The following is a 272,835-nucleotide window of genomic DNA, read 5'->3' as shown; positions in this document are numbered from 1 at the left end:
AGCCTGAGCAAACTGATTTTTTCAAAGGCTCGTGACTTGGCTCCATGTGGGAGAAGCTTCTCAGGACCAGCAAGAGGTACAGCCCAAACATCAAAACAGCCACTCTGGGATGTTTCAGCTCCCAGCTCCCCACCAGGAGGGTTCTAGAACTTCTCAATGAAGCAGCTATTTTCTCTCTAATGGGGCAAAACCTATTCTCTTCCCCCCCCCACCCCAATTAATCCTTGCAAACAGCTGCTCTGTTTTAGGTGAAACTTTCCTTTAAAAAAAAATTCAGCCTGAGGCAGACACCTGAGCTGGAAAACTTCAGCCCAAATGGCTCAGAGCAACTGAAAACAGAGCCCTAGAATGGAAAACATCAGGCCAGCATTCACTAAAGGCTGAGCTGGTCACAACTGACTTGGCTGTTTTAAACTGTCTCAGCTATGCACACATGCCGCTATTCCAGCGGACCTAGGTTGCATTAAGGCAAAACAGATCTTCCTAAAGTTTTCAGTAAAGAAAAAGCACTACAGATTGCACCAGCCCAGAGGTTGGGGCACTCAGGAGGGATGGGGGAGATCCAGGGTCAAGGCTCTGACTCCAGCAGAGCAGGGACTTGAACATAGTTCTCCCTCATCCCAAAATACCCTAACACCAGCTATGGGTTATACTGGGACTGGTCTCTGTGTGAACAGACGTTCTACCCTGGACTCCAGAAAGTGGGTAGTGGAGATCACGGCAGGGCTGCTGGAGCTCTGCTGACTAATTCTGCACATCTCTCCTGCTTTTCTGGGGAAGCTGTAGCTCAGCCAGGATCTCCCCCAAGACTGGTACAGAAGATGTTATTGACCTTTGTACAAACACAAGATTCCCTTGCTCTTTGGGCTCTCTGTCCCCCTTGCCAATTCTATAGCCTTCCCCTCACTCTGGAGTATGTCACTTCCCCAGGGCAGCTATTAATTCTCTCACCAGCCACTGCCTTCCTGCTGGTCAGCCAGGATCCAGTAGCAAACATGAGAGAGGAGCGCTGGGATTAGTTAACAGTTTCCTCAACCAGCAGTTGGTTTTATACAGTTCCTGCCTGTATTTTGCTTTAGTAATCTCCACTGGTTGAGTTGGCCAAGCACAGGAGAAGCATGGAGGGAGCCCTGAGCTTTGCAGGGTGGTGGCATTTGGATCATACAGAGATACTAGTTGACCAAGCTAACTAGCCCCATTCAAGCCTGCCTAGCAAGAAGACTAGTTATCACACTGAGATGAGGTACAGCACTGGTGCTCCATATGCTGTAAGACTCAAAATAAGCTAAGTTCCTTGGTGCTGCTGCCAGATGAGCAAAGCATCTGGTTTCTGGCTGGGAGGTCACAATTGTCCATTCCTGCACAGCTGGTCGGACAAGGAGTAGGCAGGGTTGGGCCCACCTCCATTAAGGCAACAGGCAGGAATGTCAAGCCCTTTCCCTGGTGCTATCACTGAGGCAGGAGCAGACACATGGTGCTTCACTAGGCCTCCCTCCACAGGCTGAGCAGGCTTGAGTTCAAACCCATAACTGCTCTGTGACATTGCACCCCATAATGCTTTATAGAAATATGCTTCTGAGTGTAAATATGACATCACTGGAATATGTTTTATGCTAGATATGCCATGTAGCATATCTCTGCAAAGGTTATGATCTACTGGATATATTCATCCTATTTGTATGCATGTATCATGTTTGTATTCGAACTTATGAATATTGGCTGTGTACTTGTTTGATTTTAAGTAGCCTCAGTGAAGCATTTGGTCAGCTTCTTGAGAAAGGACAATCAAGTTGACAATGGACTTTGAGATCCACATCTGAGCTTTCCTGGGAACAGTCAAACTAACATGTAAGCAATGGCATTGGCCTGTAAACAACTGAGTCATGCATGGACATGTGACTCCAAAACTCCATCTTGTAGCTGTGATTCTGCATAGGAAAACACAAGGGGTTTCCACCCATAAGAGAGACTATATAAGTCCCTGGGAAACCCCTCCATTTTGTCTTCAGGTGGCTCAAGAGATAGCCTTTCCACCCCAAAGAGATGCCTGAAAGAAATTGGAACAAAGGACAGTAACAACAAGGGTGTGAGTGATTGCTGGACCCAGACTAGGAGGAAGCCTAGTCTGTAAAAGAAGCTCATTGGAACATCTCTGAGGGTGAGATTTACCTGCATTTAGTTTCTTACCGTTAGGCTTAGATGTGTGAGTTTTATTTTGCTTGGTAATTCACTTTGTTCTCTCTATTACTTAGAACCACTTAAATCCTACCTTTTATATTTAATAAAATCACTTTTTTACTTATTAACCCAGAGCAAGTAATTAATTCCTGGGGGAGCAAACCGCTGCGCATATCTCAGTCAGTGTTACAGAAAGCGAACAATTTATGAGGTTACCCTGTATAAGCTTTATACAGAGTAAAACAGATGTATTTGGGGTTTAGATCCCAATGGGAACTGGGTAGCAGGGGCAGGAGCACTTCTTAAGCTGTTTTCAGTTAAGCCTGCAACTTTTGGGGGACCTGGTTCAGACCTGGGTCTGTGTTTGTAGCAGGCTAGCATGTCTGGCACAACCAGGCAAGGTACTGAAGTCCCAAGCTGCCAGGAAAAACTGGCTTGGAGGTAGTCCCAGCACATCAGGTGGCAGTCCTAAAGGGGTTTCTGTGACCCAACCTGTCACATGCTCACCATGACAAACAGCTTCCACTTAGCCATAGCCAGTAATCGAGGTGAAGAGACAGGGTAGACTATGCCAAGGGAACCAGGAGTTGTGGCAGAGGCCAGGGGAGTAGAGGGAAAGCTTCCATAAACATGTCTAGCAGGGATTTTGCCCGTTGCTCCACCCACACTCATCTCAGGTCCGTTCTCCCCTTCTCACGGGGAGACTGCAGAGCTGAGCCAGAGAAACAGTATGTCTGGAATGGTTTTAATTCAAGATTCTGGTTTCACAAGCTGCATTTCTCCTCCATCTCCACCATGCAGTTACCAGGAGTGACATGGACAGGCCCACCCCCACCCCCCGACTGCTGTGCTGGCCCAAGCTGCAGTCCAGGGTGCTCCGAGACAAGCATGCAGGATGGAGACAAAGCAGTTATTAGCCATACACCCAGTCTGCACGGCCCAGGGAGGGGTAGAAGGAACAGGAATCCTCTCTCTCCCACTGCCAGCCCTTTCCTGCTCATGGCAGACTCCCACCCTGCCCAGGGGCTGGAGAATGTGGCAGCTGTAGATGAGGCAGCAGATGCTATTTCAGATGTGACCACAACACCCAGAACACAGCCTGAAATGCAAAGTCACCCAGTACACAAGTTGTTGCCCTGGCTTAGTGCCCTTGTTCAATTGCCCAGCAGCATGTACGGTTCCCTTGAAGGGAATTTCTACCACTGGGCAGCTCACGCAAGGCTCAGGGACAAGGTCAGCTTCAGACTACAGTTACACCAGGGCTCAGATAATCACCCTATCCATCCACAGCAGCTTCTCCTCATCCAGTCCTGGAGGAATATATCAGCCCCCTGGCTGGTGATGGGGGAGAGCCCATCCTGAGGGTGCTGCTTGGAGCTCCTCCTACCCCCCATAAGGCCAGCAAAAGATTAATTGCAAGGCACAGACAAGAAACCTGTACTCCCACACCACCAGGACTCTGCTTCAGGAGACCCACATTGCCTAGCACTCCCCACCTTCCATAGCCAGGACACTCCACATTGTTCAGGGATTGAGGAGTACATGTCCTTTTCCCTTGGGATGAGGCTGAATTTGGACTTCTCAAAGAGGCTCTGGGAGATGGAGCTGCTCACTGCAAGAACGATGTTACCCCCAGTATTAGAGGAAGTCTGTGCCCAGAAGCCAGTTTCATGGCAGGAGGGAGAAGAGGAGGACCCCACTCCCAGGTTTCTCAGACCCAGTTCCAGAGAGACAACTGATTCCTGCCAGGCCCTCTTATCCCATCCCATCCCACAGAGAGAAGGGGAGGCAGAGGGGCCAGGACACTCACAGGCTCCAGACTGGAGGGCCAGCACATGGAAGTGGTGCAGTGCAGGTACACCTAGAGGAGAGGGCATGGGTTAGGGCCTGAGGCTCTTGAAGTTCAGAAGCAACCACCTTGGGACAAGTGTAGCAGGGTTGGAGGTTGCCTTTGTATCCATGCACCAGGAGCCCCAAAAGGTGTAGGCACTTGTGTGCATTCAGGAGTTGGAGGAAGCCCTATTACGGCTATGCTGAGTGCCTTGCGGGGTCAGAGCAGCAAGGTCAATGCATTGCAGGGTCCCCATCCCCTCCCCTCCTTGTAGGCAAGGAAGCAGCACAGAGTTGGGGTCTCACCCAAGCAGGACTTGGCCTCATGGCAGAACTGGAGGAATCTCACCCTGCAGATAAATGAGACCTAAACCCATTCAAAGGGATGGAGACACTGGACACGAGCAATACCAGGGGCTGGGCTGAAACAGCAGGTTAGGCTGGAAGTATCAGAGCTGGCCCGGAGCAGCACTGGGGACAAGAAGGGCAATTCCTGCAAAATTGGAGATTTGTGCTGGAAAAGTGAATCAGGAGATTGCTTCGATTCAAACAGAAGCTGTGTTTTCCTGTGGTGCTGCATTGCCTCATGGGAGTCGTAACTCAAACACCTTCCTCCTGTGGGCTGAGCTCTCCTGACTCTCCCATGATGCACTGGGGTCTCCCCTCTGTCCAAGTGGGATGGTGCATCATGGGACTCCCACGGCATGCCGTGTGCCTGAGGTCTTAGAACAGAGACAGGCACAATGCTCGATGTGCAGGGCTATCTCCAAAGTAGGGCCCATCCTATGGATTTCTGGGAGTTACCCAGGTATCCACTGCGGCAAGCAAGAGAATGGTTCTTCCTCTAGTTGCTGGCAGTCAAGCTTGGCTTTTTAGAGCCAGTTTCCCTCCCTAGCTCAGGGGTTGGAGGGGATAGGTGGAAGGACCCTGTATTGCTCAGAAGCCATACTGGCCCTGTGAGCACCCGCTGGAAGGCAGACTCCATGAAGGTGAAGTTGCTGACAACGAAGCGCTGGTGGTGAGAGGAGAACTGCAGCCCTGAGGTGGTTCCCACAGGCACCACCTGGGTGCGGTAGTTGTTTCCTGTGTACAGGCGCCTGGGAATGGGGAGGAGCAGCTGTAAGAAGGTGCCCTGCACGCCCCAGGCCCAAATTGAGACCCTCACCTGGACCCCCAGTCACTTACCTATCCACCAGGATCGGCCACTGCAGCTGCTGCTGGGGGTTGGCACTGGGAGTGGCCCATCAGTGGTGCAGAACCAGATCTGGGTCAGTTCTCTGCAGGATCCAGACCTCCACCAGGTTACCTGAAGGTGCTGTCCGAAGTGACAGAGCCCTGACTCCAGGTTCTCGCATCCCTGTCTATGAGAATGAGCTGGTGGCACACACCCTGGTCTCCAGCCATCTGCAAGAAGTCAGATACCAGCAGATTGACCAAACCAATAAGGGTCAGTTTTGTCTCAGGTCTGAAAGCCTGTTAAGCATTCATCCCACAAAGCAGCTGGGCACTGACAAGCAGGTGCCTTGGCTCCCATCCTGGAACCCAGACTGCTAAGTAGCACGTGCCACTTCCCTGGAAAGTGGTGCCACAGGCGGAGAGTGGGAACCGGAACAGGACAAAGACGTTGTTCTGCCCCACAGGGACACAGCCAGCACCGTGTCCACTGGCCAGATGCACCAAGTCCAGGATCGGGGGGGCAGAGTCACAGCTCAAGAGACTGCAATGACAAACCGGCCATCTGGAGTGCACTGTGCTGTCATTGCAAGGGAGTAAAGGGGAAGGTGATCCTGACCTGTCATCTGAGCTAGCCAGTCTCAGGACACTGGAGAAGAGACTCAAGTTCTAGTCCCCATTTGAATGGGATAGTACTCCCTCTCCACTGCCCAAGGATGAGAACTCCTCACTGGAGAGGGACACCTTCCAGTCTCTGCACCTCATCTGGAGTCCCCTCATTTCCAGCCAGGTCACTGGGAGAGCCAGGCTGAGCCCCTAGCTGGATCAGGCTCCCCAGATAAGAACCCCATTGCATTAGGAACCCAGACGCAGAGGCTAAGGAGCCAGGATCTCTCATTCTTCCAACCCTGAGGATTCAGGAGAGGGACAGAGTCCCAGGTAGGCCAACACGGTAGTTGTCCATGTAGCTGGGAAAGGGTCATGGCCTCTGCATTGAGTGGCAGTCAGCCCTTGCCATTTCAGGCAGAGTGGAGTGTGAAGTTGGTTTTGCAGTCACCCAGCCCTTACGAGTGAAGTGGTAAGCCCCATGCACCCCTCTGAGCACCCAAGTGCCAGCAAGCTCTTCAAAGCCACCGTCTGTATAAGGGCTTGCACACCAGCTCACCTGTGTTGCCATAGTAATAGGGATTCATCCTGTCACTGGGGTTGTAGCAGTGGCCTAGCCCTTAGCAGTCTCTTTGGTTGATGGGTGGAGAAGCACAGGCTAGCCTGTCTGGGCTCTGGACAGCGCTGCGGAGATTGGGGCTTGGAGCATCCAGAGCTGGATGGAGACAAGCTGGCGTTAGTGAAGAGTCACAGAGAGTGAGGCCGAGAGCCGCGTCTGATTCTGCTGACCCCTCTGAGAAAGCGTAAAGTGCCTGCAGCACCAACTTCTGCTCCAGACCTCCCTGCTCCGTGCCAACCCTGACCTGTGTATTTAAAGAAATAGGCTGCAGCCTTTAACCCAGGGGCATTAAGTGCTATAGAAACACACACGTGGCTTCCCTCTCTAGCTATAGGTTTGCACATCTCCTCCCAGTTGGCCTGGTGGTTTTCTGGGCACTCCTCAGGCCCAGCCTGAGTTGAAGAGGAAGGTGTTTCTCCAGTCAGGGTCTCAGCTGGTGTGTGCAGAAGCCACGAATCAATCAACTTGGCCAAGTCTATTTGATGTGTCCAGTCACCCTATGGAAAGGCAGAGACCCAGACCAGAGAGTAGATGGAGAAAGGAGGAGAACATCAGATCCCGGTTCAGTGCACTAAGGGTCTGTCTGGAGCCACTGCTAGCATCTGACTCTTACCATCATGGCACCTGAGCACCTTCCCTTCCCACAGAGTCTTCTGCCCTGCGGCATCCATCCCCTCACTCCCGACCTCCATCATGTAATTGCTGTTCTGAGGAAGAGTCAGCACATTCAGGCCTGTTAGAACAGCATCAGGAGAGGTTACAGGCTCTCAGCATTACCCACGGCTACCAAGGACATCCCAGCAGCTGTCCCCATTATGCTATTTGTAGAGTTGCAGGAGAAGTGACTGAAAAAGAACCAATTTCTTCACTGCAGTTGAAACAGAGTCCAGCTCTGCTCTTGTACACCTGAGACAGCTTTTTGGGCTCTTAGTAGCTGAACTCTGGGGAGGCTGCATGGAGTCCCTAGTACTACCAGACTTAGTTACTGACATCCCAGAGGTGGGCATGTTTGACGGACCAGGACTTGTGAACTCTCACCTTCTTCGAAATTGGGAAGAGAACTCCACTCCCCGTTCTGGGCTGGGGGAACCCTGGAAGAGAGAGCAAGTCACTCAAGCCATGCTCTGCATTGCAGCTCTGCAGGTGGTACCACTAGGACCAGCACCGTCGCCACCCTCTCACTGAAGCCTGTGAGAGGATCTCACTGCTCAGAGCAGGGACACCATTGGCCACCTGCACTGTCTACACTAGAGCGCCCCCTGTTGGAGCTGCACCAGTTGGCAGTGGGGTTTCATTAGCAGGGAATAAGCCTCGCATAGCTCAGCCCTTGAAAACAAACAGCCTTAGTGAAGATCTCTGTACATTGTAGAGCATCCTGTCTATTACAGGAGTGGCAGTGGGAACTGGTGTATTTCAATGAGAGCACATTGTGAAGACAGTTTTCTACCTTCTCCCCTCCCCCATAAGAAAAAGTGAGTTTCCCTTGCTATTGGAAAGCCACTCACCTGATGGGGAAGCGCCAAAAGAGGTACCAACATCACATGAGGGGCAGTGTGAGCCACTCAGAGATCAGGAGGATCAATGCAGAGCACTGCATCACACAGGACCCACTGTTGGGTGAGTGGCAATTAGGACACAGGTCTAGCTGGTTTTGATACCAAGCATTAGTGCCCCAATCTAGTGATGACCCTTTGGTTCAGGCACTGCTACCCCAGGCCTTTCGAACAAGGGAGGGAAGCAGCAGCCAGTGCCATCCTGGTGACCAGCTGGGATTCACTGACAGTTCCAGGAGACCAACAGGACAAAAGCCATGCCAGTCCCAGCACACTCACCTACTCTACAACATACCAGCCAGCAGAGGAGACATTAACCCTCACAGAGCCACCAGGGGCACAGGAGACCCAGGTCTTACAGGCAGAGTCATTCTGTAGAGGATGCAGCTTCCCCTGGGTATCTGGTGAGAAAGCAAAGGAAAGACTGGAGGAGGCAAATGTCCAGTGCTAGAGAAGTTAGGGTCTGGAGCCTTTCCTGGGACTCCTCCAGCCACCCACTGCCAGACCTCCCACAGGAAACAGAGGCAGCACCAGCATTTAGCTCAGGAAGTCTCAGACTGGGAGTTGAGACCCCTCAGGGCATTAAAAGGTTATTAAATGTGGGGGGATCATGAGCTGTCAGCCTCCACCCCAAACCCCACTTTGCATCCAGCATTTCTAATGGTGTTAAATATATAAAAAAGTGTTTGTAATTTATAAGGGGAGGTCACACTCAGAGGCTTGCTGTGTGAAAGGGGTCACCAGTACAAAAGTTTGAGAACCACTGGTTTAGGTGGACCCCTTCCTGCTCAGTGCAGGCCTTTAACCCTCCTGTGAACATCCCAGCCCTTAAAGTCACACCACTGATCAGACTGGCTCTCCTGCTATCGCTGGGACACAGACAGACAAGGGCTCAAGAGCAGCATAACTGAGTCAGTCCATCTCATTCAGCCCTTCCTGCTATGGACAGCCAGGCCAGACAGTCAGTGCAAGGAGACTCCTCCCCTCAGCTCAGCAGCAGGGCAACCTGCAGGCTTCTCTAGCCACACACCAGCCAATAGCCCCCTTCTCTCCCAGCCCCCTGAACCCCTACAATCAGCCAGCCACACAACTCCAAGGTCAACACCAACAACAGCCCCCATCCTGCTTCTCTACTGGGGAGCCCTAAAGCCCCTGCCCAGCAGAGACCCATTTATACTCAGCAGAGAGAAGGGACTGGCCCAAACCCAGCTGGAAGCTCTGGTGAGAGGCAGGTGCCAATCACTCAGTCCCTCCCCTGATCTCCAAGGGCCCCACCATCAGCTGATGCTCTTCAGGCTCATTACCAGTCCCTCTGCTGCCCTGTGTTTTTGAAGCACTGGGACATTCGAGAGGGCTCTTCCTCCGCACCTCAAGTCATGGGTCACAGGAGGTTTCCCTGTATTGGTTTCCCTGAGCCCAAATGGATTTTTCTGCATATTCCCAGGGGGCTCTCTCTGTCCCCTCCCCACCCCCTGGGCTGTCGGGCTGGGGCTCCTGAACCCCCACTTTGTAAACAGACACCTGGAGAAGCTTCTGCTGCCTGTGCTGTCCTTGTGCTAGGGACTGAGAAAGAGCAGCAGCTGCTGGGGCTGTGTCAATCCAGGACCTCTCCCCAGATAAAAACTTCCCACGGCTGGAGCCAGCAGGTCACCTCCTAGCACACACACCAGGGTGGGATCCAGCAGACAGGACTGACAGATGGAGTCCAGTTCCACTGAGGATGTGGGGTATATTCCAGTTCTGCTCTGTGCTGCCAGTCCCCACAGCCCCATGAGCTCGGAGAAAGTACAGAGCAAGGGGAGAGCTGGGTATTGGAATCGGCACCCCTCCTTGAGCCCTTGTTTGCATTTCCTTCCAGTGCAATTGCTGCTGTGGGAAAGTGCTAAGTTGGCACAGCCTGGGGCTGAAATTCTCTGTCCATGCAGCAAGGATGCTATGGTCTGGCAGCAGCATCCCCATCACCAATGGCCTCCCTCTGGAGCTGGAGGGCCTCTGAGTGAGTGGGTACCGGCAGTTCCAGTTCATGCCCAGTCTGCCCTTCCCCCTTCTGCCACGTCCACCAATAAGGCACACCTGGGGTGGGGGCAGGTTTTGTGCTATGGTCATGGACCATCATATGACCTGGCTGAGACCCCGCAGCTCATGTCAGATCACACTTGTTGGCATCTGTCCTTCGGGAGGCTATTGAGCAGTGATATCGGAACGAAACCGAATCTGGCTCTCCCTAGCGCCCAAAACCAGCAGGTGACCAACAGGAGTGATACTGGCTGAAGCACCAGGGACTGGCCACTGCCTTGGTGAACGTGACCAACATTCTGCCCCCATTCGTCTATCCTTAGAGCATATGCTGGCCTGGGGCTGAGCACTGCCACCATTCCACTCATGCCAGCCGGGAGGAGGAACAAAGCCAAGGAAGAGCTCAGGGGCAGAGAACGGAGACAATCTCCTTCAGCAAAAGAGATTCCCTGAAACGGAGTTGGCAGCAATGGCATTAGTGACCTGCCTTAACTGCAGAGCTCTTCAGAGGAACCATTGCTACACACTGGCACCTTTATCTAAAGGGCCCCACTGCCCAGTGGAAACAATGACAGGGTCACGTCCTCTCCTCACTGAGGTGAGGGCATTGCACTCACACAGGGTCTGTCTGATCCTCCCAGCTGCTCTGTGATTCCCAGCGTGGGGAGACTTTCCCGTGCTTGCTCTGCTCCAGCTAGTGGCCTCAGCAGCATGGGCGGCTCAGGGTAGCAGCCTGATGACATCCCCGGAAGGTGGGTGGGACTGCACTCTTTAATCAAAACTAATCCAGCTCTGTGTTTAAACTGAACTGTTTGGTAACCCAATTAACATTTGCACATTAGCCCCGCACAGGGGCAACAGACAGCTACTATCTGAACTCCCCAGGAGAGGGCTGGACAGCACAAAACACATGTTTTGGGGAAAATCCAGGACTGGGAATGTGTGGGGGAAAGCGGGGGTGGGGGGGGTCACCCTGCAGGTAGTAGCCAAGGCTGGTGGAAGCCAGAGTGTGACTGGAGTGTTGCTGACAGGTTGCTGGGGGTCAGAGCTAGCTATACACAGACATGCAGGGTGTGACCTGCCTCCTGGCAGGCTGATTGTGAGTGACCCAAGTTGGGAGCTACAACAGCAAAGCATGGTGAGGCACCCCCAGTTGCAGGACAGGGGTGACACAGTCCTTCGCTAGTCTGGATTGCACCCTGAAAGGTGATAGGAGCAAAATGCAGAATGTGTTCATCAAAGAGTTCAGCTCTCATTTCAGGTGTGCACCTAATGATCATGGTTATACTGAGCAGGTGTGGACAGAGGAGCCATGAGGGTTTGTATCCAGCACTGTTTCACTACAGCTGGACTGGCCAGGGAGATAAGCAGTAGCTTTTGAGGAGAGGCAGACTGGGTGGACTTGGGGCATGGCTGGGAAAACCTGGCTGAAGCAGGGGGAGGGAGTCCAGCTGGGGTAGGTAGTGGGGGTGAGGGCTCAGCTCAGTGTGCAGCTTGCGTACCATTATGTGGGCCTTCAGTAAGCCACTGCCTGTGATATGTGCAGACAGGAGCAGAGGGCGTGAGCCAGCAAGGAGCAACTTCCTTGTGTGTTAATGGCTTCTGTAGTGCTAACTAAGCTTAATGGGAGGGGAACTGGAAATGTTGGCAAGTGGGTGTTGGTGCAGGGAATGGTGGGAAAGGGCTGGAGAAGGAGGGAGGCACACCAGTCTATTCTTACACACTTCAAGTTACTGTAACCACCGGGTAATAAAATTGCTGAGATTTTGGGATATAGACCATGGATGAGGTTTCTCTCACTAGCCCAGTTAGGCACCACAATTGCAGACATTGCAAAACATGACCATTATCCCACAGCAAAATGTACAGGAGTGGGGATGCACACTGAGGTATCACATAGCAACCGTGTGACCTAATGGAAAGACCACTGGCCTGGGACTATTCCTAGCTCTGCCACTGGCCGGCTGGGTGACCTTGGGAGAGTCACATCACCTCTCTGTGCATCAGTTTCTCATCTGTAAAATGAGGATAATGTTGCAAAGGATCTACTGATGCAAACACTACATAAACACTAGGTCTTATCTGGTATTACTTAATCATAGTGTATCTGCTGCAACCCTAAGAGAGAACTACAACTGCCTAAACAACTACTAACTCCTTCAACAAACTATTCTCTTTCTTTTTTAAAAATAAGGAAACTCACTGACTAAAAATCTTTATTAACATAGACTTAAGGTTGCCTGGAGGTATCTCATGCCCTTCCAGAACAATGAGTTCAGTAAAACTCAAAAATCTGAAAACCAGGAAAAACATAGTTAAGGTACATACCAGTGCAACCAGATCCACCTAGAGGTCTGAGGATAACAGCCAACTGCTTCTTCCAGTTACTCTGTTAGCTTAAGAATGTAGTGCACCAAGCTGTGGCTCTAAAGGTTCCCACCCTGCTGATGATTCAAGTTCAATGCAATATGGTCTCATGTGATTATTTTTTTAAACATTTGGACTATGTGAATTCAAGGCACATCCCATATCCCAAGCACCCCTCCCTCAGCCCAAGCTGTCATAGCAGATCCAGGCCCTGCATTTGTTAAGGAAATAGAGATGAGCTTGGGATCCCCAAGACGCAATAGACTCAGGTAGTCCTGGGTCCCTGCTGGGCTGGGAAGCAACGGTCCAAACAGGAACCAAACCTAGCTTCCCACTAGAACTGGATTCTCTGGGCCTGACTCTCCACTGGCCTGCACCTCATTTACAGCAGAGGGGGTAAAACACTTTCCTTCTGCTTTGGTAACTATGGCAATGGAGACTCAGGCCCTCCCCTTCTCACCGCTCCCTCTGTAGGGGCATGATGTAGGAACCTGGCCGTCCTCCAGCCCAAGCCAGCCCAGCGTGTGAACTGAGCGGAGGCTGGCTGGGGCTGTGCCCGAGGAACCTCCCTGTTCCAGCGGGAGTCTGGTGCTATGGCAGCCCCAAAGAGTGAGTCCAGAGCTGGCCTGGTGGCAGATGCCCTGGCAGCTGCAGATGCCCCCATTATGCAGCAGAGAGCCCTTGGCAAGGGCCCAAGCTGATCCCTCAGCAGAGCGAGGCCCAGCACCAGCATTTGGAGAGGAAGGAAGGTCTGAACCCTCCCGGGGTTCCAACGGGAAGGAATAAACTGACCTCCCCTCAGTAACATGCCATGAACACAGACCCATCTTCTGCTTCCTCCTGAGAAGGGCTAGGAAGCTCCGTCCCACCCACAAGGTTTCTCCTTCCTAGGGCAGGGTATGGCCAGACCTCAGGGGAGGGGCTGGGCTCTTCTCCCTTGGCCCTGCAGGAATGGCCACCTGGGCTCTGGCCAATCCCAGCTGCCTGCAGGGTACAAAGGAGGCAGACTGGGGGCAGATGCCTTATGGGTCACTGGCAGGAGAGCAGCATGGCTGGGGTGTGGTGTGAGCTCTATGGGGGAGTGGTGTGCTTCTGGTTGCTGTACTGCTCCTTTGCTCTGGGAGCCTTGGGGGATCCTAGGGAGCTGGTCTGTGGCCAGAGAAGCCTGCAGTTCATGCTGTATCCTGGCCAGGCTGGGGTGGACTCCCTGGCACTGACTGCTTGGGGTAAGTGAGGCCAGCCCTGTGTGCCCCTCCCTGGGTGTCTGTAGGGAGCCCAGTGTGTGGCTCCAGAGAGAGGGGAAGGGACTGACTCTGTCCCAGGGATCCCTCTATTTGTTCCTGCCCAGCAGCTGGCTGAGTCCTGGAGAGCCTGAGCAATGGCTAACCTGAGCTGGAGTTTGTGCTGCTGGGGCTTAAGAGCCTGGCCAGGGCTCTTAGGCAGTCCCCACCAGCCGAGAGCCTGTCCCCTCTGCAAGGAGGCAGTAACTCCTTGGAATACTCTTGTGCCCTCTTCCCCTGCACTGGCTGCTGATCTCCTTGTTCCTCTATAGATGCGGCTGGGAAGCTGCATGCTCTGCAGAATGACTCCAGCTGTGGGGTCTGGGTCTCCCAGGCTGCAGATGGCTCCAGGACAGTTGGTGCCTCCTATGCTGGCTGTTATGTCTCTGAATGGGTGAGTGACCTTCTGGCACCTGCCTTGGGTTCTGGACTGGCTGCTCTGCCAGCCCTGATGTCTGTGGGTCTCTCTCCCCAGGATGGCGGTTATCTGATGGTGGTTGGTGTTGAGGGGATGGCTGCTGGTGAGCGCAGGACCCTGCATGAGGAGAAGGTGCTCAGGTGCCCCAAGAGCCTGCCAGGTGAGGGCCTAGTGTCTTAGGCTGAATGCCCCAGCCTGTGGCTGTGAACCATCTTGTGGAGATGGCTGCTCTCCTCCAGTTACACACAGGGAGGCCTTGGTCTCCCTCTTCTCCTCCCTGGGGTCAGGTGGCGACTGTGGGGCCAGTGACAGCCCTTCTTTGCAGGCTGAGCAAGACAATGCCCCTGGCAGAGAGCACTCCGTGCTGCTTGGCTGCTCTTCTCACATAGGAGAGCCTGGCGTTCATGGTCTTTGTATTGCATTAGCCCCTAAGGGCTCCAGGCAGAGCCTGGGGATGGTGACAGGTGCTGGAGGCTTCCCTAGAGGCCATGTCTCCACTACCCCATTACCCAAACTGGTTATGGATTAAATGGTGAGTCTCTGGGATGAAACTGCACAGACCAGGGTCCCCCTGGTACTGGATGGCTTCAGATTGAAGCCCCCCAGCAGAGTGTGAGCTGGAGGCAAGATGTCTGCCCTGCAGAACTCCTGGGGTCCTGAGGGAGCCTCATAGGCCCTAGCCAGGCCAGGAGGGAGCATGCTCTGTAGCCAAGTCTCTTGCCCCACCTAGTCTCTGTTCCTTACTGCTTCCCACCTGTCTCACCCCAGCCCTGGATGCTCCAAGCCCCGATGTCTGTGCTGCCATCCAGAGCCAGGATAGGCTGCCCTGTGGCTCCTCACCCATCGCCCGGGGAGTCTGTGAAGAACAAGGCTGTTGTTACAACCCCAGTGATAGGGTGAAGCCTTGTTACTATGGCAACACAGGTGAGTTTCTGTGCACATGAATTGTCCAGAGCTGACTGTAATGGTCCCACATGTGGGTGGGAGGGGCAGTGGCTGAGATACCTGGCATCAAAGCTGAGTGGGGTTTCCACGTACCCAGTTCTGGAGACAGCTGGGTGCTGGGCTAGTTAGTGTGATATCAAGGCCACGTGCAATGCTTTCCATCCAGCCTCAGGCTGAGTGCTTCAGCTGTGACCAATAACAGTCCCAGCCCTTCCTCTGGAATCCACAGCACATGCCTCGTGGCCATTACAGCTCCACCATGAGCTATATGTGCCAGGGTCCCTTGCAGTGCCAGCCTGTGCCCTGGAGGGGTGCAGTAGAACATGGTGGGTTCTTATCCAGCTCTGGGACAAGCTGCTGGCTTCTGCTCTAGTGTCCTGAGACTGGCTAACCCAGGTAGGAAGGTGGCCCTGACTTGTCCCCGGCTCCCTTCCAGTGACAGCGCAGTGCACTCCAGATGGCCATTTCTTCCTCGTGGTCTCTCGGGCTGTGACTCTGCCCCCCCTGATCCTGGACTCGGTGCATCTGGCCAAAGGGCACGGTGCTGGCTGTGTCCCTGTGGGGCAGAACAACGCCTTTGTCCTGTTCCGGTTCCCACTCTCTGCCTGTGGCACCACTTTCCAGGTAAGAGTTGAAGTGGGGGAGGCCAGGATGGGGTCACTCAGCTGGAATAGAAGGGGGGTTAGGTCAGAACAAGGTGCACTGGCAAGTCCCTTTCTGAGGTTGATGCAGCGACAAACAGTGGCTCCTCTGGGGCAAATCTCTGGCTTTCCCCTCATCTGAAGCCTGGCCCTGCAAGAGTCAAAGCTGGGGGTCAGTGACTGATCTCTCCTTGCAGATGGCTGGAGACCAGGGTGTGTATGAGAATGAGCTGGTGGCATCCAGGGATGTGAGAACCTGGAGTCTGGGCTCCATCACCCGGGACAGCACTTTCAGGTAACTCCTGGGGCTGGTACCTCTGCCAACTTCTGCTGTACATCTCCAGAGCTGCCTCTGTCATGTGAGCTCTACTCAGCTCATGGCAATAGCATGGGAGTGGTTCAGGGCCAGCTGTTCCTCCAACCAGCTGTTACATGGCAGGTGCCAGGCGCTGCACAGTGTCTCTCCCCAGAACCCTGGGTTCTGTCTCATCATGAAGTCTAACAGATGATTAAAACACAGCAAGTCAATAGAAGGGCAATACTGGGGTGTCCCTCTTTACTTTTGGTCTCGGGCTTCTGGGCAGCTGGAATTCACAGGCTCTGACTGATTCCCACTTCTACCCCTCAACTGAATCTCTGCAGTGCATGTCTGGCCAAGCCCCACTCAGGCTTGTTGACTCTCTGCTAGGTTACACGTCCGCTGCAGCTACTCCATCAGTGGAAACTTCCTCCCCCTGAGTGTCCAGGTCTTCACCCTGCCCCCGCCCCCTGCTGTGTCCCAGCCTGGCCCCCTGGTGCTGGAGCTGCGCATTGCCACAGGTAGGAGAGCTCTGAGGGCTCATGCCGATCTCTTGGAAGGATTTGGGCCTCAGTTGGAGGGGAGCTAAACACTGTGTGGGATGGGAGGGTTTGGGACATGAGATTCTAGCCTGGCAGTGGAGACATGGGACAAGGCTCTGGCCTGTTCAGGCTGATCAGTGATGTGTTTAGATTTACACTAACCTCTCTCTCAGCCAGAAGTGAGCTGTATCTGTCCTCAGTGTTCAGAAAGGCAGCCCTGCTCCCACATTGTGGGCTAGATCTAGCACAGTGGGAACACTGCCCCCTGAACTGGGAGTCCAGGACCCCCTGAACAGCTTGTGGGTATTGGCCCCATATGATGCGCTAAGCTTCTCTACCTGCATCTCATGCTAACCTGCAGGGACCCCTCTGTGCTTATCTGTTCCAGAGCAGAGTTATGGCTCCTTCTATGCAGACCGAGATTACCCTGTGGTGAAGGTTCTGCAGGATCCCATCTACGTGGAGGTCCGGATCTTGCAGAGAACTGACCCAGATCTGGTTCTGGTCCTGCACCAGTGCTGGGCCACCCCCAGCACCAACCCCCAGCAGCAGCCGCAGTGGCCTATCCTGGTGGATGGGTGAGTGACTGGGGGTCCAGGGTAAGGGGTCTCTATTTTTGCCTGGGGAGTGCAGGGCACCTTCTGACAACTGCTCCCCTCATTCCCAGGTGCCCATACACAGGAGACAACTACCACACCCAGCTGGTGCCTGTGGGAGCCACCTCAGGGCTGCAGTTCCCATCTCACCACCAGCGCTTCATCATCAGAACCTTCACCTTCATGGAGTCTGCCTCCCAGCGGGTGCTCACAGGGCCGGTATGACCTCCCTTCTATTCCAGTAGGGCCAATCAGTCTTTGATGTGATCAGTACTCTCTAGCATTTGGCATGTTTGCACCATGTCTGTCATGTGGTCCTGCTCCACAAGTCTTTCCCCTTTCCATGTTGCTCATCTCATTCCCTAATGAGACAAGAACATGAGACAAAGTGTAGGGCAAACCTTAGGCTGGTTAAGATTCTTCATCTCCATGATGGTCCTAACTGCCCAGCCTCTCCAGTGCTCCTACGCTAACAGGCCACCCACCCCACAGGTTCAGGACCCTATAAGATGGAGTGTAGCTTCACTCCCCTGTAAGAAAAGGCAGGGACATGTCAAGAAGGGTCTGTCCAACCTGAGCCATCTCTCTCCCCACTGCTAGGTGTACCTGCATTGCAGCGCCTCAGTGTGTCAGCTCTCCAGGCTGGAGCCCTGCACCCTCTCCTGCCCTGCTGGAGCCCGTGAGTTTCTTCCCATCCTTGCTTGGGCTGTGGTGAAGATGGAGCAGGTGGGGTGGCTGCCAGGAGTCATGGATGTATCTGATCAGCCATGAGCACAAACCCATCAGGCCTGGTGACAGCTGGGCTTCCTGCTCATCAAAAGGGAGTAGTTTCCAACTCGCCCTACTGCTGCTTGCACAGCAAGGTCACCTCTCTGAACAAACCAATGAGGAGTTCTCCACTCCATTTGGAAAGGGAGCTCACTTCCCCTCCTGCTCCAGTGGGTGTGGCTGACAATGCAGCATCTTTCTCTAGTGCCATGTCAGGGCAACGCCAGATGCTGCAGGGAGCTGGGCTGATGCTTTGCTACAGCAGATGCCCCACTGACTGGCTTTCCTCAGACATGGGGTGATGGAAGCATAGATGCTTGTTGGTTAACAGGACTTCCAGACTTGTCTGCTCTGCAGCTAAACAGCTGTTGTCTGTCATAGGGGGCAGGAGGAGCTCTGAGCAGCACCTTCAAGATGGGCTCTCCCACATCACCAGCCAGGGGCCTGTGTTCCTCCTCCAGGCCAAGCTGAAGAGGGAAGTGTCTCCTGAACTTGGTGAGTCTGGCCTGGTATCCTTCTTTGTAGAAGCCTTAGAGCCTAACCTGTTTCCTGAAACTAACTTCTCCACTGTGGGGGAGCTCACTATGGCAGGGACCTCTTGTTCAAAGACCATTCAGTCAAGGCCACCCTGGGGTGACCCTACAGTGGTAGGGTACCAAGCCAGTGAGGCTAATTCAGTCATTGACCTGCCCATGGCCAGTTGTAAGGATGACCAGGGAATTCACTCCTGTCTCCTTGACTACATCTCCAACCTGACTGGCTTACCTGGGTTTACAGCCCAATGGCATGGGGTAGTCCTATTTAACTGCTGATCCTCATCCCACTGTGTCCAAACGGACTTGGAGGGAGGGCAGCCTCAACTCATCGCTGGGCATGCATCCCTCTGACTGCCCTAACCTGAATAACTCTTCTAGAGGCATCCTGCTTAAAGCCTGCAGGGAACTCCCAACCCTGTGTTCTGAGCACACTGGTATCACATTGTCACCAGAGAAGGCTGGGGCCCATGACAGCATGGCCTAGAGAGACAGGACTGCAGAGGCATACAGAGCTGCTACTGACTCTCCTACTGAAGGAACCACTGGCTGCACTAACCCATCCAATCTGCAGCAAACATGGCCTATTGGCAAGGGGCTAGGACAATAGCCCATTCTGCCCTCAAGATGGGAAGGACTCTGGATTTATGAGAGAACTGGTCTAGGTACAGCATAGTGCTGGTAACTACTGTATAATAGGCTGAGCCTATGACTAGGAAAGCTGGAGGAGGAAATAGTGGTTGGACCAAATAGTGGAGCAGGATGGGGGTCTGATCAGGACTCTAAAGGCATGCTTGCTCCAGACTGAACTTCCTTTCTTTGAATAGGATCTCCAAGGAACACTGGAGCAGCCTGGATCTTGGCCTTAGCTGGGGTGATGCTGATGGGGGCACTGTGTGTGATGCTCATGGCCATCATGCAGGGCAGATGGAGAAACACAGCCTGTGAGATCCATGTGATACAATAAACACTATTGCAAGCATGCTTTCTCTGTGCTTCTTGGGCTGGGGCAGTGTGGCCTGGCCCTGGGGGAGGCAGGGGAAACCACTTGCAGGTTTGGTACAAGTGGAGTGATGGTGGTAGAATGCAGAGTCCATCTACGTCCCCTAGGCAGAGCTACCATCCTGTCCTTCTACCACCTGTGTCTGTAGTGGGTGCTAACTGGGAGCAGGACACTGATTAGCAAGACAGCTGTTGGGGGTGGAAGCTAGCTAGTGTTATGTGCTTCTCTTCAGCTGCCCCCCTCTGAGCACACAGCAGGTGTGACCTGGAAGTCTCAAAGCCAAACAGCAGCTGAGCACCAATAGACTCAAGATAGCTGTGGGGGAAAAGCCCTCTAACTTTGCTCAGCTAACTGATTTTAATGATGGGTAGCAGTACTTGTCCAATGTCTTTTTGCTTCATGGGGGTAGTGCATAAGAACAGCTGTACTAGGTCAGACCAAAGTTCATCTAGCCCAATATCCTGTCTTCCAACCAGGGCCAATGCCAGGTGCCCCAGAGGGAATGAACAGAGCAGGTAATCATCAAGCGATCCATCCCCTGTTGCCCATTCCTAGCTTCTGGCAAACAGGTTAGGGACACAATCTTGGCTATTGTCCATTTGATGGACATAGCAGTGTGTGGTCTTCCTTTTTGTTTTTAAATCTGCTGCCTAGTCATTTAGTGACCACTAGCTCTTGTGTTATGAGAAGGAGTAAATAACATTTCCTTATGTACTTTCTCCACACTGGTCATGATTTTATAGACCTCTATCATATTCTTCCCAGCTTGGAAAAAGACAAGAGGGGGGGAAAGGGAAGTCCCAGTCTTATTTTTCTCCTCACCTGAAAGCTGTTCCATACCCCTAATCATTTTTGTTGCTCTTCTCTGAATCTTTTCCAATTCTAAGCTTTTTTTTTTGTGGGGGGCGGAGAGGGTAGGGCAACCACATCTGTGCACTCTAATCCTAGAAGATTAGGGTTGGAAGGGATCTCAGGAGGTCATCCAGTCCAACCCTCTACTCAAAGCAGGACCAACCCCAACTAAATCATCCCAGCCAGAGCTTTGTGAAGCAGGGCCTGCCATAAATATAAGGGATGGATAAACACCTTTAAAATCCCTCCTGGCCAAAGGAAAGCCCTTTTACCTGTTAAGGAGCTAGGATAACCTTGCTGGCACCTGACCAAAATGACCAATGAGGAGACAAGATACTTTCAAAGCTGGAGGGGGCGAGAAACAAAGGGTCTGGGTCTGTCTGATGCTTTTGCTGGGCACAGAACAGGAATGGAGTCTTAGAACTTAGTAACATAGAATATGAGGGTTGGAAGGGACCACAGAAGGTCATCTAATCCAATGCCCTGCTCAAAGCAGGGCAAATCCCTAAATGGCCCCCTCAAGGATTGAACTCACAACCCTGGGTTTAGCAGGCCAATGCTCAAACCACTGAGCTATTATGATTTCTTTAAATAGCTGAGAAAATAAGCTGTGCTGAATGGAATGGATATTCCTGGTTTCAGAGTAACAGCCGTGTTAGTCTGTATTTGCAAAAAGAAAAGGAGTACTTGTGGCACCTTAGAGACTAACCAATTTAAGCTGTAGCTCACAAAAGCTTATGCTCAAATAAATTGGTTGGTCTCTAAGGTGCCACAAGTACTCCTTTTCTTTTTATGGATATTCCTGTTTGTCTTTTTGTAACTTAAGGTTTTGCCTAGAGGGATTCTCTGTTTTGAATCTATTTACCATCCTGATTTTACAGAGGTGATTCTTTTTACTTTTTCTTCTATTAAAATTCTTCTTTTTAAGAAACTGAATGCTTTTTCATTAAGATCCAAGGGTTTGGGTCTGTGGTCACCTATGCAAATTGAGGATTTTTATCAAACCTTCCCCAGGAAGGGGGGTGCAAGGTTTTGGTGAGGATTTTGGGGGGAAAGACCTTTCCAAACAACTTTCCCAATAACCAGTTAAACATTTGGGGATGGTAGCAAAAGTCCAAGGGCAAAGGGTAAAATAGTTTATACCTTGGGGAAGTTTTAACCTAAGCTGCTAAAAGTAAGCTTAGGAGGTTTTCATACAGGTCCCCACATCTGTACCCTAGAGTTCAGAGTGGGGAAGGAACCTTGACAGGGCTGTAAAAACCTCTACAGATAAAGATTCCACCACATCCCTAGGTAACCCATTCTAGTGCTTCACCATTCTCCTGGTGAAATAGTTTTTCCTGATATCCAACCTAGACCTCCCCCGCTGCAACTTGAGACCACTGCTCCTTGTTCTGTCATCTGCTACCACTAACCTGAGTTTCCAGATGTGGGGATTTTTTGTTTTTTAAATAAAATCTATCTTTAAGAACAGGATGGGATTTTTGTGTCCTAAGAGGCTTGTGCACGTATTTAATTAGCTAGTGGCAACAGCTGATCTCCTTTTGTGTGTTGTTTTATTTTTCCTTAGCTCTTCCCTGGAGAGGGGGTGAAAGGGCGTGAGGGTACCACACAGAAGGAATTCCCAAGTGTGCCTTCCTGGATCCTCAAGAGATTTTGTATTTGAGTGGTGGCAACATCTACCCATCCAAGGTCAGAGAAAAGCTGTAACCTTGGGAGTTAATACAAGCCTGGAGTGGCCAGTGTGCGCTTTTTTTTTTTTTTTTTTTGAATCCTTAAGGGCCCCTACATTCTGCACTCAAAGTGCCAGAGTAGGGAATCTACCTTAACAGCATGGGATTCTTCCGTCCTAAGCGCAGGACTCTGCACTTGTCCTTTATTGAACCTCCTCTGATTTCTTTTGGCCTAATCCGCCAATTTTGTCTCTTACTCTGGACCCTATCCCTACCCTCCAGCATATCTCTCTCTCTCCCCTAGCTTAGTGTCATCTGTGAACTTGCTCAGGGTGCAATCCATCTCCTCATCCAGATCATTAATCAGTGACTGTACCAAGATGTGTGTACCATAGATTTATATAGAGGCAAAGATATTTTCCTTATCGACCCTTTCTTGAGGATTCCTAACATTGTGTGCTTTTTTATTTGACTACTGCTGCACATTGAGTGGAAGTTTTCAGAGACCTGTCCACAATGACTCCGTTTTGAAAATAGACCAGTTAGTCCTACATCAGAAGCAGGAAGCCTGCTACACAATCAGTGGGGCCACTAAACAATCAAGATCCTAAAGGAGCACTCAAGGACAATAAGGCCCTTGCAGAGAAACTAAATGAATTCTTTGCATCAATCTTCATGGCTGAGGATGTGAGGGAGATTCCCAAACCTGAGCCAGTGTTTTTAGGTGACAAATCCAAGGTCCCAGGTTGAGGTTATTAACTCTAGTTCATTGGTCAATTTGTTCCTCAAACCTCCTCTAATCAGCCATAGTGGAAGGAGTAACGAAACATGGGCTTCTCCCTGCTTATCTCAGAATGTGAGCTACTTACTTAGCCTGCAAACAGGGCCTGGATAGCAGTGCCAACAGAGAACAGGCACAGGGATCCAGTTACAGGGAGAACAGGCAATCTTGCGGGAGGGAGCCACAGAGCTGCTTGCCAGTAGCTGATATTTTCTAAGAAGAATGCTTTTGTTAGGTTTTTAAAAAAACAAAACAAATGTTCTGTCCAAGTACTCTAAAAGAGAGTGAGGGCTTAACAGGGGAAGCTTCCTGCACCTCATGCCTCCTGACCTGGGGAATTGCATGGAAAAGCAGGACTGGGGGCACTAGGCTGGGTATCAGCTGGTATTAGTTGGCACAGTGCCACTGCAGTCAATGTAGCTAGGTGGGCTAATACCAGCTTGGTTGTGAGCCACTGTGTCTAATGGGCCCCATCTCATCTGCCTGCTGCATCATGAACTTGCATTTTCAAAATGATTTAAGCACTTGTGCTCCTATGTCATGACACTCTTGAGAAGCCTACTCCAGCTTACAATGCCAGGCAGCCATCCCTCAACTGCAGGAGCAGAGATCTCATCAACACTTTGCAGAGTGGGCAAGGATGGACGCTGGGCCACTCACCAGTGGGTAAGATGAGCTAGTTCATCCCTTAAAGTATTGGCAAACTAGCCAAATGGTTTGTCTAATTAGCAATGTGAGCGACTGGATGAATGAGATGCCCCACCCTCCCCACCTACTGTGTTGCAAAACCGCAGCCAAGGGAACAGGCTTGGCAGAATCAGTGGGGAAAGGAAACTCAGTTGAGCTTGGCTCTAGTGTGGCACAGTGAAGAGCAATGAGGGGTGGAGGGAAAGAACCTCTCCTGATTTTTCTTTTCCATTTTCCCAACAAGGGGATGTTGTTTGGGGGGGGAGGAGGGGAAAGGGTCGGATGGGGGCAGTACACCTGTCAAACCATAACGCAGGTGCCCTGAGGGAAACTCAGGGAGGACAGAAACCTCCCGTGGAGCAGAAGGGCAAAATTCAGACCATGAGGGTGGGCCCTTCTGACTTTTAGAGGGTTTAAGCCGGAGGTGTCAGAAAAGTTACCACAGGGATATCTGGCTTGCAACAGCTAAGCATTCAGCGTGACATCGCTTTCTGATCCTTTGTCAGCTCTTCCTATCGGTGTGAAGTGGAATTTACCAAACGGTGGATTGTTCACCCCCACATGAACATGAGCTGGGTTTAGACGGACACAGGTTAGTATGACCCTACTGATGTGGTGTCGCAACAGTAATCCTGCTCTGTGTGAAGGACATTGCGAACTCAGACACTTGGTGTACGTGCTTGGCAGGAGAGTCAAGGGGGCGATGCTACCATCTGGGGGATTATGACTAAGGGCCTCTTAAATGTAACAATACAGCAGCAGGGTCTCGATTGGCCCTGGTTAGCCAGCTGCCTCCTCTGGGGAGTAGAGCCCAGTGCAAAGAGTGGTGTCAGGATTGGGGCATAGACAGAAGGAAGCTGCCTCTCTCCTGTAGCACACCATGTGTTCATGGGGAACCTGGTGCTAAATCACTCACAGGCATTGTGGTTCTGGGCCAGGGCTTCCTATGTAGCAGCAGCTACCTCACTGACCTCTCTTGAAATTCAGCCCTTGACCCAAGCTTTGCTCTTCTTTCCCAGCACCTTGAGCAGAGGAGGGGGGGCTGCAGGGAGGTGGGGAAAGGTCCACTCACAGCAGTTCTCACCATGGGCTCCTAGAGCAGGTGGACAGGGCAACCCCACAGGTAGGGTGACCAGACAGAAGGTGGGGTGTAATAGGAGCCTATATAAGAGAGCCCCAAATATCGGAACTGTCCCTATAAAATCAGGACATTTGGTCACCCTACTCACAGGGCACATGTATTCTTTCTCTTTCTCCCCCCACATCTACAGAACACCTGTTGAAAATGAAGTCTCTAAGGCAGGAGGAAATCAAGGCATGCAATACAAGCCCTTCCCTGTTGCCTTGTGGGGGAGGGAGGAAGGGGGGGTGGTGCTGGTGGAGATTACATCCAGTGATTATTTTGAGGGATTTGCTTTGTTTCTTCCTCCTCCTTATCCCTTTCATGGTGTATTTATCTTCCAGGAAGCTTGGGTGTTCCATTGATCAGCTCAATCTCTCTGGTACTAGTCCTGACTGGTTGAAGGATTTAGGGAAATCTTTAATCTCTTTTTAGGCAATCCTGTGGCTTCATTCACCGCCCACTTTGGGAATTGCAGCTTCTTATCCACTGGGAGCAAAATAACTCCCCTCCCTAATTCTGTCATTGTTTTGATAGCCTAGTGACAGTGTTTTTAAAATCCCCTTTGTATGGATCCCGCTACCAGTGCTGTCTGCATATACACAGTTAAAGAGCCAGCAGGTGGCTCTCAAGACGAGGTAGCATAGCTTCTCCTTTAGCAGGACCCATGAAACTTGTTGCATGCTTCAAGGCAGAGCTGTGCAAATTAGGTTTGGGGTATTTTGGTTCAGTGGCTGAACGGAAGAATCAGGGCAGGGCGTCATTGTGGGCTGACCCAAAATGAGAATTTTTTCAGCAAAACAAAAACGTAAAATTCTGTTCCAGGTTCAACAGTGTTTTGTTTGACTGGAAATGGAACCCCTTTATTTAGCTGTTGAGGCTTCTTATCTTTTGGGGAGGAGGGGCAGTCAATTGAAAGTGAAAGGTGTAATTTAAAAATATGTAACCCAAACCTTGTACTTCTAGGAAATGCTTTTTTTCTGGCCAACCCCACTCGAGGAATTCAACTTGAATTTGTGAGATATTTCAGCCAACCTACATATGCCATTTTGGAGGGGGGGGGGGGGAATTTGTCCAGCTCTACAGCCGAGAGCTGCTAGAGGAAGCTATTCACAGTGGCTCTGTGGGTGCGGGTGAAAGTAGGATCAGCCCTGCAGTGAAGGGCAGAGGCCCATACCTAAAGCATAGGGCCAAGGCAGAAGTACAGGGACAGCTCTGTGCTGCAACAGTCCTTCAGCAGCCAAGGACCAACTGTCCTTAAGGGATGCCCACGTGAGTTCTAGCAGGCGCATTCCTCTATCTGCATGCTCTACTTTATCTTGTGTGCCCCCAGCTATGGGGATTGCTAAACATAGACTGGGTTACACAGAAAGAGGGGAATAACGGAATATCTAGCTGTGTTCCTGCTCCCCTGTAAGCATCCCTGCTAGTGCCCTCCCCATCCATCCCTCTGCTACCCTACCCTTGCTCATTTCAGAAAGGGCTGAGCTCCTACAACTCCTGCTGGCACCAATATGATCACTGCTGAAAACCAGCCTGGGCGGGCATCCAGAATCAGCAGCACTGCTGCAAAGTTGCGGGTGTAGCTTCCCTGTGCCCATCTGTGCTGTGGAGTATGGTGTGTGAAGTGCTGGGGGGCACATTGGCTGAAAGGTGCTACCCCTGTGCAAGTTTACTCTAATCTGTCCTTCCATTGCCAATCCCTGGGACACTGGCTCTTTCGCAATCACTTCAAGTATCCCTTTAAAGGCCTGTGCCTGAGGTATGGTGCAAGTACCTAAGCACAGGCCAGGAACCCCTACGGTGTAATAGTGGCTCTGATAGCGATTTTCCCTACAGTCCTGGGCAAGTCACTTTGCTGCTTTCCACCTCATTCACGCCCTGTACAAAATGGAGAGGATAATCCTGAGCTCATTCCCAGGTACTGGGGATGATTCATGAGGGAATGGGTGGAGAGCTATAAAACACCATGCAGAACACTGCTGAGAGCATGGGATTGTGTTGGGTTACAGGGAAATCCCATAGCCAACAGCTCTCTAGCTAAGTAATGATCTGCACAGAGACCCTCAGGGGCTGAAAAATCTTAGTAGTGTCTGCAGAACAGCTTCCCTGAAGAACTACAACGAACCCAGCATATCTCCAAGATCTAACTGCCTACACACTCAGCCCAGCAGAATTTGTAAACTCCTCTGGAACAGCTCTAAGCAGCGTCTCTGGATAAATTATACTTTGTAAGCGGTCATTCCCTCTGAGCTCACGTCTTCCCTTCCCACTTGCCACCCATGCCGTGCTGGGACTTGTTCTCCCAGGAGCTCTTCTCAAGGGCGCTGGAGGGAGGTGTGGATGCCTGACGCTGAACACGTCTAGTCAGACTGGAGTTAGAAACACCTCAATTCCCCCACGGTGGCTCTGCAGCCCTGGGACGGCATGGCAGGTTGTGTGGTTTGGTGTCAGCCAGGGTTGCTGCTTCAGCAAGCCCTAGATGCAGCATCTCTAGGGCCAGGGAAGGCCCCTCTCTCTTCTTCTCTACCAGCCTCTTTCTCTCTTCCCCCACCGGGGCAGATCCCTCACTTTCGCCTCTCCCCATGACTCCAGCTGGGATGAGTGTACGGCATTGCTTTACCAGAACGGAAGAGGAATCCAAGTACAACTGCAGAAGAGCATAACCTGTGAAATAGACCTGTCAGATTAATTTCATGCTCCCCTCTCCTGCACCCAACTGGTGCAGGAGGCAGCTTCATGGGCACCGCCCTGGCAGTTTGCAGGCGATCCGGTCAGCCTGGGGACTGTGACTCACTGGGGGGAGGATGTGCTGATGCCGCAAGTGCAAATGCAATGGTGGCCAAAAGCGCCTTTGCAAGTTGACCCCCTGTGAGACCCAACCCGTCCCAAGGGGCTTCAGCCAATGCTCCCCCACAGCCCTGCGCACCGTCACTGGGCTGTCAGGGGAAAGGCCGCTCCGATCTCAGAGTGGAGAGAGAACCAGGGGCTGGTGGAAATGTGCTTAGGCGCCATCGCTGGGAGCAGATTGCCCCTTCCTTTAGAGCAGCTGGCACCGGCCTTTAAAGGGATACTTGAAGTGATTGCGTGGTGGCAGGACACTGGACGGACTGGACCCAGGCTCTGATCCATCTGGGCAGTTCATGTGCTCCTAGTCGCATGGAGCCCCCTTCTGCCTACCCCCTCCTGGAGTTCTGTTTAGACCCCTTGAAATCTATGGGCTCACATGGAGGGAGGTGCTGCTCAGCCAGACTGCAGGGGCAGCCTCTGCCCTAAGAGATAGTCTGGGCGTGTGTTTGGCTGGTCCCTTCCCTGCCTGCCCAGCCCCTGGCTTGGGGGGGCGGCTCTCCGCCCTGTGAGCATCTTCCCGGAGCTGCAGGCCCCTGCCCGGGAGCAGTCCATGCAATGCTGGTTTCCAGTGAAAGCTGGAGGCAGCTGCTGGTGGTTACCCAGGCAGAGCTGGGCCCTTGGCAGCATCCTGATGTGTGTGCTGGGGGTAGAAAGACACCGGACAGATGGACAGAGCCAGGCTCTACAATGAGCGCACTGTTCCCCCTCGGATTCATGTGCCCAAGTCAAAAGACAGCCTCACTGCTCTGCGGGGCCGGGCGAAGCGGCCAAGGGTGGGCTGTGAGGTCATCCTTAACGAGAGCAGAACTGCAGTGTCAACAATGCCACCCATTGTACAGCTCTGTTTGTCCACCATGGCTGGGTTATTTCTGCTCCCAGAACGGGGCTGGGAGCGGGGCCAGTGGGGGCAGGGGGGCTTGGAAGTGAGTCAGGCAGCAGGGACTGGAGTGAGCCAGGGGAAAGCAGAGTTAGCTCTGCACTTTATAGACGCTGAAAAGATAACAGGGTAGATTGTGGGGACTCTAGCCACATCGAGCACATTGGCTAGGTACAGCCTGGCACCTGGGTCAGAGCTACTCCCCCAGGGCCCTGCAATGTGGGACTGATGATTTCGTCCGCTCAGAGTCATCCCTTATCTAGCTGCAAACCTGGCAGCTCTCCGCCAGAGAACTGTAGAGCCTTGGCTGCATCCCAAGCCAGTCTGCGGCCTTGGGATCCTGCAGAGGAGTGGGGAGGCTGGGGGAGACGGGAACTAGCTCCTGCCCCCCGCACCGGCCCTGCAAAGCCCCTCACAGGCAGCCTCTGCTCGGGGAGCTTCCATTAAGGGGGGTCTCTGGGGACGGTGTCCGCTGGGGAAGCCCTGGTAACACAACTCCAGTGCTGCCACGCTGCCAGAGAGAAGCTGGCTCGTGGGAGCCCAGTGGATCGATGGGACTCAGGGCATTAATAGGGCAGCTGTTTGTTCTGTCTAGTGGGGAAGTACAGGAGAGAGTGGGAAAAGCCGTGTTGCCAACTCCTGCGATTTGATAGGAAATCTCATGATATTTGGTGTTTCTCTTAAAGGCCCAGCCCCTGGAGTCAGGAGATCCCGGAGAATCTCGGCTCTCATTAAAAAGTCAGTTTCTAGCTCTCACGGTGGCAGAGAAAATCTGGAAAATGGGACCCGAGTCCACCCCAAAGACTCAAAACCCAGAAAGCCCATGAAAAGCCCCCAGCATTGTATTGTGTTTAATAAGCTCATGATATTGTGCGATCTTGCTCATGATGTGTGAATGGGTGGGTTGGCCATACTAGTAGATGTGCATCTATGTCCCTGGAGATACATTCATGGTGTGTGCATAGGTATCTATTGCTCGTGGAATGGACATTTTATTGAGTGACAGTATTGAGCAGTGCATGAAACATCCGACAGGGAGCCAGGAACTTCTGGGTTCTGAGGCCAGTTCTGTCACTGACTGACTGTGCAGCCTTGGGCAAATCACTTCACCGCTCAGATTCCCCACCTATGTAACAAGGCACTAGGAATAGGCTGTATACAGTGAATAACTGTGCAAAGAAATCAACCCCTAAAAACCAGATAGCCAATAAATTCTAAACTGCCTGTAAGTGGCAATGGTGAGAGACCCAAAGCGCATTCAAATGCTGTGGAAATGGCTGGGCATAGCATGGATAGATAGGATACAACAGAAGGTGTTTCCTTCTTATTTTTACCTTAAAAATACCAGAAAGGTCAAGTCAGATCTCCTTGCTTTTCCAGGAGGGCTTCTGAGAGTTTTTAGATGTTGTGAGCATTGACACCTCACGAGGGGTGAGGCTGTTGAATCTTTAACCAGGACTTTTCTTCCCAGTGTTCATTAGCCATCAAAGTTATTAACAAAGAGCTTTAAACACCCTGATTAAAAGTCTCTTCCCATACCTCTCCCCTCCCCACCCCCCAGCTCAGCTTTCACTCTATTGCCTCCTGGGATGTCACAACTTCACTAGTTCTCCCTGCACCACAGAGTGTTCCAGGCTAGATGAGATCAGAAATTCTCATTAAAAAAACAATACACTCTTCTCTCTGGTCTTGTCCCCCATCACAATGAAAGGAAAAAGGACACAGGCCCAATTCTTTCCCCCTTTGCTGGTCACTTTTCAATGTAAAACCAGAGGAACAAATAAGTGTCTGCTTTCTGAGGACAAGTATGAGATTTCTTTGAAAAAAAATGAAAAGTTTTCAGCCAAAAAATTTCAAAAGTTTGGGGTTTTTTTTGGGGGGGGGGGGGCAGGGGTTGACAAAAAGTTGACATTTTTCAGTAGAAGCCCCCTCCTCCCAAGTTTTCCGACTCTTTCTATTCTGCACCCAACATCTCCCCCCTCCCCTCCCCTCCCCAGGTAGGGAGAGCCCCCTGAGAAGTGAGGTAGCTGCTGGATGCTGAGCACATTTGAAAATCTGGTACTGTGAGCCCCAGCACCTTGGAAGAGTTAGCAGGAATGCCATCACATTACAGTGACCACTGTTTCCTCCTCATAACGCTAGGAGATCACACGGGGCAGGGAGAGCCCCCCGTTTTCCCCCCAGCCAGTGTTGGCAACATGGCTGAGATGGAAGCTGCAGCCGCAGGCAGATCTGCACTACTGAATCTAGAACAAGCCAAGAATCAATGGCACAGAGGGGATTAAGTGGCACCACATGTCCTCCAGTCAGAAGGATGCCTCTGCGCTTTTTATAATTTCATGTGACTAAGAGAAAGAATTTCAACTTTTGTCCATGTTAAGCAAATAATCCAGGTTTAATATCTTATTGCTCAACCATTTATCATGAACTCATATGGAACTCCTGACCCCAAATTCACCTCAGCTATGACGGAATTAATAGGGCTGTGGTACTGATTTACACTTTGCTCAATCACCTGCAGCCTTACAATAATTATCTTGGTCCTGCTCTTACATACTGTTCTGAAAACCCCTCCTATATACAGTAGACCAGTGGTTCTCAAACTTCTTTTTTCCACAGACCACTTGAAAATTGCTGAGAGTCTCGGCAGACCACTTAACGATCTTTCCAAATGTTGTTTGTACCATTAGCTAACTATTGGAAAGTGCTTTGGATAAAAGTGCTATATAAAAAAAACGTAATAATAATGAATTTTTTTTGTTCTACAAATAAAAGCACACAACTCATATTTTCATATCAGTAGTTTTACCTTTCTAATGCGATGGATGTGCCCTCTCTCCCACACCACAGCAGTCCCCAAGCTAGGGCTGGGAAGGAAGGGGGGTCTCTCCCCTGCCACAGCAGCCAGAGAGCTGAGTCTGGGAAGAAGGGCCGTCCCTGGAGCTGGGAAAAGTCACCTTTCTCTGGCCACCGCAGCCCTGTACATCCTAAATTCCCCCCACCCCGTCTTCTCACCCACCTATCCCCTAGTCCCCCCCAAGGCCACCACCTCACTTTACATGTGCATCTTCTCCAGGGTCCCAGCACCTAATTAGTGGACCCACGTCTGCGCAGCTCCGCTAATTAGGTGGGTGGCCCTTCATTGTTTTGTGGACGGCTGCCCAGGTGCACACCTTAGAGCAGGGGTGGGCAAACTTTTTGGCCTGAGGGCCACATCTGGGTAGGGAAATTCCATACAGGGCCATGCATGTGGGGCTGGGGGTTGGGGTGTGGGAGGGAGTGCGGGGTGTGGGAGAGGTTGCAGTGGGCAGGAAGGGGCTCAGGGCAAGGGGTTGGGGTGGAGGAGGGGTGTGGGGTATATGAGGGGGCTCAGGGCAGGGGGTTGGGGGGTGGCAGGCTTCTCAGGGCAGGGGGTTGGGGGCTCAGAGCAGGGGGTTGGGGTGTGGGGTGCAGGAAGGGTTCGGGGCACAGGCTCCGGCCCAGCACCACTTACCTGGAGTGGCTCCAGGGTGGCAGCGGTATGCACCGGGGTCAGGGCAGGCTCCCTGCCTGCCCTGGCCCCACGCTGCTCCCGGAAGCAGCCAGCACCACGTCCCTGTGGCCCCTGGGAGATGAGGGCAGAGGGCTCTGTGCACTGCCCTCGCCTGTGGGTACCTCCTTCAAAGCTCCCATTGGCTGCGGTTTCCCCTTCCCGGCCAATGGGAGCTACGCAGGGCTGCAGGGACTGGTGCTGGCCGCTTCCCAGAGCAGTGCAGGGCCCATGGCGCCATAGGGGTGGCAATCCCGCAGGCCGGATCCAAAGCCGTAGTTTGCCCACTCCTGCCTTAGAGGGAACTAATCGCGGACCACCTGAATGGAGCTTGTGGACTACTGGTGGTCCACAGACCACAGTTTGAGAACCTCTGCAGTAGACTAATCTGGTTTGTTTAAAATAAAGATAGTTATGGGGCCAGATTCTGAACTGGTGTAATCAACATAGTTCAGCTGAAGTCAATGGAGCCACATCAGTTTATATCAGCTGAGGAGTTGGCCTATGATCTGCAGTGTTGTTTCTCGGCTCGGGAAACCAAACCAGACTCAAAATTTCATTGACTTCATTGTAAATCTCTTCAATGCCCACAGAAGTCAATTAAAATATTTGTACTGACAGCTTTCTTTTGGAGAGGTCATATACTTTTACTAATGTAACCTTGATACCTCATCATAAGCTATCAGTGCTGAAACAACATTTCTAAAACATATCGCCTTCTGAATGATTCAGAGACCAGAAAACCTAGACAATCCAATGACAGAGTTCTTTCTTTTCAGATAATAATGTACAGAAAGAGGAGGAGTGCTGCATTATGGACCTGATCCAATGACCATTCAAGTCAACGGAAAGAAACCCATTAACTTCAGTGAGCATCAAGTTGGGTCCCAAATGGGTAGACAACATAGCATTAGCCATAGTACTGACACAGGGGTGACCCTTTGCAATTCCCTACACCAGGGGTTCTCAAACTGGGGGTTGGGACCCCTTGTGGGGTTGCGAGGTTATTACAGGGAGGGGTCGCGAGCTGTCAGCCTCCACTCCAAACCCCACTTTGCCTCCAGAATTTCTAATGGTGTTAAAAATATAAAAAAGTCTTTTTAATTTATAAGGTGGGGTTGCACTCAGAGGCTTGCTGTGTGAAAGGGGTCACCAGTCCAAAAGTTCGAAAGAACCACTGGTCTACACAATTACCCGGTGAGCACCCTTTACTTAGACATTAATTACATCATCTTTTTAGACAAGACCATGGTAATTGTCAGGAGTGAGCTCTTCCACCTACTGAGATCCGGGAGGTGGGCGGGCAGCTGAAGACCCCTCCCCCAGCCTAAGGCGAGGAGCGACTCTGCAGGTGCGAAGGCATCACGAGCAATTCTCCAGCCGCCTCCTTAGGAGCCAGCTGCAGGGCTGGACACTGATCTGTTAACGTCATAGGAAAACAACAGCCCTAAGACACGCTGCGGGCGTGGCTGCAAGCCCAGGGCACAGAGAGCTGAAATATCTCAGGCTGGGGAGCTGCAGCCTGCCGAGCCAAGGCGGGGAGACACCGCCCGGATCCCGTGTCAGCCGCGGGGGCGGCGCAGCTCCTGCAGGGGCGGTCCCAGCGCGCTGCGGGCAAACCCAGACAGGGCTGCGGATGGCTGCGCGTTGGGCTCGAGAGGAGGGAAGCTCGGCTCTGGCGTCTCCCCGCAGCCCCGGGCAGGTCCCCTCAGTAAGCGAGGTGTGCGCAACCGCGGGTGTGCGGGGGGCCTGATGGGCTGGGGGCGCCGCCTGGCACGGCGGGTGCTGCTCAGACCCTGTTTTCAATGGCTTTGAACGTTGCCGGGCGGTGGCCGCTTGGGCTGGAATCTCCCGTGCCAGGGGCTGGCTCGGGCTGAACTCTTTGGGGAAAACGTCCCAGCTGTTTGTGAGAACGAGCCTCGGGCAAGGCGGGCTGTTTCGCCCGGGGAACAGCTCACAGGCTGAGCCCCTCTCTTTGAGCCAGGTGCCCGAGCACCCCCGGGCCGGGAGCAGCGATTGGCATGGGGGCGCCGCTGTGTCGGGGACAGGCCTTTTCTCCGGCGCCCTCAAATCCCCCCCTCCCCCCCCATCTGACCCCGTGAGGAGGAGGAGGCGCTGGAAAAACATGCAGTTACCGTATACCGGGGAGCGACTACGCAGCTCTGTTTCCGGGAGATGCCTGCACTGGGGATCCTCCGGCCGGGGCAGAGTCAGGCTTCTGCTATTGCCCTTTCCGGCTCGGGGCCAGGAGCCGGGGGTCTGGCTCTCCCGTGCTCTCGGGGACCCTTCTGCTGGGCCCAGCCCCGGGCAGCGCGGCGGAGGCAGCTGCCTGATTCCGAAGCAGAGAGCCCACGAGCTGGGGCTGGGACTGGCTGGGCAAGGAGCCGGGAGCTGGAAGCAGAGGAGATTGGGACTGTTTCAGCAAAAGGACTGAGACTGGGGGGCCGGCTGGCCGGGAAGGGGGAGGTGGGAGACTGAGATCCGATGAGGAACCGGGGGAGACTGGGGCTGGCTGGGCAAGGAGGCTGGAACTGGGAGCCACTGGGGTGAGGAGAATGAGGGAGAGGCCTGATAAGGAGCCAGGGTGCGCAAGGAGAACTGGGCCTGACCAAGGAGCTGATGTGGGGAGGGGAAGGGGTGCACTGAGATTAGACATGGAGCCCAGGGAAGGAGACTGTAAGACCGAGGGGACAGGGGTGTGGGCATGAGGTGACTGGAGCCCTAGGTGGGGGCGGGAGAGACAGATCAGACAAGGATCTGGGAAGGGGGAATTGGAACTGGCTGGCTAAAGAGATGGGGACAAGGAGTCTAGGACTGCATGGACAAGTATACTGGGATGAGAAGCCTGTGGAGTGGAGATTAGGACTGGTGAGTGTTGAGGGGCGGGGCACAAAACTGGGACAGGGATAAATTGGAGGGTATGCAGAGGTGAAAGTAAGCTGGTATGTCCCAGTATGGCGTACCGGTAAGAGCCAGTGCACCGTACCAGGACCGGCTTTCCAAGAGGGCAATTTAAAGCCCTGGGGTAGTGGCGGCGGGGCTGCGGCGGGGATTTAAAGGGCCCCGGAGTTCCAGCTGCTGCTACACCCCCCCGCCCCCCCGGGGCCCTTTAAATCCCCGCCTGAGCCCTGCTGCCACTACCCCGGGGCTCGGGCAGCAGGGCTCTGGCGGGGATTTAAAGGGCCCTGGAGTTCCAGCTGCCGCTACTGCTCCGGGGTCCTTTAAATCCCCGCCAGAGCCGCTACCCCGGGGCTCAGGCAGCAGGGCTCAGGTTGGCATTTAAAGGGCCCTGGAGCTCCAGCTGCCGCTACCCTCCCTGGGCCCTTTAAATCCCCACCTGAGCCCTGCTGCCTGAGCCCTGGGGTAGGGGTGGGGGGGCTCTGGCGGAGATTTAAAGAGCCCTGGCGCTCCAGCCACCGCTACTGCCCTGGCCCTTTAAATCCCCACCGGAGCCCTGCTGCCAAAGCCCTGGGGTAGGGGGGCTCTGGCGGGCATTTTAAAGGGCTGGGACGGTAGCAGCGGCTGGAGCCCTGGGGCCCTTTAAATCCCCGATGGAGCCCGGCCACCGATACCCAGGGCTTGGGCAGCAGGGCTCAGGCGGGGATTTAAAGGGCTCGGGGCTCTGGCAGCTGCTACCACAGCGGAGCCCCAGGCCCTTTAAAGCTCCGCCAGAGTCCAGAGCCCCGGGGTAGTGGTGGCAGCCAGGAGCCCCCAGGGCTCCACAGTGATTTAAAGGGCCCAGGGCTCTGCTGCAGTAGCGGCAGCTGGAGCCCTGGGCCCTTTAAATCGCCCCCCGAGCCTCCCAGCTGTCTCTGCAGCTGGTAGCTTGGGGGTAATTTAAAGGGCCCCGGGCTCCCAGCCACCACTACCGCAGCTGGAGCTCTGGCCCTTTAAATCTTGATTTCAAGGGCCTGGGGATTTGAGGCCACGCCTCTTCTGGTTGAGGCCACGCCCCTTGCTCAGGACTCCAGCATAACGGTAAGTCCTCTAACTTACTTTCACCCCTGAAGGTATGGGACAGAAGGGGTTAAGTATGGAGGAAAGAGGCAGTGGGGTCTGTGCTCATTAGAGCGCACACCTCTCCAGAGCCTGGAATGGAACCTAGGGTCCCTGAGTCTCACGATTCTTCTGCGGTCAGCAAATATCTCTGGAAGCCACTGGCAATGGGTGTGTCCCATTCTGTCCTCTAGTGCTGGTCCTCGTAGAGCATGACAACCTACTACTGCTATCGGCTCATTAGCTCAGGTGACAGAGGGCTGTGTGGTGGATCTAAAGATTCCAATGTTGCTGATGTGAGTGTCAATAGGATGCCACATGATGGAAATTCTGATTTTTTTTTTTCCAGTTTGCTTTTTTAAAAACCTATGAAATTGCAACCTTAATGCTGTTCTTTTAATGTAGTCGTTGTGTGTAAAATCAAGCATGCAAAAGTTAGGAAATACCAGGACGAAGGTTGCCTGTGCTTAATTCCAAATGGCCGTGGGAGTCGGCAGGGTTTGTAGGATATGTCCAAGTGAGGTTCTCAGCCGCTAGTCATTGCGGGAAGGTATTCCTGAGCCTCTGGATTCTGCCCCGGGAAAGGAGGAGTTGGTAGTCATGTAAGTTGCATGGTCTGATTTTAATGCTTCCCTCAAGAAATTGCATCACAGTGGCCCCAGCGGGCCAGCTTCTATTGCCCTGCCACCAAAGATACAAAATAGCCTTCTCAGCTGCAGCACTCAGGCGTCCTTGGTATCTCCGAAGATATTGGGCTGGAACCTGCCATTGTGATTGGGTAGTGGCCTTAAACCTAGTTTGTACGGGTAGAAATAATTGCGCTTGGTGGAGGGCAACAGAGGCCCATTGGGGCTGATTCTCAGGAGCGTTGAGCACCCACAACTCAAGTTGGCAGTGGTCACACCTGGCTGAGAGGAGGATCGGTTACTCCAGATTTAATGAAAGGATCCTGCCTAGTGAGGTCACTCATGCGTGATCCTTTCATCATGCATGTGTGATCTGGCACTTTTGCTAGTACAGAGGGGTAGAGCATGTGAAGAATGAATGTTGTGTCATGGTTGCATCAGGGGAACTGGGAGCCAGGACTCCTAAGATCTATTATTAACTGTGCCACTGACTCAGTGTGTGACCTCAGGCAAGTCGCTTTGTCTCTCTGTGCCTTGATTTCCCTTCTCTGAATGTGGAGGATAATGATACTGACCAGCAGCCATGAAGTGTGAACTCCAAAGTTCTAACTGGGAGCACCCAACACTGTCCTTATCCTCCGCACTCCTCACCCAGCGATCTCCAAGCACTTATTCAAAGATTCTAGGTCCAGAAGGTTTAGGTTGGACATTAGGAAAAACTTCCTAACTGTCAGAGTAGTTAGGCACTGGAATGAATTGCCTAGGGAGGTTGTGGAATCTCCATCACTGGTGATTTTTAAGAGCAGGTTAGACAAACACCTATCAGGGATGGTCTAGATAATACTTAATTCTGTCATGAGTGCAGGGGCCTGGACTAGATGACCTCTCGAGGTCCCTTCCAGTCCTGTGATTCTATGAGTTTGTGATTGTAATCCTCTAGTCTAACCACCTGTTTAACACAGGCCAGAGAACTTCCCCAAAACAGTTCCTAGAGCAAAGCTTTTAGAAAAACAGCCAGTCTTGATTTAAAAATTGTCAGTGATGTAGAATCCACCACAAACCTAGGTAAATTGTTCTAATGGTTGATTATCCTCACTGTTAAATTGTTACACCTTATTTCTAATCTGAATTTGTCTAGTTTCAATTTCCAGTCACTGGATCATGTTCTTCCTTTCTTTGCTAGACTGAGGAGCCCATTATCAAATATTTATTCCCCATATAGGTAAGCTAAATAGATTGGGCTTCTTGAGGAATGTTTTCTAATCCTTTACTCATTTTCGTGGCTCTTTAATTTATCAACATCCTTTTTGAATTGTTGGCACCAGAACTGGACATGGTATTCCAGCAGTGGTCCCACCAAGGCCAAATACAAAGGTAAAATAACCTTTCTGCTCCCACTCAAGATTCCCCTGTTTACGTGTCCCAGGATTACATTGGCTCTCTTGGCCACAGCGTCCCACTGGAAGCTCATGTTCAGCTGACTCTCCACCATGCCCCCAAATCTTTTTCAGAGTTGCTGCTTCCCAGGCTAGTGTTTCCCATCCTGTAATTATGGCCTCTATTCTTTGTTCCCAGATGTATACATTTACATTTAGCCATATTAAAATGCATATTATTTGCTTACGCCCAGTTTACCAAGTGACCCAGATTGCTCTGAGTCAGTGACCTTTTCTCTTCATTATTTACCACTCCCTCAATTTATCATCTGCAGACTTTCAGTTATGATTTTGTTTTCTTCTAGGTGACTGATAAAAATGTTAAATAGCATAGGGTCAAGAACCGATCCGTGCAGGACCCCACTGAAAACAGGCAGGCAGAATGATAGATCTCAAAATGTAGCTGTAAATGGGGAATAATCAGATGGCACATATTAAATGGATTAAAAACTGGCTATGTTAATTTTGTATTGTTTTTAATCAAAATGGTGTGCTGTACCAAATCAAACACATTACAGAAGTCTAAGTGTATTACATCAACACTATTAACTTTATAAATCAAACTTGTAGTCTCATCAAAAAAAGATATCAAGTTAGTTTGACTGGCTCTGTTTTCCATAAACCTATGGTGTTTTGCATTAATAACATTACCCTCCTTTAATTCTTTATTAATCAAGTTCCATGTCAGCTGCTCCATTATCTTACCCAGTATTGATGTCAGGCTGACAGACCTCTAATCACCTGGGTCATCCCGTTTACCGTTTTTAAAAATTGGCATATTAGCTTTCTTCCAGTCTTCTGGAACTTCACCAGTGTTCCAAGACTTATTAAAAATCAATAATAATGGTTCAGCGAGTTCTTCAGGCAGCTGTTCGTAAAATTCTTGGATGAAAGTATCTGGACTTGCTGATTTAAATGGAGGGTACTAAAGTTACACATTTTTAACATCTTCCAGGGATACTAGAGGAATGGAAAGAATGTTATCACCATATGATGAGACTCTATCATCTATTTTTTCCTCAAATACAGAAGAGAAATATTTATTGAAGACTTCTGCCTTTTCGACATTATTATTGATAATTCTACCATTTCCATCTAGTAATCGACCAATACTATTCTCAGGATTCTTTTTGTTCCTACTGTATTTTAAAAACTCCTTTTTATTGTCCCCACTCTGTTAGCCATAGATGTCTCCTTGTGTCCTTTTGCTTCCCTTATGAATTTTCTACAATTCCTAATTTCTGATTTATACTCTTTAGTACCAACTTTCACTCTATATATAAGTACACACTAACTCCTCTCTTAACGTCGTCCTGGTTAACGTTGTTTGTTCCATTGCTGATCAATTAGAGACTGCCTGCTTTGTCCACTGCTTGCAGGAAGAGCAGTTCATTGGAGCTAGCTGGTGGGGGCTTGAAACCAGGGTGGACCGGTAGCCCCCTGTCCCCATCAGGTCCCCTAAGTTTCCCTGTGCAGCAGCCACCCAGCAATTGCCAGGCAGTTCAGCTGTCCCTCCCCTCAGTGATGTATGCTGCTCCTGCCCTCTGCCTTGGAGCTGCTCCTGGGAGCCTCCCGCTTGCTGTGCAGTGGGGGGGATACTAATGTCAGACTGTCGTCCTCCCCCCGCTCCTGTACCCCACCTCCACAGAGCGTGGAGGGACAGGACAGGGTTCAGGATGGAGGGAGCTTGCTGGCAGCAGCTGCTGTCTCAACTTGCTGATCTACTTAGAGGCAGTGTACTTAGAGTGGGGTCAGCGTACTTAAAGGGGCAATGCGCATCTCTCTCTCTCGCGCGCACACACACGGTGTGTGTCTCTGTCTCTCTCCGCCATGCTGTGTCTCTTCCCTCCATTCGTACTGCCTTGTAGAGTACGAGGCTACACTAACAACAATGTGTTAACCCTTGAGGGCTCAACTGAGTGCTAGTTCATCATTTAGCAGTAAGGCATTCCCTGGGAAATATCCCACCCTCCGACTTCACCACCTCAATCAAGCTTCACAATCACCATTGCTGTGTACAGTATTAAATTGCTTGTTTATAACCTAACCCCCCCGCCCCCATTTATATTAATTCTTATGGGGAAATTGGATTTTCTTAACATCTTTTTGCTTAAAGTAGTAGTTTTCAGGAACATAACTACAGCGTTAAGCGAGGAGTTAGTGTGTGTGTGTGTATACATAGTTGCCTTTACGTTCTCTCTAAACCAAGCTGGTTTTGTAATGTCAGCCAGTATCAGTCTCCCCGCTCAACAGACAAGGAAAGTAAGGCCGAGAGGTGAAAAGGCATCACAAATGGGTTGTGAGGCTTAACCCAGTAATGTCTGAACTGCCCTGAGATCCTCCATTGGAAGGGGCTGTAGAAAGGCAACAGATTGGTATTAGGAGCAGCCCCAGGAACAAAGTGCAAATCTCATTCCTTCTGTTGCTGGTTTGCACGATGTAACTTATCAGTGGCTGAAAGAAACAAGCCCAGCCCAAGCTCTTGGGGACCCTTGAGTGATGAATATAAAACACCCATTGACAAAGCCAAATGAGAGCGATGATTCCCTGCACCCTGCAAATGACCCTGCGGCTGCTTGAATACCAGCCTCAAGAGGATCTACTGATGGTGGTGGGGGGTGTCTTTAAACACCTTCACTCCCACTCTCCATGCCCCCCAAAGCTCCAGGGCTGAGATCCCCCCTGTGCAGGGTGCCAGAGATCCTGAGCAGGGCTTAGGGGTGAAATGGTTTCTGTGCCTCACACTGACCTGGTGTGTGGGGTGGGTTTGCACCACAGGAAAACAACATGCAATTGGCTGGGTGCTGCTGGCCCTGTCCAGAGAACCCCAGACTGAGTCCTGCTACCACTCAGAGGCAGCTTTCTTTAGTGACCTTCTCTTCTCCCCCTACACCCTGCTCACAATATGATGCAGGGAGGGCGGGGGTGGGGGGGGGGCTGTGATGGAGAGGCAGTGTCTGAGAGAGACTGCCAGCCCTGGCTGGGGGAGCCTGCTCCTAATGCCCCTCCCCCTTAGGCAATGGGTGTGATGGTGGATCAGCAGCCCAGAGCCAGCCCCTTCTGATCCTTGTGGTGGGGACCAGATTGTAACCATCACAATGTTGTTTGTTTTTAATGTCCCCTCCCAACTCCAGCTCTCCAAGGATCTCCCCTCCTTCACCACTACTGCTACCGCCAGGGTGACGAGGAATGGGGGAGCAGGCATGGAGAAAGCCCTGTCCAACCAAGAGGACTTGGGAGGAGACCGGGGCATGACGGACGATATCTTTGATGAGAGCTACTGTGAGAAGGAGGGCCCCAAGCCTGCCAGGAGATACGTCTGGAGGAACATCATCCTCATGAGCCTGCTGCATTTAGGGGCCTTGTACGGGTTGTGGCTGATACCTGCAGCAAAGCCTGTCACCTTGGTGTGGGGTAAGCAGAGGCTGTGACAGATTAGGGAATAAGTGTGTGTTAATTATTGATTCCATTCGTGTGTAATTGTAACTATCACTGTGGATTTGATTATAGAATCATAAAATGTAGGGCTGGAAGGAATCCCCAGATGTCATCTAGTCCAGTCCTGTCCCCAATCCCCCTGCTGAGACAGAAGCAAGTAACCCTAGACCAGCTCTGACAAGTGTTTGTCAAGCCTGCTCTTAAAAACCTGCAATGACTGGGATTCCACAATCTCCACTTATGATTTTATTGCAGTATTTAACTATCCTTACAGTTTTTTCTAACCTAAATCTCCCTTGCTGCAGATTCAGCCCATTACTTCTTGCTCTGCCTTCAGTGGACAGGGAGAACATTGATCACCCTCCTCTTTTATACAAGTCCTTAACATATTGGAAGACTGTTATCAGATCCTCTCAAGTCTCTCTCTTTTTTTTTTAAGACTGAACATTCCCAGTTTTTTTAACCTTTCCTTATAGGTCATTTTTTCTAAAACTTATTATTTTTGTTGCTCTTCTCTGGTCTCTCTGAAATTTGTCTACATCTTTTCTAAAGTGTGGCACCAAAAACTGGCCACAATACTCCAGCTGAGGCCTCACCAGAGCCAAGTAGAGTGAGACAGTTCCCTCCTGTGTCCTACATACCACACTCCTGTTAATACGCCCCAGAAAGACATTTACTTTTTTCGCAACAGCATCGCGTTGTTGGCTTATTCAGCTTGTGATGCACAAGAAGCCCCAGTTTGAGCAGTATGACCACCATGCCAGTTATTCTCCATGTTGTAGCTGATTTTTTCCATCCTAGGTGTAGTACTTTGCACTTGTCTTTATTGAATTTCATCTTGTTGATTTCAGACCAATTTATCAAGGCCATTTTGAATTCTAATTCTGTCCTCCAAAGTGCTGCAACTTGACCCAAAGCTGGGAGATCTGCAGATTTTATAAGCAGACTCTCCACTCCATTATCCAAGTCATTAATGAAAATATTGAATGGTATCAGACCCAAGACTGACCCCTGTGGGACCCCATTAGATGTGAATTCTAGTTTGACAGTAAATCATTGATAACTGCTCTTGGAGTATGTGTGGTTGGTTTTTTTTTTGTCTTTTTTGTTTTTTTAACCAGTTATGGACCCACCATGTAGTACGTTCATCTAGACCACGTTTCCCTAGTTGGGACTGTGTCTGAAGCCTTACTAAAATAAAGATATCATATCTATTGCTTTCCCCCATCCATTAGGCCAACCACCCTGTCAAAGAAGGAAATTAGGTTGGTTTGGCGTGATCTGTTCTTGAAAAATCCACGTTGGTTATTACTTATCACCCTGTTATCTTGTAGGTGCTTGCATGTTGAATAATTTATTCCATTATCTTTCCAGATATCCAAGTTAGGCTGACTGGTCTATAATTCCCTGGGTTCTCTTTGTTCTCCATTTTATAGATAGGTACTCTGGGTGCCCGTCTCCATTCCTCTGGGACCTCACCCATCCTCCGGGAGTTCTTAATGGCTCTGAGATTGGTTCAACTAGTTCCTTAAGTGCCCTAGTTCAACATGTTAAGTGCCCTACCAACATGACTTCATCTAGTTTATCCAAATATTCTTTAACCCGTTCTTTCCCTAGTCTGGCTTGTGTTCCTTTTTCTTCATTATTAATATTAATTGTGTGAAGCATCTGGTCCCAATTAACCTTTTTACTGAACACTGAGGCAGAACAGGTATTAAACACCTTGGCCTTCTTGGTGCTGTCCATTTTAACTGTCCTTCCGCACTAACCGTGGACATACACTTGCCGCCTTCTCTCTTGTTACTCATGTATTTGTAGAACCTCTTCTTGCTGCCTTTTATGTCCCTTGCTAGCTGTAGCGGTGATTTTTGTTCCGACATGCTGGTGCTGTCCTTTTGTGCCCCTCCTGAGCAATTTGTCAGTGTTTCTCCTTTTTGTAGGATTCTATCTTGATTTTTCAGGTCACTGAAGAGCTCCCGATGCAGCCATCTTGGCCTCTTAGTATTCTTCCTCTCTTTTCCATTGGTAACAAGCTCCTGAAGGGAAGAACTACTGGTGCAGAACCAAGTTGGATCTGTTGCATGGCCGATGGACAGGGTGCTGTAACCCCAGGCCCAGTCTAAGAGTGGGGGAATTGTATGATTCCACCCCAGGAAAGGTGAAGGCCTGAGGTGGTGCTCTCAGGCCAGGAAGAGGTCAGAGCATGCCGTCAGTCCGGTAAATGTAACTTATTGGGGGAAGCCTGCTGGGATGATTGTGACAGTGGTGAATTTCCAATAAGTGACAACAGCGGTAAAACCAAGTATTGTAGAAGGAAAAAGCAAGAGAAAAAGGGGCTTGTGTTTGGGTTGGGAAGAGATTAGGGAAGGTCAGAAGGGAAAAATGAGTTCTGAATGGCTTGGGGCAGATCAGTTAATCAAGTTGAGCAGAGAGGACCCTAAACTCAAAAGAGCTAGGAAGGTCAGAGCTGGTGTCTTTGCTGTATGATGATGACTGGAGGCAGAATGGGGCACCAGCACCAGCCCAGGACCTAGACGAGGGTTCCTGTTCTCTTGCAGCCCAGAATGGCCCAACTCTCAGACCAACAGCGGCGGGGGTGGAGGAGGTGCAGCTGGAGGAGGAGAAGCTGCAGCTTGAAAGAGAAAAGCTGCCCTTGGAGGCCAAGCAACTTGCTGACTGATATCAGGCCAGAGCAGAGCAGGAGAAGCAGCACCAGCATGAGCAGGCGGAACAAGAACCACAGAGAGAGCACGAATTGGACCTTGCACAAGTGAGGAGCCAGGGACCAAGGGATCCAGTAAGTGGGGCTAGAACCAGGAATGCCAGCTCTGCAGGGGGCATAGCTGCTGAACTGTTTCCCCAGTTTAAGGGGGTGGGGATATCAATGCCTGTCTCTTGTGATTTGAATCTAGGCCCCCCTGAAGATTGGCGTAGAGGCCTCCAGCAAAAGGGATGCTGCAGTCTCTGGGGATCATGACCAAATTATAGGGGCCTTGCTCCTTACACTTCAGCTGGCTCCCAGGCTTATGGGTGGGGCTCTACCAAATTCTTAGCCATGGAAAAACACATCATAGACTGTGAAATCTGGTCTTTTTGTGTGCTTTTACCCTATACTATACAGATGTCATGGCGGGACGCTAGCGTTTCTCAAACTGGGAGTCCTGACCCAAGAGAGGGTTGGCAGGGGGGTGAGATTTGCAAGGTTAGTTTAGGGGGGTCATGGTATTGCCACTCTTATTTCTGCGCTGCCTTCAGAGCTGGGTGGCTGAAGAGCAGCAGGTGCTGGCCAGGTGCCAAGTTCTGGAGGCAGTGCCCTGCCAGCAGCAGCGTAGAAGTGGGGGTGGAAATACCACACCTTTCTACCCTTACTTCTGCGCTGCTGCTGGCGGCGGCTTTGCCTTCAGAGCTGGGCTCCCGGCCAGCAGCTGCCACTCTGCAGGCAGCACCACCGCCAGCAGCAGCGCAGAAGCGAGGGTGGCAGTACCACCCCTCCCCCAATAACCTTGTGACAAACACCCCCACAACTCCTTTTTGGGTCAGGACCCCGACAATTACGACACCCTGACATTTCAGATTTACCTTTCTGAAATCATGAAATGTATACTATTTTTAAAATCCTAGGACTATGAAATTGACCAAAATGGGCTGTGAATTTGGTAGGACCCTACTTATGGGAGAATATTGTGGAAGGAAAAAGGGGATAATTTATATGGAGGTGGCAGCTAGCCAGGGGAACCTCTGCAAGTGGGCAAAGGCTGGGACCTTCTTGCCTTAGAAGAGCTGTATGAGAGACGTAGGTTGGAACGGTTTTATGATCTGTGTCCCCGTGACCTTAGAATGTGCTTATGAATCAGAAGCCATGAAGACGTGCTTCGACTTCTTGTTGCTTTAAAGTCCTTTTTCTCTCATGTTGTGCTTTGTTCCTGCTGCGAAGATTAAACCACACACAGGCTAAACAACACTTCGGTTTAAGAAGGCTGTCTGGTCACGGTGTTCACCACTGGACACAGCTCCCGAAGGAAAGAACCACAGGTCTGCCCAGTCAGACCTGCTGGGTAGGCATGGTTAATCCACAGAGTGCTGTAGTCCAGAGTCTGGTCTGAGGGTGGGGGAATCACAGGATTCCAGCCCAGAAAAGGTAAGGGCACAAGGCCTAGTGTCTGAGCGGGTGAACTCTGACTTCTGTCTGAGGTGCAGTTGTGACATCCCCTCTTCTTGCGTCCAGGGTCCCTGTGTTTCCTGCTGAGTGCTCTGGGGATAACAGCGGGAGCGCATCGCATCTGGAGCCATCGGTCCTACAAAGCCAGTTTGCCCCTCAGGATCTTTCTGGCCATAGCCAACTCCATGGCTTTCCAGGTAGGAACCCCTTTTGCCTCTTCCCAGGTTCCTCAGTCTTGGAGGGAAGCAGCGAGACCCCAGCTGCAGCCACACATGCAACAGAGAAGCAGGGGAAAGTCACGTTCCCTTATTCTACCATGTCTCCTACAGAAACATTTCCCTCTGAGAGCTGCATCTCCTAAGCTGTGTTTGAGTCTACATCTTCCATCGGAGGGAGAGACTCACTGCTGCTGGGATAGGGGAGGGTTATTGGGAGTGCACCCATGCAACTCTGCATACGGCCCCTGTGTATGCTGACTGCAGGAGGCACTGAGGATACTTGGCACCTCCCAGTGGTGGGCTGTAAAGGAGTCAGGGTACCCCAGTGGTTGGAACTGAGGCCTGGCACCCATATCCTTCTCTACCACTAACCTGTTGTGTGTCCTGCAGGTAAATCACTTCCTCTCACTGCAAGAAGGATGGTCTTGTGGTTAAGGCACTAGACAGGGATGCAGGAGACTTGGGTTCAATTTTTGTCTCTGCCACAGATTCCACGTGTGACCTTGGCAAGTCTCTATGGGCCTCACTCTTCCCATCTGTAAAACAGGAATGATAACATTACTTGCCTGCCGCAGAGTGGTGGTCAGCAGAAATCCCCCATATTATTGAGATTAAGTTGGTACTCAGACTCTGCAGTGACAGGTGCAATAAGTGTGCCTGGATAATGCCTCTGTTTCCTGGCTACAGGATGGGATGAAATTAAACCAGCTTTTCAAAAGTGCATTGGGATCTCTGTATGAGAGAGGCAATGTACATGGGAACCGTTTTCACTAGTGGTGTTGGTCAAAACAAACATTTTGAATGAAATCATGAACATTTCACCATTTTCAAAGCTGGTTTAGAAATGGACCAATCTTTTGGCTTAAACATAATCTCCTGAGAGAGGTTTATAAATAAAGGGTTTTTCTGTTTTTGAACATTTTCAAAACTGAAATTTTTCCATTTCGAAAGGAAAAAATGCTGTTTGATTTTAAAAAAACAAATCCCACCCTGATGTTAAGCTGACCAATCGGAGTGATTTGCAGTGGTGGTATAGCTGTGTTAGTCCCAGGATATTGGAGAGACAAGGTTGGTGAGGTAATATCTTTTACTGTACCAACTTCTGCTGGTGAGAGAGAGAGAAGCTTTTGAGCTACACAAAGCAGAAGGTCTGAAGAAGAGCTCTGGGTAGCGTGAAAGCTTGTCTCTTTCACCAGCAAAAGTTGGTCCAATAAAGATTGCGTATTGGATATTACTTCACCCACCTTGTCTCTCCAGTCTGTTAGCAGTGCAGCTGAGGAGGGGCAAACCAAATTCTGAAAACGATCAGTTTAAAAAAAAAAAAAATTTTCAATAAAGGTGGAAGGTTCTGGGGAAAATCAAAATGTTCTGGTGAAAAATGCCAAATACTGTTAAAACAAAACCAAATTTAAATTGAAAAATGTGGTCTAGCTCTAATCTTTGCTGACCCAGTGACTCATCCAGCCATGTTCATTCCAGAATGACATCTACGAGTGGGCCCGAGATCACCGCGTCCACCACAAGTTCTCTGAGACCGACGCGGACCCTCATAACGCCACACGGGGCTTCTTCTTTTCCCACGTTGGCTGGCTGCTGGTGCGCAAACACCCCGACGTCATCGAGAAGGGCCGGAAGCTGGACCTGTCTGACCTGAAAGCCGACAAGGTGGTGATGTTCCAAAGGAGGTGAGCCAGGTGTGGCCAAGCTGGGGAAGAAAATAGGATGATTGTGGCACAAGGTGAGGGGCAGGTGTTGTGACCAGTGTATCACTGGGGAACCAAAGGGGCTCTGAGGCATGGCGTCCGGATACAGAAATCTCTTGCAGGGGTAGTCAATAGGTGGCCAAATCCGGACTGCCAGACATGTTTGAATCTGCCTCAAAATCTTTTATTTACTTATCATTATTTTTGTATTTTCTCTGGAATCTGGACCTTGACTAGACCTTGACCAAGACATTTGGACCTTGACAAAAAATAATTGACTACCCCTGCTCCAGAGCAAAACTAACCCTCTTGTGAGTCACCCTGGATCCTTTCTGCAGGTGACCAGCCCCAAATGAAGTCAATGGGATGGTTCAGGTGTGTTTGGAGCATTGGGGCCGTTGTTCCTCATGGATTTCTTCCCAGGTTCGCAAACAAGTTCCATCCAGCACAGCAGTGGGATATATTACGCATTTTCCTTTTTTTCTTCTATTTCTATGGGAGAGGAGGAATGAGGTCAGAAAAGGCAGGGCTGCTGCCTCGCTGGGAACATCGCTGGCACAGGGGGCCCAGTGCCAACCTCTTGTATAAAACGTGTCCCACTGCTGCGACCTTAGCAGGGGTAAAGAGGCTCTCTCTCTCTCACCCCTCCCCCCCCATGTGCAATCTCTCACTTGCTGGGATTGGGTTTCCCTCCTTCTATCCCTTCCCCTCCCGCGCACACACAGCCTGGTTCCCCGGGGCAGCCGAGCACCAGGCCTCCCCCAGTGTGAGTGACAGGTCCCCTGACGGAGAGAGGAGAGGAGTCTGCTGCTCCCAGGGAGGGAGCCAAAGCTCCAGCTGCAGCAGCATATGCCCTGAGAGCTGGAGGTCCCTGGTTTAATCCCAGGTGCCTCCGCCAAGATGGCAGCTGTCATGCTCCCCCAGTACAAATGTGACCTGGCAGCAATAATGATAAATGGAGCCCCAGGAAGCCTGGCAGCTCTGCTTCATGGCACCTGTATTCCATTCCCAGCTCATCTGCTGGGTCCTTCTTACCCCCTGCCAGCAGGTGTGTGGCTCTTACTGTGTGCCCAGCCGATCCCCTTTATTCTTCTGTGCCCACTTTGTCACTGCCCTTGTTTTCCTTTTTCTCCAGGGGGAAAACCAGCAGAGGTGGGCTGGTTCTGCGCTATTTTCTTTGGATAGTTAAAACTAGCACCTCTCCCCCGCCCTGGAGACTCAGCCCTGGTAGATGACCTGAACTGCCCTCGTCCCTCAATGCCCCTCCGTGGGATGCACCCGCCCACTAACTCTCTCTCCCCATTAATCTTTCCTGGCAGGTTTTACAAGCTTTCTGTGGTGGTCATGTGCTTCCTGTTCCCCACCCTAGTGCCCTGGTGCTTCTGGGGGGAATCTCTTCGCAACAGCTTCTTCCTCCCCGCCATCCTGCGCTACGTGCTGGTGCTCAACGCCACCTGGCTCGTGAACAGCGCTGCACATATGTTTGGCAACCGGCCCTACGATCGAAACATCAACCCCCGGGAGAACCGCTTGGTCACGTTTGGAGCCTTAGGTACGTTGGTGGCGCCTTTTAATTCCAAACCACTCCACAAACTGACTGTGAGTGAGACAGGCAGAGATCACTGCACCCGCCACTAAAACACAGCTGTGTCTGGGGAGGAACACAGCAGCTGTTCAGTAGTGCATAGCAACAGGGCACGAGAGTCTGGGAGAGAAGGGAAGAGGAATAACGTCCATTTATAAAACTGTGGGATGGGAGAGATTTTAGGTACATAATATAAAATGGACTAGATCCTCAGCTGGTGTAAATCTGCATTGCTTTGAAGTCCATACAGCTATCCTGATTTACATCAGGATCTGACCTATGAATTTAGGCAGGCCACTGGGGTTAACACCCCGATGTTTCTGCATTCGCATACGGGAAAGCCAGAAGCATGTAGACTCCAGCTGGGTGATCTCACCCATGCACCTGCAGACCTGCATGTTTACTGGAGTGTCTCATGCTCTAGTCAATAGGTACATAGGGCAGTGGGGTTATCTTCTCCAGTGTCTTGCATGTAGCACCTTCTTATCTCAGCAATGAGATTTATTTGCCCTTCCTGAAGCTCTCACTGCCTGTTTATTATGATGACAGTTGCCCGCCGCTCTCTCTCTCCACCTCTGGGAAATGATGCTTCTGAAATAGCTGGACACAGGGGAGGCCCAGGCACAAGCAGAAGTGCCGGAAATACCCTGCGTTTTCTGACCCAATTTGGGAGCCTCAAATGGCCAACTGAGCCCTGGCTGGACCCATGCTGAGGTTCACCACCGGTCGCGTGTTCTCCTCTCCAGCCTGCCATGGCCTCTGCACATGCCCTGTACTAACCTTAGCACCATCCTGGTCCTCCTCTGGTGTTGGACTCAGTGCAGAGGAGACGGGCCTGGTGGGCGATGTTGCACATGGGCAAGTGGAGCAGAGGGAGTCCGAGCTGGTGTAACTTATATACCAAATGTTGGAAGAGGGGAGAGCAGCAGGACAGCCAGCCACCAGGGGCTGCTCAGCCCCTACTCCCCCCGCCTTTCCCCACCCACTCAGCGTGCTGGGTGCCTGGCTCCGAGCACTGTCCCTTTGTGACTGGCCGTTTTTAGATAGGTCCCATTGACAGGGCTGGTATTTTCTGACATTCTCCCCACCTTGGCCTCTCACCGGTGCATCAGCACCAGCCTGTTGATGGGGGAGTGCGCACGTGGCCAGAGCTTCCACCACTGCCTTGTTGCACCCTGCTCAGAGCAGGGTCGATGGCCCAGTGGTGGCAGTGCTCAGGCTCACCCCACGCTGGCACTTCCACTGATGGAGCTGTGCCAGGGATAGACCAACGCTGGGAGACTTTGTAGAAACCCTCCATGTAGACACGGCCTCGGCACACAGAGCCTGAGCAGCTCCCAGCGAAGTCAATGGGCTGCAAGTGGAGGAGGATGGGGGCTGTCCCTGCCCCAAGGGGAGCACAGTCTGCATTTGGCACAGGTGGCCCATTCTGGGGACATGGTGCCCGAGCCTGGGGATGGGGGTTCTAGAGCGTGACCATTTCAAACCCAAGTTCAGGTGTATTTACAGTGTCTTGTCCCTGCTCTTCCGTTCCAGGCGAAGGCTTCCACAATTACCACCACACCTTCCCCTATGATTACTCCACCAGCGAGTTCGGCTGGCACTGCAACTTCACCACGGCCTTCATTGATCTCATGTGCCTCCTGGGGCTGGCCAGCGATCGCAAGAAGGTCTCCAAGGAGACCATCCTGGCTCGGAAAACTCGGACTGGCGATGGGAGCCACAATGGCTGAGGGCCCATTTTCCCCCGCATTTTATTTCCCCCCCCCCCTCCCCGAGTGAGCTGGTCACAGGGTTTTATGTTCTATTTACTAACCATTGAATAATGCTACCAGGTTGCTGCTGCTGATGATGATGATTTTAACCTCTTCCTGCACAGTGTATTTTAAATGTATTTAAAACCTATAACTTGTCTTTCTAGTGCTCGGCAGCTCCCTCCCTCTCTTCTCTCTCTCCCTTCTTTTTGTTCTTCATTTGTTTCTCTCTGGCAGGATCTCTCCCTTTCCCTCTAACTCTTCCATCCTGCATTCTCTCCTTGTCTCTGACTCTTTCCTTGGCAGGGAGCTGGTCAAAAGCCCGTCCAGGGCAGATTGTGCTGCTGGCTGGACTGAGGGAGTGGAGGGGGGTCTGTACCAGCTGGCTGAAGAGTTGAGCCAAAGTCAGGGACTCCTTTCCTTGAAATGCCCCTTTCTTGCCTCTGGTTCTCCTGCCCTCCCAGAGCTACTGATTCGGGGCAGATGAACAGACTGCTGATGTGGCCACATCCAAGCAAATTGATCCTGTGCATGACCAGCTAGAAAGCGGGGATGATGCTATGTCAAAGACCCAGGGGAGCCTTGTTTCTGTCAGATGGGTTTCCTGCAGCCAATTAACAAATACCTGATAGAAACAGACACCAAAGCAGGGGACACTGAGAGGGTTAAAGCCTGAGAAAGTTGCAGGATCCCAGCCCAGTGTCTGTGAGACCCCTTCTCAGAAGAGCCCCCCTGCAGCCGGGGGTGGAGCCACATCTACTGGGCAGATCCAGGCTGGAGATGAGACTGAATTGCCCCACTGTGCTGGGGGCAGGAAAGCCTGTTAGGGGGCTCATGACCAGCTCCCCAGCCCCTCCCAAAGCAAATCAGAGTTGCCCTGGGGACAATGGCTGCCTGATGCACACACTGCCGTGGGAAGCGCTGATGCAGCCGCTGCTGCTGGCGGCCGTTCCCATAACTCCCCCAGACGCACGGTGCTAGAGCAGGGTGCTGGCTGCTGGGCCGTATGTAATTCATCCCCTGCAGACAGGGCCTTCCCTCCGGCGAGGGGGGTCCGCTGCACAGTGCCTGGGCACAGAAGGTGCCTGTTTCACTCCTTGGCAGCACTGGCAGCAGAGGCTAATGGAGGGGAGGGTTAAAATCCTTCTGTGTTTCACCCCATAGCACTTGCAGATGCTGCAGACAGGCTTGGCAGGGCGAGGCCCTATTCCCATCAGCCACTCACCAGATAGTGCTGCGGTGCTGGGTGAAAGCTCATGAGGTGCCCAGGCTGGTGGATCCTGGGGCAGAGCTGGGAAAGACTGAGCCAGGGTGGAGGAATGATGCTGAGATGCTCCTTCCCCGGCCCCAGCTGTGCTGCATATCCTCAAGGGCAGGCTCCAGCCTTCCCATGCAGGCCAAGGTGAGCACAGCACTGCTGATGTCGCAAAACTCTTGCTGTCGGCCAAGAATCATAGAATATCAGGGTTGGCAGGGACCTCGGGAGGTCATCTAGGTCTAACCCCCTGCTCAAAGCAGGACCACTCCCCAACTAAAGAAGTCGTTCCTGGCCTTGTTCCTGTGCATTGCCGTGACCAGAACTGTCCAGCTTTGCAACCCAATGGAGCAGCCTGCCCTCTGACTGGGCTAGTGATCTGCTTGTTCCACCAGCAGATAAGCCCATCGGGAAGCTTTTAATTCCTGGGCTCTAAACCCAGGTGGTGGATGGGTGGGTGGGGATTCCCCACGGCTGAGATTTATAACTGCCCAGGGGTTGGCTGTGGATAGTTTTATCCAACTGGATGCAAAGATACCTGCATATTATAATCCTGGGCCAGATCCATTCCTGGTCCAAACCCCACTGACTGGAGTCTACACCCTGGGTGAATTTGGCCTCCCCTAATAGTTCTTCCCTTACCTCATGATCTGGACGTGTTGTGTGATGCAACCTACCATTCAGATACATGACACAACATGGTATGGCATCCACCATCCTCTCAGGAGAAAATCAAGAGGTTGATTCGGGCATTGCCTCTAGATCCCAAGAGTACTGATCAGAGCCAAAAATCCTGACACCCTGGGGAAGTGGAGTGGAAGTAACCAAACAGCACTGGTGTTTGCCCAGTCACTTTGTCAGTACATTGGCGTACGTCTCTGGGTGCCTTAAGTTTTTTTCTTTAATACGCATAAAAGTATTGACAGCTATTTGCAGGATGTTTTCCGTTCTATGATTTATAGAAATTTGATATAATTATTTAATTGCTGTCATTAAATTGTGGGTACAGGTGATTTTGAATGTATTGAGTTAGAATTTGTTAGATTAAGGAACAGATGCATCATTTTAAAGGTAACCTTGTTTGCTTTGTATTTCTTTCTTTGGTGGCATGTTTGTATCCAAGTGTGTTCTCTGTGAGTTTAGTTAGTGAGTCAGAGTGAGAGGTGGATGTAGACAAAGCACCAGCATGTCTAGTGGCTAGAGCAGCAGGCCTCCTGAGCTCGATTCCCAGCTTTGCCACTGACTCACTGTGAGATCTAGGGCCAGTCAGTTAACTTCTCCATGCCTCAGTTTCCCTCTCTGTAAAATAGGGATAGCACCCTACCTCACAGGGGTGTTGAGGTGTAATTAATACTTCTAAAGCACTGAGAGATCAGGGTGTGGAAGGCTCAATATACCCACTAGTGGTGGCAGTGGTAGTAAATGACTGGATTGCAAACAGTGTTCCCAGCCCCTCTGGTATCCTGGAGACGGGACGTGCGAGTGTTGGATAAGTAGTGAAAGATTGGAAGGTTGAATCTGTGCATTGTCTAAGCTCTGTTGCTATTGAAATATGAGAGAGAACTTTCCGGGTCAGTTTCTGCATTCTAAGATCTCCATGTTTTGTCTACTGAAAAACTTTTTGAAATTTCTACTAATTTGGAATCAGACTGCTGGTTGTACTGATCTGAACTGGTATTTATTCATAATAAAAGTTTACTTTAAAACTCAACTGCCTGACTACAAAGGGCTGGGTGGGCTGGAGCCTTCAGAGGCTGCTGTTCCTCCAGATATTTATTTCCTCCTATGCGGGGTACAGGGAAAGGGAACCTCTTTTTAAATGTGGTGATTTGAGCTGGTTTTAGTGGTGCTCACTCTGGCTTTGCCAGAATTAAATTCCCTTCCTTTATCAGAGGCACACCCTTCCATTTTGAGGGACACTTTTCCAACCATTTCTGTATTAGCTCACTCTTTGCTTGCATGTTCTGTAATACTTGCAATCCTTTCTGGTTATTTTTATCAATTGTTTTTTTCTAGTTTTTACTTGTGCCGGGCTGGTTACTACCACAGGCATAAATTCCCATAATGTTCCAGTAAGTGCTGCTGCTTTGGCAAATTTGTCGGTCTGTTCATTTCCCCTTTGTAATGGGTCTTTTATTTTGACCATCCTGACCTTGCTAAATTCTACTACCAATTTTTCTATCTGCTGCCAAAGGATTCTGTGTTTAATTTCAAATCCATCAGATCCTTCTGATGCCCATGGATACTAAATCCTTAGTCTTTTTGGGGGCTCACTAACTTTTGCCAAGAATTTATGGTGGGATATGGAGAGAAGGCAGGTACCTCATATGAGGTGCTTAAAAGACCACAATGAACCTGAACAGAAGAAGTAGCTACTACAGGGGTAGGCAACCTATGGCACGCCAGCTGATTTTCAGCAGCACTCACGCTGCCCAGGTCCTGGCTGCTGGCCTGGGATACTGGCTGCCGGCCCCCTGCCAGCTAGGGTTCCATTCTCTGGCCCTGCTCAGCCCGCTGCCAGCCCTGGGTCCCGGCCACCAGACCAGGGGGCTCTGCTGCCAGCTTGGGGTCCTGGCCGTCGGCACGGGGCTCTGCAACCACCCCCCAGCTATGGCCCACTGGCCCCAGCCTGGGGTAGTGCAGGGTGCAGACAGGGGCAAGAGGGGGCAGAGCTCAGCACCCCCACCTTAAAAATTGTTCCAGCGCCACTGTACTGGGATATTTAAGTCCTGATTTGCTGCTTACATCACTATCACGCCATGTGGAACAGCACACTGTGTTTGACGTTGAGATTAGAATATACATGCAAGAAGTGGAATCAGGATTTTCTGACAGATTTCCAGCGATTTGGGCCAATGCTTTCTTTTCTAATTAAACCTGAAAAGTTCAACGAAAGCAACTTGGATCGGTCTGTATTTCAGTGGATGTGTGCTGAAGATTTGGAAATGCAGCTCATTCAGTTAAAAAGCTCAGAATTGTGGGCATCAAAGTTTGGAGATATGCAGAGTGCACTTGAAGCTACCGAGAGAGATCATGGGCCCTCTATTCTGACCTGCTGGATGTCCCTGCCAGTGAAATTTAACTGTTTGAAGAAAATTGTATTTGCAATGCTTTCAGCATTTGGATCCACATACCTGTGTGAACCAGTATTTTCACACATGAAATCTGTCCTCTCTCCCTCTCAGAGACAGTTAACAACTGATCAATCAGAAGCCTGTGTGCAGCTCAAAGTATCCAAATACATGCCAGACATTGGAAAACTCAGCAAAGAAAAGCAAGGGCAAGGATCACACTAAACTGATAAGCTCCATTTAAAATTAAATTAAAATGCAGATCTTATTAAACATTTTAAAAACCTTTATTTACTTTACATACGACAATAGTTATATCAGACTTACAGAAAGATCTTCTAAAAACTTTAAAATGTATTACTGGCATGCAAAACCTTAAATTAGAGTGAATAAATGAAGACTTGGCACACCACTTCTGAAAGGTTGCCGACCCCTCAGCTAGTACATGAGGAAAGGCCTTCTTTGACTGCCCCCAACAATGAGTTCCCCTTTATGTTGTATTCTAGTGTTAAATTTCTGTATTGTTAGTGTGATCACTCAAGATACTGATGCTGAGGAAAGACCTGTCACATACCTGTGTGTGTAATGCCCATACTGAGGCATAATATTTTCCCTTTTTTCACGATCACGATGGAGCCCTGGCCCTTTCAAGTTGTTTTCTAATTGTTGAGTTTTGTGGGGGGGTTTTAATAGTTCCAATCCACTTTTGAGTTATTTGTGGAGTGACATTCAGGGTGAACCGAGGAATTGGTGAGGTGCTATGCTCCATTTCCAATTCTGGGTTCCCCCTCTTTACTCAGTGTTCCTTTTTTAACAGGAATTGATTTAGGTTTTGGTGAAGGGTTTGTTGGTTTGGTTTTAAACCTGGTTCTTATTATAAGGTGCTGGTTGCAGAATAGTAGCCCCTGCCCATGAGCCATTGGATGGTGGCAAATATGGATCATTCCACATGGCCCCAGTGCAGAATCCATTCCAATTATTCCATGTGCCATCTTTTAATTGGGCTAGGTCCACCTGTTTCCATTTTTGTCCCCATCCTTCAGGCACTATAAAAGCATTTGAAAGTCTGGTGGTAGGTAATGGGGGATGGCACCTCTTTCTTTTGCAGGTTTTCCACAGCTGATTCCAATTTTTTATTCTCCTGCTTTATCTGTTCAAGCATATCATGTATCTGGACTGCCTGCTGCCCTGCTCAAAGAGCTTGGGCTTTCTAGTTCTCAACAGCCTGGGATGCTTCTTCCAAAGCCTGGGTTACCACTTCTACTTCCCTGGGTTTTTTTATTATTTGCCTGGCCAGTATTGGGGCATGTTTAAGACATCTTACTGCTATGGCCATTAATTGCAAGATTCTACACTATTTACTTTTTGTTACTGTTTTTCAAAGTTTCAGTTTCTGCCATTGCTTTACATATTCCAGTCCATATTCCCACACTGGATTCAGTGCTGGCAATGGGTCTGGAGCTGGTTGTTCCGCCAGTTCCGGTTCTGGGACTGACTCTGTCTGGGTCTCTGGGACTGGATCCACTACTGCTGTTGCAAACATGGACCCGGACCCCAGGCCAATCACCTCTGACCGGGTCCTGGTAGAAGTTTCCGGAACAGAGCTAGGCATGACTGCTTGCTTAGTCTGGCTGCGGGTGACCATTCCCACTCTCTTGGCTAGCTTCACATGATTGGCCAAGTTTTCCCCCCAACAGCATGGGGATAGGATAATCATCATAATCGTAGACTGAAAAAGTCCACATTCCTGACCAGCCCTTGTACGGGACAGGCAACTTGGCTGTAGGCAAATTGAAAGAGTTGGACCTGAAGGGTTGAATTGTCACTCGGAGCTCTGGGTCGATTAAATTGGGGTCCACTAAGAAAGCATGGATAGCCAACACTTGTGCTCTGGTGTCCCTCCACGTGGTGACCATCTTCCCGCTCACACTGTTTCCTTCTGCTCCAAGGGTATCTGGGAGGTATCTGGGCCTGAGTACCTCTGGTGTGATTTTGGTGCAATGAACTGTAATCTGTTGGAGTTCTTGAGGCAGTGGGCCTTCACATGCCCCGGCTCGTTTCATTGAAAACATTGTCCAGCTGACTGATCACTGAGGCGAGGTGGGTTGCTGGAGAACGGTGTGGCGGGACGATAAAGTGTCTGGACTATTCCTTGGTGTGTAGTTGGGGCCTTGGGCTGCCCCCGTAGTAGGGTGTGGTCTGAGGGTGTCCCTTCTGGTATCCACTCCAACTGCAACCAGGGTTGTTCCTCCCTCCACCCATTTTGTTCTGGCTTGCCCCGCCTCTCTGGCAGTCTGGGACTGCTCATTTTGATCAGCATAAGAAGGAAGACTTTCTGCTGAGTCAATTTCCTTATCCCATAAACACTGTTTTATTTCCTTCTTGGACACATTCAGGAATTGCTCCTGAGCTATCAAATCACACATTCCGTTAAAGCTAGTGACACCCCTTCCTTGGACCCATTTATCTAACAGATCCTTCATCTGGTTTAGATAAGCCCCATTACTTAGTCCAGGCCCTCTCTTAACTTTACTCTGTATGTTTCAGATGTAATTTGAAATTGCTTTAAAACCAAATCCTTGAAATTATTATAGTCAGAAGCCTCATCAATAGGCATCTTATTGACTATGTCCAGAGCTCTTCCAGTCAATTTTGTGACCAATGTGGTCATCTTGTGAGCTTCAGGAATTTTATGGAGAGTGCACAGTCTTTCAAAGGTGAGAAAATATTCAGCAATATCACTGGATTCATCATACTATGGACATAATTGCTTCCATTTGTGGATTGTTGGGGAAGGATTGTTAGGATTATCCAGTAGATTCCACTCAGCCCTTACCTTCATCTCCAGTTCATGCTTCCTCTCATTTTCCTTTTCCTCCATGTCTTTTTCCTTTGCCTTCATAGCTCTCCTGTAAGCAGCCTCTTGGTTCTTTTCTGCTGCTATAGCTCTCTTGTGGGCAGCCTCTTGGTTTTTTTTCTGCCTCCATTTCTTCGTCCTTTGCCTCCATAGCTCTTCTGTGGGCAGCCTCTAGGGCTTTTTCTGCCTCTTTCATTGCCTCCAGTTTGGTTAACTCCAATTTGTGTTGTGCCTTGGTTTCTATCCTGTTTGCCTCTCTGTTTTTAACTAACTTTACACCCAAGGGTTAGAAATAAAATAAACAAACTTGGCTTGTCAAACAAAATAGATTGTGCTGTAACCGGATACCTATGTTCTCTGATAGTGGTTGTCAGCCTACAGAAAAATCCTTAAACAAAAAAAACCAACCTAACGCCTTTGTCTCCAGGCAAATAGAAAACCCCTCTAGTTGCTCTTAAGTTTAAAAAAAAAAAAAAAAAGTAGCAGTCTTCAGGTCTGTGAAGACTTGAGAATTTCCCTGCAGGAGGTTAACTACCCTGCCTTTAGGTAGAGAAAACTCCAGCTCACAAAAGACAATTCCCTTTTGTCTCTGCTCTGGCCCCCAAGCCGAGACCAAAAAAAAACAACTAACTGCTTTCAGCTGAAAACCTGCTTTCCAGCAGCCCAAAGGGGGGGGGGGGGGAAGGAATTCCTTTTTAAAATCTGTGCTTCTTGTTCAAAAATCTCAAAATGATTTCAAGTTAATCCCACCACTCTGCCACCATGTCAAGGTTCCTTCCCCACTCTGAACTCTAGGATACAGATGTGGGGACCTGCATGAAAACCCCCAAGCTTATTTTTACTAGCTTAGGTTAAAACTTCCCCAAGGTACAAACTATTTTACCTTTTGCTCTTGGACTTTATTACTACCACCACCAAGCATCTAACACATATATAACAGGGAAAGAGCCCGCTTGGAAACATCTTTCCCCAAAAAATCCTCCCCAAACTCTACACCCCCTTTCCTGGGGAAGTCTTGATAAAAATCCTCATCAATTTGCATAGGTGAACACAGACCCAAACCCTTGGATCTTAAAAACAATGAAAAAGCAATCAGGTTCTTAAAAGAAGAATTTTAATTGAAGAAAAAGTAAAAGAATCACCTCTGTAAAATCAGGATGGTAAATACCTTACAGGGTAATCAGATTCAAAACATAGAGAATCCCTCTAGGCAAAACCTTAAGTTACAAAAACAGGAATATACATTCCATTCAGCACAACTTATTTTATCAGCCATTTAAACAAAACAGAATCTAACGCATATCTAACTAGATTACTTCCTAAGGCTCCCTTCCTTTTCTGTTCCTGGCAAAAAAAAAAAAAAAAAAAAAAACAGCCAGAGAGAACCCTTTGTCCCCGCCCCTGAAAGTATCTTGTCTCCTCATTGGTCATTTTGGTCAGGTGCCAGCAAGGTTGTCTTAGCTTCTTAACCCTTTACAGGTGAAAGGGTTTTTCCTCTGGCCAGGAGGGATTTAAAGGTGTTTACCCTTCCCTTCATATTTATGACAAGCCCTTATCATCCAACCCATTAACTCAGGCTGATTATTAACACCAGGGCTATCCTACTTAGCTAACTTGTTGTTTGTTGCTCATATCTAAGTGCTTTGCTCCATAATTAGGACAATTGAGTTCAAAAAAATCTAAATGCCAGCATGAAATGCTGAAACTCTGTAACCATGATAGGTTTAGGAGGGTGGGAACTCTAGTAGTTAGAGCAGGTGTCTGGGAGTCAAAACTCCTGGGTTCTTTTCTCATCACAGCTACTCACTCTCTGAGTATATCACTTAAGCCAAAATTTTCAAAAATGGCCTGGGATTTTAGGTCCCTCCCTTTTGGCTTTCCCAGCCTGAGCCCCCCAAATGCCCAATGCTGGACATTTTCTAAACAATCAGGCCCAATGTGTCTCAGATTGGGAACTCAGAAATCAGAGACTGCTCTTGAAAATTTTGGCTTTAACTCCTGGTGCCTTGGTTTCCCCATCTGAATCCTGGGGAGGTAGCTTTGAAATGGTTCATGTCTGAGCTCCCCAGAGAAAGTGGTAAATTTGGCCTAAGTGTTATTTGAAAACATCACCCACTTCTTGAGTAGCTGCAGCAGCCTGATGAACCATTGCCCAATGTCACAGAATAGACAATAGAACCCTAGTCCCATCGCATTGCAGTAATGGGGCCTCTCTAGTCTTAGTTGTAATCACAGGCCAAGGAATATATGTTGGACTAGCCCAGAATCCTGTTGGTTTGAAGATACCACTTTCATCTGACCACATCACCCACTCTAGGCTCACCACTCCATCTGTGAGAGGGTCTACAGAGCCCACACCAGTAGGAAAGGGTTCCTCAGGAGGGGCCAATCAGGCCCACCCTGCAACACCTGAAGCAGGTATCAGGCTTAGAGGAAGGGGTTAAAAAGGGACAGCCCAGCTCACCTGGGGCATGGCTGGGCTAGGAAGTGGCAGAGGCTGCTGTCTAGCAGAGCCGCCTTGCATAAAGGTAGGCCTGGTAGCTACTTGCTTGTGTGGCTGCCAGTGACTGACCCAGGCTTGTAGGAACCCAACCTGGGCAGAAGCATTTGTTTTCTTGGTGCTCTGCTTAGCCTGGGGTTATGTGGGGGGAGAGTCTCTGGAGGATTGAGGCCAGGAGGGGTGGAATTGTTATGACTGAGCAGAAGGCTATGTCCCCTCAATGTAGAATGCATTGGAGACTGGGCAAATCAGCTGAAGGGAAACTGAGGCAGAGCCACTGCCAATTTGCACCATGCCATGCGGAGGGCATGACCATCTCTCCTTGTTCATTCTAAAACTCCAAGCTACTAAGCAGCTCCAGACACCAAGTAATCAAGCTGTCTGGTGTGGTGTGGAATAAAGATTTGATCAGCCATCCTGTGGAGTGCTTCATGTAAGTCATCCCTGGCCACTTATGCCTAATGAGCCCACCTCCTTTTATATATTTATGAGATCCTTCTAGCCTCCCCTATTCCAATCTGGCAGATCCATGTGCAGGAGGGGGGATTCCTGTGAAGAAAAGAGATGGGTTTGTGGCTGAGGTGCCAGCCTGCATCTCAGATCTGCTCAATTCGTGGCTCTGCCACAGACTGACTGCATGACTTCAGGCAAGTCACTGAATCTCGCTGTGCCTCAGTCCCCCCGCTGTAACGTGAGGATAATGCTTCCCTTCTCCCACACTATTGCCTAGTTGGCTTATCAGCTTGTTTGGGCAGGGACTGCCTCTCTCTACGTGTATGTTCAGCATGTACTGTCACACTGCCAGAAGCTGCTCATGACGGAGTGTGCCAACCTCTGGGTAGAATAGACTGTCAAAAAACAGGGCAGACTCTCCAAGCTGGTGGTGTGTTCTATAATTAGATTTCACCAACCCTGTAACAAATGTGAACTCCTGAAGCACTGTAACAGTCTTACCATGAGTCAATCTGTCCACTTGGGCACTCCAGTCTATCTTGCCACCCACACAAGATGGACTGATTGATACAGTAGTTGGTTGCCATGCACCAAAGATCACAAAAGATGTAGATTTGTTCTCAGTCCCAAGAGTCCAGTCACTCACCTCAGGTCAACTTGTACCTCAGATCTCTCACCAAAGACAACTGCTTGTAACCAGTCCTGTAATAAACTAACTACAGGTTTATTAATTAGGAAAAAGAAATGTTATGTTACCTGCTGTAACCTGTAAATATATACACAAATGAGTTACAGTCTGTGGTTCCCAAATGTGACAGAGTTATAGTAATCTGTCAGTAATGGATGTCTTTTAGGGCTAACCCAGGTTAACCCTGGGATCTCTGCTTCTGTTCCCTAGCTCCAGCACTGAGAGAGTCCAAACAGCGAAGACATGATAAATCTTCATGTCAGCTACCTTTATTTCCTTCTTCCAGAATTCAAACTGATGGGACAAGACCTTCTGCACATAGCCTGTGCAGGGGCAATTAGCAAAGCCTTTGTATCATGATGTTCCACAATGGCCCACTTAATTTTGATAGTCCTTCTTTGTGGGAGGGGGAACCATGCCTCCTGCCTGGGTTCACAGGTTCAGAGCAGGCATTTTTACAGTTATAAAACAAAACGTTCATATCTCCTTATAGCATGTGACACAGACATTACAAGTAAGAGTAATGCATGCAGCAACTTACAAGCATTTTATTGAGACTAACGCATCTCCCAGCCCCAAGTCAAACACCCATCTTGAACAATAGGAGCATACAGGTGAGCTGGTCTGGTTTCCAGCTATGAATTTGTCAGTGCTCAGCTGATGCCTACAGCCTTGGCAAGAGCTGGCATCTGGTCTGCCAGCATCACACCTAGCACAGTGAGGACTTGGTTGAGGTCTCCATGCGCTGCTGTAATACAAATAACTGTAGTGGGAACGTTTTGCATTATCTGCTCTGCCCTGAGGCCCAATTGTGCCTGCTCCCTGAGTGATGAAGAATGAGGGCATGTCCATCCATCCCTTCAGCACTTGCTTAGGAGCAGAGCATGCTGGGAGCGCTTGTGCTCATGGGTCCCTACACCATCCACCCATAGCCCTGGAGCAACTCTGGTGGAACCAGCCAGAGAGACAGGAATGGTGAAACCAAATCGCCCTTTCCCTTGAGACACCCCCCTCACAGCGGGGCTTTGCCCGTTCTCCCTTGAGGGATTCAAACCAGTTCCAATTACTAGTATAAATATTTAATGCATTTGGATCATTGATGGGCTGAGTTATAGGAGATTTTTGTGCCTACTTTATTCTGCTAGCAGGCGTATTGCTGCTCCCTCCTCTGCCTCCCATAGCAGGGATTGCCCATTGCTTCCTGTGTCTGGAACAGGCGTTTTGACTCTCCTGACTTTCCTCTGCCCCTTTGGATCAGCATTTCCAACTCTCAGGGTTTTATCATGAGTCTGATGGTGAACAGGACTATAGGAGAGAATCTTGACTTGGCAGTTTTTTTAACAAAGTCTCTTTTCCCTTGTGATTGCAAAGAAAAGCTTGAAAACATGACCTGTAAACACCCAAACTCCCCAAGGCAAAGACAATGAACCCAGCAGTTATTTGTTACACTCTCAAGTTTTAAGCCAACCTCATGATTCCTTGGGGCCAGATTCAAGAGTTTTAATCGCTTGGCCTTGGCCACACTGTTAGCTACATCCCTGTACAGTAACTCTTCACTTAAAGTTGCCCTGGTTAACGTTGTTACATTGCTGATCAGTTAGGGAACATGCTCATTTAAAGTTGTGTGATGCTCCCTTAGAATGTCGTTTGGCAGCTGCCTGCTTTGTCCACTGCTTGCAGGAAGAGCACCCTGTTGCAGCTAGCTGGTGGGGGCTTGGAACCAGGGTGGACCGGCAGCCCCCCATCAGCTCCCCGCTTCCCTAAGTTCCCTATGCAGCAGCCGCTCAGCAGGCTATCAATTGCCGGCAGTTCAGCTGTCCCTCCCCACACTGCCATGTGTTGCTCCTGCCCTCTGCCTCTTGCTTGCTGTGCAGGAGGGGCTAATGTCAGGGTGTCCCCCTTCCTCCCTGCACCCCGCTTACCCCATATCTCCATAGAGCGGCGGGGGGGCAAGACAGGGCTCAGGGTGGAGGGAGCTTGCTGGCAGCAGCTGCTGTCTCAACTTGCTGATCTACTTAAAAAGGCAATGTACTTAGAGTGGTGTCAGCATACTTAAAGGGGCAATAACCATCGCTCTCTCTCTCACACACACAGTGTGTGTCTCTGTCTCTCTCTGCCATGCTGTCCCCCCTCCCTCCATCCATGCTGCCTTGTAGAGTGTGAGGCTACATTAACAACGTGTTAACCCTTGAGGGCTCAGCCGAGTGCTACTTCATCATTTAGCAGTAAGGCATCCCCCTGAGAAATATCCTACCTTCTGCCACCCTCTGACTTCACCACCTCAACCAAGCTTCACAATCATCATTGCAATGTACAGTATTAAATTGTTTGTTTAAAACTTATACTGTGTGTGTGTGTGTGTGTGTATGTATGTATATATATATACATATATATAATAGTCTTTTGTCTGGTGAAAAAATTTTCCCTGGAACCTAACCCCCCCTATTTAATTCTTATTGGGAAATTGGATTTGCTTAATATTGTTTTGCTTAAAGTTGCATTTTTCAGGAACATAACTACAACGTTAAGCGAGGAGTTACTGTAGGTGGTTTCCTTCCCAAATTAATACAGACAGACAATATATGAAACAATACAAAGTGAGGGCCTGATCCTGAAGATACTAACAAGCTGTGTGAGGACTGCTCGTAGTATATCCTAGTAGTGCATATTTGCACTCAGGCACAGCATTTCCCGAGCAGCCCCTACGTTGCCATGCTTTACAGAATTAAATACTAGCATTGCAGAGATGAAATGCAAATACCTCAAGAAGGCAAGAGAAATTCAGAGGCATGGCAAAGGGATGCTTTCAGACTAATCAGAGGAGGTGGGGAGATGCAGGATGGTTGTTCCAGATGGCAGGCGCTGCAGGGGAGAAGGCTCCTGCACCAGCATTGGGCATGTCGCATGAAGGGGCTCAGGCTCTGCTACAGAGCAAAGTGCATGCGGTGCAAAGTACCGAACAGGTACATGCATAGCTTGTCTCATGCCCTGTAGCTGCACTGGGATTCCTTTCCATGCATTATGTAGCTGCAATGTACTGTATCTGGTGCTTTAATGTATAATGCTGTGCTACTTATATCAAGACATCCAGGCCTGATCCTGCAGCCCATAGTCAGATGACTAGTTCCCTTGACTTTAATGGGCCCTCTCATCCCAGGAGGGACTGAAGGACTGGGCCCTCCAATGACAATATAATCCCAGTGTAACTACGGAGTGGATTGGGTAGTGGCCGAGAGTGAGGGGACAAGTGCCAGGGTAGAAGGACAGGCTAGTGGTTCACTAGATGGAGACTCTGGAGACTTGAGTTCAATTCCTGGCTCAGCCACGGACTCCCTATGTGACCTTGGGCATGTCACTTAATCTATCCTATGCCTCAGTTTCCCCATTGTAAATCAGGGCCAATATGTCATTGCCCTCCAGGGGAGCTGTGCAGATAAATCCAGTGGATGGCTGTGAAGGGGCCTACTTACTGCTGTCATGAGGGCTTGATAAATGGAGGCAGGGTTAGGTTAACTTAGAACCTGAGTGGGTTTGAAATTAGGCTCCAAAAGGGCAGCCCGTCTTCCAGGCTCCTGACACCTAATTTCCAGCTCAGCTCCCACGTCCCACCTGCTGTTAGGTGTTGATTGTTAGGTTGGGGAATCTCTTTGTCTTGCTGTTGATTTGAGTCGGTTTGAGTCAGTTCTTTAATGATTCTTACATACGTCTGGTTTTGGCCAGGACAGTCCCTTTTTTAAGCCCTGTCCCGGGCATCCTGACTTTTTTGGCAAAACTGGGGATTTGTTGGCAAGAGCAAACAGGACAAATACACAGTTTTGCAAAAAAATTGGGATGCAACCCCTAGCAGGGTGTGGAGGAACCTGTGGGGGGGAGGGAGGGGGCATGTCAACACCTGCCCTGCATGGGAGTGGGAGCTTGGGAGAGCAGCTCGGGCTGGGCCGGTCCTGCACAGGCAGGGAGACCTCAGGCCAGCTCATTTGCGTGGGAGGCAGGGAGGGCTCGGGCTGGTCCCGTGAGGTGTCCTGTTTTCCCTTTGGGAAAATATGGTTACCCGATTCTATTCATTCCACCCCAGCAAGAGCTCTCTCTCACATGCGCACACACACACACCCGTCTCCTGTGCTGTTCCAGAAGAAGGGTTAACCCTTTTTCACCCGCTAGGTAGCAATGCAACATAGAGAGGGAAACAGAGCGAAGCCTAGGATTCATAAAAAGATTACAGAAAATTCCCCCTTTGTCACAACAACAACCCAGAAGAGTCAATGAAAAACCATAAAAGACAAACACTAAACATTGAAACCACTTGGAAGTGAAAAGGAACAAAAGACAGCAAGGGGATTGCCCTGTCTGTGAATAATAACAAAAGATTGATTCACCATATTACAGGGTGCAAAGACGCTCTGCATCCATTCACTGAGGCAGTGCCTTAAAACAGTAGGGGGTGCTTCATGACAGACTGGCTCCTGGAGGCTAGCTAGTGCTGCAAAAGACTGAACTTTGCAGGTGAGGATGTACTTTATTAGCGAGGAAAGGTAGCTATTGACAAGTGCAGGCCTTAGTTCACATTCTCTGATTTTGGTCTGTGTCTCACCATTTGTTTCCATCACTCACACTTGTTTCTACTTGAAATGCTTCTTTTGTAAAATACATTTCCTTTTATTTTACTGTAACCAAACTCACAGGCTGTGTGCGACACAGGAGCAGTGGGCTATGGTGAGACTTGGGAACTGGGCACACTTCCTTTGGCACAGAGGATCTGAAATTTCTATGGGCATCCAATGATCAGGGAGCACACTTTAAAGGGACTTGGGGGCTGGGGTGCATCTGTCGTCTGACAGAGGAGAGTACTTGTGTGGCTGACAGGCTGGCTGTGCTGGGGAGCAAACAACCAGCTAGCACAGGCCAGACTCCCGCATGGTGGAGGAAGGCGGCAACAAGGTGATTCAGCTCTGGGTGTCCTGAGAAGCGTCACACCCTTTATAATCTTCTAGAGTGTAGGGCCAAAACTGTTATCCAGCCCCTGTGCTTCAGGGAAAAAGCTGATCACTTCCTGGATCAGGAAGTAATTACTTTCCCCTCCACCCCAGCATTGCATAATTGAGCAGGAGCTTTCAGAGGCTGCTTTATAGTCCTGTGAAGCATCTGGTGTTGGTCACTACAAGAGAAGGGATTGTGATGCTTGCGGACCAGGTGCCAGCTCATGCCAAGCCCCCTAGGCCTCGGATGAACACTGACAAACACCTGTGTGTTAGTATTGTTAAAATAGGTAGCAGGGTTAGATAAATGTATTTAGACTTTATAGGATGCTTGTAAGTTGCTGCCTGTATTAGGCTATGTCTACACTGCCAAGTTTTTTTGCCAAAAGTTATGCCACTTTAATTAAAACACTGTTGCACGTCCACATTAGCTCCTTGTGTCGGCAGAGTGCATCCACACTAGCAGCTCTTGTATCGACTCAGAGAGCAGTGCACTGTGCGTAGCTATCCCATTGTGCAACTGGCTGCAGGGTGCTTTGGGAAGGGTTTGCAATGCCTCATTGGGCAGGTACAGTGTCACATGATGCAGGTTTCCTACTCCCATCGTTCCATGGGCACCCTACTAGATTGCCAGCTGCTTTTCAACTGAAGTGTGCGGGGGGAGTGTGTGAGACAGGGAGTGTGTGTATGGAGGGAGAGAGACAGACAGTGTGCTTTGGGGCACAGTGAGCGTGTCAGCATGCTGTCTTCTAAGTTCAGATAGCCGCAGAAAGCAACCTGGCCTGAGGCAGGGGCCAGTGAGAGGGGGAAACACCGACATCAGCCCACACCTCCCTCCCTGGCTCTGCACAGAATCTCTCTCACACACACGCATCCACCCCTGCCTTTTGGCAAAAAAAATCTTGGGAGTGTAGACCAGGCCTTATTCTCACTTTTAAAATCTATATCCCATGTTATAAGGTAATACATAAGTGTTTGCGCTGTACCTGTATGTCCACAAGCATGGGAGAAGCATTACCAACTGTGAAATACTAGTTTGCCACAGTAGGTGTTATCTCCTGCCCAACAAAAGAAGGCCCATAGATACCAGACAAATCATTGTGGAACATCAGAGAACAAAAGACTTTGTTGATTGCCTCCTGCCCACCCCCAAGAAGAGGAGATGTGGGACTGAATTCATCCCAACAGCTGAACTTGCAACTCAAAGAATAAGGGAGGGAAAGAATAAAAGGCCCTAACAAGGAGAAACAATATTTTTTATGCTGGTTGGACTCTGAGGGGCAAGGATGACTAAGCATAAACAAAAGATCCCCAGTGCTTGGCGTGGGTTAGCCTTAAAGGACACAGAGAGTTTGCTTATCATAGAAGCTTCTACTACCTATCAAAATTTCAAATGAACTCATTTTGCATACTTATGTTTACTTGGTTTAACCTTGTAAATAACTCTAATTCCTTTTCTTAGTTTATTATAGGATTGGCTACAAGCGTTGTCTTTGGTGTGAGATCTAAGGTGTGATTGTGGTAAGTGGCTGGTCCTTTGGGACTGGGAGTAACCTGAATATTGATGGTCCCTTACACCAAAGATCACAGCTATCACAAAGACAGACTCACCTGGGTGGCGAGCAGATTGGAGTACCCAAGGAGACTGTCTGTGACTCCATGTTAAGGCTGTTATAATGCCTGAGGGTTCACATTTGATAACTGGTCTGGTTGGTGAAATCTATGTATAGAACTCACAACCAATTTAGGCCTTGTGTCCTGCTACATAACAGCCTGCCCTGAGGTTGGTACATGTGTGACTCATGGCCAGAAAGGGTTAAACTTCCTGCAAAATAAATTACTCAAATTCAACCCTTAAAGACATGTGGGGAGATAATGTTTGTGTTTTTGTGTATTTACAACTATATGGGTAGTGGTCGACAATGTAATCAACAGTCCCTGTCTATGCTGTATTCTGATAATTCAGAGATCAAAACAACATCCTATCATTTAAATGAATTGCAAACATGGGATATCTTTGTATTCATCTCTCTTTGAAATGCATAGCAAATCACCTGTGAACTGCGAAGGAACAAGCAAATTGCCTTATGTTAATTTATATAGCTAAGTACCGGTGATGGACCTCCTTCAAAGTCATCCTAATTATCTTTTGTTCTCCAAGGGACTCCAAATTGTCAAAGAAGACATGCAACTGTATAAAAGATCCTTGAGTCCTGATCTCGTTCATCCCAGATCTGCTTGATGCTTCATCAGGGGAAGCTTAAGCCACCAGACTGGGATCACAGTGCTGACTGGTCCGCCCTGAATATGATATTGGACATTGGACTGTAACCTATGAACTATTTCTGAAAGAACTCTTTGCAACTACAAAGCTCATCCGTTATGTATCTGAACCTCAATAATTAAGCTCATGTCTGTATGTATATTAATCTTTTAACCATACTCTCTGTCATAAATATAAGGGGAAGGGTAAACACCTTTAAAATCCCTCCTGGCCAGAGGAAAAAACCTTTCACTTGTAAAGGGTTAAGAAGCTAAGATAACCTCGCTGGCACCTGACCAAAATGACCAATGAGGAGACAAGATATTTTCAAAGCTGGAGCGGGGGGAGAAACAAAGGCTCTCTCTGTCTGTGTGATGCTTTTGCCGGGAACAGAAAAGGAATGGAGTCTTAGAACTTAGTAAGTAATCTAGCTAGATATGCGTTAGATTCTGTTTTGTTTAAATGGCTGATAAAATAGCTGTGCTGAATGGACTGTATATTCCTGTTTTTGTGTCTTTTTCTAACTTAAGGTTTTGCCTAGAGGGATTCTCTATGTTTTGAAACTGATTACCCTGTAAGGTATTTACCATCCTGATTTTACAGAAGTGATTCTTTTACTTTTTTTCTTCAATTAAAATTCTTCTTTTAAGAACCTGATTGCTTTTTTATTGTTCTTAAGATCCAAGGGTTTGGGTCTGCGTTCACCTATGCAAATTGGTGAGGATTTTTATCAAGCCTTCCCCAGGAAAGGGGGTGTAGGGTTTGGGGAGGATTTTTGGGGGAAAGACATTTCCAAGCGGGCTCTTTCCCTGTTATATATGTGTTAGATGCTTGGTGGTGGCAGTAATAAAGTCCAAGGGCAAAAGGTAAAATAGTTTGTACCTTGGGGAAGTTTTAACCTAAGCTGGTAAAAATAAGCTTAGGGGGTTTTCATGCAGGTCCCCACATCTGTACCCTAGAGTTCAGAGTCGGGAAGGTACCTTGACACTCTCTCTCTCTTTTTCTTTTTAATAAATTTTAGTTTAGTTCATAAGAATTAGCTGTAGCGTGTGTTTGGGTAAGATCTGGAATATTCATTAACCTGGGAGGTAATTGGTAGAACCTTTCCTTTTATATGATGAAAAAAGATTTACAGGAATCTTCATCATATTTAACTTGGGTACCTGGATGGAGGCCTGAGGCTGGGTACTTTAAGGGACCTGTATTATTGACTCCTGAATAACCAGTGAGGTAATTAAGAAGCTGTTTTACGCTGGATTGGTAAATCTAAGTATTAAATTATCCACCAGCTTTGGGATTTGTCTGACCCGTTCTTTGCAGTTCACCCTAATTGAGTGACCTCAGCTGGCCCCCACTGGGACCCTGGTCACACTATGCTTTGAGCCACTGCAGGACAGCTTGCCATGGATAATGCAGGGGATGGACTGGCCTGGTGACGTCTAAGAAGTCACAAGGGGTTTAGGTAGAAAGTTCTCTGTGGCCATATCACTGCACTTGCCCCACAGTAGCCAGCAGGAATTGGAATGGTAAAGCCTATTGCTTTGGTAGTTAAATTAAATGCAATGTAAAGGAATTGAAGAGGGTAAGAAGGAGCTTGAATAAGGTGACAAAAAAACACACTCACACTCCACAAACAAGACAGGGCTTGGATATGCCAGGGTTTTCCTTCCCTTGCTTTACAGAACCTTCTCCACCTTGTACCTACCTCTTACTGAAAGTAGATGCCCCAGCTCCGGAGCAATCACGCTCCCGCCCCACCCCCACCAGAACCAAAGCATTCCATGCATTGACAGTCACTCAGAATGGGCCATGTGGCTGGTAGATAGGGCACCGGGTTGTGAGTCCAAGATCTAGGTTCTTTTCCTGCTTCTGCCCTGAGCTGCTCTGGGACCCCAGATAAGTCACTTGACCCCTCTGTTTCTCCTGACGTTCTCGATTGAGCTGCTTGGGCCAAGGCCTGTCTCTTAACCTCTTTATGTGTACAGCACCTTGCACAACGGGGCCCTGAGCTTGGTTTGGGGCCCAAGGTGCTCCTGCCATACAAATCATAATATACTGGGGGGTACCCGCCTGAGATGCCTGCCTGAGGTGAGGGGGTCCGCTGTGCCCAGAAACACTGGAGGGTCGATGTAGAATGGCCCGACTGCTGAGATCGCAGGGCAGAGCAGGGGAAGATGAGATGAGGGATCCTTTGACTGAGGCAGCAAGTTCGTTTTCACTCAGGCTGGGTGGCTGACTTGTTTCAGGGAGAGGCAAGAGTGAGGGAAGGGAGAGGAGGGTCCCCACCGTCTAACTTGCAGCAGCTACCATGACGTAGGATTACTGAGCTCCCTTCCCCTAGGATACCTGCAGCCCTTGGGCTGGTGAAGAAAGTGTCTGGTGTTGGCAGAGACAAGAGGCCCACACAGTTAGAAACCCTGGATTCGCTGTTGTGGCTCCGATCACTGTTTGCTGATCAAACCCCTCACCACCAACATGCTTGGGATCCATCTGGTGCTGACAACGGAGCAGAGGCTCTGGGCATGCGGGTGCCAATGGCCTCTAGCATCAGACCTGCCGCTGCCTCCGTTTCCCGCCTTCCTCCACCAAGGACACTGCTACAAACTGCTTTCAAATTACTCTCCCCTTCTGCGGGCTGAGTTATTAACCTCAACCAGCGGTTCAGCTTTGAGCTAGAACCTCTCAGGCTCCCTCTCCCAGCTCAGCACTCCATTACGCCCCACCTCCACCCCCCGCAGGCTGAGCAGCCCCTCTATAGGCCTTTTTCCTGCTCCTCACTGCAGGTAGCTCCAGCCAGGCCTTTCTCTGTTGCTGGCAGGGAGAGCTTCTTCCCCAGGCCGCCAGGACCCTGGGGCCCCTTGGGATCTCCTGCAAGTGCCCTACTGGATGTCTTTTCTCAGCCGCCCCGAGCCCTCCGCCAGATGCTGGGCCCTCCAGAGATTTCACCCATTGGCCTTTCCCAGCCCCTAGGCTCCCTCTCTCCCACATAACTGGCTGCCTCTTATTGGAAGCCCCGCTCCCAGGCTACCATGATTCTTCAAGGTGCTGCTAAGGCAGTGTTCGGGCTGCTCAGCAGGTCACAGGACTGGGCTTTAGATAGGAGCCGCTCACAGTGGCAGATCACTGAGCTATTAATCCAATTCCCTATTACTGCACAACAGATACACAAAGGTTAGAGGGACCTCTCTGGTTCCTTTTACCTGAGTCATGGGGGCTCTAGGAACACCTTCAGGGACCACCTTTGGTCTGGTTTTGTACAGCACCTAGCCCAATAATAATACCTGGCTCTCAGTAGATCTCAAAGTGCTTTACAAAGGAGGTCAATATCAGCACCCTCATTTGGAGAAACTGAGGCACAGAGTGGGAAAGTGATTTACCTGAGTCACCCAGCAGACCAGTGGCAGAGCTGAGAATAGTCCTGTGGTCTCCTGAGTCCCAGTCCTGGGTCATGCTACAGCAATACAAATAGTAAATAATAATAATAACACAATGAAAACAAAAGCAACTATAATGCCACTGTTCTGGAGGCTAGAGTACGAGAATCAGAGCAGAAGGGATAGTACCCAAAGCAGAGATGTTCAGAAGGGAAAGGGAAATGGACTAGCCAGAACAGATTGCACAGAAAGTAAAAGAACTCAGAAAAACCTCAAAAACAAATTCATTCCCTTTTCACACTTCTGACAATAGCCGAATTACACCCCATAGAAAACCCCAACACAAGCTAGGTCATGGCTCTTTGCTCGAAGACCAGGTTGGCTCTGAGGTGAAAATGAGTTCACTTCTACCCAGAATTGAGCCCTACTGCATTTTTTGGGCAACATATGTGAAATTGTCAACACTTCTTAGGCCTGCGGAGAAAAAAACTCAGCTTGTATGGAAAAGACACGCATAGTTCAACATTCCAAATGTTTTCACCATGAAAATAGCCACAAGTTTCACCACACAGGACAATTTCTGGTCTGTAAAATGGCCTGGAATTAAATGAGGACTCTTTCCAGGAGACACTGCTTTCACATAGCTGTAAGAAATGCCATCAGAGCGTCACTGTACAGGAACAGAATTTAGCAGCCTGGGTGAATTTCCCTCTGTGCAGGGAGCACGCAAGGCTTATGTTCTATCCTGAGGGCGTCAGTGGCCTTTAGTGCTTGTGCTGACCTTCTGCATGGCAGCAGAGTAACCCTTGCAAAGACGACTGGGGCTTAAGCAATAAGACTCAGTTGATTATATTGAGGTTTGGAGCAGACCCTCTCCCACCTGCCTGCACACCTCTCTGACTGACAGTGAGGGCAGTTCTTGCTGGGCTGGAAAACACCCTGTCTGAGAGCGTTGGACCTCAGTAAGGCCTTTCCTGGAATGATCAAACCCGGAGCTGTGGTGAACGTGCATCAGGCTGGCATCAGGCAGTGCTAGGCCAGTACCCAACACCAGGTCTCGGCCAATCTTGCTTATTATTCATGGAACAACGGCTTCCCTGGGCTCTCTGTACAGCTCAACAGGAGATCAGGGATTCGAAAACAGAATGTTCCACAGCAGACGTCATTTGTGGCTCTTGTTTAAGATTTCGCAGGGGCACTGGCTCTGACTTTGCCAGCAGTGCTATTTGTAGAGTGTATTTCATAACGAACGTTCACTTTGGTGTCTTCTTCTCACCCTGTGACCCAAACACCAGTCAAAGTCCTCACCAGCTGGGTTTGTTGGAGATTACTGGACTGAATATTTGGTAGAAAAGACCGACTGACTCATCAATCCCGGCTGGCGTGAAAGAAAGTGGTGAGCCCTTAAACTTTCGTTCATGGTATCACGAGACTCCCATATTAACAAAAGCTCTATCACATGCAGTTAAAAGCACAATATTAACTCTGTATATATGCTAGTGTGTTCTGCTGAACAGGCTGTTGTGCACGTGTCACTGCTGCCTTTTGCTGGCAGAATACAGGCTACTCAACCATGTGTCAGATGTCCTATACTGCTTGCAATTACTAGAGATTCTCCTTTAGCTCAAGTATTTGAGGCCAGTGCTCTTGGAATAGGAGGATCTGAGCTATTTTCCCATTGCTGTCATGAAGTTGGAGAGGCAAAGTGGTGACACTCAGTGGTTGTCTGGGTGACTATGGATTTTATTAGGGTACTTATATAGCACTCGCTGCATTCCAGTGGATTGCAAAGCCCTTCCCAGGCTACAGTCTGCTGCACACCACTGAACGCAGCCACTCCCTCAATGAAGAGCAGCAGTCAAAGAGCACATTCAGGCAGAAGGGCAGATCTTGACCACTGACAGCAGGGCAAAGGCCTTGTCTTTCAGGAAGTGTCGTGGGATCTTTCATGTCGATGCTGAGCAGCCAGGATCCCTGCGCAGTGAGCTCCTTGGAGCTCAATGGGCTCCAATTCTCTTCCCATTGTTGCCAACTCTTGCAATGTTATCGCAAATCTTGTGACATTTGGTGTTTCTCTTAAAGTTCCAGCTTCTCAAATCCTGCAATTAGGTGGGAATCTCAGTTGTCATATAAAAAATAAGATTCTAGCCTTGCTGGTTGCAGAGAAAAGGAACCAAATGCATCTGAGAGGCTCAGAAACCAAAGGACATAAGACAAATCCAACATTTATTACTTTTAAAATCTTATGATTTGGAGGGGCTTAAATCCTGATGTTTGATGAAGGGGCTGGCCCTACTGCTCGGCCCTGGGAGGGGTGATGCAGGAAGAACTGCACTGATGTTGCACCAGTGCAAGTGGCAAATGAGATCCGAGTGTATTGACTGTGCGGGGATGAAGGACTGTGTCAAACCTGCTGGGATTTGAATCTGGGGCTGGACCTTGTGCTGCATGTCTGGGAAGCCGGAATCCATGCAGAAAATGTGATCTTGAAAGGCCAGTAAGTGATTGTGTTCCCAGTCCTCCCACCCACTAAAGCCTGTGGGTTTAGGACCATCTCTTCTGCCCTCAGGGGTCCCCCAGCTTGGAGAGACATGTTTTCAAGAGTACCTGTGTTACAGTTTTCAAGAGTACCTGTGTTACAGTGTGCCCTAGGGTTGGTCACCATCAGCAGAATCAAAGCTGGGACCTCTGGTTCTAACAGCACGGGCCTCTACTGCCTGAGCTAAAGGGCCCACTTCTGTTAGCCAAGGCTGTTCCAGGCTCATCAGCCCCACTGTGGCCCTGCCACCCCAAAATGGGACTAAGTGCCATCCTGTGTGAGTGCAGGTTACACTTGCTAATTCCGAGGGCCTCTGGTGGGCTCCCACTTGGATACAAGCCAGGATGTCAGGAGCCCTGAGCATCTGCAACACCCAGGGCCTTCAGTGGGCTCCTCAGAAAGTTTTGGTCAGAGAGCATGGTGGCAGCTAGGAGCAGGACAGGCCTGGCGCGCCCTCTGGTGGCTGCAATAGCAATCAGCGTGATGGTAAACATAACACTCCTGTAAAGGCCAGTTCCTATAGAACAGTGGTTCTCAACCAAGGGAGTGTGTATCCCTGGGAGTCTTCAGAGGTCTTCCAGGGAGTACATCAGCTCACCTAGGTATTTGCCTAGTTTTACAACAGGCTACAGGAAAAGCACTAGCCAAGTCAGCACAAACTGAAATTCCATACAGACAATGACTTGTTGATACTGCTCTATATACTATACCAGGGGTAGGCAACCTATGGCACGCGTGCTGAAGGCGGAATGCGAGTTGATTTTCAGTGGCACTCACACTGCCCGGGTCCTGGCTACTGGTCCCGGGGGCTCTGCATTTTAATTTAATTTTAGATGAAGCTTCTAAAACATTTTAAAAACCTTGTTTACTTTACATACAACAATAGTTTAGTTCTATATTATAGACTTATAGAAAGAGACCTCACCCCCTCCTACACCCAAACTCCCTCCGAGAGCCCACACCCCCTCACCCAGCCCCACCCCAACCCCCTTGCCCCAGCCCATAGCCTGACCTCTCACCTTCTCCCGCACCCAAACTCCCTCCCAGAGCCCACACCTCCTCCTGCACCCCAACCCCCTGCCCCATCCCTGAGCCCCCTCCTGCTCTCTGAACCCCTCGGCCCAAGAGCCTGCACCCCCTCCCGCACGCCAACCACCTGCCCCAGCCCATCGAAAGTGAGTGAGGGTGGTGGAGAGCGAGCAACAGAGGGAGAGGGGTCTGGAGTGAGTGGGGGGGTGGGGGCTTGGAGAAGGGCAGGGTAGGGGCATTGGCTTGGGGAAGGGGCAGGGCAGGGGGCGGGGCAATGGTGTCTGGGTTTGTGCGATTAGACAGTTGGCAACCCTACTCCAGACCCTTCCCGCTTCCCTCCCTGGGCCCCAGGTCCACCAGCAAGCACAGCAGGAAGGGTTTAGAGCCGGACTCTTCTCAGGTGGCCCCAAGACCAGTGTCCAGAGTCCTCTTGGGACCCAAATTGGGAGCAAGTCCCATGGCAGGCCTATGCAGTCACAGCAGGTTCAGTGCCCATCATACTGTATCTTACCTGTAATGGATTTTTCTCTAGATTGGAAACAGGTTAGACCTGGCATCAGTATCATGATGCTCACCAACCACATGGGTCTCAGTGGGAACTGCAGGTGCTGGGCACCTCTTAGGACCAAGGCCTTTAGTGTACATGCAAATAAATGCTCTATTTGGGGTTGATTTGCTGGTATGTGATTAATCTACAAGGTTTATCTCCGTAGGCCTCACTTGTCTGAACCCTACTGTGCAGCCATCAGAGTCAGGACAGGCTGCCCTGTGTTTCCTGGGAGGAGTGTGAAGGGCCAACCTGTTGCTACATCCCCAGTGACAGGGTGAATCCTGGTTACTACGGCAACACTGGTGAGTCTGAGCATGCTAAAGCCAGTGACTCTAATAACCACATCCCTTGCAGCCTCTGGCCAGCTGGACTTCAGCTAGGTCTTTGCCTGTTGTGGGAGCAGCTAGGGACCCCAAATTCAGTCCCCAGACAGTCGTATCCAAGGGCATCGTTGCCTGTGGACAGCATCAGTTTCTATCTAAAACCATGCACATCTACTACTGGAGCTAAAGAGGCAGTGAGCCCAGAGGCAGTGGTGGACTTACAGACCTGCCTATAGGCTCCAGAGGGGGCAGAGCCACACAATTAGTTCTGTTACGCACATGTCCTGTCCCTGCTGTTAACGTTACTCCACCCCACCATGTCAACATCTCCTCCTCTTCCCATCCCCTCACACCTTGTGAAAACTCAAACTCCTACATGCTCCCTGCTGCATACCTGAGGCCTGCATGCCTCGCGTCCTCCCCTGACCGGCCCCTGCCTGGCTGCTATACTTCTTTCTGTGTGGCTTCCCCAGGCATCTACTCGCTTCCCAGTTTTGAAAACACTACATCACACACACACACCGTGTGAAGTTCAGGTGCTAATACAATTCACGTGACCTGTCGCTTTGTCCCTACCTCATCAGGCATTAACTGTCTCTTCGCGCTTTGGCCTCATCTAGACTGTTAACTGTTCTGGGCAAAAGCTTCATTGCTGTAAAACACCCTACCTAATCCTGCCACTGCACCCACCAAATGGTGACTCGTGGTTCCCTTGGAAATATTCCAGTCCACATGTAGCCTAGGGTCTTGCTCCCTTTCTGCATTGAGTATGGTATGACCCTGGATGGCGAGACTGGCAAAGGCTCTGTACACCATATAAACCTCACTCCAGCTGAGGACCCCTCACCTCCAGACTTAAGTGCTGTCACCTGCCTTTCAGTGACAGCACAGTGCACTCCAGACAGCCAGTGCTCCCTCATGGTCTCTCAGGCTGTGACTCTGCCCCCCCTCTCCCTCCCCCCGATCCTGGACTCGGTGCATCTGGCCAATGGGCACGGTGCTGGCTGTGTCCCTGTGGGGCAGAACAACGCCTTTGTGCTGTTCCGGTTCCCACGGTTCCCACTGTGACACCACTTTCCAGTAAGAGGCGGAATTGATCCTAGATTCCAGAACCTGGAGGCACCAAGGTGATCATCTAGTCTGAGCTGTCTAACGCAGGCCAGAGTCATTGGATCATGTTAGATTATATTAAAAGCCTGGGGGTATTTACACTTTATCTTCCTCTTTTGCTCTCTGCAGGGTCTTTGTATGTGTCTGTGACATTAGGAATGTCTTCACTGGGCTCACAGAAATTAGAGTTGGAAAAGGCATTATCTATTATCCTGTTCAGTGAAGGATTTTCCTCAGTGTATTCAGGGAGATTTTTCCAGTTCACTCTTAAATGATTCAGGAGCCAGGGGTTTCACCATTGTTCTTTGAGATAAGTCCACATTCTGATAAATGTCCTTGAGACTCAGACAGTTTAGATATTCAGTCTAAAGTTTGCTTTGTGGCTACCTTCAACTCATGGAAATGAAGAAGAATATGGAGAACCCAGCTTTTACTCTGTCCTTTCTTGTACAGATCTCCATTGGCTTGGGAGTCTTCCCTGTGTTGGGACCTGAAGATTAGTAACACTACTACTATTTCATTGCTATGAAATGTGTATTAGCGCGCACAGTCTCAATCTCTTCCCCAAGGAGCTCGGCCTGCACAAGGCAGGACCCAGGGACAGTTTCACAGAGGGGATGGTTCTGGGAGACTCTGTGAAGGAGGTGGGCTAGAGGGAGGGATCTGAAGAGGGAGGGCATTTGCCAGATTATCACAGGGAGAGTGTTGCAGGCATAGAGGATAGTGTGACAAGAAGCACAATGCCCAGAGCTGGAGGATACATGACCTGGGAGAAGTGTATCTTATTTAATATACCTCTCAAACACCTTGACTGAAAGCAAAGCTGTTTCCAGGAGGTGAGGGTAATTTAGATTGGTTGCTCCTTAAGAGGAAAGCACATTGACTCCATTAGCTCTGTAATTAAGCCCTTTAGGATTAGAAACTGTAAATAACTGGATGTGGCCTTAATTCTACTGCAGACTGAAGGGGGAAGATTTGCTTAATGTCCTCTTACATATAGCAGGGGTGTCCATTTAACATGCCAGCATATCATGGCTGAGATCTCTGAGCCTCCCCATTGGTGGCCGGACACTAGAGCAAAAAGAGCCAGTTAAATCCCTGATTGGATGGCTTGTGTCCTACAGGCTGCCCTTGAGCTTCTCAGGACATGCAGGAACCAGGTGAGCTAGAAGGGGGCTTCTCCTGGGCTCAAGCTGATTTCCTGTGATAGAACTGTCTCAGCTGGAGGTCATTCCCTGGGTGTCTTCAGACAGAGCAGTCATCAGTTGGCCCGTTATTAATTTGCCCATACTCTATAACTGTGCCTGTAGAGTTCCAGTACAGTGTCAGGTTAAAAAACGGCATTGTACCCATTACATTAACAAATGTATCAGTTTCCTGTGCTCTGTCCATCCCTGCAGGACAAAGTTGTCTCTACAGAGGTGTCCCGACAGTTTGTCATCTAAATTTGTACTATCTAGATTGAATAAAAGCTCATATTGCCTTAAAATGTTTCTGGGGGAGACTGCCGAGCCAAATGGCTCAACCTCAATATTGCACATTGCATGACAGTTAACTTTTGCTGTTAATATTCACTGATAGTTTTCACCCGCTTTCAGTTCTGTAGTGGCTCTTCCATGTAATGATCACTTCTCTCCACTAGATGGCTCTGTTTCTAGGTATCTTAAGTAGACTGGCTAGTGACCAATTTTAGTCATCCACCACCAGCTTAGCCATTGCAACCCTGCTTTATGATGAACCTATGTTGTTAAGGACACAGAATATCAGCTGATTGGATTTGGGACCAGATCTCACATGGTGCTGAGCTGTTCCTGTGATGGGGCTGCAGGTCTTCTGGTCCCGCTGCAGAACTTGTGGGACTTGGGGGCAGGAGATGCTCTGTAGCTGTCAGGGCCAGCCCTCGGTTTGTAAACCCTGACTTGCTTTGGTACAACAGGCAGTTCTACCCCTCTCCCCTCATTGGCCTCTCCTTAAAGCCTCAGGGTCCACACCTGCTCCTACTGCCATCTGTGGGAGCAGGATTGAGCCCATGTTCAGGGACTTTCTCTCCTTCCTCCATTCCCACTTCCCAATTGCCTTAACTGTAAACTTAGCATCTCCTCCAGTGTTTTCTATGCCTGCAAACTCCCTGTCAACGCTGCTGCAGCATTTCTCGTGCACACCCCTGGCATGTCTCCACCGCTGCTGCCGTCCTCCACCCTGGCATTCTCTCCTCTCACTCGGACTACTGCAGTTCACCACTGCTCTCCGAATGGGGCAGGCACCTGGAGGGCCTCAGCCTGTGCCAGGGATTAGGGGTCATAGAAGAATAATGGGGATGGAGACAGTTGCTTGACCCCTCCCCCCAGCCGACCCTCCCAATGCAGATCTGCAGCTGAGGCTGTGTCTAAAGCAGTCAGTGGTCCTTGAAAAATCACCGGCCCTCTCTCCTCAATCTCCCAATAGCCCCTATGCTAGCTGATCACAGAAGCAGCCCATGTTTACAGTGTTGCAGGGTAAGATGCCAGCTTCTTTCCTCAATTCCCATGCTATAGAGCTAATCTGCAGGAGCAGGTGTAAGTAACCTGGCTCCACAGAGCCACCAAAGGATGCAGCCACCCCAAGCAGCATGTAGCCTTCTAGCCTGTGGGGAACAGAGAAGGGCAGCCACAAAACCTGACAGGGACAAAAAGAAGAAGGGGAAAAAAAGACAGAATGAGAGAAAGCAGATGCAGGGGGGGAGGTAGCATCTGTCCGCCACATGGTGGGAAAGGACACAATGTGGGGGGGGGAGGTTGCCAATCTGTTAATCTATTGCAAGAGAAAGAGGATGCACTAGAAAGAAGTTGAGTGCCAACACCTTCCTTCAAGACCCATCCCAGCCTTCGGGGTTCCCGCAGATGTGGGATGCTGCTGATTGCCTTCTGACACAAATACAGAAAAGCTACTGTGGGAATGTTAACTGGGAATGTTCTGATTTTTGTACAGTTAAAGTCTCAGCATGGCACTACATAGCCTTGAGTGTGTCATTATACAAACGTAGTAAGATGCAGGGGTTTGAATAACCAGCTCCTCGGCCTTTAGCTTTCAGCCACGGTGAAATCAGAAACTATTTCAGGTCAGCAGAAAAATCCAGCTGCAGTTTATCTGCTACTGGATTCTGTAAAAACTTATAATTAACAAAATGTTCGCCACAGGGAGGTGCATCAACAAACACAAGGAAGTGCCAAACCCACTGCTGACAAAACTTCCATTGACTTCTCTGGGAATTCTGCCTGCCTAGAGTTTGACCCAGCAGCAGCAGCTAGACCAAATGCAAACAAATATGGTTAAGTTTTATGTACAGAATGTACATGACACTTAAGAGGAGGCACAGAATACATGAGCCCCATGCCAGCGCCTGTGCAAAACAGCCCTTTCTACCATGTAAAATGAGAATACGGAAAGATGCACATCTCATGGAGTAGTGTAGCTGACCTAGTAAAATTGGATGAATGCTTAGAGTGTGCATACCCCACAAATTGTGTTCAGTAGCCTGTCTGGTTTGGATCTTGACAAATAGATATGAAAAAGAAAAAGCTAAACAAGTCCTCTCAGATGCTAGGAGGTGCCATTGGAACCAGGGAAAGCACCTTCTGAATAACAGATTTAAGAGACAGCCTGGAGAAACTATCACCTCTATGCCTTGGGGAACTCCAGGATTGTTTGACAAAAATACGGGGATGCATCTATAGATACAATCTAAGCACCACTTGCCCATCTTGTGGTGAGAGAAATGGAGCAGCCATCAGGAGCAGCATGCAAGCCCGCAGTATATTCTGTCCAAGTTCTGACTCATGAGCTGTAATACCCTTTTCAGTGCCATATTTTATTAGTTAAGTAAAAATCAATACAAATGCATTTTTAAAAGCCCACCTAAACTAACATGTCAGCTAGAAAGAGGACTCCTGCTATGCGATCACTTGCTTGGCAAAGGACCAAGACTGGGTTTCTGTGCCCAGCATGAATGGACTCTAGGTGCAAGCCCCTGGCAGGAAAAGAACCAGAAGTTGAATGGAAGAAGAACAAAAACTAGCCGAAACTGACTGGCTTCAGGCACTGAATTTAATTTCAATTTTCCTGAGGTTCTAGTACACCCAGTACCACGTCTCTCCCAGAAGAGGGAGCCTTTGTCTTTTCACACCGCTAGAACCAACCAAAACGGACTATTTGCTTTGGGGATTCAGCCAGGTGCACACAGACACTTGGGGCTTTATCCTGGGAGGTGCTGAGCTGAGTAGTGTCAACTCCTGGCTGCTGAGGGCACTTAGCTCCTTGCAGGATTGAGCTTTTAGTAACTGCCAAAAGCAAGTGAAATCTCCAAAGAAGAAAATTTGTTCTGCTGGTTTTATTTACACCAGTCAGGTGCAGCTTGTATGAGAAAGTAGCTGTTCTCATGGGAACGATTGCTAACTGAGCGCTGAAGCTATCAAAAACCTCAGAGTGCAGGTTCCATTCCACCATGCTGCAGAGCCAAAACACGGACAAAGGCTGGCCCATGCTAATACAAAAGCCCTTCATCTGGAGCCGTAATCCTTGCACAAGTGTAAACTTCTTTCCTCTTGATGAGCACAGTTCAGGGCTCCACTGCACCTGTGTATATAGATTGTCCTACTCCCAGCAATACACGCACACACATCTGTGAACATATCAAAAGCTCCTTCACATCTGTGTGAGCAGAACTAGGGTCCCACTTTACCCATATGCACTTCTGTGATTTGCAAATACTCCAGAAACAATTTCCCGGTCTGGTGAGACCTTATTCCGTGGCTATGAGACAGCTTTTGTGAGAGCCAGTGTTCCATACCAAAGGGACACTTAACATTGAAATAATACCCTCTTCTCTGGCATAGAAGTGCCTTTAAATATTTTGAGGCATTTTGATTGAGCAAATATTTGTGTTCCAGCAGAGTCAGGTGCCTGTTCCTTCTGGCCTTCACTGGGAGGAAGTCCTTGTCACTGCAGAGGTCACAGTGGCGGCTTTTTAATGGAGATCCCAACCCAGACTGACAGATCCTGGATGTAATGTTTTTAACCTGTCAAGAACTATCTTTTTTTTTTCCTTCTGCAGTTTATTTTTATTAACAAGATGCAAAATATGTCCAGAAGGAGACTTAGGAAGAAATAAAATATGCAGGCCACTCCACAAAAAAGTGCACCAGGAGCCTGGCTAGGAGCACAAGGCCAGTTGATGGAAATCTGGTGAGAGTCGGACGCCTCAATGCCTTAGAGTTAGGACAGCTAGTCACTATTTGTGCCTGAGCAGGGACACTGAGTTCTAAGCCTTGCTCTGCCACTGCCTTGCTCTGTGGCCTTGGGCCAGTTCCTGCACTTCGCTCTGCCTCACAAACTACCCTTCTCCCATGGGTGTGGTGGGATTAACAGTGGATGTTTGTGAAGCACTATATTATCATTACTTAGGAACATTAAAGTCAACAAAATGTACCTTTCCCTGTCTGCTTGACTCGTACTTGTCACATAGGTGAATAACTGAACCCCTGATAAACTGGAGAGTCTAGTTCATGGAAAACTGTAATCCCAGCTACCCTTTTGCTGCATTTGTTGTCTTAGCCTCTGTTTGTAAACAGTCGCAGGGCCTGTCTCTCAGATTGTTCTCTGGAGCCAAATATTCATTTGATGTTTAACAGGATGTGTGTGTTAATTAATTAATTTATTTTACTCAGGGTAGGAAATTGCTGCCAATGTTCTTTGAAGAGTCATGCACACTGTGTCTCTCCTCGCATAAACACTCAGGCAGCTTTGGTTAACGTGTTTATTTTTTTTAACCATGCATAAATGTTAATCTGGCTATCTCACAGAGGAAGGGCTATGCCAGCTCCTTTAGACATGACCTTGACATTTTAAAACCAACTCAGTGTTTATACAGAGGAGATGCAGTTCTGGACCACAGGGATTGGAAACAAAAACCAAGATCTTCCATTAATGGAATTTTAGAGTTTAGGGCTGGTGAAAGGTGCTGGCTGGATAGCCTTGGAGAGTGATGGACTATTGGCCTCTACATTTATTTATCTGCAGATAGTGCATGGGCAGTGGTAGTGTCAATATTTCCACATGTGCCCCACTGCCTGTTGTATCTTGGCCCTGATCTGAAGGGACCACTTTTGCCCAGTCCTTGGCTCTCTGCTGAAGCTGCCAGCAGGGGCCCACCAGCTGTGGCAGTGGTGTTTGATGTGGAAGTGGACTGATACAATGAAATGCATTTCATGTAGCACAATGAACAATAGGTTGTCATGGCCTTTCAGCCACTGCTGAAGTGGGTCAGGTTTGAATCGCAGTCCCAGACGAAAAAGACTCCGTATTTATAGCTGTCAAAGGATTATTCCATTTCATGCATTATATTGGCCTCCTCTGAACACTCCAATTAAGGTTTAGAAAGGGGTTTCTGTTCAAAACCTATGTTTCAGTTAACAACTTTGGCAAAAATAATCCTTTTTTCTCTGAAACTTCTCAAGCTTGATGAAATTCCATTAAGCTAGTTTAGAGTTGGAAGACAGTAAAAACCTATGACTTTTTTCATGTAAGTTATTTTAAAAAAAAAAACCTTAAATAACTCAATTGCAGTTTAAAATCCCATCATGGGTATGAGGAATTGGAAATGAATGCAATTAATATTTATTCATGTCTGTTATATATCTGCAAAGCTGTTCACAGCATTTTATAAAACAGATTAAGATGGAGTCTCTGCCCTGAAGAGATAGTAAGATAAGGCCCTGATCCTGCAGTGAGCTCTAGGTGGGCAGATCCTGAGCCCCCAGGGATCTCTACTGACTACGCTGAGGCTCGGCACAAACTCAGGAGTCTTCTTGAACAAAACTCACTGCAGGATTGGGGCTCCAGGGCCCTATCCTGCAAGACGCAGAGGCTCAGATCCTCAAATGATACGTAGGTGCCTAATTCCCACTGAAATAGGCACCCACATACCTTGAAGGATCTGAGCCAGAATGCCTTCAACAGCTGCCTAAGCCAGCAGGAGCTGAGGTCACTGAGCACCTCCCAGAAAGCATTGATCTTGGCACTGGTTTGTATCATAAGTGAAGATGACAATAGGAGGAAGGGGTCAGAGATGGGTTGAGTGAGAGATCTATGGAGCAATATATCTTTAAATATGGGGTTGAATCCAGCCGATAGTGACCCAAACCATATGTTGGTTGTTCAGTGGCCTAAGTGAAATTAGCCTGTTTCTCCATGGTTAGGTGTCCACATTACAAAACTTACCACATCTGGCACTAAGTGGAACCCTTTTTATCAATATCTGTTCTTCAGATGATAGAGTGAGCACACACTGTTAATCATTGACATAACAGCCAATGCATTGGCTTAATCTTGGTACAACAAACAACACGAATCTCAAAATAGGCACTGAACGTTCCATCATGATGGCCGTTTTAAGATGAGTGTTCAGAACGTTTCATGCCAGTATTTCATCACCACTGTACCCTCATCTAGCTGCCATCCAATGGCAAGAGACTTCAGTGTCAGGGCCAAGGCCAGATTTTGGGGCCTTCCACTCCAGAAACACGGACCCTTTCCACTTGACCTAACATAGTAGGAGTATCTGCCTCACACTTGCCCAGCCACGGGATGAGATGGCACCAATCTGAGACTGTGTCCAGTTGAGGGTAATTTTAACACCCACCCCCACAAACTGCAGTGTTATCAGATGAGTTATGATTGGTGTTTGCAGTGTGATATTGTCTTCATTTTATATTCATGTAAATGGTGGCAATGTTTCCTGCTGCTGACTTGATTAACAATTGATACTGACTGTGTTTGTGGATGAGAGGACAGAGGAAGAAGGACTGGAAGCTTGATATCTTTCTAAGAATGAGGAACTTCCACTAGGAATGAGCACTGCTGTAGTCCAGCTGTGCTACGCCTCCTCAGTGTTTTATATAGCTCCTGTTTAAAGTTACCATATAATAAATCAATCAGCTAGGGGAGTGGGATCAATCAGCTAGGGGAGTAGCCAGTGGCTACTGCAGCTTAGGATGCAGGGAGAGAGTAGCGGACAGTCCCTTCCTTAGCAAGGCTGAAAGCTTAAGACAGGGTGCCACGAAGGCTACTCCTGCTGACAGTTGAAGTAGCCTCTCCTGTAGCTCTGTCATGTACCAGTGTGGGAGCCAGATATGGCTGGCTCATACTGTGGAAGGGCTAGATTCCTCCCAAGACAAGAAACATGTCATGAGATTGTCAGGGAGACTCTCACAGCTTTGCTGGTGCCAGCCATGCTTGTATCAGGAATCGAGACCAGACTTTCTGCCTGCCCCAAATGCCCATAAATGACTGTGCCTAGGGTAGGAGTGCCACTTTAGATGGGGGGTGCAGGGGCAACGTTAACCATGATTCCAAAGCTACTTAGGCACTTGTAAACTCTAGTTTTCTGGCAGATAACTTAGCAATTAGCTGACAGGAGCCCTGGATCTAATTCCTATCTAAAAGAAAGAAAATTAAATACATTTTAGACCCACTGAGCTCTAATACTAACATGTTCTGACATCTTGTGGCAAGTCATTTAAGGGACACTGGTTGGGTTTAAAATTGTAATGTATATTCTTACTTTTTTACTGACTCTGTGGAGAGAGAGAGAGAGAGCCCCATCAGGACTCCTGGGTTCTATCTCAGCTCTGGGAGAGGAGTGGGGCTCTAGTGGGTTACAGCAGGGTTCTATTAAAAAACATCAGAATGGCCATACTGCGTAAAACCAATGGTCCATCTACTCCAGTATCCTGTCTTCCAACAGTGGCCAATGCCAGGTGCTTCAGAGGGAATGAACAGAACAGGTGATCATCAAGTGATTCATCCCCTGTCGTTCACTCCCAGCTTCTGGCAAACAGACACTAGGTACACCATCTCTGCCCATCCTGGCTAATGGCCATTGATGGACCTACCCTCCATGAAGTTATCTAGTTCTTACTGGAACCCTGTTATAGTTTTGGCCTTCACAACTTCCCCTGGCAAAGAGTTCCACAGGTTGACTGTGAAGAAATACTTGCTTTTGTTTGTTTTAAATCTGATGCCTATTAATTTCATTGAGTGACCCCTAGTTCTTGTGTTATGCGAAGGAGTAAATAACACTTCCTTTCAATTTTTCCCCACCATTCATGATTTTATACTCCTCTATTATATCCCCCTTAGTCATCTCTTTTCCAAGCTGAAAAGTCCCAGTCTTTTTAATCTCTCCTCATATGGAAGCTCTTCCATACCCCTAAGCATTTCTGTTGCCCTTTTCTGAACCTTTTCCAAATCCAATATATCTTTTTTGAGATGGGGTGACCATATCTGTATCCAGTCAATGTTCCCTCTAATTTTTGACAGGCCGGTGTACACAAAAAATTTCTTCTGTGCAAATTTTTGACAGGCCATGTGTGCAAAAAATTTCTTCTGTGCAAATTGTTGTGCTTCTGTGCAAATTTTTGTGCGCATGGTGTTTTGCTGTGTGCACGGGGTTTAGGATCTGTGTGCACGTGCACACGTGTACAGCTTAGAGGAAACAGTGCATCCAGTATTCAAGATGTGGGCGTACCAGGGATTTATATAGAGGCAATATGATATTTTCTGTCTTATTATCTATCCCTTGCTTAATGATTCCCAACATTCTGTTCACTTTTTTGACTGCTGCTACACATTGAGTGGATGTTTTCAGAGAACTATCCACAATGACTCCAAGATCTTTCTTGATGGGTAGTAGCCCCATCATTTTGTATGTATAGTTGGGATTATGTTTTCCAATGTGCATTACTTTGCATTTATCAACATTGAATTTCATCTGTCATTGTGTTGCCCAGTCACGCAGTTTTGTGAGATCCCTTTGTAACTTTTCACAGTCTGCTGTGGACTTAACTATCATGAGTAATTTTGTATCATTTGCAAATTTTGCCACCTCACTGTTTACCCCTTTTTCCAGATCATTTATCAATATGTTGAATAGAACTAGTCCCAGAACAGATCTCTGGGGGACACCACTATTTACCCCTCTCCATTCTCACCATTTATTCCTACCCTTTGTTTCCTATCTTTTAACTGGAGTTCCTGACAATGCTTTCAGGATCATCTAAGGAACCTTAATTTACTTTATATGAACTCCCTGCCCCAAAGGCTGTACTGCTCCCAGCTTCCAAACTCACTGCATATCACACTCAAGCTGTGTTGCAGTTAAAAGCTCCATCTGGGGCTAGGATGTGCACTGTGAGTAGACCTCAGGTATGAAACTTGGGGGGGCTGCCCCCCCAAATAGTGCTCCTGGCCTCAGGTCCCTGGATTTGTGCTGCCTGCGGTCCCACATAGGAGCACTGCTCAGAGGGTGAATTCAGCAGGCTTGTGGCAGCGCCAGGGAGCCAAAACTCATTGTGAAGATGACCATCTCATATGCCAGAATCCAAGCTTCACTTAAGAAATCCAAAGTCTCAAGCCCTTAGGGATGAGAAGAAAACCAAATTTCTCTTCTACTAAGAGCCCTGTATTCCAGTCCTTGTAAAAAGAGTTCTGCAAGTCAGCAGGGCAAGGGGGAGATCCAGCACCCAGTGGGCAACTCAGTAGCTAAACGGAGACCCACAGCAGCCAGAGGTGGAAAGTCTTCTGAGAGTAGCTGTTAGTTCCCTCCCCATTTCTTTGAGCCCCTTCCAGTGCTTTGCAACACCATGGTATAGGCATATAAAACAGGGGATGCTGATCAGACATGCCTGTTTTCCTTCTCCCATAACATGAGAACTAATGAGGATTCAGTAACATTAAAACAGAACACATTTATAGTGTTAACAGATCGTAGTTTGTATGAACCATATAATTAACGTGCTATGGGATATTATTGACTTAAATATCTTTAGTAAGAATCAAGAAAGGATTAGGCATTGACATGAAACAGAATGGCATCTGCACTGGTACAAGACAGGATTAAAATTACAAGTGCTACCAATCCTCATGCTTCAGGGCATATAAGATTAACAGCTTCTTAACAGCCTTCTGATTAACAGCTGGGGAGGGGACAGGAGGAAATACCCCTCCAAGATACAATATTGCACAAATGTGTAGGTGTGTTGTGTGGGTCTCTTGTTTGTTTGATTTTTCCCCCCTTCACATTTATCATCTGGAATAAGTCTCTGATGGAGACTAGGTACTGAATTAGATGGATTGTTGATTGGTATGTTCTAATATGGTTATTTCTATGATTGCCTCTTTCCAGCTCTCCAGAATCTAGTGAGTTTTTCATGTAAAAATTTTAAACTCATCTGTTTAAAGGTTCCTCTGTTTCCTTTCTCACTTCCTTTTGTGCTTGGGGATGTGTGTTACCCACACCTGTGAGTCACTTAGATTTACCCAGGTGAAGATTGTCAGAAGTGAGTCGTGATTTTGGCTGCCTCACGTTTTGGGTATCCAGCCTCACACAGCTTAAAGTAACCTGATTTTTCTGGTGGGTTCTCAGCATTTTCTGAAAGTCAAGTTTGGCACCAGAAATGATTAGTTAAGTCTCAAAATCTGCACTCTATATATTTAGAATCAGTTTTGTTCTGTACATGCTACCTTCTGCCTCATCTGTCATTCCTGGGGAGCTGTGCCTGATTAAGACAGCCCTCCACACTCTTCCTCTGCAAAGACAGACGCAAACTCACTACTTTTCATGCCTCAGTAGATGCTCTTAGCACTCATTTGTAAGATGGCTCAGTATTTTGTATCTCCTCTCTCTGGTTTTATTACAGCGGTACCAAGAGAGCCTACCAAGAGCAGAGGCCCACTGTGTTTGATGTTGTACAACAGGCCCTGCCTGAAAGAATTTGCTCTCTAAATAGACAGACAACAGGAGGGAGGAGAAACAGAGGCACAGAGAAATTCACCATGGTCAGACCAGGAGTCTGTAGCAGAGCATGAATAGAACCCTGAGTACCTCTCCAGTACTCAGACCGATACACTAAAACACGTGTATTTTAAAAACTTTCACTGGTTCTTAGATTTTTTTTAATTGGTTGCTTATCTCTTTTTTTTCTTGGCTCCCCCTAATTTCCCCCCATTTGTTTCTCTCTCTCCGTCTTCAGCCTTCCCAGTTTCTTTATCATTCTTAGTGTCATCTGTTCATCTCTTACACAGCTTGGCACCACCCTGCTTGGCACGTTAGTACCTATTGCCCTTTTTGCTTGTTTAATATTACTGGAAAGATTGCTGTGTGCAGCTTCCCTGACAGCTAAATATTGTACTTTCCCATTTTCCACTGTGAGTTGAATTCCAGCCAATTTCCTTTCACTTGTTTTGTAGCCCTGCACTTTGCTTTCCTAAGGTCCAGTGCTTTTATGTTCCTGCCCTTCCCACAGATACTCATCAACATTCCAAACCTAACATTAGGGTCTGGGGGTACCTGGGGCCTGAGCCAAAACACATTAAAATCTATGGAAAGGCTCCCATTGGTTCCAATGGGCTTTACATAAGGACCTAGATTATTTACATTTTTTTTTGTTTGATCGTATCTAACTCAGTGCCAGTTATTAAACCCAGATTAATCCCTGACCTGGCTGACGGTGTAGTATAAGGAAGCAAACCTGTACTACCTCCATGAATGTGTCCTCCTTAGAGTTCCCACTATTGTTTTCCTAGTTGGTGGGCCAAACTCTGCCCTCCAAGCCAGTGTAAATCTGGAGTACTCCACTACAGGCAATGCACTTTCTCCAGATTTTATATGGGGGTAACTGAGAACAGGATATGGCCCAGTATCTGGTAGCTGAAATCCCCCATGACCACTGAACAGCCTTTTCAAAAGCCTCCTTTATCTCTACAAATATTTTCTAGTCTCTACAACATAATTCTGTCCAGGCACCATCCAAGCTTCCCCTTTACTGCAGTGTTATCCTTTAGCCCGATGCAAGTAGACTCTGCTATGTCAGCCAGAACACTAATATTTCTTTCTGTTGACACAATACTCTCTTATCCATATTGCTTCCCCTCCTCCTGCTTCATTTTGCCTAGATTCTTTCTGAAAACTCTATACCCATAATTTAGTCTGCCACTCAGTACTTGGTTTAATTAAGTCTGTCACCCAATTTATACAGCACTTCTTTCTTAATGCAAGCTTCAAAATCAGGAATCTGGTATCTGCTCGGGCAGTGTAGAACACACGTTCAGCTTTTCATTCCACATTTGCTGCCTCCTTTTGTTGTCTCTACTCCCCACTTTTTCTTGTAGCATTTGTGGATACCAAACATCCTCCTTGTACCTCTCCCCTCGCTATTGTTCATCACCTAGTTTTGTGGGATCAGCACAGCACTCGGTCACTGATTCCCTATTAACTAGATGAGCTTGATCCAAAGCCCGTTGAAGTCTATGGAAAAGTTCCCATTGACTTCACTGCAGGCCTTGGATCAGGCCCAGCAATGCTCATATAATTAAAAGAAAATGACATTTCCTCTCCCTTGTTTAAAGACATGATCAGTTGTGTGTGATTCCTGGAGTCTGGTATCTTTTTTCTGTCCCCTTCAAACTACCCTTGGTCATTACAGAAGGTTTGTTGGTTTCTAGTATGTCCTTTGCCGTCAATGGTTGTCCCTTTCTTTATTGAACGGTTGCTATGTATGGGGTTTTTCATCTCTGGATATTGCCTAGGAAGTGAAGTTCAGCCTGGTTGCTGGTGCATGTGTCCCAGTGTTGGTCTTAGCGAACCTGGCAGGCACTTAGCTGACCAGGAGGTGAAAGAGGCAGGTTAGCAGTCTCTTCGCACTCTCATTGATACTCTCATCGATACTCTCATCCTTTCCTTCCAAACTCCTCCTTTCGATAGGTAGGGTCAGAGACAGGGTTTAAAATGGACTCTAACATAGTGGTAGGTCATGAGCTGATAATGGATTTTCAACAAAATCTAGACTGGCAGTTCTCTGGGGCAAGGACTGTCTCTGTGTTTGTTGGTACAGTGCCTAATACAAAGGGATGCTAATACCTCTCTGGGGTCCTCACATGCTACTGCAATAGAAATAATGACATTCTTTAGAACAACACCATTTTCTAACTTGAAGGGAGAGCTTTCTGGCTTTTTAAAAAACTTTTTCATTCTTTATATTTATTTTCATCTCTCCGCCCCCACCCACCCCCTTTTTTTTGTTGCTCTGTATTTCTTGTTCTTTTTCCCTTTTTGGTTATCCTTTCCTCTCTCCCTCTTCTGTCTGTATCCTCCTTCCCCTGGATCCCCATCTCACTTGATCTCTCTTCCCTGCTTGTTCTATCTCTGAACCCAGGCCGGACCCCACCTCTGTTTAGTATTTATTTTGGCTGCATCTGTGACTTATCACAACCTGGCCCACTTTAAGTTCATAAGGTGCTAAGAATTAGGAGTCTTTCTCCATCTCTGTCTCTTTTCCCAAATCTCTACCTTTCCTTCACAGTAAGGAAAAAAGAAGCAAGCAGCCTTACTTTGAAGTTGGACCCCTCCATCCCTGCACGCTGCTAACCGTCGTGCTGCCCCTCTCCCCAGATCCCACCTGCATTGTTTGGATCTCCTTTGTACATTGTTGGGCTCCCATGCTCAGATTTGTTGGCTTAATACATGGTTTGGGGTGTTTTTTCTGCTGCTGTATCCATTTGTGGTGGTTTGTGCCCCTTTTTCCTAAATCCTCTTTCTTCTTCCTGCAGGACCCCAGGACCAACACACAAGCCCAAATTCTCTCCTCCTGGCCATTCTTGCAGTACAAAGTGGTATGACCAGGCCATAAGTGTCTATCCTAAAATTTGCTTGATGTACAGGAGCTACAAAGTGGCATAACCGTCTCCTCTGCCAACTGTCTCCAAATGCTCTGATGCGGGGACAGGGTCAAGTGTGCCTGTACTACAGCAATTCACAACTGGCATTAGGTCCCATCTAAATTCATACAAGAGACCCGAGCTAGCTGACATAAGTTAAAGCAGCCCCTGAGTTGCTCCAACTTATGTCAAGTGCTGGGTTCAGCATAATTGCCCTACGGGAATCAAGTGCTTCTTGCTGACCCACCTCTTCTGCTCTGAGTGTATATGATGAAATTTAGGCCACAGAAACCCATTACCGGGTGTGCAGCTGCTTGATCCATAGGTGCTGGAACTAGGGGTGTTGCTGCACCCCCTGGCTTGAAGTGGTTTCCATCATATACAGGGTCTACCAGTGGTGGATGAATGAGGCCATAACAGCAACTTCCATTCAACACTAACGGACCTGCTACTAGGCAGTCTCAGTTAGGGGCACTGGCTGGTAAGATAATTTGTGGGTCTCTAAATGATTGTTTTGTCAGCAGGTTTCCAGCACGGTCAGCATGGGCACAATAGGAGGTGTGGCATGCTGTGGTTTCTGACTCACCTTTCCGCTGTGTTGTTTTTTTGTAACATTGTTGTATTGTCCTATTTTTGCTGCCTGTTTTCCACATTTGCCCTTGCTCTATTTCAATCATTTATGTGGCCTATGCTTCGAAGGCTCAGACAGACTGTATAAGCCCCATACAGACAGACAACTGTTCACTGATGTTTTCCGTTCTTGTTACTTTGCTGAATGATAGAAGAGGGCTTCCTTGCTGGTCCTTTCACATACAGTAATAATACCTAGCACTTCTATAGTGCTTTCAATCTTCAAATCAGTTTAATACTAATGCTTGATACTGCTTGGCTGAGTTGGTCTCCCTGTGTCTGTAACATGCTCCTTTTCCTGGCTCTTTGGAGAGGCTAAAGAACATTTGCCCTCTTCAGCTAGCCCTGCCACTGCCCCAAAACACAATTTCCAAACTAGACTCGGTTTGTCATAAATCAAAGAATAATTTACTGGCAATCACTCAGAGAATCCTTAAACAGGAGAGTTGAAAATAAACTTGCCTATAAAGTTGCTATGGAAAGCATCTCCTGAATGGCACAAACTGCAGAGACAGAATGGAGTCTGGTTTACTTTCCTGGAGAGCGCAAGGCTGGTGCTTTGGTGGGTACCAAGTGGGACCAAGGCGCGCGCGCGCGTGTGTGTGTGTGTGTGTGTGTGTGAGAGAGAGAGAGAGAGAGAGAGAGAGAGAGAGAGAGAACATGCAGGGTAAGGCTCCATCAGTTTTAAGGCATTGCATGTGTTACTATTCTGCCATTTCACCAGCTGGTTATTTTCCTCAGTTTAGATTTCTGCATGTAACCAACAAGACAAAGCACCCTCTGGCGAACGTTTTTTTCCCTCTCTCCAGCATGTGTCTATGAATGCTGGGGTAGCTGCTCAGGATGTACCTATTTTCCAGTTCACATCAGCACTGCCAGTTTCTCTTATCAGAGTGTAGTTCCTTCTCCTTGGTGGCAATGTAAAGGTGCAGCCCCCCCTTTTTAGGTGCATGTTCTCCACCTCGCAGGGCATGCAAGGGGTTAGCCCCAATTCACAGGAGATCGGTCAGCCTGCAGTTACCACCTTCTATGTCCACGCAAGGGTTAAGGGTTAGTTTGTTCCCTCTTAACTCCCCCCTCCTCCCCCGCGATTGGCCCATGGAGAGGGGAAGGGAGAGACTGCAGTTTTCCTCCTCCCCTCTTCGTATGGTGGGGTCAGACTGCACTAGTTCCTTCTCTTGGTGCACGTAAGGGTTAATCTCCTGTAGCCTTATTTATCCGCGCGGGGCTCTCAGCTCGCCCTAGTGCACGCTCCCCGCGCAGCGATCTCAGGCTGCAGCCCTCCCCTTTTCGGTGCATGCAGGAAGTTTATCCGGCCGCACTTCTACCCGCCCCTGTGCCTAGGAGCAACAAGGGGTCAGACCCGGCCCCGGCCAGGCTGCGGGGAGCTCTCGGGCTGGTTTCCTCCTCGCTACCACTCCCTCCCTTATGTCTCCCCGCCCCCCAGTAGCCCCCCCACCCACGCTCGTGGGACTCTTGCTGAGTTGGGGGTGCTCTGACTGTGAGTCTGGGGCGCACGCGAGGGGCTCCCGCGCCCCGGTTACTCCGCTGCGTCTCCTCCTGCTCCGTGCTGGGGGGCGGTCTGGCTGTAGCCCCGCGCAGACAAGCAAGGGGGGGCTCTCCAGCTGCAGCCTGCACGGGGCTCGGCGGCTCGCGTGCGCCCCCGGGCCCAGCACCGCCCCGCTTGCCCCGAGCGCCAGGGCGCGGCCCCACCCTGGGGCCGGGCGGAGGCAGGGGGCGGGCGGGGGGTGTCTCCCAGTAAGATCTCGCGGTGCTGGCGGGGCTCAGCCTCCTTCTCCTCCCTGGCGAGCGGTGACTGTGCAGGGCGGCGCGGGGAGCCAGGCAGCAGCCGGAGGAGGCTGCCCCGAGGACAGCGCGATCCGCCCGCGCCGGCCGGCCGGCAGCAGCCCGCGCCTCGCCCAGCCCCATGCCCGAGTGGCGCTGAGCCGAGCCCAGCCCAGCCCAGCATGGCCACCACCGCCCCGTGCACCCGCTTCACCGACGACTACCAGCTCTACGAGGAGCTCGGCAAGTACGGAGCCCGCCCGGCCCTGCACCCCGGGGACCTCCGGCTGCGTCCCACCCCCAGCCCAGGAGCCCCCGCCCGCCTGCCTCTTCCCCCACCCCCCTGCCCTGCCCCGGAGCCGCTGCGGCACCCTGGCTGTCCCGCTCCACCTTCCTGTGCCGGACTGGGTGCTGCGAGCTCCCGGGCTCCTCCCGTTGCCCTGGCCCTGGGACCGGCAACTGGCGTCCGCTACACCCGAGGATCCTGCCACCGCCGCCCCTGCAGTGGGACCGGGAGGGGTCTGCAGCACTCTAGGGCCTCCCGCGTTCCCTTCGTCCCTGTTCTGCATGGGGAATGGGTGCTACTGCCCCCCGGGTTACTCCCATCCCAACCCCAGCTGTAGTTACAAGCCAGGGTGCCCCCCATCCCTACACCATGTGAGGCTGTGTACCCCAGGACTTACTTCCCATCTCCTAGCTCTGCTCTCGAACTGCTTGGGGCTGCTGCACCCTGCTCCCCCAAACCATCCTGGTGATAGCCATAATCCGGGACACTCACCCAAGCTGTCCCTGCTATCGCTCCAGCTTCCTCCTGAGATACTCCCCCAGCCCTGCAAGAAGGACCATGTTCTGCGGCTGTATAGGGGATCTCCCCTCCCCAGTATTGGGATCAGGCACTACTGCACGCAACTCTCCCCCCCCCCCCCCCCCCCACACACACACTTAGACCTGCAGTGGGATCCTGTGGGGATGTGGAGGTGATGCAGCAGTATACAGGATGGGATCATTGGGTGTTGATGCATCCCTGAGTACTGCTGCATCTTTCCCCCTCCTTCCCTGCACCAATCTCTGGGCACTGCTGCATCTCTTTACCCCATCCCCACATGGATTCCTAGGCTGCTGCTGCAGCCTGTGTCTCAGCACCCAACCCTGGGCCAAGGAATGGTGCTTGCAGTGTTTCTGGTTGGTTTATGTGGAGAGGTTGGGGGTGGGAGCAGAAGTTGAGGAGGGGTCAGGACTCTGGAGTGTAAGGAGGGGCCCAGCTGCCTAGAGCCAGATCCTCTCTGATGGATTAAGTTTTCCATGGGGCTGCTGTGGGTTGTCTGTTCTGTTTTGTTTCTAGTTCCACTGTACAGACTTCTCTGGGGACTGGTGGGACCTAGTTCCCCACTCAGAGGCTTGGATACTTCACTGTCAACTTCCCCTTATTCACACTTCTGACCTCCCTGAGTTTTTCTTCCGTCAAGCCCGTTCTCTTGTCTCTCTCCCCACCATTTTTTCTGTTGGGACCACTTTCCAGGTTTTTTCTCTCCCCACAACCTCTTTGGGCTTGGGCTGTCTTTCCTTACACCTTTTTTTCTTACGCTATCTCCCTTTTCTTCTAAGAATCCTTCCCCTTTCTGTTCTGCCACTTAGTGCACTTCTCCCTACAGCCCGTCGCAGCAATAATAATTCATATTTATAAAACGTTAACTTACAAACAACAGTTAGCCTGCCAGTCCCCCTGCACCTCTGGGAAGAGGAATTTATCTCTAGTTCACAGATAAGGAAATGGGTGTAGCAGAGCTAGTGGCTCATCCAAAGTGCTGTGGTGATTCAGTGGCCCAGCTGGGACAAGAACCCAGGAGAACTGATTCCTAGTTGTCTTCTCCAGCCACTAGACCATTATGGGATGGACTTCTTGGCCATGTTTCCAACCTTCTGGGCTACTGCTCTTTCACTCTTCAGCTCCTGTATGTTATGTCTCTGCACTCTTCTCCCCTCCCCACCATGGTGTACTGTTTGTGCTTTCCTGCTTAAGGCCCCTAGGAGGCCTCAGCCTGGCATTTGGGTATACACTTTTCCTCTGGCGTTATTTGCTGACTTGACATGTCTAGGTTGGGGGTGGAAGTCGTTCCAGTTGCATTATTATTTTCAATTTCACAGCCCCCGCTATCTTTCTTCTAGGGGAGCCTTTTCTGTGGTCCGCCGATGTGTGAAGAAAAGTTCATCCCAGGAATATGCTGCAAAAATCATCAACACCAAAAAGCTGTCAGCCAGAGGTTAGTATCCAGATCTGTCCTTCATCCCATTGCTTTTCTCTATGAACAGGAGAAACATGATTGGAACTTTAGTTGCAGCAAGTTTATGGGCTTTGTAGGTGCTTGTCTTGTAGTTTTAAGTAATAAGTAGTGATGCAAATGGTAGACTGAAGAAGTGTTGCAAGGATCTCAACTTCTGGGAGTACTTCCTGTTATCTTTTCTCTTTTTGAGGACCTACTATGTCCTCAGTGTGCCAGCATTGTTGGAGGTCTTCTGTGCTTTGGGGTATAATCTTGTTGGATAAAGGATCTTTCTAGTTTCAGGATGTCGTCATAGATGGTGTATTCCTCTAGTAGCTAATCCTATGTCTAATATGCTCATATTTGAACTGGATGGAAGGGTTCTCTAAAGCTTCTAAAAGAACCAAATTAAATTTCTGTTGTTCTCCGCTGCCACCTAACTCCGAAAGCCTCTCTTCAAAACCTGTACGTGTCAACTGAGCTCAGAATAGTGGTACAGAAAGGAACAGAGAATCTGTCTTCCCAAATTTATTTGCTGAACTTTTCTTGTGATTTGTCCTGGTTCATTTCACAAGGAAGGCTCTGTATGTATGAAGAGTGAGGTGGCTTCCACTGTGGAGGGACATGGGCAGGAGCTGAAATCGATTGGAAAAAATACTGAATTGGATTGCAGTAGGAGGAACTATAAAGAGAGATGTAACTGGCTGAGATCTCCAAGGGAATGAATGTGGAAGAGGAGGCTAAGAGAAGACTTAATGCACTTAGGCCATTCAGTTTTGACAAAAGTGACAAATACTATGTCCCTGATGAGCTAGATGATCAGCCGGAGGCTGAGAACCAGGTAGTATATTGACCAGCAACTGAAAGGGTGACACCAAAGAGGCAGAAGTGGCACCAAAGAGGCGATGAACATAGCTCAGGCTGTCTGATTCCTAAAAAAGAGAAAAGGACGATACACTATCTCCCCAGTGCCAGGGCGTGAAATGTGATGACAAGAGCAAAGTATAGCCTGCAGAGAGGCAGTGAATGTTCACCTAGTGTAGTTCATGTGAAAGCTAATGACAGGCACAAAGGGAGAATCTGTGGATCAAGAATGATTTTAGAACCCTGGGAAGAGTGCTGCAGACCGAAGTCAACATAGGTGATGTTTTGTCTTTCTAGTAACTAGTGCAAGTAAAGTCAAGAGTGATACTGGAGACCAGCTGATGGATCTGTGGATGGCCTAGAAGGGGAAGGCTGTCGATGTACAGAACGGATGCCAATGCTCTGTGAAATCTCCACTGAAGCACATGGGATCCCAGTTCTGTGGGTTCAAAACTGGCAGGGCTAGTTACGCAGACTTTAAACTGACTAAGAAATGGGTAATTGGGAGTGTTTGCTTAATGAAAGGAGAATATGATGTAGTGGACATAACTGAAACCAAATAATGCAGAGAACCATCTCGTCAGCATTAGTGGGTATAATCCTCTTTGTATGCGGGACAGGGTAATACTCTAAATTAACAAAACCAGCAAGAAACAATTTTCCCATTAACAGAATGGTAGCGAAATAATCTGGTAAGGTTGCAAGAAGTGACAAAGCTGTAGGGCTAGAGGAAAATGAGAACAAAAAATTCCTAAAACAGTTACCGTGGAGTCCAAAATCTCCAGATAATGTGGTCATGTAGGATTTCAAGTACTCAGACAGCTGTTGAGTTACAAATACAAAAAGTGTGGAACATCATCACTTCTCAGATTAACTAAAGGATAAATAAATGATCCAGGAAGTAGGGAATCCAGCTAGAGGAGAAATCCTCCTTGATCTACTTCTTACCACTAGGAAGTCCTTGATTGAAAACATAAGTGGTGTTGGACACTTCTGTGCTAGTGATTTGTGAGCTCTGTTAATTCAAGGTATTGATGAATAGGTTCATAGAACACAGCTGTCCAAAGGTATCTGATTTGGAGAGAGCAAATGTGGGGGGAATTATGAAACTGGCTGAAAGAGAGAAATATTGGGAGGAAGAAGTTGTGGCTGATCAGGCTTCTTGAGGTCCCACTGAAATATCTGATGGCCACAAGGAACTTGTATTTGGAAATGAAGTGGGGAAAGACAAGGCAACAAAGAATTAATGATAGTCAAAAGGGTTGGTGGGAATAGAGGCTCAGATACGGTGGGACTGGGCGCCATGTAAGAACCTAGATGGATAAACACTGTAAAGGCTCTTCAAACTAGAAATGTTAGAGAGATGTTAGGGCTGTTAGCCAATGATAAGGGAGATGAAATCAACAACTGTAAAACGGCGGAGCTGATGAGCAGTTCTTTTCAAAAAGCTGTCTGTTATGGCAGCAGGACCGTGAGTGAATTCTGCAATAGCCTGGGTGTACCTTGCCTGCTGCTTCCCATGCCCATGTTAGCTCTTGCCTCATTGGGAGCACACACCCCAATATGTGCAGAAGCTAGATGGGTATCCCCCCATTCCCCCACTCCCAGTACCCTCCTCAGACTTCTGTAAGGCGTTTGACTTGGTCCCACTCAACACTTTAATTAAAAAAAACTCTAATGATATGAAATTAACACGGTACATGTTAAATAGATTAAAAACTGGATAATTGATAGGTTTCTAAACGTAATTGTAAATGGGGAATCCTTATTGAGTGAGTGTGTTTTTCAAGTGGGGTCTTGCAGGGATCTGTTCTTGGCTATATGCTGTTTAACATTTTTTATCAGTCATGCGGAAGAAAACCTAACATCCCTGATGAAGTTTGCAGACAACACAAAGGTTAGAAGAGTGGTAAATAATGAAGAGGACGGGGTCACCGATACAGAGTGATCTGGATTGCTTGGAAAGCTGGGTGCAAGCAAACAATGTTCGTTTTAATATGGTTAAAAGCAAATGTATAAATCTAGGACCAAAGAATGCAGGCCATGCTTATAGAATGGTGGAAGCAGTGACTCTGAAAAAGATTTGGGGGTCATGGTGGATAATCCCAGTGTGATGCTGTGCCCAAAAAAGGGGGTTCTCAAAGTGGGTTGCAAGGTGTCAGCCCAGCCAGGACTGGGGCTGACAGCCCAAGTCCCTGTTAAATTAAATTAACACCCTCTGCCCGCCCGCGCCCCCCCCCCCCGCTTTTAATTGAAAAGGGTGGTCGCACACAGAGGCTTGCTGTTTGAAAAGAGTCACCAATACAAAAAGTTTGAGAACAACTGAGAGCTAATGTAATCCTCTGATGTGGAAATGGGGATCTTGAGCAGGAGCAGAGAGGTTATTGTAGCTCTGTATTCGGCACTGGTGGGATCGCTGCTGGAACAGAGTGTCAAGTTCTGGTGCCCACAATTCCAGGGCATTGATAAATTGGAGAGTATTCAGAAAAGAGCCACAAGCATGATTTAAGGATTGGAAAACTTGCTTTATAGTAATAGAGACGGACCCAAGGCGCTCAAGCTATTTAGCTTAACAAAGAGAAAGTTAAAAGGTGATTTGATTGCAATCTAAAAGTACCTACATGGGGAACAAATATTTGACAGTGGGCTTTTCCGTCTAGCAGAGAAAGTATAACACGATCCAGTGGCTGGAAATGTAAGCTAGGCAAATTCAGCCTGGAAATAAGGTACACATTTTTAACAATGAGGCTAATTAACTATTGGCACAATTTACCAAGGGGCGTGGTGGATTCTCCATCACTGACAATTTTAAAATCCAGCTTGGATATTTTTCTAAAAGATCTGCTCCAGGAATGGTCCCTTGCTGGCCTTGGAATCTAGACATTAGCTTAGCTCCTGCCTTCCACACAGGTCAGTCCAAACCTCCTGACCTGCCTCTTGCACTGGAGGAGGGTCCCCCTTGCCTTGGCTTCTGCATTTCAGAGTTCTCATATGCAGGGGAACCACACACCCCTGACCCTGAATAGCATTGCTAAATTGAACATTTAAAATCTGCTCCTAGCAGGATTTGAACCTCTGTTTACCCAGGGTACTTACTACTGCTTCAATGAGAGGTGCCACACCACTGGCTAGGAATATAACTCATGCTCCCTTCACAGGGGTTGACCTGCTAGTATGCTTCCCATGAATACAATCATAGACTATTAGGGTTGGAAGAGACCTCAGGAGGTCATCTAGTCCAATCCCCTACTCAAAGCAGGACCAACACCAACTAAATCATCCCAGCCAGGGCTTTGTAAAGCTGGACCTTAAAAACCTGTAAGGATGGAGATTCCACCACCTTCCTAGGTAACCCATTCCAGTCCTCACCTTCTAGTGAAATAGTGTTTCCTAATATCGAACCTAGACCTCCCTCACTGCAACTTGAGACCGTTGCTTCTTGTTCTGTCATCTGCCACCACTGAGAACAGCCGAGCTCCATCCCAGGGCTTACTAAGGGCAAGGAGCTCTGACCTGCTTCCATGCTGGCTTTATGGGAAGAGGTACTTCCAAAGGAGTCTTCCTCAAGAAAAGCAAAGCAGTGGGGTGTGACTGACTTGGAAGTGATGGAGATCGTGATGTGTAGCTGAAAAGCAGGGAAGGGAATGCTTAGGGAAAATTAAATGTAATATGAGAGAAATCAGCGAATCCTAAAGCCTCTGTTAATGAGCTTAATGAACTGCAAACCGTTGTTTTTATCTTGAAAGTCACGAACTGAAGGGGAACCGGCGGGTTAGAAATAACCCTACGTGGCACCCATACAGTGTTTACCACCCTAAAAGCGTAGAAAGCAAATACTGTCCTGATTTTTTTTTTTTTTTTTTTAAAGGGAAGTCCTGGCAATCACGGTCAAATAAACTCATCCCTTTATAAAATAATGGGACAAATATGAACTGACAGATCTGTAAGCACCTCAACACAACCCTAAACCAACTTCCTGGCATTATAAAGAATAAACTTTGTCAGACAAATCTGATCTAAATACAGAGTCAGTGGACGCATTAGACATCATAGTTGGAATTCATTAAGCTACTTGGTATTTGTGTTACGGTGGAGTGTAGGAGGCAGGGCCCACTGTGCTAAGCACTGTATAGCAGAATGACAGTCCCTCCCCCACACAGCTTGCAATCAAAGTCAGGGGTTCTCAGACTGGGGGTCATGACCCCTCAGGGGGTTGCGAGGTTATTATGTAGGGTGTTGCGAGCGGTCACCTCCACCTCCAGATCCCGCTTCACCTCCAGTTTAGTGTTAAATGTGTTTTTACTTTATAGGGGGGGGTTGTACTCATAGGCTTGCTGTGTGAAAAGGATCACCAGTGCAAAAGTTTGAGAACCACTGGTCTAAGTACAAGACAATAGCCAATGCTGGGAGCGGGATACAGTGCTTCAGCCACCTGAAATTCAGGTTGGCTTGGATTCAGTCTGTCACATGGCCTGAGAACTGGCTGGAAGGACTAAAGGGTAATGATAAACAGCCATGTCTTGACTAGTGGGGATGTGTGTTGTTGGAGCTGCCGGGATAGTTGTTAGGCCTTATTTTGACTTTAGATCTGTAGAGTGGCTTGGAAGATACCCATGAAGTAGGAGTGAGTGAATTGCTTAAGGTGAGCCAATGGGTCTGACTAGCAGTAATCGCTTCAGAGGAAAGAATCAAGGAAAATTTAGTCTTACTATTGGAGGGAGGCAGGGACTAGAGATTATTCTGTAGGGAATTCATCTCCTTAGGGGAACGATGGAAGCCCCATCAATAGCTTCTTTTCAGATTAGGCTGCACAAATTCCTCCAGAATAAATGGTATGAAACAGTCCTACACTGGAAAGGGGTGGATAGGACTCTGCTGTGGTTCTTTCATCCAACCAGGACCATCTGTACTCTTGACTGTCAGGGAGGTTTCTGGGGCAGTTCACAAACAGTAATGGGAGCAGGAGAGGATTTTCTGCTGTTGGCCTTTGCCGCTGTTGTATTTGCTGCTGAACCTTTGGAAGGTGACATCCCCAAGGACACAACAAAAAGGGCAGCTTTCTGCCCTCTGCATGAAGGAGGACGTTCTTTTAGGCCTGATCTTTGTTTCTGAATCAGCACCTGTAATAGGGTAAATGTCCTTTTTGAGATGTGAGGTGGCACCTAATTTGGAACACAGGCACTGCTCACCCCTCACTGGATGCTGGAGCTGAAGCGTAGCCTGGGGTTTATTGCCAGGATGTGGCCCTTGTGGGGTTCAAAGCAGCAGAAGTTCTGCAACTCTTGAAAGGCTCCCTGGAGGGTCCTGGCAATCACGCCTGCTCTCTCTCTCCTGCCCTCCTGCCACTGGAAATAGGAGATGATGCTCACCCTGTCTTGGGGAGATTCTGTGCTGCACCCAGGCTTGTAGTCTGCCTCATTTATTGCCCTCTCGGGGGTCTGGATGGTACGAAGGCTGGGGATTGCTGTCCCAGCCCGCCTTTGGCTCCGAGAAGCTCATCACCTTGGACTGAGTCCTGTCCCCTGTAGCTCAGTCACAGAGGGGCTCAGTTCCATGAGGGCTGTGGGTGGGGTTTCACAGTAGCAGTTTCCTGGCCTTGCGAGGCTCGGGTACCAGGTGAGTGCAGTGTGTGCAAGTGCTGACCTCCAGTTGAGCATGGACTGCTTTCAAGGTATTCAACCTCAGCCTGGCAATCCTCAGAGCAGCCCAGGCTCCTCTGTAGCTACAGCATGCCCAGCTGAATTGGGTGCAGGCATCAGTAGTGCACTGCAGCCCAGTGCATAGGCTCCTCATTAAGGCAAGAAGAGCCCACAACACCACTCGCAGGAGCTTGAAGCACAGATTCTGGGGTGTGTACAAGTGCCTGTGTGTGTTTCCTTGCGGAGACAATGCATCCGACCCTGCCTGTCAGGCTGCACTTGGAACATCAGGATGTGTTAGATGGAATCTGGTGGTCTGGGCAGGGAGTGGGCCTTGCTGCTAACTTCTCCCATCCCAGCTCCTTCCTCCTCCTCTGTTAGCTGTCTGAACGGCGGCATGCATAGGAGCGGGTGAGAAATAGACTGCGGTGAGAATTTGGGATTTTTGCTGGCCGTGTGTGTGTGTGTGAGACATGGGAAGTGACACTGTATAGGTTTCTGGGCCACTCACTTATTGTCTGATGTGGATAATGTTCAAATGTAAGGAGTGGGAGGGTGGGGTGGAGTTAATAAGGGAGGGCCCCTGAAAAATATTTCAAGGGCCCATCTTCTCCATTAAATGTATCGATTGACACTGGCTGGACTTCTCCATTCTGAATTTTAATACACATGCATGGAGCAGGAAAGTAAGAAGCCGGGGGTATGGCGGGGGTATTAATACGCTTACGTCATAAACTGCAGCCTTGCACCTCGTGCTAGCTGTCTTTCTCTCTACCTCTCCCTCCTCCCCCCTGGTCTGTGCTCACCTCTTCATCTTGCAGTGTCACTTTTTAGAACACTGTTTTGAATCATGATTATTTATCACTGCAGGAAACTTACTTGGAGAAGGGGGGTGTGCATGTGGGGGAGAGAGAGAGAGACCCTGACCTTGAAGAGATGGGGGAAGGGACTGATGGCAGCATTTCACTTTCACCAACAGCATTAATTGCTCTCAGTGTGGCAGGAGGGCCAGCAGTGGGGGGTGCTGCTTTTGCTGTGGTTTGCAATGGCCGGAAGCTGGTTGCCTGACATGGGTTTCAGTGCAATGGCCAGCGTTACCCCAGGTTGCCTCTCGGTTTACGCTGTATATTTTATAAAGGAGCTGGAGCGGGGCAGGCAGGATTTCAGCTTGCTGTCTGTCTGTCCTCTTTGGTCCCACGGGGTGTTAAATTACCGGCATCAACAATGGGGAGGGGGAAGGGAGGAGAGACAGGCACACAGATTGAGCAGGCGTTCCTGGTGTGGAATTGTGGCCCCTGCAGAGGCCTGGGAAGGGGGACTAGGGTTTTTTCCTTTCCTGTTCTTAAGACTGGGTTTGTGCACGGCCCAGATGTGATGAGACTAATTCTTGCCAGTGTCCCAGAGGTCCTGGGCTCTGCAGCACTAACCCTACTGGAAAGCCTGGTCTGACACATGTCCTGGTGTTCCTTAGGCTGAGCAGGTAGGGGTGGGGGTTTTGGAGCACACTGTGGATTCTTGGGACAGGGAGCATTAACTGTGCTTCTTGTGTGAAAGATGCTGTGCAAAATCAAGTTGCACGTAGCGCTTGTGTTGAATTTGGGTGAGTGTGGAAATTTCCCTGCTGCGGATAGATTTAATCTCCCTCTCTGGATATAGCTAAAACTATCCCTGCCAGAGAGAACGCTTATCCCTGAATCATAAAAACACTTCTGAAGAGGGAATTTTTTCCCCTCTTCTACCAAATGGCAGGTTATTATCACAGATGTTCTCAAGGAAGGATTGTACTAGCTTCCTCCCCTCCCCCCATAGGATTTTATTTCCCCAACCCCTGCAAATTAAAGCACTGGCTGTGGGTATTATTGCATATGCAATAACTTGTCAGAGACGCCCTATAAAAGGGGAAACATACAAATATAAAACCTAGGTTAATTTTGTCCATTTTCCCCCCTCCAGCCCCTTCACCTGCCCACAGTCTGCTTAGGCATCTTCCCCCTTTCTCAGGTTCTCATGGTTGGCACACATAATGTGTTTTTCCTTGTGTAAGAGTTAACTTACCAAACATCTTAATGACCATTTGTAAGCTGTAAAAGGAAGGGAGGACACAGGAGTGAAGTAAAACAGCTGGTTTTCAGAGCAGCCTGTGGCTGGGGAGCTGCTGGCCAGAGAGGTGCTTGGGCGCAGGATCACTGGCATGGGAAGGTAATGTGGGATGTTGTAGGAAGCAGTTCGCTGCTCCTTGCCTCATTCTGCCCACTTGCAAAGCAGCTGGCTGTGGAAGGTAGGAGGGAAAAGAAGCAGCCAGAATGAACTGGTTTGTGATGGGCGGACACACTTGCTCACTGGAGTTTCTGCCCATGGAAGAAGAGAGGAAGTGTAAACTCTGCAAGTCATACAACTCTTGTTCCTGCCAGCCATTACCACAACACTAAGCTTAATGTTTCAGGCCATGGGGTTCTGTGAGACAGGTTGACCTCAGATTCTCTTCCATCCCTTCTTAAATTAAATATCTGTTGAAATACCGCCACATACTGCAGTAATGGCTCCTCAAACTCTCTAATGACAGGTTTCAGAGTAACAGCTGTGTTAGTCTATATTTGCAAAAAGAAAAGGAGTACTTGTGGCACCCTAGAGACTAACCAATTTATTTGAGCATAAGATTTCATGAGCTACAGCTCACTTCATTGGATGCATCCGATGAAGTGAGCTGTAGCTCACGAAAGCTTATGCTCAAATAAATTGGTTAGTCTCTAAGGTGCCACAAGTACTCCTTTTCTTTTTTCCAAACTCTCTAGTGTCATTGCTTATATGCTCATTGAATATTGCAGTAGAGTATTTCCTAGGAAAAGGAGTTGGTAGAGTGGAAAATCTTCAGCAATAAGCATCTTGATTATTGAAAGACTAGTAGGGCATGAGCCTCAAGTCCCTCTTGAGGGAATTGCTGGTCCCTAATCCTGAGGTTTTGTGCTCTGGTGGCTTTTTGCACCTGCTGCCTCAGGTTTCAGTCCTAGCTCCTACTTGGACACCAAGGTCCTTGTTGGGTAAGTGTTCAGTGTGTCCATCAGTAGCAGATAATTTAATAGTAAAGTAATTGATTGTAACAGTTTGTTCTAATGTATGCCTTTTAAAAATTGATGCCGCTCTCCCCCCCACCCCCACACACACACATCTGATTGTGTTGCAGAGTTGCTGTTATATGTAATTCTGAAGTAGGGGGAAGCTGGTGGTTGGTGCACATGGCTGGCTCCAGAGAACTGCAAGCCTAATTTAGAGCTGTCTGGAGAGCTGATTAATGTTGGATATAGTCTGCCAGATCTAGCCTGTTTTGTTACCAGGGGGCAGGAAGTTAAGAGATGCCTGTGGCTCGCTGTGTATGCTTGAAACTCTGTTCTAGCTCATACTGGCAGGGTAGAGTCTGGAGGAGAATTCTCTCTCTCTCTGAGACAGGAGTTGAGTAAATACACTGACCTTTTGAGGAACGTGTGTTCATGTGCCCAGGTGTGATACTGGAGTCTCAGTATTTGTGTGTTAAGCTCTTAAGAGCCGGAGCTACCAATGTCCTAAGTAATGAGCCTGTTGTTTTGGTGGCTCAGTACCAGGTTCCTGCTCTGGGGGTAAGTCCTGTTCCAGACACGCACCGTTCTTTAAGGCCTAGTCTGCACTGTGGCAGGAATCATACTATCAAGGACCATGCACCGATCTGGTGGTTATGCTCCATTTCCCTGATCAGCAGAGCTACTGGTCTCTTTCTGAGAATCCTGTTAAACAAACTGTGCTGTAGGCCAGCCCCTCTTCGCCACCCAACATGCTTTCAAGGAGAGTTGCAACACAGCTCTTCAAGTACACAACACTTTCTGCACTGATAAGCCCTGGGAGCAACAACTACAGTTAAAATAAAAGGAGTTCTTGCGGCACCTTAGAGACTAACCAGTTTATTTGAGCATAAGCTTTTGTGAGCTACAGCTCACTTCATCGGATGCATAAAGTGGAAAATACAGTGAGAATGTTTTTATACACACAGACCATGAAAAAATGGGTATTTATCACTACAAAAGGTTTTCTCTCTCCCCACCCCACTCTCCTGCTGGTAATAGCTTATCTAAAGTGATCACTCTCCTTACAATGTGTATGATAATCAAGATGGGCCATTTCCAGCACAAATCCAGAGTTTAACAAGAACGTCTGTTAGGTTTCAGAGTAGCAGCCGTGTTAGTCTGTATTCGCAAAAAGAAAAGGAGTACTTGTGGCACCTTATAGACTAACCAATTTATTTGAGCATAAGCTTTCGTGAGCTACAGCTCACTTCATCACGAAAGCTTATGCTCAAATAAATTGGTTAGTCTATAAGGTGCCACTAGTACTCCTTTTCTTTTTAGTTAAAATGTTGTTATTGCTAGCATGGTTCAATGCTTGGGGCCTAAGGCCTTGTCTACGTTGCAGTTTTGTCAACAAAAGTCAGCTTTTGTTAACAAGACAGCGGAGTGCACACAGTGAAATGGTCCTCCCACCGGTGCAACTCCCCTGCTATGCCAACAGTAAAACCGCCTCAACAAGGTGACGCAGTGTCTGTGCCGTAATTAACGTGGTGGGTAACCTAACATAGGCCAATTTATCTTTGTAGTATACAAATGGGAGTTCTGGTCTGCTGGGGAAGGAGTGGGTGAGGAGTTGGAATAGGGACCTGGTTGCCTGAACAAAAGTGGGGGAATGGTGGCTGGACAGACTGGCTCAGTGGTGGGCACAGGGATTCAGACAATAAGTGCCAGAAGAGGTCTAGGGATGGCATTGAACCTGCAGTTGTGGAGCTGTTGGATTAGCTTTTGGGGGTATTGCTGTGATGAGGGGTGGGGACAGGGATTGACAGATTAACCAGATGCCTGCCAACCATAGGATTCAAGCTACTCACTGGAGGGAGGGGGATCTGCCAGCAAAGCCAAGAGAGAGCACTGCTTTGAGAAGCCCAGCTGCCCCACTCTTCAGCTGCTGGGATTCCTAGCCAGGTGCTGTCTCTGGACTCCACATGTGAGCTCCATTTGCCAGATCTGGCCCTGGAGAGTAGGGGTCTGACAGACTTCAAGTTCTACTTGCTCCTTAGCTCCAGAAGAGTCTCTCCTTTCCCAGAGCCTTTTGGGTGCGGCAAGTTTGCAGTGAGAAGGGGCGGGGGGGGGGGGGAGGTCTCTGCTACTCTTCTCCTTTCAGCCTCTTTGCTTTGGTGTGTGTGGGGGGTCCTCTCTCTTCCTCACCAGGAATAGCTCCAGTTGTCTACCTTGTACTCAGCTTTCCTCGGAAATTGGTGTGATTCTTGAGTTTCACTGGTGCCCACAGGGTTCAGAAGAGCAGGCACAAAACTAGCCAGCCTGGAAAAGTTCTGAGCATCAGCTGAGGCAGCAGCTTGAGCTGTCTGCCTGCAGATGCTGCATCAGCTTAATCCCGGTTTGTCCCCAAAAGGCTTTCTTCACAATACAAGCTAGAAATTTACTTCACTTTTTAAATGAGAGCATGAGCAGTTTCTATAGAAACTGTGGTACAGGTCTCCCCACTCATGAGGGGGTTTTCAGCCCCTTTAGGATTCCCTGACTTGAGGATGAGAATCATAAAGTTCAGAGACCTTCTGGTGAGAGCTAGGGACATGGGGAGAGGGGTCAGGGAAACATGCTCCCCCCCCTTCACCTCCATTTCTCTTTCTGCAAGATGCAGGGGAGCTGATGCTTGCAGTCCTTAGCAACGGACTGTCCTGTGGAGGCTGCCCTGCAGCAGCAGAGCAGGAAGTGTTGCTTTCCCCTCTTACTCCAACCCCCTTCTAGCTGTGGTTTGCAGTATGGGGGTTCTTGATAGGTGATGCTTGTGGAGGGGGAGGAATCATTGCTTGGAGATGGTGGCTGTTATGGATGGCAGGGTTCTCCCAATCCCAGGGGATCTCTGAGAAAAAGGGGAGCAGCTGTTCAACACCCCTGGGTAGAGTCAGAGGTCCTGGATGGAGTGGGGAGTGAACAGAGAGGTTCTTAAAGATAATCTGAGAAAGCACTTGTTCCCCCTCTCCTCCCAGGTGGGACTGAACACACTTTAGCCCAAGGAGAGGAGTTTCCCCCGACTGGTCTCATGCAGCGGAGCCTGGATTATTTCCTGTCACTGCAGTTCTGTTTTTAATGTGCCTTACATTCCAGAGGGGTTTGCAATGGGCGGCTGAGCTTCTAATTGAGGGATCTCCTTATCTGTGCAGCAGAATGTGGTATGGGTGTAAAGTTCTCCCTCATCACGGAGATGATGCATGTGTTCAACCTTCTGGCTCACTTGCTGCCTGGGACTTGATGTCATGCACCTGATCTGAAGTATGAAGCATGACTGCAGAAGGGATGGTTGTTCAGAGCCAGCTTTGCTGGGATATGCCTGTTAGAGGCATGTCGCAAATAGCATGCATCCAGTGGAAGCTCTCCTGGGGGAAAGCAGTTTGTTAAACCTTCTCTTGTATTGGTCTCCTGTGCTTGCCAAACATGTTTTAGCATTTCTGCTACAGCACTGAAAATTCGAGTACAATTTTCAGTGCTGGAGAGCACTGGCCATCCTTGCCCCCAACATATGTTTGATCTAGGTTTTCAGCTACTGTGGGCAGCGTCAGCTAAGTCCAGTGCTAATTCTAACGCATGGCTTACCTTGTGTGTGGGGTCCGCTGTGCGTTGTTAGTCTGGGATAACTCAGCTGACCCTCTCTTCCGCCCGCCCAGAACAACAGCGTTCATGGCGGGCGGAGGAGCGTGGCAGCCATGTTTGACGCCCATTGTCAAATACTGCTGAGAGGTGTAGGTGACTCTGGTGGCTGGTCACATCTTGAGCTGCTGCAGAGCAGGTGACCCAGCTTTCTGGACACGTGTTGCCTCCTTAGCTCTTTGTGGCTGTGTGGTACACTTAACTTGGGCTGGTGCCTTTACCATGAAATGGGCTGCTTGTCTACGGCACCAGATAAACGTGGAGAGGTTTCTAGGCTTGCAGATGACTTGTTTCATAACTTCCTCTGTCTCCTTTGAGCATGTGGCTGAATACCTCTGCTTTGGAAGTTCACTTTTCCTGTACAGAAATACTCTTGCTCTGTGTTGGCACTAAATTCAAGTGTCCTCCACACCTTTAGCTTCTCTGGAGAGAGGGAGGGTTCTGGCTTAGAGAGGGACTGAAAGGAGAGCGCAATTGAATGATTAGAACATGGGAGTTTGCCTTCCTCCTGCATCTCTGACTTCCTGGTTGCTGCCTGGCAGTGACTTGGAGCTTTCTGCTGACTTGTCTCTCTGCTGGCACCTAAGTAAATGGATTTGGGTACTAGTAAAGCGCTCCTTGTGGCCTTTGATCTGACCCAGATGGGTTTCTTCCAGCTGAGGGATGAAATGAAGCAGCGTGGCGGAAACTCAAGAGACACTGGATGCTGTGGGCCTGGTTCCCCTTCTTGTTTAAGAAAACAGGGGGCCTGCGCAGAATTCAGTGGCATTAAACCAGTGCAAAGATATGTGGGAGGAGGATCAGGCCCTAAATGTCTGTATAGGAAAGCGTGACTCTCTCCAGAGTGGGGTAGGAGCTCCCTTGATAGAGGGGCACGTTCTGGACTGAACAAATGTGGAGCATGAATTTTCTGAGTGAGAGTGTGGGTCCCTCTAGGTCAGTGGTTCCCAAACTTTAACAGCTTGCGAACCCCTTTCGCTAAATTGTGAAATCTCCTAAAAATGAATATTTCCAGGGATTTAAGTTAAAATTTCCTCCACACTCCTTGGGGCTCCTGCTGCTGGATCCCATTGATCACCCTGGTCAACTGAGCTCAGGCTACAGGTCCCGCTAACCACCGGGGGTCAGGCTGCCAGCCCCAACTGCCCGGCCCCGCTCTCCCTGGGTCTCAGGTTGTCAGCCCCGTGCGGAGTGTTGGGGTTTGGGTGGCCAGCTCCCCCGCTGATGGGGGCAGGGCTCAGGCTGCCAGCCCCAACTGCCCGGCCCCACTCTCCCTGGGGCTTGGGCTGTCTGCCCTGCAACTGGGTCCCACCTGCTGTCTCCAATGCCCGGGGTCCTCTGGCCGCCACTAGTGAAATTTTTCTGGCGAACCCCCTGTAACGTTCTGCGAACCCCAGTTTGGGAACCACTGCTCTGGGTGATCGTGGGTCCCTGCTTAGCCAGTAGCTTTTACCATCTCCTCTGTCAAGCTAGTAGTTGATACGTAATTCCCTCAGCCAAGCCTAGCTCTAATTCATTCAGTGGGAGCATGCTCCTGGGGCCTGAAATGAGCTCACGTGGTTGAAGGTGTCTGTATCTAGTTAAGTGCTTCAGGACCCTCTGCTGTGAAGTGGCAGTGGGCTTGAGGCAGAGGTTGAAGTCCTGGAACAAACAGGTCACTGTGCTTATTCAAGAGAGGCAGCCTACATATCTGCATCTGTTTCTGAATAGCTTTGTGCCCTGCTGTCTCAGTTGCAGTGTGTCCACTTTAAGAGGGTTCATCTGCAATGCAGCTGTTAGCAGGGAAGTTCTGTAAATCAAGAGGGAGCGAGCACAAGCGAGTCCAGCACCCGCAGTTTCTGTTGGGTCCTTGTTGTGGCAGAGGGAAACTCCTTCAGAGAGAGAGAAGAACGATGCAGATAATAGAAGCCTCCTTCAGTGCTTCTATGTCCACCAGCCGCTCAGGGGCTGCATGAAAAGCACAATGGGTAACAGCCATGGAACTAGAAAATCCTGTCATGTTCTTCTCTTCTTGCCCCTCCCCCCCCCCCAATAGTCTAACCCGGTGTTTGCTTTGAACTGACATGTCTTGCTGTCTTTATTGCCTGCCCACACCCCCTTCTCACACAGGATGTCCTGTTACAGCAAAGGGCCTGGGAGCTTCCGTGTGGAACTCTGATCCCAAACTTGGAAATTCAAGCCAGGCTGCGAGTCTCTAATCTTTCCATCTGCTCCACCACGCGCTGCACAGTCTGGCCGGAGAGTGGGGTGCTGCTGAAGTGGGGACTGTGCTGGGGACCTGGCAGGCAGGATTGAGGTGCTGCTGCTATGCAGGAGCTCTGGGGTGGGAATTGTGTGTCCAGAAAGCAGGGTGCTGCTCAGGGCTCCTGGGGAATGAAGTGTGTAGGGCGTGACTGTAGCATTGTAGCTGTGGGGGCTGCACATCCAGTGGGCAGGATGCAGTGGCTGCAGGGAGCTCTTGGGACCTCAGCCCAACAGGCGGGGCGCTGGTCTGGGGCACATGCCCAGGAGGTGCACTCAGTATTCAGTTTCCTGCTTAATTCCTTTCCCCATTTGGCACACACAAGCAACTGAGTTACTGAAAGACTTGCCCAGCGGATCAGCGTGGGCTGGTATCACATTCGGAGTGAACTCCCTGGTCTTCCAACCGGAGGCTGGCTGCCTTGCATGTTTGAGGAGGAAAGTGCTCCATGGTTTCTGGACTCAAGGGTGTGTCAGTTCAGAGCAAATGCACCTTTATTCCCCCTCTGTGTCCACCAAGGGGACCCACCCTCAGGCTTCTGGCTCTCCAGCTGTTCTCTCCAGGGCGGAGATAGGCATCTCTCTCTCTCCTGATCAGGGTATTTCCAGGCTGCACAGCTCCCTGCCTACCCAATGACGTCTCCAATAAGCCAGACTGCCTAAGCAGGCCAACATCTGCGCTTTGCTTTCTCTCCAAAGGCTGTGAACAGTGTACTGCTACAGTTACCACCCAGCTCTTTCTAGGCAAGCACTTATTCTTAAGGTGAAAGCATCACAGAGAAACCAAATTAAAAGAACCTACGCACGTGCTAACAAGCTTACCAGAGGTCACCCCAACTCCAGCCTCAGGCTCTGGTGGGTGTCAGTCCTTCAAAATCCACAGCTAGGCTTTCCCCAGGTAACCAGTTCATCACTATGTAGGTTCAGAACCGCTGTGAATAGCTCAGTCTTTCCTTATTCAGCTTCGGCCTTAGATCTTGGCCTCACGGAACAGGTAACCAGCAGACAAAGGCCCCTCCTCAGGGTGTAGCTTCAAAAGGCTGGGTTTTTGCATGACTGGAGGTGGGGAATTTACATTCACCTCCCCCTACATATTTCCCAGGAAATACACTTCACACACATTGTCCCCAGGGTCCATTCTAGTCTGGCATGTTGTTCAATATAGTCCTGTGATCACCTTACAGGCCTTACATCATCTATCCTCCCAGATAGGTTACATCCAATCCCAGCCCACAGCAATACATATATTTTGCCTTAAATACAATGGACTCCAAATAAACTTAATTCCTAAGGATATTGCTGTATCTGCCAGAGGGGTTGGGGCTGTTGCTACTTTTAGACTTGACCTGCCTGGAGAGGGAAGAGTTGGGGAACAAGTATGTGCATCCTTTGACTCTGTCCACTTGACGTGCAGCCAGGGTTGGTTGATTTAAATCACCGATTTTAATTACGATTGAAATCAGCAAGGAGGAAATCTGGATTTAAATTATAGATTTTAATCAAATTTTGCCTTTTAATTTTCAGTTATTTTCCTAAGGTTACGTGGTAAACATTAAAGCATGTTATTTACAACAAAATATAGCCTTTCCACTAAACTTGATGCTGCTTTTTGCTGACCAAGAGGATGCACTATATCTATATATGTTTATTTAAGCAGTTATATAGCTTAACTTGTATTTATTCAGATTCTTAATTTTTACATTAGTATTTTAGAAAATGGCGTCTGCATTTCTTATTTACTAGATTAATTTTTTACTTGTGATTTGTGTCACATACTCTTTGAATGGAAATTCAAATAGTGCACAGTATTTTAATTTTTTTATTAAATAAAACTTCCTTAAAAGTGTTGCATATATAAGAAAAGAAACTGTTTATCAAAACATGTTTTGCATTGGAACGTAACTGATTTATTAAACAAAGGAAGCATTATCTGTAGATAACGAATTGAACTGATTTGTTCTTGGTCACAATGTCCTTCAGGAATTTATAACTAATAGATCTTATTCTCACACCTAGTTTTTATTCATAGATTGGAAGAGAGAAACAAGCTTTCCTGTTTTGCAACTCCCAGTTGGTTATTTAACTTTGAATGAACTAGTCATTGAACTGAACTAGCTGAATAAACTGACATGAAGAAAGTATTCTCTCTGCACCTGCAGGAGAGGCTGCTGCTGTCAAAAGCTGGTTCAGCACTTCAGTAAACTCTGGCTCCAGGTGCTTGTCTGGTGACTTCCACCAGTTCAGTATTTGACTTTCTTTAAAACTTGGCAGCAAACATGTACTACTTAATATTATTGTTTTTAATTTAATTTAAATAATTTTAATACGTTTAGGCCTGAATGCAGGTTATAGATTTCAAATTGGATTTGAAACAGTTTTATTTTTAGTAATAAATGTGGATTGAATTAATAAAAATAATCCGTTTCTTGTTTCTTAAAAAAAGTCGATATTTTTCCCCTACTAATGCAACACTCCCTTGCCTGTGCCCTTCCCACCCCCGTCCTATGGTTAGAAGTGTTTCTGGGAAGGTTTGTTCTGGGTTTTCTTCCTCTGCTTTCTCACCTCCCTCATGCACTTTTTCTCTGATTAAGTACGAGCATTGGCAATGCAGGAGGGTGTATTTTGTAAAAGGCCACCCGATCTCCATCCTTTTCCCCCATTAGGCAAACTCTTACTCCTCCCTTTGCCTTCATCATGGGCTTTCATCCTCTCTCTGTTCTTGTCCTGACTGAATTGCTCTGACCATGTATGAACCATGCCCCTCCTCCTTTGCTGGCGGGCTAACTTGCTGCAAGAAGCTATTTTTAGGGTCTGCTTCCTGGGATATTCTACCCACGTCTGGTTATGGTGATAAAAATGTCACTGAGGCACAAGATGAAAGGGCTTCAAGCCCATCACGAACATCCCTGCTTCTCTGTTGTAATGGTGAATGGCGGGAACTACTCAACCGCCGCCTCCCCCCTCCCATGAATAGGGAGACAACCACTAGGACCCCGTAATGCATGCCCCTGTGCACAGACTTTCAGTAGCATCCTGAATTTCTAGGGAAATGCATTACAGTGTGCTGTATTGCATCTGAACTTGTAGAGCAGGGGTGGGCAAACTTTTTGGCCTGAGGGCCACATCAGGGTGCGAAACTGTATGGAGGGCCAGGTAGGGAAGGCTGTGCCTCCCCAAACAGCGTGGCCCCTGCCCCCTATCCACCCCTTCCCACTTCCTGCCCCCTGACTGCCCCCCTCAGAATCCCCGACCCATCCAACCCCCCCCTGCTCCTTGTCCCCTGACACCCCTCCCAGGACCCCCCGCCCCAACTGCCCCGCCTGGGATCCTACCCCCTATCCAGCCCCCCCAACAGGCCCCACTGGTCTCCTACACCCTATCCAACCCCCCCGTTCTCTGACTGCCCCAGAACCTCTGCCCCATCCAACTGTTCCCTGTCCTCTGACTGCCCCCCGGGACCCCCTGCTGAACTGCTCCACCGCCACGCCACTGCTGCCCCCTTACTGTGCTGTTCAGAGCAGCAGGAGCTCACAGCCCCGCTGCCCGCGTGGCTGCAGGCGAGGGGGGACAGTGGGGGAGGGGCTGGAGCTAGCCTCCCCGGCCCGGAGCTCAAGGGCCGGGCAGGATCTGGCCTGTGGGCCGTAGTTTGCCCACCTCCGTTGTAGAGGGAAATGAAAGGCTTGCCATGGTTCTTTTGGAGTTTCTTCCCATCATTCTTCAGGGTTGGTGGAGGGCAACCAGTTTCCGTGCGCTGGGAAGTCTGCGCTTCAGAGTGGTATTCAAGGTTGTCCCAGACTGGCAATTGGCTTCCTTTGCCTGGTGATTTTGGCAGCAATACAGTGAAATTTAAGGTGGAGGCTAGACTACAAAAGAAGGTGCTTTTGAAAAAGGTGTTGGCATGTGGCATAGGGCTTGACATTTGTAAGAATCCCTTGGGAGGTTCTGGTCAACCTGGGCTTCTGCGCAAGGTTGACCATGACCAGATGACATTGTCTTAAAGGCATCAACACCTAGTATAGGCACGCTATACCTAGTTTTAAGTCATCCTTAATGAAAACTTGTTAGTTAACCCTTTTTTCTCTGTGTTTTCCCCTGGTGTAGATGAGGCAGAAATGTTTCCAGTGCATGTAAGTGCAGTTGGTAAGGACTGTGTTGCTTTCTGTGTCCATGGCTTGTCTGTTGGGATGAGACTACTACTCTGTAATCCTTGGAAGTGAGAGGCAGCCATTTTTCTTTTCCTTCACTTGTTCTTGACCATTGGCTGGACTGCCCATCTTTCTAATCTCTGCCTTATGGTGTCCTTTGTTGTTTAATATAACATGCATTTTTGGGGGGTTGGTGTGGGTGACATCTAAATTACAGGTTTCAGAGTAACAGCCGTGTTAGTCTGTATTCGCAAAAAGAAAAGGAGTACTTGTGACACCTTTAGAGACTAACCAATTTATTTGAGCATAAGCTTTCGTGAGCTACAGCTCACTTCATCGGATGCATACTGTGGACAGTATGCATCCGATGAAGTGAGCTGTAGCTCACGAAAGCTTATGCTCAAATAAATTGGTTAGTCTCTAAGGTGCCACAAGTACTCCTTTTCTTATCTAAATTACAGTTGATTTGAGGCTTGAGCCTTCTCTCATGCACTTGAATTCCTAGGGAATTTGATCTGTACTTACAGGGGGGTCTTCTTAATTTAAAACCATCCCATTTCTGCTCAGGGAAATTAGGCCACATTGTCAACTTTTAAGACTTTCTTTAATTGCTCTGATCCCCTGAGACTTCTTTCTGTGCGTTTCTCCTCCTCCTCCAGATCATGCTCCTGCAGGGTTTTCCTTCCCTTTCAGTGAGTGGATGTTTAACAGTTGGCTATAGAAGTGCTTCATCTATGCACTGGTCCCAAGGAGGGTACATGTCTAACTTACCCTTCAAGTTTCTTTTTAGTTCCCACCCCTTGAAATATTGAAGAGAGGGAGCTTTTCTGTTGGCTCTGTCTCCTTGTAGAAGTTTTTATAGGGGATGTGGTGAGCACTGGCTGTATGTTATGTTGACCACATCTCTGCTCACCACATCTCTGCTCACCCCATCAAGCAAAGCATGTTCTGCTGCATCTTGAGTGTGTTTAGAACATGCAAGGGTTCTCTGCTTTTGTTTCCTTTGAATCCCACTCCCACCCCTTGTCCAGAGCTGCATCTCCTTCGGATAAACAGTAACGCTGAGACTAAAATGTCAGGGTCTTTTGGAAAAGAACTCTCATAGCCCCTCCTCTGTGAGATAGCCAGGTTAACACTTACGCATTGTTAAAGATACTTTGATGGAGCTGGGAGTATCTACCCAAGGTTTTGTGATGGATTCGGGCTGGCTCTGGAGAGATGCTGTCACAGGGTGGCTGGCTCCTTAAAGGGAGATGGGTCACAGTTCACCTGTGACAAGGTTCACTCACATCCCCAGGTGGGGGAAATAAAGGTCATGTAATGAAGGACAGGTGTCCTTCGTGGGAAAGCACAGGAAAGTGCAAAATTAGACAGGCTCCTGCAGGGAAGGAAGACCCTGTCACCAGGTAGCCAGAGCCAAAAGGCTGAGCTCCAATCCAGTAAAGCCTTGGGGATAGTGGTTGAATCAGAGGAGGGAAGATAGGTCTCTCAGGAAGGAAGGGTTCGGCCCAGTCTAAAACTGGTGTAAAGGCTTTGGTTGTTTTTTATTCTTGGGAGAGACCATTGAGTTCTGTTCATGATAGACTTTGTTGCCAGCCTGAGTGGAACTGGTGAAGGGTGAATCAAAGGGACCAGGGAGGAGATCAGCCCAAGATCTGCGGCCTAGAGAAGTAGTTTTCAACCTTTCCAGACTGCTGTCCCCCTCTCAGGAGACTGATTTGTCTTGTTTCTCCTCACTTAAAAGCTACTTGCTTACAAAATCAGACATAAAAATACAAAAGTGTCACAGCACTCCATTACTGACAGCGTGCTGACTTTCTCATTTTTACCGTATAATTATAAAATAAATTGACTGGACTATAAATAGTGTACTTACATTTCAGTGTGATACTTGAGCCTGTCTTTCACATATGAGCCTTGTCTGAAGCCAAAGCCCCACCTCCCAGGGCTGAAGCATGTAAATTAGCAATTGCCCTGCTTGCCACCCCCTAATGTTGGCCCTGCACTGGCAACTCCCCCAAATCCATCCCATGATCCGACTGGGGGCTGCAATCTCCAGGTTGATAACACTCATCTAGATGAGTTGAGTACCCCTTGAAGACCTCTTGAGTACCCCCAGGGGTACATGTGCCCCTGGTTGAGAACCACTGGTTTACAGGACCACTGGAGACTCTGTGCAAGATTAAATAAATGGGACCACCCCCAGAAGGGGTAATCTTGTTTGAAATACTGTTCATTGTGCATTTCTTAGAGGATCCTGATGGTGGGGACGAAACAGAGGCAGGGCATTGCAGAGCAACCTTTTCCCATAAGGAGATGCTCGGGAGGCAGCTGCCTTGTTCCGGATATCAGTATTTAGTTTCTGGATCATTTGTTCTCTCTCAATCGTGATTTCCTTCAGCATTTCCGCGCCCTCCCCCCGAGATGTCTGCTTCTGGCACTGGCCTCTCCCCTTTAGAACACCGAGACATGAGTCCATATCACTTCTTAGCAGTGTCTGTTCTGTCAATAGCTCACTTTCACTGACTACTTAATGCTTGTGCCTTTCATCCAAAGAGCTCAGAACTGCTTAAGAACGCTTTATCCTCCCAGTACTGCTGTTGGGTAGGCTAGTGTTAGCCGCCTTATTTTATAGATGGGAAAACTGAGACGTGAAGCAGTTCTCAGTGACATGCCTGAGCACTCACAGCAACTCATGGACGTTAGAGAATCCAGGACCAGTTTCTCAATATGAAACTGATAAGAAAAATTAAGATTGTAAGGAAAATGGCATCTGGTTAAGAACATATGTAAGTGTGTACCGGGGGTGGAGGAGGGGAGGGCAGTGTAATCTAGTAGCCGGAGCAGGGGAATATTGCTCCATCCTCTTCCTATGCCCTTGCTGGGTTATTTCTCATCACATAAGCATTTGGAATTCCTTTTGTTACCCTATTACTGGGATGGCTTACACCTCACACATGTAGCTTTAGACTCTCTCTTCCACACTCCTCTCTCCCACATGACAAGAGGCAACACAAGAACAGATTGTTCTCTCAATATCTTTGAATGTGTGAGGAGTAAAAAGCATGTGGATACGCTGGACCCGTGGGATATGAAGGGTTACTGAAGGGGGTAAAAGAGACAGCATAGACGCATCAGTCATCACTACAGAGGCTGAGAAGGAAATACCTACCCAGAGCTTACTTTACAGAGATAGTCGAAGGGGACGCCCTGTCTGATGCAGATCATTTTTAAAAAATGGTGGGACAGCTAGCTGAAGGAACTGAAATGCAGTAAATCACCCAGACAGGGAAACATTCATCTGTGAGATCTGAAGGAACTGAACTGCTAGCTATAAGCTTATTTGTCACTAATACAAGCTACTGTACTTGAGTGCGACAGCCATATTCCCCATCCGTATACTAAAAAGAGCTCAGCGGCATTATAAGCATAGCTTTACCTCAGAACCAGGAAAAGTAGCTGAATTGGTCACAGAAACTTCAGACAGCATAGTCAGGGAAACTGGGTTTTATTCCTTCCTTGCTGTGTCTTTGGGCAAATCACTTTGGCCACATCTACACTACAGGGACTGTAGTGGTCTAGTTATGGAACTGTAGCTATGCCAGCGTAACCCTGTAGTGTAGACACAACCTACAGTGACAAGGGGTTTTTCTGTTGCTGTAGGAATTCCACCTCTCTGAGTAGTGGTAGCTAGGTCAACACGTATTCTTCCTTCGACGTAGCTGTGCTTACACCGGGTGTAGGTCGGCATGGCTGCAGCACTCATGGGGTGGATTTTTCACACCACTGAGCACTGTAGTTGTGTCAGCCTAAATGGAGGGGTAGATCATGCCTTGGTCTCAGGCCTTGTCTACGCTACGAAATTAGGTCGAATTTATAGAAGTCGATTTTGTAGAAAGCGTTTTTATACAGTCGATTGTGTGTGTCCCCACACAAATGCTCTAAGTGCATGTAGTCGGCGGAGTGCGTCCACAGTACCGAGGCAACCATTGACTTCCAGAGCATTGCACTGTGGGTAGCTATCCCACAGTTCCCGCAGTCTCTGCCGCCCATTTGAATTCTGGGTAGAAATCCCAATGCCTGATGGGGCTAAAACATCGTCGCGGGTGGTTCTGGGTACATATCGTCAGGCCCCTCTTTCCTCCCTCCCTCGGTGAAAGCAACGGCAGACAATTGTTTCTCGCTTTTTTTCCTGAGTTACCTGTGCAGACGCCATATCACGGCAAGCATGGAGCCCGCTCAGCTAACCGTCATCGTATGTCTCCTGCGTGCTGGCAGATGCTGTAATGCATTGCTACACAGCAGCAGCTTATTGCCTTTTGGCAGCAGACAGTGCAGTATGACTGGTAGCTGTCGTCAACGTATTCCAGGGTGCTCTTTTAACAGACCTCGATGAGGTCAGGGGCGCCTGGGCAAACATGGGAGTGACTCAGCCAGGTCATTACCCTTTTAAGTTTCGTCTCATGGCGATTCAGTCCTACTGGCAGTCCTACTGCGCCGTCTTTTAATGAGCAGCCAGGAGATGACGATGGCCAGCAGTCATACTGCACCATCTTCTGCTGAGCACTCAGGAGATGACGATGGCTAGCGGTCATACTGCACAGTCTGCTGCCAGCAAGATGTATAAAGATAGATGAAGTGGATCAAAACAAGAAATAGACCAGATTTTTGTATTCATTTTCTCCTCCCTCCCTCCGTGAAATCAATGGCCTGCTAAACCCAGTTTTGAGTTCTATCCTTAAGGGGGCCATTCTGTTTCTCGCAAAGCCACTCCTTTTGTTGATTTTAATTCCCTGTAAGCCATGTTGTCGGTCGCCCCTCCCTCCGTCAGAGCAACGGCAAACCATCGTTGTGCACCCTTTTCCTTGGATTGCCCGAGCAGATGCCATAGCACAGCAAGCATAGAGTCTGTTCAGCTCACCGCAGCAGTTATGACCATTGTAAACACCTCGCGCATTATTGTGCAGTTAATGCAGAACCAGCACCTGAAAAACTAGGTGAGGAGGCGACGGAAGCGCAGTGATGAGGATATGAACACACCTTTCTCTAAAACCGCCTTTCCCCGTAATTTGGAGATCATGGTGTTAATGGGGCAGGCTCATGCCGTGGAACGCCGATTCTGGGCCTGGGAAACAAGCACAGAGTGGTGGGACCGCACAGTGTTGCAGGTCTGGGATGATTCCCAGTGGCTCCAAAACTTTCACATGCGTAAGGGCATTTTCATGGAACTTTGTGACTTGCTTTCCCCTGCTCTGAAGTGCAAGAATACCAAGATGAAAGCAGCCCTCACAGTTCATAAGTGAGTGGCAATAGCCCTGTGGAAACTTGCAACGCCAGACAGCTACCGGGACAGTCGGGAATCAGTTTGGAATGGGCAGATCTACTGTGCGGGTTGCTGCGATGCAAATAGCCAACACAATCATTGAGCTGCTTCTATCAAAGGTGGTGACTCTGGGAAATGTGCAGGTTATAGTGGATGGCTTTGCTGCAATGGGGTTCCCTAACTGTGGTGGAGCTATAAACAGAACCCATATCCCTGTCTTGGGACCGGATCACCAGGGCAGCCAGTACATAAATCGCAAGGGGTACTTTTCAATGATGCTGCAAGCATTGGTGGATCACAAGGGACGTTTCACAAACATCAACGTGGGATGGCCGGGAAAGGTTCATGACGCTCATGTCTTCAGGAACTCTGGTCTGTTTAAACGGCTGCAGGAAGGGATTTACTTCCCAGACCAGAAAATAACTGCTGGGGATGTTGAAATGCATATAGTTATCCTTGGGGACCCAGCCTACGCCTTAATGCCCTGGCTCATGAAGTCGTACACAGGTGCCATGGACAGTAGTAAGGAGCTGTTCAACTATAGGCTGAGCAAGTGCAGAATGATGGTAGGGTGTGCATTTGGAAGTTTAAAGGGTCGCTGGCGCAGTTTACTGATTCACTCAGACCTCAGCAAAACCAGTATTCCCATTGTTATTGCCGCTTACTGTGTGCTCCACAATCTCTGAGAGTAAGGGGGAGACGTTTATGGCAGGGTGGGAGGTTGATGCAAATTGCCTGGCCACTGAATATGAGCAGCCAGACACCAGGGCAGTTAGAAGAGCACAGCAGGAAGCACTGCGCATCAGAGAAGCTTTGAAAACCAGTTTCATGACTGGCCAGGGTACTGTGTGACACTTCTGTTTGTTTCTCCTTGATTAAAACCCACCCCCTTGGTTGCCTCTAAATTCCCTGTAAGCCACCCGCCCTCCCCCCTTTGATCACAGCTTGCTTGCAAAGGAAATAAAGTCACTGTCATTTAAAAAACATGTATTCTTTATTAATTGATTATAAAAATAGGGAGATAACTCACAAGGTAGCCCGGGTGGGGTGTGGGAGGAGGGTAGGAGGGAAGGAAAAGGCCACTTCAAAACTTGTTGAATGACAGCCTTCTGTTGCTTGGGCTGTCCACTGGGGTGGAGTGGTTGGGTGCCCGGAGGGAGGGGGCCCCCCCCGGCATTTTTGGGCATCTGGGTGAGGAGGCTATGGAACTTGGGGAGGAGGGAGGGCGGTTAAGCAGGGGCTGCAGCGGCAGTCTGTGATCCTGCTGCCGTTCCTGAACCTCCACCTGATGCCGGAGCATGTCCATTTGATCCTGCAGTAGCCCCAGCGTTGCCTCATGCCTCCTCTGATCTTCCTACCGCCACCTCTCCTCACGTTCATCGGCCACTGTCCTGTACTCTGCTATTGTGTCCCTCCACACAGCTCTGTCAGTGCCGGACGACTGCATGAGCTCAGAGAACATTTCATTGTGCGTGCGTTTTTTTTTTTTTTTTTTTCTCTGCCTTATCTGAGATAGCCTTTGGGACAGAGGAGGGATGCTTGAAACATTTGCAGCTGCTGGAGGGGGAGAAAAGGGAGTGAAGTATTTAAAAAGATACATTTTACAGAACAATGGCTATACTCTTTCATGGTGAACAACACTATTCATATTACATAGCACATGTGATTTTGGTACAAGGTCGCATTTTGCATCTTATATTGAGTGCCTGTGGCTTTGGTGTTAGAGATCACACACGCAGTGCCGGGCAACAGAATTCGGCTTGCTGGTGGCCATGGTAAGCCATAGTCTTTCGGCTTCTGCAACCTTCATAACGGCAGCGCCCTCCTTTCCCATACCAAGCAAAGCCCGTTGAGTTGGCCATTTAGTGCTGCAGTTTTCCTGTTAACATGCAGCAGCAGAAACCAAACTAACCTCCTCCCCCAATCCAATTCTCTGGGATGATCACTTTTCCCCTCCCCCCACCGCCTGGCTGGTATCAGGGAAGATCCCCGCTAGCCAAACGCAAACAGCTCAGCGCCAATGCCACCCCCACTGCGTGGCTAACTGCAGGGAGGATTTCTTTTCAGCCACAGGTAAACAGCCCAGTAGGAACGGGCACCTCTGAATGTCCCCTTAATTAAATTCCCCTATTTCAACTAGGTTACCATGAATGATATCACTCTCCTGAGGATAACACAGAGAGATAAAGAACGGATGTTGCTTGAATGCCAGCAGACACTGGGACCATACGCTGCCAGGCTTTGTCATGCAATGATACCAGATTACTTGCTGCTAGTATGGTGTGGTAAAGTGTCCTACCCTGGAGGATGGAATAAGGCTGCTCTCCCCAGAAACCTTCTGCAAGGGCTTTTAGAGTACCTCCAGGGGAGCTTCATGGAGATGTCTCTGGAGGATTTCCGCTCCATCCCCAGACAAGTTAACAGACTTTTCCAGTAGCAGTACTGGCCACAAATGCATCCCAAGTCCTCAGGGCTACTTAATCATTAAAAAATGCTTGCTTTTATAACATGTATTGTATTTAAAAAGGTACACTCACCAGAGGTCCCTTCTCCCGCTTCGTTGGGTTGGGAGAGTATTTCAGTCAGGGCGATAAATAGATCCTGGCTGTTGGGGAGAACGGTGTGCTGTGTGCTCTCCCCAAGCTCGTCCTCCTCCTCCTCCTCTTCCCCATCTGCAAAATCCTCAAGCATGGCGGAGAGTACCTCATCATCGGAGTCCACGGACGGGGTGGGGTAGTGGTGGCGGCCCCCCTAGAATTGCATGCAACTCAGCGTAGAAGCGGCATGTCTGGGGCTCTGTCCCAGAGCGTCCGTTTGATTCTTTGATTTTCTGGTAAGCTTGTCTGAGCTCAAGTTTCATGCAGCACTGTGTTACATTCCTGATGTAGCCTCTGTCCCTCATGGCCTCTGAGATTTTTTGAAATGTTTTGGCATTTCGTCTTTTGGAACGTAGTTCTGATAGGACGGATTCCTCTTCCCACACAGCGATCAGATCCAGTACCTCCCGTTCAGTCCATCCTGGAGCTCTTTTTCGATTCTGGGACTGCATGGTTACCTGAGCTGATGAGCTCGCCTGGCCAAACAGGAAATGAGATTCAAAAGTTCCCGGGGCTTTTCCTGTACACCTGGCCAGTGCATCCGAGTTCAGAGCGCTGTCCAGAGCGGTCACAATGGTTCACTGTGGAATAGCTCCCGGAGGCCAATACCTTCGAATTGCGTCCACACTAACCCTAAGTCAAAAAGGCAATGTCGATTTCAGCGCTAATCCCCTCATTGGGGAGGAGTACAGAAATCGGTTTTAAGAGCCCTTTATGTTGGAAAAAATGGCTTCGTTGTGTGGATGGGTGCAGGGTTAATTCGGATTTAACGCTGCTAAATCGACATAAACTTGTAGTGTAGACCAGGCCTTAATGTGCCTCTGTTGCCTATCTGTAAAATGGAGATAATACTTCCCTATCTCCCAGGGGTGGCTGAAAAGATTTACTTTATGGAAAACTCATTTGAGATCCCAGCAAGTAGCTGTATACTACTAGAAATCACCTTGATCTTATGATACTAACAAACTAGTATGGCTTAAAGGTAAGTCATTCCTTTCCAACTTTGTAATCGTTAACAGAATTGTGGCTCTACTTTGTGTGGATTTCTAATAAAATTCTTTCCAAGTAGCTGTTATGAGAGTCTAGTAACCACATGTGAGAAGTCCTGTTGTAAGTTAAAAACTAGTCCGGTGGGAAATGAAAAGTGGGAGGAAATGGCCAGTACTTGGATGGAAAGTAGTAAAGGGCCTCAGGGATCAGTATTTGGGAGCTTTGTTCAGCATGTTAATGATCTGGAAGATAGGATGAGCAAAGGTAGGTGAAATTTGTTGGTTCCACAGTTACTTAGGATAGCTGGAAATTTTGAGGAACTGCAGAGGGACCTAGCAAAACTGGACAACAAGATATGAGGTAACAATCAACAATTTAACTACCAGTGGGTTATGAATTAGTTCTGATTTCTCAAGGAAAAGATCTAGGCCTTGTTGGAGCTCAGTGAATCTGCTCATTATGTGTGGGCTGTCAAAACCCCAAGAATAAGATGCTAAGTGTTACTGGGATGGGCATAGAAAACAATGAAGAAAATATTCTAAAGCCATCGTGCACTTTGTTATGTGTGCCTTGGATGCTGCATTCAGTTGGGATTATCTGTTCTAAAACTCCCCATAGAGGGCAGTGGAAAGGCAATAGAAAAAGTAATGCAGAGGTGTTGAGGGCACTTCCATAAGAGGGAGAGGGAGTTGAATGGAAGGGAGAACAGTAAGAGAAGATGTGACTGAAATTAAGCGTGCTGTGAAAGCCAATTAGTGTTCCATTTTGGCTTGTCCCATAAAGAGTGTGACACCTAATAAAATTTAACTCTTCTATACAGCCAACTTGTAGAACTTGCTGTCAGTTTCTTTTTGAGGCAGATTCCTTGGATCAGGAAGAAGGATGAGATGCGTCTGTATAACTAAAGTTAGTGTGTGCAGCAAAGCAAGTAGAAATGGCAAGGGCTCTCAGTCCTCTCCCTTCGGGTCATAGTGTCGAGGCCAGGAAGAAATCCCCTTTTTACCCTGTGCCATAGTATGTTACCCATTGTGGCTTGTCTGGTTTTTCTTTTCTTTAAACATCAGGCTCTAGCCCAGAGGTGGGCAAACTACAGCCTGTGGGCCACATCCAGTCCACGGGACCCTCCTGCCCGGCCCCTGAGCTCCTGTCCTGGGAGACTAGCCCCCGGCCCCTGCGCTGCTGTTCCCCCTCCCTCGCAGCCTCACCTCACTGCGCTGCCGGCGCCATGGGGCTGCGAGCTCCTGGGGCGGGGCAGCGCAGCTGCAGAGCCCGGCCTGACCGGGCGCTCTGCTGCGCGGTGTGTGGCTGGCTCCAGCTGGGCAGCGCAGCTGCCTGTCCTGGTGCAGCCGTGCCCCCAGCCACCGGCGCTCCAGGCAGCGCGGTAAGGGGGCAGGGAGCACGGGGGGGTTGGATAGAGGGCAGGGGAGTTCGGGGTGGTGGTCAGGGGGTGGGAGTGTGGATGGGGTCGGGGCGGTCAGAGGGTGGGGGAACAGGGGGGTTGAATGGGGGCAGTCAGAGGCAGGGGTTCCGTGGATGGTCCGGGGACAGGGAGAAGGGGTGGTTAGATGGGGCAGGGGTCCTGGGGGGGCAGTCAGGAATGAGAGAAGGGGTTGGATGGGGCTGCAGGGGACAGGGAGCGGGGTGGGGGAATGGGGCAGGGGTCCCGGGGGCCGTCAGAGAACTGGGGGGTTGGATGGAGCAGGAGTCCAGTGGGGGGCCATCAGGGGGTGAGAAGCGGGGGATAGGGGGCAGGGGCCAGGCCACGCCTGGCTGTTTGGGGAGGCACAGCCTCCCCTAACCGGCCCTCCATACAATTTCCAAAACCTGATGCAGCCCTCAGGCCAAAAAGTTTGCCTGCCCCTTCTATAGCCTCTGTCAGAGGCAGAATCCTAGGCTTAGTAGGCCCTCGGGTCGGGCACTGAGCTCATGTTTACTTCCAAAGCTTTGCCAGCTTTTTCACCTTGGAAATGGGAATGGGAAGTTGCATTTGTCTTCACCTGGCTTTGAGCTTCATTTATTTAATCTCCAGCAGTCTGTAAAGTGCACATGACCCTATTAGGCTAATGCACACGTGGGGTTACAGTACATTTACTGACCATTGCTTTTTGGGCTCCAGGCTGAGAGGAATATCTTTCCACCTGGAGACTCCTTTTTTGTAGTCACAGGAGCACTCACTCATAGATTCATAGATATTAAGGTCAGAAGGGACCATTATGATCATCTAGTCTGACCCCCTGCACAATGCAGGCCACAGAATCTCACCCACCCACTCCTGCGATAAACCTCTCACCTGTGTCTGAGCTATTGAAGTCCTCAAATCATGGTTTAAAGACTTCAAGGTGCAGAGAATCCTCCAGCAAGTGACCTGTGCCCCATGCTACAGAGGAAGGCGGAAAAACCCCCAGGGCCTCTTCCAATCTGCCCTGGAGGAAAATTCCTTCCAACCCCAAATATGGCAATCAGCTGAACCCTGAGCATATGGGCAAGATTCACCAGCCAGATACCCAGGAAAGAATTCTCTGTAGTAACTCAGATCCCACCCCATCTAACATCCCATCACAGGCCATTGGGCCTATTTACCATGAATATTTAAAGATCGGTTAATTGCCAAAATTACGTTATCCCATCATACCATCTCCTCCATAAATTTACCGAGTTTAATCTTGAATCCAGATAGGTCTTTTACCCCCCCACTGCTTCCCTTGGAAGGCTATTCCAGAACTTCACTCCTCTGATGGTTAGAAATCTTCATCTAATTTCAAGTCTAAACTTCCTGATGGCCAGTTTATATCCATTTGTTCTTGTGTCCACATTGGTACTGAGCTTAAATAATTCCTCATGCACTAGAAGCTTGAAACTTCAGATTGCCACATTAGAAAAGGATTAATATTGTTATGGTAATTAAAGTAACTATCCCTTAATTACTCACCAGTCTGCTCTGTTTTCAGAGTTGTCTGTTGACTTTAGTAACAAGGGTGGTTTTTTTTTGTTTTAGTTTTGCTGGTGGTTTACTGCATGACGAGACTTCTAGGACAGTGTGAGCAGGCATCTGTAGCGGAATGCCAGTCGTCAACAACTATTAGCCAAGTTCCAAACTCAGAATCTGATTTTGGTGGTTATGTATAAGCCAAAAAGAACCCAGCTTGTTTGTCTGCTCGTTCCCAGGGGGATTTTGCAGAGCTGACAGTTAGGAAAACTCTCTCTAGCTAGATACTGAGCAGATTTGACTTGGGGCATACATAGGAACCCACGGTGCCATTTTTGTAGTCACTTCAGGGTATGCCTACATGTCGAGAAACTGTGGTTCTTATTGTCATAGAAGTCTCTTCCCAGCATGGGAAGGTGCTCTCTCCCTGTGAAGGAAGAAGCGATATTCCCAGGATAAATGTTTGTACAATAGCTGGACATAATAAATGGATCCAAGTAATTATTACACTGTGAATATGAACAATGTTCTAGTTAATGTGAGCTGTGCTGAAATCAGCAACCTAACCTGTTTTCAGCCATAGGACTAGGAATCCAGTTAGTTTTAATTAATTTCAGTCTGAAGCATTAAAAGTGCACTGCACAGCTTTTTTTGTAAATAAAATAAGACCCCGAATCACTAGCCAGTTCAATATGCAAGCTAAAATTACAAATACAACTAACTATTTAAAAAAATACACCACAGCCCCCGTTACTCTGCAGTCTCTGTGGGACACCTGAAACCTCTGGATAATTTGGGGAGCCAGCCCAGCTCCTGGATTCTTAAGTGCTGACTTTAAGCATTAGCTGGGGTGACTCCTGTGACTATAGAGAGCTTGCCAGATTCCCAGGGCCCAGACACTCTGCAGGACTGAAGTGCTTGCACAGCTTACCACTACAGCGCTCCGCTCAGACCTTCAGCTGAGAGTGTGTTATCCAGGCTCTGTCTGTTTGAAAATGGGCTCCTCCACTTATTTGCCTGCCAACCCTTGAATTCAAAGGTCTGTGTGCAACTATCAGAAGTGAGTCCCTTGGAAGTTTTTGAACATGTGTCATAGAAGAAAGGTAAAGAGAAAGTGGTGATTCTGAAATAACTTCAATGCGTGAAATATTTAGGCCCACACAGGTATTACTTAATTGCTGATTGGAGACCTTAAACTGTCCCTTTTTAAAAGCCTTTCGGTTACATTGAGTAACTGTGCTGTGGACATGCACAAAATGCAAATAGCACTTGTTCTTCAATTATCAGCCTCTGTCCTCCCATAAAGTCGGTTCTCTCCTTTCTCCTGACCTTGCTACGGTAAGGGCATTGCATTTGTGCAGTGTCAACTGCATTCAGTAATGGTCATGTGCTTAAGCACCTCTTGTTAATGAACAGTAATGAAAAATGGGAGTCCTTAAACTGTAGATTTAGTCAGAAAAGTGACTCCCTAAGAATTACATTGTAGGGCTTTGTATTTATTGTCCGACCCCTACTGATCTAACTTGTCAGGGAAAAAGCCACCTTTTGACGTGTATACGAATTGCTCTGCAGCAAATGCTATTTGTGATCTGCAAATCCAGCTCTGCTCTCCTGGGCTCCCACTTCACCGGTAGTGAAAAGTTTTGCTTTTAGAACCCGGCTGACAGTCTTGCTGTGTGATGCAAAATATACTCGAGCTCCCTTTCCTGTAGCTGTGTTGGTTCTGCAGGACTCCCTGTAGTAAAAGCTAGCTTTCATCAGTAGCGTGAACAGATCTGACTCAGCAACACAGAGCAGTGGTAAGAAGGTGCTGTTTTTACATAATTACTCATCTGACTACACTCGCGTTTTAATGTGTTGCCACCTCCACATGGTGTGCCGCGTTCGTTGGGAGGGATGTGTGTTACTCGTCAATGAATGAATAGTTCTGCCTGAGGAAAGAGGAGGATTGGCAACCTGTGCTGTACTATACTTCTTAAAAATAGAACATTCCTACTGAGGTATCGCAGAGACAGCTGCACAGATTAGTCTAGTCATGCAGATAATAGTACCGTGTGAGGGCTTCGATACGCCACAGGGAGAGTCTGGAGAGGTGGGAGCATTCCTTTCTACTTTCTCACCCTCCTTCTCTTTGCACTGTGCCCAGATATCCTCTCCAATCTTCCGTAGCCCTTTCTAGACATTGTAGCCTTTTGTGTCACGCTGCAGGCCTGGAATAGCTTCTCCTTTAATAACAAAGCTTTTGAGGAGGATAGATGGAGCTTGTTCTTTCTCTTGTTCCTCTGTCTGGTAGTGTGCTGTATGCCACTCACTGTACCTCTAGATCATAAGCTCCTTAGAACCTGGGGTCAATCTCTATTTGCCCCACCTAGCCTGGTGTGGGGTCCTGTGTATGTTGGAGCTGTTCTAACAAGTGTGGTAATGAGGGTGGCCAAGGGAACAATCCGCAAGTTCTAGAGGGAGTCTGGGGGATGCTGGGAGGCTCTCGGATGGAGAGTGAGTGTTTAGAGTGAAAGGTGTATTTGGTTCTCCCATTTGGGGGCATAAGCTGGCTCTGCTAGTGAAGGTTCAGAAGGAATGTCCCTTCCTCCTACCCCAAACACAACCACATCTGTTGGACTAGTTGTGTTACGTGCACTTCACTTTTCATTGAAGCAAACGCTATTAGCCACTGCCTGTGGCAAGATACTGCAGGAGGCAGAGCAGTGGGAAGCTTTATGGCAGCTCCTGCCTCTCTCCTCATTTGGTGTGAGGAGCAGGTAGCCGTTTGCTCCTAATGAAAGACAGATGGTGTCAGACCCCTGCATGGGCATGGAAGAAACCTGAGACACATGAATCCTGACAAACTGTGCCTGTGGGTTAATAAGACTTTGAAACCAGTTCCTGAGGCAATTCCAGAGCCTGCTGCAGTGTTATCCCAGCCCTGCTGGCTTCCCAACTTGCTGCAGCCTTGATAGTGATATTGGGGGGGTGGGGAGGACTTTTCTCCCTGAGTTTGCTTTATAAAATCCCACCTGAATTGCGCTCTCCACTTCCCCTCCACAACACAGCCGAAGTCCTCTCATCCTGGCATCCATCTCTTCGGAGCTTGGGTGGGTTACTTGGGAAACAGCTGGTGGGGTTGCTGCCTGGTGCTTCCACCATCCCCTGGACCTCTCTGCTGTCTCCTGCAGTGCTGTGTTTCTGTTAGCCTGGAAATGAAAGGAAGGATTTTAAGTTTCCAGGGCCCAACCTGTACGTGTGGGCAGAGCGGACTTTCTATGACTTGCTCATCAGTCTAGCTCAGGGGCTGGCAAACTAAGGCCCGCGGGCCAGATCCGGCCCCTCAGGGCTTTGGATCCAGCCCACGGGATTGCCACCACCTTGGTGCCATGGCCCCTGCACCATTCCTGGAAGCAGCCAGCACCACATCCCTGCGGAGGAGGGCAGGGCAGAGGGCTCTGCACGCTGCCCTCACCTGTGGGTTCCACACCCGAACCTCCTGTTGGCCGTGGTTTCCCTGTTCCTGGCCAATGGGAGCTTCGGGTGTGGAACCCATAGGTGAGGGCTGCGTATGGAGCCCTCTGCCCCCCCAGCGCCTGCAGGGATGTGGTGCCGGCCACTTCCAAGAGCGGCCTGCCTTAGTGGCATGGCGCCGCTGCCACCCCGGAGCCACTCCAGGTAAGCAGTGCTGGGCCAGAGCCTGCACCCCAAACCCCTCCTGCACCCCAACCCCCTGCCCTGCCCTAGCCCTACATTCGTGGCCCTGCATGCAATTTCCCCACCCAGATGTGGCCCTCGGGCCAAAAAGTTTGCCCACCCCAGTCTAGGTCCAGGGGGGATTGGAAAAGATTGATTGGCTGTGCCAAAGTGTTTCAAGCACGATGAAGTTCCAAGGTACTGGAACATTAAAATATCACTCTGATTGCCATTTTACTTTTTCTGCCCCTTCAGTTCCGACGTGATTTGAGCATTTAATGAATCACTAATTAAAGAGCAATACATCATAGCATGTGAAAAACAGTTCTGCAAGTTTCAGGCTGCATGGAGCATTGGCCTTGTCCTGTTCTTCGGACAGCAACTGCTAAACTTAAATGGAAAATTGTGGGAGAGCAAATATGACCGCTATCAGCCTGACACAGTTTTAAAGTCTGATCTCTTGGACTTGATATGTATAGGTGCTAATTCTGTGTGTCATTGCTCCAGGCTTTCCTGAGAAGATTAAAGGCCAGGTCTAGGAGTTCTGTTACATGCCTGACTCTGTGATTGAGTCCCTGGATGGCCTTGGGCGGGAGTACTGTCATGTTTGTAAAGCACTCTGAGATCTTCAGGTGGAACGCACTGCAGAAATGTATATTTATCAAATGTTTCTTTCTAGCCCTTCTGTTTCTGAAGTTCTGATCTTCTCAGATCTTGGTCTATCAGTTTTGGCACTGGTTCAGGGACTGAATAAAGCCAAGTCTTGGACTAGTGTAACTTTAGATTCCTCACAATGGATTGTGCTGTATCACTACACCACCTGGCTAGCTTTTTAAATGTGAAAGCTGAAAATAATAACCTCTCTATTGCCCCTTCTAACACTGACACTCTTGGCCAAAATGTGAAATAAAGAAGTGAAATGTTGTAAGTACATTGACTAGCATCGAATGGTGATTTACCAGTAATAAACAGCTGTGCTATGTTCTAGACCATGCTCGAGGAAATTTTCTGTATATATAGACAGTCTTTGAAACAAGACTCTCCTCTTCTTGGACCCGTTGCATCTTCCATATGGGGCCCAAGGGCTTTGGAACGTATAACTTCTCAGTGTTGTGTGCATGTACAATTGCCTTTTATGGAAGGAGGGAGAAGTATTTGCACATAGGACACCGCAATCCTACTCTAGGGACTGTGGATCCATCTGAGAGAGGCACAGCTGCCTGAGCAGAAAACACGTCTGTGGTTTGAAGTCTCTCCTTTATGTACGGAAATTAGAAACTGATGGATGCCTGAAGTGTGCAGCCAGATTGGCTGGTGGTTTCAGCTATACCGAAACCAGAGCAAAGCTCTCTGGTGAATTATAGTATGTTTCCCCCGTGGAGCTGAAGGGCAGCAAGAGTGTAGAGCCGGAAGTGGCCTGTTGTGTGGAGAAGGAAGTGGCTGGCTGTCAAAGAGGAAATGAACCCCTGTATTAATGTTGTCCAGGACACTGGTGTCGAGATCAGAAGAAACTAGCCCTTAGAGCAAAATATTCTGTGGCCTGTTAGTTGGGTGGCACAGTAAGCGTGGCTAATCACAGAATCATAGAATATCAGGGTTGGAAGGGACCTCAGGAGGTCATCTAGTCCAACCCCCTTCTCAAAGCAGGACCAATCCCCAATTTTTGCCCCAGATCCCTAAATGGCCCCCTCAAGGATTGAACTCACAACCCTGGGTTTAGCAGGCCAATGCTCAAACCGCTGAAATGTTTCCTCCACTGCTTTTGTGCACACGGTTTGACTGGATCTTACTTAAGTGGTGCCACTATCCTGAGTGCACAGAACCAGGTTTTTATGAGTTGGGCCCATGAGAATCTTCCAAATCAGAGGATGGTTTTATTCTGTTTCCTCAATTTGTCTTGTGTGAAAATTTGTTTATAGTGCAACTAGAAACTTGCTGCAGAATCTTCCTGGGATTTGACTTAAGCATTTTAATATTTACAATAAACACAAAACAAAAATGTCTTGCAAAGTCAAACGCTTTAAAGTCAGGAAATGCCAGAAGTTGGGAAATCCCAAATTCTGTCACTAGCATAGGCAATTCCGAACACCCAACCCTGTGGTCCGCTCTCTAGACTACACTGTCTTATGACCAGATGCACTGAGCAGTCACAGCTTTAGTTGCAGTTATGAGTGCCCAGCACTTCTGACTATCAGGCCTCAGGCATCCAGTGTGTGACTATGGATGAAACTGTCATAATGCATCTACACAAGGGATAGAATTAAGAGTGCACAGGCAGCATTATACTTAGCATATCCTAGATTTCAAGTGTTTAACCAACCTAAACGTACTTAACATTGTTTTTTGTATGTAATTTAAAATCGCAGGAAAAAGGTTAAAAACAAACTCAGTGTGCAAATACATGGTCCCAAGGAAGCCTTTTTTTCTCCAACTGTTCATTAAGTGTCAGTAGAATTTGAACCCTGCCTCTTCAGCCAGACATCTACCACTTGAGCTACAGGAATAACTAGCTTGGCTGGCAGCAGCAGGCCTTCACCCCCTTTAACGAACTAGCCACTAAAGGAGGATGCATAACACACTGAGAAAATGGGTTACCCTGTGCACAAGTAGCTCTGTGTAACAGATAGCATAGGAAAGGACAAAGCTATGGTAAGTTCTTTGAAACGCAGTGGGGCTAAATGGATGGGATTGGGTCTGCTGTAGAGAGCTGGATTCTAATCCCAGTTTGTGTAACCTCTCTCTGGGGGGGTGGTGAGGCCTGATTTAAGAGCTATAAAGAGTAAAAAAATCAACACCAGTCGTTAGAAGCGAATCTAGAATTCAAGCTTTCTTGGTTCCCACTGCCATTATTTTGTCTCTCCTCCCACGCTTCTCATCCCGTACCCCTGGGGCATTTGGGCTGAGAACCCTCTTGCCCTGTGCTGTAGTCTGATGGCCCATCTTCCCCCTTAACCCAAAAAACAGATATATGCCGAGTCCTGGATGAGTCTGGCCCAATTCATCCTCTGCATGCCTGGCCTGGTACACCTGCTCCAGCAGCAGGGGCCCAACTCTAGCAAGGCAAAAACCCTGAACAGTCTCTCAATATAGAGCGGTAACACCACAACCTACAGAAAAGAAATGGTAAAGTTTCAGGAGTTTCTAATTTGGTTAAATCTGAATGGGATTGTACCACACCAGCAAAAGGCACTTTCCTGATCCCAGGGCTCTTCCCCTGGTGAAGTTCAAAGCCCTGCTACGTGCAATAGAGGTTTCTGTGTTGCAGCACGTAGTTTCACGAATCCTTTATACTGGAAAGAGTTGGAGGACTTAAATATAGGGGTCGGGGTCAGTGCAGGCTCCCACATTAGTATTCAAATGAAAAGGGTAAATGTGTTGAAACAGCAAAGAATTCCCTGTTTTGAGTCTAGTCTTTTATTGGGATGTGGTAGGGAGGGAGGAAAAACTGCAGAGTGGTAAATCAGAGCCATTATGCTTACCTGCCACCCTAGTGTCTGCAGCAGACAGATGCCCCAGTCTCTGATGCTTAAAACAGGAAACTAGATTGTTGGAAACTGGGGGGGGAGTTGAGCCTGTTTCTGGCTCTGCCACAGGTTTTCTGTGTGGCCTTGGGCAACTCACTGTTCCATTAATTTTGGGTGCTCTACTTGCACCTAAGGCCTGATTCTTTTTCTAGAGGTGTTGAGCCCCTGTACCTCCAGTTAGTCCATTGGAACTGTTTGGGCGCTCAGCACTTACAGAAATCTGGGCCCAGGAGCATCAGATTGTGCTTTCCAAGTAAATGGATGCTTTTGGGCCTCACTTTCCCTTGCTGTAAACTGACCTCTTTGTCACTGGGGTATTGAGATTAAATTAAGTAATTTATGGAGCACTTGTGAGATCCTCAGATGGAAGGTGTCATAGGACGGGCTGGATGTTTACATATGGAATAAGAAGCACTTACACACTCTTCCCCCTCCAGGTGGCAGAAAGTCCAGGGATTTTTCAGAATCCTGTACTGGGTGTCATAACAAACCTGACTGTATTACCTTTCCTCCCCCCCCCTTCTGTAAATACTTCTCAAAGGCCAGCAATTAAGAGAAACTAAATGAATTTGTTCAGATTACAGGGAAGACGCTGCTATTTTCCATGTGACTTCTTAGGGTATGTCTATATTGCACTCACAGAGCAGCTCATACAGAGATACCCGAGTTAGCTTTACTCCAGCTAGCTTGGATACCGAACAGCGAAGCTGTGGTAGCACAGGTGAGTAATTAGCAAGCATTTCAGACGGGCTTTGTATAACGCGCAATGCCACGGTCTCACTGCTTCAGTCCTTGAGCTAGTTAAAGTTAGCTTGCGTCTGTCTGCCCTTGTGCCCCGGGATTGCACTGTAGCCATACCTATAGTGTATTAGCCTTGCTAATAGTGATACCGTCTACTGCAGGGCAACTCCAGTCTCAGTTGAGGTAGCTATGCAGGGGCAACATAGTGTGCCTACAGAGCTGTAGTCAAGCAGAATGACAGTCATTGAGTGGTGGGAGCAAATTGCTGGAGTTGGGAATTTCTCTAACATCCTACCTTTACTAGCACGTTTCCTCTTGTAAGATCCCAAAGCACTTCACAAACTAAATAGACCATGCATGTAGCACCAGTGATAGGAGCTGTCTTTGGGAAGGAGCACAGAGCAATGCTGGGTGACAGGTATGGGCTGGAAGTGGCGAGGTTTGGAGAAAAGGCAATTGGCATGTTGGAATCAGAAATGGGATGCTGGAACATAAAACCAAAAGACTCAATAAGGCCCCGTTACTTCCTCTTTTTCAGAAATTGGAGGAGTGACAGCAAATAGTTGGGTTAATCTGCTACAATAAATTTAAATTACAAAATTAAAGTTGCTGGTCTAGGATGGGCTGTTTATTCCTGCCCAGGTCTGGGTCAAACTGTACCCACCATCTTAGCCTGCCTTAATCATCATGGGAGCATGTGGCATCACTAGAGCGGAGTGGTGTTCAAGCAAGCCTTATCCAGTGCAAAGGCACAAATATAGTGCTTTTGCATCATGAGGACAGCCAGCAGGCCTAAAATAAATGCAGCCTCCTGGGTCAGGAGCTGGCTCAGACATGGCAAATAGACATCATGGTGATAGGAAGTAGAGGACACTAGAAAAAGTCATAGGAGCTCCAGCCTTGCTTATCTGCAAAGGGCATCCATCCCCATTCCCTGACTTCAAAGGTGGTGTGCAGCCTCAGGGTTCTTCGTAGCTACTCCTGGACATCCAAACTGGTCCAAAATGCTACCTTGCGTCTGTGACAGGCTAGGAGACTGCATCCCTCCCATCAAATGCAGCCCTAGCAACAGTGATCCATGCACTTATCCTCTCCAGCTAAACTCCTGCAGCATTCCCTACCTGGTACTGGCCAGGAAGGCCACACAAGCTATAGCTAGCCTGTCATGCTGCAGCTTGCTTGCTACTTAAGACTGATGGTGCATGTCACCGCAAGGCTCTGTTCTCTGTGCTGGCTCTTGGTCCTTACCTGTGGAACCCTCCGTGACCATTTCTTGCTCTAAGACCCACTGTGAAATAGCCCTTTTTAACAGACCAGCTGGAGGGAGAGACTTCTGTGGGACCTGTTTCCACTTTCACTGCTCCTTCAGTAAATCCTGCATGACTAATGTCAGCTTTCCTGCATTTGCATTTCCCCTCATACTAAGGAGGGCTGTGCGCTGGGCTGGTTAATTTGTCTCTACTGCCAGTACCTAATCTTGTGTTTTCTAAATCAGTCACTCCTTCAGTTATTGCTCCCCCACCAAAGCTTCCATCTTTGTTAGTCATGGAGTCCAGTCGAGTGTCATTCTAATTAGTGCGGGATTCCACCTGCCCTTGTAGCGTGAAGGACTGGGAGCTCTAACAGGTCCTTTTCATTTCCAAATTCTGATCTGATAAATTCCTTAAGATTCTGGCCTGTTATTTCTCCTAACCAGCTAGAAGTAGTTAGAAAATCAGTGTGAGTTATAAGTAAGATGAGAGACTAGCAATGTAGGATATGTAAAAGGGGATCATTGTTTAGACTCAGGAGTGAGGATACTGTATTCTTGGCTGTACTTGTCATGTGGCAGCAGACAACCTGATAAGGGGTGTGTGAACCCTGTCTGACTGTTCATAGGTACTATCTCTGGTACACTCGGACTATCAGCTGCTATGCTTATACTGGAGTAACTTTTGTATTGGAATCACTTATCTTGTGGCTGGCTGACTAGCCCATGTCTAAAGCAGTGAATCCATGCTACATCTCCCTCACATTACTCCAGCTCTCATGCTACATCCCTGGTGTAGGGGACTGAATTTGGGCACAGGAACGAGGGGTTCTTGAGTTTTAATCCTAGCTTTGCCATTTGCTCACTGCGGTTTTAGACCATATAGTATAGAGAGCCAAACAGTCAGAATTTCCCCGAACACATCCGAAGAATAATTATCCGAAACATTCCCAGACCCAGTCTAGTGTGGTTTGGAGGCCCCTGCATGGGACGTATTCTGTTTAATTAGGAAGTCGACTGTGTTTTATTGTGCATACAAACTCCATGGCTCTGTTGTTTCCATTTCTATTGATAGAGCCCTATAGCCTCAATGCTGATTGATAGCTGGTGCCCAGCTGTTACATTAAGGCCCACACTTTGCCTCTGGTACATGGGATTTGAGATTTGGGGAACCATAACATGAACTGTGAGGAACCGTTCCTCCTCGCCAACCCCCCCCCCATGCCTCTCAAGTTCCTGCTGTTTGGGAAATCGCTATAGTGAATAATAGTGAAGTGTCTCGTAATTACCAGGGATCCTCCTGTGACCGCCAGGGGTCGGGTCCTATGGTCTGGATTCACCATGGTACAGGCATGTCAAAAGGAGAATGTCTCTTACACAGACACGTCACCTCTAGAAAGTGGAGGCTGAGCTGAGCATGGTTGGGGCCTTGTTCTTCTTTGGCTTAATAGATGATCAAATGTGGAATCAGCATCCATATCTCTACTGGGGAATCTGTACCTTGTATGGGAGGAGTGTTGATTTGATATGGTAGGTCCTATTTGTGTGAGCTTCACTTCCGTTGCTGGACTGCTGCTGCAGATACCATCTGCAAAATTTGGGTCTGGTGCGAAGGGTCTGTTTCCCTAAGGGAGTGGCAGTGGTGGAGCAGGAGACTACAGAGGCTCTGGGCTGTTGGAGTGGTGAGAGCTGTCAGGTATCTCTTGCCCCCTTGGGGAGAGGTTTTGCCACGGGCCTACAGCTGAGCCTCAGGAGCTGGGAGCAGGTTTCTTTGTGACCCCTCAGTGTAATTGCGCACACAGGAAGTCACTGGTTTTGCCCTAGCTCTTATTTTTAGTCCTGATGCTGCCATCAGTCTGTGGCCATTAGCCAGTAAGAGACTTAACCGAAGAGATAAACACGTTAATCTCTCTACGCCTTCCCCCTCATCTGCTGCAACTGCTTCTCTGTGCATCTCGACATGCAGCTCTCCCAGGCCCCGGGGCTGGCCTGGGCCCCCTGGCATAATATCATTCAAGTCTCTTCTCAGCAAAGTTGCTGGAGCCCTCAAGTGTGTGATTTGTAGTGTTCAAGGGGGAATAATTGCCCCCTTATTCTGTCCTCCACGCTAGCAGCAGGAAGATCAGCCTGCTTCCCCCCCATTTGGCAGGGAGCAGCCTGAGCTCTCCCCTTGCTTTATCTCCCTTTTCCATCCCTTTTCCGTGGAGAAATCCCGTACAACTTAATGGGGCTGGAACAGAAACCTATGGAATGTAATGGAAGATGCTTACCCCTTTCTATTGGATTTAAAGCATCCTGTAGAATTCTACAGCAGGGAAATCACTCTTTGAAATTCTGTAGGACTTTCTGATAAAAAATGTTTCATTCCCCTCCCACTTCACCAGCTGCTTTCCTGGGAGGTTGGGGGGCAAGACTGATTAGAGCATCCGTCCCCTAAGTGGCCATTGAGCACGAGTGGAGGATCATTTTCCAGACCCTGGGATTCTGGCTGTCTTTCCTCCCCCACACCTTTCTGATTGCATGCCCAGGTGTGACTTCATGGAGCCTTTTGCACAGGGTTATACCACATGGATTTTGGAGAGGAAGTGCATTCCACCTGGCTTTCCTCTGGTTGTGGGGGCAGATGAGTTTTAAAGGCTGTGTGTGTTTGGAGTTTGGTTTTGTTTTATTGGCGGGGGATGAGGGAAGGTCTGAAAGACAGGATATAGTGCTAACCAGCAGTGATGTCCTTACGCCTGTGTGGCAGCGTAGGACCCAGTTCTCCCAGGAGCCCCTGGCCACAATGCTCACCTCGTGCTGTGATCCACAGGCTGAGGAGATACTGGGCAGTGTTGTGAGCATGTTGAGGATGGGACCAGTCGTGTGGGAAGGAAGCTGGGTAGGGTCCTGCTTCATATTTCTGCACCTCCCTGTAGAATCAGCCCTATTCAACAGTACAATGTTTTTGCGGCTGTGTCCCATTTGTGTGCCCACGCATGGTGCTTTGAGATCCCAGTGGAGTGGGAAAGGCAGTAAGACTTGTGCGTAGGATGCAGTTAGTTTTCATGCCCAGGTACCATAGTGATGGGTGCTCGATAAATGTGCTGCTGTGAGCTCCATACTGCACTGCACTGCACTTGCTCATGGCACTGACACTTGAGTTGGCTGCAGATGAGGGCGCTTGTGCTCTCTTGCCCACAGGGGATTTAGAATGAGCTGGTTCGGTGTTGAAGGGGTAGATTTCTAGGGTGACTTCCCCTCCGCAGCTGCTCAGGATTGAGGGTACCAAGTGGGAGCAGGGTTTGACTCTGAAGTTGAGCCTCGTGTTGTATTGAATCCAGAGCCAGACTCAGTGGAGGTGCTGCAGGGGATGGAACTGAGAGCTGGGTCCCTGCCAGGCTTAGAGCGAGGTTGCAAGCCTCCCGTTCAGGACTGATAGTGTCCAGCAGGAATGATGTCAGACATCAGGTGTCTGTGTTTCCTGCCCGAGAGAGAGCGCCGTCTCCAAAGAAGGTTATTTTGTAGCTTGTTTGGCCCTCCCCTCTTTTCCTAGTGTTCAGTTTGCTTCTGCAGTTTAAAGTGACAGTCTTGGCTTCATGAAGAAGAGCTGTCTTTGGTGTCCCCTTGCAGAGGGTCTCGTTCGCTGAAGCTTGGCCCCCGGGAAGTTGTCCACCCACCGAATCTACCAGGAAAGCCCCCCTGACTGCTTGAGCCATCGTGGGCAAAGCATCCTTGCTAATGCTGGAAACTTTGCTGGCCAAGTGCAACAGAGGGCATTCCCCTGTCTTCTCTATGTTGATGCAGGTGGGAAAGCAGGTGTCTGAAGGTGCTATAGGGACAGCACTGCTGTCAGCTCAGAAGGAAGGAGTGAAGGGCGCAGTGGTGTGTCCTTGGAGGTGATAATGTTTAGCAGTTGGGTAACTCTTCCTGTCCTCAGACTCCCCGTTTGTTGAGAGGTGGTATTCTCCCCACTGTGTGGGTGGGGACACTGCGGCAAAGAGCTGTGTGCCTTGCCCAGAATCACAGACCACGTTGATGGTGGGGATGGGATTAGAATGTGGGGGGTCTGCCTCATTCTGGTTACGTTTTGCATCTTTTCCGTTGAAAGAAATTGTCGTATTTCACACTCCACTTCCTTACAGAACCACTGCATTCAATTAGCAAATCCCTCAATCTTCTCGTAGCCTTGCTAGGAAATAGGGCAGACTTGACTGAGCTGACTCATGGGTTTGGCATAGGCCACCATGCAGTTGGCCAGGTGACCTAGAACCAGCCTTGCCCCTCTTTCTGCTCTGCTGTGGAGCCCTATTTCTGAATTGGTCCTTTTGCTGCTTATTTGACACCCACACGGTCCTCCTCACTGATCGGTGGCTTAGTGGGGGAAGAGAGAGACGATAGCCTTAGCATAACTGTGGGGAGTGTCCTATGGTGCTGAGAAAGACGCAACATGAACTGAAGAGTATGAACTCTGGTCTTTTGGCTGAGCAGTGTCTGGAGTTGCTTTGAAATTGATGTGATGGGGAAGGGTGGGGTTCTGAGATACCGAAGACCCTGAATGCATTTCAGTGTGCCATGTCTTCCCCTCCTTGCCTAAACCAAAGGAATTTGAGTTCAGCTGTGGCAGGTTTGTGCTGAACCACCTTTCTACACAGGAGAAACAGCTCAGAGCCATTAGAAACGGTGGCCCTCCTAAATCCCAGCAGCTGCATTGTTTTTTGGCTTGAAGTAGGTATGCGGAGGCTCCACTTTGCTGAAGGCTCCGAGACACACTCTCTCCATGGTTTGTACGTGTGCACTCACGTACCCCACAGCTCCTTGGGGCAGGTGCTTAGGGGCTGTGTACCTAGCTTTCTCATACCAGGAGCAGGGCTGGGGGCATGCACTGGGGTGTGGCAGAAGAGGAATTCCAGGTGCTGGTGGGGATTTCTTCAGCTGCTTCTTGGGACCAGGGTAACAAACTGAGGCTGTAGTGAAAAGTGGTGGACGTGCCACTTCCTAGCACACGGGTGATGGGAAGAGGAAGGTGGAACCAACCCCTCGGGAGCTGTGATTGACAGCTAACCATCTCCCATCACTGGCACCAGTGGCTTAAACACTGAACTGGAAAACGCCATCAGACACAGGATATCCTTGGCAGATGGCTCCCTGCCCCAGTTCCCCCACTTGCTGCATCCCACTACGATACCGTCCCTGCTTCAAGCTTCTCTGGACTCTCTTGGACTCCCTGAAGCAGGCCATTGGGCAGGATGTGACCTACCCTAAGTCTGCAGTGTGGTTAAGAGATTGGTGCAAGAACCTGGCTGATGTGTTTCGCTGGACTTGTGTAGCCTCTCCCCAGCTTAGAGAGGGACTTGCATGCAGGAGCAGAGAACAGCTTCTACGCAAATTGTTTAGCCAGCCCCCTTCCATGGCTCTCTTGCACCAGACTAGCTTCCCCTTTTGCTGTGTCCTGCGGTGCTCGGTTTGTGACATCTCCTTTGCTTCCACAGCCACAGACTGCAGCATCCCCCGCCCAGGATTGACCTCACTGCAGGCACCGGCTGAGCCCTTCATTTTCCATAACATTCCTGCTGTCTTTGTCTGCCACAGTTCCCAGGTCCCCTGTGTCTGTCCTCCTGCTCCCATCCAACAAAGATGAGGGCTTACAGCCATAGAGCTCACTCCTGCACTGTGGTCTGGCCCTGGTCTCCATCTTGTTTGGGCGGGGGCAGCAGGAGCTCAGAGCAGTCTCTGCCCACTGGGCAGGTGCAACAAGAGACGGGAGCGGCTATCTCTGCCTTCAAGTGAGGGAGACTGGCCTCTGCTGTAGAGGTGACATGATTGTGGGGCATTGTGTTACTGGTGACAAACAGAAGCAGGAAGCAGGGTTAAGAAGTTCAGGGCATCATCTGCATAATCCCTTTGCTGTTTTGCCTGAAGCCAGTTTCTCTGCCATGAGTCGGGGAGACAGAAAAATAAACGCTGTTATCAGGGCATACCGGAGTGTGCTTCCAGGTTTGGTTTGCATGAGGGAGGAATAACTTTTAATTCATTATTGTAAATGAATGTTAAGTGGGGGGGTTCCCCCCCCCCCCGGGAGATTTCAGGAGCCCTCTGGAGTTCTCGAGAGAAATCAGATTTGAATGTAAGGAACATTTGCAGTCCCAAAGCCCTTGAACGGTGCATAATGAGGCTCACGATTCCAAGGGGCCAACTCTCACTTCCCCCTGGTGTCTTGAACTCCCCCCCCCCCCCATTGGCATGTGCGTGTACCGTTCTGCAAGTGCAGATAGAAACAAAGCCCCTCTGTCACCTCTGCACCTTCTCTGTATTGCACAGCATGGCCTGCTTGCCCATCTCATCCAGCAGGCTGCAGCCAGCTCTCATGTGTGACACGAGGTTTGCAGCAAAAGGAAAGCACAGACTTGTGTGCAGCAGGGAGCTAGAATTTCTGCCTCCTGCCAGAGAGTCATCTTTTGAGGGGCTGGGGAATCTGAAGGAGTACCCATTTTAGAAGGTGTGCGACAGTACAAACCTCGTCCCAAGCATTCCGGCTTACAGTAGGGTCACTGCAGTGGTTGGGTCTATTGCTGCAGCATGCTGTTGTTTATTAGGGACAGTCTTAGGAGTGGCCTGGCTTGGAGTGCTTCAGAGCTGCCTCCCCCCACCCCAGCCTTGCCTTCCTCTGTGGATGGATTTTCATGTGAGCTCCAGCAGCTGCTAGAGAGGCTGCAGCCGCAGTAGTTTCCCTGCTTTCCTCAGTAAGGAACTTGCTGTATGTTTTGATGTTTAATAGTCTGAGCTGCCAGAGCCAGTGTAGGACGATGGTGATGTAGGGGGGTCGTTTTCCACCTGCAGCTTCTGAGTCAGTGTCTGTCTGAGAGCAGGAAGCAGTCCCTGGCAGAGGAAGTATGGATGTTACTCTGATACTAAGCACGCTCGGGGATGAGCGTACCATGGGTAGAGATTGTGCTTTTGAGTACAGAGGCCTCCTCTCCCTTGGAAGCCAGAAACACAGAGGCCTCTGGTTCCTCTAGAATGAAATAAGCTGTGTGCTGACTACCATACTTCTTGTATTTATAACTTACCCTATCGGTGACTAATGTGTTTGTTTTTGTGATTTGCTAAAATAAAAAATGTTAGTGTGAGCGCGGGTATTGATGGGAAGTCTTCCCCTCTGCCTCCCTTACCAGCAGTGTGGTCAGGGGCTTCGCGAGGGGCTGCTTGGATGGACTTTATTCTGAGTTCAAATTGTAAACTGTGCCCGCATAAGCGGGCTTTCGTTTAGTGCCTGCTTGCCGACGTGATCTCCTGTCTCACGTTCTGATCTCTGCTCCTTCCTATGTTGATTTCTGTATCGTTTCCACAGATGTATGTACTCTCAGGAGGATAAAATCTTATTTCAACTTTCCTGCTAAGTGCATTGACCATTAAGTAGAAACCTAACAACATGGCTGTAGTACCAAGTGTTTGGATCATGATCAAATCACTCCTTCCTGGTGGCTTTGTCTGCATGGTGGTAGTGTCGATAGGGAAGCCAGCTGTAGTCAGTCCCTGGGTGCTCTTGCTCCCTCCTGGCTCCTCCACCTGTGAGTTGGTAGTAGTATTAGGGAAGGGAAATAGGTTGCAGACTGGTTCCCAGGGCTTTTCCTGTTCTTTGTGGGTGATTTGCAAGTGAATCGATGGGCTGATTGGGAGGCCAGGGTGGAGAATGGTTTGCTGATTTTAAAGTGCCCTACTGTCCTCCTTCTGACCAGCTTACCGCTAGTGCTGGCAAGCTATCCTGAAGTAACGCAGCCTAGCTGCTCGGGGAATTGTCACCCCCCCCATTGCCCGGTAAACATATTGCCACCTCCTGGAAGGTTCCAGGGAGCCCCTGGCTATGGGTGAATCCCACCCCTCTCACCCCAGCACTAGTGATCTGCCTGGAAGGAGCAAGCATCCGTTCAATCAAGTGTTACTGAATGTTTTCGTGTGCCATATTCAATGCCTGTCTGAGCTCCACCTCCTACACCATTCTGATTGAACAGACCCACCTTCGCCCCAGTCTCCTTGTTTCCCTGTGGTCACTACGGCAGTAGCTTGCGTGCAATGATAACGATGGGGAAGAAGTGTTTGTTTTTTAACTTTATTTTATTTGATGCCAGAAATATTGTTCTCTTTTTTGGAAAAACTGAATCTCACCATCTGCTTCAGCTCTCAGCTTCTTGCCGCTCCCTTGCAGATAAATCCCTGCTTCCCTGGATGTGTTGCCCTGTTGCTTTTTTTCCAGGACACTTCCCTTCTGCTGGTTGCCAACGTCTCCTGTCCCCGCAGTGACTCCAGTTCCTAATGGTTGTGGCTTTGCTTTCCTCCTCCTGTGTAGCACTGGCTCATAGCTGAGACAGCTGTAGTAGGATGGCTGCCCCTCCTTGCATACAGCTGCTTTATAGGCCTCCAGGATTATCTTTGCAGTAAAGAACTGGGACCCCTTACAAACAGCTGGGAACAAGAACCAGTCAACTTTCACAGATCGTCAGCTGTCCTCCTTGATCCACAGCTCAGAACCTCTGCGTTAGAGAGCTGGATTACAGCCTGTAACGTTTGAGCTAAATTATGTCTCCACCTTGTGGTCAAAAGCCAAAGTAGCACTTGTAGTGCCTGGAGTGCTCCTCATGACTCTTCTGCAGAGTGGCTGAGTACTCGGTGATGCATCATTCAACGGAGGGGAAAAGCTTTGGTTTTGTTTTTTAAGTTTAGTAGGAAAGTTAGGTGAGATTTGATTCTCCTGCAAGTGTGTAGGTGTGTGGGGAGAAGCAGAGAACATTTCAGTCTCGTGCTGCTTTGCGAGCAGACATTTAAACCAGACTACCAGAACAAAAGCAAAGAGCCATTAAAACCCAGCATCAGTTCCGTGTAGCAGAAGGGCATGGAGCTGCTCCCTGTGCTCAGAGGCAGAGCCTGTTGCATGCAGGCACAGCAGTCTATTTCAGATGGCTTTTCTCTTTGTATGTTTGAATACTAGTGCTCAGGGATGGCTCACGGAGGATTCCTGCGCCCCAGCTCCTGGGGAGCTTGGCTATAGAGGCGCCACTTGCAGATACGACAAATGGTGGTTACAGACAGGACCTCAGCTAGTTGATAAGAATCTGCCTCTAGCCACACAGGTATAACTGTTAAAATGTGGGCAGGGCCATCCTTAGGCATACGCAGCATACACAGCTGCATAGGGCACCATGAAATTTGGGTCACCAAATTGCCGCAAATTTCATGGTGCCCTAGGCAGTTGCGTGCTGCATACGCGGCAGCACAAGCCCCGCGACCAGCCCTATCCCCTGGCCGGCCCCTCCACAAGCTGCGCCCACTGCAAGGGGCAGGGCCGTCCCTAGGGGGGTGTGGGGCAACTCCCTCTGCCCCACCTCTTACCCTCCCCCCCCCCGGCTCTGCACCCGGCCTGCCCCCATTCCACCTCTTCCCCCAGCGACCCCGCACTCGCCGGCAGCGCGGGAAGCGGAGCAGCCCGGCCCCAACCAGCTCTACTCCACCAGCTCCCAGCCGCGGTGCTCCGCTTCCCGCCGCCAGTGAGTGCAGGGAGGTTGGGAAAAGCATCGCCTCCCGCACTCGCCGGCGGTGGCAAGCTGAGCGATGCGGCCCCAGCCCGCTCCGCTTCCCTTGCCCCGGCCCCAGCCGTGTCACTTGGGGGCGTGTGTGTTAGGGAAAGGTCGTCCCGTTTTCCTCTCTCTTCCCTCTCCCCCCCCCCCCCCCCCCCAACTCACTGGCGGCGGGAAGCGGAGCCCCGCAGCTGGGAGCTGGTGGAGTAGAGTGGGCTGGGGCCGGGCTGCTCCGCTTCCCGCCGCTGCCGGTGAGTGCGGGGGGGATCCCTTGCCCGAGTAACACGGCTGGGGAAGCGGAGCGGGCCGTTCCCGGCTCCCCGCAAATCCCCCGGGCCACTCTGGGCCTGTGGGACTTCCAAAAGTGTGGCCCCCCGCTCCTGCCTCCCAGACCCGGGGGTGGGGCTGGGGCCCCACACAGCCAAATGTAGGGCACCCAAATGGCTTGGCACGGCCCTGGACGTGAGTTCTGCGCTCCTGAGCCACGTGCTGCAGGCAAGTTAAGCGGAGGTTAAATTGGGCTGGGTTTGGAGGAGCCAAGTCATCTGACAGAGACCTGTGAAACCTCCTTTATTTCCATGCCACTTCAGACGTGCTCAGCAGGGCTGTCCCTCCCTGTTCGAGGGCACCGGGACCGTCGCTTTTTAAACGTGGTGGTAGTGGAGACCAGGGAGCAAAAGGGGAAGCTCCCTTGATTCTGGCTCTTCCTTGGATGGAACTGGTGTTCTGAGATGTCAGCCAGGGCTTAGAAGTGGGAACTGCCCCATTTATCTCAAATAGGGAAGGACTCTGAAGCCCACAATCTAAACAGCTGCCTGGCTAACTTCTGCTGCTGATTTTAGCAGCTTATTCTAGGATCGCAGGTTCCTTTCTTACCTCCCTAGGGGCCAACCCCCTAACCTAACTCTAGACCCTTCAGCTTCCCCGCGCCCTCCCCCCCCTATCTGCTTCTATAATGCACTTGTATGATTTTTTTTTTTTTTTTTTTAATCTGTGGCACAGTGAAAGCTGAAGTGTGGAGACAGTGTAAAAACTGAAGTGAACACCACAACAAATAGCACAAAGGCCCCTGAATGGAGTATGGTATTTGGGGGGTTAATTCATTAAAACCCTCCAGTCTTCATTTAAATTAAGCTGCTGCCAGATTGGCAGTTTGTAGCACCAGGATCCAAGGATTTGTTCCTACTTTCTGCAGGATAAGCAGGGCCTTGGCTATAAACTGGGTCCCTGATATGGCTGTGTTTGCAGGGCAGACAGATTGTGTGTGTGTGGTTTAGAGTTGGAGATTAAATTTTATGCCTCTTCTGCTTTTGAGGCATTTGATGGCCTCACTGTCACCTCCTTCCTGAACTTCTGACCTGAAATAAGGAATCTGAAAGATCACACCACTGCCTGGACAACATGGTGGAAGTGGAGAGCGGGGGCTGTGAATAAGCTAGTGTCACTCTGAAGGATAAAGAATGCCCTTCTAATCAGTGTTGATGGCAAATCTTTCAGGATTTCCTCTCCTGCCTTTTTCACCTGTCCCCTCCCCTCTTTAACAGCTTCCCTGCATCACTTCTGCCCCTGGCATGTCCTGCCCTGAAATCCCAGCCCTTGAGAAGAACTTTGAGAAGCTGCAGCAGGGACTTGGGTAAAAGCCCATGGTTGCCTCTAGGTTGTGACTCACTTGTTGGTGCGGAGGCTGCTGTGTGTGATGTGAGCATCGAGCTGGCTGGGAGAAGAGCTGCAGGAATGCTGTAGGCTTGAGAGTTGGTTGGAGGCACCCACCGCTGAATGGCAGCAGCACTTATCTGGGCCAGCAGGGATTCAGAGAATGAGTGAGTCACCCTAGCATGGTACCTATCTGTCACAGCTGTGGCTCTGCCACCAGCCATTTGGGAACTGGCAGCTTTGTTTGGTTGTTGCTAGCAGTGGAGAGTTCCTATTGATGGAACTGAAGGACGTGACAGGTTACCTTATCCTGCCCACAAGCTGGAATTTCTTTTCCTTCACCAGGGGCGGCCAGTCACAGCTGTATTCTGTCCTTACTCCTCATTCCCATCTTCCTCAAACCAAGGATTTTCTTTACTGTCTTTTTCACAACCCAGTGTTTCTTTGCACTACTCTTCCTTCCATATTCCTTCTCTTTCCTGTCTCTTTTCCACTTCTTTCTCCTCTGCTCTGGCTCCTCTTCTGGGACACTCTCCGGTCTCCTTCTCCTGTCACTTTCAAGTGCCTGCAGGTGTTTAAATCTTAGAAGCACACACATTATGTTAATATTTCCAGGGTCTCTGGGGGACAAATTCTGGGTCACCCTCTTGCTGAGTCTTAAGATTCTAAATGTGCTTGGAGGTATGTTCACAGCTGCAGGATTGCTGTCCTTGGAACGTGAAAACACAGGCTCCACCTCCACTGCCCCTGCCCTCTTGTCTCCTGATTCCTAGTCCCTGTTGGTCTGCTTGTGCTGTAGAGCAACACACCCTTGCATGGGGTACAGAGCAGGGACCTATCTACACTCTCCACTCCGCGCTTCCTGGACTTCTGTGGCCCACAGCAAAATGGGACCAACAGGTCTTTAATGGAGAGAAGGGGAAGCAGGCTGGAATGGCTATGGGTTTGCCAGTATTTGTCTTGGAAGGAGACAGCCTTCTCATTTAGCCACCAAGAATGCTAGCGGGGAGCCAGCTGGCTACCAGGCCAGGCATCCAGATTTGAGACTGCAAAAACAAAGGACAAAGACACTTCTCTGGTGCTTTCTGTTTCTTTGGGTGTTAGATATTCTGGGAACGGCTCTGGTGGTGTGGCCTGGATGAGATCGGTATGTGTTGGGGTATGGAAGGGACGGGATGGCTTGGGGTTGCTCATGGGATACGATCTTCCCCTCTGTTGCTAACTTGAATACGGGTCAGGTGGATAGGAATTGAAGGTTGTGACCAATGATCCTGGAAGTACTTGTTCTAGGGCCGACCTGAGGCATACTAGTGGGGCATAGTGGGGAAAGCTTGCACTGTCGCTGTCCATGTTCTGCTTTTCCTGTAGATAAATAAGACTAATCTCTGGGCCTGTCAGTTGGACACTTCTCTGGAACTAAAGCTCAGAATTCCAACTATTGGTCTCAATAGCTGGCAAATGATTATCTCCTTCCCGATCTAGTCCTGTGGAATTTAATGCTTAAATGCACTATTTATTGGAGCCAAACAATAAAAAGCACCCATGCCAAAAGCTCTAGGCACCCTAACAGGTCATTAGACTTACAATAATACAGTAATTACCATCCGGCAGCCTTAAGTACTCCTAGACAGGTGAGATGCTTAGCCAGCCAGCAGTGTCAACTAATCGTAAACGGGTCACAAATGAACTTAGCTAGCCAGTAAATCAAAGCAACAGAAGAACCCCTTACCCTCCTCCCTATGGGGAAACCCTCAACTTCCCCCAAAATGCCTGCTAAGATAACTGCAAAAGCCATTTACCAAGTTCTCACCAGGGGAGGGCAAAAGTTCGAGTCTTGAGTGCCTTGTGGTGAATGACCTGCCAGCAGCTTCCCCTCTGCTATAAGGACACAGACTTCCCGGGGAGATCACCCCACCCAGCCACGGTTTAGTACAGGTTTTTTACATGCTTCCTGAATGGTGAGCACTAGGATACAGACCTGTTAGGTCCCAGAGTAGGATTGTTCCCTACAGCACATTCCCCAGTGTCCTGTCTGACCTGGTCCTTGTGTTCCAGGCTTTGGAGATGCTGCTGTCCCCTTTCGCTTTGGGAAACTGTTCCACAGAGTAATGGATCTCATGGTTGGGAGGTGTGGCTTTCGGGGTAACATGCTTGAACACCTCATTTTCTTAGTTCCCCCTCCTTTAGGGGATAATCAATTTACGGGGGATCGTCAGAGTGAATTAATTAATGTTAGTAACTTGCTTTGAGATCCTCTGATGGAAGGTGCTTTACAAGTACAATTTATTATTACTCCTAATTATGCTTCCTTGTGCACCCCAAAACCATTCTTCTACATCTGTGGGGTTTGCACCCTTCAGCTATTTGTAAAAGGTCTCCAGAATTTCCCTAAATCACCACTTTGTCAGGCTGTAGGTAGCTCTTCCTTGGCTGATGGAGAACCCCTCTGCATTGCCCTGGAAGTTGGCATGCATGGCTTGTTTTGCATAATTTACTTCCCAAATCATCATTTCCCCTCCCACTCTATCTGCAGGGACAGGCTGGGATTGCTGTTTGTTGAAATGCATACATGGCTATTCCACAACTGTTCTGCCCCCTGCTTCAGGAACACTTTAGGCCTTTGGCCAAGACACGCAGTTGGGCTCATGGGGGTGGAGGGGGTGGGGTGTTTGGAGGGGAGGTTGGAATCTTTAGTCCAAACCTCATGCCCCACGTTTCCATAACCTATCCCCTTGTCTTCCTCTTAGTCTGGAGAGGGGGGGAGGCCAGATCAAACCTTCTGCAATATGCATTCCAAACCAGCTTCCATTTTACTGGGTGGAGGAAGAGGTGGGAGCCCATTGCAGACTCTCACTAAACCTAGAGAGTCTGCTGTCCTGGGATAGGGGCTCATCTGCGCTGCAGTACTGCTGGAGGCTGTGCGTGCTACTGTCTCAGGTGCCTTCCCTTATTGCCAGCCGCTTGTGAGCAGAGTCTCCCGCTAAGCAGAGGGAGGGACTATGTTCAAACACAATGGGAGCCCAGCATCACTCTTTCCCGACTGCCCTGTTTCTGTGCCATGGTTTTTCACTATAGTCCTCGTCTCCCCAGGGCCAGGTATCTCTAGTATCATCTTCTCCGTTTTGTTGAATAAACGGAAGGTGCAGTGCAGTGAAAGAAAGGGGATGAAGATTTTGTCCTGTCTGGCCTGAAGCCTTTCTCCCCACGGCTGGCTGGCTGGCTGGCTGGTGTCAGAGGAGGGATGTGAAGGCTGTCAGGAGGGGCCTGGGAAAGGAGGTTAGCTGAGACAGGAGGGGGAAGTCCCACTCTTGTTCTTGAAGTGGCTGGTAAGCTGGTCACACAAAACAAACCATAAAAGAACCTCTGCTCCCCTCCCCCTACTCATTGGAATGTTTCTTGGCTCTGTACCCAAACTAGCAGCTGAACATAGTGGTCTTGCTTATAAAATGCAGTGTAAAAAGGGGTGGCATTAAAGAGTGGGCCAGAGAAGAGGGTTCAGCACTGACACTGCTGAATGCACAAGGGGGCTCTCGGCTGGGGAGGGGGCCCGTACTGCTGGATTGCAGCATGCAGGAGCAGCCCAGCACTGCAGGGGAGAGAAGTGTGCTGTAGGAGTGCAGAACGTTGATGGGGGAACTGTTCTGTGCTGCAGGATGTGGTGAGGAGGGGTGATGCTGCAGAGTGCAGTAGCAGGATGGAGGCTCGACCAGTGCATGGCACTGCAGGATGCGAGGTCTGGCTGAAGGGAGTACTGGCTCTGCTCTGCAGTGCACTGAGAGGCCTGCGTGACCCATCCGGTGCTTGAGGGGGTGGAGGTGCTTTTAGCAGTAGAGGTTGGGATCTCCTACTCAGGAAAGCGTACACCTTTTGTCTGTCATCCCCCTATCCCGTAACCCTCTGGACTGCAAAGCCCCTTCAGCTCCTGACTGTTACTGACCAGATGTGCCCAGCTGGTGCTAAGTAACCCTTCCCTCCAACCCGAGAGACGTGGCTGAAACCTCTCAGCCTGCCAGCCAAAGGGGGCAGTTGCACCGTCTCTGACCACCACCGGCACAGTGACACAGACTTTCCTGCTGAGCCGGCCCCAGAGCAGGCCCGCTGGATACAGGGCCCCTGTCTTTCATGTGCCTTTGTGCTAATTGGACCTTTGTCCTGCCATGTTGGGGGAGGGGTGAGTGCATGTCTTCCGTGTCTGTATGCTTGTGGATGATGGCCCTAGGCACTAAGGGCCCTTGCCTGTCCCCAGAGGAGCCACACTATGTGCTGCAGCCTTGCGAGCTCCCTGCGCTGCCTAGCCTGGGTCCTGTACTTGAGGGGCTCCCTCTGGAGGGCAGAAGGTCGCTAATTCCCTGCCCGGACTGTCCAGGGGGTAGCCAGCCATTGTGAGCCATGGTGGCGGCTTTGGTGGTTGGTTGTTGGGGCTCTTGCTTTAGGCCACCAAACAACAAAGATGGACACAGATCTTGGGTGCTGCCAACCTGGGCCGTGATTAGCGTGCCAGCCTGAAGGGGAAGTGTTCAGAGTCCCATGACTGCCCCACCCAAACGGGGAGATTGCTTGCCTGGCATTTCTTGGGCATTTCTGGAAGCAGAGCATTCACAGCCTAGCTTAGCAGCTCCGAGCTGTGCATGCAGCAGTTGCTTCAGCTATCGAAATAGGAATCCAAGTCAGACAGGCAGAGGGACTTGTTATGTTGTTATGGCAACTACAGTAATTAGCTCACGGGAAGAGCAAGGCACGGAATAGGGGCGTGAGCGTGCGTGAAGGCCACACACTTGGAAGAGACGGGCAGGGTGCAGGGCTGGTGTCACTTGGTGGGGAAAATGTGGAAGGATATCCCCTGTCCCACAAGGGGCACTGGCTTTCTTCTGCGAGGCTGGTGGAGACCAAGCCTCTTTGAGGCTTTTACAGATGATTAACACCCAGTTTTGTTAGCACCCTCTGGTTCCTGTGCCACCCCACGCTGGGCATGTGGCGTGGATCCCAAGGTAATGGTGAAGTAGTCCCAAGTGCTCTCTGCCCTATGGGGGCCAGCCCCCTGAGGTAATTTGACTCCCTCCCGAGTGTGTTTTGGCCTCCAGAGGCATTTCCCTTCCCGTGAGTGCTAGGGATGCTCGGACTCCGACGTGAGAGCTTTCCCCTCAGACTTAGTATAAGAAATAACCTCTTCAGGTGGGCTCTGGGATCCATCCTCTGTGCTCCTTGTCCAGGGGGCACAGTCACAGGTGACCCTCCTCTTCCCTTTCAGCACCGGGCATGTGCTCACCTTGTGACACACAGGGCTCACTAACTTTGTGCCATGACCTCCCTCCAATGAATGTGGAAACGCATTGAGCAGTGAAGACAAATGATCCAGTCTCTGGGGATCTCTCTCCTTCCGTGTCCTGTTCCCCGCAGCATTGGGAGAGCGGCTTTTGTGTTCCCAGAAGTGCCCTGCGGGAGCTGTGAGCAAACAGTATGCCAGGCATTTACCTCTTGAAACGTGTGGGTTGCAGCTCCTCTTGGCTGCCCTGCCCTGTTGGCGGTGGCTGCTTTGGTGGCTTGGTGCCACTCGAATGGGCTGTGTCTGTGTGCTGCAGCGTTTCTCCCACCTGTCTGCCTGGGAAGGTGTTTCATGCACCTTTTGATCTGTGGAGACCCTATGCCGGGGTGTGCACTGGTGGGTGCTTTCTCCTCCCTATGTCTCCTCACTGTTGCCCCTGGATCTCATCATCCAGCCTGTGTGTATTGCTACAGGCCAGCTCTTCCCTTCCACCTTCAAGAAGGGAGCTTGTCCTACGCCACAGCAGTGGGGTCAGGGGGTCTTGCAAATGGGATCCAGGTGTCTGGCACATGGAGAATCTGGCATTTTCCTGGGAGGTGGGGGCAGGTTGGCACTGTGCCCATCAGGAGATGTTGGGGAGTGGGGTACCTAAGTGTTGCAGGGATCCCCTGGCCCTGGTGTGTATGTACTAGTTCGCAGAAGTGTCATGTGAGGTCTCTAATGAAAACCTGCGTCAAGAGGCATGTGGGCATGGTATGTAAGAAGGGGTGTGTGTGTCTCTGTCTGTTGGCCTTAAGAACATAATTTCCTTGTAGTTAAAGGCAGGTCAGTCAAAGGCAGCATGCCTTGAGGCCTACTTCTCCAACACACTTATCTCCCTGGGGGACCACTGTGTATTGTGTGTCTCACAATAGAAGTCTATTAGCATACTGAGTCAAATGCTAATGAAGAGCTTGTGGGGACTTCAGAAGAAAATTGACAGGAAGAGGTAAATAGCGTGTGGTTTTCAGGTGAAGCTCAAATGTCTGGTCTGGTTTGTCCTGTCTGGGGGTGAACAAGACTCCATAGACTCCTTCACCAGGACGTGAGCAGTGGGTTGGCTTCTTGAGAAAGAGCTCTCAGCCAGGCTTGGCTGAAAATGCTCGGAAGAACTTTGGGCGAGAGACTTCTTTAGACAGGGGGATAACTTGTCCCCTGAGCTTAGGCCACAGAAAGCTTGTTATGATTTTGTTTTATATGTGACCCTTTGTCTCCAATAGTTCTGTTTGCTATCATGACCCCGTGGTCTCTGTTAAATAAACTTGTACTTGCTTTCTCTATAAACAAGTCTGAGTGATGTGTGTTGAGCAAAGCTGTGTTCGAAGGGGAGCGAATAGGCAGCAATGTCCTATTCATTGGGGAACAGCAGGCCTGGTAATTCTGTGAGCGTCCAGTGGAGCAGGGGCTGGACAGCACAGGGGACGCTTGGAGAGATCGGGGCGTGCCTGATGCTAGCCTGGAGAGAGAGCGAGGCCTGGAGGGGAATGCTTGTGTGGCCAGTAGCTGCTAGTGGTGTCAGGGAACTGACCCTGGGCAGCACAGGCAAGGTTCTCTCATGCTAAGAACAGGTAGTAGCAAGATGACTCCCCACCTTGGGTACCTGCGGGGAGTATCACACCTACTATCTCCTCAGCTCCCATCTATGCATTTCTGGCCTAAAGAAAGAACAGGAGGACTTGTGGCACCTTAGAGATTAACAAATTTATTTGAGCATAAACTTTCGTGAGCTACAGCCCACTTCATCAGATGCATGCAGTGGAAAATACAGTGCGGAGATTTTATATACACAGAGAACGTGAAACAATGGGTGTTACCATATACACTGTAACGAGAGTGATCAGGTAAGGGGAGCTATTACCAGCAGGAGAGGGAAAAAAACCTTTTGTAGTGATAATCAAGGTAGGCCATTTCCAGCAGTTGACAAGAATGTGTGAGGAACAGAGGGGGAGGAGGGGAAATAAACATGGGGAAATAGTTTTACTTTGTGTAATGACACATCCACTCGCAGTCTTTATTCAAGACTAAGTTAATTGTATCCAGTTTGCAAATTAATTCCAATTCAGCAGTCTCTCATTGGAGTCTGTTTTTGAAGTTTTTTTGTTGAAGAATTACCACTTTTAGGTCTGTAATCGAGTGACCAAAGAGATTGAAGTGTTCTCCAACTGGTTTTTGAATGTTATAATTCTTGACGTCTGATTTGTGTCCATTTATTCTTTTACGTAGAGACTGTCCAGTTTGGCCAATGTACATGGCAGAGGGGCATTGCTGACACATGATGGCATATATCACACTGGTAGATGTGCCGGTGAATGAGCCTCTGATAGTGTGGCCGATGTGATTAGGCCCTATGATGATGTTCCCTGAATAGATATGTGGACACAGTTGGCAACGGGCTTTGTTGCAAGGATAGGTTCCTGGGTTAGTGTTTTTGTTGTGTGGTGTGTGGTTGCTAGTGAGTATTTGCTTCGGGTTGGGGGGCTGTCTGTAAGCAAGGACTGGCCTGTCTCCCAAGATCTGAGAGAGTGATGGGTCGTCCTTCAGGATAGGCTGTAGATCCTTGATGATGCGTTGGAGAGGTTTTAGTTGGGGGCTGAAGGTGATGGCTAGTGCCGTTCTGTTATTTTCTTTGTTGGGCCTGTCCTGTAGTAGGTGACTTCTGGGTACTCTTCTGGCTCTGTCAATCTGTTTCTTCACTTCAGCAGGTGGGTATTGTAGTTGTAAACACTCGATAGAGATCTTGTAGGTGTTTGTCTCTGAGGGTTTGGAGCAAATGCAGTTATATCGCAGAGCTTGGCTGTAGACAATGGATTGTGTGGTGTGGTCTGGATGAAAGCTGGAGGCATGTAGGTAGGCATAGTGGTCAGTAGGTTTCCGGTATAGGGTGGTGTTTATGTGACCATCACTTATTAGCACTGTAGTGTCCAGGAAGTGGATCTCTTGTGTGGACTGGTCCAGGCTGAGATTGATGGTGGGATGGAAATTGTTGAAATCATGGTGGAATTCCTCAAGGGCTTCTTTTCCATGGGTCCAGATGATGAAGATGTCATCAATATAGCACAAGTAGAGTAGGGGCATTAGGGGACGAGAGCTGAGGAAGCGTTGTTCAAGTCAGCCATAAAAATGTTGGCATACTGTGGGGCCATGCGGGTACCCATAGCGGTGCCGCTGATTTGAAGGTATACATTGTCCCCAAATGTGCAATAGTTATGGGTGAGGACAAAGTCACAAAGTTCAGCCACCAGGTTTACCGTGACATTATCAGGGATAGTGTTCCTGACGGCTTGTAGTCCATCTTTGTATGGAATGTTGGTGTAGAGGGCTTCTACATCCATAGTGGCTAGGGTGGTGTTTTCAGGAAGATCACCGATGGATTGTAGTTTCCTCAGGAAGTCAGTGGAGTCTCGAAGGTAGCTGGGAGTGCTGGTAGTGTAGGGCCTGAGGAGGGAGTCTACATAGCCAGACAATCCTGCTGTCAGGGTGCCAGTGCCTGAGATGATGGGGCATCCAGGATTTCCAGGTTTATGGATCTTGGGTAGCAGATAGAATGCCCCTGGTCGGAGTTCCAGGGGAGTGTCTGTGAGGATTTGTTCTTGTGCTTTTTCAGGGAGTTTCTTGAGCAGATGGTGTAGTTTCTTTTGGTAACCCTCAGTGGGATCAGAGGGTAATGGCTTGTAGAAAGTGGTGTTGGAGAGCTGCCTAGCAGCCTCTTGTTCATATTCCGACCTATTCATGATGACGACAGCACCTCCTTTGTCAGCCTTTGGGAAAGATCAGCGATGACTGGGGGTGACATGAAGCAAATCTGTCTCCTCCCTGGAGCCTCCTTCCAGTGTTGTTTTTTAATATTAATTTATTCATACAATTAACCCTGACTGCGCTGTCGGTCTTGGTGCTGCAATTCTGCACTGATTGAGGAATTTGACCTCCTTTGTCCCTAGAGGCTCCTGGCAAGTTGCTAGTGTAGCATTCAGCGTCTGTCTGAGAGCCCCAGACGTTAGTTTCTTCCTCCACCTCCAACACAATCACATTGCTTTCCCCCTACTCCCAGCTGCAGAGGATGTTCAGTGTTAAGGTTCCTTCTGGAAGTGGAGAGAAGCAGGGTGCCATGTGCAGAATTCTCCTTCCTGTTTCCAATCCACCTCCCTACCCCATCCTAAAGGAAGAAACCTCCAGTGCATCACCTAGCAAGTTTGCTAAGAGAGGAAACAAAAATATACACATGCGTAAGGATGCGGCTTGTGGCATTGAGGTAGCCGTGTCAGTAGGAAGGCTCAGGGAACACCTTTTTGGATCAATCGCTTGATCAGTCTATCTTTAGGTGCTTTATATCCCCCTCCCCCATTTCCCCTCGCCTTCATTCCTAAAATGCCCACAGTTTTTAATGTATCTATCCTTGCTTACCCCTCTGTGGGTCTGGGAAGTGCTGTGATTGCCACCTTCCATGTGGGAGCCATGGCACAAAAAGAATAGATGACTTGTCCCAGGCTAGTGCCCGAGCCAGTGGACTATCTTTGCTCCCAGCAGCCATCTTGTAAATGGGGCCAAGGAGGTCTTGCTCCTTTCTCTGCATGGTGCAATGTGGCATTCCTATTCGTACAGCTCTCACACCCAACTATGGAAATTGCCTGCTAGCTCTTCTGTTCTGTGGCTTTGTCTTTCCTCAGGCTTTATACTGCTGCGCAGCCCTGTAGTATCTGAGCACTTTTCTTGCATAATTGATAAGCAAAAGTGCAGTCCCTAATGGACTTCATGGAGCCTTTTTGGCTCTTTTCCCTTCTTAAGGTATAAAACAGTGCGAGGGAGGGGTATGCTTAGTTTGTTTTTTGGGAAGGGGTGAATAGAAGAGAGTTGTTATTGTCATACATGTTATGGCAGAAAGGCTTTGTCAGAGAGGAGGGTTTTGCAGCATTTCCTCATGAAACTGCTGTTTGAGAGTGGCAAAAGCAACTTCTTTAGTGCCATATTGGTTTTGTTGTTGCAGATTGTAGCCAGTAGCAGAGGGTACAGTGAAATGAAATCTCACCTTCCTGCCCTCAAATCCCTCTTTGGGTGGAGGGGAGTATGACCACTCGTTGCTCTTGACCAAGCCAGCAGCCGCTTCCCTTCAAAAAACAAAAAATAAAAAAAACACTGTGTGCAGGATTGACATGCTGGTAGTGTCTGATAAGAGGTGGAGGGAAATCCTATGGTTTCCAGAGTCCATTTAAACATGCTGCTCAGTGCCATCAGAGTACTGCATGAGAGACCCTGAAGCTGAGTTTGGTCAGGAGAAGTGGCATCTGCAGTGAGCAGAATTTGCTACTGCTGATTGATTAATAATAACTAAGAGCATATTTTTGATCCCCAACATTATGTAAGAAATTAGGGAACTTGGGGAAGTCTCTGGTTTCAAGTCCAGAGTGATGGAGCTAGGTCTCAGCGAGTTCGTTAAGGGTTCCTGAGAGTGGGAGTTTAAAGTTAAATGGATGAAGAAAAGCATAGAAGACCTAGAGGTGCAGATTAGTCCCTTGCTGCAAAATCTATTTGATGCTAATTTGATTCCCATCTTAAAGTAACATAGAAGTTATCTTAGCAGCTGGCACAAATTGACTGTCTCCTGGATTGGCACAATGGCAGCAACTGAAATGAAATTGCCCTGAGTTTGCTTCCTCTTCTGGACTACTCCCATTCTTTTTCTCAGAAAGGTAATCTAGAATGAAGATGCCGTTCTCCAACAACAACCACAAAATTACATGTTTTTGTCTCGTGCAGGAGGACTGGCAATACCCAGACGGCATTGCTGGGCAGCTCAATTATGTACTCTAGTTGGTACCAGGAAGAGTGAAACACTGGTACAGAACAGAGCTGGAAGATTTCCTTGATTCTTTAATCTTTTGGCTGACTTTGGCTGCCTCCACAGATAGGTAGACAGCATGTGTTTTTTAATTATAACACTTAGGCCATGTCTACACTAGTGTTACGAATTACACCTGGTAGGACACGCATACAACTGCTGCGAATTATACCTTGTAGGACACGCACACAAATGCTACGAATTACACCTGGTAGGACATGCACACGAATGCTGGATCACTCCTCCTGGTGTATAATGTGCTGGCATTTAAACAATGGTGGGCCCCAAACCAAAATGGAGTCACATGTGCTAACTTTTCCTTAACACTAGCATTTATGTCAGCAGAACGTACGTCACTCGGGGTGGTTTTTTTCATACCCCTGAGCAACATAAGTTTTGCCAACATAAGTGCTCGTGTGCACAGCACTATGATGGTGGGAGATGCTCTCCCACCAACATAGCTACCGCCGCTTGTTGAGCTGGTTTTATTATGTCAACGGGAGAGCTCTCCCATCGGCATAACGCAGCTACGCAAGCAATCTTACGGCTGCACAGCTGTATCAGTACAACTGTGCTGCTGTTCGCTTGTAAGTGTAGACATGGCCTTAGTGTGTGTGTGACAGAGTAAGTGTCAGTCTGATCCTGCCCCTTTCTAGCTTCCCTCCAGAGTATTTGGACTTTGAGAGAAGGGGATGGAGTTAGAGCAGTGGATGACGCTTCATATGCAGAAGCTTTACAAAATATATCTAAACTAACTTGGACCATTTTTCATTTGGTTTTTGGCTAAGATGCTGTTCTGGTGTGCCTGCCCGTCTACTGCTGCCCGTAAGGGTGTGAGCACCTGCACCTCTGTTAAAGCGGGTAACATTTCCAGCACCTATAGCCCTTATTGTAATTATTGGTATTATCGTAGTGCCTGAAACAGAGGCTGTGGTAGGTGCCTACATATACTCTTACATGCTTAGCTTTTAGTCACCCCAGTTTTTGACTATTGGCCTTCCTGGAACTTCCACATAGAGCTCACCGTCCATGGCCATCTTTGTAAGTGCGGGTCCCTGACACAATGGGAACTATCTACTGGAGAACAAACTTCTCTTGAGCTTGAGGTTCCTAGTTTGAAGAAAAAAGAGCAATCACTTTCTTTACGAGAGGTGCCATTTGTTTACTGGATTTACTAGAGGCAGTCGCTACAAGGTGTTTTTTCAGTGGTCGCTCACTGTCGTTGCTATGAAGTTGTTTTAGAATGGTGTTTGCTACTTTCTGGAGAAGGTGTGGGAGCAGACACATCTTCCCCCACACACTTCTGATTGGTATAAATCCTGGTTCCATTTCTTGAGGTTACTGGACCCCAGATTCACTCTGGACTCTTTGGGACTTTTAACTGTCATCTCCTCCCCCTCTCTCTAACATGAAAGGAACCAACTTGCTGACAAACTGGCAACTACCAAGAGCTGGGAAATAAGTTTCAAGATGGTCCCGAGCTGAACACTTGGGGGAAAAAAAAAAAAAAAAAAAAAAAAAACCTTGGCTCTTAGATGTTGCTTTGATTTTGAAAGGTTTGGGTTACCTGCCTGGTAGAAAGCTCACACATCATGAGAGAATGGATCTTTATGGTTGTGTTTCTCAGACTAGGAACCAAAAGTCCCTCAATCAGTGAACAATGTTTTTTCTTTATGGTGATATTGCATGTGTGTTCTGACAGTAGTAGGCTTCCTGTTTGTCCCCAGAATCTCCTGCTTTGGTTCCTGTTTGGCATCTTCTTGTAGTTGTATGTTGTATTCCTTTATGATTGCTCTGCAAAATCTCTCCTATTCTTTCTGTCCTCTTAATTTTTATTCTGTTGGCCTGAAAGAATCATCTAATGGCTTAGCTTTAAATGTCGCCTTTCGCTTGTGTTTGTCAAGGGTGGGAATCCTCGTAAGCTGGCATGGTTTTTGTTTGTGCTTTTCCTAGGACTTTCAGTCGAGAGAGCTCTTGGACAAGTGGGTGGGAATGAGAAGTGTGCACATACTCTTAAAATCTCCTGGGTCAGAGTATATCCCTTGGGGGCTGTTGGAAAGTGGTGTTTGCGGTTACAGCTGCCTAAAGCTGTAATGAAGACCCTCCTTGCATCTCCTGGGAGTGAGAGGCGGTCAGAGCATCCACAGTTATGGATGAGGCTATTGGGAGGGGAAGTTGATATTGTGCAGCATATGCATAGCAGGAACGTCATGCTGCCGTAATGCACCTGACAACAAAGAATCTCTTCCTATGTTCCCTACGCCCTCCTCTCAAGTTCTCAAACCTCGGCCCCAGCTCAGTTAGGACTCAGCTCCTTTTTAGGTTTATTGCAGGTTTCCAAATCATTCAGGTCTGCCTTTTGGAGTCAGAATGAAACACAACAGAGTTGCATCTTTTTGTTTGTGTTATATAAACATGCCTGGTTGACAGCTCTAGACTGCTGTGGCTTGCAGATGTCCTGTGCACTGTGTGTCTGTCTGAAAGTATTCTCCTCCAGGCTCTGATGTCCCTGCAAGAAAAAGCTTCCTAATTATAATTCTGATGGGAGGCATTGTGAGCTAGTGGCTGGAGGTGGGACTCCTGGTGTCTGTTCCTAGCTATGACCTTGGGCAATCTTGGGTAAACCTCAGTTTCCTCATCTGTAATATTTACATATTACTTATATGTAATACAAGCCAGCTGTGAAGCTAGATTGAAATGTTCAGAAGACTGAGAACTTCTAACGACTGGGACTGGGGAAATGCGCATTATAGTGGTGCAGGAGTGTCACTGTAGTTAAGGTTGCATCATGACACCTGTTTAAAGACTGACCTTTCTAATTTTTCAAATATTGACATGCTTCGTATGCTTAGTTGGATTTCCTTTAAAGTTGGTGTGCTTCAAGAGGGTGAAGGGTAGGTAGTGACCTAAATTTGGAGTCATTTGAGGCAGGGCTTCCAGAGAATAAGCCCCCAAAAGAATAACCATTTTAAAATAAGTCCCTAGGTGGGACTTTTTGCGAAGTCAGAGACCAAACTGTTGAAGAGCTATGAGTGAAAATGGTCTCAATCTGTTGAGTTTTACGCCCGGGACTGCATGGCACTCACTAAATCTTTGGGGGATCCGAGTTCAGAACAGTACTTAGGAAAATATACACTTTTACAGTGTACATGCACCAGTACAGAAAAGTAGCTAGAGGGTTTCCATTTCTACCATCTTATATGCTTTAAAGCTTGACTCTTGTAAGCGCTCTAAAATCTGAGCGGTTAGTCTAGCTACTTTGAAATTAGGTGTGCCTCATGGGGTTGCTGGCGTAGCATTAGTGATCCAAATTTGGGGTCATTTGACCAAATGGTTCCAGAGTTACAGGCCCACCCCATACTCCCCCTTTCCCCCAAAAAACCCTTTTCAGGGCTGTGAACTCACTCTTCAAGTAACATAACTATGGATAAGTCCATCACAAGCCCCTACCTAGGCCAAAAGGAGTTTTGGATGGTGTGGCTGGAAGACACTACGAGTGTGTTGTGGGTGGCAGTTGTATTTTGACAGAATGTAATCAAAGTCTTTAGGCAGGGGGGAATTAGACATAGTGCTTCCTGGGAGATGAGGTGCATTAGGGGGCAGAGGAATGGGGCACTGGGAGAATAGAGTGAGGGGGTGTGGGGCTGCAGTGAGATAAGGGGGGGTAAATGGGGGTGGATGGTATGGGGGGGGAGAGGCTGGGAGATCAGATGAGAGAGGCATGACCCTTCCCCCCAGCTCTGCCAGTAAATGCCAGTCCCTGTGTGCTGTGCAACTCTGCCAGTGGCTTCCAACCACCTGCGCCCCAAGGCTATGCCACTGCATTATGTAGCTGTCCTTTACTCCAGGCCCTGGAGGTTAGTTGCATTATAGGAAGGGGGAACTAATGGCAATAGAAACGTTTGTGTATCTGGGAGTGAAGACTTCATGGAGGCCTTTCCTGCTTGGGATGTGGGGGCTGGGCACAGGAGAGCAGGCTGGTTGGAGTGGGGAGTGTAACGAATGTGTCACAGATGTGGCTGGGGCTGTGTGCTCAAGTGGGGCTGGTGGGACTCTGCTGATGTTAGGGTGCGAGGGGGAGCGAGCGGTCTGTTAATGGGGCATTGCTGGAAGATGGTGGGGGTCAGGTTACATGCGCAACCTCAACTCAGCTTTTCCTGCTTTACAGAAGTTTGAGTTTTGCTCAGCTCCATGTTCTGCAAGCATGTGGTATGCCACCATGCAACCTTAACTGCACATTAATGTTTGTTTTTGCCACTGAATTATTATTCCTATCAAACGTGACTCTTCCAAGGAATTAGGCTCCTATACACAGCTGATGTCCTATGTGCTGCTACACAGAGAGAAACAAGAAGTCTTTAAAAATCCAGGTTTTCTAGGCTTGATATAACAAACCCAGATGTCTCTTTTCTCTGAGTTATTTCCTTCAAGTGGGCAAAGAAATCTGATCTTACCTCTAGAAGTTAATGTCTACTAAATGAAAATATTTATTTAGCTTAATTTTACTCCATTCCTGGAAATTTCAAATAATTTACTTAAAATTACTGGATGTTTCTCCTGGATGGTCTGCATCAGGATCTCACTAATGAGACTTCCCCATTGTGGTCCTTAATTTCCTCACAGAGATGCTGTTCAAACTCTACTAGAAATCACAAATTAGGAATTTGATACAGCATAAAATATGAGATTAGTATTTCCTTGTATTTTATTTATTTAGCAGCTTAGTTCAAAGCTATTCATGTTCCCAACACCACTGGTTGGAGATTATGAAAAATTGATAGAACAATGTACAGCTGATGTATTTTTGCTATCAGTTCCCAAATCTAATAATTTTGTTTAACCCATTCCCTTTGGTTTTTAATTGAATGTAATATATTTGGAACATACGGGCCAATATTGCCAAGATCTTAAATTCTCTCGGCTCACTCTCTCCTTTTGTCTTCCATACACAGTGCTTCCTGTGTGTGTGTGTGTTTTTCCCCATATGTCTAGCAGATGGTCCATATGTTGTAGCGTGTACAACCACTTTCCTTACGCCCTGGTCTTGTAACAAGTGTCTGTTTTAACTTGACACTTGCGATTAGTCCCATTCATTTGAGTGAGACTACATGTATGTGTAAAGTCTATGAAGCAGAGGGTACGACTTTCTACAATCACTCATGGAAAAAGAAAGGGAGTACTTGTGGCACCTTTGAGACTAAGCAATTTATTTGAGCATAAGCTTTCGTGAGCTACAGCTCACTTCATCGGATGCTGTAGCTCATGAAAGCTTATGCTCAAATAAATTGGTTAGTCTCAAAGGTGCCACAAGTACTCCTTTTCTTTTTGCAAATACAGACTAACATGGCTGTTACTCTGAAACCATTCATGGAAAAGCCCATTCTAGATAGCACATGAAAACTGAAGGGCAAATACAGGTTTTGTATTTGCATTAATAATTTTAACATTTAAATATGTTGTCTTTTTTTAAAACAACCAGTTAGTTAACTATCTGGTTATTAAGCAATGTTTTGCAGAGTAACAGTATTAATAAGGCTTTTTGTTAGCTTGGAGTTGCTCTTTCAGAATAATAACGCTAAGAGAGGTAGTATGATCTAAAATGTACATCTTCCTAATTGCTGAACAAAAATCCAATAACTGAACTTGTTTAAAATCCCACAGTATTCTTGCCAGCAAGTTAAAGAAGTATGGACTGGATGAATGGACTATAAGGTGCATAGAAAGCTGGCTAGATAGTCAGGCTCAACGGGTAGTGATCAATGGCTCCATGTTTAGTTGGCAGCGGGTATCAAGCAGAGTGCCCCAAGGGTTGGTTCTGGGTCCGGTTTTGTTCAATATCTTCATTAATGATCTGGAGGATGGCGTGGACTGCACCCTCAGCAAGTTTGCAGATGACACTAAACTGGGAGGAGTGGTAGATACGCTGGAGGGTAGGGATAGGATACAGAGGGACCTAGACAAATTAGAGGATTGGGCCAAAAGAAATCTGATGAGGTTCAACAAGGACAAGTGCAGAGTCCTGCACTTAGGACGGAAGAATCCCATGCACCGCTGCAGACTAGGGACCGAATGGCTAGGCAGCAGTTCTGCAGAAAAGGACCTACGGGTTACAGTGGATGAGAAGCTGGATATGAGTCAACTGTGTGCCCTTGTTGCCAAGAAGTCTAACAGCATTTTGGGCTGTATAAGTAGGGGCATTGCCAGCAGATCGAGGGATGTGATTGTTCCCCTCTATTTGACATTAGTGAGGCCTCATCTGGAGTACTGTGTCCAGTTTTGGGCCCCACACTACAAGAAGGATGTGGAAAAATTGGAAAGCATCCAGCGGAGGGCAACAAAAATGATTAGGGGTCTGGAACACATGACTTATGAGGAGAGGCTGAGGGAACTGGGATTGTTTAGTCTGCAGAAGAGAAGAATGAGGGGGGGATTAGACAGCTGTTTTCAACTACCTGAAAGGGGGTTCCAAAGAGGATGGATCTAGATTGTTCTCAGTGGTAGTAGATGACAGAACGAGGAGTAACGGTCTCAAGTTGCAGTGGGGGAGGTTTAGGTTGGATATTAGGAAAAACTTTCTCACTAGGAGGGTGATGAAGCACTGGAATGCGTTACCTAGAGAAGTGGTGGAATCTCCTTCCTTTGACGTTTTTAAGGTCAGGCTTGACAAAGCCCTGGCTGGGATGATTTAGTTGGGGATCGGCCCTGCTTTGAGCAGGGGGTTGGACTAGATGACCTCCTGAGGTCCAATCCAACCCTGATATTCTATGATTCTATGAAAGGCAGCCTGGCAGAGGGATCTCAGTATTCACCGTCCTAATGTGCACATTAAGTATAAATAAGTTTTGCCCTTCAGTTTTCAGGTACGTGCAAAAAAATTTTTGTGTTAATCATAATATTACTCAACACCAAATTTTGTATAATTTCTGCTTCACCACAAGTAGTCTATCTAGAATGGGCTTTTCCATCAGTGATTGTATAAAGTTGTGCTCTCTGCTTCACGGATTGTGGAGTAGTCCAAAAATCATAAGATTTTGGTTTATGGCTGGAAAACATTTCAGCTGACTTAGAAAGATATTGTAGAGAATACTCTACTTTAGCTTTGTGAGGTATTAGCAATCATTTGGGAGGCGACTCTTTAATTTAGCAAAAAAGACATAATGAGATCCAATGGTTGGAAAGCTAGACAAATTCAGACTAGATATTAAGGGCAAATTTTTAGCAGTGAGGATAATTAATATTTGGAACAACCTAGCTAGGGCTGTGATGGATTCTCCATCACTTGAAGTCTTTACATTGTGACTGGATCTCTTCTTAGATCAGAAGTTATGGAGGTTAGACCAGATGATTGCAGTGGTCCTTACTGGCTGTAGAATATGAATTCCTCCAACCCAAGTCAGGATGTGTTGCTTCATTTGTTATTAGCTGCAGAATTTACAAATTCCTGGAGATTTGGGTATGGGGGAAGGAATGTTTCCTCGCTCGACAGATGGTGTGTGAAAATCTGTGAAGTTTGATCCATGGGAAAAGTGACTGGCCTTCTGAACTGTTGGTAAGACAGATATTTGAACACATGGCTGCCTTTCGTCACTCCTGCTGAAGCTACATGTCTTACAAACATCTCTCCTTGGCTTCTTAGGATTCTATGAATGCACTATTAGTTTAGTTTTTTTCTTACTTCCTTGGTTTTATGTAATCTTGCTTTATTTGTGACCACAATAAACAAGCCAGTAAAAATTGGAAAGAGCATTAGGAAAAGATGCAATAGGAGGCCACGCTGTATTACAGGGCATAAGGTTAGACTAGATGGGACCAAGCAGGCCTCTTCACCTCTGATCTCTGGTCAGAGATTGAGTGTACTGTGTGTGGCAAGGAAGAGGGGTTTAAAAGGACCGTCTCATCTGGTGGGGCCCTTCTCGAGTCAAGAGTTGAAGGGCGCTCTGCTGTCACCTGGAATCAGATCCGTGATCCTCCAAAGTTCATGTGAGTCAACCTTTCTGTGTTTGCTTGCTGCCCTGCAGGCTGAACAAGGCTCTTGCTGTTGGGGGCTGGAGCAGCTGCATGTGGTCAGGAGGTGCCTTCCCTCTTGGAGCTGTGCTGGAGTTGGCCTGTTTGGTTACCCTGGAGACAGAGCATTGTGGAACGCTTTCCTCGGACCAGAAATAGTTTGCTGTACCTTGTGACTGCAGCGCTCTCCTCCTTCCCTGGTCTGGGGCCAGCCCTTGTGTGTGCTGGGAGATGAGGGTGTCGGGCCATGGCCCCAAGTCACAAGCTCTGGTGTGGGTGGGGTCACGGTCACCAGCCTGGTCCCCTGCTCCTGCCCCCTGCAGTAACAGTGTTAGGTTTCAGGGGAGTAATTGCACTTGATTTCTGTCCCCCCTGGTGTTTCAGTGGTCATGTCATATCTGTTGAGGCTGTGACGCTGTAAGCTGGCTGCCAGGGCCCAGCAGCTGAGTAGCACGTAGTGCACTCCTACCTCTCTCTCCCTTCTCCTTTGCTCAGCTGTTTGGCCTTTGGCTTCCCCGTGTCCCTACACTTCACAATAGGTTCTCTACAGGCGTCACTTGTTCACAAGGGCAGCGCGATCCATGTGGGCAGCAGGGCCTCCTGATCTGTAAGTGCTGCCATGTGGAGTTGGGAGGCCCTGGGTGGAAGGGGGAAGAGTTTATCTTAATCTCTGGCCACTGAGATGAGGCTGATAGGAAAGGGTGCCTGGTGCTCTACTCACTTATGGTTCGAATGGCATCAGGCACTCAACAGGCGCAATGGGAGTGTGGGGCCTTCTCTGGAGAGAGCCTGCAGGTCTGGAGTGCTCCGCCTTTAGTGTGTCACAGCCTCTCCGTCTCATCCCCTGGGGGAGGCAGTAATCTGTCTCAGATCCCTTTGCTGCTTGTGGCCATGATTTTAGGCCAGTACAGTCTCTGGCCATTTGGGCCCTGTTGCTCTCTGGAAATATTCTGCTTTCAGTTCCTTCTTTTTCAGGTGCAGTCAGGCTGTGATACTATGCACTGCTGCAAGGCATTCTTGGTAGAGTTACACAGAACTTGGGAGTCTCTTTTTGGGAGGGCCTTGCATCAATATTTTTATTTCGTGTTTTCTCCTGAGGTCCCACGCATTGCTGTGGGGGTACAAGTGTGTCTACAGTCCACCCACCCATCACAATTTCACATACCTTTGATGCAAAGCTATATTGTGGCTTAAATTTGTTCTAACCCCAGCCTTCCAAGGGCAGAGCTTACAGGGCAATCTGGAAGCAGCAGGTTACTTTCCAGCTGCTTTGCACAACGTTTGCTCTGAGGGATACCGCTACAGGCAGAAGCCAAGCCACTCCTTTTTCAGCAATGCAGCAAAAGACAGGGGCACTGCACCATCTCCCCACCAAGGCTTTGAGAGTACGGGGCTCCTCCAGGCATTCCTCCTTCTTGCTCCTTATTTTGGGATGATTCTGGAACGGAACAGTGAAAACATAACTGCTAGGACTAGGAAGGAGGGAAGGGTAAGAAAAAGATCCTCCCCCCTCCCCAGTGGCAGCAGAGGAGGAAGTGAGCATCTCTCAACCCGTAAAGTCAGGATATTTGCTACACTGGAGCAATGAGAAAGTGAAGACAAAAACCCTGCTGGTCCTGGGCTGCTGCTCCCATCCCAAGAGTGAGCTATTGTGCGCGGCGCCTTGCTGTGCTCTCCCTGTGGTGCAGCTGTGTTGTTACTTGAGGCTTTCAGGTGCAAGAGGCAGGGTGGTGAAGCCTCGTGAGGAGCCTGTCAATTAAAGCATGGTTTCATTCCTGCCACTGACCACACCATGTAGTCCAGCCAGCCAGCCAGGCCCCTGCCGCTCATGCGGCAGTGTTATTCCCAGAGAGAGGGCCAGGGTGGACACACATTTTCAACTCAGCCTGATGGAGGTCCAGAAAGGAGGAAGTGTAGGAGGTGGAGAGGGGGTCAGTGCCAGTTTCCTCCACCTTCCCCTTGTGTTGGTAGGTGGGGAAGAAGGACATTGCTAACTTCTCTGTTTCTGGGGGTCTGCACCCCTGGGAGAGCTGGGGTTTAGCAGCTGTTAAAGTTCCGGCTCTTTCGTGCCCTCTCTGTGAAGCTTTGCTCTCCCCTCACACCCTCAGGTGTGCAGGGCAGGGGTGGGCGAGGGGAAGATGAGGATGGGGAGAGCCAAGGCTCAATCAGGGAATTACACCTCCTTTCTCTTGGCTCCTCAGTGACTGAAAAAACCCTCTGTTCCTTGGCTAAGATGGGCAGAGCCCCTGCAGCTCCCTTCCCTGCTTCCATATGTGTTAAACGTTAGGGGCAGAGAAGCCTTTTCCCCTCACCTTGATATTTTTTCTTTTAATCCAGATGACAGCCCTGCTTGAACTGACATTGCCTGTCTGTTGCAATAAATATGCTTAGCACTTAGCAAGCACTTCTTGAGTGCTTGATCAGCATTCCACCACAGAGCCCATGCACCGGCCCTGAATGCAACTGGCAGTGCTCCCCGCTCTGGTCCTCCGGCCCACGTGATGGCTGTGCATTACTGTAACTCGATTTATCTTCTTGTCTCCTCTGATAGTTCCTTTTGCACTGAGATCTGGCAGAACTCATTTCACATGAGTGTTCCCAGGTATCTACTCACACGCCCCTCCTTGAAAAGAGGGCCAGTCTCAGCCATTGAACTCAAGTTGGTATTTCACATCTGTGGCAGAGACGAGCCCAAAGCATTCCACCCCTGCACTACTTGCTTTAAAGGCAACTTGGGAAAACCAACCCAGCAATGACCGTGGCGGGCGGGATGTCATCCACAGCCTTCACTATGTGCAGATGCGTTGCCCCATGCAGCCTTGCCCCGTGACAGTTGTGAGTTCCTGGGAGACTACTGCATTCCAGCCATTTCTAGTCTGTCTCAGCCTTCTGCTGAACAGCCGATTCACTGTCTCCCTATGCCATCGGATCTAAACAAAAGTCTAGTTTTCAGTTTGCCAGCTTACACCCTCTTTCTTGCTTTCTTTCCAGATCACCAGAAACTGGAACGTGAGGCCCGAATCTGCCGACTTTTAAAACATCCAAATATTGGTAAGTACCCTTGTGGGGGGGTGGCTAGTGCTTGCTAGACTGTTCCTGGGAATAGATGGTGAATGCTCGCTGCTAGCCTGCCCAATTCTGGCCTTATTTGCCAGTGAAGCCTCATCACTTATTCCTTCTTTCTGCAGTCCCTGAATGCAGAGCCATTCCAGTCCCTGCTGTGATGCTGGAGATAGAACCCTGAACCTCCTGGCTTAGGTTCACGCGCATGGTGCTCCATGCCGTGCACCAAACTGTCCCAGATCCGGCTCTGTAGCCTTTTTGTTTGGCATTCTGCACCTGGAGCGGGCTGCTGTATTCACCCCACTTCCACCTCTTGGCGCTTCTTCCGTACACTACTGTAAAGGCTGCATTCAGTGAGATCCCCAAGTTTGATGCACAGTGGGCTAAGCTGTCAGCTCTCTCACCACAGCAGTCACTAGCTCTAGGAACAAAAGAGCTGATGCTTTGTTTCTGTTCTTGAAAGTGTTTTGTCTTCTGCTGAGTATGGCTCACACACGGTTGGTTTCCATGGTTATCCTGCATGCAGGTTTATTTTCTTTCTCTCAGTGAAATGGGGAGATGGAGAGAGAATTGCCCGCTTTGAAGGCTTTAGTGACAGGCTAAAAATAAGTGGTGCAGTCACGGGGACAGCTTTGACTTGAATTACAAGGAGGGGGAAAAAATAACTCAACTTCTAACAAAAAAAACACGTTATTTACTAAACTGCGGAAACAGGAACGGGATTGTTTTGCCTTCTAAAGCTCCATGGAAGTTTGCCCGTCAGTCCCTCTCCAGTGAAATTTGCCATTGGTTGCTAGAAACTGTCTTGAGCAAAAACTTTGAACCCTATTCATTGCTTTTATTAATGTATTTTATTGTGATCTAAAGAAGCGTTGGAGCCTACCTCGGAACTAATCTGAGGTGGTTGTGTTTCTCTGGGGCAGAATGTGGAATAACACCTTCAAGCAGATCTCTAATATTGTTCCTGTAGAGCCATAGGGAAGGCTTACCTTTGTCACAACTGCCCTAGGGGACGACATGGATTTTCTTTCACACAAGTATCCACGGTGGTGGTATCATGCCCCCCAACCCACCCAAATATTTATAAAAAGTGAATTGGAGCCATGGTACCAGGTTTGACAGCGCCAAAGACTAACCACTATAGCCTCAGAACAGGGACTGCCTGGGAAGCATCTGCACAAGCCTCCCCCAGGCTGCTGCACCAGGGTGCTTCCATCCTGACCTGGATAGAGCAGCTCTGGCCATAGTTCAGGCTGCATGACCCAGCCAGTCCATGGCCTCTTCGCTGATACTGCTAACAGAGACAACAGGATGGCCCTTGTTGGGACATGGACATTTATGTCTTAATTTAGATTTATATGATCACTAAAAAAGTTCTTGTCCAAACCTTTGGGTGCCCATGGCATTTTCTGAGAATACAGAAATAAAAGGCAGCAAGTTTCCCAAAAAGGAAGAGGAGGGGGAAGGTCCCCATCACTAGGTGCAGCTTCTTTCCTTCATGATACAAGTCCCCACTCCCTTCCTAAAGGCCAAGGAAAGGAGGTGGCCCTTGCAGTGTGTTCTGAAGGCCAACAGGTATAGGCTGTTTCAGACCGAGGGAGGTAGTGAGTGAATTCCATTATTCAGGGCCCCTCATCCAAAATGCGCTGCCAGCAGCCTTCAAACAGAGGCTGCTCCAACTCTGCTGACTGTGGCAGTATGGCATAGGCAACAGGTAGGGGGGCGGGGGGTGAGGAGAGAGAAAGAGGGTCCCTCAGATAGACTGATCCCAAGTTACGTGGGGCCTAATCAGCCTAAACAATTTATCCACTCTGAACTGGTGTCACAAACCACTTCAGAGCAAGGCAGCGATTAGTTAAGGATATTCTAAATCTAACACAACTTTTTTCAAAGTCTGTTGTTCCATAGATTAACTGATGCATTTCCCATTTATCAATTGACAGTTGTTTGATACAGTAATCGTAATTCTGGTTTCTTGAGTATAAATGTGTGTGGATGAATAGGGAAGTGTGTAACATTGATTTATGGTGAAAGTATGTACGTATGTGGAGTGGCCTTCGTGGCTGATCAATGTACATCTATTCCTGTTTTTTGTTATTACTGAGTGTAGTATTCATTTTGGGTCAGAGTTCAGGTGGTTGTGCTGCACTAGTCATTTCTTCTCTCTCCTTGATCAGTGGGACGTATTTCAGCACCTCTTCAAAATCAGTAGCTCACTCTGGGTATCCAAAATTCAAGGCAACTTTCAAAACAGGCATCCAAAATGCGATACATGTCACTAGTGACAAGTTTGAACAAGCTTTGTTTAGAGCTTTATCACAGGTAAACCCTGAGCTTCCATACTGTCAGGAAAAACCCATCAGGAAACGAATGGAGCAGAAGCTCAGCAGCAAAGAGCCAGATTAGTGAGACCAAACTCAGCAGGGCCATCTTAGTACAAAAGCAGCCAAATCAGGGCACCCACTCACAGTTAATACTTGCAGCAGGCTTGGGACTGTACATGCCTGAGCCCATCTGTGCATGTCTCTAGAATGCCACCAGCCTGAGGAAATATCTTGGGGAGTTCAGGAGGACTTTTACCCAGAGGGTTTAAAACGTGATCCTTGATCCTGTCTTCCCATCCCACTTTTTTAAGTGATTAGTCTCTGTGAATAAGTTAATCCATGGATCTCTTGCATAGTAATGCAGTAAGCTTCAGTGGCTCATTTTGGTAGCTAATGTCCAAACTTTTGGTGACCCACAGTATTTTTGTACTGAGAATCATGTAGGAGAAATGGCCATCAAGGTTGTCTCAATATCTTTCTCCTAGTGTGAATTTTTCTTCTTTTTCCTCTCTCCTTCTTTAAATTAATCCATACATCTCTTCTCTTGTCAAGCTTTTAGCGGATTGTAAGGCTGCACTCAAGGACAGAAACACTCTACAAGCAGAGCTGGCTGCATATGGAAACTGACCAGGATCACAGAAACCTAGTCAGTTTCTCTCCAGTTTGATCCATGAGTGAGGTACTTCAGCTGGTATTGGGTGTGTCCCATTCTTGTAATCAATTACCTGGTATAGTGACCTTCACCACACCTAGTGGGAAGATACTAATGGCCAGTGGCCAGCAGTCTTTCGGCAGAGGATTTCTTGTCCTAGAAAGAACTTTTTATTTTTAAAGACAACTAGCAGTTATAGAATTAATTTGAAGACCCCAAATAACTAGGGACAGGGTACATTCAGTATACCCCCAGCTTTAAATCCAAGACAGTTGGACCTTCCTGGGCTTAAAGGTTTCTGCTTGTTACACTGCCCCAATATGCACGGTGCTGGTGACATTGCACCACCACCAAACAGTTCTGCAGATTGGAGCCTGCATATAAAGAAGTGGGTTAAGTCGTCAACTTTTTGTTTGGAAACGCCATTCTGACAAGTACTGTGATACTGTGGTGAGCTGAAGCAGGCTATTACAAAGTGAAGGTTTTAAAGTTGGATGTATGTTTGCTGTCCCTCTTCTGGTTATTTGGAGCATGCAACACACCTTTGTTGGCTTTGCAAGTGATCTGTTGGGTCTGAAAAGGCCAGCTCTGGTGTGGTAACTCCAGAGTGTAAATCCATGCCCACAGCATATGTCAATCGTGTACCAAAAATGGCTAAAATAAAGGTTATTTTGGGTATAAAACAATTGTGGGGAGTGCAGATGGTGTGTCTATTTCTATTATATTTCTCTTGCTCTTACTTTTTGTGCTGTGACCACCTGTCATTTCTCTGAAAACGCTACCACCAAATCTCAGCACTTGTTATGGACTACTGCTGTATAATTGGTAGTTCTCTTGCTGTGTCTGTGGCTACACACTGGGACCGAGGTAACCTCAGCAGTATACGGCTTCAGGGGGGCTGAGTTTTTGGTCCAGTTATTCTGCAGTCCAGAGACATTGTCAGCCTCTGGAGGGAAGAGACTGATGTTGAGGCAACTTCCAGAAAGTCTTGCTTTCCAAAGGCAAATTGCTCTAATGCAGTGTATCGAGCGCTGTCAACTGGCTGCCATCCAAATGTGTCTGGCTTTTTGTTACCATCCATTTGTTACCATCCATTGTTGTTTTCAGTGGGGAAGGAGCGACGTCCTCTGGGATTTCCTTCCCCAGCCCTTCAGTTTCCGTTGGGTGTAGCCTTGCTGGGGCAGGAAGACTCTCTGAAGTCTATCCACACTGCTTTATGCATCAGAGGGGCTGAATGCTTTGTCTGTAGTATTCTGGAGTTCCTTCGCAAACTCAGATTCCCACTTCACCTGCATAGCCCATTGCTCTGTGCTGGCCAGGAGTGGCAGTTAAGTGCAGTCAAATGGGAGGGGGATTAATTGGTGACCAATCTATCTTCATCCTTTGTTTCAAAGGGAAAGCAAATCTGACTGACTCATAATGAGAGCAAGGAAATACACAAGAGAGGGCCTGGTCCAGTGAAAACTCCCATGGAGATCAATGAGAGCCTTGCCTCCGCAGGGGATGTTGGATTTCTTCTTTCGCTGTCTGATCTGCCATTCAGACAGATCTCGAAAGCTTTGCAGAGCTGTGTCTGCATCAAAGGCTCACAAAGCCCTTTCACTTCTTTGAAAACCAGAGACAAGTTTTTTAACTTAATGGGAGGGGCAACCAAATGCTATCTCCTGCTGTGAGTTGCAGAACCAGGTCTCCCTCACTGGAGTTCTAGCCAGTCTCTTCAGGAGGGATATTTAGGCTCTGCTCCCTTCTCATCACTGAACATCGTGTGACTGCCTAGATACTTTTTTAAAAACAAAAACAAAAAAAAAACCACCCTTCTTGTTTAACACAACGCTCAGCTGTCAAACCAGACGTGGAGTTAATCCAGGTGTGAAGTTCATTCTGAGGCTACGACTACACTAGCACTTTGGTCGGCAAAACTTTGTCGGGTGTGAAAAAACTCCCACCTCCCCCGACCAACATAAGTTTCACCGACAAAAGCGCTGGTGTGGACAACGCTGTGTTGGCAGGAGACCCTCTCCCGCCGACATAGCTGCTGCCGCTCATTGGGATGCTGTAATTTTGCTGACGAGAGAGCTCTCTCCCATCAGCATAGAGCAGCTACCCAGGAGACTATACAGTCGCGCAGCCGCAGTAAGGTCCGTAGTGTAGACATAGCCTAAGAGAGCCCACTAATTCAGGCACTGTCTATACTCTGTTCCGGGGGGGAGGGATTTCAGCCATTTTCTACCCTTGCTAACAGCAGTGCAGCTCTCTGAGGTCAGGATGCCCTAGTGTATGAGATGCAGATTTGGGGTCCTGGGTGCAGACAAGGCTTCAGGGGGTCACCAGAAGCGTTGTGTTGCTCAGGGCAGGTTTCAGCTTCCTGATGCTAAATGTGGCCTTGCCCACTAGCACTCCTTAAAGCTACAATGGTGGGAAATTTTTTGAAAGTGCTACCCCAGAGATCAAGGGCTCCTAGAATCTGATGTATCCACCCCTGGACTATTTATAGACTGCTGTCATGTCCTCCCCTCCTTAGACGGTGCTTAGTCAAACCACACAAATTTAGCAGGCTCCCCAGGACTCCCATGCTTATCCAACCCCCCTCCCCTTCTTCCCCGTCCCCTGACTGCCCCCCGGGACCCTCCATCCCTTATCCAACGCCCCGGCCCCCTTACCATGCCACTCAGAGCAGCATGTCTAGCAGCCGCACCGCCCAGCCGGAGCCAGACGCGCTGCTCGGCAGGAGCACGCAACCCTGCCACCCAGAGCCCCACTCAGCAGGAGCAGCGGGCTAGAGCGCTGCTCGTGCGGCGGTGTAACTGCAGGGGAGGGGTAATAGCGGGGGAGGCGGCGGGGACTAGCCTCCCCAGCCAAGAGCTCAGGGGCTGAGCAGGATGGTCCTGCGGGCCGGATGTGGCCTGCGGGCTGTAGTTTGCCCACCTCTGCTCCATATGCTTCAGTACTGTCCCAGGCTTTCTTTACTCTGCCCTTCCAAACTCCTTTAAACTGCTGTCCTAGGTCCCTTTCAGAACTAGTGCTGTCTAGGTTTCTCCCTCCCTTCAAATATCTGTACTCCTGATTATTTTTCCAAGTGTAACTTTTGCATCTTGTTGCTGTGTCCCCAAGTTCTTCTCCCTCTTGGGCACTTCTATTTTTAAGATTTGGGGAAAGATCTAGAGAAATCAGTTGTGGAAACTTAATTTCCTCTGATCCTGCTCAGTTTGATATTCCTTTATCACCTGGTGTAACACTTTAGAAGTCCATTCCTCAGGGAATCTGATGTTGGTGGCTGTGTAAATAATACTTGTAGTTTCTGCGTGCTGAGATTATGGTGATCAAATGCAAGGATTGCTGAAGGGACCAGGAAAGAAATGTTTCTTGTGTATACAGCCCTGCACGGTTAGCTGGGAATGTTGTATGGTAGTTTCACCTGCCTATGAAAGGTTAGGCACTGACCACCTCTGGAGGCAGGAGACCAAACTTGAAGGCCTAATGATTTGACCCAAAACTTCAGGCCTTCTTATCTTCAGAAGCACATTCCTTGTTAACCAGATCCTCATTGATTATGTGCTCTGGAATGTTTTCCCACAACCTTTTTTAACAAAATAACTCCAACTGCCCCCGTTCTAGCAAGAAGAAACTCTGGACAGTGTTTGCCATAAGCAGCAAGTTCAGTTGTTGTGGACTGCAGAGGTCTAGGCTGCCTTAGAAAGTGGGTTGGAGAAGATATGTGCATAGAGAATAGTTAAAATGCTGGCCGTGGGTACTTTCCAGCAGCCCAGCCAAATTCACCCCTAGCAGAGCTCAGTTGACTTCCTTGGTGCGACACTATGGAGGAATTTGGCCCTCTATGTTTAAATGTGTCTCTGCCATGTGACTGCTGCTGCCTGGGGGAGGTGGGGGTGCTGGATGTGTTCCTTGTTCCCCTGTGAACCTGTTGGTGGGGGGAGGAGGGACGGCCTGTGTTAAGTCCTTATAGCAGGAGACGCAGTTCACTGCTTTCCCAGCTCCCAGTTCGAATGGCTCTGCCTTGGAACGGGCTCAGGCTGTTTAGTGGGTTGCTATGGTTCCTGGGAGTTCTTGTAGGGTGACAACAGCGATGCCTCCCCTTCTTCATTCTTCCCTCCTTCTCCCATCTCCCCACCCCCAAAATGCAAAACACCACCTCAGCAGTAGAGCTTTTCCCTCCCTTAAGTTTGTGCCAGCTGAGCTGCAGGTTTCCCTTTCTCCGGTTGCACAGGGATGGTGATGCGTATCTGTGTGCACTGCAGAGGGGTGGGGGTGGGGGTGGGGTGTGTGCTGAGAATTGGCCAGTCATCCATCCCTTCATGTTCCTGACTCAGATTCTCTCCCTCTCACTTTTTTTCTCTCTGATTTTTCTCCTCTTCCCTTCGTCCCTTTCCCCACCAGTCTTGTTCTTTCATCTTGGGAACTATATTTCCCCATTACCGCCTCATCTTGGGGGCTGCACAGTGACTCTCTTGGTCCCTGCTGGTTGATGTGTGTCCACTGCACAACTCCAGCTTTGTGCTAGTTCATAGAATCATAGAAGATTAGGGATAGAAGAGACCTCAGGAGGTCATCTAGTCCAATCCCCTGCTCAAAAGCAGCACTAACTCCAACTAAATCATCCCGTCCAGGGCTTTGTCAAGCCAGGCCTTAAAAACCTCTAAGGATGGAGATTCCACCACCTCCCTCGGTAACAACCCATTCCAATTCGCGGCACTTGCAGCAGCATTGGGAGCGGTGCATTATGGGCAGCTATCCCACAGAGCACCTCTTCCCATTCTGGTGCTGTGGCTTGTGGGAAGGAGGCGTGGGGTGCGGGGAATTCTGGATTCTGTCCCAACGCCCCGTGATGCATGGCTTCACATCCCAGCAATCCCTGTGTTTCTGTCCACATTTGGCCCCATCTTTCAACGGTTTCTGTGCGGTGCACTCTGTCTTCCCTTTCGGTCTGCAGGAACGGAGCCCGAACTGCTGAGGAGGATGCTGACGAGTCTCGCCAGCACGTCACGTTTATCATTCGAGCTACTCCTTAAGATCCAACGTGACAGTAAGGAGTCCGAGGATATTGAGTCGTGTAACGCATAGGACACAAAATTGCTTGTCTCATTCACGGACATGCTCTCCACCATGGAACACCGCTTTTGGGCTCGGGAAACAAAGCACTGAGTGGTGAGATCAGATCGTTCTGCAAGTCTGGGGTGATGAGCAGTGGCTGCAGAACTTTCGGATGAGAAAAGTCACTTTCATGGGACTGTGAGCTGAACTCGCTCCCACCCTACGGCGCAAGACACGAGATTGAGAACTTCCCTGCCGGTGGAGAAGCAGGTGGCTATTGCAGTCTGGAAGCTGGCAACTCCAGACAGCAACTGATCAGTCGCTAACCAGTTTAGAGTGGGAAAGTCGACCTTTGGAATTGTGTTGATGCAAGTTTGCAGGGCCATCCTGCTCAGAAGAACCGTGACTCTGCTTAACGTGCATGACATTGTGGATGGCTTTGAACAAATGGGTTTCCCTAACTGCGGAGGGGCTATAAATGGGACGCATATTCCTATTCTGGCACCAGACCACCTAGCCTCAGAGTATGTTAACCGAAAGGGGTCTTTCTCCATGGTTCTCCAGGCGCTTGTGGATCACTGTGGGCGTTTCATTGACATTAACGTAGGCTGGCTCGTACAGGTGCATGACGCACACATCTTTTGGAACACTGGCCTGTTCAGGAAGCTGCAAGCCGGGACTTTTTTCCCAGACCAGAGGATCACCGTAGGGGAAGTCGAAATGCCCATTGTGATCCTTGGAGACCCTGCTTACCCTTTAATGCCATGGCTCATGAAACCCTACACAGGGAGCCTGGACAGCAGCCAGGAACAGTTCAACTACAGGCTGAGCCGGTGCCTACTGACTGTGGAGTTTGCTTTTGCCCATTTGAAGGGCCGCTGGCACTCTCTTTATGGGAAGCTGGACCTGGCCGAACCCAGCATCCCCACGGTTATATCCGCGTGCCATACCATCCATAATATTTGTGAAGGGAAGGGTGAAAGCTTCACTCAAGCATGGGCCTCGGAGGTTCAACACCTGGAGGCTGAATTTGCACAGCCAGAGAGCAGGGCTATTAGAGGGGCCCAGCATGGGGCTGCAAGGATTAGGGATGCCTTGAGGGAGCAATTTGAGGCTTCAAGCCACCAGTAATGTGTGTTGCTCTGCACGGGAGTTAAGTGCAGTGGCTGTGTTTGGTACACTGAATTGTTGTGCTTGTTGCTTTCCTGGGCTAAGGTATATTTTGCTTTATGCACTAATAAAGTATGTTTTCAAAGTGGAAAAACTCCATTTATTGAAAAGAAAATTAATTTATTGAAATAAAAACAAAGTAACACAGCAATATCACAATGGCAAGGGGGTGGGGTGGGAACCGGTTCACTCACAGACTTGAGTATGTCCTGATTTCATACTCTGGAATCCTGTCTGGAGTGCTGTGCACTGAGTGCTGCACTTCAGGATGGCTATAAGGCATGTTGAGGGGGGGTTGAGTGCAGTGGGTAAGGGTTGTAGTTTTTGTGGCTGGATGGTGAAGTTAGGGGTGTAGGAGGCAGCTGGGGGCAGTAAGAACCCGGACGTTGGGGAAAGTGGGTTAGAGGGGACATGGGGGCACAAGGGAAAGAGTTTTGGGACAAAGGCTGTGGGGGGAGTGAGCATGGTAGTGCTCCGCCTGCATGGTGACGAGCACCTGGATAGAGTCTGCTTGGCGCTACATTATGCTAATCAGCTGATCCATGCTTTGCTGCCGGAGCACCGCGTTTTGCTGCCGGCGATCCTCATTCTTCTGGCGGATCCTCCTTTCACTCTGCCTCCACTTCTGTGCCTTTCGATTCTCTTCCACAGACTGCCGCATCACTTCCTGCAGCATGTCTTCTTTGCTTTTACGGGGCCTCTTTCTGAGTGCTCTCAGTCTGTTGGCCGGTGATAACGCCAGCGGCTGAGATCTCAAGGTTGCACCTATACAGGCAAAATGCAACACTTAACAGAGGAAGCACTGTACACACCAGACAGAGCACTTAAGGAGGGCAATCACAATCCATACAAAACCGCACTTTGCCTGTCCCAAAGCGAGCGCACGTAACCCACATGAGACCCAGAAATGGTGAGTAAGCACAGGGTCCAGGGGGACTGACTGTTTCGTGGATGTACTCTCCTCTGGGTTTCTGTGCCTTGGGGAGAGCCAACAGCTGCAGGGGAAACCTGCACTGTCCCCACATTCTCCACAGGAGTTCGTCCTGGAAGATATCTCGCTGCTGAGGGTGACCGGGGAAGCAAGGGAGGGTCTTCTACTACAATGCAATTTCCGGCCTGGCCCATCGGCAGCTTGCCTGTGTGCAGCAATGGTTCCCCCGCCCCTCACAGCACAGTGGCACGGACACGTTAGCCTGACTGGGACAAGAACCATGTTGGCTCTCCCAGTAAACCTGCGCAGACGCTTTGCCCATGTTCTGTCTGAGACTTTTGAAGAGATCACCGACGCCGATTACCGTGATGTGATAGAGCACATAAATGTGCTGTTCCGCATCTAGGCGTGCATGCACCCCAAACCCTCCTCGCTCAAAGAGCCCGCACCAAAGAACTTCCTTCCTGAAAAAAAAAGCCACTTACTGGGAACCTCCTCTGGTGTTTGTCCTTCCCCAAGCACTGGACGCCGTGACTGGCTGCCTTCCTTCTGGCTTGAGAAGAGCTCCTGGCTGCATGCATCTCGGGATTCCGGGGTGTCTCCCCCCACCTCAGCACCCTCGCTCGCGTTTTCCTCCTCCTCCTCCCCGCTTGCTGTGCTGGGCTCAGAAGTGTCCATGGTGGTCGTTGGACTGGAGGTGGGGTTGCCCCCAAGTATCGCATCCAGCTCTTTGGAGAAACGGCAGGTCGCAGGAGCAGCACTGGAGTGGCTGTTTGCCTCGCGGGCTTTGCGGTAGGCTCCTTCACTTTAACCCTGCACTGCACAGCGTCCTGGTCATGGTCCCTTTCTGTCATGGTCCTTGATATGTGCCTGAAGGTATTGTAATTCCTACGGCTGGAGCGCAGCTGGGACTGCGCAGCTTCCTCTCCCCAAACACTGATGAGGTCCAGCACCTCACCATTGCTCCATACTGGGGATCGTCTGGCGTGTGGAGGCATGGTCAACTGGAAAAATTCGCTGATAGCACTCCACGCCTGGCATAGCAAACAGGAAGGGGATTTTCAAAATTCCCAGGGAATTTAAAGGGCGGATCTGATGGTTGGTCATCTGAGGACAGGGCATCAGAGTTCAAAAGTGATGACCAGAGTGGCTAGAACAGGCACTGTGGGACACTTCCAGAGGCCAATCAGAGCACATTAGGTGTCCACACCGGCACAAACGTTATTCCTCTCGGGGAGGTGGAGTACCAGGAGCGCTCCAGCCACGGAGTCAGAGCAGTCTAGGTGCCTTGCCAGTGTGGATGGGTAGTAAGGTAGAGCACTCTTGGCGACTTTATTGCGCTCACGCACAAGTGTAGCCAAGGCCTAACTTTCTGGCAAGAATACTGTAGGAGACCATATCAAAAGCTTTGCTAAAGTCAAGGTATATCATGTCCACTGCTTTCCCCATGTCCACAGAGCCAGTTATCTCATCATAGAAGGCAATCGGGTTGGTCAGACATGACTTGCCCTTGGTGAATTCATGTTGACTGTTCCTGATCACCTTCCTTTCCTCCAAGTGCTTCAAAATGGATTCCTTGAGGAACTGCTCCATGATTTTTCTGGGGACTGAGGTGAGGCTGTAGTTCCCCAGATTCTCCTTCTTCCCTTTTTTCAAAGATGGGCACTATATTTGCCTTTTTCCAATAGTCTGGGACCTAACCCGATCGCCACGAGTTTTCAAAGATAATGGCCAATGACTCTGCAATCACATCAGCCTCAGCATCCTTGGATGCATTGCCCCATGGACTTGTGCATGTCCAGCTTTTCTAAATACATACACTTGTGCACTCTCTCACACTGAAAATTGCAGGGTACTGTGCTTAGCTGGTACATGGATAATTGGCAACTGTTGCTAATTGTCATGAAAAGGAATGAGTGCACTTTAACCAGAATGTTTGCTACTGTCCCAGCTAAAGTAGACTCACTTGGCTGGTTCCCTCAGGTTTAGGTGGGAGATGTTGGGCTCTAGTCTGTCAAGACAGAAGTTGCAGAATAAAGACTAAAAGAGGAAACAAAGGCTAACTAAAACTGAAATGTCACGAATGTAACTTCTATTCAATGAAATACGTTTCTCTTGTTACTTTTAAATGTGTCTGTGAAAGGGAACAGATGCTTAAGAGGGAGGATATTATGATGCAGTGGAGTGTCCAGAGAACAGAACCCTGTTTTCCAGTAGAACGTTCTCTTTCTGGAGTCCCTTCGTGGCAGGGATAGCATTCTCTTGCCCTCACTGTCCAAGGCTGGAGTTGTTACGGGTTTCTCTGGCCATAAGAATTACAAGAAGCACATGGTGAAATCTTCCTTGTAGTTTTTCATACTAACTTAGCCCAGCTCATTTTGCTCTTTCAGTGGCGATCCTTTGGCTGCATCTGTAGAGGCTTGGTCCTGTCTGAGGGGAACTGTGGGTTGAGATGGGAATGCATTGCTGTTCTCTGGGGCTTTAAAAATTCAGTCAGTGTGAAATGTTTGGGGCTTGGAGAGTGTGCAACCAGCTGTCACGTATACAGCATCCTGTAACCTCTCTCTGTCAGAGCCAGGAGGGGCGGAGGGGAGATGCCATCATCCTAGGGGACTGCTTAGCAGCAGCAGGAGCTAACCATCCTGCTCCTGTTAGTTACCGCTCTAACGAAGCCGGTCATTAGCTGCTGGAACAGATGACTTCCAGAGGATTATTTGTATTACACACTTTAATGCTTTTTAATAGCAAAATTTTAATTAAAAGGAAAGTCTTTTTGGAAGCAGCCTGAGCAGCTGCAGCCAAATTCTGCGTGTTTAATATAATTAGGGAAACAGCTGGAGTGGGAGCTAAGCTGCCTCAGCAGCCCCAGGTTCACCATGAGCTCCTGGCTGGACAGGTGTGTTGTATGTTGGGAGCTGTGCTGGGAGAGTCGATACACCATCCGTTATTGAGGTGGTGGAACAGTTTCTCTCTCAGGCTGTTAGGATGGTGAGCAGGTGGGGAGATGGGGCGTGGGTGGTAGCCATCTGTGTCAGTTCACTTGTTAGTTGCGATGTTGCAGATAGTGCTCAATTTGCCGTCTGTTAAGCCATGTGTATTTGTATTTGTAGCTTCAGCATCCTCTGGCTAACGTGAGAGCATTACTTTGGGCGAGGGAGTGGGGCAGGTTTTCACAACTCATTTTATTTCACCTCTTCTCCCGGCTTGCTGACTGCTTGCCTGCAGTGTCTTTCTTTTGCCACCGAGCTCAGTAAAGTTACCACTCCAGTACATCTCCGCTGCTAGTCATGGGGGAGGGAGAAATCCAAGACATCGCTTACTCCTTGAGGGAGGCAAACGCTGCCTAATGCTTGGCTGGAACCTGCCCAGAGGTGAGGCTGCTGCCGATTCGAATGAGCAGCTGATATTTATACAGCACTTTTCATTCCAAAAGATCTCGGAGTACTTCTGAGATTGTACCACTACGGCTGCTTGAACGAGTTGCTGTGCTGCAATTACCGTGACATGGGCTGGGAATCTCCATTACAGTGTATTGGCTCTGCTGTGGGTACTGCGGCAAAGGCACCTCTGGTTCAGCAGCTTGAGTGGTATGTAATCACTGCCCAAAGTCTTGGTTAATGCAGCTAGGGATGACTGGTGGTGCCTCATAACCTCGTAAGCATTGAATGCACTTAAAAGCCAGGAAATAGAGAGCCAAGGTGTAGCCCTACCTTGCCCCACAACCCTCACTCTGCCCCCTGGAGCTTGTAACAGCCCCTGGGGGATAGCCTGTGTAGTCCTATAATAAACAGACATGAGGAATTGCTACGGATGTGTTTCGGTCCAGGTAGCGTGTGGCGTCCTACGGAATTGTTCTCTCTCATCTGCATGCGCTCCAGTCGCTCTGCGCTGTGTCAGGGTTGGCTGTGGCACGGATTGGTTGCAGCAGGCTGGCAGCGCTCATGCTGCGCTTTGAGAAGTGCATCAGGACCGTTCATCGCAGTGCTGAGTCACGTGGGTTGTGCTAACAGGAGCCCAACGGCGTATTGCTGTGGGGCTTTGTAGCTGTTGGGTCGTGTGCATGACAGTGAACTATAAGGCAGGGGCAAGTGCAGGGTCCAGAGGGAATCTTTAGGGACAGGGTCACATGTGGCAGTGGCTTGTGCAGGCTGAGTGAAGTGATTGAGTGTAAGCCAGGCATAGCCAGCTGGTGCCTGCTCAGCCCACCCTAAACGCAGCTGGTGCCTTAGTGAGGACACAGTCTGGCAGATACACCTACCGTACCTGTGTGCTGCATCCCAGTACTGAGCCAGTTTGTGTTTAAAAGGACCGCGTAGCTAGAATTCACAAAAAAAAGGACGACTTGTGGCACCTTAGAGACTAACAAATTTATTTGAGCATAAGCTTTCGTGAGCTACAACTCACTTCGTCGGATATCAGCCTCCCGTTCCACAGAAGCTACAGGCTGGGGAGGTGTGAAATGATTAGGCGTGAGAATCTTTGGTTTGTGCCAATCGGATGAATTATTGTAGAAAGGAGAAATTTGGTTTTGTTTTTTTGTGATTGATGTGAATTGTGGTCTCGAGTGAGCAGTGTCCTGACCCTGTCTTAGTCAGTGTCGACCTTACACCAGCCCTTAAAATAGGACTCCCAACAGTAGGTGTGTGTCTGTATGCTTGGCCACCCCTCTGATCGTGCAAACATTTGAGATGGCAGCTACTTGCTTTCCTTTGATCGTACTTGCTCCCAGTGTTCAGGAAAGGGGTGAGGAGCCTGTGGCATGATCACATTACCCTAATAATGCTGTGTACTCGTCGTTCACCTTCTCTCTCCAAGAATCATCTTTTCCCTGAAAAACTTCTTAAAAATTTTGCTTCCCTGAAGGAGCAATGGGCACCAGATGCTATCTGAGCTCAATTCTGAGCAGATGATATCAGTTTGGGGGGAACAAAGCCATAGTTTGAGCTCCAGGAATGTGTTAAAAATGGGAGAAACATCAGGTTGTCCTGGGTGTGTGTGTTTTTTGGTTTTTTTTTTAGGGGAGGTTGTATTGCAGGAACTGTTTGCTGAAATGACCCCAAATTGCCATGAGACAGAGCAATTGAAGGCAGAGTAAGCATGTAGATGATTTTAGAGCACTTTGAAAAACCGGTAAGCTAGTCTCAGCCTTAACTATAGTGGTGCCTGGCAGCAGTTTAACAGCATAGCACAAGGTTACACTGTAAGACAGGACCAGAAGTGAAGAATAGTGTATACTGCAGAGGTACTTTCAGGTGGTAGGATGTAATTATCTGAGCATCTAGATGTCCCTTGGAGGGCTCTCCTCCATGTAGTGACCTGTCCAGGCCCTGCCTAGGTTGCTGGATCTGAATGATCGCAGCACCAGGTGGTATGGCTGCAGACAACAGAGTAGCCAGGCATTTGTTACCTGCCCATTTGATTGTGGGTTATATGTGCATCACTAACCTATGGTATTTAGATTGCTGAAGGTACCCTTGGACTTGTGCACTCTACAAACTCGGTCCAGGGACCTGGTTACAATGCTGGTACAATTTATATTGTAGATAAAACTTCTAACTGTATTTAGGAACCAGTGAGTGAGATCCTTTACTGTGTTATGTAGCCAGGTTAATGCCCCAGTGCCTCGTTCCTGTTTTCTTTTCGACCCCACCCCAATTGGTTCAGTGGTAGGCTCATTCACTTGCTTCACCTCCGCTTGTCACTGCCGCTCAGGTGTCTCTGGAGCAGTACCTCTGACTTTCTCGCTGCAGCGTGTCTAGCCTGGAGCTGGAGGTGTGATTTCAGGCACGCGCTAACTCTGATTGAGTGAGCATATGGAAAATCGAAGTGTAGCCGTGATGGTGCAAGCAGTGGGATGGACCAGCTGCCCTGAGTACTATCCCATCTGAAAGCCTAGGTATGTACTTGGGCGTGTGGCTACCCTGCCTCACTGCTGACACTGCCACGTCTGCGTTTGTTTTTAGCATGCTGGCTTGATCCAAGCTACACAGGTATGTCTGCCTGAGCTGGAAATTACAGCTCCAGTGTAGACATACCCTGAGATGCAATCATGGGGCAGTCTGTGAGCATGCAGCCTTGGCAGGGTGGTGTTTCTCTACAGCTGCAAGATGCAGGCAATCATGCTTCCCCCATCCGCCTCCCCTCCCTTGTTTTGAAAAGAGCCTTTGGCTAAAACAGCCCTGTTGGGAAGAGAACCTGGTTTGAATTATCTCTTTGTGGCTACTGTATCTGCCAATAAAAGTAATTGTCCCTCTCTGTTAGCATGATGTGAGGAGCGAGAATGGACTCCTCAGGGAAGTGCTAGGCATTCACTAGTCTGCAGGAGTCCGGTATTTCCTGGGTGCCCTGGTTCCTTAGTAATGCGACTCAAAGCTCTGTTTGTAGAGCATGCACTTGGATAGCTTGCTGCGCTCGATGTAGGAGGCCAAGAGCTGCAGGTTTGCGGTTGTCTCAAAGGGAGCGATGGAAGCTTCATTGCTTGACTAATTAAAGCACCATTGAATGCTGTGTGGGGAACAATCCTGCATTGCAGGGGGATGGCCTGGATGCACCAATCCATCTTTTCCATCTCTCGTCTATGATATCATGTCTGGAATTTTTTCTTGGCTCTGCCTGCCCCCAGCAGCTATACGTGAATTTCCCCCTCCATCTGCTCTGAGATGCTGTCACACCCCACGTCAGGAATTAGGGAAAGGTCCTGGGGTTTCTGCGCAGCTGTCCCAAGATGGTATGTCAGGCCTCCCCAGTGTGTGGGGGAGGAGAGCACTAGGCAAGGGTGATGGGGCTGGCAGCCTCTGCAGGACACCCCAGGGACCTTGTTAGGAACAAGAAAAATCTCCACTCTTGCTGCAACTTTTTTGTATCTGCCCCTTGCCCAGGGAAGTCTGAAGCTGAGAAACTGCTCTGCTTTGGTCTCTCTTGGACACGTTTGGAACTGGTCAGAGCCAGGACCCCATCTCCTGGTATGCAACATCTGCTCTCTAGCAGGCCATGGATATGGAGGAGAGTGCTATATGCTGGCTGGAAGGAGGGGGAGTTGGTCAACTGGAGATTGCAAGATGCATGGAAAGTCATGGTGAACTAAGCAGAGGGGATTCAGAGACCCATTTAACCAACTAACTAACCAACACCCCCCATGCTCTATCTGGAGGGCAGGGGAGACATTTGCCTGTTACGTGCTGAGTGGTGACGGGAAGGGGAGATAATGTCGTTAAGCTGATAGGCTCTGGTAATTGGAGTTGCGTTGAAACTAAATCATTTAATCTCTACGTCAAAGCAGTAATCAGGCAGGGTGGAGGTTAATAGCAATATCAAAACAGGAGCCTGGCTCTGATGGCGAGACTGCAGAGTACGAGTCAGTTTGGTGGGCAATGCCCAGGATAGAGTGAGACAGGCTGTGTCTGGCTGGCTGGTTCTCTTCCTTCGGATTAGCTCACTGCATTGGCTAACTCCAGCTAAAGCAACAGCAAATGCTCTGCTTTTAACTCTGGTTAGCAGCTCACGTTCACCCCGGGTCTTCTGCAGGTGTCCACTCGAACTGTGAACCTGAGCTAAAAGTAGAGTTTCTTTGTCTTCACTCATGTCCTAACTAGAGTTAGCTAACCTGAGCTAAGAACACACTTTGTTTTTTTGCAGTGGAGACGGACCTTGAAAGAGCGCTTCTGCTGTTGCATTGCTAGGGAGAAGCAAACTCATTACACACCGGTGGCACTCATGGGCCGGTGGGCGGTACTGGGCTGGGATTGAAGGGGTGGAGAGTTTTCAGTATATTCCCCACTCCTCCTCATGGTCTCTTTCCTTTCCTGCTCTTTCCGGAGCCTTCCCTCTTCTGTCTCCTGACCGTTGCTTGTTACGTTACTGCCATTGTTGGTCAGCCTGCCAGCGTCCAGTCTCCTCTTTACAGACCTTCCTTGGCCCTGAGGCTCCAGCTGCCACCCTCTCCCGGAGCTTGCAGCCTCAGCAAACTGCTTAGGAAAGGGGTTCTCCTCTCCTAAGTAACCTTTTAGTGACCAGACTCCAGGCTGATTTCCATCTGAGATCCCCAGGGGTCGTAGCAGGGAAACGGCTCTTCTCTATGTGGCTAACAACCTGGATTGGTGGGAAGGCTCATTCTTCTTTTCTTCTGTGCAGCTTTTAATGCTGGGGACCATTCCATCTTCCTAGCTGTGCAGGCATCTCTGGTTCCCTCCTGTGATGACTTTACTCTTACTTATCACACTGCTCTTTGGCTGTCTTTGAAGGTAGCTTTTCCACAGCCCATGCTGCCTTGTGCTTCCAAAGCTCCATTCTCGGCCCTCCCTTCTTTCCTACTGTCTGCCTTTGTCACCTGCCATCTTTGCCTTCCCTTTAACCGTAGGCATGTACACCGCACTGTCCATGTCTTTGAGATGTCCTGGTCCATGTTCTCTGCCTGTCTTGGCCAACTGATGCTCCACTTCCTTCATCTAAACATATCAAAGGCAGAAGTGCTGCCCTTGGCCAGGAAACGCATTGTGAACCACAAACCTAGCTCCTTTATGTGTGTCCATGACTCACTTCCCAGATCTCTTCACTGTCTACATCCTTAGCATCATCCTTGATCCTGAATTTCCTTGTCCTTCCCACTCTCCTGGGTCTGAACACCCGTTCGTTGCCACTTCTGCAGCACTGCCCTTGTGTGCCGCTGGCTCCACTCCAGCTCTGCTGGAATTTTCACCCCTCCACCTCTCTCCTTGCTTGGACTACTGCAGCACCTGTCGGTGACCGCTCCTGACCCCAGTGCATGGAGACTGCTGGTGCCTGCCCTACCACACATGCAGCATCTCTGGGGCCCCACCTTTGTCTCACAGCGTCACGAACGGACTTTCCTTCTCGTGCCATAATCCTGGCTGTGCTTTGCTGTTTGTAAGATCCTGCCCTTGACTTGCTCCCATTGATCTCACTGCTTGTGGAGTGAGAGCCTTCTCCTCTGCTGCTCTTGCCAGCTGTCCTGTTCTCGTCAACTTGCCTTCTCATGTCCAATTACACGTGGAAATCTCCCCCTGGAAATTGCTCTCCCCCACTGTAATTCTTTTGTTAACTCTTTTTGACTCAGCAAAGCACTCTTGAGGCTAGTTGATAGGACAGATACTTTTAAAAGCAGACTTGTATTGTGGTTACTGCATATTTCAGCTTTAGCAGACAGTTTGAACAGATTTTTCAGGGAGAGCAACTGGCTGAACTGGATTCCTGAAACATAAGGTTTGAAAACCGAGATCCCTCATCTTGAGGACCATGGTGAGTCCCCTGAACTCTTTGCTTTATGCGCTCCTCAATAGCACCAGTGTATTGGTTCCGGTGCTAGAGGGGCAGGAAGTGAAGGATGCTCATAAATTATTTGGGATAAGGGATGGTGGGAGGGAGGGTTCTAGATTCCAGAGTGAGGGTGAAGGGGATGAAGGGAGCAATAGGTTGCCGGATGGGACTGGGGAAATGTGGTCATGGATTTCCAAGGGGGGTGGATCAGATCTGGAAAATGTTAAATGTCCCTTGTTTCTTGCTTGTGTTTTTACAGTGCGGCTCCATGACAGTATTTCAGAAGAAGCTTTCCACTACCTCGTCTTTGATCTGTAAGTGCCTCCCTTTAGCTCTGGTGCTTCGTGGCTGAGACAAAGCTGTGGGCTGCTGATTTAAGAGCAGAATGAAAGATCCTTGAACCTCTATTTCCTGCCGCCTCCTTTCCCCACCAGGACCTGTATCCCAGTTCCCGACAACAAGGCTATAATCCACTGACAAAGAACCTCCTCCTAAAATAAGGTTTTGGTCTCCTCTCCAGGGATAATAGTCACTGTGCAACAAAATCACAGGTGGTTTCATGCTGGGTCAAGGAGCTGAAGATCAGTGTGTCCTAGAGCCAAAGACTCATTGGACCTGACACCTTTGGAAATGTTGGCTGGTGTACAGTGCAAGCTTGCATGACTCTGTGTGTAGTGTTGAGCCTTCCCAGCTTCTTCTGCAGCGTGAACTCTGCATGTAAGGGAGGTGGACAGGGGTATAAGATGTGGGTGTGGAAAGGTGAGAGGGGAATAGATGATGCAGGTGCCTTGTATGAGAGAGGTCAGAAAGTAGGACAGAGAGGTCTGGGGGAATGGGGAGGGGGCGTGTCCAGGGTGTGTGGGGGAATGGATGTAGGAACTGCCTGGCAGCAAATTTAGGGGTGAGAGGTATGTAGTAGGTCAGTTTCTGACCTGTGTCTGCTATCTAATTTTAGGGAATGATGCGATGGTTCCAAGGGCGACAGGTGTCCTTTCCATGCCACAGATACGAGAGGCAGAGGGGAGGGAGGGCACCCAGTGTGTTTATGGCATCTGTACTGGCTTCAGTTATGTGGTTCAAGATGCTGGTGCCCACCATGCTTGTTTGCCAGGGAAGTGGAACCCAGAGCACTGTGGATGTGAGTGCAAAGATGCCCCACTGTTTGGGTAATGATCCCTTGATGCTCTCGATGCCCTCCCTGACCTGAGTGAGGACCTGGTGCTCTGAGGTTTCTGGCCCTGGCTTGCCCTCCCTCGGGATAATCCCGGGCAAAGATTCAGGCAGGCTGGCAGAGGACAGCCTGGTACCCCAGGAGCGAGTGTGTACCCCTTGTGCCTCCTCGCTGTGCATGAGTCTCCTAACTTCCCTCGGTCTGTCTCCTCCAGGGTCACTGGTGGAGAGCTCTTTGAAGATATTGTCGCCAGAGAGTACTACAGTGAAGCTGATGCTAGGTAAGAATCTGTGCTCAGACTCTCCCTGTTATGTGCCAATCATGTCAGACAGTATGGCGTGTCTGCACATGGCTGTGTTGTAAAACAAATGCTCCCCATGTGGGAAACCCCTCCTCCGCATCCCATACTAATGCAGCCTTTCAACTGTAGCTGTGACAGACTCAGTGTAGCTGACTCAGTGTGGCATTAGGCCCTCCTCCCTTGGAGACGTTGCTTGTCTCTGGAGGGCCTGCTGCTGGCGTCTGTCTGACCTGGCTGCTGGAGTGGGAGCAGCAGTGTGTGTTTGGAAGGGTAAAGCACAAGAGGAAGAATTGTTTTCACTCACATTAGAGGACTGGAAACCTGGACTATTGGCTTCTTATCCCAGCTCTACCAGGAACTCATGCTCGCCTTAGGCAGTTCTGTACAACTGACCTGTGCCTCAATTTCCCCATGTGTAAAATGGGTGTGCTTCTTGTCCCAGTGTGTGTAAAGCATTCACAGCCTCTGCTGACAGGAGCTTAGAAGCACAAGGCACAGTATGAGAAGGGAAGCTTTTGGTTCTCAACTTTAAACGGACTTAAGTCCTGTCCCTCCTCTGTGTTCCCCCACCTTCACCCCTAAAGAGTTGGGCTTCCCTAAACGAGTCTGAACTGGGCTCACTCCTGACATCTCTGGCCACCCCTTAATTGTTGGCTGACAGTATCCCATTTCTCATCAGTCCAGATGTGGGCTCTGGATACCTAGTCTGCCTCCAGAAATGGGGGCATTTGAAACGGGATCTTTTCAGCTCTGGTTTGGGGGAGGCAGGAACGGGGGAGCAGAGGCCTACGGTGAAGTTTCATGGAACCCTGTCCTGCCCCTACAAGCTATCCCTGCCTGCCCTTGGCTGGAGGGGGAGCTGAGTAGAGCCTGGCAGGAGACCGGAATAGCAGGTGTGCAGCAGAGAAGGAGCGAGCTCCGTTGGGGTGCCTAGATTGGGGTGACGGGGTGTGGCAGTTCTGGTGTGATGTGCACTCCTGGAGCTGCTCTGTGGCATATGTAAAAGAACAGAGCATGGCCCTTGCAGGCATTTCCAGGGCAATGTTTGGGTGCTCATTTGCCCCTGCTGTGGCTCAGTTAGAGCCTCCACCTGCTCCCTGGCTCTGGAAGTGCAGCATTACACATGACTCTCCCCTGCAGGATGTGCTGCAACAGGCAGCTGTGTGCTGAAGGTGAAGGAAGTCCAGGAGGGCAGGTGCTCTCTGAGGGAGCGGGTGATGTTAGGATCCAGGAGCCCTTGGGATGTGTTTAACAGCTCTGAGGCTGTTGCATGTGTGTTTGTCCCAGACCAAGTGATGTTCCCTGGCTCATCCATTTAGTCCAGTGGGGGCGGGAGGTGATTGGGTTGTCCCCGCCTGCCCTGGAGGGGGATGGGAATGAGGAGCAGTAGTGAGGGACACTAGTGGCAGAGGAGGGGGACCCTGGTTAGGTTAAGGGAAGAGGAGAGAATGTGGCGCTGCTTCTTGTCTGTGCCTATGCAACGCCCTCTTGTCCTCTCCAATTCAAGCTGGGCTGATTGAACCATGCCCACAGAGCCCAGCGTTTGCTGAACAAGTACAAAGCCCTCCCTTTCTAGCCGCACGCCAAGCTGAGCTGAATTCCAGAGCAGGCTGGGAGAGCAAGGTTCGTGCCAATCCGCCTCGCTTGGCTCGCCTGGGACACCTCGCACTTTTGCCATTTTTGGCCAGAAAGTCTCTCACTCAGGCTTGGCTCTGTTCTAATTATACATTTTTTTTTTTGTTTTGGGAGCAGGGAGATATTCACAGAATCTGACCCAGTGGTTTGTGCTGCCAATTCCAGTGGGAGGGGCTGGTGGGGTAACGATATACAGTGCAGCAACTACCTTCCCCCCACACACACACCATTTCACCCATTTCCAATCTGTAAGATCCATAAAGAAAGCCTGGGCCTCTGAGACTTGGAAAAACATCTGCTTATTCCCAATGGGGCGGCCTGCTCTGGCTTCTCCGGAGTGAATTGCCAAGGGAGGCCGACCACCCCGACTTCCCACAGACAGGCTCTGACTGCCTGGCCGCAGGAGCTGTTTAAATCTGTGCTCCTTTCCACATCAAAGAGGCTTCCTCTCTCAGTATGACACCTATGTAAATGCTGCTGCATCTGCTCCAGCCGGAGAGCTTGGGAACCGCTATCTAGCTGAGTAGCCTCCTCCAGCAATCTCAGCTGTGTGCGCGTGTCTGGTGCACACACTCTGTGGGTGTAACATTGACTCTGACAAGCCAAGTGTAAATAACGTCTTGCTCCTCTCCCTGTGGTGTCAGTGTCGAGAATGGCACTGGTATTCTGCAGGCTGGGGGAGTGCGGCACGGTGCACTCAGCAGGGAGCGAGTGTTTTTCAGCTTCTAACTCCCTAAGTGGGATCTGTACTTAAAAGGCGCCCGGCTAGCGGGTGCGTGCATGGGGCGGGGGGGGGGGGGGGGGCGTGCACATTGTGTATGTAAAGTGCTTGAAATGCTGCTCTGAAAGCCGTGTCAATTGGCAGACACCCAGATTCTTCGTCTGGAGCTCGATGGAGTAGGCTGCTGTTTCATGAAAGCTTAGGCCAGGCCTAGCTGAGTGTTTCTGTGGCTTGGCCTTGTTAGCCCAACCCTGAGCTACTGCTTACACACGTGCAGGTGTATGTCCTCAGCTGATGAAACAAACACAGTGCCTAACGCCAGGAGCGGGGAAGGAGGTGGACAGGGAAGGGGGGGGTCAGTGGGATGGTAGGAGGGGGCAGTGAGATCCTGCTATCTAAACCCACTGTTGAGCTGTCTTTGAAACCCTGTTGCTAAGCAACAAAATTCCAGCTGTGGTAGTTTGGCGGCGGCAGCAACAGCTGGTGGGCGTGATGGGGTTGGAGGAGCCCTTTGGGGGCAGGTAACTGCTGGGCCTGGCCCAGAGTCCCTGAACTCTCCCTGCCATGGCTGGGAAGGGTGGGGAAGTGGAGGTTAGAGGCTGAGACTGTGTGTAACCCTGTGTCTCTCTCTTTTTCTCCCTCTGCTCATCTTGAAGCCACTGTATTCACCAGATACTGGAGAGCGTGAATCACATTCACCAGCATGATATCGTGCACAGGGATTTGAAGGTACTCCACTACTCAGGAGTGGGACAGCAGTCAGTGTCATGGGCAGGAACCTCGGTGGCTGATGTCTGCATCTTGTGTTGCTGGCTAGTCGGAATTCTTGCTTGTGCTGGGCATGAAGGTTCCTGAAGCCACCCGTGTTCTTCTTGGGGTTTCCTCAGAGGGCGGTTGAGCTCCCATAGGTTGCTCAGAGGCAGCCTCTCTGCGAGGCAGCCCCAGGTGGGGGGAGGAGCCAGGATCAGTCTTTGGGGAGGGCGCAAAGAGGCTCTCTAGTCTAGGCCTGGTGTTTAGTCTGCTAGGATGAGTCTGTTTGTATAGCGCATGGATTTATTGATTCCACATTTGGATTGCCAAAGACCTGCCATTGGGCTAGGCCGGGGTCATGCAACATGAGTCTCTTGTGCTGGTCTCTCTTGTCGCTGGTCAGTAGAGCCTTATAAGTAAGGCTGCGTGTCTATCACGGAAGTCACGGATTCCATGACTTTCTGTGACCTCCACGACTTCTGCAGCGGCCAGTGTTGGCTCAGGGGCTGCCCGAGCCTTGCAACCCCTGGGCCAGGTAGCAGCAGTTTGGGTGTGTGGGAGGGGGCTCAGGGCTGAGGGTGTTGGGGTGTGTGGCGATGCTTACCTGGGTGGGGGGAGGGCTCCCTGGCTTCCCCCCAGCATGTCCCCGCAGCTCCTAGTCGGAGTGGCTGGGGGGTTCCGTCTGCTGCTCGCACCCACAGGCACCGCCCCAGCAGCTCCCACTGGCTGTGGTTCCCGGCCAGTGGGAGCTGCAGAGCCCAGCGCTTGTGGCAGGAGCAGCTTACAGAGCCCCCCAGCTGCCCCTCCCCTTACAGAGGGAGCTCCAGGCACATGCCGGTTGGACCAGGATAGGGAGCCTGCCAGCCCCGTTAATCCTCCCCTGCTCCCCCCACAAGCACCAGTGGGAGTCCCTGGCCACGTGCCTCTCCCCGCTTTCCCCGCAGCACCAGCAGGAGCCCTGGGCCAGCACCCACGGTGCCCCCGGCCTGCCCTCCTCGAGCACCCGTGGTGCCCCAGCCCAAGTTTTAGTTAGGGGTATCTAGTAAAGTCATGGACAGTCCACAGGCCGTGAATTTTTGTTTACTGCACGTGACCTGTCCATGACTAAAACGTAGCCTTACCTATAAGTTTAATCAAATAGCTAATCCAGTAAGCACTGGCTGAATCAGGCTTCTACCATGCTACAGCACACTTATGCCCCAGAGGCCCCTCACAGGAGAGATTTCAGCTCCTTTCCCATGGAGTGCCTGCTGCTGTACTGGGAGTTGATTTGACTCCAAAAAGTAAAAGCTTTGCACCAGGAGGCCTATCTGTCCAGCAGCATACTCTGTTTTACATGGGAATGTGACAGCCAGAAGCTGCTCTGCTAGATTACTACAAGGTGGCGCCCCCTTCTGGCGCTGCTTTGCTGTAGGGTGAGAAGGTTCCATGACCCTGGGAGTCTGAAGATAGCAGCCTCAGCAGAAGCATGATATTAAAAAAAACCTTCCAGAGGGCATAATAAACACATGTCTGGAAGCTATACGGTGTCAATGAAGCTAGCATCCTCGAGGATGGAAAAGGTGACCACTGGGCATGCTAGTGCCCAAGGCCAGGGAGTCTACGGAAGTCCGGGTAGTTCTTTGTGCCACAGGATAGCAGAGTCGTTTTCCGCTGTAGGCCTGTACTCCAATCCCTATGTTGCAGTATGAACACAGTGCTTTCCAAAGGCCACCAACGGGATGGGTGTGAAAGCCAGGGAGTTCTGGTAGAATTGGCCAGCAGCTGGGCTCCCAAGATGGCTAGTTTGTTCCTCCTCGCACCCAGTCCAGTTCCCTGCAGCTGCTCCTCAATCTCTGTCATTCTGCTCTTTAAAAATAAATTACTCCATGCTCTTTGCTTAACACATGGCCCCTAGGGGCTCGGCCCTCATCAGCTGCCCACCATAACAGACCACAGATAATCTAGAGCTGCAGAGCTCAGGCGTATTTGTTTTTGATATTCTGCTTTTTGCCCTCCTCTGTTACAAACCAGTCCTAAGGAGCAACCCTGCAATAGCAAATCAGCAAACCCAGCCCATGGCTTGTGAGCGTCCCTGCAGCTACAGTGTGTTCCAGAGGACCACAATTGTGCATGTGGAGGAGGAGACATTTGGCAATAGGTTTCAGATTCTGCAGGGCTGTAGTGAAGAGCTAGGGTGAGATAAGTGAAGTTGATCATGGCCCTTTTTAAAGTAGAACCCTGGGTGTTGCAATGGCATGAATTAACTAATGAGAGGAGAAGCAGGGTGGTTTCAGGAGGTGCTATCACAGCACGTTTGTCTTGCCTAGGAAAAATGGACATGCTTAGGTCTGGCTCCGCTCACTCACGTTAGCTAAGCCCCACCTAAACTCAACCCGTTTCTAGGGTGAGGGAAGGGTAACAGCTTGAGCTTGGCTTCAGCCAGTGGGATTCTAGCCTACAGAACATGCAGGTAGATACACCTGCACACAGAGCTGGAGTCCCGCTGAAGGGGTTTCCCTCTAGGTAGATGTCTGCAGGGAATAGGTGGAGTTTTGGAGGGATTTAACTAGCATGAGTTGCTGAGCCCAGCCTAAGCACAACCACCGTCCCTAGTTGAGACATATGCAGTGTGAGTTGTGGGTGGGAGGGAGGTCCTAGATTTCCCACCAGGCTTGTCTACACTGGTGAGTTTTCCTCTGCGATAGCTACAGTGGCACTGTTCCTGCTGGCGCAGAGAAACGTGCTGGCACCAGTGTGAAGTGGGGCCTGACTCTCAGGCAGGGATGAGGGGACATGTATTTCTAGCTCCCCACCATCTCCTTGCAGCACAGGCAAGGCAGAGGGCGACACATGTCTGATCTTCCTCTCTGCCTCCTCATCCCACCCTCAGACCACCACATGTACCTAAACCACCTTCTGCGCAGTGCAGGCCGGGGTGGGCTTTGTGTGCATGCCTCACCTACCCCATCCCCGCTGTGCAGGTGACTGAGCCACACCACCTTCCTCATCCAGCAGGACTGCAGTTCTAGGTCACCATGGGAGACAGATGCCCTGCTGTGCAAATGACCTCCCAGGAATGTGAGAGTCCAGTTTGTGGATTTCCAGCCTTCTGTCCTGCTGGAGGCCACCTTTCCCACCCTCCCATTGGTGCCTGCTGTAGACTCCAGTCTGTGTAGTTTGTTATATCCTGCCCAAGATAGGAGAGGTTCTGGGCTCCTCCCCCTTCTGCCTTTTCCAGCACACCCCTGTCCCTATCTGTAAGTGCAGTGGGAACTCCATTTCCTGCTGAACTGCTGCAGCCAGTGTCTTCAGGGCATGTGTGTTAGAGGCAGGGTCCCCTTTGCTAGCTGCTCTGGCAGACAACACCTCAGCCTGGAGGAAGGTTTTGCAGCCACTTTAACCCCTTCACCGCTTTCTCCTGCTGAAGCCTCCAGAACACAACTGAGTTCCTCGAATGCCTGAGGTTCTATTTGGGTGACATCCTTTTTCCTAATACTTCAGAGGTAGCGGTGTGGGGTCCCATCTCTGGTATAAGGTGTTTTCAGGAGCAGGGAGAGAGCAGCGGCATCCCATCCTTGGCATAGGAAAGGTCTTGTCCCTCATCAGAGGAGAGGGTGATGTAGGAGCATTTAATAAATTCCTGTAGGTGGGGGTTCACCACTCAAACAAAGGGAGTTTTCATTAGCAGCATCAGCAGCACTGCAGTGAGCTATGTGGAAAGGCACTCTCCATAAAGCTACTGCCGGACTTGACTGGGCCTTCCCACATTAGATTTCTCTTTGGCAGCCCTTATTATTGTGTTTGCTTGTCCACTGCCTTAGGGACTGTGTGATGTTCGTGGGGAGCCACATCACTGCAGATTGTTGTATCTGCGGCATCATTTTCTCTCTCTGCATGGATGGGTCGGAATCATGTCCTGGAGGGACTGTGCTGTCAGCGCCACCTGGTGTCAGCGCTGGGTGTATGGGTTGGGCTGGGAGCAGCGCTTGCATTGCGTGTGAGAGCAAAGGGAGATGACATGAGTGTGAGACCGAGGAGGCTCTCCCCTTCCATCAACAAGGCCATTGGCAATTGCTGGGCCTTAGGTGAATGGCTGCTTTCACACAGGGCCCGTGACTGAATTTAAACAGATCGAAACATCGAGGAAAGGAGATTAATGTAGATTTCTCTTTCTCCCACCCCTCCCTCCTTTCTCTTCTCTCTCCTTTCCCCAGCCTGAGAACTTGCTACTGGCAAGTAAGTGTAAGAGTGCTGCTGTCAAACTGGCCGACTTTGGACTGGCTATAGAAGTGCAGGGGGAGCAGCAGGCCTGGTTTGGTAAGAAGATCTGAGCCTTCCCTTTTCTAGCTGCCCCTTCCAGCTTCCTTTGGACATGCCAGGCCTTAGGAAGGGTCTAGTTTATTTGGGCTTGACGTCTTCCAGCTAACTATTAGACAAGTTCAGTGCCACACCTTCCTTGCCCAGCACTCCTGCTTCTGGGGCCTTTGGACTGGGTAAAATGGGAGCAAGAGAGAAAATGTGACCATATTTGAGCCTTAAGACTGAATCTCCCCTCTTGTTTTCCTTCCCAAATGTACAGTAGGAGTTAGTCACAGAGCTGCCCCAGCTGCAAAGTCCACACCCTGATACAAACTTTTCCCGTTCCTCAGGAGTGTTGGGGTCTGCGGATTTTGTTTCCCCTTTTTGTATAAATGGGGACAGCTGCAAAGTCCAGGCCTTGATCTGGACTCCTCAGGTGTGTTTGGGTCTGGGCTTGTCTCTCTCGAGGTATAGCAGAGTCAGGAACCAGATCTTTTCTGTCTGAACATTCCTGAGAGATGGCAATTGCTGTGGGTCTGTTCACATCCTTTGGCTAAGCCATGAGCCAGGGTTTGTTTTCTAACTCCAAACCACACGGGTAGCCATGGTCTAGATGTGGCACAAGGACTTGTGCTCTAGAGGGTGACATGATCTCATTCACTGCTCGCTCTTTGCTTGCTTATAGCATTTTGAGCTGGTGGACTGTCAACCCATTCCTTTGCCTTCCCTTTCCTGTGTCCATTGGCTTCCACAGAGGTAACTCAGGGAAGTCTAGGCAAGAGGGGAAGCATGGGCTTGTGAAAGTTAAATGGTACAGTTTTCAGATCGTGTGGTAGGAGTCAGCAGATCTTTCTAGCTGGGTACTATGTATGCCCCATGTCGTTCCTCTCCTGACAGGGTTTGCCGGTACTCCAGGCTACCTCTCCCCTGAGGTGTTAAGAAAAGATCCGTATGGAAAACCAGTGGACATATGGGCATGCGGTAAGATCTCATAACAGTGATAACGCTTTGCACTGACACTGCATTGTTTACAAACATCAGCCATTCTTCGCAGCCCCCTGTTAGAAAGGTCCTCATCCCCCTTTCACAGACAGGGAAAGGAAGGCACAGAGGGGTTAAGTGACGTGCCCAAGGTTGCAGATGGGGCTGATGGAGCACGGATTGCAATTCAGTTGCTCCTAACTCCTAGTCCTGTGCTCAGACAAGCCATCAGAGCCTTCTGCTAGGGCTAAAGAGTCAGAACCCATCCTTGCCTCATCGAGCCAGCGCGCCATTGTTTAGCTCTATAATGCTCGTTCTGTAGGTGCTCCTTTCTAAAAAGGAAGCATAAGTGTAAATACAACTGAAGACTGATCAGTTTAAAGCCCCAGGACCTGGGGGATGTTGAACTGATATGTGGCAGAGACCTATTCCTGTAGGCCCCCTGGGTGTTAGGCTTTCCTGCCCTGCGAGTGTGTGAGGCCAGCATGGAAGAGTCTTGGAAGCGCCTGTAGAACCTTGCTCTCCAGTGTCCTCACTGGGCGTGGTTTCTGGAAGCAGCTGAGAGCTGTGGCTCACTAGCCGTGATGTATGGGGAGGTAGAAGGACAGCATGCGCCTGCTCTGTCCTAGGAGCTGGGGATCAGAGCTGGTCTTGGTGTGCCAGGACCAAGTCCAGCAGCTGAGGGGAGATGGCTCCTGGGGCTGCTCCTGCTCCTTGTTCACCATCACTTTCAGACCTCCAAGGTACTGAAGTCTCAGCCCAGACACTACTGGAGAAGGAATGTTGAGAGGGCAGGAAGGGGGGTCTCCTCAGCTCTGAAGTGGGTGTACAGATGGAGGACAGGAGTAATCAGAGCCAATGAACCTAACCACAGCATATCTGTCTCTCTCTCCCAGGAGTGATCCTGTACATACTGCTAGTGGGTTACCCTCCCTTTTGGGATGAAGATCAGCACAAGCTCTATCAGCAGATCAAAGCTGGAGCCTATGACGTAAGGACACTTCCTCGCTGAGTACCTGCATGGTGTAGAAAGCTTGTGCCATCTAGCCAGCCAAAATCTGGCATCATTTCATGTGGTGACCGGTGGCAGCCGCACAGCTGCTGTGCCAGGTGGTGCTTGGAGTGTCTGCCTTGTGTTCGTTGGGCTTTCTTTTTGCTGCATGCTTAGCATGATACTGTGTGGGGCTACCATTGGGGTCCGGGGTGGCAGAGGCGTGGTTGTGGGTACAGGGAGCTAATTGGATCAGGAAAAAACTACCAAACTCAACTGCTCTACGCTCGTGGGCTTAGTGCAGTGAAGTGCTGGAGGAGATACAGATACTGACTCTCCAAGGGGGACATAAGGAGCGTGAACTGGAAGGATCTCGTCCCACCAATGCCTTATAGAACAATGTGGGGAAACTCTCTCTAGAGACAGCTTGACCTGTGGCTCATGGCCTCCTGCACCCCACAGTGGAATTTGCCTGCAGCTGTGGAAAAACTGTCCTGATCTGCCCAGCAGTGAGTGTTCTGGTGGACGGGGTGGCACTGGGGAAACTGGGACTGGCATGAGGGATCAGAGGCTGTAGTGAGGGTGAAGGCGTCAGCGTGGAGCTGCTCTTGGGACTGTGGCTAGACAGGTGGTCATAGGGTGCAGCGTGATGTCTGACCAGACTGAGTAGCGACTTGGTGGGGAGGTTAGAGCCAGAGAGGTTAAGCATTAGTGACTGTTCTCTGACTACAGAAGTTTGAACACTTGGAATAAATCTTCCTGAGTGAGGGGAGCCTGTTGGAGTGGGAAATAAACCTGGAGCTATTGATCGAAGAGTGGCTGGCATACGCATTGCAGGGAAGCTGCGGGGTTTGCTCTGTGGGCAGTCACAGTGCCCGTACTTAACTCAGAGCAGCCGGAGATGGAATGGTGGGAGTAGGATGTTTCTGCTGGAATCCAGTAACCTCCCCTGCTGCCAGGTGCTACTCTGTCTTATTGCTCCTTTTGTTCATAGGCTCCTTCTCTTCTGTGTTCCTGGTTCTTATGCTAAATGTTACATTTAGAATGTGTTGCCGCAGGAATGCAGAGTGGGATTCTCAAAGCACCTAAGAGGTTAGACACCCAACTCCTCTGGAAGGTGACTGGGAGTTAGGTGCCCAACCCCCCTAACTCCCCTTCAGATTTTCAAAAGTGTCTAACTGTCATGAACTAGTTCCTGCAGCCCCCTTCTGTGCCGTGTATGGCAGGGAGCAACTTCCACTTTAATAGGGATAGAGAATATCTCCTGTAGTCCACCCCGCCCGGGGCAGGGTGTGTGTGTGTTGAAGTACTCATTTTTACCTCTTGACTGAACGGGAAGTGGCCATTGTGAATTTCAGTCTCCAGAAAATAGGACGTTTGTACTTCAGAGGAAGCCCCTGGGGTGGGTTTAGACTCAGCACTTGGGTTTTTTGAAATGTGACCAGGAATCTTTTTTGGTTTGGAAATAACCTCCAGATGAAAGCTCAGAGTTTTCTGAAGGTTTTTAAGCACTCCTCTGCAATGTTTGCAGCGCAGACATTGCAGCACTGTGCCTGAGACCAGGGATGTGAAACTGACACTCAGCAAGTGTGACCCTGGCTAGTGCATTTTTGTGGACTGTGTTGAGAGGAGCACAAAGCGTAAGCTAATGGTGTGAATGGGAAAAGTCAAGGAGCTCTTTACGCTTTTTTCAGCTCTAATACTTGGAGGAAATATTCACAGCACAGGGAAGGACATCTTATTTTAAACACAGGTGACTTAAAGTGACCATGACCCTTTAACTGCCCTCTGGATCGTCTCTGTGTTCAGAGGCTGTATGTTCTGCTCAGGTGGCCGAGCTGTCATCCACTTAGGGTGTGTCCGGGACCCCAGCTCAGGCGGACATGCATGCTCTGGCTCCGCTCCGGCTAGCACTTTTCAATTAGCACTATAGCTGCAGCTACCCGGGTGGCAACTTGCCTGAGTACAGTCCCACCTGACCCTTGAATGCATACACAGCCAGCTGGCCTGAGCTGCTGCCCATACCCCATGGCCACACTGCTATTTTAGGTGCTAGTGTGAGCAGAGGTACATGATCTGGGGGTTACACCTCCCAGCTGCTGTACAGGTGCGCCTGTAGTTTCACTGTGCTTTCATTTGTAACACCCCAGGAGACCTGGGGCACTGTCCTCATCTGTACTGATGTGCTGAACTGCACATGGAGTGGTGTTAGTTCAAGGACTTCAGATCTCTGCCCTTCATCTCCATACCCACATGTTGCCAGCCTCTGACATGTCTCCCATTCCCCAGGCAACAATTTCTGATATTACAAACAGGATTACAGCTTTTTAGTGTGTGGGGACAGGGAGTGGGAGGAGGAGGAGGAGGAGGAGGGTGGGTTAAAGGAGACCGGGCATCTGTTTTCTCATGTCTGCACCAAATGCTCAAGAAGGGAAGCTACAGATCTTTGAATGGACTTACAGATTTGAGTAAAAGCCCAAGGCTTGACTGAATCCTGAAAGGCTCCTTGAACTGTTTGGCTGCCCCGTGGACATCCATTGTACAGCCATCAAAATGGTGCATGTATGGTCTTCAGCTATTTGTCAAGTCCCTTAGTATTTTCACACTGTGGGTGTCACCAGAAGGTTTGTGTCCCCTGGGTGCAAACTAGCTGTGGTGGTGCCAAAGGGGTTAAAGCCTAAGCAGGGCTCGGTGTGGTGGAATGGATTTCCTCCAGCGGGCAAGGAGGGTTGTGTTCAGCATCTCATCTCTTCTCCTCTCTCCCTCCTAGTTCCCGTCACCTGAGTGGGACACAGTGACTCCTGAAGCAAAGAACTTGATCAATCAGATGCTGACGATAAACCCGGCTAAACGCATCACGGCTGATCAAGCACTCAAACACCCATGGGTCTGTGTAAGTGTCTCCTTCCTCACCTGTTAGGAGGTCATGCCATGGTGCATGCTGAAGCCATGTGCTGGGAGGACAGGCTACTAGAGCAGGAGGACAGAGCTAGGGGAAGAAATCAGGTGCTGTCTAATCAAGCATGTTTGTATGCTTTGAACTGTGAGCTTGTAGGTGCTGGCATGGGAAAAGCCCACCTGGTTTATATCCTTATCTAACCACTGCGATAGTGAAGAGATGCAGAACAAATGGCTTTTAATTTCAAGGCTATTTTATCCAATAGTCATTGATTGCCAATGCAGATCATCGTCATGTGCCGTATCCAGGGAGATGTCCGCTTGAATAGCCTGGCACCTGGGCATCCTGGATGTTGCATCCCAGCCCCAGTTTGTCGTATTGCCTCTTCATTTTTCACAGGCACACGTGGAAGTGCTTCTGTAGCTCCTACAAACATTCCATATTGCCACTAGCCATACGTGTAATGCTAGTGGCCATGAAGCAGCTTTGACTAGTTCTCTCCCTTGAGAGCTGTCTTCTTTCCAGACCAGGAGCATGGTTGTTCTCCCATTTTCTGCAGAGCTGGTAAGAGGATCCTGAAGTATAATTGGGAGAGTTTCTCTCAATCACATAAGGAAGGAGTGTGCACTAGAGACAGGCATGCCTCCGCTTTCCAGTGTGTTCATTGTGCATACCCACCTTCACAATTTGTTCTTGACAGGTGGCGATTTCCCCCATTCCCCAAGAGAGATCTCATTGGCGATTCCAATTGATATGTGGTGTACACACTGTATACATTATAAATTGGCATAGTTCCAGAGACCTCATCAGAGATATAATTGGGGATTGGTCCTGCTTTGAGCAGGGGGTTGGACTAGATGACCTCCTGAGGTCCCTTCCAACCCTGATATTCTATGATTCTATGATATGCTCATTCACATCAGCTCAGGCTCTGGCCCTTCCCTGTTTGTGTGTGTGTACTCTAATAACTGTGTTTCATTTTGTGAGCCTTGCAGCCCCAGTGCCTGTGACTGGCACTGTCTGAGAAGCAATAACTGCCCACATCGCAGGATTAATGTGAAATGTCCCGAGACAGTTTCCCTCTTCGCCCGTGTTGGCTTGGCTGGCCATTCTACAAAGTGTAATGGTTTCATTCCATAAATCTCTTCAGTCCCCATCCACTTTCCCCTATGTTAAAGTTGTTGTCGCCGCGTGCCCGACATGCTCCGTGTATGTACCCTACACGGATTCCCTTTCTAGACACTTGCTGTGCTCACCAGTAGGCAGCGACTGGTCTTGGCTGTGCGTTTCCAATGGCAGTGCAGGGCACTCCTGTTCTCCTAGTGCCAGTGACAGCTGTGCTTTGTGGTCAGTGAAGCTGTCTACAGAGCCCATAGTGTATTTTCTGGCCCATTTAAGGCCAAACTAGCAAGAGACCTGGAATGACTTCAGGCTTCTCTGGCTTCACAGGAGACGGTGTGAACTTTAACAGCAAGAAGCTCTTTCAAAGAGGATGGTCCAGCCTTCCCACCCCCCACAACAGCCTGTGCAGATTGTAGCCAGCTTTGAGAGCAGGGGTGGCTAGGTTTGAGGTCACAGTAGAGGTTTCCTACGTAACTTTGCAGAATCTGAGCACAGTGCATGCTGTTCTCCCAGGTCTTAATGAATTTGTCTGAACCAAGAGAGAGCTGCTCATGGCAGATCTGTAATGCCTACGGGTCAGCGTGATAGTCCTTCGCCCACTGTCCTTGTAAAGCGAATGCAGACTGGTAGGTCTGTGTTAGAACAAGAGCCAGTCTGGCATCAGCCTCCAGTTTCCAAATGTTCCCTGACTCTCTGGCAGCACTTCTGGGAAGTGCTCCTCTTGCAGCTGATGTGACCCCAGCTGAGTGCTGGTGACAAGTGCGCCCCACTGGCTGGACGCTGCACTCAGGCTGTCGGCTGATGTGGTAGAACTATCTGACTGAGCCATATGACTCCCCAGCAGTATGCTGAACATCATATTCTGCATCTGATGCCAGGGTGCTGAGGGCAGGAGTCGTGCTCACAGGTTCGAAGAGCAGCCTTGTCCAAGAGTCATCAGGATAGGCAGACAATGGTCTTCACTTGCCGGCTCAAATTTTCCTTTTGAGATTTAGTAACAAGATCCGCCTCTTCCCTTCCCCTCCCCTCCTCCCACCCAGCGTAATTGCTGGTTGTGCACTTTTGCCTCAAATCTGTTTTTGTTCTTTGGTGTCTGAATGATGGAGAACATTGCTCTTTCATGACTCAACTTTTTCAGGCATGGGTCTGTGATAACAACCCACCTTGTTTAGAACTTCTCGCCACAGGGGGTGGTTAATGTCACCTTGCAGTTGGTTTCTGCTGCCAGGTCTCTGCGGTTTGGAGCCAGGGTCCATTAGGAGTAGGGCACCCAGAGCTGAGCTGCTCAGTCGTATTGGCTGTAGCATGTGAACGGAGAGCTGGAGGGAGAACTCGACTTGGTGATTTGTTTACAATTATTTAACAATCCTTCCTTGTTCCTGTCTTCCAGCAACGATCCACCGTGGCCTCCATGATGCACAGACAAGAGACTGTGGAGTGCTTGAGGAAGTTCAATGCCAGAAGAAAGCTGAAGGTGAGTAGGTGTTTGCCTTTTTTGGGAGCTGGGATTGGGGAGGGTGGTGGTCTTTTGGCTGAAGCACAAGGCTGGGAGAGCTGGGATTTCTTCCAAGCTCTGCCTCTGACTTGAAGTGTGCCCCACATCACTTCCCCTATCTGTGCCGCAGTTTCTCCCTCTGTGCTGTGGAGCAAATACCTGCGTTGCCAAAGGTGTGCTTGAAGATTAGCTCACTGTTTGTCAAGTGCTTTTTGAAATCCTCTAATATAAGGTGCTCTAGAAGTTTCTTTGCAGGTTGGGAGATTTCTGTAGGTACAAAAATTAGTTTCCCATAAGGTCTGTTCTCTCCATGCCCACCTGGCCCCCACTTAAAGAGAGCTGAAATACCCAAATGAGCACTCCATGCGTAAGAGCTGTTGTCTACTATGCTGATCGGGCTCCTGGCTCCCAGCACCAGTAACTGTTGAATAGCAGCTGCTGGGAGGTGGAGAGGACCCCAGTAGCCTGTCTAACCCTGAACCACTTGGGTTTCTGCATCCCTTGTCTGAGATAGGCAGCGCTATTTATCCCTGCTCTCTCCTTCTCCCCCACAGGGTGCAATCCTCACAACAATGCTGGTCTCACGGAACTTTTCCGGTAAGTTCTCCCTACCCTCATCCCTTCCCCCTTATTTCTTCATAGATCTGGATGCATTTTAACCCTTTAGGGGTGAGTCAGAGAAGAGAGGGGTCTTGTTCTGTTTAGCATTCCAAAATCCATTAGCTTTGCCCTGGCCAGTGACCAACAGGGAGAAACATTAGACTGGTTGGGAGAGGAGCCTGCATATGGAACAAGAGGGGAATCCAGTCTGCTACCAAAATACACTCATGTTTTATTGCAGGCTTATGTTTGGGATGTTCTAGTTGGCATCTGTCAGTTTTCCCTTTGGAAACCCTAGTTATCAGGGACTATAACTGCCGCAGTGGTTCTCTCAGACCTGAGGACCTGGCTTCACCACTGGATAAGTAATGATATTTGCAGGGGGGAGTAGCCATTAGGGTGCTGGGTATCCCTGGCTCAACCAGAAAGGATCTCAAACATGCAAGCTATTAGGTGTTTCCATCTCTGTCTCTGAACTGGCTGTGGTCATCTGAGACTCGGTGACCATTAGTTTGGCTGCCTGCTGAGCATTCTGTGCTGTGCCCTTACTGAAAACACAGATCCAAATGTTTCAGTCAAATGAGTGTTTTGAAAGGTACATTTAGTTTGTTAAAATTGCCAAGCTGCTGGTTTGTGCTATCATTAGTGTTTATCCGCAACTGATACGCCTCTTCAAGCGGGTGGCCTTTCTGTGCCCATGTGTCTGTCATAGCTTAGACCACTCGCTCACCCTGAGTGATGTTTTCCTCTTTAAAAGGTAGTGTCTGGGCAGTAATTCAATCCAAATTTTACTGAGCCTGGCTGTATTACAGTCCATACACCAATTCTCCATTTGGAGCGTAATTTAGGGATGGTTAATGAAAAGCAGCCATAATGGAATCTCCTCCATCCCTTTTCCCTTTGCTAAATGCTTTAATGGTGGGCACCAGTACATACTATCTATGGTATAATGCAGGAATCTCCTAATTACGCCAACAACAAAGGGCGCGTGTGCACTCACTCGTGAAATCCAGGTGGCATCTCCCTTCCAGCTGGGATTCGTGTCATTCTGGTGGTGGTGTTCAAATAGAAGACCTGTGCACCAAACCCCAAAAACGTAGCAGGGCAGCCCACTGGAGCTTGAGAATTGATCCTTGGTCCCGCTACACATTAAGTCTGTGCAGGCATGTCAGGACGTGGAGAAGGATCAGGCTGGCTGTAGCAGCAGTTTTTACGCACGCTCCCTGGTCATTGTGCAAAGGGTCCATCTACGCTGCAGCTGGGAGGTGAGATTCCCAGTGCATGGAGACGGACACATACTAAAAATCGCAGTGTGGATGTTGCAGCATGGGCAGTGGCTCAGACTAGCTTTCAAAAATCCAAGGCCTCTTGATCCCCTGAGTCGGCGCTCCGGTGGCCAGCCCGCGTCCCCGCCCATGCAGTAATGTCCACGCTGCAATTTTTAGCATGCTAGCGCCAATCCGTCTGCTTGTGCTGGGAATTGCACCTCCCAGCTGTGGTGTGCACATAGCCCCGGGAAATGTGTCTGCAGGAGCTGAAAGCCAGACCTTGCGGGCCTAGAGTGATTCTAAAGCAGTTTAATTGTTAGGAGGGCCTGTGTGCTCTCCTGCAGCCATTGCATCAGCTCAGGGGTGAAAACCCTTTCCCCTATAACCGTCCTCAGTTCCCCTCTTCCCACTGGTACAAGCGGTCGTGGGTCTGTGTTCCTTCGCTCAGTGACACAGCTGGGTTTAGTTTAAATGTTAATGTAGTTGTTAATTCTTAGGCTAGTGTTTCCAATAAATAATAGTACTGAATTAATTTTTTGTAAGACTAATTCTGCACTCTACTTATGATGCGACTGGGAAAGGGTTTGGGTTTGGAACACATCTCTTTGGGTCGGAAAATGTCCCTTGTAGACCAGCATGTTGGGTACTTGAAATGCCTGGGAGAAGTCAGTGGTGCTTGGACGTGCATCCTTTATTCCCAGACCTAGAAGCATGCTGGAGGAGTCTTGGTCTGCTCACTCGTCTGTATCTCAAGAGCCAGTAGTTGGATCCAGGAGTTTTTTTCAACACTAAAAAGAGGAGGAAATGTTTGGGTCTGGTGGCCTATTCTGAGCCCCTGTACTACTCGATTCAGAGACTTGGAGACACTCTGAGAAAGAGGCCTGAAAGAAGTGCTATGAACCTACAGAGCTGGTCTCCTAGTTCCAAACCTCCCATGCTCATTGATGGGGGAGACTCCACAAAAACAAACTTTCAGAGGCTGCTGTAATGTGAGATTTCTCTAAAGAGCTTTCAGAGCCATCCTGGGCCACTTTAATACTTCTGATACAGAGGTCTCCCCTTCATGTGCAGCCTTACAAATCTACAACCCAGTCCAGTATGCGGTTAGCTTTTGCTCCTATTTCCCCTGCTGATGGCTTACCTACTATATTTGCCTGGTCAGAGGTCAGACCTCTAACATCTCAGTGAAAGTGGGGATGCCAAGTCTTGGATTGTATGACCAATTGGGCCTTATGGCTCTTGGGGCATGAAACCATCTCTTGGCAGTGGCAGGCTCATTTGAGATGTGACCTCTCTGCATTGGAGGAGGAGGAAGAGTAGATGAAATTTAGTTTAAGTTGGTCTCCTCGCTGTGATGACAACAATAAGGCATTACAGGAAATGATGCTAAGCTGAGCTTAGCCCTTGGACTTTCCAGTTGCTGCAGTCCTGGAGAAGGTGCACAAACTTGCTGGCTTGCTGGAGATAAAGGAGAAGGCACCCTGCTTATAAACAAAGGGTTGATAGATCCAGCCAGGGAGATCTGGCTGGCAATGCTCAGCTTAGTCCTCGCCAGCCAGGAAACCTGACTGTATGTTTCACACAACAAGGTCTTGTTTTTCTTCCGAACCTCCAGTCTTTGGTCTAGAGAAGGCAGGGTCACCTGATAGTACACTTCTAAAAGCAAAGCTTCAGGTGCCTTGCACATGTCAGACCAGTCAGGGGTCCTGGATTTGCTAGGAAAGGGTTCCAACTGGAGTCACCCTGTTCCCCATTCCCATTGGAGGGATTGAAATGGGACAGGGCTAGGTTCCATGCTGTGACCTGCCTGTGATGTCTCAAGCCTTGGCTAGTCCTACTACTCTCAAAGGTCAAACTCTCCTCCAGTTCAGTCACGATGCTTGGAGGCCTGGGTCTTGAGCTCTTAACGTCTGGTAGGGTGGTGTATTCAGAAGGGGTGAAGCAGCAGGCTTGTCGCAGTCGCATGCTCCTGCCACCAGAAAATCATGTGTTTGTAAATGGATACATTTCTTTTCTTAGGTGTGTAGTAGTAGTAATGTGTTACCCCTCACACTGCTTGGCTCCTCTAATCCTCAATCAGTTACTAGAGATATCTTGGTTTGATCCCTTTCCACAGTTAAGGTACAGTTAACCTGAACTCAGCATTTCACTATTCTGCTTAAAGGACCTTGTCTTCATTCAGCCATACACTGTTATCCATCAGTTCAAGGTGCCAGGCCTATGACTACATCCCTTGAACCACTTGGGAGCCACTGTTAGCTCCCTGGTAGCTATCTCCTCTGCCAAAGGGGTGAGTGAAATCCAAACTCTGACACTGAACCTTCTTTACGAAGCAGTGCTCACCTAAAACTTCTGCCCAAATTGACTTCAGACATTCATCTGAAACAAACCATCTCTCTCCTCTGGTCTCGTCCCCTGCAGCCTCATAACACTCTCATGGGGGTTTGGGGGAGTGGCTAGACTGCATATATTAGATGTCAAAAATGGAGTTACTACTTTTGAGAGTCATCCTGTTTGTTTATAGCCTTTGAGGGAAGTGAGATATATCCAAAAATTATCCAGATGGATGAAACTCAGTAGCCAAGCCGAGTACAACCAAATGAGCTCTAGACTGGAAGAACTTGGAACTCATTCTGTCAGTTGAGTGGCCATCTACACAGCTTGTCTCCATAATGTATCTATCACCAAGATTTGTAAGGCTGCCACTTGAAGTTCAAGTCACATCATTTGCCAGCTCTGGATCTAAACTGGATGATCATTTGTAGAGCAGTTGTCATTCAGGGTGAAATTCACTGCCATGCAGTGGGCCATCGCCAGTCTTGTGCACCCCTTAAACTCTCAAAATAGACCATAAGTGGGATTTAAGTGTGCTTAGACCTTGTGCTTGATCCTCCATCTTTAACCACTCACTCCTCAGCCCTGTTGTTGGGAATTGCTATTGCTTGCTCATCTATGGGGAGGAGCAGCAGAGGCAGCATTGTGAGGGAGAAAAGAAGCTAACCTGGCAATAACTGGAGTTCTCCACATGTTGCCTCTACAGATTCAAGTTGACCCGCCTTCATCCTCTCATCTGAAGTTTTTATAGCTAGTTTGGGTGAGGCGAGCAGGGGACAGCTCTAAGAATAGAGTCCTTTATACCTCTGACGGGGAGACTGGATCCGCAGACAGTGTGCGCACCCGTAAATGTTAAACTGTAGACCTGAGCGAATAGTAATAAATAAATATTCAAATTCCAAAACCAAATATGATTATATACTCCCCAAGCCTCTTATGTTTGCCTTCCATGAAAGTTTGAGTGGCTGAGCTTTTCTAATAGGAATACTTGGAGGGTGAATTTTAAACTGTTATTTAGCAAAGGCAAAGTTTGAATTGTGTACGTGATTAATATTTGAAATTCATATTGCCCTGTGTTATGTAAGTGTCCATTCATGGAACCGAAATGAGACCACATGTCTGAAGTAACTCACCAGCTCAGGTGACTTTTGAAGGTGGATTATGAAGTGGGAAATTGGCCAAGAAATTCTTAAGCAATTTTGAACAACAAACAAATTTTGAGAGCTATGTGATCTATTTGAAGATACTTCCCAAACAGGAAATGAGGTCAAATTTAATGAAAATTTAGACAGTGCTATGAACTGTTCGTCCATCATTATTAAAATGCTTTAGAAAGATTCAGGAATGGCTCGGGACTCCTAGAATGTGGATCTGCTATGGTAACGTACTCTGAAAACTCCACTTGCTGGTGAGTAAACTTCCTTTTTACTCCCATCTCTGGATCCTGTCGATTTTAATTATTTTCTCAACTGTGCATTTTTTCTGGTGTTTAAGAGTGAAATTATTATGCTTCGGCAGAGCAAATGAAATTATGTGAAAATGAGGACCACCACTGGCCTTTGTCCTCCTATCACACCAACCCCCAAACTTCTCTGAGGTTCACAAAAAGTCTGTTAAAACTTTTTTTGTTGGCATCTTTGCATTCATGCCTCTTCCCAGCCTGCTTATGGCAGGAAGTGGGGGGTGCTGAAATGCTGCAAAAGGGTATTCTTGCAGCATCCTCGACCTACTGAATGAGGAACGTGCTGGAACACTCAATGGGTCTGGCAAGAACTCCAGCCTAAGAGGCAGTCAGACCATCTGAACCTTATAAGTCTCAACACTCATGTTGCGTGCCACACAAATGCACTGGAGTAGGTGTTTTAGGAGGTGGATTTCTGCAGAAGTAGTGAGATGTTTGAAAACATCTACTGAAACAGACTTAGGTCCAGATTTTTAAAGGTGTTTTGGTGTTGCTGTACTCTGCGTTGTAATGCCTAACCGATTTAGAAGCCTAAATGTCATTTTCAGAGGGGATTTAGGCATTTAGTCAATGGAACTTAGGCTCCTACATGCCTGTATCACTTTTGAAAATGACACTTAGGCTCCTAAAATGAGTTAGGCATTGCAATACTGAGCATACCAACACCTATATTCCTTTACAAACCTGGCCCTTAAAAACTAACTTTCTATCTTCTCTGTCTGGTTTCCTGTGTTAACCTGGCTTAAGGATGTTTGATTCTGTGCGGGGTCGACAGAGGCTAATGGAAAAACCACAGGACTATCTGTCTGCTCCATACACCTTCTCCAGTAACAGCCACATGAGAGAGAACCAGGGTTTCTCTGGTTGATGATGATAGAAGCCAAAGAGGATGCCTCTGGGTTGAGTACTTGAGGATTGAGCCTCAATGAATTCTGCCTCCCCTCCTTTGTCCCAAAGTGGGGGAAGCCAGGTACATCTGGGAGACGGAAAGGCAGTCTCAGATCCTGCCCATGAGACTTTTCTGTGGAGCTGAAGCGGGTTAATTCCTCTGAAAGTGCCATTTGATCTTATTGCATTGCAGACCAGTGCGTGCCTGGGACTAGGTGTTCGGAAATTTGACGATACGAAGCGTATGGGCAAAATGCAGGTGCACGTTTTTCCCCTGCTAAGTGTAGTGGCCTGTGCGGGTGGGGGAGAAATCCAAATAAAAGGGTTAACTTATCGTATATACTCGTTCATAAGCCGAATATTTTTGGTAAAAAAGTGACGCATCAAAGAGCAGGGGTCGGCTTATAAATGGGTCTACACCAAAATTTGATGATTTCAAACTCTATGAAATCATTGAATTGAATATCTAATACATTATTGTTTTGTTTACCTGGAGCGTCTGCAGGCAGGGAGCCCCTCAGCTCCCTGTGGCTGCGGTTCGCCGTTCCCCGCCAATGGGAGCTGCGGGAAGTGGCGTGCCAGTTCCCACAGCTCCCGTTGGTGGGGAACGGCGAACCGCAGCCACAGGGAGCTGAGCGGCTCCGTGCCTGTGAACGCTCCAGGTAAACAAAACGTCCCGACCCGCCAGCAGCTTACCCTGACGGGCCGAGAGCCAAAGTTTGCCAACCCCTAAAGTATAGAGTTGGCTTATGAAAGGGTCATACAGGTTTTACTATTTTTACCTATCCATCTTGGGGGGTCGGCTTATACTCGTTCATTAGCCTGTTCGTTTATATACGGTATATATTAACAGAGAAGTTTGCCCCTTTTTAAAGCTGCTTTTCCTCCTTTCCCCCTCCCCTTTTCTCTCCCTCACTCTCTGCTTGTTTATCCTGTCCATTCAAAGTGACTGGCTGCTTTTCATGTTCTCTCTCACCCACATTAGTTCATTCTACAGAATGAATGTAGTAGTACTGAGGAATAAATGCCCCCCTCATCTCTGCCCTCACAGGGAGGAGGGAGCTGTTGAGTGCAGCTCTTTCCGTCTAGCTGACTTTTCCTGGCGAGCTTGATGCTTTCCTAAGCGCTTCAGCGTTCTGGTCTAATGCGTGAGTATGTGACTGTTACAGCAAGGCTGGAGTTAGAAAACACCTCTTCATAACTGGGAAGAGTCCCACACAGATAACTCAGTCCCATCCAGCAACTTGTCGGCACCTTGGGAACATGAAACACTAAGCTATCAGTCATATAAATTGCTGGGAGCCATTACTCCTGAGCTGTGTTTCAATAGCAAGTCAGTGGCCGTTTCCAGATGAAATGTCTGAGACTTTCAGATAGAATGATTCGAGTGCAGTGGAGAATACTTCTTTGAAATAACTGCAACTTTACATGGCAATTACTAGAGTAATTGTGCCTCAGTTGCCATCATGCCAGATGGTTACACAAGTTATTTCAGTTCAGTCGTGGGATGCCCCGGTCATTGTGTTCCGGTGTCCGACGCATGGAGGCCTTGGGTTACTGATCCAGTGGCAGAAGGGATATTCTCCCTGTGAATCCAGGAGAAGTGTTAAGAGTCTCTGCGATAGGCTTGGGTGGCACACCCTGGTTTATGCTGAGCAGTGGCGGTTGAGGTGAGATTTGTATTAGTGGGCATCTTTTGAAGGTTGCTGTCATCCTATGAGATCACAGAAGGTGGTCCGCTGACCATCTCTTCCATAGTCACACTTCCTCAAATGCATTCCACCATCTGTAGTCACGGAGGCTCTGTATTCCTTGGTGGAAGTCCTTCCAGAGTTAAACAGGTGTACAGTAGGCAACACTCCCCTCCACTTCTCCCTCACTAATTTTCCTCTCAAGGAGGATGCTGTCAAGTAGTTTAGGCCTCAGATATTTGTATATATTAAGATCTAGTGAGAAATGGCCTCTGGATTCTAAATACAGTATCTCTATTTTAAAGACCCCTTTGCCCCACTCCATCACAAAGGAGTTTATTTTAAAATAAACTTTTATAGGATGGACAAATAACAGATGTCTCCTCCCTGTCAGTGTTGCAGCAGCAGTTAACTAATACATATAGCTTCCACAACTGTGTTCCCTGCAGCTGCTAACATTGATGATCCTAGCACACAGATAAAGAACTGAACCAGAGAATCTCTAGAGCCATTCCACTCTGTTTGAAATACAGGGAGATAAAATACCAGTGTTCACTAAAGGGAGAAATTATTATTTATTTGTATTATTGGAAGTATGTAGGGAGCCTCAGGCATGAACCAGGACCAATTGTCTTCTCCATCACAAATGTATCTTCATATATAAATATTATTGGAGAGTGCACAACCTCTTGGAGCTTTGCAGTGGAGTCAGTGGTGTTTATATGCCTTGACATGTGTTACACAAGTGCACTACAGGGCAAGGTCAGAAGGGATCTATAAAGAGGTGCTGAAATCCCGCTCGTGCTTTTGGTTCCTGTTTTAGTGCTGGTCTGTCAAATTTGGAATTGCTTCATCTCTGACAGTCTTTGGGTAAGTTTTTATGGGGGTTTTGGTGGTTTTGATTTATAAAAAGCTGCTAAATTAACTGTCCATTTGACATCTTGTTTTCAAAAGAGAAGAGATTCCCTGTTTGTAGAATTTCTGGGTCTAGAAGTTTCTTACCAAGGTTCCTTCCTGGCTCCTTTAGAAAACCAGTGCTAAAACTGAGAGCTGAAAAAAGTATTTCTACCACCAACATTCACTGTGTCTCCTTTCTTTGAGATGGGCCTGTTCCCTATGAGCGTATGGACAAATTTCTGAATATTCCGGGTGGCAGGACAGAGGGAAACAAATGTCTCACTCCTCTGTGAAAGTGTATTTGTTCCCAGCCTGTCTTTGTCCTCTCCCTTGACATCAGAGGAATTTGTCCCAGCTCCAAGTGATAGGCAATTTGAGATATGAGGCAACCTCCATATGGGGGGGGAGAGAATCTTTGAAGCTCCTTCATTTAGACAAGTTGTGGTGCTGGTGCTGCTCAAAACCATGTTTAAATACCAGCATGTGGCCCCCATCTTCACCATCACCTCCTCTTTCACAGACAGAGTCTGTGCAGTATTTTTATGGTTTGAGGCCAACACCTTGATTCTCATGGTCTTCCTTTGCATCTGGTTCTTGTGTACAGGTGTAGGGCCCCTCTCGATAGCATTCATAATGTCATTGGAAGATCTTACTTTGGAAGTACAGGTCCTTCCTTACTTGGAAGTTCAAATTCCAGTTCTTCACCAAAATCCTGTGGCATTTGAGCACCCTGCTTTTCAGTGCTTACGTTTATCCTAAAATTGGGGTGGGGGAGTTTCTAAGGAGCCTTTCTAGTGATCCCAGGAGCCTGCATATTTCTTTTGGGTCCTCAGTAAGGTACAACTTCTCATACTTTATAGTTGTGTGTCGTCTTTGGTAAAACAATGTGGAACCTCTTCTAAAATGCCAGGTTGAAAAAGTTCTTCTAATTCTCCTCAGGCCTGTGTTCCTGCTTCTCTAAGTGTGTAACTGGATGATTCTTTGTTCTAAGGGGGACTGGTTGATCCTGTGTTCATTTCTCTGGAGAAGACTTCTGTTTCTGCCCCTTCTCCTGTGGCCAACAGAATGATTCCTCAGGTAGCTAATAGTTTGGATGGGCATTTTTCTTCTGTTAAGCCCCTTCTTCAGATTATCTAGTGACAGCAGCTGCTAACAACATGGCCAGAGCTCCCAGGATCCTTCTGCTGTCCCTCTTGATAAAGTATCCAGGGAGCTAGTGTGTCGGGGAAGGGAAGTTGCCCTCTGAAGCTTGGCCATGAGTAGATAATTACCGGACCCTGAAGACGTCATCGTTACTCTGTTTGGTCTAAAATGCAGTCAAGATGTGAAGGTTTATTGGTGTCTTACAGGTGATGCTTGTTTTGAAAGGTGGTCAGAATATACAGTTGCTGGCTTCTTTTATGTTCATTTGAGGGAGAGGAGCTAGTTGCCATGTGGCAAAAGAGGAGTGTGGATGGAGTGAGCCCAGAAGGAATCAGGGGAGCCCTTTTAGCAGCATTTGGGGCTGCAGAGACGTAGGGAGGGTTTCATCGGCTGGAGCTCAGAGCCATTAGATTGGCCTTGCTGGCTGGAGCTGAGTTCTTGACAAACGCGTCTTCATTTAAACTGTCAGAGGGTAGGAATTATTTTTCCTTTGAAATCTTCTTTGTCAGTAGCTGAGCTTTTTCTTGCTTTTTCTTCTGCTGCTTCTCTCATGTGGCTGTTCTCGGACTACTTTGTGTTAGTGTGAGAGCCCTCTGTTCTCTGTCTGCAACCGAAAGGAGCTCTGCCCCCTCTTTCATAGGGAAAGGGGAACAGTTTCTCCTACTGGGAAACAGCTTTGCTTTAGGGGTGCTGTTAGTAGCTCTTTCAGAGGAGGTAAATTCACTCTTCCTTAGAATTCTATCACCCTTTGGCCAGGAAAAATTGCCATCTGTCTGGGGTAAGAATAAAGATCTGGTTCCTTTTTAGTTCCTGAGTGACTGTGGTTCTGAAAGTCTGACCCACCTTTTTGTCTCTGGTTTAGCGACTCTTGTCCATTAGAGTTCATTTGGTCCTATTGCTGCTCACTATGATTTGACAAATAGCTGTCTGCTCAGCCACAGAAAGCGTCTTCTCAGGATCTGTCCTCATCTTTATCAATTGCTTAGACTATGTTAATATATTTTGGTAAGATGTTTTCCCCTCCTTGGTTTTGGGAAGCCCATCTCTGTGTAGTGTGTCCCCAGATGGCTCGAGGATCGTTTGGAGATTAGGTATAAGGTATCAAGTTGCTTGTTTCAAAAGTTTTCATGGGCTAGTTTAATCAAATCTTCCATGGCATTATAGTTCAGACTTGGGCTAGGCAAGATGCTCGGTTTTCTAAGGCAGACTTTTAGGCTGTAGGAGCTCACTGCCAGGGAGACTACTCTTTGCTGACCTCCAAGGACAGGGGAACGTAACACAAGAATGGCTGTAGAAAAACCTGTGAAGCTGCAAATGGGGCTGGATGCCAGTACCTGGAGTCCCCTCTGGATGTTCTTCCCATAAAGACACACTCTCTCTTTTGCTCTCTCCTCTCCCACTCCTGCTAACTACAGGAGAAGGATTTGGGGCAGCAGATTGGGAAGGCTGGGTCTACATATCCCATTCTATAAATGCAACCTTGTAAACTCCCAACTGTGCATGCGTTAGGACATGCGGTCACTAGCTCAGCTGATTCCATCCATGTGCTGGAGCACGTGATTCCCAGAAGGGTGGATGTGTGTGAGCACTGTAGTCAGACAGACCAGTCACGAGTGACCTCATTTTTATTCCAGCATCTCATGTGGTGTTATAGGGCAGTGCTGTGTGTACATAAAATAATTTAGATGGTGTTAAGTGTGTCCTAAGCGGTATTTCCCTCTTATGTGATGGGTTTGATCATTTTGTCGATGAGTGTCAGCATTAGAAAAAACTTGCAGAACCAGAACTCTGCTGAATTCATGGTCCTGTGAATAATGGATAGGTGACTGGAAGATCCTAGGTTCTCTACATCTCTTGAACAGTCTGCATTGCTGCATAGTGACCGTTGATTCACTGGTACTTGGACAGATCCAGGAAAAGCATTGGGCAGGTTAAGAATGCAGTAAATCGGGTTTCCTCCCAACCTACATTACAGAGGGCCAGATTACAGTCCCGGATCTGTGTCGCTGGATATGCTGTGTCTGAAGAGTCTGATTTCACCTTTAAGCACCCCTGACTCTGGGTGAGGCCAGAGCTTTTCACTCCCAGACTCTACACATTTGGGGATGAGAATTCCAGGCTGCCAGAGGGTTGGTTGTGTTAGCCATTCTTATGGAATTTAGTTCTTCTACCACAGAAAGTTTTGTTATGGATGCCCTCCAGCTTGAGAGGTTTCTTTCTTCCTCTATTTGATGTTTATCTATTCTTATTCCTGTTGGGTTTTGTTGTATGTTAATGCATGACTTCATGACAAGATTTAGTTGGGGTCTGCAGCCTCCTCCAAAGCCTTTCCCAAAACACTTCACTACAGGCTCATTGACTTTAAAATAAACAAATCAGACCAGAACCCCGCTGTTTGTTCCTTCTGCTTTGCTTACATCGAAATCCATAGCTTGCAAATTGATTCTCAAAACTTTGTTATAACTAAATCCATGGCTTTCCAAACGTCATTCCTGGGTCCTTGGAATCCACCCAAACTGTCTCTGTAGCCCAGTTTGGTTTTGTCTTTGTGTTTGAAGGACATAAATAAATTTTAATTCAGAACTTTACATTCTTTTCTCCTCACCTTTCTTTAACACTAATTTACTTGCATCTTGCTCTCTTGTTGCTGATTGGTCTTTATTGCTTTACTACGGCTCCTCTTACTGAATGATTCTGACCAATCAGTTGGCAGGCAGAGCTCCGCCCCTGCTTCGGCCGCCATGAGTGCTGCCGGCCTGGCTGAGCAAGGTACGTGGCATGAGTCCTGTTATCTCCTGAGTGCCTGAACCTAGCCCACACCCACTCACTGCCAGTAAAAAACCAGCATGCAAGTGCCTGCACGCCCAGTGAGACGTCATCCGTGCTTGCTGGCTGAGCAATTGGCATGCAGAACAGATTTCATCTAATCTGGAACCATCACCACGTTGATCTTACTGAATTACTAACCAGATTTGAAGGCCAGACATGTATAGGGCCCTGCAGCGAGACCAGCACATGAGTCGGGAGGGGGAATTGATGTGTGTGTGTGGCTAGTGCCTGCTGTTTCAGCAGGTGGGGCTGAGCAGATTAGCTCAAGAATCTGAGTTTAAAACTTTGGGAAGCCCAGACTAAAGGGCTTTATTTGCATGTGCTCTTTAGAACCCTGTTGTACTGAGATGGATCAGGTTGATTGTTACCCTGCAATGGCAGGTTTCTCTGAAATAAACAGCTACTGTGTCCTAGGAGAACATGGAACTGGGTTCCCCTCTGCTTCCAATTCTTCTGTAAAATGGGGTGAATTAGGACAGTGGAGAGCCCTAGGGTTTCTGTTCCCAGTACAATATTGTCTTAAAGCAAGAAGAAAAGCTCTCTGTCAGGCTACTGTGGAGCAGTCAGATTTCACAAAGCTAAATTCAGTGATCTTCCTTCCCACCACCCCCCAAAAATGCCTGGCAGCTTGAGACCGTAACAGTGTCTCAGCCCTGTACTGCTGCAGGGCTGAGAGAGCCAGTGTTGGTTAGTGAACTAAGTGTAGGGATGGAAGTCATGAATTTCTGGGTGGCCAAATTGGGACTGGCAATCACTGACGTGTGGCATGACCTGAGGCCTGCCACCTGGAGGTAAGGCGACTGCAGAGCACACAGACCAAAGGACTGTCGTTGAGAAAGAAGAGTGAGAGGAATGGGGCTCGGAGAAGCATTCCATGGCATTGTTTGGAGTTGGTATTTTGGTCCCATGTGAAACGCTGCCCCTTAGCACATCCAGTGTGTCCAGTGTTCATTGCTGATGAGTTCAGCATGATCGGTTTGTGACTCTTAATGCCAAGACTGTGAGCCTAAGGGGCTGCCTTTCATTTTTGTCAGAGACTAAAACAAGGTGTGCCTGGCTGGCAGAGGGGGTGGGGGACAGAGGTTGTGCTCTGTGCTTCTCATCAGAGATTAATGAAGAGATGCTAAACCAGTAATAGAAATACATGTTAAATTATAGGACTTTCAGTAGGGGCTCTTAACAGCACTGTGGAGGGAAGGGGGTTTTGAATCTCCTTACATAGAGGAGGTGGAGAGGGATGCGGTCAGTGACCCATGCTTGGAAACCAGCAAAGTATGGGTGCACAAGACCTTTGCTAAACTTAAAGGGGTCCCCCACACATTTCCCTGATATCTCCTGTGTTGAATGCTGGGGATTGCTTGTCTGCTCTTCTCATTAAAGAAGTAAGTCCTGTCTGTCTGTTGCTAGCTGCAGGAATCCCACCCACATCCTCTGATTTCTGTCGGATAATGTGTACAGATTAACCAGTGGGTAAATTACGTAGTGTCTGCTTTGCTTGGGATGTCTGCTGCCTCTTTGTCACTGTGAGAGTGTGCATCTCCTGTATCCTCGGAGTATCCTTACAAATCATGATGATGCATGAGCTAAATGAGCAACCAACTGAATTTCTTTCTTCACTGCTGAACTAGTAACTGGACTGTGAGAGAACTGTATGTAACTGGCATGCTGAGATCACAGTGGGTACCAGCAGAGGGGTGGGAGGGGAAGCTGTGTCTTCCAGGGCCCATGCCTGGTATTGCAGGGTGCTGGGCTGGGTGGGAGGTGTTCTCTGCTAGAGGCTAGGCTGGCATCCACAATACCTGGGGCAGGTGGAAAGACTATCTCCACCAGAGGCCTGGCTAGTGTAAGCAGGTGGGGAAGCTGTCTGCGGAAGCCGTGGTCTCTGGTGTAACTTCATAATGTTTCACCTGTCTACAGAGGTAAATCGGAGTGTTGGGAAGTGTGGAGAGTGAAGAATCAGCAGACTCCCAGCTTGTTCCTGGGCCCCCAGGACATGGGCAGTAGTGCAGGCCTGCTCTGTGCTGTTTTTGGGAGCTGGAGCTTTAAGGCAAATTCCAGATGTGAGATGCTTGCATTATGGAGTAGAGTTAGGACCAGCTCAACCATGGCAGTTGCCAAGTTTATGGTGTTATTTTCTTGGTATTGGAGAGAAGCAGCTGTTGTCTGCACCATTTCAGCCTGAGCTGAGCAAAAAGTTTTGTCCCAGGTGTTGTCTAACCAGTATAAGTGAAGTCTGTCGGCCATGTGGTATAGCTGAGGTGTATGGGTGTGGAGTTGAAGAGTTACGCAGGTATTTCAGTCTCAAGGCCTTGCAGCTGCTGGTTTGTTGCAATGTCTTCTTGTCTAATTGTGGACAAATCCAGAGAAAAGCGTGAGTGCCAGTTTACCAGCACATCTTCTGGGAGTGGTAGGACAATGGAGTGTTTCATCAGAGGTTCTAAGCAAGGCAGGTTTGGTGTTGCACATTCTGTCACTTCCTCTTCCTCTCTCTTTCTGTCTCTTTGTCCATGTCCTCACTGTGGTTAGCATCCCAATCTGGTGCCTGCTCATGCTGATGAGGCCACACACTTTTAAATAGCTGCTTAGGAAAGGCATGTCAACTCCTTGTCACAGCAGCTTCTTGCCAAGGGAGTGGAAACAGCTGGGCACCATCCACGAGAGTTAACCAAACTGTTCTGTATCCACTGAGAATGGAGGCAGGGAGGCCCATTGCTGACAACCATTGTTAATGTGTCACTTTCCTGTTGCACGTGCAAGCCCCGCCTACCCTGATCATATGTGCACATGGCCAGACGCGCACACTTTGGGTGTGTGACTCTCTCTCTCTCTCGTGCACTGCCAGATACTCCTCCTCCCTCCTCCTATGTGTCTGTCTGTCTGTCTCTGTTGGTTTCTCAGTTCTAGTTGTTCAGACCAAGCATGGCAGAGCTTCCATCACCGTCAATGAAGAAATTCAGCCTTCCCTTCTCTTCTTTTTTCACTCTCTCTCTTTACAAGCTGGCAGTGCTGCCTTTGCTCCTTCCCCACCAAAGTCCTCGATCCCATTTTATTACTTGCCATTATCCCAGACATTCCTCTGGCTAATTTTGCATCTTGGCAGTGGTTAGGATTTCTTTGCATTATCGACACCTCCCCCTGCCACTTCATAAATAAAGTCTCCCTTATGTAAATAGCTGTACTTGAGGGAAAATCTCTGTCCGAATACTAGAATCTGACGGATGTCTTCAGCTTTTTCTCTGTAATGGCTGTCACCTTTGGAGGAAGGGGAGGCTGTGAAAGAGTAGAGGACTTGAAATAAAATCACCTTGGGAGCTCTGCACTGTTGGACGCTGGACCTCAGTGAGGTTAGGGAGGTGGGAGAGTTGCTGGCTTAACACTAACTGTTGAATAGAAAGGGCAGGCTACCTTCCTTCTCTCGATCTGATTGTAATGGGTAGCGACACAACAGTTTGACCTCTGCTGCTTTCATCATTACCAAGAGAAATTAGCAGGGGGTTGTCCCTTTAATTCTTGTGCAATCTGGAAGGGAAGGGAAGAGAGATTTAAAACCAAACCCTCACCACCTTGTCCTGTTTTTCTCTGCAGCTACCAAAAGCCTATTGAACAAGAAGTCGGATGGAGTGAAGGTAGGTCCAAGCTTTTCTACCTCCCCGCTCCTTTTCAGTCCATTTACCAGCAGGCAGCTGCCTCAGTACTGGGGCTGTCCTCTGAAGAATGGGTTGTTAGGGAGCTGCTGGGTCAGATCCCCACACCTCTTACCTGCACAGCATACAACTAGCAAGGTGTGTTATAGGATTTCCTTCCCCCTAAGGTTTGGGTACTGGCTGTTGCCTGAGGCAGGATACTGGGCTGGAGGGACCAAAGATCTGATCCCGTCTGGCACAAGCCCTGGCCTGTGCAGTTCGGCTCCTGAGCATGGGAAGATTTTGCTTTTTTGCAAAGCTATTGTCAGAGGATGACAAAGGCCAGCAGCACTCATGGAAATCTCCCCATCTCACCCCTTCGCTCCATTGACAGGGGCTGGGGGTTGTGGGGAGGGGGAGTTCCACCCATTGGGGATCTGTTGTGTCAGAATGTAACCATTTCACTTTGTCGGTTACATCTGAGTTGCGAAAAGGCAAGCAGTACTGCTTTCTCCACCCTCACAGGCCAGGGACTCTGTGCTCCCTGTTCAAGGAAATCACCGTTTCCTTAGTTCACTCTCCTTATGTGTGTTGTAGCCTGATCTATGAATCTGATATTCATTGTGTTGGTTACTTAAGAATTTCCAGTGATCACTCTGAGGTTTGACAAGTTCTTGTCCCGAGATCAGGCCCAGTATTGTTAGAATTACTGTTCAGTTGGGAACCCCGAAGGGCACAGCTGTAGCGCTCACTCTTGAGGAACCTGTGTGTATTTGTAATAGTTTATTAGTACATTTAGCAAAGTCACAAACACTCTAACCCAGCAAGGTAGATAGAGATAATACAGAACATGCATCAGAACATCCATTTACTCATGCCATCCCTTGCAGAACAAACTGAAATGTTAGCCATCATCTTCCTCATCACCATCACCTTCCTCATCATCACCAGTGGCCATCATCCTGGCACCTCCCAAGGGCTGTATCTCACTCTCCTCTTGCCCCCACGCTGGGATACAACTTTTATAACATGTTACGCTGACACCACTCTGTCTAATGCATATTCAGCGAGGTTTCTCCCCTCTTCCTTATTTGTATTCCTCACATTACTAATGTTGGGAGGCCCTTCTCCTATAGGTTAGGATGTTAATGATCTCAACTTATTATCATATACGTCAGTTCGTTGCCATGGCACTCTTGTAGTAACACATCTGCAGACGTTCCCGTCCTAAAATATCCAAAAGCCAATGTTAGCTCATGTTCCTGTGGCTGGCTGGTGGTGTTATGGACAATCCCCCCTCTTATACACTCTGTTCCCAGTTCCCCCAAACTCAGGGGTGATCGTCAGGCCATTCATGTGTGCCAAAGTGTATAGACCTCAAGCCTATATTTGTGTGTCTGTTTTGGCACACGAGACAGGTCTGTAGTTTTCCTTGCATTACTGCTGAATAAAATAAATTATGGGCTACAGTGTGCAGCCTTCGGTTCTGGAGTTCAGAAAGGAGCCATTCCCCAGGACACAGGCCATGACTCCAGATGGCGACTTACACCTGGTAACCAGCTGTTTAGAGCAAGGATGAGTAGAAAAGTCCAGTAAATGAGGAATTCCATGCCTAAGTGCAACTCTTCTCCTCTCGCAGGAAGGGAGCACTTTATTCATCCAGGTTTGTGCTTTCACTTGAAGCCCCAGACTTTCCCCGCTGGTTAAATGACAGGAAATAAAAGGTAGGAATAAATGGTCATTTTTCAGAATGGAGAGAGGTAAACAGCAGTGTCATAGAATCATAGAATATCAGTGTTGGAAGGGACCTCAGGAGGTCATCTAGTCCAACCCCCTGCTCAAAGCAGGGCCAATCCCCAATTTTTGCCCCAGATCCCTAAATGGCCCCCTCAAGGATTGAACTCATAACCCTGGGTTTAGCAGGCCAATGCTCAAACCACTGAGCTATCCCTCCCCTCCGGTGGACATCCCCCAGATGCCCACCAGGGATCTGTACTGAGACCTGTCCTATTCAACATATTCATAAATGACCTGAAAAAGGGGGTGACATTGTGGTGGCAAAGTTTGCAGACTATAGAAAACTACTCAAAATAGTTAAGTCCAAAGCAGGCTGCGAAGAGTTACAAAGGGACCTCACAAAACTGGGTGACTGGGCTACAAAATGGCAGATGAAATTTAATGTTGATAAATGCAAAGTAATACACATTGGAAAACATAATCCCAACCATACATACAAAATGATGGGGTCTAAATTAGTTGTTGCCACTCAAGAAAAAGATCTTGGAGTCATTGTGGATAGTTCTCTGAAAACATTCACTCAATGTGCAGCGGCAGTCAAAAAAGGGAACCGAATGTTGGGAATCATTAGAAAAGGGATAGATAATAAACTAGAAAATAATCATTTTCTTCTTCAAGATGTGTTGCTCATGTCGATTCCATTCTAGGAGCGCGCGTGCCCATGTGCACGGCCATCTGAGATTTTTGCCTTAGCGGTATTTGTAGGGTCACGCTCTTGAGTGCCGCTCTCACGCATCAATATATTAGGCGCTGCCGGCCCTACACCCTCCCAGTTCCTTCCTACTGCCCGAGGTGGTTAGTCAGAGCGCCTTTCCCTTGCCTCTCAAGGGCTCGAGTCTTAGGCCTTGTAAATAGTTTACAAGTAGTTAGTTAGTAAGTAGTTTTTAAGCCCTGCTCTGACTGCAACAGCCCTATGACCCCCATAGCAGCTGCCTCAAATGCTTGGGGGAATCGCATGTGAAGGAGAAGTGTTGCATCTGTAAGAACTTTCGTCCCAGAACTCAGAAAGAGTGAGACCATCTTTCTCATGGAGGCTGCTGTCCGCCCGGCGTCTGAGCCTTCTGGCTAGACTCTGCCCCAAGCACCTTGGCACACAGCACACCCCTGGCACCAGAGCCTAAGAGGAAGTCGAAGAAGGGTGACTCCCTGGCACTGAGCAAGAAGGGCAAAGGGCCCAGTTCAGGCCAACAGCCCACATCAGAGTCACATGGGGACGCCCCACGCCGATGTGTCCCCTTAGTCCCCCAAGGAATCTTCCACTGACTCCAGGGAACAGTAGGGGACGCAGACTGGTGGCAGGGTCGATGCCTTTCCAGGCTCTCCCGGCTCCCAGAGAGCAGAGGCCTCTATCAGGACCGCATGTGTCGCAGGTCACAGGCAAAGGCTCCTGGTGAGGGCAAACCAGCCGTAAAGACCTCCCAGAGGGTGGGCGAATGATGCCAGTCTCCAGAGATGAGACAGTGCTCTGCATGCTCCAGGTCTCTGTCTTCTGCGGGATGACCTAGATCTCTGGCACCGCACTCACCGTCTCCACATTCTCGATGCGGGTCGTCTAGAGGAAGGCACCGGTCACCATATCGCCGGCACCGGTCACCATATCGCCAGCACCAATCATCCTTCCACCAGCTGTCTCCTCGGTGCAGATCCCAGTCTCCTAGACCGCGGGAGCGGTCTGCGTCACGGTACTGATCCCCCTGTCCCCAATCCACCTACTTGAGACACCGGTCTCCTGTGGCGACAGACGCAAGCTTCAATGTCCCCTCCGTGGTCACCGGAAGGTGATTCCTCTAGTTCAGAAAGGAAATTCAGCACTTTAACGCGACAGCATCAGCATGATTGGGCACCTGAGGCTGCATCGACCTCCGTGATGCCGTCAGGGCAGCGAGGCCAGTGGTTGGTGCAACGGACCTACTGGGGTGCGTGGGGCATGCCTGTGGTGCTGATGCCTCAGTCAGTCCATTACTTGGCCACCGCCTCAGAGCAGCAACCAGTGGCACTGAGCTCAGTGCGTGAGGCGCATTCGGAGGCTAGGGGAGAGGAGCAAGCGCCCACCCCAAAACCCTCTTCCCCTTCCCCAGTGACCCATTTGTTGTCATTGTCCCCAGGTGAGGGTGTGGCAGGCCCCTTCCACGCCAGCCCGCCAGACGATTTTAAAGAACATCAGGCCCTGCTTCATAGGGTGGCTACGAACTTGGACTTGGAAGTGGAGGAGATGGCCAAACAGGGGGACGCCCTGTTCTATGTGCTCTCGACCTCTACCCCCACCTGTGTTGTATTATTAGTACATGGTGGGGTCCTAAAAATAGCAAAAGCCCTTTGGCAAACTCCTCCTTCCATCCCTCCCACTTCCAAGAGGGCAGAAAAAAGATATTTTGTCCCTGCCAAGGGGTTCGAATATTTGGCCTTGCTGGTCATCTTGGCAGCCAATGAGAAGGACAGATGGGGGCAAACCACTTCAGCCCCCAAGAATATAGAGGCCAAGAGGCTGGACATCTTTGGGAGACAGATTTATTCAACTGCCAGCCTTCAGTTCCAGGTGGCCAACCCCCCAGGCTCTCTTGGAGAAGTATAGTTTCAACTTATGGGACTCCCTCTGTAAGTTCAAGGACTCAGTGCCCCAGGACTTGGTCCAGGAATTCAGGGCCCTGGAGGAGGAGGGTATGACGGCTGCAAGGTGCACCATCCAAATGGTGTGGGACGTGGCCAATTTGGCAGCTAGGGTGGTCGCATTGGCTGTGGTCATGAGGCGCAGATCCTGGCTTCAGACCACTGGCCTGTCCCAGGAAATGCAGACCTCGATCCAGGATCTTCCCTTTGATGGGAATGGTCTCTTTGCAGAGCACTGACAAGAGGCTGCACAGACTGAAGGACACTCAGGCCACCCTTTGCTTGCTGGGTCTGCATATGCCGCAGTCAGCAAGGAAGCAGTTCCGGTCGCCCCTGCCACCAAGGCCTTGGCAGCCTCAACAGGGGCCTACAAGGAGAAGGGATAGGGTCACGAGTTTTAATTGTTGCCGCCCTTCCTCCTCCCACTCCCCTGCACAGCCCATCCCATCGAAGCCTCACGAGAGCCAGAAGTGCTCGTTTTGAGGGTGCACTCAAGGGCGACACCCCAGTCATCTCTCCGGATCCACCTCATCCTTTCCTTAACCGTCTTCACCCCTACCATTCGGCCTGGTCGCAAGTCACCTTGGACCGTTGGGTGCTAGAAATTGTATCTTGGGGCTACACCCTGCAATTCTTGGCTGCTCCCCACCCCTTCCCTGTCGCTCTGCCGGGACCCTTCTCACGAACAACTCCTCGTTCAAGAAGTTGAGAACCTCATGTAGCTGGGGGCAGTGGAGGAGGTCCCCTGTGACAGGAGGGGAAAAGGGTTCTAAGACCCATTCTGGACCTGCAGCGCCTCAACAAGTCTCTCAAAAAGTTGAAGTTCTGCATGGTCTCTCTGGCCTCCATCATCCCCTCCCTGGATCTGGGAGACCGGTACACCACCCTTGGTCTGAAGGATGCTTTATTTCCATATCTCCATCTTTCAAGGTCGCAGATGATTCCTCCGTTCTGTGGTGGACAGGTGCCATTTCCAGTTCACAGGGCTGCCCTTTGGTCTCTTGTCTGCTCCGAGGGCCTTTACAAAAGGTATGGCACAGTGGCTACTTACCTCAGGCATTGAGGGGTTCAGGTCTATCCGTATCTCAACGATTGGCTCATCAAGGGCAGATCTTGGGGACAGGTGCAGAGGAGCCTTGAACTGGTTAGTTCCACCTGCTGCGTTCTGGGCCTGTTGACCATAAACTAAGGGTATGTCTACACTACGAAATTACGTCGAATTTATAGAAGTCATTTTTTTAGAAATCGGTTTTATATATTTGAGTGTGTGTGTCCCCACAGAAAATGCTCTAAGTGCATTAACTCAGCAGAGTGCTTCCACAGTACCGAGGCTAGAGTCGACTTCCGGAGCGTTGCACTGTGGGTAGCTATCTCACAGATCCCGCAGTCTCCGCTGCCCATTGGAATTCTGGGTTGAGATCCCAATGCCTGAAGGGGCTAAAACATTGTTGCGGGTGGTTCTGGGTACATATTGTCAGGCCCCCGTTCCCTCCCTCCCTCCCTCCGTGAAAGCAAGGGCAGACAATCGTTTCGCGCCTTTTTTCTTGAGTTACCTGTGCAGATGCCATACCACGGCAAGCATGGAGCCCGCTCAGGTGACCGTCACCGTATGTCTCCTGGGTGCTGGCAGACATGGTACTGCATTGCTACACAGCAGCATCAACCCATTGCCTTGTGGCAGCAGACAGTACAGTACGACTGGTAGCAGTCATCATCATGTCCGAGGTGCTCCTGGCCACGTCGGCCAGGAGCGCCTGGGCAGACATGGGTGCAGGGACTAAATTTGGAGTGACTTGACCAGGTCATTCTCTTTAGTCCTGCAGTCAGTCCTATTGAACCGTCTTATGGCGAGCAGGCAGGCAATATGGATTGCTAGCAGTCCTACTGTACCATCTTCTGCCAGGCAGGCAAGAGATGAGGATGGCTAGCAGTCCTACTGCACCGTCTTCTGCCGAGCAGCCGTGAGATGTGGATGGCATGCAGTCCTTCTGCACCGTCTGCTGCCAGCCAAAGATGTAAAAGATAGATGGAGTGGATCAAAACAAGAAATAGACCAGATTTGTTTTGTACTCATTTGCCTCCTCCCCCGTCTAGGGGACTCATTCCTCTAGGTCACACTGCAGTCACTCACAGAGAAGGTGCAGCGAGGTAAATCTAGCCATGTATCAATCAGAGGCCAGGCTAACCTCCTTGTTCCAATAAGAACAATAACTTAGGTGCACCATTTCTTATTGGAACCCTCCGTGAAGTCCTGCCTGAAATACTCCTTGACGTAAAGCCACCCCCTTTGTTGATTTAAGCTCCCTGAAGCCACCCCTGTAAGCCGTGTCGTCAGTCGCCCCTCCCTCCGTCAGAGCAACAGCAGACAGTCGTTCCACGCCTTTTTTCTGTGCGGACGCCATACCAAGGCAAGCATGGAGGCCGCTCAGCTCACTTTGGCAATTAGGAGCACATTAAACACCACACGCATTATCCAGCAGTATATGCAGCACCAGAACCTGGCAAAGCGATACCGGGCGATATTCATGACTTGCTTTCCCCTGCCCTGAGGCACATGAATACCAAGATGAGAGCAGCCCTCACAGTTGAGAAGCAAGTGGCGATAGCCTTGTGGAAGCTTGCAACGCCAGACAGCTACCGGTCAGTTGGGAATCAATTTGGAGTGGGCAAATCTACTGCTGGGGCTGCTGTGATGCAAGTAGCCCACGCAATCAAAGATCTGCTGATATCAAGGGTAGTGACCCTGGGAAATGTGCAGGTCATAGTGGGTGGCTTTGCTGCAATTGGATTCCCTAATTGTGGTGGGGCCATAGACTGAACCCATATCCCTATCTTGGCACCGGAGCACCAAGCCGGCGAGTACATAAACCGCAAGGGGTACTTTTCAATAGTGCTGCAAGCTCTGGTGGATCACAAGGGACGTTTCACCAACATTAACGTGGGATGGCCGGGAAAGGTACATGACGCTCGCATCTTCAGGAACTCTGGTCTGTTTCAAAAGCTGCAGGAAGGGACTTTATTCCCAGACCAGAAAATAACTGTTGGGGATGTTGAAATGCCTATATGTATCCTTGGGGACCCAGCCTACCCCTTAATGCCATGGCTCACGAATCCGTACACAGGCAGCCTGGACAGTAGTCAGGAGCTGTTCAACTACAGGCTGAGCAAGTGCAGAATGGTGGTAGAATGTGCATTTGGACGTTTAAAGGCGCACTGGTGCAGTTTACTGACTCGCTTAGACCTCAGCGAAACCAATATTCCCACTGTTATTACTGCTTGCTGTGTGCTCCACAATATCTGTGAGAGTAAGGGGGAGACGTTTATGGCGGGGTGGGAGGTTGAGGCAAATCGCCTGGCTGCTGGTTACGCGCAGCCAGACACCAGGGCGGTTAGAAGAGCACAGGAGGGCGCGGTACGCATCAGAGAAGCTTTGAAAACCAGTTTCATGACTGGCCAGGCTACGATGTGAAAGTTCTGTTTGTTTCTCCTTGATGAAACCCCCCCACCCCTTGGTTCACTCTACTTCCCTGTAAGCTAACCACCCTCCCCTCGATCATCGCTTGCAGAGGCAATAAAGTCATTGTTGCTTCACATTCATGCATTCTTTATTCATTGATCACACAAATAGGGGGATGACTACCAAGGTAGCCCAGGAGGGGTGGTGGAGGAGGGAAGGAAAATGCCAACAGCACTTTAAAAGTTTACAACTTTAAAATTTATTGAATGCCAGCCTTCTGTTTTTTGGGCAATCCTCTGTGGTGGAGTGGCTGGTTGGCCAGAGGCCCCCCTACCGCGTTCTTGGGCGTCTGGGTGTGGAGGCTATGGAACTTGGGGAGGAGGGCGGTTGGTTACAAAAGGCTGTAGTGGCAGTCTGTGCTCCAGCTGCCTTTGCTGCAGCTCAACCATACACTGGAGCATACTGGTTTGGTCCTCCAGCAGCCTCAGCATTGAATCCTGCCTCCTCTCATCACGCTGCCGCCACATTTGAGCTTCAGCCCTCTCTTCAGCCCGCCACTTACTCTCTTCAGCCCGCCACCTCTCCTCCCGGTCATTTTGTGCTTTCTTCCACTCTGACATTATTTGCCTCCATGCATTCGTCTGTGCTCGGTCAGTGTGGGAGGACAGCATGAGCTCGGAGAACATTTCATCTCGAGTGCGTTTTTTTTCTTTCTAAGCTTCACTAGCCTCTGGGAAGGAGAAGATCCTGTGATCATTGAAACACATGCAGCTGGTGGAGAAAAAAAAAGGGACAGCGGTATTTAAAAAGACACATTTTATAAAACAGTGGCTACACTCTTTCAGGGTAAACCTTGCTGTTAACATTACATACATAGCACACGTGCTTTCATTACAAGGTCGCATTTTGCCTCCCCCCACCGCGTGGCTACCCCCTCAACCCTCCCCCCTCCCCATGGCTAACAGCAGGGGACATTTCTGTTTAGCCACAGGCAAACAGCCCAGCAGGAACGGGCTCCTCTGAGTGTCCCCTGAAGAAAAGCACTCTGTTTCAACCAGGTGACCATGAATGATATCTCACTCTCCTGAGGATAACACAGAGAGATAAAGAGCGGATGTTGTTTGAACGCCAGCAAACATGCACTGCAATGCTTTGTTGCACAATGATTCCCGAGTACGTGTTACTGGCCTGGAGTGGTAAAGTGTCCTACCATGAAGGACGCAATAAGGCTGCCCTCCCCAGAAACCTTTTGCAAAGGCTTTGGGAATACATCCAGGAGAGCCACGAATGCCAGGGCAAAGTAATCCTTTCACATGCTTGCTTTTAAACCGTGTATAGTATTTTAAAAGGTACACTCACCAGAGGTCCCTTCTCTGCCTGCCGGGTCCAGGAGGCAGCCTTGGGTGGGTTCGGGGGGTACTGGCTCCAGGTCCAGGGTGAGAAACAGTTCCTGGCTGTCGGGAAAACTGGTTTCTCCGCTTGCTTGCTTTGAGCTATCTACAACCTTCTCATCATCATCTTCTTCGTCCCCAAAACCTGCTTCCGTATTGCCTCCATCTCCATTGAAGGAGTCAAACAACATGGCTGGGGTGGTGGTGGCTGAACCCCCTAAAATGGCATGCAGCTCATCATAGAAGCGGCATGTTTGGGGCTCTGACCCAGAGTGGCCGTTCGCCTCTCTAATTTTCTGGTAGGCTTGCCTCAGCTCCTTCAGTTTCACGTGGCACTGCTTCGGGTCCCTGTTATGGCCTCTGTCCTTCATGCCCTGGGAGATTTTGACAAAGGTTTTGGCATTTCGAAAACTGGAACAGAGTTCTGATAGCACAGATTCCTCTCCCCATACAGCGATCAGATCCCGTACCTCCCGTTTGGTCCATGCTGGAGCTCTTTTGCGATTCTGGGACTCCATCATGGTCACCTCTGCTGATGAGCTCTGCATGGTCACCTGCAGCTTACCGCGCTGGCCAAACAGAAAATGAGATTCAGAAGTTCGCGGTTCTTTTCCTGTCTACCTGGCCAGTGCATCTGAGGTCGAGAGCGCTGTCCAGAGCGGTCACAATGGAGCACTCTGGGATAGCTCCCGGAGGCCAATACCGTCGAATTGTGTCCACAGTACCCCAAATTCGAGCCGTCAAGGCCGATTTAAGCGCTAATCCACTTATCAGGGGTGGAGTAAGGAAATCGATTTTAAGAGCCCTTTACGTCAAAATAAAGGGCTTCATCATGTGGACGGGTGCAGGTTTACATCGATTTAATGCTGCTAAATTCGACCTAAAGTCCTAGTGTAGACCAGGGCTTAGTGTAGACCAGGGCTAAAAGAAATCAACCTTAAGGCTGGAGCAAAGAATAGAGTTTGTTGGGGTGGTTCTCAACTCCATGCAAGCCAGAGCCTTCCTTCCAGAGGCATGTTTCCAGGCCATGTCGGACCTGATCTCCCATATGGAAAAACTACCTGCTCACCACGGCTCACACCTGCCTGTGGTTGTTAGGCCACATGGCCACGTGTACGTACCTGGTCTAGGAAGCCCACCTCCATCTCTGGCCACTGCAAGCGTGGTTGGTGTCGGTCTTCATCTCCAACAGACACGATCTAGATTGGGTGGTATGCGTGCCGGTTTACATCTGATAGTCTGTAGATTGGTGATTGAGCCCCAAATTGGTGTGGGAGGGAGTTCCCTTTGCGACCCCGGCCCTGTTGCTGACCCTGGTTTCTGATGCCTCGGACCTGGGCTGGGGAGCCCACTGGGAGCTCAGCACGCAAGGCCGCCTTGTCATGGGACGATCAGGGAGCTCAAAGCTGTTTGCCAGGCCTGCTAGGCTTTCCTACCCTATGTGAAGGGCAAGGTAGTGCAGGTTCTGACAGACAATACTGCGGCGATGTGTTACCCTTTGCCAAGAAGCTCTCCACCTTTGGGGCTTGTGTGTGTGGCATGCCATCCATCTGGTGGCCATGCATCTGCCTGGAGCCAAGAACGTGGTAGCAGATTGCCTCAGCAGGACCTTCTCGTCTCATCATAAGTGGTTGCTCCACCCGGAGGCGGTCAGCATTATCTTCCGGAGGTGGGGGACTCCCCAGGTGGACCTGTTCACATCCCATCAGAACAGGAAATGCCATGCGTTCTCCTCATTCCGGGGATTGGACAGGGGCTCCCTGTCAGACGTCTTTCTGCTCCCATGTTCGGAGGCTCTGATGTATGCCTTCCTGCCGGTATCTCTAATCCACAGAGTCCTCATGAAGAGTAAACAGCAGAGGGCAAAGGCTATTCTGGCCGCTCCTGCATAGCCTTGGCAGCACAGGTTCAGCCCGCTGATGAACCTTTCAGTGGTCCCCCCACGGCAGCTGCCTCTCTGGCTAAATGCAGACGAACAGAATGCTCAGCCCAGGCCCAGCAGGTTTTGCTGGGTAGCAGAGAGCCCTCCACCAGAGCAACCGACTTGGCCAAGTGGAAGAGGTTCACATGCTGGGCCTCAGACCAGGGTATCTGGACTGAGTAGGCCTCACTGCAGGTGATCCTGGACTATCTTCTGCAGCTCAAGCTGCAGGGGTTGTCCTTATCTTCAATCAAAGTCCACTTGGCTGCTATTTCTGCCTTCCACCCTCTGCTCCAGGGCAAGTCAGTTTTCACTCACGACATAATGGTCCAGTTTTTGAAAGGTCTGGAGCGTCTCTACCCAGGGATCTGGTCCCTCCCTGGGACCTGAATTCTCATGCTGTCATGGCTCATGGGTCCTCCCTTCGAGCCTTTAGCTTCCTGCTCCGTTCTCCTTCTCCTCCTCCTCCTCCTGGAAAGTTTCTTTCCTGGTTGCAATAACGTGTGCCCATAGGGCCTCTGAGATCAGGGCGCTTACTTCAGAGCCACCCTATACAGTGGTCTACAAGGACAAGGTCCAGCTGTAACTGCATCCAGTGTTCCTGCCCAAGGTGGTTTCACAGTTTCATACCAGCCAAGACATATACTTACCTGTCTTCTTTCCGAAGCCTCACAAATCAGAAGAGGAGCACAAATTGCACACCCTGGACATCAGGAGGGCGCTTGCCTTCTACATCGACAGCATCAAGCCATTTTGTAAGTCAACGCAATTGTTGGTTGAAGTGGCAGACAGGATGAGAGGTCACCCAGGGTCTTCACAGAGGATTTAGTCCTGGATCACAGCCTACATCTGTCACTGCTATGACCTGGCAAAAGTGCCTCCATTGGCGACCGTGACTGCACACTCGACTAGGGCTCAGACTTCGTCGGCAGCCTTCCTGGCCCAGGTGCCATTTCAGGATATCTGCGGGGCCGCTACTTGGTTGTCTATACAGACATTTACATTTCATTGTGCACTCACCAAGCAAGCCCAAGACAATGCTGGCTTTAGCAGAGCAGTGTTGCAAGCCCCATGACTGTGAACTCTGAGCCTGCCACAGGGATACTGCTTGAGAATCACCTAGAATGGAATCGACATGAGCAAGTACTCGAATAAGGCAAAACCGTTACCTACCTTGCATAATTGTTGTTCTTCGAGATGTGTTGCTCCTGTCGATTCCATTACCCATCCTCCTCCCCTCTGTCGGAGTTACTGGCAAGAAGGAACTGGGAGGGCGTAGGGCCGGCAGCGCCTGATATACCAACGCATGAGCGTGGCACTCCAGAGGGCGCCATTTCCAACCCTACGGATACTGCTAAGGCAAAAATCATCTGGGCGCGTACACACCTAGAATAGAATCGACATGAGCAACACATCTCGAAGAACAACAGTTATGAAAGATAGGTAACCGTTTTATATGAATCCATGGTATGCCCACACCTTGAATACTGCATTCAGTACTACTTCACACAATGCACAGACAACTTGTAGAACTCATTGTCAGGGGATGATGTGAAGGCCAAAACTAAAATGCGGTTCAAAAAAGAACTACATACGTTCCTGGAGGCTAGGTCCATCAATGCCTGTTAGCCAGGATGGGCGGGGATGGAACCCCATGCTCTGGGTGTCCTCAGCCTCTGATTACCAGAAGCTGGGAGTGGACGACAAGGGATGGATCACTCGATAATTGTCTGTTCTGTTCATTCCCTCTGGTGTACCAGGCACCTGCTGCTGTCAGCAGACAGGACACTGGGCTAGATGGACCATTGGTCCAACCCAGTATGGCTGCTGCCATGTTCTGATGCTGCCCTGTAACTGGAACAATTTCCCTCCTTGTTTTACCCTGTGACTGTTTTTTGTTCTCCTCCTGCTGGGGGTTTTATGTCATGCATGCTGAGGCAATAATTATGCTGTTCTCTCCTACTGACTGAGTCTTACTGAGGTAGTGGTGAGGCTCGGCCCCTGGAAGGCTCCATGGCATAAAGGTGCAATTACCCAGATCAGGCTGGTGAGGAGTGGAGATACATTTATTTTTTCTGTTGCTGTAGTAGGTGCTCTGGTGTAATGCAGCATTTCTGTGGCTGGGGGTGTCCTCCCTGATGAGATTTGAGTGAAATACTAGGCTTCTTTCCCCCCAGCCAAAAAGACATGAAATGTATAAGTCTTTCCTCTAGAGCGCATGCTTATGAAACCAAGTATCAGGGGTTAGCTGTGTTAGTCTGTAACCACAAAAACAACTAGGAGTCTGGTGGCACCTTAAAGACTAACAGATTTATTTGGCCATGAGCTTTCATGGGTAAAACGCCACTTCTTCAGTTGCATGCATGCATGCATGCATCTGAAGAAGTGGTGTTTTACCCACGAAAGCTTATGCCCAAATGCATCTGAAGAAGTGGGTGTTTCACCCACGAAAGCTTATGGCCAAATAAATCTGTTAGTCTTTAAGGTGCCACCAGACTCCTTGTTGCTTATGAAATGTCTCCACGTGGGAGTCTCCTTGTCTGAACACAGGCTCTTGCTTCTGTTACCAGACACATGTCTATGCACCAGCTCTTCTTGTTCAGTGATGCAAGGAGGCTGGTTACTAGCCTGAGGAGTCTCTCACTGGCTGCTTCGTAAAACATCATAGCAAAACGGAGGAGGCAGGGCTGGTCCTGGAAGGCTGTGGACTTAAGAAAAGCAGGTCTCTGCTTCAGCGTCTCCCAACAGCTCAAAGAAAAAGCTGAAAAAGAAGCAGATCATGCAACTGCATGTCTTATTGGAATCTTCCAGGCTTGTGAAATGGTGCTGTCCTCAGAGACTTTTTACTATCCCCCAGGCTCCCTGGGGAGGGTGGGTGAATATTATTACTCTAGATCAAACCCTTGCAGAAGTGGAACCTGTACAGTCTTTGACATGCAGCCTTTTGCTTGGAGGCATTGTGGTAGGGAGGAGACCTATATTTGGAAGAGATTTTACTCCTCCATGAAGTGTACATGCTGAGCAGGTCCCCGAAGGTGTTGGGTACCTTTTTCCCTGAAAAGAATAAAGCTGGATTCACCTTTGACAACTATAGAGCGTTCATCAGCCCTGCAGAATAACTGTAACCCCTAAAGTTCAAATGAGCTTGTGTGGGAAGGCAGAGAATGAAGCCCCTGGAACGTGCAGGAGGGGCATTTGTTCTCTTGAACAGAATGCTCTGTATGCACAGAAAACAGGTACCTCCTTTCTGCCGCTGTATCATATCTGGGGACTGTAAGCAAATGGTCACATGTGAACTCTCTCCTCCCAAACACCAGCACGCTCTGTTCTCTTCAACAGAAACAAAGCTAAGATGCATTCTCCTAGCCCTGAAGGAAGCTTAGCAGTCCGGTAGTGGGGAGGAGGTCAGAACTGAGGGGAACAGTAGAGCAGTGCACTGCACAGGATGGGCAGGACTGAGATGACAGTGGGTGCTCTAAAGCAAGATTGAAGGGCATCTAGAGAGCTGTTGGAGTCTTCACAGCCCTTTCACAAAGGCTGTCTGGCTCTAGCTGGTGCTTTCCGTTCCTTGCTTCCCTGAATTCTGAAACTTGCTAAAGAGATAGAGAAACAAATATTTTTGCTTGGTAATGTATTTTACTTGTGTGGGTCTAATGCTAAATATCATGGAAGCTTTTCCATTGACCAACCCATATCACTTCTTACTCAACACTGTGGTTGGAGGCACTCGGGTTTGGGGCAGACCTCTCTCTCTCTCTCCCCCTCTCCCATGTTACCTGGGTGTGAACATTCTTCTCCATCCTAGGGGTTTTGTTGCTTCTCTCTCTGTCTTCCAGTGGTGTCCATGACTGCAATGGCTCTTCCCTTCAGCTAACAGGCTGGCTGAGTGAGGCTACACTGCCATCTGTGTCCTGCACTCAGAGCTGGGTTGGCACATCTGATTGCCACGCAGTTGCACCGTTTCAGAGACCTCTGACATGAAAGATTTAACCTATCTTCCTTTCGCATGCCATCCTCGTCTTGGTCTTAGTGGAGGCTGCTTCTTGGGTCACCTCAGTGCTGCTATATTGATTGACCAGCAGCTGGCGCCTTCTCATTCCATACTCTTCTGTCTTCTAGATCAGTAGTTTTCAAACTTTTTTCTGGGGACCCAGTTGAAGAAAATTGTTGAAGCCTGCGAGCCAACAGAGCAGGGGGTGAGGGGCTCGGGGTGCTGGAGGGTCTCAAGGCTGGAGCAGAGGGTTGTAGTGTGGGGTGAAGGCTGCAGGTTGGGGCCAGGAATGAGGGGTTCAGGGTGTGGGAGGGGGCTCAGGGCTGGGGCAGGGGGTTGGGGCCCGGGAGGGGGTCTGGGCTAGGGGTGCAGGCTCTGGGGTAGGACCAGGGATGAGGGGTTTGGGCTGCAGGAAGGGGTTCCAGGTTTCGGGGGGCTCAGGGCTGGGGCTGGGGATTGGGGCACGGGGTAGGGGTATGGACTTACCTCCGGCGATTCCCGGTCAGTGGCACAGCCGGGATGCAGAGACAGGCACCGTGTCCTGGCACAGTGGACTACACTGTGCCCCGGAAGCTGCCAGTACCAGGATGGATACACACACGGCAGCACACAGAGCCCTGTGGCCTCCCTGCCTAGAAGCTGGTCCTCCTGCTGGCCACTTCTAGGGCGCAGCAAGTGTCGGAGCAGGTAGGCACAAGCCTGCCTTAACTGGGCAGCACCGCTGACAGGACTTTTAACGTCTTTACATCCACCAGCCTAAAGATGGGTTCCATTGTCGCTCTGCTTGCCTCTCCTGCTGCTGCTGCTGCTTAGTCTGTTTTGTAATTTTAGTCTCTGGGTTGGCCATCCTTGTCCATTTCTGATCTGAGCTGGAGACAGGAATGCATAGAGGGTCTGTTCCTGGATCCTGGTAGCTGACTGTTTATCATTCAGTCCCCTATTGTGATAGCTCAACTTCAGCTCTGTCCTCTTTACTATCTAAATATCCGGTCAGCTTTGGGGTGTCCCTCCCATGTCCCCCTCCTCTTAAATATCCTGTCTGCTTTGCGGTGTCCCTCCCATGCCTTCCCTTCCCCTTAAATATCCTGTCAGCTTTGGGGTGTCCCTCCCATGCCTCCCCTTCCCCTAAAAGAGACAAGTTTCAGATGAGCATTGCTGAGTCTGGCACATAAGATGCAGGTTTAGAACAGGTGTGAACAGGCAGAGTACTTTGTTTCACGTGGTTACTTGGCGAAGTTGGGGTGCCTAGTCTGGTGCCTGAATGTCCCACTTTTAGGCTGCGTCTCACACTTCCTCAGAATGATATTGCCCTCACGTTTCCACCCATTGGGAAGCCTTTGCCACTGGATTCCTTGGGGATGTATCATTTTCTCTTTTATTAAGTGAGAGAGAAAATCTCTGTTTTTCCCCTGGCTTCCAGTTTGCAGTGACCAGACTCCTCCAGATTAGCAACAAACCTCCACATGCATCTTTGTGAAATGTACAGTGAGGCCATTAGCACAGAACTAATGTACTCTGTTTTAGGTCACTGAGCAAAAGCAAGATCTGGCTGAGCAAAGCGATGTGATATTTCAGTCCACCCTCCATTATTAAACAACTTGAACAGGATTTGAACTCCTGTCAAGGCAGGCACTTTATCCCTGGGGCATTGATCAGCCAGCAGAATTTAGAGCTGTGACATTGGCCATCACCAGGCACCTTCAGGATTCCACAAGGGCAATAGAAACATATGACAAATGGTGCTCGCCACACTGAAATAAAGGTTGTAAAGTTTCAGGTGGGTTCCATAGCTCCTACCCACAACTTCAAGCATAGTAGTGTCGGTGGCCATAAGATGAGCCATGCCCCATGTTTTGCTGCTTTAGCAAAACTGAGGACAAGGGGAAAGAACTTTTTACATTTCAGCTATGTCGATGCACTCTTTGCCTCTTTTTGTGTGCTGTGGTTGTGATTGGAGGGATGAATTCGGGGCTTGAACGGCAATAGAGGTTGCACAGCAAGTGGAACTTGCACTGATCGAACATTATGTGAAATGATGCTGTGGGAGAACTCAGAGGGAAGCAGAGAACCGTTAATGTGGAATCCTGCTCTCCTGGGCACACAGTGGCACGCAGGAAGAATGGGCCTCTGCTGCTGGGGGAGGAAGGGAGGAAAACTGCTGTGCAAAGCCAGGAGCTGATGTGGGTGTCCCCCTCTCCCCTGTTTCAGGATTGGTTGCTCAGGTGGCTGTCTGAACTTAAATAGCATGTCGACACACACTCCTCCAACACACACACACTACCCAACGCACACTGTCTCTCTCACATATACACTCCCCCCACACTTCAGTTGAAAAGCAGCTGGCAATCTAATAGGATGCCCACGGAACGATTTGATTGAGAAACCTGAATCAAATGATACTGTACCTGCCCCATGAGGCATTGCAGACCCTTCCTAAAGCACCCTGCGGCCAGTTGCATAGTGGGATAGCTACCCATAGTGCACAGCTCTCTGTGTCAATGCAAGAGCTGTTAGTATGGATGTGCTCTGCCGACACAAGGAGCTAGTGTGGACATGCAAGAGCGGTTTAATTAAACCGGCATAACTTTTGTCAACAAAACTCTAGTGCAGACAAGGCCTTAGATTGTAAAGCCCTCTGGTAGCTAAAGGTCTCCTCCAGCCGAAGGGGATTTGCAGAAGGCCACAGAGAGTGTACTTTCAGGCCTCTCCTGCCCCAGGCTCCCTCATGGAGCTGGGCCCTCATTTATATTCTCCAGCTGGGACTCATACCCAGTCACTGGCTGCTGCCCAGCTGGGTTAGCTGTTTCCCAGCGCCTCCCTGCTGGCCACCTCTCAAGAACAGGGCTGGCTGCTCCCAAACCCTTGAAAGGAGTGACCACCCGGTTACAGGGTAATATCAGTGTGATAAATTGCAGCACCATGTAATATAAATGGATCGTGTACTTTCGACTGTCTCACCTGCCCTCTGCCAACCATTGGATTGCATCTCCCCAGGGCTTGTTAGAACATCCCAAACAGCTGCTGTTTTTAAATGTACCTGCCACACTAATGCATCTTTCTTTTCCCTTCTCATACAGAATCCACCCCCCCCCCAAAAGAAAACCACTGGGCTCAGACCAAGGATAGTCCTGATTCTCTCCTGCATCAGCGATTATCTTTGTCTACATAAATACATCACAGTTTTAAAGTTGATCCTGTCACTGCCCATGGTTACAAACAGTAGCATTCCCCATTTAGCAAGGGAAGTCCCATTGATTTGTCGTGGTCCAGCACTCATTCCTAGCCCTAGATGGCCCTGGGAGACCTGATTACACATTCATTACATTTTTGTGGGCAGAAGTGCTATTTTAGGTATTTTAGTAGTTTAAAATGTATTTTATTTTTTTTATTTTTTTTTTTTTTTTTGCCTCTGAGCTCTTTGCATTTGGTTTCATGGTAACAAGCACCTTGCTTTCTGGGTGGGAGATACCAAAAAATGGTCCCAGTAACTTTTAATGAACACACTGAACCAGTCTGAAAACAGTTTCTCTGTCGCACACAGCATATATGGGATGGTGGGGGCGCTGGAGGTTTCAGCGATGCTCAGAATGAGCTACGTAATTTTTATTCATGGCTCTGCCACTCATGCATACTGCACCCATCCCAAACTCGCCACACCATCATTCAGATCTCTCACATGCACATCTTCCACTGTCATCAATGGCAGCTGTGTATACGTTGCTTAAGAGAGAACTGGGCTGGAAAGTATTAAAAGTTTCAGCATTTGGTGTGGTGAGGTTTATGCTGCAGATCCAAACTCTCCTCTGTTCCTTGGCTGGGGTAAATGGTAATGGCTCCAGTGGAGCTGTGGCAGAGTACAAACAGATCTGTCCCTGGGGGAAGGAGAAGAGGTGTCCCTGCTGGTTGCTAGTGTTCTTGGTTCTGGTTGCCCCAGGGTTCACTGTCATGTTGCACAAATTTATTTGAGCATTAGCTTTCGTGAGCTACAGCTCAGCTCACGAAAGCTTATGCTCAAATAAATTGGTTAGTCTCTAAGGTGCCACAAGTCCTCCTTTTCTTTCCCAGTAAATAGTTATCTACGTCTGGGAATATGTGCTTCCAGCCATCAATGGGGGAAACTGTTACTCCACTTTCTTATTTATTTGTATTACAATAGTGCCTAGAGGCCTTAGCTGAAATCAAGGCTCCACATACGCATAGCAAGAGAATCTTGGCTGCATAGCTTCCAGTCTAAAGACACAGGCAGACAGAGGGTGAGGGAGGAAACAGGCATAGAGAGCTGAAGTGACTTGCTTGGTGAGCTTCTCTGTCCCCAATATCAGTGTCATGATATTCCTCCACTCTTTAAACCCCAGAATAACCATACTTTGTGCAGCGATGCGTTTTGTAGCAAGCGTGTTAATATCCACGAATGCTCTTTCCAGTCTCACATTGAGAGAAAATTCCCTGCAGATGATTGCATTTTCAGAAGCCGTGTAAAATACTTGTGCTAAGACCCCAGAACCCAGTTTGCTTCACCAGAGCAGGAACTACTCTTGCTAACTTGATTTGAGTCACTGTTTACTTCCTGCAGCATCGTCTAGTCTGCTTTTTATTTTCTGTGGGGTTTAGAATGATTTCTGCCTGCCATTTCTAAGATTACTGCTGTTGTGCTCGGGGGCGGTGGGGGGTGTGTGTGTGTGATGATTCATAAGGAAGTGTTGTGTTTTCTGCTCATTTGTTTGTGGTTACTGAAGGCAAAATTCTGCACTCCAATCCCAATGTAGATATTCTGCTCTCCTTTCATGGGTGGCTGCTTGTTTTTCCTCCATAACTTCTCCTTCCCATCACAATACAAGCGTTCCTGTTCATCTTTCTCTCCTATTCCCAAAGGCCAGCCCTTGGCCCAACCACCACATCATCCCCAACTCATCAAACACGCTGGGTAAACCATTTCCATAAGTCCCTCTGCTTGGTATAGAACCCTGGTCTCCTAAGTCCCGTGTCCTTCCACAAGACCAATTTTCTACTCCAGTCATAACCTGTATTGTGCTCCCGCTGCAAGTGTTGATACAAGGGATAAGGCAGTGGCCAACTGGGCCCCCTTACCTTTCATCCTCCCATTGAAAACTCTCAGCCCACCTAAAGCTAGGCAAACGTGTCAGACTTCCGATGGATAGTAATGTCTGTTAGGTGTGATTTTTTTTATGACATTTTTATACCAGCCAAAGCCCTAATGTAAAAAGTGCTTTTGCAGGTATAGTTTTTGTTCAGGGAACCTGTATAAAAGCTGTGCTGGCAAAAGCAATCTTTTGTTGATATAAACTGTGTCTCTGCTAGGAGAGTTTCCTGGTATAGCTATGTACTAGTAAATCTTTTCTAGTGTAGACCATGCCAACACATCAGGTCAAAAGGCAGCTGCTAAGATCCTCCTCTCTCCAAGTCTGACCACATCATCTCCCTCTGAATCCCCCTGTCGTTTCTAGTTTTCACCATGTAAAGGTGGAGCTTCTTGTTCTGTTCTTCAAGGCCCTTCACGTTTCTTCCCCTCCCTACTTATTCAGTCTTCTCCCTTATCCCATTGCCTGCTCCGGCATCCTCTAGTCCACCAGTGATTCTCGACTTGGCTGGCCACTGTCTGCTTCCTCGCATATTCCTTTGTTCATGGAACAGCCTGCCTTTCAACAGGGCTGTAAGGCCAGAGCCCCCACCTTCAGATGGCTCTCAGTACTCACTTCTCCTGGAAGTCCATAAGGAAGTGACCAGCCCAAAACTTGGTAAAGGCATTGCTGTGTATGGCTGATAAATCCCTCTGTTTTGTAGAAAGGAGTTACCTAACAAGCTTAGTGCCTACCATCCCCATGGCCAGTTTGCTGTAGGTTGTATCCTGCTCCTCCTGCTGCTGGCTATTTGTCATCTTAGACGTTAAGGTCTTTGGGACAAGGACTATCTGGTGCACAGCACCTAGCACAAAGGGGCCCTGATCCTGACTGTGACCTCTGGAGTTAGGAAAAGAGATTTGGGGATACTTTATGGCAGTCTCTTAGGACGTGATATTGCCTCATTAGAATACTCACATGGTCAGGAAAACAGTAAATACAGTAAGATCTGTTTCCATCATCACTGGCTCAGAGGCATATTTCCAGCATCTGGAAACACACTTTTTTTTTTTTTTGCTGTCGTTAAATAAAAGAAAGCACCTTTAACTGTTTGAACAAGGAATCTCTCCCTGCTTTGTATTGTTTGTTAATATACAGGTGCTCTTCCTCTAGTAACTTCACTAATTACCATTGGAAGGTTGTTCTAATCGATACCTTTAGATTAGATGGTTGGGATATTTAAATGTAGAATTTGCTGTGGGCTGCAAGCTTTCCTCTATTGGAGACTGAAAGTATTTTATCATTTCTGGAGGGGTTATTTGGCTGTTTTAAGAGCAATTTGATAAGTTAACTTCCATGGAGAGCGCTATCTACCATTATGGTTTGTGTGTGCTAATACTACTGCAAGGGGCCCTCTGGAAGTGCCTGTAAATGGAGAATGAGTGGTTTGGGGTTTGGATATCATTCTGGCCCTGCTTGAAGTGCTTTATTGCACTAGGGCAATTTGGTGTGGCTGTGGTGGGCTGCATTTCTCTCCATGGGTGCCAGACAGTATTACCAAGTGCCATCACAATCTCAAGTATATTTTGACATGGATGCTTTTTTTAAAAAATGTTTTTGAGCACTGATTAGTCGTGTAGTATCTAGTCGTAAGATATGCCTACGTCTGTCTTGTGGAACAATCTTAGCCCTGGTCTACGCTGGGGGTGGGGTCGACCTAAGATACGCAACTTCAGCTACGCAGATAGCGTAGCTGAAGTCAGCATATCTTAAGTCGACGTACCTGCCTGTGAGGACGGCGGCGAGTCGACCGCTGCCGCACCCCTGTCGACTCCGCTTCCGCCTCTCGCGAGCTGGAGTTACGGAGTTGACGGGGAACGTGTTCGGGGATCGATTTATTGTGTCGAGACGAGACACGATAAATTGATCCCCAATAGATCGATCACTACCCGCAGGTTTCAATTAGTTTCCTTACCTTTTTTGTGTGAGTTAAAATCTGTTCATCCACTTCTTATTGTTTATCTGTTTTTTTTTTCCTGTTATACGGGGTGGGGATTATGTGGTGTCCAAAACTTCCAGAGGCCTTCCTGTTCGGTTGCTGGTGTTTGAATTTAAGCTGTACTTTGATTAGTGGGTTAACATTCAAATCTGCAGAGAGCTTGAGATTTCCTCTTCCCTGTGTAATTCCTGGGGAGAGAGGTAGAGGGTGGTTGTTTCAGTATTTTTTGTATTACTTGTTTGGACCCTGCGTTGATACTGAGATCTGACAGACAACTGTTTCTTAGCTTACCATTTTCACAAGCTAGTTATTTAAGTCTGTTGTGCCAGTGGTCTTGCTGATGCTGTATAGATGGGAATCGAATATAAACTGCCCTGGAAGATCTGTATGTCTCATCTCTTGTGTCTCTCCTCCCCACCCCCCTTTTTTTTCTTCTTCTTGGAAATGTATCAAAGCTCAGAATGAGGTTGATTCCCCGCCCCGGGGAGAAGCTTCCCTGTAGCACATGGGTGCAGATCAGACTGTGTTCTGTCTGTCATATGCTTCCGTAGATTTGTAGAAGATGGTGAAGCCTAAAGTTTGAGGGGTGGTTCCTTGGCTGGGGTAAATGGTAATGGCTCCATTGGCTCCAGTGGAGCTGTGGCAGAGTACAAACAGATCTGTCCCTGGGGGAAGGAGAAGAGGTGTCCCTGCTGGTTGCCAGTGTTCTTGGTTCTGGTTGCCCCAGGGTTCACTGTCATGTTCCACGATGATGCTTAGGTCATTGCTATTGGCTTTCCAACCCAGCCCATCGCTTTGCTCTGACTTGGCCTAAAAGGAGACTGGATTTGGCTGGCTGACTTAGCCAATGGACAATCCCTGTTCTGAAGCCTATAAAGTGGTGTGTGGGTATTCAAAAATGGTCCTTTGAATGCTCTTCCCTAGGGGTTATATCTTCATCGAGATCATTAATTGCAGCCCTTTGGGTGGCCCTGCAAGTTTCAGAAAAGCTTGTGGAGATGCTAACATTCCCTGGGAGAAGGCTGGGGGAAGTCCTGGAACATAGGCCGGATGAGGGCCAGTTCCTGCTGCCTCTGTGAAGATTGGTGCGTGGTGGGCCACATGTGAGAAGGTCTGCAACTACTCAAGAGCCCCAAACTCTCACATACAGGCTCAGAATGAGGCAGGAAATAGATTTCTATTTGCAGTTGTTCATACCCTGCCTGCCTGGTCCCAAACCATGCTGAGTGTCTGAGAATGCATCTGGTGCTATGTGTGTGTGTTGAGGGGAGCATCTATTTCTCTGAATGACACTGTCTGTATGACTTCCTCTGCACATGTGTGAGAGCACTGGCAGAGCAATGGATTAAGGTTGGATTCATGCCCAGGCCAGGTGGGGACCCATAAGCTAACAAAACGGGGGGAGAGATGTCTTCGAGGACCAAGGCCCTTTGTGCCCCTTATCCCACTTCTTTGTGTGAGAGGCTCTCTGAACACCAGCCGGGGGTGGGGGTTGTCACCCTGCAGAAGGGGTGGGTATTGAACAGTTTAACTGATCCCTGGGGGTTAGCTCCAGTGACGGTACAGGGTGGGTTTGCCCCCAGGCTCCCCCATAGCCTGAGTTCAAGCTGCTCACGCAAGGTAAAAGCAGAGTTGCCATGCCTTCAGTGCTATTTTAACTTGGGTTAGCTGACCCAAGTTAAGGACACACCTTGTTTGTAGTGCAGACAGACCCTGAGTGTGGGGGCCCCTCCCCCATCTGTGCCTGGCAGTGTGTATCAACTCCCCTGCCCCTCCCCCTTTCTGTTTGGGAGTGCCTTTTGCTTCCCCTGTCTGTGTGCATGGGGAACCCTTCCCTGTTCTCTGCACCTGGAGGTGCCCCAAGCTCTCCCACGTGCATTCCTTTTCCTGCCCTGTGAGTGCTTGGCACCCCTCCCTGTCATCTGCATGCATGGGGGTGGTCTCTGCCTGCCCCTTCTCTGTGGGAAGCGGTGCTTCTCCCTCGTCCCCAGTCTGGGTGCATCTGCAGGCACCCCTCTGCATGTGAACATTCCCCTCCTCCAGCTCTGTGCATGTGGGTACCTCCTTCCTCGCCCCCATCTCTGCACATGTTGGGTGTCTTCTCCCTGGTCCTGTCCCTCCCCTCCCGTGTGTGGGGGGGTGTTCTTGGTTAACACTGCCTGTACTTTGCACCCTTTCCGTGAGTCTGCATTTCTTCTGCTTCTCCTTCCTGCCCCAGGGGAGTGTTGGTGGCACTAACGGGTGAATAGTTTCTGTGCTTTTCTTCTCATCGCCTCTCTTCCTTCTTTTTCCCCCCTCTCTCAATGGTGTGTCCAGAAAAGGAAGTCGAGCTCCAGTGTGCATTTGATGGTGAGCACCTCCCGTAAGCTGCCTGTGATCCGTGCGTCCACCATTCTCATGCCATGCACGCTCAGCTTATGCTCATCACCCTACATAGCATGTCTGTGTGGGGGTTGTGGGGGGAAAGTCATCTTGCACTTTAAAGGTCCATGTCCTCATAGAAAAGGCCACGTGATTGGTCAGGAGCTGGCCAGTCACCAGCTTCTATTATGTACAGAAAACTGGCTACTTAAAATGCAGTTTAATATATCCTGCCATTGGCGGCTGATCCAAAGGAGAAACAAATGGAGAAGTCATCAGCTCCCCAGTGGGTCTCGGCAAAGCAGAGCTGTGTCTTGTCTGAACATGGGCTTGTCGTTTTGCTGTAGAAGTGCCAAAAGAAGAGCAAGTGGTGGTAGTCCTGCAGTGTGGAATGAATAGGAGTCACCCTTGATATGGCAGAGGCCTCTCATGGAGCTCCAAGGCACACAAAATAAAAGGTGCAGGAACAGCACCACCTGGTGGCTCAAAGCGGCCCTTAATATATTTTCTTTACAATTCTATACTGAAAAGCTTTGTCAGCCCTGTAATCCAGAACTCCCTGTTATCCAGATCTCAGTTACATCTCCCAGCATGAATCAAGTACCCAGTGACACCTTCCCCACTGTATCCATTCCCCCTTCATGCATCCGAATATGTTTGCTTTCTCTAGAACATGTTGGATAAATGGTGATGCGCTGATATGTCGAGCGAGCAAAAAGAAAACCAGCCAGTGCCATATTCCAGGGGATCATCTGCAGCCTAGTAGCTACTGCCCAAGTCTCTGTCTCAGAGATGTGGGTGGTAACTAACATGCAGGAATCTACTGTATCGTCTGCTGCGTTGCAGCCTTTGCCTCCTTTCAGACAGAACAGGGGCTCCCTAAGGCAGGAAAGCAAGCAATGTTGAGTGATGCCAGAGCAGAGGAGTCAGCTTCTCTGTTACTGCCTGGGAATTCTGCCCTCCCTCGGTCACATTAAAACTTTACAAGTAATAAATCCCAAAGTACCACTTGGAATACCCCAGGGCAAAATTTGACTCCGGGGCTGCAGCCCCTCCTTCTCTCAATCCCCAAAGTATTAAATGTAGGGGTAGGAGTTCTTGGTGTCTGTCTGTCCTCTTCTCTTCTGCTCAACATCAGCACCTACCCTTACGCTCCCTCTGCTCGTTGCATCAAGGCAGCTGGGAAATGAGAACCAAACAATGTCTCAGGGATCACTGGGGCAGTGAAGCTTGGAGAAACAACCAGTGAATACAGGGCAAGCCCAGGTGGCCAGTGTTTGCTTTCCTTTCTTCTAGCTGGCTGGCACCTGTGTCCTTAGTGCTATGGTCACTGGTCTGTTTTCTCTCTTGCACCCTCTGTGTTGTCTGTCTGTCTCTCATTGTCTAGCTCAGAGAGCACTTTCAGTGGTTCTGCCAAAACTGGTCATATCAAGTAGCTCTTCTCAATGGCCTGATGCTTTCCTATGTGGACCGCCTTCTTTTAAAAGTCAAGATCTTCATCTGTACTGCACGAATCTGTAAGGATACTTGGTGCTCATGCAGGGGCAGGGGTGTGCATGCACGTGGCTCACTTGTTTGCTTACTGAGCCCATATGTGGGGTGCCTGCCTGTGAAAGTGAAGAGCAATTGGTTAAATGGCCACAGAGGCCCAAAGAGCAGAAGTCACTAGGTCAGGCATCTCCCTACAAGGTACAGATATGTGGAGCACGCCAGTCACATTTTCTGTGTCCTTAGTTTCGTAATGGCTTCATTCGGGAATTAAGCACAATGCTGTGGATCTGGTCAGCTGGCAAACGTCCGGGACCTTGATACGCTGTGCAGAACTACCTCTTCCTTCAGTTCTGTTGGGACAGCAGTAGGGTCAGGTTGGGCAGCCAGGTGTTCCATGCAGGATGGAGAACAGGTCTGCTGCATGCGTTTCAAAAGCTCTTGTGGGGCTGAGTTGCGTGAGGTAGCCGGCCTTGAGACCTAAAGGGCGATTATCAGCTGTTCTGCAGTGAGGTTTGGGGTTGTAGTGGCTCCCTTGGAGGTTCTTTTCAGTGAAGCCGCCCCCTGTTCCAGAGCTGAGTCAGGTGTCCAGCCACATGGCAGCTCCCCCCACATGTCTGCACCAGCAGGCTAGAAGCACCCCTGCCGAAGCAGTGTACATGGAAGGCCGGAGAGCAGGATAATGTGTGGCCACACTGAGATGAAGGGAGTGTCTGGTGTGTGCATGGAAATGCTGCTCTTTTCCTAGCTTTGGGGGCTGGGCAAGCGCACCATGCTCTGTCCCCATGGGACCTGAATGGAGCTCCAGGAGGGCGTGCGGCTATGGAAGGAAAGCCAGAGGAGAGGAGAGTGGTGCGGGGCCGCACAGGCACCTCAGCCCCATGTTATCTGCTTGCAGTGGGTGTGTTTAAACTCGCACCAGGCCTTTTCTGATTTAGCATTTGAATTCGAAATCCCCCAGTCTTGGTTTTGGTTCCTGGGTGGTGAGGTGGTGGATGTACTAGGATCCCCTGAGTCACCCTCTCTGTGCTGCTTTTGAAGGGTGGGGAAGAGGGTGCAAGGAGGCCAGCCAGCTCTGAAGTCCCTACGAGTCTGATTTGTAGCCAAGGGATTGCAGAGAGCCTGCGGTGCTGCTGGTTTTATCTTGTTGCTAACATCGGGTAGAAGGGAAGACATAGGGGAAGAGGGGTGAAACTGTCTCAGTCACGAGAGCCCTGCCTCCTGTGTGGGGGACAGGCCTGTTCCCCCAGCATTGCACCACGGGCCCTTGGGAGACTCATGCAGGGTCATGGTTGGATTCCCAGGCAAGGCAATGCACCATGGGAAGAAGCCTTGGTGCATGCTGGCCTGGCCTGCACTTTCTTGATTCAGCAGGGCCACTCTCACCAAACAGAAGGTCTTCGTGCTGCAAGCAGGAGGGGGGTTGGCAGCTCTGCCTCGCCGTTGGGCTGTGTGAATGAGGAGGACAGAGGTGTTACTCACCAGCCCTGTCTACGAGAAACTCACTGGGGAAAAACACAAACCAGCTAGGCAGCCTGCAGGACTCACTCACCCCTGGCAGCTTCCTTCGTGCTCTGGCCCTAATGTCACTCCACACATCCCCATCATCCCTTGTCCCACCTGAGCACCTTCTCTGGGGCCCTGCCAGCATCGTCCCATGCCTGGGTTCCCAAAGGCACAATCCCAGACCAGCCATGTATGAGACTGCCCCACTCATTTCCTGTATCTATCACACTTGTAGTCTGTCTGTACGCAGCCCTGGGTCCTCATCTCCTGGGGTCACTGCCAACTCCCAGCCCTCCTGCCCCAGAGGTTCTTGTTTGCACCTCTCTCTACCTCCCTTCCCCCTTTGGACTGCTGCCTCTTTTGCTCTCCTTTCCCATCGCTCTAACCATCCATGTATATTTGGGTATGGGTACATCTGCTTACACCTGGTCACCCCCGGGGGAAGGATGGTCTCTAGCGACCAGGGATGGGTTCCCTTGTCCTTATCTCTTGCTGCAAGATGAGTGTGTGGGGATGGGGGCTGAGGAGATGGTGGGGAGTTAGAAGGACAATACTTGAAAGATTTGCTGACTCTGCTACCCAGCAGAGGAACTAAAACAATCTGTTTTTCTGTCTCAGCCACAGAGCAACAACAAAACCAGTCTAGTAAGCCCAGCAAAAGAATCTCCCCCAGTGCAGACGTCCATGGTATCTTCCCTGACTACTACTACTTCCTTGTCTTTCCTGTTTGGGTTACTTTTGACTCTTGCCTCCCTGAGTGCTGCTTGTTCTGCTCTGTCTGAGCTTGTGTTTTGGCTTAGTTCTGTCTGTCCCTCTGCTGCTGTGGGGTCTAGTCACAGCCGTAGGGGGCTGCGGAAGCTGAGTGGAGTGGTGGTTGGATGGGGACTGCAGCCGGCCTGGACTACCCCCTCACCATCCCTGTGTAATTTTCATCTCTGACTTGGGGGAGGCTGGTTTTGAAGAAGATAACGATGGAGTCACTCTCCAACACCCAGAGCATGGACTTCAGGCCACCGTGAGTGGGTGGGATGGGCACACATGTCTCAAAGGAACCCCTTTGTGGCCCCCTCGCACTGTTGGCTGTGAAGTTAATCGCCTTCTGTGCTGTCATCACCCATTCATGTTCTGCAACATGCAGTGGGGTTGTAGGGCATGCTGTGCCTGGTATGTTTAGCAGCCCAGCCCAAGTGTGTTCTACCTGGGTACCTTTGGAAGATCAGGCAGCAGTCAAGTAGGTAGTGGAGATGGATGGGTGAGTGTGCATTCTACCATCGCAGCCCCTGGTGCCCTTGCCGATCTATCCAGAGGAGTGATGTAGGTGGGTGACATGGGGCAGGATCCCACGTGTTGTCTCCAGAGCAAAAGGATAAGTGCAGAAACTAGCTTGTGCTCCTGGAGGCCTAGCAGCTGCTTTCTGTAACATTCCAGAGAGTTTTTTCCCTGGGACATTTCATAATTTTAAGCTTCCCCTGCATTGGCTTTACCTGCATCTCTTTTGGTGCTGAAGGCACCTTTCTGATGCTTTTTTGTGTTACAGATGTCTCATTTGGGAGACGTTTGTTTTAGCAAATTATGCATTTTCCTTTGCAGCCCAGTTCCCTGAGTAGTTCCTCTCTGGGACACATTGTCTTATTTTATCCCCTTTTTTCTTATGGAAATTATGAATGTCCCTTTTCAGAGTAAAAAAATCTGGCAAACTCAATGGAAAGCTGGGAGACAAAGGCCCTTGCCCCACCCACCACCATCCCCCTTGCCGCCCTCCCCCAAAAATCTGTTCTTTGAGAGAGAACCTGCTGAGGGCTCATTGCTTAGTCAATTGCCTTCTAGAGGGTGGAGATTTATACTCCCAGCTGCTAGCTGGGCACAGGTTTAAGGTGTGTGTGCCAACAACGTTCTCAGAAGGCAAATTGGAACCTAGTGGGTGTCTGGGGCCTTTGTCTCCTTGCGAATGTAGCTGTTAGTTGAGCATCTCTTTTCAAGAAGCCCTTGGAGCAGAAAGTGTGTGTTTGGACACACCTCAGCAGCTTGGAGTTTGTTTGTTTGTGATTTGTTTCCATGTTGGTCACTTGTTCTGTGCTTGTTGGAGAGTGAAAACAAGGGGAAAAGGTTTGAGAATCTGAGTTTAATTCTTTTCTCCCCTCCTTTCCTAGGAGCCTCAAACGACTGTTGTCCACAATGCCACAGATGGCATAAAGGTAAGGGCATGTCGCTATTATTTTTCCTTAGGGAAACCTCCGTGACCCTAGTTCCTGCCCCTTTGACGATGCATCGCAGGATAGTTGTGAACAGTCTCTCTGGCACTGGGAGGGTTCTGTTAGGTGACTGTGGACCTCTAGAACACTTGGGCAGGGAGGGCTAGTAAATTCCAAGTCAGATTTCACTGTCCCTTTCCTGACCCAGTGGGCAAGATCCTCACCAAGTGCATACTAATGGTGGGCTCTGGAGTTGGAGACCGGTTCCTTTCAGTGCACTCTAAGGTACAGTTGTAGGTGATCCATATTCCCTCTTCTCTCACCTCATAGGAGAACTCTCCTCAGGGTGAGTGCGGAGTTGTCCCCTGTGATATATACTCCCAGGGCTTGGTGCTGCCTTCTTGAATGGCCCCAGCTTTGAGGGCTTGTGCCACTTCTCATGAGATGCTACTCCAACGCCTAATTGATCTTGCTGCTAGGTATTGACTAATACTTTGCCCAGTTTCATCCCACTCCTCTTAGTAGTACTCCTTCTATCGTTCCGTTCCTGTCTCTTCCTTTGTTTTGCCCTTCCCCCATCCTCTTCCACAGACAAACGGAAGTGTCTTCAATCTACTGACTTTGCCATCTAGTAACATTCTCTTGTGCCGTGCAGGGTTCCACAGAGAGCTGTAACACCACCACTGAAGATGAGGATCTGAAAGGTAGGTGATATTGTGGGGCTGTGGGCAGGAGACTCTGGAGGTCCGACCTGCAGAGTTCAGTCGTCATGGTTTAACATCCCCAGAGCTGTGCATCTGATTCGGTTCTTGAGTTTGCCATGGCTTTGTCTGCCAGGCCTATTGCAGTGGGGTCATGGGTATGCACCATTCAGTCTGTTTTGAGGAAGTGGCCAGCCTGGCTTTTGGGGCATGTGAACCCTCCATGCCCCAAGTTGTGTGTCTTGTTAGTCTCAAGGTGGGAATTCTGTCCTCACGGGCATTGGAATCTCTCCATTCCCAACCATTTACAGGACTGGAATCTCTCTCTTTTTTCCCCTCTTCAGATCTGGAATCTAGCTGTTCCTTTCTGTGTTTCGACACAGTTTGCAGGGGATTGAGATCTCCTTGTTTCACCCCGTCCAAGGAGCTCTCTTGTTTCCACACCCATGTCTTTTGGATGGATGTACTGTCTCTGGTCCAGGGCAAAGGGACTCTGCTCTCTCTGTTCTGTTTTCCCTTTGCAGGTGGAAATGGAATTCCCCGGCTGCCCCAGCGTTGGGGCATGTTAGAGGAGAGAGATGTTAATAAAGGGGGGTGAAATTGTATACCTCTACATGACCACATTGTACAATCCTTTCTCCTTCTTGTGATGGACTTACATGAGTCAGACCTGCCTGGCCTGGAGTGCAGTGTTTCAGCAGCTGCCCAGTACACTGGGAAGTGTAAGCAAGTCAGGGAAATTCCAGCCACACTGAAGAGGAATGTGGTGGAGTGCTCTCCCTGGGAGCAAATTCTGAAGTCTCTCTCTCTCGGGTTGGGGAGAGGCAGTAGGAAGCAGTGAGGCACAGGTGTACTCTCCCCCGTTATAACCAAAGCCTGTTCTGTCAAACACCCAGGACAGCACTAGTTCTAGCCCTGCCAGGCTCAGGGGGCTGTTCTTACTGATACCACATGAGTCAGCTGGGATGATTCATGACTCGCTGCACAATGAGCTGCTGGCAGCCGTTCTGAGGAGTCATGGGGACCAGAGAGAGACACTGCTGGTTGGACAAACTCTCTAATACAGGTCCAATTTCAAGGGGAGACCTGGCCTCATCACATGCTAATGCTGTAGCCCTCACTTCTGCCCAAAGTGAGGCTTGAATGAAGCCAACTTGAGGGTTGGGGACTGGATGACTCAGGAGATTAGTAATGGCTAGTGGATTATGTAGCCTCTGATCCCTGGAGACATGGGTCAGAAACCAGTTTGGACTCTTTAATCTCAAATAGATGACTGTCCACATTCTGAAGTCACTCTTCACTGAAGCCCAATACCATTGGCAATTTGTGCTTGGCAGAGGCCTAGAACTGGAGCAGTGGGTGCTGCAGGTCTGGAGTGAAGGGCATTAGCAAAGCTGTGAAGAAAGAGGAGAGGGTCGGCACTGGCAAAGCAAGGGGACCATGGGTTGGGATAAGGTGTATTGAAGGGCTATGTAGGGAACCTAAGGCTGGAATGGCAGGGATACTGCTGCTCAGAATTGGCGTTTACTGACTGAGCTGTGGGGGTATCTTCTTAGGACTTGGAAGAGCAGAAGATGCTGCGGTGTGGGGTGGTGGCAGGGAAGAAGCTTGCACATTTACTGTCTGCACCATGCCCAGCTCTGGCTAGTACTGTTATCTCTTTACTTCTAGGAGTGCCAGCACTCACCAAATGCTTCCTGATTTAACTCCTCCCTCAAAGTAGTTAGCTAATCAGAAGTTGAAATCCAGTGAGAGGCTCAGAAGGAGGACCCCCTTTTCTCTATCACACACACACACTCTGCAGGTATCTTTCCCTGGTTACAATGTGTTCATCACTCGAGCCAAGAAATTCATCCTCCCTCCATTGCGAAGCTTGGAGTCCTCAGCTCCCTACACAGCCAGGCCCCTGGGGAACGAGGAGCTACTTTGCTGCTGCTGAGTTTGCATGAGACAGACTAGGCAGGTGTACAAGGGCAGGCCGATGTCAATGGAGCAGTAGACAGCTTTAGGTATGTGGTCAGTGATGCCTCAGTGAGCCATTGGTTGGAGTGTAGCAGGGCTGAAAGGAGCATGCAGTTCTACATTGTACTGAGGGACTATGCTGTAGTGCAGGCTGCTTGCCTTTGTGCTGGAGGGTGCTCTTGCAGGTTTCTGTGCCCATCAATGTGGTTTCTTTAATGTTCTCCTTCCTTTCTCTTTTTTTATTTACTGAACTGCGTGTTTTGTTTGTTTTTGTGTTTTTAATTCCCTGCCATGCTAGCTCCCCCTCTCTCCACCGGGGATGGCAGCTCAGTGCTTGAAGGACGGAGGCACAGTGAGAGCAAAACACAGACTGAGTCCATGCAGTCCCAGCTTTCTCTCTGTTTCTCAGCCAGTAAGTCCAGGGGTGCAGCGCTCCACAGCATCCTTCCTCCACCCTCCCCATGACCTTCCTTTCCCCAGTTCCCTTCCAGAGGGTGGATTTTCATTTCCAGTACTTCAGCGTATAAATAAATCCATCTCCCCTCCCCCACATGCTGAAATTCTCCAGAGCCCCCTGTAAGGTGGACCCTCATCCTCACTAATTCCATTCCCCTGCTTCCCTGTGGATAAGGCATGGCATTCTCTTCAGTGACACTCGCTGGGTGATGTTGCACAAGTCATGTTGCCTCTCGAGCCTCAGTTTACCCAGCTGTAAAATGGAATGAGACTGGCCTAACACTCAGAGGTGGTGTGAGGCTGAATTGTTTCCTGTTTGTGTTGAGCTTTGAGCTCCTCAGATGGAAGGTGCCATGGAAGTGCTGAGTACCAGTAGTAGAGTGAGTCACCTCGCTGGGAGTAGGGCTGTGGCAGCTGGAAGACCCCTTCCCTGTGCCTTCTGCCGTGTCTGGAGCTCTTTGTGAAGCCTTGACTCTGGAGGCACTTTCCCTCTGCGTGTGCGTCTGTTGTGTGTCTCGCTCAGTGCTTCAGTGGGTTTGGACCTGAAAAATCCCGTCACTTATTGCGTGTTCTCCCAGGTCTTCCCTGAATCTGTCAGCTCTGTAGCATCCTGGCAACAGAGACACTGTAAGAGCAGGTGGTCCAGCTATCCATGCCCCTCCCTGTAGGCATGTCCTGGAACAATCTGTCTGGGTCTGTTCTCCTAGTGGCCTCACGGCCTACCCAGAGGGGACCATAGTGGAAAAGGCCACAAGTGTAGTGATGCCTGGAGGTATTGGGAGCCCTCCTATCAAGCTGTCTATAATGGGTGGGAGGGAACAGCTGCCCTCTCCTCTTGTCCCTCCTTTGCTGCCCCCCATCAGACCTCCTTGTTAGCTCATTTGGTGAAGTGGTTGCGCCTCCCATTTGGAAGCATCTTCAAGAATGTGTGGCTTTGATAGGCACAGTGACTGGGGAGAGGGTCCTCTGGGCCAGATGGGAAGGGAAATGATCTGTTAACTCCAAACCGCTGTGCCTCCTCCAGCACTGCTTCCTACCTTGTCCAGCCGCCCTGGCCGTGGTGCAGTGCGATGTGCTGAGCCCCCTGAGCGAGGAAGCATTCTCCCCTCCCGCTCCTCCTGTCTTAGATTTGCAGTGATTTGGATCTCCTGCTCATTCTCCCCTGTGCTGCTCAGTCACTGACCTGAGAGGGTGGGCTGCTTCAGGACATGCTCACGCCAAGCCCTTTGGCATCCGTGAGATTTCCGCTATGCTCCGAAGGATTTTCCCCTGCCCTTCTGAGCATTGTGCAGCCCACACGGCATGACAGGAGCCAGCCTGGAAGGTGGGGGTTGAAGGGGTGTGGGTCTGTGTGGAGATGGGGGCTGGGACTGTGTGGTGTGCTTCTTTGTTGGTTTTATTTTGCATTCTGTTGTTGTTGGGTTTTTTAATATTATTTTAATGCTTACGTTTGTTTTGCAGCCACGCAGTCTTGTGAGGAGAAGCTTCTTGCCTGGGACAGCCCAGGGCAGACACTGGAGTTAGAGCGTGCTCAGTCGGAGCCTTTGCTAACTCCTGTAGTTCCGTTTGTATTTAACAGTGCAGCGTGTAAGTTAGTGGTTGGCTAGCAGTAGTGGAGTAGTACAACTAATTCTAGACGTCTAGTTACCCTCCTCTTCACCCTTATGCACCCTGTCCTCCTGGTCCCTGCTCGGGGGGGGGGGGGGCAGTTGCCCTTTCATGCTACAGCTACAGGGGTGACCATTGTAGTCGGCTAGAGGCACAGTCACATTGAGTAACATAGCTCAATTCACGTCCACACACAATCGTTTCTCCCGTTGCAGCCGTTCTACCAACTGCACTTGTGAGAGTGCATTCTGGGAGACTCCAGGCAGCTGCCCCGTACTTCCTCAGCAGCGGATGCAGTGCCCGAAGGACATGCACACAGAGCGGCACGAGCAGCATGTGGGGCCACGTGCTCTGGAAAGAGGGTTGGCCCAAACCACTTACACATGCATGATTATTGGGTCCCAGGTACACTGTAGACCAGTGTGGGAAACCGGTTGCGGGAGGACAGCCATGTGGTGGAACACGTGGTCACTAGCCATGTGTGAACAATACCGTCTGTGTGTACACAAGCCATGTTTAAAGCCAGTCGTGCCTTGAAGTCGCTACAGACTTGGTTAAAAGTTGTAGTGTGGGTAGGGCCTTAGTTACTGTGTTGTGTTCCTCACTTGTGGAGATACTACCGGGCAACACTGGGGAAGATACAGCCGTGTGAGCCTCCCACTGGCAGCACCCAGACAGTATCATCCAAGGTGTGTGAGACAGTACATGGCGGGGAGGGTTTCAGGGACCGCTGTTGGTTGGTCCTTCCTAGAAGAGAAAGCAGGGGAGGCCGTATTGACTTCCATCTTGACTGGGAGGCAGGAGTGCCTTGCTGTGTGAAAGCCAGGGGTGCCCACCCTCGGAGGTAAGGGTACACACCACCTCTGTTGCTGTGGTAGCTCAGTGCGTACAGTAAACACCGGGGCAAGGCACAGTGTTGTGTGTTGGCTTTGTGTCTGACCTGTGGAGTGGATGCTGCCTTGCATGTTGAGCTGGAGATCCTCTGAGATGAGCTATCCCAAGGCTCTTGTGGCTTTAGGCCTCTTCACTCATCCCAAAGAAAATCTTTCTCTGCTCTTCCCCCAGCCCCTGGGGTTCCTTCTCGAACTGCTGAATGTATCTGTACTCTCTCCACTGGGTGGGAGAACCCATTTGCCACTTATCCTCATAGGGAAGGCCACATTGCTCATGAATGACTTGCTCACGAAGCATCATTTCATAGCTAACGTAATCCGGTGCACCCCCTTGATCCATTTCCCATGCCCATCGGTGCACAAATAACACACTACGCTACAGTACACCAGCCCCACTGCCAGGACCTGCTCAGTTAATGTGACGAGCTCATGCTACTGGCTGAAATGTATCTGTGGGGAGCTGCATAGCAAAACGTTCTTGGTGGATTACAGAAGTGGGTGTGGTCATGTCTCTCACCAGCTGAGATTACGCTTTTGCACCCTAACTGGGGCCAGTTGGTGTTAGAAATGTGGGGGGGACGGGGGGGCTTCAGATAGCTGGTGACAATAGCAACACTTAGGTTATTTATTTCGTAGCTTTACAGATACCACCACAGATAGCACATCCTAGATAGTGCCAGCAGTTCATACAATACCTTCACTTATCGAGCGTGCGCGGGGGGGTGTTGGGGACAGACAGATGTAGGACGCCTTGGGTCTATACGTAGATGCATGCGTGTGTACGGTGTATACGGATGTAGCACTTGGATCGGTGTGTACTCAGGTATGCGAACTGCAAAGGAAAGATTAGTTCTAGCGAGCCCCTAGGGACTGCTACTGAGAGTTGTAATAAAGCCCATTCATTGTGCACGCTTTGCTGCAGGGTTTGGTGCTTTGATATCAGAGGTAAGGATGGCAAGACGAGGGGAGCTGGGCTGCCTACAGCTGACCGGAGAAAATAGGTGTGCTGGCCAGAGAGGACTGGGACAGTGACAGGCAGTAGATCCATCCACATGAATGTCTGCTGAGCAAAACTGGGTGAAGTGGCAGTGCTATTCGAGTGCTGAGTGCCCCGAAGCCAGTTACAGGGAGCTGTGTGCCAAGCATGGGCTACTGCGGGGGGGATGAGGCCCAGCCCCGTAGAGCTGGCAATTTGTTCTGCTTTAGTTGCCTCGTCAGCTTGTGGAATCTGTCCCTGCATGTGTCCCGATGGCGTGTTTGCAGCACTCGCTGTCTGGGGAGTGATGGTGATAGGTAAATTGCTGAGGGATTCTTTGGCTGCCTTGATCTTGTTGTGGCCATTGCTATATCTGGATGTCATGGGCGCGGGGGCTTCACTTCCGACAGCTGGTGCCAGGTTTTACTTTTTCCTTTGTGTTGGCCTGTTCAGTGACCGGGGCCCTTCCTTGCAGTCCCTGGAAGCAGCCCAGGCTGTCAGGAGACGATGAGGCTCCTGGGACAGGCCTGCTTTTGGAGGAGAAAATGAGTATGAGACGGTGTCTTTATTCCCCTTCTCCCTGCATCCTGGGGTCACCATTTCCCCTTCATACCACCAACCCCGTGCCCTTGAATAGATGGCTGCCACTATAACATATCTCTGGAGTGCAGGGAGCTCCTCCTGTGAGATCAGGGTCAATGGCGTCCTGCAAATTGTCCAGTAGGAGGCGTTCGATTGTCTCACTTCCTCCCAGTCAAGGCAGAAGCATAGTTAAATTGCCTTTACTTCTCGTCCACAGTGCGCAAACAAGAGATCATTAAGATAACAGAGCAGCTGATTGAAGCCATCAACAATGGAGACTTTGATGCCTACACGTAAGTACAGTGTCACTGGGCATTCCGTTTCTACGTGTCAGCCTGTGGGCAAGAGGCAGAATGGCCCCTGCCCACGAGTGAGTCACGCAGGTTGTCCAGTGCAGTGGGGTGGGGAGGGTTACGTTTCACTCTCTGACAACTGCAGCTATGGGAGTTAGAGCCAAGGAGGCTCTTTAAATGAACACTTGGTACCAGGAGTAAGGCAGTTACCAGCAGCAGAACGGGTGACCGTTAAAGGAGCACATCTGGAAGCCCTGCGATGCAGGAGCAGAGGGAGATGGGGATGATCAGTGCGGGATGGAAGGAGATAGGATTAAGGGACAGACTGCGTGTGATACATGCTTGGATGCTTGACTGGACCACAGAACTGAAAGAAACACACCAGCTCCAGGTAGTCAACATGGGTCTCAGTCCCAGGGGAGGGGTGTGTCTGAATAAGCACAAGGAGCTAGCAATATGGCACAAAATAGCTCCTGGACTTCGGGGCTGGTCCAGGAGAGGGTGATGGCTCTGAGAGGTTTATAAGGGGGTGGAAATCCCTGGGGCATGAATATTCCTTTTTCTTTCCAGGAAGATCTGTGACCCGGGCCTGACCTCATTTGAACCCGAAGCACTGGGGAACCTAGTCGAGGGGATGGACTTCCACAAGTTTTACTTCGAGAACTGTGAGTGGGCAGATTCCAGCAATGCCAACAGCCCCCTCATTCACACCTTTCTGCCCTATCTTGGGAAATGGCTGCAGTTCTCTCAGACTGTCCATGGACACCAGGGTTTAATGTGGGTGAACTGTGAAGGGTTATTAAGATCCAGCACTTTCTCTCCTCCCTCAGTGAGGTTTCTGTTTCCCTCATTTCTCTTCGCCCTAGGAATGGGGCTAGTCTGGCACAAAGTATGTTGTCGGAGTGGGAACCAGTGGTTCAAAGGGACCAAGACACTGGGTTTCCAGTCAGTGTAAAAGGGGAAAGAGACGCTAACCCAGCTCAGCTGGGGAGCCCTGCCCAGTCATAGGGGTGGGAGGGATACTCTCTGTCACACATGCCAGGACGTAGCTCTTTGCAGTGTACTGCTCTCAGAATTTCTCCAAGTTGAGGTCCCACGTCCCTGGTTCAGATCCCAAACCCCTGGTGAACCCTTTGGTAACTGGGTCAGAGGGGGGACACCTTGTCCGTGTGGCTGGGAAGGCAAACCCAGCAAATGCCCTTGTGTGGGGTTGTCCTTCCCTTAAATAACACCCCTGTGGTTTCCTGTCCCGCGTCCATCCCCAGGAGTCACCACAGTGTGGGGCGAAGGAAGTGAGCTGCTATCCTGAGCTGCCGCATGTGGCTGATCTTGGGGAAAGGGCCCCCTTAGCACACACTGATCCTTGGCTTGTGAGGTGAAGGGGGCCCGCTCACCTCTTTCTCATTGTCTGCATGACAGCCCTGGAGTGCCTGTCACTCACTGAGGCCTGCTGGCACCCAGGGAGGTCCTGGCAAGCCTCAAAGGGCCCTCGCACACAGCTGTGCTGCAGGTAACATCTGAGAATGAGAACGGCCCTGTAATTGAGGCACTGGCCGCACTGATGCCTGGAGTGTGGAATGTGTTCTGAGCATAAAAGCAGAGCAAATGGGAGCTGAAGGGTCAGATAACCTGAGGGGTGAGGAGGTTGAATTCGGGGAGCAAGAGAGGTGGCTGGGTTGTGCCTCGGGAGTGTTGGGAGCAGAGATGCTGTGGCCTAGGATGCAGGTGGGAGGGGAAGGAAACTGGGACAGTAGATGTAGTGGTGTGCGAGGCCTTGATCTTCTCAATGGGGACATGAAGCTGATGGTTTTGCATGTCCCCCCAGTATTGTCCAAGAACAGCAAGCCAATCCACACCACCATCCTGAACCCCCACGTCCATGTCATTGGCGAAGACGCAGCCTGCATTGCCTACATCCGCCTGACTCAATACATCGATGGCCAGGGCCGGCCCCGCACCACGCAGTCTGAAGAGACCCGCGTCTGGCACCGCCGTGATGGCAAGTGGCTGAATGTCCACTATCACTGCTCTGGGGCCCCTGCCGCTCCGCTCCAGTGAAGATCGAACACAGGTACGCTCCAGCAGGGAGAGCAGATGACATACCATGGGGCCAAGGCGGCTGTATGTGGCAATGAAGTATCGGAAGCCCAGAATGTTGAGAGGCCATTAACCGGGCTCTGAGGGATGGTCATTTACTATCTGGCTGCAGGCAGAGTGGAGCTAAGACAGTGAAACATTTCCCTCAGCCCTCTCTCCACCCCAGGTGTCCCTTTCCCTGAGTGTGCACCATAAGGAGGTGATGAGCTCACTCTCTTGGCAGATGGGAGTCGCACTCTGCAGGTATAGCCCCTTACTGAGGATTTCAGAGTGCTACAGCTGCCTCCAGGGGATACACTAGTGCTGGCTCAGCCTCCGCAGGGCCGCCAGGCACTAACCTGGGGCACTTGGGTCAGGTTATGCACTCTGGCCTTGGACTGCAGAGGGAAGCCATATGCCTGGCTCTGGGGTGGGGGTGGGATTGGGTCCCTGGCTGTAATGTGCTGGCCTCCACCTCTCTGGTCCTGGGGTGCAGGCGGGTCCCATTGCCTGGCAGAAAATGTAATGAGGTCTTGGGAGATTATTTAAAGTAGGAGCGTGGGGAGAGTTGCCTGAAGAGCAACTAGGTCTGACATGGATCTTTTCTAACAATGTCAGTCACACAAAGGCAAGGAACCAGGGAAAGAGCAGACAGAAATTACAGCTGAACAGGGGTGGGCAGATTGAGATCCCAGAGGTAAAATTGCAGGAAAGTAACAGGGTGTTAGACTGAGGTGTTGAATACAAATAGGTATCCAGCCCCACATGCAAACTATAAACGTCTGCATAGTGGTGAGGAGCATTAAAGCAAACATATGTGAATGAGACTGCCTGGCAGTGCAAGAGAGCTTGACGTGACAGGTGCTCCAGGAGCATGATGCAATGCTAAGTCAGTGGGGTACTCTAATGCCTGCCTATAAACAATACAGGGAAGGACAGATGAGGTTGGAGAGGTAGGTGGGAAGTTGCTCCAGAGTTTAACAATTCCCTAGGATTTGAATGAGGCAGTGTCAAAGTAGAGAGAACCATAGACTACAATCTATAAGGATACAAATCCCAAGCTATAAGAATGCAAATATATAAGAATGTTAATACTGGCCTTCTAATCAGCAAAAGGATTTTGAACATACCGAGAGAGAGATCAAAGGCAAATAAAGTTAATGGAAATGGTAATATTGGGCAACTTAAACTAGCCATATACAAAATGGCCAAACATCACAATGGAGCAAAGTTTGACTAAACAATTTGTTGACACCGTCAAACAATTGCTTCTTGGAACAGCTGGTTCTGAAGGATACCAGTTTGGCTCAGATAACCTCTTGAAGCTTATTATTTAGCCATGCTGGTTTACTTATCTCCTTGCTTTCTCTTGTGTTGAAATGTGTGCATGCCTTATGCATCCTTTCTTATGTGTGCCTATGTAGCTGTCATGCCGAGTCCAAGGATTTAAGTTTCCTAATGTTAGAAACTTTTTGCCTAGATTCTTCCCTTTTTTAAAAATGCCTTTTTCTAAATTGAGTGTCACCGGATGAGGTTCTATAAGATTTCTTCCCAGAGGATGTTGAACTTCATTATACTGTAGTCACTGTTACTAAGTGGCTCAACTGCAGCGATGTCTTGAATGTAGTCCTGTGTATTGCTTAGGACTACGGGCTTGTCTAAACTTACAATGCTACAGTGGCACAGCTGCACTGCTTCAGCTACCTATGCTGATAGGAGGGGCTCTCCCCTTGGTGTAGGTACCCCACCTCCCTGAGAGGCGGTAGCTAGGTTGATGGGAAAATTCTCCTGTCGGCTTAGCACTGTCTACGCTGGGAGTTGGGTTGGTTTAACTGCATATTTGGAGAATTCCCTCAGGAGTAAATGAGGAGATTGGGCTATTTCTCACTAAAATCAGCTACTGGGCTGGAGGGTAGCAAATGGTATAGCTATCTTTGGAAAAAGTGCTTCTGGAAAGGATAGCCCTGGGACCCTCCCTTTGGTAACAGGTCACGCTGGCTGAAACAAATTATAAACCAGTGTAAACTGCTTGTGCCCATTGCTGGGCTTTACATTAACTATAACCCCCCAGGATAAAGGCTGCAGAATTGTGGACAGCTGTCCGCAAACGTGCTCAGTATGGAGCAGTGGTCAAAAGGCACTGAGGTATTAAGATGGAGAAGGAACGGGATGGAGGATATTACTAAAATACCATAATATACATCAGTGGTTCACTCTCTCCTGGAATACTGAGTTCAGTTCTGCTCACTCCACTTTAGACAGGATATAACAGAATTACAGGGAGTCCAGTGGTGAGCATAATTTAGACATATGAGAACCTCCACGTGAAGAGCGAGGCAGAGAAGAGTCAGACTGTTACCATAGAGAGGAGTCAGAGAGGACATGATAAAGGTATCCAAGGTGGGGAGTAGTAGAGAGGAGGTAAATCAGATAGTCCTAGTTACCTTCTCATGATACAAGAATAAAAAACGGCAAATTTAGAACTGCTGAATGGAAATCCTTTTTTTAACACAACACACCGTTAGACTTTGGAATTCATTGCTACAAGACATCATTGAGGCCAGCAGCTTAGCAGGACCCAGAAAGAGAATGGTGGTATATACAGATAGGGGGAACATCCAGAGTTACATTAGACAAGATTAAATAGAAAACAAAACCGTATGCAGGGTTATGAACCCACCTCCACCAGGGCAGGAGCTGACCTGTAACTTACAGTGAGGAAGCAACTGTCCCTACGGGCAGGTCATTCCATAACAACGTGCTTTGGGGTGCCTTGCACCCTCCTCTGAAGCATCTGGGGCTGGACTTTGGACCTCAGGTTTGGTCTGGTCCAGTCAGACAATTCCTTCCACGCTGTCCCCTCTCTCTGGAGTGCTGTGATTCATCTTCCCCTCCTCTAAAGCATGATGTGAGGAGAGTTTCCCTCTGCTATAACTGAGCCCCATAGCAGAGCAGCGACTGCAATAATGGTGTCCCTTCTCACCGTACCAGCGGAGATTCGTCCTCCCAGCCTGGAGAACGGGGCTGGGTGGGAAGAAGGGTCCCGTCCTGGTGTGTTGCAGGGGTGCACCTTCCCAGCCCAGGTCTGGGGCGCACTGTGTGTGGTGAGGTGTTCCTTCCTTTTGTATCACTTGTAGCGTTTTCTCCCTGCCTGGTATGCTGTGGGAGAGTTTCTGTATAAATTGTGCAGCTAACTTTTGGCTTTATTTCCCTTCCTTCTCCCACCCCATTCTTTTCTCTCCTTTCTGGGTGGACATTGCCGCCTCCTGGTTGCAGCAGCTTTTGGAGATACTCAGCTGGAGGGCAATATCTTCTTAGCAAGCAGCTCTGGAGTGCCTGAGTGACAGCGACGGTCATGTCCGTTTTGACGTTTAAAAAAAATTACAAATTACAAACCGGCAGCAGCCAAATGCACGAAACCCTGCATGCATCTGATGCTCCGGGCGCTGCCGCCTTTCTGTTGTTTTCCATGGATCCATCGTGTCTGTTTCTGCTGTACGAAGGTGTTTTTTAAATCTAAAAGAGACATGTTGTTTGTATTAAAAAATAAAATAAACCGGAATAATGATAAATAAATGACAGACTATCCAACACCCCCTCCCCCAGGGCTGACGAAATGGCATCAACTGGAGCATCTTTCAGAAACCGAGCGAGGGGGAAAGCAAAAAGGAAGGCGAGAGAGCGCGAGGAGGAGGAGGAGAAGGCAGCTTGAGCAGCGGATTGCTGAACTCTGCTCCACAAAGGCAAGGTGGAAGCTAACATTGCATTCAGGCTGTGCTGTGACTTTAATCAGTGAGCGGTGGCGAGGAAACACTGGAGGGGCCTGAATGAAGAATGGGAGGGAAAGGTGGAGGAATGACACTTCTCCACTTCCCACTGCCCAGCGGACTGACTTCAGCCCGAGTTTCTTCTTAAGTCTTCAGCGTGGTGCGGATGCTGCGGAAAGCTGGCTGCTCAGCCGCCAGAGCCCACAGACTTCCTAAAAACAAAACGGGATGTCGAGTAAAACCAAGGCTGGAAAAGGGGACTATAAAAAATGGCTTAAATAAAAATATAAATAGGAGCTTGCTCTTGAGAGATCCTGGTTTTAGAAGTGGCCACTCCCTGGCCAAACATGAAGGTTTGCGGCCTGCTGACAAAAGAAGCGTTAAGAGCAAAGGTTTTAGAGGAAGAGGGTACATGTATGGGATTTCTTTTATGGCTTTTCTTTTTCTTGTAGCGTAGCTGAGATCCGCAGTGCTGAAGAACACATGTTCCTTAGGAAGCAGATGAGAAAACTAGTGTTATGTTCTTTCATGAGGACTCACGCATCCACCTCTATGTGATGCATCATTAGCTTGTGTTTGATACTGAAATATATGCACCCATAGAATTAAGGGGCTCACCGGCTTCCAGTTTGATTATTTTTGTTTGTTTTTTTGTTCTCTGGTAAAATAGTAGAGGGAGCCAGCAACCCAAGGCAGGTGCGTCTCCCCTCCCCCCCCCATCTGTTTTGTAAGTGTCATGTGTCCTGGTGTTTTTTTGTATAGCTTTTCTGTTTTTTAATGGTCATGATGTAACTCGTAAAACAATCCACTCAGAATCTCAGCAAACTGTAGATAGAGGGCTTCAGGCCTCATGATACAGAGGGGAAAGGTAGTTACTACAGACCTTCTGATGCTTGTCCTTTGGGCAAATTCATCTTCCTTCCTTTGTTGGGGGATGCTGTCTGTTTCCTTTATTTGCTAGAAGGGGAATGTTGAATTATTTTGTTGATTTGTCTGAATTAATCCTGGCCCAGAGAAGCAAAAGGCCTTTTTTTTTTGTAGATTCTCTTAGCACTAAGAGGCCCCCAGATTTCTGTGTCCTGATCAAGAGGAGGGCAGGGACTTAGTCATTATTGTGGGATATTGGCATGAACTTTTAGCTGAAGTCCCTCCATCTACAAATCACTAAATTTGGTCCTGGGGCTTTACAGTATGTTATCCCTACACTCCTGAGGGACAGAGTAAACAGTATATTAAAAGGAAGGCAACGTTGTAATGGATTCTAAGGGAAAAGGAGGGCTAAATTATATCATGATCCTTTTTCAGTGGAATGATGGGAAGGACCCGTAAGCTGTAGCATTGAGTGGAGTTACTGCCTTTCTCTGGAAATCCCTCCACTCCCCTTTAAAGGAAGACTCTTAGGTCAATCCCACACCATGATTAGAGCAGCTAATCCATGATGCAGGAAAAGGCCATACATACTTCCCAGGGTTTGTCTGGACAAATAGTTTTCTTCCTTCCTCCACCATCCCAACTGCATGTGTGGGTGGGGTGGGGACTGAGACAGGAGGGAGTGAACACTGTCTCTTATCATTTCGGAACATTTTTAGGAGGGCAGTAAGCTAGTGAGTCAGGTGGAGAGGAAAAGCTTTGATATTTTCAGATTGTTTTTAAAAAAAAAGCCACGCAGAGAGCAAACAGGACATTACAATTATGCAGTTTTAAAAAGAGAAATACAAAAAGTTATGCATGCCTTCTTCAGGTCTGATCTTTCCTTGTCTCTTTACCTATTGATTATTAATGTTTAAAAAAGACCCTCTGTATTTAGTAACTGCATCTTTCAGAGAAAACTTAAAAAAGAAAATGGTTGGGTTGTTTTGGTTTTGCACAGTCTTGGAGACAAGCTCTCTGTTTGTTCTTTTAAGTTAATGAGAACCTTAGCTTGGTATGGCCATTATCAGACATAGCTGTACACCTTTAGCATTCTTAATGTTCTCTTACGGGGCTAATATAAGCATCTATATAATATATATTATAAATATCACATTTTAAACAGGAAATGGAAGGCGTTTGATGCAGAATTTTTGCATGATATAGAAATAATTAAAACAAAATTAGCTAGTGTTTGTTTGGTCTGAATGTTGGTAGAACCTTCATAGCTTTGTTACAATGAAACCTTGAATTGAAAATATTTAATAAAATAACATTTAAACAGGGCATAAAGTTGAATGGCATTCCTTTCTTCTGTGTACCATGGGACAATGTGGCGTTGAGGATTTTGGGACACAATCTTTTCTCAGAGCTATGTTTTTGGAGCAGCAGATCTATAGGTGGCATTTGTGATCACATGCGATTCTTCTGCTAATGTACGTGTGGGTCTACATGCATAACAAATAGGTGGTTGCTGACCTTCAGAAAAGACATGGGCAGTGGAACCTTCAGGAGTAAGTCCCAGTAGTGTGGTCCAGTGATCCTGGACTGGGCATCCATCCGCAGACCTGAGTTTTCTACCTGACCCTTCCACTGACTTGCTGTATGACCTTGGGGACGTCCAAGCCTTTGTTTCCTTTCCCCACCCTATGTGTGTCTTCTCTGCTTAGATTACAAGCTCTTTGGGGAAGAACATTTCTCTCGCTATGGGTTTGTCAGGCCTTGACATTTTTAACTCAAGTTAATTGATAGCTAACTCATAGAATCCTAGACTTTAAGGTCAGAAGAGACCATTATGATCAACTAGTCTGATCTCCCGCACAAGGCAGGCCACGGAATCTCACCCACCCACTCCTGTAACAAACCCCTAACTTATGTCTGAGCTATTGAAGTCCTCCAATCGTGGTTTAAAGACTTCAAGGTGCAGAGAATCCTCCAGCAAGTGACCCTGCCCCATGCTGCAGAGGAAGGTGAAAAACCCCCAGGGCCTCTGCCAATCTGCCCTGGAGGAAAAGTCCTTCCCGACCCCAAATATGGCGATCAGCTAAACCCTGAGCATGTGGGCAAGACTCACCAGCCAGACACCCAGGAAAGAATTCTCTGTAGTAACTCAGATCTGGTACTCCACCAGAAATCTGATGAGGTTCAAAAAGGACAAGTGATCTGGACACTCCAGCAGTGTTTGTTCCAGGACGCACGTCTGTGGCTTGGTCGAGATTAAATCACAAAAAAATTGTGTCCTGGAGCAAAGGTCAGGGGAAGGCTCACACTATAAACACTTTGGCCAATGAGTTAAAACTATAGTCTAGGTGTACCCCATTTGTCAGTACAGTACGTGTTTTGACGGGGCTGCAGTTGTGGCCAGTCCCGTAATACAAATAATATTTCAGTCGACTTTTCACACCGCCTAGGCCTTGTCCCCACCAGCATTTTTCTTAGTCCCCCACCCACCACCGCTTCCCGTGTTGCCCGGCCTGTGCTGCACCACAAGTGGTAGCCATGATGGCCATGTTAGCATACACAGGGTATCAACTTCTTAATGCGTTTTTGTCAAGACCTGCTCAGAGTCAAGCTAGTAAACACAAGGTTAAAAACACCAGTGCTCGGCTCCATTTGTGTGCTCCCTGCTACCACCCGTGGTGGAGCTGTGCTGGCAGGAGTGTAGCAGTGAGTACGTGGAACATGCTCATGTAGACAATTTTTCTCTCCCACTGTGAGCGTTCCATTGTGCGAATCCCCTTGGAAGGTAACTATTATCACCTATCAGGTAAGTGTCAAGGGCCACTTCTCATTGGGATTATCACGTCTCCTCCCGAGAGCAAGGAGAATTACCCCTGCACCAGGGGGTGGGTAAAGAGCAATCTGTGCTGTAGCTGCTGTCTGCTGGGAATTAAAATATGGCCTTCCAAGGACTCCTCCATTGATGCCAGTGCCCCCCTGAATTACAGGGAAGACGAGAGGCCCTGCTATCATTTCTGGTGTTGAGAGACAGGATCACTTGCCAGGTAAGTCCTAAACCACAACAGAGAGATTTTTGGAAGAAAAGTATACTTCAGTGTGGCCCAGTATACACTGAAAATGACCTCTTGTCCACACTGGTAGTAATGGTTTCTCCATGACTGGTCTTGAAATCTGTTTTAACTGCCAGTGTAAACAGGAGAAACCATTTCAACACTATTACAGAAAGCCTGATAGAGAGAGTATTTCCCTAGCATGGATGGGGTCTTTGACAGGGTCTGTGCACATGTGTGTCAATACATATTTATATTGTATGCATGTGAATTAATTGCATATAATTTGCACCTTTGGCCTCTTCACCACCTGCAATCTTTCCACGAATCCATCTCTGCGAGGACATCAATAAAATTCCATACTTCTGATTAGTTACCTCAGAGCAGCTATTAAAACCTTTCACAAAAGTGTTTTCTTCCCACTAGATCAGCCCATGGCAGGAACTGAGAATTGCCCCGCCTACAGGCCAAGATTGGCAATAACTAAGCTGGGGGGAGAGGTAGATACGCTGCAGGGTAGGGATAGGGTCCAGAGTGACCTAGACTAAGGACTCGTCTACACTACCTGCCAGATTGGCGAGCAGTGATCGATCCAGCAGGGGTCGATTTATCACATCTAGTATAGACGTGATAAATCAACTGCTGAGCACTCTCCCGTCGACTCCAGTACTCTCACCAGAGCAAGAAGCGCAAGCAGAGTTGACCGGAGAGCGTCAGCTGTCGACTTACCGCACTGTAGAGACTGCAGTAAGTAGATCTAAGTACGTATACTTCAGCTATGCTATTCACGTAGCTAAAGTTGCATATCTTAGATCAACCCCACGCGGTAGTGTAGACAAGCCCGAATTGGAGGATTGGGCCAAAAGAAATCTGATGAGGTTCAAAAAGGACAAGTGCGGAATCCTGTACTTAGGACGGAAGAATTTCATGCACTGCTACAGGCTGGGGACCGACTGACTAAGCGGCAGTTCTGCAGAAAAGGACCTGGGAATTATAGTAGATGAGAAGCTGCATATGGGTCAACAGTGTTCCCTCGTTGCCAAGAAGGTTAACGGCATATTGGGCTGCGTTAGTAGGAGCATTACCAGCTGATCGAGGGAAGTGGTTATTCCCCTCTATGCGGCACTGGTGAGGCCACCATCTGGAATATTGCGTCCAGTTTTGGGCCCCGCACTACAGGAAGGATGTGGACAAATTGCAGAGAGTCCAGCTGAGGGCAACAAAAATTATTATGGGGCTGGAGCACATCACTTACGAGGAGAGGCTGAGGGAACTGGGCTTATTTAGTCTGCAGAAAAGAAGAGTGGGGGGATTTGATAGTAGCCTTCAACTACCTGAAGGGCGGGTTCCAAAGAGGATGGAGCTCAGCTGTTCTCAGTGGTGGCAGATGACAGAACAAGAAGCAATGGTCTCAAGTTGCAGTGGGGGAGGTCTAGGTTGGATGTTAAGAAAAGCTATTTTACCAGGAGGGTGGTGAAGCACTGGAATGGGTTACCTAGGGAGGTGGTGGAATCTCCATCCATAGAGGTTTTTAAGGCCCGGCTTGACAAAGCGCTGGTTCAGATCATTTAGTTGGGATTAGTCCTGCTTTGAGCAGACGGTTGGACTTGATGACCTCAGCTCCACAGCCTGAAGGACTCAAGGACTCAAGTCCCTTGAGTTCCATACTCCGGGTAATCAAAGGAAACACTTTAAGTCTCAGCCTCCGCCTCGTTTTTACCAGGCAAGACTTCTCCTGCAGACGGCATAGAAACAATAGAAGGAGGCCTCACCCTTTGTCAAACCAGGGCTCTGGTCAGATGAAGCAGTCTTCTGGCCAGAAACAAAACTTTTGAAGATGCACCCAGGGGCAACACATCAGTCCGGACTCTGGATCCATCCCGCCTCACCTTCTCGTACAGACTGTCCCCTTTCTACCCTGCATGGGCCTGTATTACATCGGATTGCTGGGTACTCCGCGCAGTAGAAAGGGGATACTCTCTCCAGTTCTCTGCCCTCCCACCCCTTCCAGCCCCCCTTCCCCATCCCTCTTCAGGGACCCCTCTCACGAGCAACTCCTCATACAGGAGGTGCACTCGCTTCTATCACTGGGAGCAGTGGAAAAGGTTCCTCAGGAGCTATGGGGCAAGGGTTTCTATTCCCAGTATTTCCTAATACCGAAAGCCAAAGGAGGCCTCAGGCCCATCCTAGCCCTGCGACATCTCAACAGATCCATGAAGAAACTGAAGTTCCGCATGGTCTCCTTGGCC

At 49.2% G+C, this 272,835-nt stretch overlaps 3 protein-coding genes and 1 pseudogene across 13 annotated transcripts; 3 read left to right on the top strand and 1 right to left on the bottom strand.

Moving 5' to 3' along the window:
* Positions 1-4,694: 4,694 nt before the first annotated feature.
* Positions 4,695-9,304, bottom strand: LOC144268169 (zona pellucida sperm-binding protein 4-like; annotated as a pseudogene).
* A 4,062-nt stretch (positions 9,305-13,366) lies between these two features.
* On the top strand, positions 13,367-19,330 carry LOC144267504 (zona pellucida sperm-binding protein 4-like). The gene is made up of 12 exons (XM_077821518.1): positions 13,367-13,568; positions 13,895-14,016; positions 14,098-14,200; positions 14,809-14,964; positions 15,422-15,609; positions 15,824-15,921; positions 16,315-16,445; positions 16,855-17,044; positions 17,134-17,281; positions 17,663-17,741; positions 18,212-18,325; positions 19,191-19,330. The coding sequence occupies exons 1-12, from the start codon at positions 13,367-13,369 to the stop codon at positions 19,328-19,330; spliced, it is 1,671 nt and encodes a 556-aa protein (XP_077677644.1).
* A 13,778-nt stretch (positions 19,331-33,108) lies between these two features.
* Positions 33,109-60,748, top strand: LOC144268105 (acyl-CoA desaturase-like). Of its 2 annotated transcripts, none has more exons than XM_077822705.1 (6): positions 33,109-33,446; positions 40,928-41,207; positions 45,457-45,587; positions 47,088-47,293; positions 48,631-48,863; positions 50,433-60,748. In XM_077822705.1, exons 1-6 carry the CDS (start codon positions 33,372-33,374, stop codon positions 50,627-50,629), a joined length of 1,122 nt encoding a protein of 373 aa, XP_077678831.1. In that variant the 5' UTR covers positions 33,109-33,371; the 3' UTR covers positions 50,630-60,748. The 2 variants fall into 2 exon arrangements, with proteins under 2 accessions (XP_077678831.1, XP_077678830.1); XM_077822704.1 differs by having other exon boundaries at positions 33,111-33,455.
* A 34,054-nt stretch (positions 60,749-94,802) lies between these two features.
* On the top strand, positions 94,803-268,868 carry CAMK2G (calcium/calmodulin dependent protein kinase II gamma). Of its 10 annotated transcripts, none has more exons than XM_077822045.1 (22): positions 94,803-95,048; positions 96,968-97,062; positions 171,012-171,071; positions 190,742-190,796; positions 191,868-191,933; positions 194,967-195,039; positions 199,257-199,359; positions 200,239-200,322; positions 201,219-201,313; positions 204,084-204,206; positions 206,725-206,808; positions 207,384-207,426; positions 223,527-223,567; positions 251,779-251,847; positions 253,311-253,355; positions 254,008-254,056; positions 256,314-256,427; positions 257,933-258,058; positions 260,748-260,823; positions 261,394-261,488; positions 262,649-262,894; positions 266,506-268,868. In XM_077822045.1, exons 1-21 carry the CDS (start codon positions 94,984-94,986, stop codon positions 262,879-262,881), a joined length of 1,794 nt encoding a protein of 597 aa, XP_077678171.1. In that variant the 5' UTR covers positions 94,803-94,983; the 3' UTR covers positions 262,882-262,894; positions 266,506-268,868. The 10 variants fall into 10 exon arrangements, with proteins under 10 accessions (XP_077678171.1, XP_077678169.1, XP_077678168.1 ...); XM_077822043.1 differs by having other exon boundaries at positions 266,179-268,868; XM_077822042.1 differs by having other exon boundaries at positions 266,176-268,868.
* Positions 268,869-272,835: the final 3,967 nt, after the last annotated feature.

Source organism: Eretmochelys imbricata, chromosome 7 (assembly GCF_965152235.1).
Source record: "Eretmochelys imbricata isolate rEreImb1 chromosome 7, rEreImb1.hap1, whole genome shotgun sequence".
Classification (NCBI taxonomy): domain Eukaryota; kingdom Metazoa; phylum Chordata; order Testudines; family Cheloniidae; genus Eretmochelys; species Eretmochelys imbricata.
This window is presented reverse-complemented; position numbering and strand designations above follow the sequence as displayed.

Coding starts and splice junctions, on each gene's coding strand:
- CAMK2G (XM_077822045.1), top strand. CDS start 94,984: ATGGCCACCACCGCCCCGTGCACCCGCTTCACCGACGACTACCAGCTC. Junction 97,063..171,011: donor CAAAAAGCTGTCAGCCAGAG/GTTAGTATCCAG, acceptor CTTTCTTTCCAG/ATCACCAGAAACTGGAACGT. Junction 207,427..223,526: donor GGTCTCACGGAACTTTTCCG/GTAAGTTCTCCC, acceptor TTTTCTCTGCAG/CTACCAAAAGCCTATTGAAC.
- LOC144268105 (XM_077822704.1), top strand. CDS start 33,372: ATGGCTGCGCGTTGGGCTCGAGAGGAGGGAAGCTCGGCTCTGGCGTCT. Junction 33,456..40,927: donor AGGTCCCCTCAGTAAGCGAG/GTGTGCGCAACC, acceptor TCCCAACTCCAG/CTCTCCAAGGATCTCCCCTC. Junction 41,208..45,456: donor GCCTGTCACCTTGGTGTGGG/GTAAGCAGAGGC, acceptor TCTTGCGTCCAG/GGTCCCTGTGTTTCCTGCTG.
- LOC144267504 (XM_077821518.1), top strand. CDS start 13,367: ATGGGTCACTGGCAGGAGAGCAGCATGGCTGGGGTGTGGTGTGAGCTC. Junction 14,201..14,808: donor GTGCCCCAAGAGCCTGCCAG/GTGAGGGCCTAG, acceptor GTCTCACCCCAG/CCCTGGATGCTCCAAGCCCC. Junction 15,610..15,823: donor CCTGTGGCACCACTTTCCAG/GTAAGAGTTGAA, acceptor CTCTCCTTGCAG/ATGGCTGGAGACCAGGGTGT.